Genomic DNA, 288,358 nt, shown 5'->3' with positions numbered 1-288,358 from the left:
GCTTATCTCTCCAGATGAAACGCTTCTTTTATCAGATTTGAAGGGGAGAAGACCTTCAAGTCTGTCAATTACCCATAGTGTAGAACATACTACATGCGAGATTCTATAGGAAAAGGAAGTTTTTCTTCATTTAGCTGACTATAAGCCCTCTGATGGAACTCTTTAAGGGTCCCTAAACCATCCAATAGTTTTATATGCTCTCCCTGGAAGGCCACTGATAGCCCCGTAGGCTAACTAGAGATTTGTATTCATTTTATGGCTCTCAGAGGATGCTAATAAATAGTGAAATCACCCAAAGGAAGGACACTAAAGAAAATCATCTGAAGAAACAGCCCCATGCTGACGGAGGTGATCTGTGATCTTGGACTGTGCTGAAATGGTGGTATTAAATGTCACTGGAACAAATGTGAGCTTGCAGCTGGACCTGGGCACGGCTTGTTGGGAGAGATTTCCATTATCGTGGTATTCACTGTTCTATGATTTGATTTGTAATGTTGTGAACAGGAGTCCTAAGTTATGGGAGTTGCTTGATAAAGACTTGTTGGCTGTTGACTGGCTGATATAAAGCAAATAAAGTTGACGCCTATAGAAAAATTCCCAAATCATTCCCCAATTTGGTGGCACACCCAGAAATATCTCAAGGTACACCATCTACATACTTAGTGCTAACCTTGATTTCAGCAATTGAAGACCAGGTGCTGGAGGGATTTTATGGTCCATAAATGTCATCCATTGGGTTTACGTGTATTGTCTTCATCTTTCTTGCAGAACTCTCCTTCTCTCCATTCCCAAGATGGAGCTGTCTGACAAAGATCCCATCATTAGTGTTCCTCAGCAGAAGGCCAGCTCCATGACCCAAGTCATGCCAACGAGTTCTTTCCTAGGATTTTTATTCGAACAACTGGGAAAGGCTTGCTCATTTAAATCTGGCATCATAAATAGAAAGCCTGTCTGAGAATAGACAAACAAAGAGAACCCAAGGAGAAAGGAAAAGAAAAATAGATAACATTACTTAGCCCTCAAACTTATCTGAAGCCCGCGATCTTCTTTCTTTCTTTCTTTTTCATTTCACTTATGCTAATTTGAGTTTGATTCTTTAACTTATAATCAAAAGTAAATATTTTCTGAAATATGTATTAAATGCTAATTACTAAATAGGAGGAAATAACACTTCCATCCATGCTCATTTTTCACTCTTCAAACTGTTATGATATGAAAACGGCTTGCAGTAGAACCGACATGAACCGACACGCTCAATGTTTCAATTAGTTCTTAAAATATGGAGTAAATGCTATTATTGTCTCCATAATCTCCTGACACTCACAGATTTACTGAACTGTGCCATCTTGTGCAACTAGTCATTTTCAGAGCTGTGATCCCTTCTTGCTCTTCTCCATTATGCAAATTGGCCTTCCTGAGCGCCATCAAAACACTGGCCTCTTTCCAGAAGTTCAACAGTCAGTGTTCAGTGCCAAGAATTCTCCCGTTTTTCTTCTATACACACGTTCTGCAAACACATGTCCATAGCATGAATAGGGAGTAAGGGGACGGCTGGGCATGCTCACTCTAGGGTTCCTTAAATCTGGGTTGAGATCTGGAATTTATGCTTTAATTGCATTACCAGAAATTGTGTCCCCTTGTCCTTGATGAAACAAGGTCATAAGACGACTACCTACCTCAAAGGATTGTTAAATGAACTAATGTAAAGAGAGCTTAGAGTGGCGGGCATATAGCTAGGGCCCAACCAATGCCACCATCAGGACCCAACCATTTGAGGTATGCGCACAGCCCACCTCTCCAGGAGGGTCTGTCACCACTCAGACATTCCAGGTGCCATCAGCGATGGCACTAGCAAGAAGCCATTCCTCATGGAATCCTCCTACCGTGTCTTTCTCATCTGAGTCAGCCAATACAGCACACTTCAGTCATTGCACTTGTTAGAATGCCCTGTGGCCTGTCCACCACATTCCTGAGTGTCCATCCATCTGTCCTTATAGCTCCTAAACAAGGAGTCCACCTCTGGAAGGCCAATGTGTTTCCTCCTCTCAGGACCAATTTCCTGTCTTGGTGAGTTTTCTCTTGCTAACTGAATACCACCAAAAGGGTAATTTATGAAGAAGAGGGTTTATTTGGGCCATGTTTGCTTGGCACCTGGTGAGGACCTTCCTCCTGGGGAATGACAGTGTAGGGCAGAACATACAGATGCTGAGACAGACCAAGGAAGGCAAAGAAAGCTGAGCTCACTTGCATAACAAAGCCACTTCCGAGATAATCCATGAATCCGCTAATCTGGTAATTCCTGTGTGGGTAAACCCATTCCTGAGAGCACAGCACTCATGACCCAGTCTTCTTTTTGAAGGTTTTACCTGGTTCCGCTTGTTAACACCTTGCAATGGAGATCAAGTTTGAATACGAGTTTTGGTGGGGACATTCAACTTATTGAGGCTATTGATTATTCTCCTTTTGCCAAATGTCTCACACTGTTTCATACACATAATGACTCTCTGACTTAGGCCACAGAAACAAAGTCTCTTTTAGGGAATGGGGTTTCACTAAGATTTCTCAACCCTCATTTTGTTGTTAAACATTGTAATATAGGTCAAACCTAACCTGACTCAGTCTCTGAAAGTGCAGATTAAGCAAAGTGGATCAGGCAATTTTTCTGAAGTCACGGAGGCTGTGAAGTACCTAACTCTATGTTTTAAGCACAGAACACTAAAGGGAGCATGAGAACACAGGGTAACTTATGGTAAATTGACACCACCTCACCTGGATCTTTAACAGGTAGGAAAACACACCAGGAAAGGACATCAGGTGCCGATTCATCTCCAAAACCATTTGTGATTCCAGCCGACACCCATTGATCCCCCTCCCACAGCTTCTGAATGCAAAATTCACAGTTCATAGTTTTTAGTCATTTACTCTAGTTGATAGATCTTTGCAAAAGCTTCTGAAAGGTTAGGATCTAAGTGGAGGGCATCACATACTGATGCTGAGACAGACCAAGGAAGGCAGAGAAAGCTGAGCTCTTTAGACCTGTTGCTCCTTTAAGAGTATTTTGTGCAAACCTCACCCCACCACATCCCAATGCCATCTGAGATTGATTCCCCCACCTCTCTAGGTATTGGCTTTTCTAAGTCACTAGGGCCACTCTGCTTACATGCTGAGGTTCAATAGAGTCCATCTCATGGTGAAAGGTCGTTCCACAAGTTCCAGTTCATGTTCATGCCTCTAGAGTTTGAGGAATCTAATTGGTGCTAAATCTATTAAGAACTTGGACTAAAAGTAAAAGGTCTAAGTTTCCAATAATATGTTGATTTAATTCTAGTAAAATGGTCATTGCATACACATAATTACAGGTTTACATAATAAAAGTATGTGTGAGTCAACAAGTGAACAAGTGAACTACTGGTCAGCTGAATGCAGAAACTACTGAATAAATAAGCAAATAAATGAAAATGGAATTATGTCCACAGCAGCCCATTCTCTGTGCCAGTCACTGCATTTATGGCTTAGACAGTTATGGTTTCGTTCACTCCTCACAAGAACCCATAAAAGAACTAAACCCAGTTAAAATTAACTTGCAAAATGTCACCTAGCTAGAGAAAGAAGTTTGACAACAGGTTTATCAACTCAAAAGTGCCTGCTTTTTATCCACCACCATAGTGCTTTTCCCAGTGTGAGTCAAGATGCACCCCACTCTCCATTTACACTAGTGGAAAGTGAAAGTGTGTCCCTTGGGGAACTGGGAAAACAGTTCAAAGCAGCCAGTGTCGGGGAAATTTCATGTAAAATCTCATATTTTACTTAAAAAATTCATGAAAATTTTGACTTCAGTAATCCAAAGTATCATTACATTTTATTACTATCAGAATAATATGTTTTTGCAGTCAGTTTTTATTCTTTCCTCTGTATACTCTAATAAAAGTCATTATATCTTAAAAGTGAGTCACATGTGTGGCTCTGCACATCTCTGTCCCACTGAGAAGCACACTGCATGTGGAGAAGCCTGTGGTGCCCCTGACAGGCACATTTTCATTGGGAATCAAGTACACGACGGCATTTCTCCACTCTGTGGAGTGCCAGCCCTGGGAGCCCTGTTTCCAAAACAGCCCAAGATACTGAGCATCCTAAAAAAAGATAAAACAGCACGAACATCAGAGATGAAGATGGCTGGGTTGAAGTTAGAGTAAGAAATATTTTGCATTCATTTTTATTTTATTTGTTCCATTTTTCTACCAGTTGAGGGAAGCTGACATCTTTGCATCTGGATCTTTCTGAAGGAAGTGTGGAAAGGACAGTGGGAAGACCACGTGGAAAGCACACCCATTCTGCACAAGAAGCACAACAGTACAGCAGTGAGAACTTAAAGAGCATGCACCTACTGGGCTCTGAGTTTCAGAACCGTCAATCAGGAAACAGCCATTCTGCAGCTCAGAAGAGAAGCCGAGGATGGAAGCTGCCCACAGTTATGAGCTGAATCATATCTTCCCCTAAGTTTATCAGCTGAAGTCCCAACCCCCAGTACCTCAGAATGTGGTCTCACCTGAAGGAGAGGGTGCTTACAGTGGTAATCATGCTAAAATAAGGCCACTGGGTGGGCCAGACTCCATGTGACAAGTGTCCTCATAGAAAGGGGAAATTTGGAGACTGATGTGCACACAAAAGTAAGCATGGCCATTGACAGGCCAGGGAGATAGGCCTGGGATGCATAGATCCTTCCCTCAGCCCTGAGGAACCAGCCCCACCAACAGTCTGATTTAGGATTTCTAGACCCCGAAACAGTGAGGATGTAAATGTCTGTTGCCTGAGCACCTAGCTTGCGGTAGTTTGTTATAGCAGCCCTGGCAAACTGATACTCCCCTTCACCTAGTATATAGACATTAGGCCTCTGGATTAAGCCCACATGTTACCCAGTCCTTGGGAGCAGCAAACATGAAGCCCTACAAAGCAATAAAAATTAAGGGGGCGGGGGCTGGGGATGTGGCTCAAGTGGTAGCGCGCTCACCTGGCATGCGTGCGGCCTGGGTTCGATTCTCAGCACCACGTACAAACAAAGATGTTGTGTCCGCCGATAACTAAAAAATAAATATTAAAAAAAAATTCTCTCTCTCTCCTCTCTCACTCTGTCTTTTAAAAAAAAAAAATTAAGGGGCTTTGGAACTCATACCATGGTAAATTTCTGGTCTTTGAGAATTTCTGGCTGCTTTGAACTATTTTCCCAGTTCCCCCAGGGACACACTTTCACTTTCTACTAATGTAAATGGAGAGTGGGGTGTATCTTGACTCACATGGGGAAAGGCAGTATGGTGGTGGATAAAAATTTCTGGTCTTTCTAATATTGCCTTTTGTATAGAGAAATTCCTCCTGGATAAGGTCAGCTCAGAGCTCCTAGATCCATCTCTGCTGGGCTGTTCTCTTGATTAAGTTCACTGGTCAAGGATCCTGGATGGACACCAGTGAAGACACAGCCACCAAGGACAAACTATAAATCCAGATTTTTCCCTTCTACCTTCATTCTGAACTTCCTTTCTTAATATTATTATTATCATTTGCACCTTGCATTGCAAAGTAGATTAAGGTGTCCATAAGAAATCAATGATAGAGGAAGATTTATGTTCAAGTTTGGGGCATCTAATGGTCACATTTTAATATTAGAGAATATTATAATGTGAGCTCTCGAGAATCTCTACTTGGCTAATTGGCAGGCTACTGGACCTGGTCATGGGATCATTATTATAATCAAGAATGGAATTCCAGCATTGGGTCATAGGTGGCTGTGGAATTGATTTGAATAATTCATTGCTCTGACCCACCCTAAAGCCTTTTGGGGCAAATCTACACAGCCCCCAGAGTCCTACCTATTAGGGTGAGTGAGAGCAGGGTTTGGTATTGGGATGTGGATAAAGAACAGTCTCACTTTTCAGACCTTACTACACTGAGACTAAGACACTCTCTCTAGATTACTCAGAAGGCATCATTTTAGAAGCCAGGAATGAATTCCATTAGACGAGACTGTTTTAAAGTGACTTTATTACCTGGAGAAAATTAGATTAGACATGCTTCTCTAATCTTCTCCACGAAACAGTGGTAACACTCTTCTCAGAAAACCAAATTGACTCTGTCACCTGCCTGCATGTGCAGCAGCTGTTTAAATTCGCAGCCAGTTTTTAAGAAGACTTATAAAATACTCAGAATTGCCTGGGATGGATAAAAGGGCAGATGTGCTACGTCTCTGGAACTGCTGTGCCCAAATTGAAGCACACCTCAAGAAACAATTGCAAGTTCATCTTATCCAAAGCCGGGTGTTCGCCCTACCCACTGAATCATCGCCTCCTGGATGTAGTCTGTTTCTCAATGAGACTGGCTTAAGTCAGCAGAGGCTCTGCTGAATGCGAAAAGCTTTCTGTTTGCACCAGATGACCAAAGGAGAGTGACAATCCACCTGAAGTAAATCAACAGAGGACACACAACTGTCCCTGCTGTGTTCTCCTTCATCTATGACTCTGTATGAATTCTTATATCAAGAATCTTTAGATATTTGTTTCATGACTTGGAGATGAAGCTGGGTTGAAATATAGAGAGGGAAAAAAAACCTTGAACATGGGTTTAGAATTGTTAAAACTGGGTAAGGTCATAAGAATTTGTCATGCGTTGTCTCTCTTTTGGTATATTTTTGAAATCATCACTTTAACCACATGTTAGACTATTGAATTCCTACAGTTATATAAACACATACGAAAGTGAGTTTAACAATCACTACCAGTCTCCTTTGGTTACAACTCCTCCCCCCCCTTTTTTTTTCTAATCATTTGGGGAGCAGGAGCACCTCTTCGGATAATATTTTTCGGGAGTTACTATGGGTACCTTGCTTCCAGAGAAGCTGAAGATGAGCATATTCATGAAAGCTAATCACAGGAGTATGTCTCTTGCCTTTATTTGGCCCGTGCATGATTGAACCCAGGAACACTTTACACTAGCATCTGGCTTGCTTGTATAAAGTACTGGTGACTTGTTATAAAAATCCTTTGATTTAGAGGTAACAGGGACCACTTCAGCTCTGATGAACAGTACTGAACACAGGAATTGCTAAATCAAGTCTTGTGAATCTCAACAGCATAAACACTGTGACCCAGAGCTCCTCAAGGAGTTGCAAGAAGGCTTTATTCCTGTTCATGTCCTTTGCATGTTATACTATAGCTGGCTGACATTTTTCCCTGGGGTATTTCAAAGAACTTTCTTCTGCTTACCCACAAATTCTAATATTTCAGTTGACTGCACCAATACAAAGCGTAGTACAGCTTTGTGAGAAACAGCATCACCAAATTATATTTCTTCATCCTCTCATTCTATAAAATCTTAGAAATTTTCAGGCTTTAAAATTTTTTCCACACTGCCCTACATTAATTTTTCTTAAAAATTGCAAAAATCACACAGGTGTCTGTGTATGTGTTGCTGGCGTTGTCAATATAAATCTTGTAAGAAAGCTTGTTAAGTCCTATTACATAAAACAGTACTTAATCCACTCACTCACTCAAATTTCTTGAGGGCTCACCCTCCAAATAACCTCCATCTCTGCCTTCCTGGAATGTCTCTCTCAGTGCTAGTGGCTCCTGTGGGAAAGGATAACACTGGCCTGGAGAGGCCAGGAAGGGATTAGGGGACTTCTCTCAATAGAAGGGAAAGTCAAGGTCCTCCCTGTCCACAGTTCCCTGCTAGGTGTGGCAAATTACTTGGAACAGTGCTTTTTTAATATGGGATTCATGGGCCTTTTATGTGTTTTGGGAAGAGATCTTGTAGCCAGTTGATGTTTTATGTACCTTTCCTGGGAGCCTCTATTCACAAATATCTTCAAACTGCCTTGCCAGTGTATGAATAAAGATGAGTCACAAATGGTGCCATTTTATCGCTCTTAGCACTGGAGACTGCCAGTGCATTACAGTAGCGGAATACGAGGAGGTCCATTGAGGATGATGGATGGTTTTGCAAGGCAGGTTTTATCCTCTATCCTTCCTTGACATGGATCGATTTCTTCTGAGATTTACAATTAATTGTTAGAATTATTGATACCCATAGAATATGAAAGAAATTTTGCTCATCAAAACAAGAGAGTGCTTTATTGGAAATGATGATATTCTGGGTTTAGTGCAGTGGTCCCAGAAGATAATGATCAGGGTTTAATTTTTTTCTTCTTAAATTTAATACAGAGCATCTATTTAATGTTTATTAAACTTATCATCTTCAAATATTTCTTGACATTATCCAAAGCAGTATGTATATGTATGTATGTGTATATATATATACTCAAATTTCTTGAGTGCTCAGCTTACAACATTATATATTTTGTAGATGGACACAATATTTTAATTTTATTGATTTATTTTTCTGTGGTGCTGAGGATTGAACTTAGTGCTGTACATGCGACAGGCAAGTGCTCTACCACTGAGCTGCAACCTCAGCCCCTAACCAAAGCATTTTAATGACACAATCAGAGTCTTTACAAATTGAAAATCAATGCCCTTGTTTTTGATTTTTTAAAAATATATTCATCATTTTTTGCACATTTGGGTCACGTCTACTTTGGGCTTTTATGAACAGTGTGTTATGAACATTGGCATACAGTTTTTGTTTTTGTTAGTGTGATAGAATTGTATACAACAGGGGGTTCATTGTGACATCTTCATATATTCACATAATGTAATTTGCTCCAGTTCATCTCTAGTACTTCTCCTTTTGCTTCCCTCCTCCTCCCCCTCTTTATCCTTCTACTTTCTGGTCTTCTTTCTACTTATTTACATGCATATTTTTTCATTGGTGCACTATAATTATACACTATAATTATGCATGAAAGTGGGATTTGTTGTGGTATATTTACACATGTATATAGCATAATTTGGTCAATTATATCCTCTAGTTCTGCCCCTTTCCCTCCCTTCCACTCTCCCCCTTGACCCCCTTCCTCTCCTCTACTGATCTCCCTTCTATTTTCATGAGATTCTCCTTTTTTAAATGGCCACAATTTTCTCCTTAAAATAAACATAATAAACATAATACTTTAAGCTTTTTATAATCTCAACACTACAAAATATGCAAACTATATTATGCAGGTGTGGAGATGTCTGGTTGCTATACAAACAATATTTCTCACCATTAACAGCTTTATAATAAGAAATGCACATATTAGTTTACAAATCTTAGTTTTGAGCCCCCAGACTACCTTTGAGATATAATTGTATTGCTACCAACAAAATTCACAGTATATAATTTTAAAAAAAAATTAAATATCAACTGTCTAGTACTGGTTTATAATCCAAAGCATTAGAACATATCCATGTGTCCATACAGATATAAAAAAAAGATTGCATAAATAAATAAATGGGGGAAAGTACAAAAATTTCTCAAGTAGAATTCCAAATAATTTATAGAGATGCTCCATTTTCTATGTGGTAGATCCCAACTCCCAACTTGCCCTTCCAAAGAGTACAGTATGGAAAGAGGGAAATAAGGAAGTAACTTGGCCTGGAGACACCTGACCAAAACTACTTCAGCCAGATGGTCAAGGTCAACACCAACACTGATACGCTGATAGCATGAACCCTTGCTAAGATGGGATGAAATGGCACTTGGTTGTGAGATCTCCCTCCCCCAAACCTATAATTCCAGCCTAATCACAACAAAAACCTCAGACAAACCCCACTTGAGAGTTTACAAAGTACTCAGTCAGTACTCCTCAAAACCATACGTCTTCAAATTCAAGGAGAGCCCTAAGGAAGTCCACAGACACAAGGAGCCTGAGGAGACACAACAACTAAGCATGACGTGGGACCTTGGATGCAACACTCAGCCCAAACTAAGGAAATCTGCATCAAGCCCAGACTTTAGTTAACAGTAGTGTAATAAGCGTGTTCACAGATAGTAACGAATCTCACACACTTATTTAAGATGCTTAAATATGTGTCCTAGGATCCAGAGACAATCACTTATAACTTGGAAAACATAAATTTTCTACACACATTTAGAAGCCTTTAATTGTGTGCTAAAATTGCAATTTTTCTATAAATTGAAAGCTGTTACCAAAAAAAATAAAGTTTTGTTTTGTTTTGTTTTGTTTTTTACATTATTTACCTAAGTGCTTTTGGTGGGAGTATTGTAAAACAAGAATTTGTGAAGAGATTCTATCTGTCCTTAGCAATTCCTTTTGGCAGAATCAAGATAAGAGCTTTTAATTTGTCATCATTGTTACCTTCCCTCAGAATCTCTTCCCAAACAGCAAAAGATTACTCACTATGTAATTTTAATTTCAAATAAAAGATTTATAATACATACATAAATACTTTATCCTTCCAATGCATTTCTAAAATGTTTCATAACAGAGGTCTCCACAGCATTAATAACTGCTAACCTACCCCAAATTTGATTTCAGGCACTTTTGCCCACTTCCCCACCCGACTCCTTCACCTCCCAACCCCAGCAGTGCTGAAAGCTGTAAGTGACTTGTCAGGTGCACACACAGTCATGAAGCAGAGATGCTCTGGGATGTAGCAAAACCCTACAGCATTAAATATCCTGGCATTGATTCAAATGGTAATGTCTGAAATGCATTTTTTTCAGAAGGAAGAGAGCAGGGGTTTTTTTATTATTATTATTGGTTGTTCAAAACATTACAAAGCTCTTGACATATCATATTTCATACATTTGATTCAAGTGGGTTATGAACTCCCATTTTTACTCCGTATACAGATTGCAGAGCAGGTAAAGACTTCTTATCATTAAAAGTCAGAAAGAAACCTAACGTGGAATCAGTAAGAGATCCAAACTGAATATCTTTGCTAGAATTCCCTGGTGGGAGCTTTTCTACACACATTTAGAAGCCTTTTATTTCCTTGTTTTAAGAATGGCATCTTGGGGCTGGGATTGTGGCTCAGCAGTAGAGCGCTTGCCTAGCATGGGTGGGACCTGGGTTCGAGCCTCAGCACCACATAAAAATAAAAGATGTATCCACCGAAAACTAAAAATAAATATTAAGAAAATTCTCTCTCTCTCTCTCTCTCAAAAAAAAAAAAAAAAAAAGAATGTCATCTTATCTTTAACTGAAAAATATTAGAAAAAAAGAAGACAATGGTGTTTTCCTTGAAAGGCAAACTCCCCCAGGTGATACTTCACTACTATTTTAGAATGTTTACAGATTAACATGATTTAGTGTAAACCTAACACTAAGAGCTTCATAATCTATGTCCAAATCCCATGGAAAGGAATGATTTTCTATTTCATTCCTTTTCCTGAAGATAGAAACCACTTTTGATGACCAGTGGAGTCACTCTCATGAGAGTTTGGTATCTACTACTAACTATTAGTAACTTACTTCCTGTCACTTGCTAGTGTGGCTCTAGGTTCCAGAGGTCTGATCCGAGCATTGTGAAGATGATAACTGATAATTAGTAGCAGTTATAGGAGTGACTTGTTTCCTTTACCTTTCTGTTTGTTTCTACAGCCCCATCACAGCCTGTCTAAACCATCCATCCCCAGTATGTGTCCTAGGACCAGAGACAATCACTTATAACTTGGAAACCATAGTTTTATTTTTATTTTTTCTGTGTTAGCCATAGATATATATAGAGAGAAGAAGAGAATGAGAATCAAAGACAGGGAAGAGAAGTTGGAAAGGTGGGCGGGAGGATAGGAAGAGTTGAAGAAGGGGAGAGGAAGGAAGGGAGAGGAGCCAGAGGCTAGGGCAGGCAGGGGAGAGAGAAATCATTACAAAATGTGGCAGGAGGGACCTTCCTGGAAGTGATTCAAACCAAAAGTGTCCTTGCTGGTAGGAGCAGGTCTACCTCAGCTTTAGGAATCAATGTGGCATCATCTACCCATAAACTCATGGCTAAGGATGATCTTGGGAATTACTGGACATTCTAAAATTCAGATTTCATATACTCTACCAGTGTCTGATCACTTAATTAATTTTTAGGTGAATGTATATGGCCAGCTTATTTATGGCTTTTTTAGGGTGAAGGAAGGGGTAAAATCACTGGCTTAAAAAATTCATTTTGTAATTTAGAGAATTTGAGAGGTAACAGATGGTAGAATATCAAATAAGATTAATTAGAGATCACATGAAGTCTTTGACCTCCCTTTTATTCCAAATTTTCAACAATGAACTTGGTCAAAAACCTGTCTTTACCAAATTTACAAATTTTATGAAGTTAAGTATAAGAACGTGGGAGAGTTTTCAGATAACAAGTTCTAGGAATCTAAAATGCTAAGGTCTTCAGATTATTATAACCTTGTATCTCAAATTTAAATACCAAATACAATTTTAAGAGAAACATTTTTTAAAATCTTCTTGCCAAGCTTCAAAGATTTAACAATAGACCACTCAGTTACTCTTAAAGGGTATTTTCACTTCATTATTCATCCAAAGAAACCCAATGCATTCATACTCCTTCACCCTTGTCTTTTGTAATTACACAATTCCATGCAATATCAGGCAGTCTTTCTTATAAAACCAGCTTGTTCAGCAGAATGGCAGCATCACCATCAAAACACAAGAGATCTTGTTCTATTTTTTAAAAATCTCATGATAAAACTTTTTCTGTGGGCCCTTGTATGATATTAAAGTCCAGTCTATACTCATGAAGAGCTTGACATTCCTGTCCTTCCAAACACATCCACTGTGACTAAACAAATGAGACACTCAATTCCATTTTAGAACAGACCAAGGAACTAGCCAGAAGAAGTCCCTGTGTGCACACACAGACCCACACCCATGTCAGTCACTCAATTCTGATTCTCCAGGTTCCCTGTAGGATCTTCAGACTAAGGCTGAGCTGCCAGAACAGTAAGGAGAGAAGGAGTGTCAACTGATGACAGACAAGTTTAGATTTAGAGAGGTGAGGATATCAAATAACTGAAAAGCTTTCAAAATAATCATCATTAGAAGGTTGTTTAGTTTCGTTTTCTAATTGCTATGCTACATTCATATTTCCTAATTATCTCAATTTTAATAATCTGAGAGAATTTTTGAGTTGCTGACTTGTTTTGATAATATAGTCCTGAACTTTCAGAAACACACACATATATTTAACCTTTAGAGCATTTGATTGTCTGTGTTAGTTTGCATTCTGTTGCTGTAACAAAACACCTGAGAAATCATTTTAAAGTAAGAAAGGTTTATTTTAGCTCACAATTTCAGAGCTTTCAGCCCACAGGATTGTTTGGGGGACTGTGGTGAGACAGAGTGCATGATGGAGCAAAGATGCTCACCTCATGGCAGCCAGGAAGAAAAGAGAGGATTCACTTTTATAGCAAAGTTCCTCCCCTTAAACCCATTAGGTTATGATTCCTTGCATGCATAAATCCATTCATAAGTTGTAGAGCCCTAACGATCCAATCACTTCCCAAAGGCCTCACCTCTCAACACCGCTGTATTAGGGACAAAGGCTTCAACCCATGAGTTTTATGGGACATTTAAGGTCCAAACCATAACAGCATGTCTCTATATTGGCTTTTAGGAAGCTTTGTGTAAATCTCTGTGCTCATTTGCATTAGCTTTCTTTGGCTTCAAGTTCTGATTCTGTAGTTCCCTTCCCCATCCTCATTTCTATGCCTTCATTAATTTTATCTTGCTTTTTCCTCTCCTACTGTAAGTAGTTTTTGCTTTAATTTAATTGTGCTTTTTATTTTAAGCCACTTCAAATCCTTTGGGACAAGACATCATATGTGCAAGTGTCTATGTGGATGAGCACACTTTTGCAAACAGGGAGAACAAAGAATATATCAAGTTTGAAATAATCCCTTATGTAAGCAAGTCTGATCTCTCCTTCTGTCGTTTATTCCAGTATTTAGTAACCCTCCATGAACTGCAAACTCTTTCTTACACAGGCGTAATGTGAGAAAATCAAATTCTTAAAAATGGGATCATCGTTTAAATACATTGAGGATGGACACTCTAAAGTTAAAGGAGGAGCTAGGGAACATTTAAATATTTTCATCGCTTCCTACAAAAACATCTTTATAGCTTCAAATATTTGTATAGATGGCTACATAAAGTTAACCCAGCTATAATGTGGCCGTGCTATTCAGGGATTTTGGTTGCAAACAACATAAACTGATTCTCTCCCAACATGGCACAGAATTATAATTATCCCCCAAGTTCTGCTTTCCCCTTTTCTTGCTTTAACAATACAACCTCTCCTGAATTGTACTGAAGCATAAAACATCCTCAGCTGAAGAATACTTCATACCTTCCCTTGTGGCTACGAGTGATCAGGTAACTAAGTTCTCAAAAATTTAAATGCAAGAAAAATTACCTGCAAATTCCTTTAAAAAGAAATTGCTTACCTTCTACCACTCTTTTCCTCCCTCCACAGAGTGAAATGTGGAAATGGGGCCAGTCATATAGCTTTGAATATGAAGATCAGAACTACACTCTAGAGATGGTGAACAATGAGAGAAAAGGAAACTACTTCTGTGCCTGGGGTCCAGGACTCAGTTGCCTGACAGCTCTGAATTATTTATGTATCTCAACTCTTCTACAACAGGAAAAATATGAGTTTGTGAGATTTTGCTACAGCATCTTGGTTTATATTTTATGCAAGTTACTGATTTAATCAGATAGTGGATGTATTGGAATTAGGTTGAGTAGCTTACAAAACAATCAGTAATGTTTAAATAGGCTTGGAAAACAGCCAGTGACCAAAATCCTAGCAAGGCTTTAAAATAAATCCACCAAATGCTGGTTTTTGCCACAGCCAACTTCAAATGCTCCCCGAATATCTTCAGTTTTTGAAATCATTCTTCTGTGAATCAAAGTTTAGATGCTGGACAGAAAACTGACAAATGCCCCCCACAATCTATCTTTAGGCAAGGAATTAACCTACATGTTCTTTTCTCCATTCTCACAATTTTAAAAAGAGAAATTTCCCACTAAGATTCAGAAATCACTCATACAACTAAAAATGTACTCACCTTCCCAGGAGAGGGCTGGAAAGTTTCGTGAGCCCTTGTATGCACTCCAAGTCCGCGTCTATACTTCTGAATCAATTCCATGTTGATATCATGGACTGGGAACAAAATAGTAACATTATTCAATACACTCTGTATTACTAATAAGTGAGAAAGAGTAGGGACAAGAGGGAAATTAGTTAAATGCATAAATATATAAACTGACATAGAATAAAAGGAGATATGGGTTTATGCTATGTGCTCATACCTGCAACTATCCCAAGAACAAAGTTGGATATAAAAATGTCCAGCTTCCATTATCCATCCTATGCTCCCATTGACTTGAAACAAAATTTTTGCTGATCAAGATGTAATAGGATTTGGTGGTTTACATAATCTCAAGGAAAGGTAGTTATTCTTATTTCTCTTTCTCTCTCTCTCTCTCTCTCTCTCTCTCTCTCTCTCTCTCTCTCTCGGAGATCTTCTTCATATGGGGGAAAAAAAAGACTTACCAAATTAAGAGCTGTGTACCAGGTTCCCAGGGCTCTATTGATCTGCTTTAATGTGAAGACCACATATGAAACAGCACCTTTAATTGATGTCAGCCCTTGATGAAACTTAATATTATCCATGGGCTGGGCAAAATGTCTCCTCCACTGGTGGATCTGGAAAGTAGAGTGGATACATGGTTGTAATTACCACCCAGGCAGCTTTCAAATTGTGTGTCATGGGGTTTCTTGGCGTAACTTCCTGACTCTTCTATTGAAATGATTTGGTTTTCCCCCTCTATTTTTGGCACTATTTTAAAAATTTCTAAAAAAAATTTCACAACATTTTTGTAAAAATTTCTAGAATAATACAAACACTCTCTGATGCCCTTTAGCCATTTTCCTTCTGATGTCTATCCTTATCTATTATCCATCTCCTTTCCCCCCTCATTCTTCTCCTTCCTCCTCCTGTCTCCTTTCTTTACCATTTGAAAGCAACTTATACACATGATATTCCTTTACTGCAAACATTGTATTATGTGTTTTCATAAAATATAGAGTTCTTTTACCTATTCATGGCAAGATTGTAAATCAGGAAATTAGGATGAATAATATATCACCTAATTCCACAGATCTCATTCAGGTGTAGTCAGTTCTACAACAGTGAACTTCATAACAACAAAAAGTCCAAGATAATTGACTGCATTCAGCTGTTCTGTCTCTTTAACCATATTTAATTTGGAGCAGCGCACGAGTTTCTTCCTTTGTTTCTCATGATACTAATTTTGAAAGGTACACATCAGTTATTTCATAGACTATCCCTCTATATGTTTGCTTAATGGTTCTTCATGCTTAAATTCAAGTTATGTTTTAAGGATAGAAACACAATAGAAATGAGACTAGCTCCTTACTGCTTAGTATCGGGAGACACATGATGTTGATTAGACCAGCATTGGCATTGTTCATTTTGACTATTTGGTTAAGGTTGGTTTCTACTATGGTAGCAGATCTGTTTTCTCCATTATTTGTTTATTTTTCTACTTAAAAAATCAAGTGTGGTATTTATAAAGCTTGGGACTTTGGTTTGTTGTGAGATGAAGCCTTGCTTTGCTGCCCAGGCTGGTCTCTAACTAATGAATTCAACTGATCCTCCCACTTCAGCCTTCCAAGCAACCGGGACCATATAGCTGTGTCACCATGACTGGTTAGGAAGCTTGTTTTTTGTGCAAATGTAACTTTTGTATTTATTCCTTTTACAACCCTTAATCTGTCCCCTTTTTAAACCTTCATGATCTTCTTTTTCTCCTTTTGGGTGGTTCCTATGATTTACTACCTATAAAACAATCAATGACTTTACTAAAATTTTCCTTTTCCCTGAGCTCTTTCCTCCCAATTTTTAGTTGTCCTAATTCTATTTTGTCAGATCATGCTTGAAGAACACAACACATATCATTCAATACGACATTATTCTCCCCTCGCCCTCACCTCTGTCTTAATCTCATTTCAACAATTCTTTGCTCATGATCTACCATTTTGCTGAAGTTTTAGAAGCCAACTCCTACCTAATTGAAGTTCATCAGACAGTAGATTCTTACTGATGAGATGATGCATGTAAAATTCCTTGATTTCTTGAAGGTTTAGAATTGTTTTTCTACCTGTCCAATACTTGAAGTGTGGATTTACTGAATACACAACTCCTGGTTCGCTTCTTCACACCTGAGGTTCTAGAGGATGCTTCTCCATGGCTGCCTTACTTTGTGTGTTGTTTCTGAGACAGCTGATACTAATATAATTTATTTTATATTTTCCCTAAAGGCCCTCAGGTGTTTTCTTTGTCTTTCATCTTTCATCATTCTTCTGAGACGTGCCTGAGAGCTGATCCTTTTGTTGCATTTTCTTGGTAATAAGCCGACCCTTTTGAAATGTGCATAGAGATCTGATTCCAGAAAGTATCATTAGAGTTTCCTTTCAGCACATAAAAGATATTGTTCAACTCTAATTCAAGCTCCATAATTTCTGATAAGAAGTCGCCTCTTATTCAAATTACCATTCACCTTAATAAGATTTGTCTTGCTGCGTCCACCATTGTTTCCCTATATTGGCTTTAGGCCATCTGACTATAATGTGCCTAAGCATCACAACTTTTTTTCATTTGTTTGTTTGTTTGTTTTTTTGTCTTTTTCCTGCTTGGCATTTGGCAAGTATCTCAAATCTTTACATATACATCCATCATATTTCAGAAAATTTCAGCCACTAGTATCTTCACACACTTCTTTTCTGCCCAGTACTGTCTCCAAGTATCAAGGCACATATTGAAGATATATGTTCATTTATATCATCAAAGATATTTATATTGGATTCTTTAAAATTCTCCTAAGCTAATTCTAAAATCTGGGTGATCTTTCATTTGGTCTATTGGTTGTTCTTTCTTTTCGTTGATGGGTTGCATTCTCCCTCTTCTTCACATGTCAGGTAATTATGAATCATATCCTGTGCCGCAGTCTCTGGCTGGGCACAAATCACGAGTCTCCACACAGCTTGTAGATTCAAACAGCAATTCTTTATTCCCGAACTCACACCAGCCATCTACAAACACATTCTGGGGGAATCCACGTTCTCTTTCCAAATCCACACTCTGCCCTAATCCACTCTCTCCCAAATCCACTACTCTGCCCAAATCCACTCCGCATGGGCTTCTGTCTCCCAAAATATACTGTCTGACCCTAAGCACTCAAGAGGAACTCAGCAGCAGGATACGCCCTATTCCAAAAGAGGAACACCCTAATCTCCTATTACTAAACCGCCCTATTCTAAAGGGGAAACACCCTACTCTCCTATTATGCTAAACTGCCCTATTCTAAAGGGGGAACACCCTAAACACGGATCCTGCCCTGGTCCTTGAGCAAGGTCACCTTTCAGAAGTCCTTCCACTAGACAGCATGGGAGTAAGCTGGCAAGGAATTTGTCATACCTACTTGGCTGATGGCTCCCAGCATCTCCCCCCTTCTGATTAATTAAACAACAAGTAATGTGGCTTAAGGACCGTGCCTGGTAGGTTGTCCAATTCAACATATGGCTCTTACCCGTCATTGGAAAACTGACCTTTAGGCGTCAGCCTCCTGTCTTAGGTTGATACCACTGCAACTGGATCATACCCGTCACTGACTACCGGTCCAGCATACAGCCATACTTGTGGATAGGTCTATGCACCAGTGGGGGGGTGAGGTTCTTTGCCTCACCTCTGTTGGCCCCCAAATTTGGCCTTGGTGCCAGTGGGGGAGTGAGGTTAATGTGGCTTAAGGACCGCGCCTGGTAGGTTGTCCAATTCAACATATGGTTCTTACCCGTCATCGGAAAACTGACCTTTAGGTAACTGACCTTTAGGCGTCAGCCTCCTGTCTTAGGTTGATACCATTGCAATTGGATCATACCCGTCACTGACTGCCGGTCCAGCATATAGCCATTGGCCCCCAAATTTAGACCATCACTAGCAGAAGGGAGGAGGATACAGAAATGCCACGATACCAAGCCAATTGACAGTTCCTTTGGAAAAATTGCATCATTGGTGACACCATCAGCAAAGATCACTGGTGACACCATCAGCAAATATACGCCAGCATTACCACAATAGCTGCACTAAACGTAGTTACATAGTCCAGGCAAGTTCTGCAAGCGGTTCAAAGTGGAGGAATCTATCAATCTGTCCGTCTCCTCCCAAAGTCCGTTGCCTCCCAAAGTAAGTTGGCTCCTTGATTGAGCATACTTGTTGAGTTATATTCATTGGGATGAAGATAGGAATTCTGGCAATGATGCTAAAAAGACATTATCCTGAAAAGAATTATTAAATATAATGAAAAGGAAAGGTGAAAGTAAACAAACAGATCTGTTAACCTACTTAAAAAACAATCCTTAACAGCTGTTTACCTGATTTAAATTAGTAAACAAGCAGATCTGTTAACCACCTTTAAAAAGAATCCTTAACAGCTGTTTACTTAATTTAAATTAAGCCATTTAAATCACGTGAATAAAAAATAAATAATTCGGATCCATTTTCTCATGAGCGCTCCTCATATATGAAATATGGACATACGCACACACAGACATATAACACAAAACACAAATGTGCAAACAAACATACAACACATAAGATAATAATAAAGGCCTTGTAGCTTTACCTAGGTGAAATCTCCATTGCAATGTTTAAAAACTCTATAGTCAAAAAAATAAAACTGATCAGAAAAACATTAACCTAGGTTTGTATGAGCTCAAAAAATAAAAATAGAACCTTATGATGTGGAAAAATGCAATAATAAAATAGATATTGAAAAAAGCATCCTGGTTAATCACAGTCGCAGATGTAAGAATGGCCAAGCTGGAGTTCTGGATATCAGCTGTTATGGATTTGAGTCAAATCATCTTCTTTTCGATCTGTAGAAATCGTTTTGGTTAGTCTTTCTGGAATCCAAATCGGCTGCTGTTCTCCCTGTGGAAACACGCAAACAGAGCCCCGACTCCAGACAATCACTGGGTCTGGACCTTTCCATTGTCCTGTTAGAATATCTTTCCAAAGAACTTTAGGCTTATGCACATTTTTTGGATACATATGCCTTTCCGCAGCACTAAGTCCTGATGAATCCAAATTTTAAAAGTTTAGAGTAAAAAGCGTTATTTTAAGTTTATCTTTGGGGGATATATACCCCTTTCCAATTCCCTCTTTTTGCTTTAATAAGTACGTTTTAATAGTTTGATGAGCTCTTTCAACTATGCCTTGTCCCTGTGGATTGTATGGAATTCCTGTTATATGAGTAATACCAAATGATGAGCAAAATTGTTTAAAAGAGGTAGAGGTATAGCCAGGACCGTTATCAGTTTTTAACTGTTTAGGAACGCCCACAGTGGCAAAATTTTGTAAGCAATGAGCTATAACATCTTTAGTTTTTTCTCCGGCATGAAGGGAGCCCATCAAAAATCCGGAAGAAGTATCAATTGTAACATGTAAATATTTTAATTTTCCAAATTCTGGCAAGTGTGTGACGTCCATCTGCCAAATATGGTTAGGTATCAGTCCTCTAGGATTGACTCCAAGATTAACTTGTGGTAAAAAGGTCACACAATGATGCTGGGAGCCATCAGCCAAGTAGGTATGACAAATTCCTTGCCAGCTTACTCCCATGCTGTCTAGTGGAAGGACTTCTGAAAGGTGACCTTGCTCAAGGACCAGGGCAGGATCCGTGTTTAGGGTGTTCCCCCTTTAGAATAGGGCAGTTTAGCATAATAGGAGAGTAGGGTGTTTCCCCTTTAGAATAGGGCGGTTTAGTAATAGGAGATTAGGGTGTTCCTCTTTTGGAATAGGGCGTATCCTGCTGCTGAGTTCCTCTTGAGTGCTTAGGGTCAGACAGTATATTTTGGGAGACAGAAGCCCATGCGGAGTGGATTTGGGCAGAGTAGTGGATTTGGGAGAGAGTGGATTAGGGCAGAGTGTGGATTTGGAAAGAGAACGTGGATTCCCCCAGAATGTGTTTGTAGATGGCTGGTGTGAGTTCGGGAATAAAGAATTGCTGTTTGAATCTACAAGCTGTGTGGAGACTCGTGATTTGTGCCCAGCCAGAGACTGCGGCAATCCTGGACATTTTGTTGTTAATTTGTAGAGATTCTGGATCCAGTTATTTTTATGATGATTGTTGGTTTTTAGGGTTGGTGGTGCTTTGTTGTTGTTGTTGTTGTTTGTTTTACCAGTTGCTTAACTTGGTTGAAACTGCAAACATATTCCTAGGAGTCAGATCAAATTTCAAACAAGAATTTTATTTTTGAGCTCAGCTCTTTTGAATGGGCTCTAAACATTCATGGTTAATAAGTACTTCAGAAATATGAGCAGATATAAATCAAATAGTCCCTCTCTGGCTGTTTCTCATCTGAGCAAATCCTTCCCTTCCCAGGGAATCTAGTTGTAATAATATAAATCCTTCAGCTCTTCCAATCCTTCAGAAAGACTGCAGTTCTCCCACCAATATCCTCAACAACTGCACCTTCCTCAGGTCAAAAGAACAAAAGCAATCACTTCATACCATGCAATTCTTACTTCCAAGCATGAACTCTGCCTCCCTCTGTTCTCCTTTTGTTCTCTTATACATGTTGTCTTTTGTATTTTTTCAGAATTTGTCCTTGTCATCCCACATGAGTGATGCCATTCTAAGCCATTACTGAAGGTAGAAGTAATGGATTATGCTTTCAAATATTGTTTCTGTTTCATTTTTTTAAAAAAATTAACATATTGCAAGACTCCAATTATATGTATGTTGTTTTCTCTTGATTATCTTTTACTTAAACCACTTTATTCCTGACCCTTTTGTTTTTTTTAAATATGATTTACACTGTCTTATACATATTTGTTTCTCTGCAGTGCCTTGTGTATTATTTCCAGTTGCATTTATTCTGCTTAGTCAACCTGTAATTTAATCTTTATTTCCAATATTATTTTATCAAATTTTTCTTTGGAATGCAGTCAACTCTTGCTTTATTGCAAGAATTTTCCTTAGTTGAATTGTTTGGATTTTAATTCTCAAGCTAGTTTAAAGATAAGTATAGATAACTAAGGAGGGGGGAGGAAAGCAGGGGAGACTGTTTTGTCAACCACACCCTTCTGTAACTTTCACCTGGTCATTTAGGGTGGTTTGTGAGATTACAGGTTTGAGATGACAGTCAGTGAAGGATAGGTTTCTTTACTCATTTGGGGGTATGGAGTAATAGGTGAGAGGAGAGTCAGGAGAAGGAGTGTTAAGTCACACTGTATTTTTATCTTTAATCTTATAGAAGTCATAATTTTTTCCTCTTGCTCATTTTCCCCTTTTCCACTCAGTCTCCAAAAGGCAACTCTTCATTCCTTCTCTCACTTTCCCTGAAACGTTACCTTCCCCAAACTCATGTCTGAAGTCCCAAACGCATTTCGCCTGTTTTCCCTGAGTCTATGCTCTGAAGGCGCACACTGTATCTGGGATTTTCCATGTGCACACTGGCTCTCTTGTTATTGGATTTTGATCAGTTTAAGCTTGCCATAAACCATACTTTCACTTTTGTGCAGTGTTTTTCCAGAGCTTTCCTAATATTACCCAAATGCTTGTGTCAAGAGTGATAGGAGATAATTTGTCAGAATTCTGTGTTTCTCTACTTACTGGTGGAACTTGAGGTGTGGATGCTCTCTGTTTTCTAGTTGTGTTTTGGGTAAGAGTTTTATCTAGTTTTGTGTATGCTTGTTTGTTTGAGAAGTTAGGAGAGGTGACTCCACATGTCTTCCTTGCTTCCATTACTCAGAGCTGTGTATTTATTCTATTCACAAGGAAGGAGAGCCTTAATTATAGCACTTAAATATACTACTTACTCTGCGGGTGAACAAAGGAGTAGTACAATTCTCTCATTTTTGCTGAAGATTTGTGTAACCCCATTCAGCAATAACTAGGATGAGATCTGAGTGGATCTACTGTGAGGCAGACTCAGGTCACATTTATCACTTGACCATTTACTCTCCCAATCTGGAGTTTCTTCCTGGGTCTTTTTGAGACTGTGTTAAATAACCCTGAAACCTCTAAGACTGATCCTATTAAATGGCCCTGAGTCCCTTTGAGGAAGACCTAGGGAAGGTTCCTGTCCCATTGTGATGCCATCGTGTGGCTCTTCTCTATGGGCACTGGGCAGCCCCTTTATGAGGACTGGGGCTCTGTGAACTGACTCACACTTGGGAATTGATAAGAAGCTGTGCTTCTCAAGGAGATCTCAAAAATTTGCTTGTTGGTGTTCTGCTTAAGTTGTGCAAATCAAGTAGCTGCTTGGTAAACCACCTCATCTCCAGGGCCTCATGATTAGAAAGTCATAAGGGAAGCTCCCTCTGTCAGGACATCTGATTGCCTGCCTTGGTACTAATGTATGAGTACATTTTCCACCATGTATCCAGTGACCACATGCCAGATTTTTATTAATGCCTGACACCATACACACGTTAATACCATTGAAATCTGAAAGCCCACTTCTACTCCATTGTCCTCAACCAGCACCAGCAGCCTACAGAGACTGCCATGAAAATGCTCTTTAGAAATGCAAACGTTCCCTCCACAAGTGACTTCTTAAAGCCTTAGAAAGGATATGTCCTCTGTGCCTTCCTATAGATTATAGGTGAATGATGCATGCATGATTTACACACAATAAATCCACCCCAGCATTTCTCGTTCTTTGTTACATGAAAGAATTTATGGCATCTAAAATTAATTTAGAATGGGCCACTCCAGTAGACCAAGCAAACATTTCAAACCACTCCTGCTGTTTTAAATAGCATATTGAATCCAGAATCTCTCATGCCTTCCAGATTTTAAAATGATTTAGCCTGATCTCTATTTTCCCTATTTGTTCTAGCATCCTTGGAATTCACTCACACATTTACTGCTCAGATGTTGACTATCACTGCTGATACAAAGGAACAAAGAACTATGTGTGTGTGTGTGTGTGATTTTTTTCCAGACTATACCTACAAGTATGGAGAGAATGAGGAACCCAAGGGCAGGAAGGCAATAGGCAGTAGCCAACGTGAGGCCCTTTTGCAAAACAGGTAAAGAGAACCTGGTGTCTTTAAACAAAGCTGGAGCCATTTCTTTAAACAAAGGAGTTTGCTTCCTGCAGCTCAGTAGCACTGGGAAGCTAGGGGAGCTCCAGTTCCCCACAGGCTGCCATGCATGAAGCCATTCCAAGTCCCCAGCATCCTGTTCTTTCTCGAATTAATTCCCTGAGAAATTTGGAAACACTATGTTTAATCAATGTCATCATTTGACAAATTGTAGCCTCTCCACATTTGCTTTTGAATTCATGACTTCAGCAGTGCAGGTATAAGACACATGAGACTATTTGAGCAGTCATAGAAAGTTGTAAGCTTTCAGTTTGTGCTCCGAGGCAAGAACATGACAATTTGAGCTTATTGTTTCTTTCTAAGCTATCCATTGCTATTAAATGTGATCACTTCACCCTGCATTTTTTTGAATAATGTATGTCTTTACACTTGGAATCTCTCCGTGCCCTTCAATGGACACCACAGGTCTCAACAGGCTATAATTTAACAAATTGCATTACAACTATGTATCACAGGCTATTCTAGTCTCACCCTTTAACACACTGGAGGACACTAGATTTTCATTACCATTATTTCTAGCCAACCCAGATAACAATCTGAGATTCTCCCAAACTCTATAAAGAAATAGAATTACCTTAATAATCTCTATACTAATCTAAAAATTCTTTATTACAAAAAAAAATAGAAATGAATACTGATTTAAGCACAGAAAAGAAAATTTTGTTGGAAAGATTATTGAGAAACTTTTATGTGATTGCTTGCTTTAATTTCCTCAATTTTTCTTTTCTGGTATTCACAACCTTATACTTGGCAGTGGCCACTCTTTGACTTTGAAGTTTCTTCCAGTGAGGGTAGTATGTATTTCCCTAACCCATTAAATCTGGGCTTAACCATGTGATGTGCTTTGGCCAACTGGGTGATAGAAGGTGTCCTAGAAGCAGAGACTTGAAGTGTACTTGCTCAGTTTGTCCTGCTTTCTTTCATTCTTCTTTTTCTCATCGGAAGGACCTGCTCCCAGTGGCTGTGAGTCCAAAGAAGATAAGGGCAAATGTGAACATACCTGGACATTCACAGTTTGAAACCAAGCCCTGTTAAGTTTAACCTAGAAGACCTGATCTTCTATCAACCTCTGTTCATACGAGTTTGTTGTAAATCTTATGTTTAATACCATTGACAAAAAGATTTCTCTGCAGAATTTCTGTGGATACAACTAATGAATACATCATAAAATCATCCAAATATCTAGAAAATCAAGTTTGAGAATACAGATAAAAAATAAAGGAAACTAAATGGCCCAGAATCCACCACAGAAATAGTCTGCTTAGGCTGCTACCATGACTACTAAGGTCTGGCTTCTGCCCACCATATTCCACCACATCCAGGTACATAATGAGAGTCCTCTGGACCTTCTTCCCAGTCACAGCTCCAGGAAATGATCTTGAGAGGCCTCTGCTCTCATTCACAACTATTCCATATTAAAAACCCTTTAGTCAGCCATTCAAGTTCACGTGTCTCCATCCTAACTGCCAAAATGTTGGGAGAATATCTGCCTCCCTATGACTTGTGCCAATCTTGTGATTCTTGCCATGCATTAAAGGCATTTAAATTCTGGATAGCCATAAAATGATAAAAAATCTATTACATGTTCTTCAGCCCAAAGGGTAGTAGTAATGCATTGGAACCCAGAGTTCTGTTGACAAGCCAGACCGTAGCCAGACAATCCAATAGCAGCAGCGATAGCTGACAGGTATTAACTTTATGCCAAACACTGCCTCTAAGAGCATGATATACAGTTTTATTATGGATAATATACACCCTGTACAGAAATGATAAAAATGTAGTTTGAGAAGCTTAAGTAACCTGCTCAAATTCACACAGTTCCTACATGTGGCAAAGCTAAGAGATAAACCAGGTCAGTTAGATCACAGAGCCTGACTCTTCACCACCATAATGCACTACTTCTCAGGCACCGAAGAAGCAATTCCAAGACCCCACGAGCCCCCTATTTCACTAAGACAAAGAGAGTTGCCTACTCTATGAGCATCATCTCTATTCTTCCCTGGTCTGAATTCCACAAATAGTTATTATTTTTAATTGCCTGCATGCTATCTTTGAAGCCAGGCTCCTCTTTTTGAGCTCACAGAGGAAATGGGAGGTAATGGTCTTTCCCAAGCATCTGAAAACCTGTTATTAAACCTTCATTCTGCTTTTCTCACATTTTTCTTTATCTTTTAGTGCAGTAAGCTATATTCTTCCTTTATCCCAATTAATTTAATATTTTTGTTAGTTAGGGCTTTAAATTTCTTTCTTGAGAGAGACATAATTTTCTCTGTGTGCCCTGTTACCTGGCTGGGTGGCATTGACAGGGCACACATGCTATGTACCTATTCCAGTGTTGCGTGACAGGATGCAGAATAAGAGAATGCTGCATACAGCCCAGAGACTGATGCCGAGGAGGTGCTCAGTAGTAGCAGGGCTCTCTATTGCTTGTGTTGCTCTTGTGGGGATGGCAAACATAGCTCTGGATCTCCCAAGCTGTGCTCTGGAGTCCACATCTTACAGTTTCTTTTCCAGGACAATTAGTAATAAGAATACTCCTAATGAAAAGTAATAACTGATTTTCTCAATCAGTTAAGTCTCTACTGAGGAATAACAAGAACATTTATTCCTGAATTTTTAAAGTCACTGTCCCAGGGATATTTTCAGAGTTAGATATTAATGTGAGCACTTTATGAGTGACTCATGCTGCGGTTCCTGTTTTTCCATCAAGTAACTCAAGTGGTTATGGCCAGTGGCAGCCTACCCAGGATCTACGTAGAAAGCCAACCACAGGAAGAACACATTTCTTGTGTTCTCCCACTCACTGTCCTAGGGTCCCCTGCCTTCACAGTGGGAGCTTTATTTTGCAGGATTCTTTGTAATGTGACCATGGAGGCATGTCCAAGAGAAGGCAGAAGTGAGTTTGCAATGCTCAGGCTAGAATCTCTGAAGGAAAACTGAGCAGGGACACCTACACGCGTTGGCCTGAACTGTTTTCATATACATACTATTTTCATTTATTTCAGCACCTGACACCTAAAACATATGGTATCTTCAGGACTGAAAGTCAATGCATTTCCAGCAACCCTAAAAATAATCTTTCAGACAATCCATCATATTAAATCAGGGAATTACTGAGTAAATCAGGAGCCAGCTGGCTCAATGTGTGTCATGGTTGGAGAACACCATGTCATATCACAGCAGTGCAGAAAGTTCACTTCATGCAAGGTTGTGATTTCTCCTCTTTCAGGTATTACCTTACACCTTGACTGCCAATTCTTAAAGAGGCAGGGAATTAGTGATGTCAGCTGGAAGAACTGGGAACTGATTTTTCTATGAATTCCATGACCCCTCATCAGCTGCATAAGCAGGAAGTGAGATCATTTGTATTCATGGAGACAGACAGGATGACATGTCATAGGCAGAGAGAAAAATTATCACAGCCTGGTTGTACTCAGAAAGGTCACTCACTGCCTTGAGCCTTTTTACAAGTTAGGAGTGTATAAATCTTTAAAATTATAAGAAGGAAACCGTATTAGGTACCATAGTTAAGCAATAAATAACTAAGCACTACTAAAGTATTTGGGTAGGACTTACATGGGGGCAAAAAATAAAATTTTACTATTGATTCAGAAATAAGCTAATTAATTGAAAACCTTCAAAAACAATCTAGGTGATGCCTACTTAGGACCAAAACCAAAACAACAACAAAGACAGAATTGTGAATAAAGGAAGGTTATTTTTTTTTCTGAATAACATTTTCACTTTGACACTATATTTTCATACAATTTGTACTTTCAGTTTTTATTCAAAGGATATACAGTAGAAAAGATGCTCTCAGACCACATTTATTTGTTTTCTTTTGTAATATAACAAAACTGGATATGTGTACCACACAAAATAAACTTATTTTCCTTCAACACACATTCTGTTCAGCATCTGGAAAGCATTTGAGGTCACACATCATGATACTCAGATGAAAGAAGTGAAGTGCATTAGAAATGAGAGCATTCCTTCAAAGGATGGCAAAAGAAAATTTTGAAAATGAATTCTTACCTTCTTTCCTAAATGCATTCTCTGGTCCTTATTGAAGGCCAACAAAATCGGCTCAAGACAATAGCAGAGCCCAGGCATAGCTGGACTGTTGCTTCCACAATTGATCAAGATTATTCTTGATGCTAATTGTATTCAGCACATTTTACTCCTGGTTCTTTAGGACCACCTTCTCAGAGGGCAATTGTGGTTCTGCAACCACCATCTAAAATTGCAGCCCCAACTCTGGGCAACTCTACAGTCCATTTTACTACCATCAGAAGTATCAGTCAAAGGTGCCATTGCAAGATTGCCCATGAAGCAAGAGAAAGGTAAGTGGGGCTCTCAATGTTTACCCATCCTGGGACCATTACTTACACACCATTTTTCATACAGTTTCTACATGAGAGTTATCAAGATTTGCTTGTCCATAGATATAATTCCATTAATTTAGAGGATGAAAAATCGCCGTTTGTTTTTGTTTTGTTTGCTAAAATCCAGCAACTTCTTCTATTTTATTTTTTCCTTAAAATGCTATTCTAGAAAATTTTAGAACTAGTAAATAAATTCAGCAAAGTAGCAGGATATTAAATCAACACCCATAAATCAAAGTCATTTCTGTATATCAGTAACAAATCCTCTGAAAGAGAAACAAGGAAAACTACCCCATTTACAATAGCCTCAAAAACAAAACAAAATAAAACAAAACTTTGGAATCAACCTAAAGAAAGAGGTAAAAGACCTCTACAACAAAAATTACAGAATATTAAAGAAAGAAATCAAAGAAGACCTGAGAAGATGGATAGATCAACCTTGCTCTTGGATAGGCAGAATTAATATTGTCAAAATGTACCAAAAGCACTATACAGATTTAATGCAATTCCAATCAAAATCCCAATAGCATTCCTCATAGAAATAGAAAAAGCAGTCATGAAATCCATCTGTAAAAATAAGAGACCCAGAATAGCTAAAGCCATCCTTAGCAAAAAGAGTGAAGCAGGTGGCATCACTATACCAGACCTTAAGCTATACTCAGAGCAATAGTAACAAAAAAGCATGGTATTGGCACCAAAATAGACTGGTAGACCAATGGTACAGAATAGAGGACACAAAGACTACAGTTAACTACAGTTAACTCATATTAGACAAAGGTGCCAAAAACATACACTGAAGAAAAGATAGTCCTTCAACAAATGGTGCTAGGAAAACTGGAAATCCATACGCAACAAAATGAAATTAAACCCCTCTCTCTCACTATGCACAAAACTCAACTCAAAGTGGATCAAGGACCTAGGAATTAAACCAAAGATCCTGCATCTAATAGAAGAAAAAGTAGACCCAAATCTCCATCATGTCAGAACAGGCTCCAACTTCCTTAATAAGACTCTATATTACAAGAATTAAAATCAAGAATCAATAAATGGGATAAATTCAAACAAAAAAAAAAGCTTCTTCTCAGCAAAAGAAACAATAGTGGGGTGAAGAGAGAGCTTACATCTCGGAAGCAAATTTTTATCATTCACACATCAGGTAGAGCACTAATCTCTAGGATATAAATAGAATTCAAAAAACTAAACATCAAAAAATCAAATAACCCAATCAGTGAATGGGCCAAGGAACTGAACAGACACTTCTCAGAAGATGATATACAGTCATCAATCAACAAATATGTGAAAAAGTGTTCAACATTTCTAGCAATTAGAGAAATGCACATCAAAATTACTTGAAGATATCATCTCACTCCAGTCAGGATGGCAACTATTAAGAACACAAACAATAATAAGTGTTGGTGAGCATGTGGGGAAAAGGGCACATTCATACTTGCCGGTAGGACTGCAAATTGGTGTAGCCAATCTGGAAAGCAATCTGGAGATTCCTTAGAAAACTTGGAATGAAACCATTTTGACCCAGCTATCCCACTCTTTAGTCTATACCCAAAGGACTTAAAAACAGTATACTACAGAGACACAGCCACATCAATGTTTATAGCAGCAGAATTCACAATAGTTAAACTGTGGAACTAATCTAGATGCCCTTCAGTAGATGAATGGATAAAGAAAATGTAGTATATACACAAGGGAATATTACTCAGCAATAAAAGAGAATAAAAATCATAGCATTTGCAGGTAAATGGATGGAGATAGAGAATATAATGCTAAGTGAAATTAGCCAATACCAAAAAAAAAAAATGCTGAATGTTTTCTCTGATATAAGGAGGCTGATTTATAGTGGAGTTGGGAGCAGGAGATAGGGCAAAGAGGTGGGAGGGAAATGGAGGGTGCATTGGGGTAGAAAAGATGGTGGAATGAGATGGACATTTTATTACCGTACTTTTATTACATGTATGAAAACACAAATGGTATGAATAAACTTTGTATAAAATCAGAGATATGAAAAAATGTGCTCTATATGTGTAATATGAATTATACATTCTACTGTTATATATAGCAAATTAGAATAAAAAATAAATTTAAAAAATGCTATTCTAGGAATTTCAGAAAATGAGGTGCTGCCTTTACCCAGTTTTATTTCATTTCATTTTTTTCTTCTTTTGTCTTTTTTTTTTTTTTTAATCACATCCCTTCAGCCAACTGAGGGAATCCAGCCAATTATGAACTCAGCTCTCTTTTGCATTTTCCAAGACAAGCGAATGGAAGTTCCAAAGTTTCGGAGTCATGTTCATCTTAACAATTTCAACATAAATGCTCTTGTTGCTCAGCTTGATAAAAACATTATGCTGTGGAATGATCTTTGGCTAAACCATACCCAAATAATGATGAGTAAAAGATTGTAGACAGGATATAGTGGAGGGCATTGAAGATGTCTGAGTCACTGTATGATAAAATATGACTGCGCCCTTTGGCAGAAAAGGACTCCTGGGCACAGAATCACATGATGGTTGGCCGGTTATGTTGTACAAGAATCTGTTTAACAAAACACAAAATCTGTGATCATGCAGAAGGGCATATTTTAAAGGCACTACACAAAATGTACTAAATGTACTCAAAGTTATCCTAAGAGGTCAATAGAATTCATAGGCGTCCAAAGGAGTCCATGTAATAAAAATGATTAAGAACTTCCGCTGTAAATCAGTTATGTGTCCTACACTTTTCCTTGAGGAGATAATGGAAAAGTCTGGTGAAGTCAAGGATGTATCTAGAGCAGAACCCAGGGCAGTTACATAGGGTCTCGAAGAGGATCACATGCTTGGGGTCAATGCTCTACAATCATTATTTTGAAATTCTCAAAACCTATCTTTGAATTTTTGTTTTGTAAGTGAATTCCACTGAACGCAGCAACACAGAGTGCATGAAGACCTGGAGATTTGATTCATGCTTTGTCTACCCCCTACCACCTTACAGTCCTCCTTTCCCTCTGGGACACGTTATCAGCCATCATCTCCCCAACCCTGCACAAGGATGGCTGCCCCAGGGGCTTGGTCATGGATACAGACAGGGTTGAAGCTAGACGCAGGCACAGGCTAAGTCATCACAGGTATTTGGTGCTTTCTCCAAGAAAGCAGAACATTTAAATACAAACAGCTTGACAGAACAAGAGAATAACTATAGACTACAGCAAAAAGGTCATTTCTTCCTTGCTTTTTAAGCATGAAAGCTGCATAAACTTACTATTTTATTGTTTTTGTTTTGTTTTGTTTTTTGGTACAGGGGATTGAACTCAGGGGCACTGGACCACTGAGCCACATCTCCAGCCCTATTTTGCCTTTTATTTAGAGACAGGGTCTCACTGAGTTGCTTAGTGCCATGCTTTTGCTGAGGGTGGCTTTGAACTCGCCACAAACTCGCCATTCTCCTGCTTCAGCCTCCCAAACTGCTGTGATTACAGGTGTGTGCCACGGTGCCCAGCAACTTACTATTTTAGAATAATTCTATATTTTGTGAAAATGGTACAAAGTGTTATACCCAACACTAAGATCATTAGGAGTAGAGTAGGGATTTGAACTCATAGGATCTCAAGACTCATAACCTTTTAAGTTGATGGAACCACCATTATTTTTCCTGACTCAGGGCAGTGGAAGGATGTTAGAGGCCACTCAGTTCCCACTGAACACAGCTTCTTCCTCCACCTGCCGTTGTCCACTAACACTCCCCTTTCTTCCATGGCTCCTTTGGAAGCTTCACTCCCACCTCCCCAGAGTCACCTTCATGACCTCACAGGATACCAATGTATGCGGTGACCAGGTCCCTAAAAGCACAATTAGCAGACATTAGATTTAAAGTGACTTTTGGGCAGGGAGTGACACTGAACAGAGAGTGTTTACCTGGCACCCATGAAGCCGTGGGTTTGATCCCTAATACCATGAAAACACATAAATAAAAAAATAAAGGTGGAGGTTGAATTTCCTAATCCTATGTTTTGTAAGTTCAGAGTTATAACACCTCCTCAGAGAAGAATGAATATTCTAGCTCCTGATGAATCCTCACAGAGAATTGGTCCAGCAGTCTCTTCCCAATATTTTCTCTGACGGAAAATACTCCTTTCCATTTCTCTTAAGGGTGGGCACTACTTTTATTTTATCACTTCCAGCAATAGAGTTGATCAGCGGTCCTATGTTGGTAGCTAGTTGACATCTATTCAAATTAAGAAATTGATTCCAGACATGCCTTAGTTGACAACCTCTGCTGTGTTTTCACCAATTATTGGGAGGAAGAAGCCCATAGCCCTACCTGGCCCACTCCCCTCAGACCTGAATCCCCTTCACTCTGTATAACTGCCACATGGTAAGAGCACAACAGGATAGAAATACAGCAGCTTGACACGTGTTCTGCGTTCAGTGTAGAAGAACTGAAATGAATCCCGTTGTAGCTCTAGATTTGTCAGAGGGAGGAGAAAAGCAGCCGTACCAGTGGAAAGGGTTCTGCTACGTTAACTCTCCATTTTTCACCTGTTTCTGTGGTTGAGTAAGCCTGACCTCTCTCATGGTTAGAAAAACAGCCAAGAGAGCTCAAGATGTGAAACTGAGTGTTTCTTTTGGGGGGTTTGCTTTGAAGTTTTCCTAGCATTTCATTACCCTCCAGGGCTCTGAAACATCTCGTGTTTCTTAAAGTTCTAAATCTGGAATACATTACATTTTTTTTTTTTTGGTTTGGTGGAAAATAATTTAACATCAGGTAGTATTCAAAATTAAAACCATGTTTGCTAAGACAGAGACACCCTACAAAAGCGAAGGAGAGTAATCAAGTGAAGCGATTCGGTTAAATACACTCCTGAAATCATCCAGTTTTCTTTTCCCTTTTGAATGTTTCCAATCCTTTACTTTCCACACTTCACACATATCCTGTGGGGAGAGACATGGCTGAGGTCAGATGAGAGAGCTTATTTCTGGGAAAGAATAGGAGACCTCTCATGTGCAGCTCACACTTGGTAACCTTGGAGCGAGGAGCGGAGAAAGACCCAGAAGCAGACCCTTTCCTCCTCTGTTTCCATAGATTACGTGTGGCTACAGGAGGACACTGGAACACAAGCTGAGGTCATGTGTAATCCTCAGTTCAGGGGGACAATACTATTAAGCCACAAACATAATTTAATAAGAAAGAATCCTTACATGGCTCTTCTCCTTTGGGCTTTCCCCCCAGCAACTCAGAACACAAAAATGACTTATGCTATGAGCTCTGTTAACACAGAATTTGCCAATATTAAAACAGATGCTTGGTCTTACGTAAGGATTAAGGATTTATTTGTCTGTCTTAAATTGTCTTCTTGAAAATGTCCCAGAAGTGGCAAGAGAATGAGAAAATGAATGCTAAGGTGACATTTAAAATCTGTCATCAATGAAATGGGTCATTCGGAAACACTTTATAAGGAGAAAGGCTGCCTGACTCAGGGAAAACCAACCAGGAGTAAAGAGTGTGGCTGGATAAGGACCCTCACAGCAGAAAAGCCAGATCACAGTCCTTGAAAGCAAGTGGCAACTGCAGATTTCCCCTCTTGGGTACAGCCGAGGAAGGAGGCACAGGCTGGCAGAAAGAGCTTCCTTGAACCCTTGTTGTGTGAGGCTCTGCAAAGCAGGAGTTACGAATGAGGAACCACCTAGTGCATAGAGTGATTCCAAGGCCACAAGCCCAGGAGGACAGGTGGAAAAGGGGCATGGGATGCCGAGGGCGCCGTAGCTGTTCATCTCTGCCAAGAAGAAGCAAAGGGTAAAGGGCTGAGTTACCTAACCTTGAATTCCCACCAGTCTTGGGATAACCTTTGCTGTATTCTAAAATAAACTTTATAATATAACTGCTCAAGAATAAATAATTCCAATCAAATCTGAAGAATGATGATACAATTATTAGTATCACAGATATAACAGTAACACATTTCCCTCATATTTATGAATCAGGCAAGATCTGGGGATGATGCATCTAACCTTCATTTGGCAGATGAGAAAGCTGAAGTACAGAGAGTTTCAATGACCTAGTGGGGTGAAGTGAATTGTCCAGAGTCATATAACTAAGAAGGGGTAGATGGAAAGCAGACCTGGACCATCAGGTGCCGGGGCCCACGTTCTTCCCTTTGACATCCATTCCCAGATGGATGTCAAACTTTTTGATCTTACAACCTTTTCATGCTTCAAAAATTATTGAGGATTTCATGACACTTTTGATTCTGTGGGCTCTATCTATTAATATTTACCTTATTAAAAATCAAACCAAAGGATTTTCTTTAATTTCTTAATTTCATTTAACCTTAACAATAATAAATGTATTAAATTTTAAAGTAAAAAGGATATTTCTAATGAATGGAACTTTATTTTATAAACCAGAACTAAAATCAATAACCCAATAATGAAAAGAATGGCACTGTTGCTTATCTTTTAAATCTTTCCATGATGGTTAGATAGAAAAATGTTGGACTCTAATATGTGTTTCTGCATTTAATCTGTTGAGATATGTTCTTTTGCTTAAAGTATGTAAAGAACATTTAACTTCATGCAGATATGTAATTGGAAAAGGAAAATACTTAAAAATATTTTAAAATAACTGTATTTTAAATAAACTGTATTTTAAACCCTCTCTATCTGTGGGTTCCACATCCATGGATTCAGCCAAGTATGGGTGGAAAGTTTTTGGAGAAAAAAATGTATCGTGTGCATATTTTTTGACATTTTACCCCAAACAATATAGTGTAACAACTTTCTACATAGTCTTTATGTTGCATTAGGTATTAAAAATAATCTGGAGATGATTTATGCATTAGTTAGCTTTTCTTCACTGTGACAAAAGTACCTGACAAGAACAAAGAGGAAGAAAGCATATCTAGGCTCATAGTTCTTGGTCCATGCTCATTTGACACAATTGCTATAGACCTGAGGTGGAGCAGAACATCATGGCAGAAAGGCTCGGTAGAGGAAGCTTCTCTTGTCACAACAACCGGGAAATAGAGAGAGAAAGGTGTGGGGAGAGGGGGAGAGAGAGAGAGAGAGAGAGAGAGAGAGAGAGAGAGAGAGAGAGAGAGAGAGAGTCAGGGGCAAAAGAAAGGATACCCCAGTGACCTACCTCCTGCAGCCATGCCCCACCTGCCTACAGTGACCACCAGTTATCAATTTAAACTAATAATTCATCCAATGGATTAATCCACTGATGAAATCACAGCTCTCATAATCTAATCTTTTCACCTATCAACATGGTTGCATTGCCTATGCACATAAGCTATTTGGGAGACAGTTCAAATCCAAAGCATAACAACTTAAAATACACAGGAGGGGCTAGAAATATAGCTCAGGGGTAGAGCTTTTGTGTAGTGTGCATGTGGCTCTGGGTCCAATCCCCAGAACTGCAAACAAACAAATAAACAAACAGGAGGATGTGCATAGGTTTTATGCAAACACCAAGCCATTTTATTAAGGATCTACAGCATCCAGACATTTGAGTATTCACAGGGAATCCTCAGATACCAAGGAATGACCATATAAGTTCTCAGATGATTGTGAATACTCTTCTATTATAAAATATAAAATTACATTTTCCTAAAAAGTAGTTGCAAGATGGACTAGTAAAGCACAACATGAACTTTTCTTACTTTGATATATTAAAACCCATTGGTCTAACCTGTACTTTGAATGAATATTTTACTCATGCATGATTTTGCAATATGTTGGTCATTTGGTTCACTGAGTTATGCAGATCTTTTAAATGTAGAAATGTAGACACATCCTACACATTCTTTAAACGTAGACACATTCTACTGAGCAATATTGAGAAATTACATCATTAACATAACACTTAACTCATCAGAAAAGTCAGTAAATTTGGAGAAAATATCACACTCAGAATGGTAGATGAAATTTTTCCCAAAACTATAATTTTGACTTGAATGTTCAAATGTTACCATTGCCAACAAATATTGTTAATGATATTCTTTGATTGACAACCTCATTTGAGTCATTTTTGAGAAAATATCTACCAAACACCTAAATCTGAATAACCTTAGTTTTTTCTTTGATATAAAGATGACATCACATGAATAAGGAGGTCATTTTTTTCAAGAAAACCATCATATATTTGTATTCATCAAAGTGTCTCATGTTTAATTTCCATTTCATTATGTCACTTATTATAAAGTCATGTACTCAAAGGAAAAAATGTAATGAGATCAACCATGATTGTTACAAAAAAACTAGAAGAGAAATCTCTAACTGTGCATTTGTGGCCATGAAGACTGCTTTCTGTTCCAAATTCTCACAGTAAACTGGATTAAAGGCTTCCAGCATATTCATGGCACTCTCTGAATGCTATACTGTCTTGAATTTTTCCCCAACAGATGAACTAGATCCTCACATCTAAATCCAAACTCACACAGACTCTCAGGTCATGGTCAAGATGTTGGCACATTCTTTTCCAAAATACAATATGGTAACCTCACGATAGAATTCACAATAGAATCCTTGTTACCCTTTGAAACCTCATGAACACAGACTTTACTGTCTTCATTCTGGTCTTCTGATCTCCCACTGGAATTACCCATTAAGCTCCACTTACAACAATTCCAACGCTTTTCCATCTTGAATCTCCAAACTTTTCCAAACTCCTTCCACAAATCATTGCCAAAGGCTTCTGAACCACATGATCAGGTTGGTCACAGCAATGACCCTAGTCTCAGCACCAATATTTGTGTTAGTTTTTCATTGCTGTGATCATGACACCTGCCAAGAACAACATTAAGGAAGGAAAGTTTATTTTGGATCACAATGCTAGAGATTTATTCCATGGTCAGCCAACCCCATTGCTCTGGGCCCATCACAGCACATCACGGTAGAAGAGTGTAGTAAAAGGAAGTTGCTCAAGTTGTGACAACTGGAAAACAAATTCCAGAGGAAATGACCACAGGAAGACAAAACCTTCCAGGGCATGCCTCAATGGCCCACCTTCCCTGGTCATGTATCAGCTCCTACAGTTAGCACCCACCCATTTAAACTAAAATGGCCTGTATAAATTAAAGTTCTCACAATCCAATCATTTCACCTCCAAATATTCCTACATTAACCCAGGAGTGTTTGGAGAATACCTTGTATCCAAACCATAACACCATAACTTGAAAAACATTGAGACACATTATATTCTATATGAAGTTAAAAACAGACCAATATGGTAGCCCTGATGATGTTTGAATCACCACTGGGGTCATTTTTCTCTCTTCTTAAAAAATAGCACATGTTCATGGCCAAATAGCTATTTTCTCAAGACATAAGTACATACAGAGACTTTAAAAAAGACAAAAATTCTTATGTTTTGTATGTATATTCCCCAATTTTATAGATTGAACCCTTAATTCTAATGTGATGGCATGTGGAGATGCCCCCTTCTTTCTCTCTCTTATGTCATAACATGGTGAGAAGATGATCATCTGTAAGCCCAAGACAGCACTCATGAGAACCTGGCCATGCTGGCATACTGATATCAGACTTCCAACCTGAATAATGGCAAGAAAATAAATTTCTGTCATTTAAGCCACCCAGACTATGATACTCAAGAAATGCCTCATCCTGAGAAAAATTCCCCTCTAACTCTGAACCTTTATGCCATGCAAGTTATGCTTTCAATAAAATGAGGAGATGAACATAGCATAGATATTTGTGATACAAATGGGTGATGGTTCCCAATCAGGTCCAAAATCTATCAAGAAAAAATTCATTAGTTCTTCAAGCTTGATAATAGTTCTGTTTGGTTGACCTGTTAGGGTAGAAGTCTTATGCAAGCCTTTGTCAAACTGGAAGTTTGTGTCTCCAATGCCCTGCTATTCCAGGGTTATGCTCTCAAAGCTCTTGCTTCTCCAAGTCTGTATCAGGATTACTGGGTCCTGGAACTTTGAGCAGACTCAGTCTAACATGTTGAAGCCAAGGTGGTGGGCCTCGATGATTTCTGAATCATCATTGGTGTAATTTTTCTTTCTTCTTAAAGTACAGCATAATTCCTTGTTCAACTCATCACTCTCATTTTGCATTTTACTATGAGAAGTAGTAGGAACCCAACTTCTCCTTCAACACTCAGTTAGCTATGTATCCAATTCTATCCCTTGTGTATTGCAACTTTCACAAAACACCAGAATACAAACAACATTTAGCCAAGTTCTTTACCATCTTACAACAAAATGACCTTTCTACAATATCCAATAATAATCAGACCTCAATCGAATGGTCATCAACTTCCATATTTCTACCACTGCCTTGTTCATGATAAATTGATTTATTCTCTAGGAGGATGGAAGCTTTCTAAATTTCCTCTTTTATTTCTTAGCCCACAACAGAATCACCCTTAACATCCTTATTTCTAACATGTACCTCAAAACTCTTTCAGGCTGTCCACATTACTCACTTCCAAAGCAACTTCCATGTTTTTAGGTTTCTGTTATAGCAGCACACCACTTCTAGTACCAAAATCCATCCTGGTTAACTCAAGTCATGACAAAATATCATAAACTGCATGAATCCATCAACAGAGGTTTATTTCTCATAGTTCTGGAGACTGGGGGGGTCCAAACTCAAGGTTGCCAGCTAACTGAGTTTCTAGTGAGAAATCTCTTCCTGGCCTGTAGACAGCTTCTTCTCTCTGTGCCTCACATGGCAGAAATAAAGAGAAAGAAAGCTCTTACATGTCTCTTCTCATAAGAACACTAGTCCCATGAAGAGAGCCCAACCTCACGATTTCATCAAAACTATCTTTGAGGTTTGGACTTCAACACGTGAATTTTAGAGGAAGACATGGACACCCCTGAGTTCAAAACTCTTTCTTTCTCTCCCTAACACACATACACATATGTGCGCGCGCGCGCACACACACACACACACACACACACACACACACTCATGCATGCATGCACACATGAGCTCATAATAAAAATTTAAAAATCAAAACAGTGTATTATATAATTATATATCTGGAATCATTTCAAATCAATGAGAAAATAAAAGATAAAGAATGTATAGACAACCAGTGGCCATATATAATACATGAAATGAAACCTTGCTCATAACTTACACAAACATGAAATCTAATGCAAAGGAGGTTTATGTATAGAAAATAAGAAGAACAAGAGCTTGGAATTTGGTTGTGGGGAGTCAGGATGCCTCTCTATGGAAAGAGAAAAAAGGAAAGATGCCCGACTCCCACCTCTAATATGAACCAGTGATCTTCATTAATTGAAACCAGATAATGCCAGAGGGCAAGTGAGCACAGGGGTGCCATGCTTCATTGCAGAGCAGTCAGGAAAGTGAACCAGAAAAGGACATGGGTGTGTCCAGCTGTCTACAGTTATGAGATGAGTTGGTCCCTTCTCATTTATGAAGTCCTAACACCCAGAAATCCCAAATGCGGCATTATATCACAGTATGAATTGTGGATGTTAGTGCTTAAGGATATTCTAGAGTAAAGAGCTTCTAACATGACTTGTGTCCTTGTAGGAGAGAGGAGATTTGTATGTGGGCATGCAGGCGTGCACGCACATGCAGGAAGTGCTGTGAGAAGATTGGAGTGATATTGCCACAGCCAAGGAACACCAAGGATTGCCAGCAAACCCCAGAAGCTGAAAATTGACACAGATTCTCCCTCATGCCATCAAAAGGAACCAACCCTGACAACACTTTGATTTAGGCCTTGTCTCTATGTCCTTCGACACCTTCTGAGTTTTATACCTCACATATGCAGGTCTAAAAGAAGAGAGCCAAGGTTTGTGAGCCTGAATCCTATACAATTTTGGATTCATACTTCAAATTAAAAGAATGCAGAAACATTATTTTTGAAACGCGGCAGCATCTCATGGCCCTGTGAGCACATTACTACCGCCTGCCCCAAGGCCATGGAAGAGACTCTGAAGCTCAAGCCTCATTAGCTCCTATACAACAATGAACAACGTAAGTGAATAATGCAAGGACATAAAACCACCAGTCATCTAATATGAATTAATTTTAATGGACTATGCTTTCATAGTAAAATGGGCGTTCCTATTGGGTAATAAAATAAAATAAGTAAATCTGTAAACCAAGACAAAATAAAATGCCTGTCAGCTTAAACAACAGGCTTAACTAGCTTCCTCATCTCCACATCTCCCTTCCCACTCCCTGATCCTACAGACAGACCATCCCATGGAGACAGACAAAACTTCAGTTTTCAGTTATATGAGGAGTGTGGCCCTTGCGCTCTTGTTTTTAGGACTGCATTTTATTAGTTTGCATGTGAAAACAAGGAACACTTCAAAGACTGGCTCAGCTTTCAATGATTTTAATGTGGCCCAGGGTTGGGCCTCCTAATGCAAACCAAGCCTTTGGTTTCCTGGAAAATGTCAGCGGAGACTAAGTACCAGCTCGAGAAGGCGGCTCATTTCAGAAGCTGTTTTCTGCCCACGGGAAGCAGGAGTGGAAACCTGTCAAGATCAGGAGGTTTTACTTCCTCTCCAACACTCACGTCCCCTGGGCATCTGTTCAGCCTCACAGAGCTCAGCGCTGACCCCAGTCAGAACAGGTGTTTGTTTTCTATTATTGTTTATAATTTCCCAATTCTTTCTCATGCCTTGTATGCTTTCCTGTTCTTTCTAAAATTATATGTGTTTTTAAGAAATAGATTTTTGTTTTTAATTTAAGTGTCTAGTCTATGGGACATTGATTTGCTTTCCAAAGAAGCTAAAGTTACTCAGGTAGAGAAAAGGGGAAAGTATTGTAAGGGCTGTAAGAAACATTATTATTTTTGGAAAAACTAATCTTGAAACATAAATCTATTCTGCAAAATAAAATATTCAATTTATCATCCTGTTTAAAAACACTGATTATGCCAGGTGCAGTGGCACACACCTATAATCCCAGTGCCCTGGGAGGCTGAGACAGGAGGATCATGAGTTCAAAGCCAGCCTCAGCAAAAGTGAGGTGCTAAGCAACCAGTGAGACGCTGTCTCTAAATAAAATAAAAAATAGGGCTGGGGATGTGGCTCCGTATTAGAGTGCTCCTGAGTTCCATCCCTGGAACCCCCTCCAAAACCAACCAAACAAACAAAAAACACTGATTATGTCAAGCTACTTGAGATGGTCCCTTACACAGCAGTTTTATCAGAACTAAACTCCTGAAATCAGTATGACATTACCTTCCAAGAAAAATCTAGAAAGTCTTGTCTTGGGAATTCTACAGGATAGGGTGCCTGTCCTAGTCCATGCCTACAAACTTTCGCATCAGGATCACCTGGAGTGCTATTTATAGCATGGATTGTAGGGCCCCTCCCCAGACAGTTTCTGAGCCAGTAGGTCTGGGGTGGGCAGCAAATTTGTGTTGGTAACAAGTCACAGGTGGTGGTGACATGGCTGGTCTAGGGACTGCCACTTTGAAAACTACTGTGACAGGCATTTGATAACTCTGTACTCAGGTTACTAGAGTTATATTTGAGCCAATTGGGTATGAGGAAACAAAACAGGTGGTCAGTGAATTCGAACATATGTGGACATTCTAAATCCTTGTCAAAGTGGCCACCAGAGATTGAAAATTCACAAAAGGGATGCAGCTCACAGGGCAGAGATGAAGAGACAGTGAGTAGGACCGATGTGAAGTGGGCTGGAGAACCTTCCTGTTCCCTCCTAGCACTCCTCAAACATCAGTCCACATCTGCTCCTGGGGTATTTGATGAATCTGTCTCTCGGTTACCGCCATGAGGAAACACAGAGTAACTTGTTACTCACCACAGAGTGTCTGTTGCAGAGCTGGGTAGACAGAGGACTCACCAAATGCTTCAGTAATAAATGAAGGAGGGAACAAGTGCGTGCCTGAGGGTGGAGAGCACGGCCATGTGGGGAGACGCAGCGGCCTCATGGGGAGACATGGTGGCTACAGACTAGAAAGGCCCGTGGGGTGAGGAGCTCCCACAGGTGACTCCACAGCTCCTCTGCAAGAGCAGTCCCTGGACCAGGAGGACTTGTGATCCGTTCTCCTTGGGGACAACGTGGCATGGTTCTGGGGTGATGTCAGAAGCAGGGGGGATGCCTGGACCTGGGAGGGAGATGTGAGGTCTCTGGGTCTCTCTGAAACTTGTAGGTGGGATGCTGCACTGTGGGGCCGGGCTTGTCCCCACGGAGATCACCGACTCTGGAGCTTCAGAAAGTCAGCTGTCTTGTCAGGGACAAAGAGGCCTGAGCTCACACCTGGCCAGCTTCCCCGAGTCTGACTTAACTCATGGGATTACAAAAAAAAAAAAGAAAGAAAGAAAGAAAAAAGGAGAAAAGAAGATAATGAAGGGGGCTATACTGTCTCTGAGGTTGTTGAAGAACCATTTTAAGGATGAACATAAAATTGAGTTCTTTTCATTATGTCTTTAGGGAATGTCTCTGCTGACCAACTGAGTTTTAGTTGTTTTATTCTAATGTTTTAGTGTAGTAGGTCTCATTTGAACATCTTGCTTATTATCAGAATAAGGTGTGTAAAGCCTTAAAATATTTTTCTCTAATTCTGTCTCTAATAGCTGGAGGTTTCCAGGTGTTCTTGTTCTTCTCTCCTTCCTTCCTTCCTCCCCAATCCTCTCCTCCTCTTCCCTTCTTTTATCTTCTCTTCTTCTTCTCTTTTCTCTCTCCACTTCTCCATCTCTCTCTCTCTCTGTTTTTCCATTTCATACTAAGACACCAGAGTCAAGTATTAAATCTACATCATTTAGTAAGTGTCCAAAATATTCTTGGGATTGTTCTTATCCATCAAAAAGACGTCTTGGTATTGACCTTAACCGTTGATTCTCCCTCCCCGCTATTTTTTCATATATTTTGTAGGTGGCATAGTGTGTGCATCTGTAAGGTATTTGAAACTCTTTTGTAAAAGGACTAATTAATTAAATAAACATAAAGAACAAAGTCTGATTTGCACATCGCCCCTAAACATAGTTAGCATGGACTCTGAATCCACCATGCCTCAGTACGGTACCACATTTTCTGGGGATCAGGCTCCCAATCTGTGGTAAGGGAGTAGATAAGAGCACTTCTCATCAGGTCACTGTCAGGACTAAATGAGTTGGACTCTGTTCAGCATGTGGTGAGTGCTGCACAAGCACTGCCTATTATTAAACTTGAACTTTCCTTGTCAGAGTGGACAGTATAAAGCTTGCACGGAAACGATGTCCATGGAACCACTCTCCTTGGGAAGGACAAGGACTGATTGAGACTCACAGTTATCTTCAGTTCTAAAATTCTTTTGTCATTACACAGCATTTCTCTGAATGTGGGAAAGAGAAGCCTGAGGTCCTGAAAGGTGAGGTTTGCCCAAGTCACCTGCTGCAGGTGGCAGGGTGTGGGAGTGAGTGGTCTCAGACCCACAAGCAGCCGACTGGCCATGGTAAGAAGCAGGGACCTAGGCTGATGGAAAGAGTGCTGGCCCAGAATGGACCCTCTTTCCAAGCCCAGGGATTGTGAGCAAGTCACTGTCCTTCTCCAGATCTCTATCTGGGGGAAAATGTTAAACAATTTCCCCAGAACTTTCCTAGTTCTTACAATTTGTAATTCTGGTCATTACTGCTCTCCTTGGGCACACGCCGAGAACTAAACTAGAAACATTTGCGATGTGGTAGAAACAGAGCTTCATAAAGTCAGAACAGAAGATTTAATGTTTCCTACACCAACTTTGACCCTCCTCTGTACTCTTGCCCAAACTTTCCAACACAGAAATCTCTTTGAAGTCATTCTGACTCTGTTGATTAAGGAATCAGTTCTTCTAATCCCCCAGACTTTGATCCCCCAACAGCCCAAGACAGGCTCAGACAGATGAGATCTCTACTGCGAAGTCACTAACCAAGCTTGAACATAGCTGGCAAAGCCCAATACCACACCAGCCCAGCCACTGCTGCTCACCCAAACTAGCAGGGAACCTCAGGATGGTGGTCCAAGACCACAGCTATCGCTGCTCTAAAACCAACCCATTAATCCATTCACAAGATATTTATGGGTCCCCTCTAAGTGGCAGGCATTGTGGTAGGCACTGATTTAGAAAACTTATAATCTAGCCATCTCTCATAGAGTAATTACTCATAGAGTCATGCCAATAAAAGCACAATTACAACTCTAAGAAGTGCATGAAAGAAAACTCTCATATTGTTGTGCAAGTTGAGTACAGTATGGAACTGTAGACCACTTCTCCAAAGGCTGAAGAGGTCTTTCACAGGTCAGAGTTGTTGCAGGCAGAGGGGGCAATCAGGACAAAGGCCACAGTTGTGAATATAAGATGAACTGGAAGATGACGTGGATACTGAGGTACAGATAACGACCTGGGATTTGGATCAAGGTCCTTGTGAATGTACTTAGGGATAATCCTAAGACACAGATTTCTCACTCATATGAAGATTCAAGCCTCCCTCTATGGTTCTTTCTGCATTTGACCCAGCACATGGAAACAACAGCATGAAATTGGTTCAGATCCTCTTACTTTGAAATGCATGAAGCCATTGCCAGAAAACTTAACCAAAGGCGATCCACAGTGGCTCTTTCCAAATGCTCTCCCATTTCCTCTGAGAAATGACTTTGATGATGCGCTTGCCTTCATCATTAACCCAGTGTTCTCCAGTTATACTGACAAGCATTTCCACAAATGGTTTTTTTTTTTTTTCCAGATGGCAGGCTTTGGAGCAGAAATGGCTTTGTATATTACCCACTGTTGTGAATATCTCATACCTTACAGTGTCTTCTGGGAAGAATTTTCACCAGGGAAACTAACATCACATTTATATCTTTTTTTTTTTTTTTTCCCAAAAATTAAAGAGCAACAGAAGTAATTCTTAAAGGAAACATTTGCATATATACATACATACATTGTATATAATTTTCATATATAAAATTTCATATGAAATGAATTCCATATTCATTAGCAAGTGAGGGACATTTTGGAAGGAGCAATCACTCCCTAGTCACACAAGTGTGAGAAGGCCCTTCTTGACATCGTGATATACAGGGACTACATTTTTGCTTTCTATAATAAATGTGTTTTCTTAGATTAGGAAAAGAAGTTACAGAAGAGAGTGACACACAGAACAGCCAGAGCTGTCATCTCTCTCCCTGGAATAACAATCTGCACATTTTAACATCTTTTTTTTTTTCTTAAAGTTGGGAAACCAAAGATAAAACCATGAAAGGGAGGCAATAATAAAGAACTAAAATAAACTGTTAGGGTGATTTTCACAAAAATGTTGGTGACAGATACACTAGGTCCTGAAAATCACAGGGTTTTAAAAACTGAACAATAATTATAATAAGATGGCTTACATTTTCAATGAAGTTATGAAAATTAGCATCACACCATATGAGGTTTGTTGGAGTAATGCTACATTTGATGAAATGTCAGTGCATAAAAACACAATGAAAGGGTCTCGGAAACAATCAAAGATCTAATTATTCAGTTCCAACTTTGCTTGGAATGGTTTCAGTACTTTTTTCCTTTCTATGTTGTCATTATCTGTAGAGTGGAATTAAGGGGTGTATACGGTTGCTTCCTGTCCCCTGTTCATGATTCACATGGCCTCTGTATTTTCACTATTGAACACACTGGATGAGAAATTTACATAATGAAAACAAAGGATAGTGCGTATTAAACAATGATAGTCTGGATAATGTAGAGATAATCTCTGCTGTGTCATAGAAAATATTCTCCATCCAAAGAATTAGAAGAGGTGTCTTGAATCTCAGTCTAGCTTTGTGTAAAGTGTAATAAATCAGTGTCTGAGTCTCAACACTCTTATCTGAAAAGTGTTCTAACCTGGCACAGTATTTAAACAGGTATTGTGTAAAGATGTCCATGATATAATTTAGCTTGCTGGTTCTTTCTTCTTTTTATGCCTTCCTCAAGGAATAAAACGTTTGAAGTGAGCTCCATATTGTAATTTTACCAATAAAAATGAGGCTGACAGGATAGGTATGGTGTGGAAGAGATCCAGGTGCAGAAACATCTTCGTGACTTACCTGGACTGACTGTGCCCTGCTCCAGGTACTGACCAAGTGCCTTTGCTCACCTGAGAGGGTCAGGCCACCTCCCTAAGAGGCATATTTAGCAAAAGGCTTAAGCTCTCTGAACTTAATTTCTTTTGCCTAAAAAATAAGAATAACTCCATCTGTACATGGTTTTGTGAGGTAGAAAATGAGAAAATGACACTAAAAAGTCTAAAGTCTGATACCCCCAGTAATTGTTCATTCTCATTTAAATCTCAACATCATTCCAACTAAATATTCAGATTCCCAATGTGCATAGAAGAAGAGAAGGACTTAATTGTATTTTAAGTGGGTTCTAGGGAAAGGACCAAAAAGAACCATTAAAATGGTCTAGGTGAAGTTAAACAATTTTCCTTTCTGAGCCCTAATGGAAATGAGCTGTTCTCGGTATCATCCATGGTACCCACTGCTGGAGGTGAAGTGTAAACAGTTACAAATGGCCAACCCAACAACAGCTGGCCAGATAGCAGACACTAAGCTACCTGGCCGGTCTAAGCCAGATGCTATCTATTGAAAAAGTGTAAGATCCCTCCTAGAAGACCTAGAGGCTGCACAGGAAGGTGGTTACAGAGAGGGCCAACTCTGATGTCTCCATGGTAAGTGGAGGTAAGTCATAGGCTTTTGGATCAGAGCATCCTGAGTTTAATCCTATTTCTGTTTCCTATTCATTATGGGCTTCTACCAACTTCCTTAAACTTCTCAACATTAGCTCTCCATTGTAATGAATGAAAAATATCCTACTATAGGGTTCTATCTGGATTAGATGAGTTGATGCATTTTAAGTGTTATGTACTTGGTATTCGCGTAAAAGTGTTAGCCCTTACTATTTTGGTTCCCTCAAAACTCTCTTCTTTTTAACTCTCACCCCATGGTCAAGTGCAATGGCCCTGCTAGTGCATTGTATTGAATATGTATGAAATAATCCATTAATTATTGTCTTGTATCTACCTCTCTCTCCAAGAAGATACCCAGGGAGGGCCTACTGAGTGTTATTCAGAGTCCTCATTGAAGTATATTCTGAGCCTGTAAAGAAAGCCTAGAACATAATGCCTCAAATCTCGTATCCTCAAATACTTCCTGAGACAGCCACCAATGGAGACTAGATGGAGTCTGGTGTCACTTAGATTTGCCTAAAAACAAAGAGACCAACTTTAGCACTTCCAAATTGTTATATTAAAAGGAATTGCAAGGCTCATTAAGTTTTCAGAGAAAAGGAGAAAGAACAAGTTTTCCAAGTCCTCTGGTGGAAGCTCATTTTGAAGAAAAAGGCAGTTTATAAAAAAGGAAACTTTAATCATGATCTAGCAAAGTCTGACCTTTAAAGGAAAGAATTGAATAATCAGGCTGGCAAATACTTTGCTGTACTCAATTTCCCCAACTCTACAGGAGTCCTTGGGTTTCGAGCCAATCAATTGCTAGTAGGGGCTTATCTGAAAAGAGTGGCATTGAAGCTACATTTTACATCCTGGCAAAAGATGTCCTTTCTCAGTGAGGCAGAGGAATATGATTCTTCAGTGTGGTGCGGAGGAGACATAACCACACAGCCAGATTCTGCAGACGCAGCAACACACCACCATCCCTACATTATTGGCAAATCCCAAATTCTGGCCTTCAAAGGCTTCTCTTGGTGATGTGGAGATTTTAGTTGGATCATTCTGAGATACTTGGAAAACACTAGTTTCCCAAAAAATAACAAGGGGCACCACGAGGGGAGTTCTGGGCATTGGCTTAGACCAGAGTTGGCTCAGCTGCGGAAACTTAGCCTCAAGGAATTGGCTGTTGTCACACAGAGAAAAGGGTCATCTTGCTGCTTTGAGCTGTTTCTTACATTCTCTCCCTGCTCTCCCCTCACAACCTCATTTCCCTCAGCACATAACCCGAACCAGCCATGGCCAGATGCTATTGCAATAAAAGGAAATGAAAGATGAGAAAGGGCAATTTCAGGGGAATTTTATCTCCTTGTAATGCATGTGCATTTCAAAAACCATGTTAATTTTATTTCACAAAGAATTTTAAAAAATTAAATAAAAATATGCTTCAAAGAAACATCTCCTGTTCTCCATAACTCAGGCACAACTCTGGCTGGCCCAGAGAAACTGAGCCCAGATAATGAAATTTCTCCAAAATGACAGCAGTAGGAAAGATATTAAATTTGGAATTGAACAACTTGAAGTGGAGCCTTGCTCGGCCCCTTTAAGGCCTGACCCCGGAACCAAGGCTCAACATCATTAATGCTTTGTCATTATGGGCTGAATTGGGACCCTTAGTTCCTACCCTGAAGTCCCATCCTCAGTATCTCAGAATATGACTTTGAGAAGATTATTGCAGATAATTTTTCAAAATGAGTCCCCAATCCAATATGATAGTGACCTTCTAAAAGAAGGAATTTTGAAAACACACACACACACACACACACACACACACACACATACACACGAATGCCATGAGAAATGAAGGTGGAGATCGGAGCAATATAGAAGCCAAAGCAAGCCAAAGATTGCCAGCAAACTACCAGCAGCAAGAAGAAGGCAGGGAACAAATTCTTCCCTGAAGTGTCTACCAATATCTTGGTCTCCATCTTCCAGTTTCTAAAACCTTGAGAAATTAAATTTCTGGTATTTAAACCACCCAGTTTGTGACATTCTGTTATGCAGCTCTAGAAAACTGATACACGCACATGCCTGAGGAAGGGTTACACGTGCAACATTGTATTCATTAGATAAGCATATATGAGCACCTCCTGTGCACCAGCCCCTGGGATGGGCTTTGTGGGTGAGAGATCTGAGGCTGTGATTCTTGCCCTCTGGGCTATGCCATTCAATACAGTAGCTGCCACTCATATGTATCTATGGAGCATGTGATGGGTCTACAGAATGTAAAACATATACTAGATTTTAAGGATGTAATATAAGTAGAATAAAATGTTTTACTAATACAGTTTGTATCTCATTTTAAGTGATAAATTGTTGATCTATTGGGTTAAATATAGTATGCTATTAAAATTCATTTCACTGATTTATTTCTTAAAAGAAACTATTCAGTTTCTAGAAAATTTAAAATCACATGTGTGTCTGCCAACATATGGTTATGGGATGTCACTGCCTGGAAACTGTCAGGCCAGGCGTGGAGAAGCCTTGGAAATAGGGAACAGCTTTAAGTGCAGGCAACGGCAGAGGTGTCTTCCCGAGGAGTCTAAGAGAGGGAACCAGAAGCAAAGAGGGAGCAGGGTGTGCCATAGCCAAGTCTTGGGAAATTGCCAAGAGCTCTTTGGAATACCCAGCAGGTTCCTAGGGGAGAACAAAGCCAATGCCCAATGAACCCCCAAAAGCTTTGCTAGTGAAAGCTCTGAAGGCCGGAGCCCTGGCCTAGCTTCTCCACCTGTGTCCTCTCCTCCATCCTCATTGCCCCTGTGAGTTAGGCACCAATTAGGCCTACTTTTCAGATGAGGAAACTGAGGCCTGAGATACTAAAGTCCCTGTCCAGGGCAACACAGAGTCAAGGTGGGAACATGAGAAAGAGTTTGTGTATTACTCTAAAATGTGAAATTAAGAAGAGAGGGCTCAAAGGGGAGGAGGGGAGACATTAATTAGTTTATCTTGCAGACCGTGTGAGGGTTTTAAGCAAAAGTCTGTCATAATCAAATTTAGGTTGGAACAATAGAGACTCTGGAGGCCCATAGACGGGGTGAGGCTGGAGGTTACGTGTGCAGATTCTATTTTAATCAGCTTTTTTGATGCTGTGACTAAAAGATATGACCAGAACAATATTAGAGGAGGAATAGATTATTTGCGGGCTCACAGTTTCAGACTCCTCAGTCCATAGAAGGCCGGCTCCATTCCTCGGGGCTTGAGGTGAGGCTGAACATCATGAAGGAAGACTGTGGCAGAGGGAAGCAGCTTACATGCTGATCAGGAAGCAGAGAGAGAGAGACTCCACTCTCCAGATACTAAATATATGCCCCATGGCCACTCCCCTAGTGAACTACCTCCTCCAGCCACACCGCACTTGCTTCCAGTTACCACTCAGTTAATCCCATGGGCGGGGGGGGGGGGGGGGGGGTTAATTCACTGATTAGGTTAAGGCTATCACCCGATCATTTCTCCTCCAAACTTTCTTGCATTGTCTCACATATGAACTTTTGGGAGACACCTCACATCTAAACCATAATAGATTCCTTACCCCAAAATAGGAAAGTAAAATGGGAAAAAAGTTTTATGTGGAGACTGCCCTTCAAGAAGGCCTCTTACAGAAAAAAGACATGTGCAGAAATTATCAGAGCTGACAGCAACCAAATGGTGGGCAATGCAGGGCTCTCTCTTTCTTCCTTAGGAGCTGCTAGTGCTTGACTTCAGCCCATCCCTGTCACGATGGGGCCAGGAAAGCTTGGTGTCAATGGTAGGATTAAGAGAGAAGAAGAAAGAAATGAGACTTGTGCCTGGGCTTCCCACCTAGGGGAATGTGAATGACACCAACCTTTATCTGCAGGGCCTTTTGCCATGGACCATAGAGTGTACCCAGGGGTCCTCCAGAATGAATTCCATCTTGTTTTCTAAATTTTGTCTTATTTCTAACATGTGGATCGTGTCACGCTGTTGTCTCAAGAGCAACAGAGAAGAAATATTACTAAGGAAACAATTCTTTGATTCTTAAGAAGCAATATTTTCCATCCTGAAGCCCTTAGAATGCAATGAGTCAGCACTTACAATTGTTTGGATTCTGAGGTTAGAAGTCAGGCAACCCCTGAGGTCAGATCAATGGCTCTTCTCCAGAACATGATCTCCGGTCACTGATGGCCCCTCTTTGGGTTTGTGAAGCCTGCGGAGTGGTGAGGTGTCTAGCATTGGATGTTCTAGGCGTCTGAACTTGAATTCCAACTCTGTTGCTGCCTAACAGTGCGACCTTTGCAAAGTGGAGATGCCACTTACAGAGGAATAACCATCCCTAGGGACAGTGCTGGTCACAGCTTCTGCACTCCAACAGTTCACTCCTTTCCTTCCCCTGTCTTCTTAAGTGTAAACCCAGCGGGTTAGTGATGGGCGATGAATGAAGAAAAGGTCGACAAGTTATCTGGAACCTTTAGGAAAACCAGTGTCAGTGTTAACCAGAAGCCCCGCCTCCCCCCACTGCCCAGTAGACTAAGAACTGAGATATGGGTAAAACTCACAGCTGCTATTTTTAAGGTGAATTGTGAATATATCACCTGTGGACAAAATACACCTCCTAGGCTGGTGGATTGCAAAAGTTTCTGTTCCTACAGGCTGATGCCTCCTCTCACATAAATGTTGCTACAGGAGCAGGAGATGTTTTCCAATTCCCACTTGGCACTCTTTACCATGGACACTGGGCAGGGCACAAGCTGGGTGGAATCACCCTCAGAATCTCAAATGTGGCTCAAATAGAATTAATGTATGCTCAGACAGAAGGGGGTCAATGCTGTCACAAGTACATTCACAGATCTGAAAAACTACACATCTGTGAACTTTAAATACAAGTCAGACCTCTAAAAATAAATTTCACAATTGATTTACTATATGCCCTTGATTAGTTACTGCGCTTCTTAAGGTGAAATACAATGATTTAATGTCCTGATTTAAGAGAGGAAAAAAAAAATAGTTGTGAAGAGTTATTTCAACAACTCTTTCTCTGACAAAGGATCATTTTAGGGTTTAGGTTTTATTTTTAGAACCAAACATTTATACCATCTGAAATGGAAGAGGTACATAAATGACAGATACTTTAAAAGAAGAGAAATTTTACTACTTTCAAGACTCTGAATTAGTCAAAGGTTATGTTAACCTTCTCTTGTGTAGTGAATAACCTACTTGAACAACTCACTTTTATAAACAGAAAAGTGGCCTGAAACGAACATTGCAAAGGTACAATTTCAGTCAAGCTAGCTTCCCTCATGCTGAAATTATACTTTGTCTAGTCAATTACCAATGTTTTCCCAAATAGGCTGTATTTTCTATAGCAACATTATTCATCTTGTTTATATTTTTTTATTAAAATAAACATAAAACCTAACATTTTCAAGACTAAATCCACAAACTTCTAATTAGTTTGTCTAAGGTAAACAAGCTTTAAATATACCAATTTCTAGAAGCATGGTACTCAATTCTAGGAAAAGCTATTGCAATCAGCATGGGAAAGGCAGTAAGCTATCAGAGAGGGCTAAATTAAGGGCCCAGTTCCATCCAGGCCCCCAGCGGAGATGTTTCCATTCAAGTAACACCCTCTACATGAAGATAATTCAATCACAAACATGGTGACACTTGTTAGATGTGGGGTTTTGTGCAAAATTGGAATCAGAACCACAATGTGTAGACCTATAACAAGATTGAGTCTTCACTGATCCAAAATTTACATCAAAAAGTGATCATGACTATTATAAACTATGGTTCACTACAGTAACCATGCTGTATGGTAGACTGTTGAACTTACTACTCTGTTAACCTGAAATTTTGTTTCTTTTGTCCAGTACCTCCCCAGCTCCTGGTAACCACCACTTTTCTCTTTCCTTAAATGCTGCACGTTTAGTTTCCACATATAAGTAAGATCATGCAGTTGTCTTTCTTGCTTATTTCATTTAGATAAATGCCCTTCAAATTAATACATATTTTTGCCAATGACAGAATTTTCTTCTTCTTTAAGCTGAATAACTATTTGTGGGTATATTTATATAGCACATTTTCTTCATCTATTTGCCTGCTGATGGACACTTGGGTTGATACCATATATCGGCTATTGTGAATGATGTTTCCATGAAAGAGAGGGTGCAGAAATCTGTTTGACATACTGATTTCATAACCAGAAGTGGGGTTGCTGGATCATATAGCAATTCTGTGCTTAGTTATTTGAAGAACCTCCAGATTGTTTCCCATAATGGCTTCACCAACTCAAATTCCTACCTACAGTGTACAAAGTTTCCCTTTCATTTCTACATCCTCACCAACACCTGTTATCTTTTGTCTTTTTGACAGTAGTAATTCTAACAGGTGCAAGATGACATCTCACTGTGTTTTTAATTTCCTGAAAATGGCCAAGGGAGATTTAAACTGTTCTCACCATAGAAGCAATTATGTGAAACAATGCACATGTTTATTAGCTTGATTTAGACAATCCACAATATGTGCATATTCAAGACATCATGTTGTATGCTATAAATATATGCAACTATGTCATTAAAATAATTAATCCCTAAAAAAGAAAAGACTACTCTTGGCTATTCCTCCTAAGTGGATATTTCCTTACGTGCTTCTCTTAAGCTTTGCCCCCAGAAGGCAAAGAATGTTCTGGAAGGGCAACTAAGGCAATGTAATGATAGAATTAATATCAAACAGGTCTCATGTAGTATCATGTTTTATTTTACAAATTTCACAAAGTTTTCAAATAATCCAAACTTTCCCTACATATACACTTTCAAAAAGGAATATGTGTGTGTGTGTATTCATTTAGAAAATAGCTTTTAAAAGAAGGTATAGATATGGATGTATTGATAATTATTGGTTTATTTATTATGAGGTGGTTGAATTCATACATAATTTGTCACTAATCTTAGTTTACTATCACTTGAGTAACTTCTAAGCCAAGCTATCAAAAACTTAGGAACATTATTTTTTTAAAGTAAAAACCATTAAGTATCCCAAAGAAAATCTACTCAGATTCATGTTGAATCCCCAATTTTGTGTGCATAAGCAAAGCCCAAGATAATCTTACTAGGGCATTCCAAAAGATACACTTTCCACAAGTCTGGGAGCATTAGTTGTGCTCAATTGTACAAGATCGCCATGTCTTAGATTCATTTTAACAAATATGACTCATTTGCAAATATCCAGAGTAAGGTCTATTTGCAAATATCCAAATATCCTCTGAACAATTGGTTTCTACCCTTCCCATTGTTTTTCTTCCTATGCTTGGGCTTCTCTGCACCACACTTAGTTTTCTTCTTGTGACTATTATCATTTGGCACCTCTTCAGAAGGAGAAGCCAAAGGTTTCAAGCTGATCAATTATTCCAGGAGCCCAATTATTCCCGGGGCCAAATCTCATCATTACGCAGAAAAGTTGAAGATCAATCAGAATTTTGGAGTTGCCTTCTGACAATTATGGGTGTCTTCACCTTCACTCTAAGTTAGTTTAGTGTATCTGAGAGACTGGAAGAACATGTTTTTTGAATATTGAAGCAATGGTAGACAATGAAGAATTAAGTCCTGTCCCATCTAATCAAGATAAATGAATAAATAAATAATAGGGTAGGAAAGCTTCACTGTTCCTCAGTCTTGCCAAGTTTGGCACCAGTGGATCACAAACCCGAATGTGTGGTTTCAGATTCAGAGCATACAGGCTCCTGCCTTCTAAAATCCAACAGAGTCTGGAATGTATCGAGGGGTTAATAAACATGGAAGGCAGAAAGAGAGAAAAGGAAGAAAGGGTGGAAGAAAGAAAGAAAGAAATAGAAATAAGCAGAGGAGGGGACAGAAAAGAAAAAAAGGCATTTCTACAGGATAAGCTTGGTGAAAAACCCAGCCAAATTCATCAGCTTCGTTTACCAGAATGTAAAAGTCCCCTCCCTCCACAGTCATTCTCTTCTTTTAAATGACAGAAATAAACAGGGACAACATATGACGAAAGTTCTCTCACCCACTAAATGCTGGTGTCCTGAGACACGTCACCTGGCTGCCCCCTCAGTCATCCAGCCGCATCCAGCACCGGGCCCTTATCTCCAGGCGGCCACAGCTTATTTTGGTAATTGGGTCAGGAGCCGTGTTTTTCTTCAGTAGAAAGCTATTTGCTCACCTTTGAGGAAACTGGGTGGGGGAGTTACTAGGGAACCTTCCAGCGCTCCAGGATCCTGCCCTAGAATTTGTGACTCAAAGACACACAGTGATTGATCGTCCCTTGGGAGGGTGTATCCCTCCACCTTGAGGCGCTCCTCCCCAGTGCCTCGTCCTGCTAGAGGAGCTGGGGATAAAACTGGGAAAAAGGGACAAATTCCCCATCTTCAGAAAATCAACCAGATATTTAAACAGATATCTACCTGAATACGTAAATAATTATGTGGTTGAAGATGGCACTGAATGACATGGAGGAAAACTACAGGGTGCTACAGAGTCCTGTACGAGAAGGACTGGATGGAGTGTTTTAACGAGTCCTGAGCAACACAAAATACGCAAAACAGAAACCTTGATTCTAGAGAAGAAGAGGACTGTGACCATTGCCCACAGCCAGGAAAATCCCTAATCAAGGACTGATATTACTTTTTGTGCTCAAATAAAGCTTCTTGGGGCTTGGCTCTTAAAATTCTATCATGGCCAAAAATATTTCCAAAATAAATAGCAAAGAATGCTTCTTCAGAATGCTCTAGATATGCGAATTTATAATAAGTTAGGTGATTTTGAGAGAAATGGAAATGAAAGACCCAGGTATGATGGATCTTGCTGCCACAGGGCCTAGGCCTGGACCAGAGGGATCAAACACACCCCACCTGCCTTGCCTCTGCTAAGCGATTTCATCTCTCTAAGCCCCAGTTTCCTCATGTCTGAAGCAACTGTCACACCTGCCTACAGGATAGTTTTGAGGAGCATAGGAGTAACTCACAGGAATGGGACATAGAAGAGCTAGCTCAGGAAGGGGGAGTAAAAAGCATTTAAAAATATTACAGCTGGGCACAGTGGTGCAGGCCTGGAATCCCAGGAGCTTGGGAGGCTGAGGCAGGAGGATTGCAGGCTCTATGCAACTTAGCAAGACCCTGTCTCTAAATAAAATATAAAAAGGGTTGGGGATGTGGTTCAGTGACCAAGTGTCCGTGAGTTCAATCCCTGGTACCAAAAAAGAAAAAGAAAAAAAAATTACAAACCTGGATCTTCCCTCTGAGAGGAATAACTATTGGCCCCCACCAAAGACTTCATAGTCTTTGTGTACTTATCTTTCTATTGCTTTCCATTCATCCCATGCAAAATGTCATGTCAATATGAGTTGAGTGAGTTACATAGCGTGTGTCACTTAGGACCCTGAAAAAAATATTAGCAAAAGTTTCCCGCCCCCTGAAAAAAAAAATAACCACAAATGCACTTGGGATTCAGCTTTTACTCAGAGAGGAAAATGACAAGGTTTTGAAATATATGTTGTCTGGTTTGTTGTTTCTCTTCCTTTCAGATGTATGTTCAAGGACAGTGAAGTGGAAATAAAATTGGGGAAAGTTCGACTGGAGAGAAAAGCCATTTCCATCACAAGAGTTGGGTAGTAACTCTCACTTGAGTTCATCTTTTTAGCAGGCACCCACATTTTCACTTTAAAAGCCTTTATATTTGTTACTGATACCATGAAGGGCATTTCTGAAAACACACAGACTCCAAGGCCACCTGCCTCGCTTGATTGATGGGGCCATTCTGAGAAATCATGGCTTGGAGGAGATGGTTTTTAACCAATCTCCCCAGAGTTTACCTTCCAGGATTTCAGCGTGGCTTCTCCAAAGATGTACAGGGGATTTTCAAAATAGCAATAATTTGCAAAATATTCTGGAAGCATTCTTCTGAAATAAATCTATTGTACCAAATAACTCTTTCCAACTGTTGGTGTTATCTCAGTTAAGGGTAGGCTAACCATTAAAAACAAATTAAATATTTAGAAGATAAAACAAGATTTTTAAACACAACCAAGGAACGGGCAACTTATGAGCAAGTATAAAAATTTTCTTTAGGTAGAATTGTTCTACCTACTCAATTTGATCTATTTTACTATTTGGGTTTCCATTGCTTGGAAAAGAAAACAAACAAAGTATGAAACTCTTCAGATTTATTAACTCAAACATATTTTTATTAAAGAATGAATGCATTTATGCTAAAGAATCGTTTACATATGTCGTAAAGCAACAAGCATATCTTCAGGAGACGAGTCCTCCTCAGTATGAGCCATGCTCACTGTACATGCCTGAAAACTGGACCCACACACAGGGGCACACGTACATACACACAAACACGTACAAAGACACACAGATCCACAGACCAAATGCTGACACCATCACTGTCTGGATTATATTGGCTTTCATTTAAGGCTTCTAAGGTGCCCAGTGCCCCTACCATTACCAAGAATAAAAACAGACTTTGTAAAGGAGCAGTATTACTTGGAAAATTACTCATCTGCTCTCAGCCTTAAATGCATGTATCTGAACCAACACATTGTATTTCATCCCATGAAACACATTCCATTCTTGATGGTATTTAAAGATCTGTGAGACTGAGAATTCTCAGCTTTTCTAGGGGGAATTTCTCATTAGAAACCACGAACCAGTGGGCAATTCTGACTCTAAGACATCACCAACTTTCAGAGAACAAGATAAGATTTCCCTTTAGGTTACAGTGGACGTAGTTTCTCTAGACCAGCTGCATTTACGCAACTCGTTCCCTACTTGAGAGCAGTGTTGAGTGCTGGAGCAAAGCTTCCTTGTGGTGGCAAAGGAGATTTGAAGCTTTCCATGGAGGATTCATCAGACAGGACCATGGACCAAGCAAGTTACCATAAATCAGGTTTGTAAAAGGGTCAGCCTCCACAGGGGGTGTGACGTGCTAATCGTTTGCTCCCTTTTTCTCAGGGAGCTTCTGCTTTAGATTTCTGGTTGGTGTGTTCACTGTTTATTTCATTTGCTTGATCATTTTCTTCCCTTTGATGTCCTGCAATGAATGCTGAGAATCCATTTCTCTAGGGATGCTGCAAGGGGAGGGAGGATGAATGGTGCAGGAGAAGGGAAGGGATTATTAGTAGTTGCAAGTATTCTAAGAAAATAGATGAAGTGAATACAATAAGAGGGTACTACTTGATATATTCATGTAAATAAAAGCATTATCTTTAACTGCGAATTAACTGCCAACTATCAGGTTGTTAGTTGTAAAGCTTGATAAAGGCTGTGCTGATTCACGTACTGAGGAAGGTCTGGAACATGCCGTGGAGAGGAGCTCTGGGTCCTCCTGAGCTGTCCCTTCCGCCCTGCAGGCTCTGCACCAGCATCAGCACCCTCGCTGCCCCCCACAGGGATCTAGAGGTGCCTCTAGCATTCTGGTTGGATTTCATAAGGCAGATTGGAATGGTCCCTCAAATAACAGCCGCAGAGTATTTGCCTGAGAGTGTTAAAAATCGGCATGAAGATCTCCCACGAGGAGGAGTTGGTATAAGGGGAAAAAAAAAAAAAAGAGAGAAAGTCTAGAACCTTCCTCCCCATTCAAGCTCCCACCCTCCTCACAGTCACAGCAGCAGCAGATTTAATGTAACGTAATTACTTTAATGATACATTTCTTTAGATTTAGAATTGCTCTTCGGAATTTAAAAAGCATGGTCAGCCAGTAGTGTGGCAGTCTTTTCATCCCAAATTTGAATCGTTGCTCATTCACCTGTCATCTGGAACTCCGTGACCAATGCTGCCTTTGCTCAGCATCTCAAGTCCATTCAGCCATCGTCAGATTCCAATTCCTGGGAAACCTCTTCGGACGAGCTGTCCCTGTGGATCCGCCCATCGCTCTTCATACTGTGGAAAGTCTTCTTGAAGGCCTCCATCATGGCGTGGGCCAGCTTCTTGGCCTCCAGCTTGCTCTCACACTCCACAGCATGGCAGTCCATCTGGTAGGACAGGTCATCGTTGATCTCCCTATAAACCCAGGCGAAGATGTTGGGGCTCACGTTGTGGTCGGCGGTGCAGTAGGCGATGCGGGCCACCTGGAAGGTATCCATGTGGACCGTGGCCTCACCTTTGTGGTCGAGGTGATGCAGCCACACTTGGAATGGTCGGATTTCCAGGAGAGCATTGGCTGGGGACACGTCTTCTCGGGCAAGTGTATGCTTCTTCCAGAGCTCAATGACCGGCTTCTCGGTGCAGCCTGATAAAAACTGCATGCCTGAGGTGGACACTTTCCCCAGATAGGTGACCTGCAGGAGGAAAAAGGAAGCAAAGAAAGAGGTCAATAGCAGGCTCTGCACGCCAGTGGAAGAATGGGCACTGCAGTGGAGACACACAGAGACCTCCCTCACCCCCTGGACAGACTGTCATCAGAATCTCTACCTTTTCTCCCTAATAGGTCACTACTTGACAAATGTATTGAAATTTTTTAAATAGATTTGGATTTTTAAAATCAAATAACTAGAGAACTATTTCCCTCTCCCTTCCCCCTTTCAAATTGAAAAAATGATCGATTAGGATCTTTTACATAATTTGGCATTTCCTTAACATCATAAGGTCACTCAAAGTTTCTTTTCCACCATGCACACACAGAATTTAATGACAGTAAGGAATCAAAGGATGCTGCATCTGAAAAACAAAATCTTCCAGGTTTTGATTTCAGTCAGGCTGCAGGGTTCCAGCTAATGCCAAGGACGAAAAACTGTTCTACTTAAGTTACAGCCTAAAGCATGATTGTTTTCCCTCCAGAGATAATTTTTTAAAATGCAACAATGCCAAGTTCTTTTTCAACATAAATAGCGTCTGACCTGATGGGCATCTGACTATTTGATAATAAATGAAAGATCTACAGATAAGACTAGAATACTGGCTTATCAAATAGCAAGACAGGCAATACCCCAACTAAGAAACATGATTCTAAATTATTCAAATACTATCTTTAAAAAAAGCTTATTTAGGGTATACCAAGAAGATATTTAAGCTATTTTATTTTTTATTCATTAAAATGGATAGAACAGTTACCATTGGGAAATAAGCATTATGGAAATGCATAAAGCCTGAGGATCATATAAGAAATAACATGAAATAATATTTAATTAGCTTTAAAATCAACCCACTTATAAATACTATGAATGTGAGGAGAAGCCGCCCTGAGAAAGATCCATGGAAACAGGAAGACGTGATAAAGAACTTTTGGCACAAGGATCTCAAATCAATATTTATGTTTAGCAGGGAAATAAAGGCTACCACAAAACATTTAGGACACAGAAGGGAGGTACCAGTGCATCCTTTAGTGCTTTGGTTATCTGGGAAACAAGTGTCAATTGAATAGTCCCATTAAAAAGATGACCTTTTAGGAAAGAGGCAGAGGTGCTGTACATTCTAGAGGTTTATTGGGAGCCTACTATACACAAAAGCCACGTGCTGTGGGCAATGGAGAGGAGGTTAATGTGAAAGTGGGGAGGGCCAGAAATTGACAGGAGTGAAGTGCCTGGGGATTCGTCACAGCAAAGTCTTTGAGGCAAGGAAAGTGGGTTCACATCCCAGCTCCACTGCTCACCAGGTCTGGTTCTGGACAACTGCTAACCTCTGCCCATGCACAGGTACAATGGAGATGCAGGCAGACCATGGAGAGGGCAGGCAAGGGGCACAGGAAAGCACCCGAGGAACTCAGAGAGGAGCAATGGAGCCCTGCTCAGAGGAAGCCTCAGAAAGGTGAGTCATTGGATTTCAAGGCATCAGGCCTCCGAAGCTCGATGGAAATTTCTTTGCAAATATTGCTGGCGGGGGGGTGGGTAAAGGGGAGAAGGGAGGGGAGATGCAAGCCTGCTGCAGGGAAAGAGGCCACAGCAGATGGCCACTGATCAGGCCACAGCATGCGACAGCCCTGGTGCCTCTGGCCACACTGGAAGGAAACAGGCTGAACTTGAGGGAGGCATATACCTGGGTGTGATGTAGGGTGTGAGCTCAGTAGACCTGCCTGGTGCCAGGAAGAAAGGAAGAGAGGAGACCCACTAATAGCAGAAGCCCAGGCAGTGGGAAAGGCCAGGAGGGTGGGAGTGCTACTGCAGGGCGAAACAGACAATGGGTCGAAGAAAGGGACTCAGATGCCGAAAGCACCCATCATCCCCAGGAGAGCAACCAGGTGAATAGCCCGTCCCTCTGGTCTGGATTTGTAACAAAATAGGTGTGTATGGCCCATTCAATGGGGGAAAAAACAAAATAGAAATTCTCACTGAAATAATAGCTGATGGCAGATCTTCTGGACAAATACTTGAAGACCACTGTTTTAAGATTTCAAAGGACTAAAGAAAAATGTGGGAAAGTCAAGAAAGGAAAGCATGAACAAATGGAAATAACAAAAAATAGAAACTTAAAATGAACCAAAACAGAAATTTTTGAACTGAAAACTATGATAGAATGAAAAATGGAAAATTAACTAGAGATCTTCAAAGGTAGAGTTGAGCAAACAGAAGCAGAAACAGTAGAATAAAATAGAGAGCTCAGAAATACATACACATAGGGTCAAAAGATTTTCAACAAGGAAGCCAAGCAACATTCAATGGGGGAAAGGCCAGTCTTTTCCATAAATGGTGCTGGGAAAACTGGATATACACAGTTAGCACTGTACTTAAGGCTATATACAAAGACAAATTCCAAAATACACCAAAGGCCTGGCCCTAGGTAATGTATGACTGTGTGACGCTACAATGTGTACAACCATAGAAATGTAAACTTGTGCTGCAATTGTGTGTACGATGAATCAAAATGCATTCTGCTGTCATATACACCTAATTTTGAAATAAATAAATTAATTTTAAAAAGGTAAAGTAAAAAAATAAAAAATAAATAAAATATGAGACCTAAGTCTATGAAACTCACAGATGAAAACACAAAAGCTTCTTGATATTGAACTCCACAAGGAGTTCTTGGCTTTGACACCAAAGGAACTGGTAACACACAAACAAAAGAGACAAATGGGACTTCATGAAAAATGTTTTAAAGCATGAATCAAAAAAGTACCAAGAGATTGAGAAGGAAATCACAGGAGAAATATTTGCAAATTAGAAATCTGTCGAGGGGTTAATGTCTAGAATACGTCAAGAAACTCCTAAAAGTCAACAGCGACAGCAACAAACAAATCTGGTTCAAAAATGGGCAAAGGACTTTAGTAGACATTTTTCCAGAGAAGACATGCAAATAACCAATGAACCCATGAAAAGAGCTTCAACACTAGGAATCATTAGGGAAACAGAAATCAAAACTATAGGAGATATGGCTTTACACCCATCAGCATGGCTGCTCTCACATAGGAGAATACAGCAGGTGTTGGCAAGGGTAGGAAGAAGTGGGAGTCTGTGCACGGTGGGCAGGACCCTACAACAGGACAGCCTCTGTGGAAAAATGTGTCAGTGAGCTTTTCCCACCAAATGAAATGCCTACACAGTAGTGAGAAAAAGGCTTATCCAGCTTAGCTTTCTGCAGGTTCAAAGTTCAAGACCTGCCAGTAGGGGAATGGGGGGTGTCCCATCGGTTTGGTGTGGTGGCTCTTGGCAAAAGCATATGTAAGAGTCAGGAGTCATATCTCAAAAGGGGAGCAGGAGAAGGAGGACAGGGAGCAGCGTGGCAGCCAGGCTTGGTCCTGTTATAACCTTCTCACTAGAAATATCAAAGGGATGACTAGAAACATCTCATGTCCCTAATAGGTCCCACCTCCCAAAGATTCCACCACCTTCCAATAGTGCCACCCTGAGGATAAAGTCTCTAGTCTCAATGGGTGTCTGGGGCACACCCACCACATGCAAACCACAGCAAACAATATGGCAGCTCACCTAAAAATTAAAAACAGAATTATCAGCAATTCCATTTCTGGGTGTATACCCAAAGAATAGAAAACAGGATCGTGAAGAGACATTTATGCCCAAGTTCACAGAAGCATTATGCAAAATACCTAAAATGTGGACATAACCCAAGTGTCTATCAACACATGAATGGATCAGTAAATATGGAATATTCAGCTCTAAAAGGGAAGGAAATTCTGACACATAGAACAACATGGATGGACTTTGAGGACATTAGCTAAGCAGAATACACTATTCATTAAAAGACAGATACTGTAATCTCATGTGAAATATTTAAAATAATAAAAATTATAAACACAGAAGTTACACTGGTGCTAGGGGTGGAATGTGGAGTTCTGGTTTAAGGGTACAGAGTTTCCATTCTGCAGGATGGAAAGGAATATGGGGATAAATAGTGGTGGTGGTGGTGGCTCACCCTTATGCATGCATTTAGGGCCAAGTAAAATGTACACTCATGTGACTTTTATGTTGTATGTGTTTTACAACAATAAAAAACTGGAGGAAAAAACAAAAAGGGAAATTTGTTTCAGTGCCCAAAATGAAAGTATATTCTTTCTTACTGTTCACTGAAACTAGAAATAACTATGTTTACATTTTATAGAAGAAATCCTCTGGAGGGTGGGAACTCCTTTGATCTGCTCTCAAAGCTTGCTCTGTCTCTTATACAAATGCATAAACACACAAACAAAGAGATTTCTTTCAAAAAGTATATGGGAACTTTTTCTGTAATTCATTTAAAGGGTACTTTTAAAATACCTTCATCAGAAGTTGTAGATGATATACACCTACAGAAAGAATTTCATAGTAGCGAAATTTTGGCAACTAAGAAATAATATAACCCTCTTTATAAATATTTATGATCTAGAAATATTTTAAGGAAAATAAAATTTTATTTTATTTTGGAGGTGGTCTTGAAAGAAGCATGGAGCAGAAATCAATATCCTAAGACAACAGTTAAAGCTACTTAATAAATACAATTTTAAGTAAGGTAACATAATAGATGGATGCAATCTCTTTATACTTAACTTATTATAAAAGTAACTTAATTAGCAATATACTTTTTCCAGTGACATGTGAATAGCAGATCAAAATATCAAAAAAAAAAAATTAAGGTGTCAGATACCCACTATGTATGTCCACAGCCAAAGCAAACCCCCACAGAATGGTGATAATTAATATTGTCTCACATTTGATGGCAAAAACCATATCATATCCATTAGATCCACTGAGAGCCTGTGGGTCACGATGGAGTGTTGTTATCACTAACTCATTTTAAAGCCCAGAACCTTAGATCCAGATATGAGGAGTGGCCATAGTCACCTAAGCAAGCCAAGAAATGACACTGGGATGCATTCTTGAGACAGCAAAATGTGGGAATTTCAGCAACATTTTAATAATCTAGGAGGGAAATAAAGAGACTTGAAAGACACCTGTCAAACACCCAGAATATTTTGCTATTGGATGAAGCCATTCCATTTGATGCCATGTGCTCATCATTCCCATCCTTAGAGCATAAGAGAAAATTTGGTGTCATATGGGCATCCTAGACGCAGGGGGTCCTCCCAAAGAAGTAACAGGATTCTACTGTCTATTGCCCAGGCACTTTTAATCACAAAATTTATTCTTGTTTTAAAATTGCAGAAAGTAAAATTAGAAATCTTTAAAAAATATCAGATAAAATGGAGTGCCAGTTTTACACATACACCCATAAAAACACATGCATATACAAAGAATCAACAACTTGATAGCAAGTCTTTGTACTTATGTAATCTCACTTATATACTTTCATGTACACAAAGTTACACATATATGTATATATATTTTATACATACACCCACTCTGTTTTAGTCAGCTTTTTGTCACTGTGACAAATACCTAAGTTAAAAAACTTCAAGAGGAAAGGTTTATTTTGGCTCACAGTTTCAGAGGTTTCAGTCCATGGTCAGCTCCATTGTTTTGAGCCTGAGGTGTGGCAGAAGATCATGGCAGAGGGCATGGGGGAGGGAAGCTGCTTAGCTCATGGCAGCCAGGAAGCAGGTGGGGGGGGCAAGATATAGTCCCCAGGGGCACCCCTCCAAGGACCCACTCCCTCCAACTGTTTCTATCTCCTAGAGTTTCCACCACAATAACCCATTCAGCTTTGAGTCCCTGGATGGATTCATCTGCTGATGAAGTCAGAGCCTCATGATCCAAACACTCCCCAGAGCCCCAACTCTGAACATGCTGCATTGCCGACCAAACCTTCAGCACATGAGCCTCTGGGATACAGTCCAGATCCAAAGCATAACATATACATAGAATATTTGTTTTCTAAAAACAAAAAAGTGTATAATCTCTGAAAAAAAAAAAGAAAAGAAAAGAAAACTTCCAATTTAAAAAGCTGCAGTCTTTTGGCATCTTTCCAAAATTTCTTTGTAAACAGAGAAGCATCAAGATGTTCCACAAATGCTAATCTGAGTGTTCCGCTGACTTTCTGTTGTGAAGTATAGTGTTACTAAGCCAGCAAATGGAGGAGAGCTCAAAGAGCATTACGCAACTGCTCCTCCCAACTGTGACTCGGACAAGGGTCAAGAGTCACACCAAATATTTACTAGGCACACCCACAATTTACATCCATGCTTGAATGAATTTTCAACAGAGGCCACAATGGAAGTGTAGACAGACACGCCCTTCCTAAAAACACATGATTAGCAATATGTCCCTCTAATGCCAGAGACTGGTCATTTCTCTAGATATGACAGCTCCATCCTACAGCTTGACAGAGCTTGGCGGGGCTCTTGACCTGGTCTTCTTTTGAATCAAAAGCACTGGCCCTGCTCAACCTTTCCGAAATAGTCCCAGAAGGAGCTGCTCTCTGGTTCCTCCAGGGTTGAGTCAACACAAAACATGAGTCCAAGGGTCTGAAGTGTGATACTGGTTAAGCTTTTGGAAGTCAATGAAACTTCTCTTACCTCTGTGGAGTTGATGACATTGTCAGGAAACTCTTGAGATTATTATAAATACAAAGAAAGGCTATCGGTGGCTATCTAGTGAAGAAATGCAGCAAATGAATTATTTGAATGATTTTTCAAAAAATGAAATTAAAAAAAATGATTTAAATAGAGTTTTCCTGAAAACAGAATGTAAGATGGTAAAACAATGTTCTAGGACAGTCTGTTCTTAGAATGACCCCTTCAAACTTACCCTACTGACATCTATAGTGGGCCAGGTTTTGGAATCCTGCTCTGTATCTATGCACTTGCCCCAGTGCATCAGTTTATTTGCTGCCAGGCACGTACTTCCAAATTCTCCCTACAGCTCTCCAGAGGTTGCCACTAACCCATAATGTTGACTATGACTCCCTGAAAAACATTATTCAGCCTTTCGACAAAAGAGAATTTTATACTTTTTTTTTTTGCAAATAATATGTCCGTCAAAATATGGTTTGATAAAAATGTACCTTGTGACTTTGATTTTCAAGAGAAGTAAAGTAAAACTTTTTTTTTTTAAAAAAAAAAAAACTTGTCTCTCTGTGCCTAGCTTATTTCACTTAACAATATGATCTACAGGTTCATCCATGTTGCTGCAAATGACAGGAACATGGAATCGAAAACAGCTGAGCTCACAAAGGTAGAGAGCAGAAGAGTGGTCACCAGAGGCCAGGGAGGATGAAGGAGGTAGTGGGGACAGCAGGTCCCAAGTCACAGTCGGAGAGAAGACAAGGTGTTCTATCACACCGAAGAGTGATCATAGTCAACAATAAGGCATCCCACTGAGTTTTCAAAATAGCCAAAAGAGAGATTCCAGATGTTCTAATCACAAAGACGTGATACATGTTTGGGATCCTAATAACTTAAATACTTGGAGCTGATCCTTACATGACATGTAAATTACCAAAACAGCATACTGCACCCGAGAAAGATGGATAACTAGAACCTGTCAACTAAAAATTCAACTGTTTCAAAATCCCAAAGATTCAGTTACACTGTGCATGAATCAATGTCCCTTATGTATATTGGGCCAAGAAATATAGGGGTCCCAATAAAGAGAAACCTTACAGCACTGGGCATTATACCTGCATAGGTCTATATCAACACTGTCACAGGGATTGCTCTAGATATGTGGAGAGAAGTCCCTTCTTGCCACAGGAATCTTCCCTGTAATGCTCTGCTGTGGGCACATTCTCCCTGTTAGTGAGAACACAGGACTCAATACACCCAGGAACTCCAGGAACTACATAGCTGTGCACCAAGGTCAGGTGGGGCTAATGGGAATTCTGTTCTCCTTCCCGTCTGTGAAAGAGGTGAATGTTTTCCAGATGAATGACTCCCTTCTAGGCCCCATCCAAGCTGCAATCTTCCAGGGCCACAAAGTGACAGGAAACACGAAGTCACCAAATTGGTCACTAAACTTCTCCAAAATAGTACACAGAAGATTTTTCAAGCTGTCACCACCCAGGGAATTGGAACAAAGGGACTTATAAAATGACAAGAAGAGTCTTCAGGAGGAGTAATGAGGAGTTGGAAATATGCAATAAATACTAGCATTTTTTTTTTTTTTGGTATGGTTGCAGAGACAGGCATTGGGCAAGAATGTTATTACAAATGAATCATTCTGAGAAAAATAAACAGCAAAATTTGAAAGTCTTTCTCCTGTGTCATTCAATGGCATAAACGGACATCCCAAAGATGTCTGCAGTGTGAACAAGTGGGCTTTGCCCAACCTTGACTGAAGAAATTATGTAAAAATACAGCGTGTGACAACACAAGAGGGCACGGAGGCAAGGGGCCCACCAGGGTGTCTGCAGAGCTAAGAGCATCTGAACAGGAAAGACCCATTATTTTACTCAGCTTTTTCACTGCTGTGACTGAAAAGGAACTATTCTAAGGAGGAAAAGTTTATTGGGGGCTCACGGTTCCAAAGGTCCAGAGACAGCCACCTCCTTTCCCTGGGGCATGAGATGAGGCAGAGCATCATGACAGAAGAGTGTGGTGGCGGGAAGCGGCTCACATGATGATCAGGAAGCAGAGACAACTCCACTCACCAGCCACAAAATACGTACCCCAAAGGCACACCCCTAATACCCACCTCCAGCCACACCCCACCTGCCTTCAGTTACCACTCAGTTAATCCCCCTCGGGGAATTGATTCACTGATTGGGTTAGGATCTCATAACCCAATCATCTCACCTCTGCATGTCCTTGCATTGCCTCACATGTGAGCTTTTGGGGGACACCTAATATCTACACCATAATACCCGTCTCCTCAGAACCTCTCCTTCTAGCATCCCAGCCAGCTCTTCATGAATCATTGTTCCCTTTTCATCTGTGGGGAAAAAAAAAACAAAACCCTGATTGCCTACCATTCATTCTTGGGGCTGGGCTGGGACTGTTCCTTTCTCTTGGTGACCAGTTCCTATTTTGCTTCAGCCTGAAAAGCTGGCACTCACCTAAGACTGGACTGATGGTAGGAAGGGAGGTCTAACGACAAGGGCCCCTAACAAGGGCATAAGACGGATGGACGATCGTGTAAGAATCAAAGCCCCTGGTTACCCAGGGACTTTCAGCCTCCCAACTGGACATTTCCAGCATCCCAAGCCCAGATTTGGTTCAATTTACTTCTGGGTTTCTCAGAAATGGCACATCAAGAACAAAGACTCTCTAGAGATCTTTCTTGGAACATAAAAGATCTTGCTGTTCTTTTATTGTCTGTCGAAGACTGCCTTTTCTTGGCTGATATAAAATAATGTGATAGGAACAGAGGATGGAGAAAACTTAATTGGAAATCTTAATAGCCTTTGGAGTATAAGGCAGAAGATGAGAAAAAGAAGACACAGCATTCTTAACTCTGGGCCAAATACCCATGAGAAGCTCTTCTTCCCTCACATCAATTTCCACCTGCACATTTCAGAAAGAAGGGAAAGGGTGAGCACAGAGACTTCAGATCCTAGATTTAACCCACTCCCTCTTTGCAGTCCACAGAGGAGCAAAACTTCACCAGACACTTTGAGGAGGGGGGATCCACATACCAATCACTTGACAGAACAAAATGCCAACAGATTTGCTAGTTATGAACACGCATAGCATGCTTTAAGCCATGAAGAATGTGTTCAAGGATAAATGCTGTTCACAGTGAAATCTATGAGGTTATTGTTCACCAAATAATAAATATGGGAAGTCTAGAAGAGCAGAGAGGACTGTAGAAGGGGGGTATCAGAACCAACTCCCAGCCTCTGCAATAGCAGTATGAAGACTAGTTACTAGCATTTACCCTGGGCTCACTTTACACAAAGTACTAGGCCAAGTGCTTTATATGGATCATGAATCTTCATAACAGTTCTACAGGTTAGGTATGACCATTATTCTGGCTCTATAATGTAAGTAATTTATCCAAGCCAGTGAGTGGTCAGGACTGGATCAGACTAACTCATACAAACAGCAAAAGCAGTGATGATCTACCAACTGTTTTCAGCATTTCAAAAGAGCTGAAAAAACTGTTTTCTGATAGCATCTCTCTTATTGCATATGTATCTTTTAGCAAATAAGGAATTCACATTTGCATAATGTGATTTGCTAGGCAAAGGAAATTGTTCAAAAGATAGGCTCCAATGGAAAATGTGAACCTATCAGTGATCACATTGGAAACGAATCCACTCATTTTCCACTGGGAAGTCAGTGGCTGCCTGGGTCCATAAGTGAGAGAGTAGCTCTTAGATCCATATCTCTCAATTTTCATGTCTTCCAACTAAGCACATGACTCCCTGACCTAACTTCTAGAATGTGTCATATAATTAAGCACTGTGAGGGTGGATTGCATGGGTTAATTGAGTCTGTTTATGATGCCCAGTTGCTTGGTCAAACACCAGACTAGGCATTAATGTACAGATATTTTTTAGATATAATCATCATTTATACAAGTTGTGTTTGAATAAAGGAAATTAATTCTCATAATGTAAGTGGGTCTTATCTAAGCACTTGAAAACCTTAATATAAGATAATTTCCCCAAAAGGCAGGAATTTGGCCTCTAGGCTGCCTTCAGATTCAAGACTGCAACATCAACTCTTGCCCAGGTCTCCTGTCTGCAAGATTCTTGAACTTGAATCTTTTCTTGGCTGATATAACTGCAACTGCATGAGCCAATCCCTTAGTAATTTGTTAAAATACTTCTCTCTGTGTGTGTCTCTATATTCCACTCCCCACTCCCCACCTCCATGAACACCTCATTGGTTCTGTGTTTCTGGAGAACCATAACTAATAAAAATATGCTGAAATAATGAACTACTCTTGAAATTAACCCCTTATTTGATTGGAGGGGAAAAAAATGAATGAAAAACTCAACTTACAATCCTTGCTTTCCTGATGTATTTCCGAGCGTAACATTTGGCTTCCTTGGTTGGGTTCTCGCTTCACAAGCCACAGCAATGTAGCTGCCATCTGCACCTTAGTGGAGGAGCTGATGACACTCTTCTCATGCTCTGCTTGGAAGGACTTGTCACCCCAAGTCTAACACACAGTCACTGGGTGGGTAACTATTCAAGCCATGCTTTCATGGAAGAAAATAAAATGTGGGAAGGGCTTTGATTCAAAGGGGATAATGGCTATATCCCAAACCTACTTACAACAACTTCCAAGAAACAAGATATTTTTTAGATGTTCTCAACATTTACACAAGTAGTATCTGAATAAAGGAAATTAATTCTCAAAATGTAGGTGGGTCTTATCCAATCACTTGAAAGTCTTAATACAAGACATTAAGTTTCCCCAAAAGGAAGGAATTTGGCTGAAGGGGACAAATGGAAGCCATAAGCTTTGGGCTGGCAGCTCAGTTGTTTCAGTATGCAGTCAGTCATTTGGCAAATGTTCGCTGAGTACCCACAAGGAACAGGCAAATTATAGGGAACGAAACTGATAAAACTCTTTCCCTACTGGAGAAAGTACCGCCCGGCACACAGACAATGCTTACCCTTCAGTTACAAATTCAATATAAGAGAAGGGCATGCAAATAGCTCTGTAAGCACCTTCAACAAACCTAGATAACTTCTCTTGGGTCCTTAAAGACCTTTATCCTCACATGCTCAGCTGGAAGGAAAGATCCCTATTAAGAGTCTATTCCTTGCTCTGTCCCATGAAGTCTGGTTAATCTCTACAATTCACTGTAATCAGCTCCCTGAAACAAGGCTGAGGGCTTTGGACAGGTGCACTGAGGACCATGGTGAGAGCAGGAAGAGAGAAGACACATGGCAGCTTAATCTCCCAAATAAAATAGGCTGGCAGTAAGAATGCCATCAGAGACTTCACATTCAACCCTGCTGACTGGCACATGGGCACTGGGACTCAGCTGACACACCTGGGGCTCCACTCTGGCACATCAGACCACTTTGTTTTTGTCATAAAAATCTGAGTTTTTAGGCTACCCAGCATCTATTCCAATTTTCTTTGGTCTCATCTGTCTTTCTTTGGAGAGCTGATTGGCAAGTTTTCTTAGGGTTTAGACTCAAAGGACGGAACACTATACTGCCACACACTCCTGATGAGTCTGGAATGTGTCATCAGCACAGTGAGATTTTTAGAAGTGCATGGGGTCATTCTTACCAACCTGACACCCCTCCTTTGTTGCAGAGACCAGGATTCTAATGCCTGAAGATTTGGGGACACTTGTCCCAATCACTCCCGCTGCTCTCTAAAATAGCAGGACAGGGAGCTTAAGTCCTCCAGCCCAAGGCCAAGGACTTTTCTACTCCTTCAATTCCCTCATTGATATCTTTCATTCTTATATCATTTCTCTTTTCTCTGGCCATTTCTTCAAGTATCTGTAACGAGACCAAGACCTGGACAGGGACATAGAAAGGTGGCAGACACTCCACCAGGGCTTGTTAAACATTTTAACAGGGGTTTGGAGTCAGAGGCAATTAAACTGTCCTTAACTTGAGATGTGTTTGCATAGCCCAGGGATTTAAATTATGCTACCTGCATCAATAATTGAACGTGGGAGACATCATCTTCCTAAAGAACTCTGAAATGGTGTTTTACAAAGCAAACAATCTCTACTTTGCAGAATGATTCCCAAGGGCAAATATTATATGTGCTAGAGTGCTGCCCCCACTCCTTGCGAATCATGTGCCAACATACCAAGCTAACATGCCATAAGGGACTGCTCTGGAGCCTGACGTGTGTTCAGCAGGACTTGGCACATCCCTCTAAAGAGGCCCTCAGGAGCTTCAACAAGTCGACTGAGAGGCCACCCTCAGCTTGGAGCAGACCTGGGCATCATCTCTAATGACGTAGCCCTGAAGCCTTCTGTGGGTCATCCTGAGGATGGTCAGATAACCTTGGATTGAAATTTTTTTCCCTGCAGACTGAGTTTTGGATACCATTTTGAGGTCTGGTTTTTGGCATATCCCCTCCGGCTTCATTAGGGCATGGACCCTGCTGTTCCGTGGCTATGCCCAGATGAGGACCAATGGTTACCACTACTTGGCCAGGACTCTGTTTTGAAGGTCAACAATGCTGGCAGTAGAGCACACCTACCTTTGTCGATACACATTCATTTATTAACTTTTTTAAGATCATGAATATTGAAAATGATTTTTGTTTGCTTCGCACTTTTCCTCAAGTATTTGCATGGGGTGTGTGTTGATGGAATCTAAAAATTTATTAGTGGAAAACTACTAGGAGGTCTATTATTCTTTTTATTATGTAAATGTATATCACAGGAATAAAAAATTAAGTCTATTGAGAACCAATATTTGGGAATAATTAAGTACTATTTCTTAACTTTAATAAAGAGATGTGCATCACTTCAGCTGTTAGTTAACATGGTATGTGTCTCACCATTAGGTATTTAAGTGACAGATGAATTTCTGTTAGCCATATTATAACTTGTACCAGAGATGCAGAGTGACTTGAGATTTTGCATCCTGTCTTGTAGTCATCAGGGAATTCCACTGTGCAATTTGCCCTGTCAATTATCTCTTGGAAGTGTGAAGCCTGGAAATATTGTCACTGTCGCTGTCAAAGACAGAAACAATTTATCTAGAAGGCATTGAAGTGAGCCCCTGAAGACAAAGTCACTTAATAAAAATGACACCAGATTGAAACCCACATTCTCTCATCCGGTCCCTTATGGTGAGCTGACCTGAGGATGGTCAAACTTGGTGCTCCTCCACCCAGTGGCAGAAGAGCGATTTATTCCATGACAAGTCTCCTACCTCTCGCTCTGCTTTCTAATCAGTAGAGTACACTGAAAAGGGACAGCAATGCAGCAGAGTGCTCTGGGCCCTAAAATGTCCACAATGAGAAAATTCTCTACATGATAAATCACGATGAAGTGCACTGCCTGAGAGTTATCCTGACGAATGGGTTCAAGGGACAAGCACTGTGGCGGGTGAAAAATGCCCCCAATTTTCATCCTTGTGGCATTTTATCAGTTCATTTTCCTTAGCACACAACTCATTAGGAATGAACCACAGAAGGTACCAAACATTTAGAAAGAGTAACGTGGAGACAACATTTGGTTGGAGGTAATAAAATACATGTACAGATCTATTGGCCGCAAGTCCAGAGCCCTTACTAGGCGGCCAGTGGAGGTTAGAAGCAGGAGAAGGAGAGGGAGGGTGAGGAGCTGCATGTGTTCCAGGGCAAAAAAGAAAGGTCCAGACACCCACCTTGACAGGAATGTTCCCAACCGCTTTATCTGAGATGCCCCAAAGCTGGCCACAGTCCAGCTGCCTTTCAACAGGTGAACGGCTGAGCAGACGGTGGTCCACCCATGCCATGAGATACACATCAGCAATGAAAAGGAATGAACTTTCAATACCTCCACAACTTGGTTGAATCTTCTAAGAATATGTTCAGTGAAAAAGAATCCATTCTCAAGGTTATACGCTCGACTGAAATCTATTCTCTTCTTCACGGGGTGGAGATGTGACCCAAGAAGAGAAATAAATGACCTAGTTGGATCTCCTAGTGCATTTGTAAATGATAGACCTCCTGCTGTCTGCTAGCAGACCAAGACTTATCTAAGGCATTCTCTCTGCAGGATGTGCCTGTTTGCTGAAAACTGATGTGGTAAACATACCTGAAATCTGTGGATTTATGTCACAGGGCTTCCAGGAAAATAGCTCACAAACTATGTAACTAAGTTAAACGTTCCAAGAGTCAAAGAGTTCTCCTCCACACAAGTTGCACAGCTACAAACAATAGAAGGTATTTCTGTGTAAATTTGGCGCAGATCATGTGAGATGCTGCAAAAGGGATCAAGATGCTGACAGCCCTAGAGCTCACCCAGTTTTGCATGTACTTTCTGATTATTTATTTCCTTGAAATTAATACTAAAGCTGGGACAGGATAAGATGTCTGAGTTGAATATCCAATTCTTTGTGTAATCTCATGAGGTGATATATAAAAGGCTTTGGGGCATAAACTTGCAGTGATGCCATTCTGCGACAACTTGTTTGATAGATTTTTATTTTAAATATCTACTCAAGATTAGAGAAATGCAAATTAAGGCCACATTGACATGCCTTTTCTGACCTATCAGACTAATACAAATTTAGAAATACGACACACAGTGTGTTGACAAAGCTGTAGGGAAGCTTTCTCGGGCATTGCTGGTTAGGCTGAAAATTGGAACAACACATTTTGAAGGGAATTGTTAATACATAATAAAACTGTGCATGCCTGTTGACTCCACAATTTCATGCCTAGGAATTTAAAGACACCCCTATCAACATAAAAAATATACAATCACAAGTTCAGACACTGAAGCATTAATTGTAATCATAAAATTATAGAAAAGCCTAAATGCTTATATAAAAGAAATGGTTAAATAAATTTCAGTATATCTTTTAACACATCTGGAGAGAGAGAGAGAGAGAGAGAGAGAGAGAGAGAGAGAGAGAGAGAAGAAGAGTTGTAAGAGTTTATGTATTCATAGGGAATGATTTCCAGGGTATATTATTATGCCATAAAAAAAGTTTTTAAATGACTGTTTTGTATAAGCAAGGAGAGGAAATAAAAGAATATATTTTTATTAATTTGTTTATTTTTGAAAAAAAGAAGCATGGAAAGAGAAAAGAGACAGTTACCCCAGGGTATGGATAGGAATGAGGCTGAAATGATAGAGAAGAGATACTTTTTAAATGTATCTTTTTCTATAGCTGTGACTTTTGGAATCATGAAAAACAAAATTAATATAATTAATAGGGATAGGAGGAAAAATTCAAATGAAATGAAAGCAGAAGTGTGTAAATCTGCCTGTATTGTGAATTTTAAAAATATATATAACTACCATAAAGGGAGGAAAAAAACAAACTCAACTAATGCTTTAACATAGTATTTAGAGAACACATTATAAGGCTAAAGAAAGAAAAACTATAAACCAATACTGAATTTCACTTACAAAGCTTGTTTTCTTCAAGTGGTGTATATTTGCAACTTTGAATTGACCTCATGTGTACTAATGGAGTAAAAAGTAACTATATTGTAATGTTGAGAACTGGGTTTCTCACCCTGCACCCTGCAAGGAGGAAGTTAAAAACCTAGAAAGGCAGAAGGAATGCTAGAAAGAACCTTGTGACATTAGAGTCTAGTTGGAGAAATTGAAACTAGTCCATGACTTTCAGTATATGTAGACAGGTGCACATGGGTATCAATACACAGGTGGGTGTATGTGCACACACAAACATGCAGACTGATATTTGTTAGCTGTGCCCAGCACCCTGAGAACATTTCTATGCCAGTAGCAATAAACACACTGAAACTGAGACACTGGTTTCTAAATATCATTCTCCACCGAAAGGAACCAGTCCTCCTGAAGATAGCAGAATCCAGGGCTGGTACATGAACAGTTGAGATGATACTGGAACGTCACACTGTGTCAGAAAATAGGAGCATACTAAAACACGACAGGAACATGTCCAAAGGATACAGCCAGCATGAGGGGGCTCCTGGTGGCCAAGCTGGAGGAAATGTGACCATTAAAATTAAATATAATAGTAACAGTTACAACTCACGTAATAAGAATCCATGAGTCAATGCTGATGTAGATAAATGAATAAATTAAAGGAAGACAAAAAATATAATAGAATACAAACTAATATCAGTAAAAGAGAGGATAAGATTAGAAAATCACAATTTGAGGAACCTCCATACTGCTTTCCAGAGTGGTTGCACCAATTTGCAGTTCCACCAGCAATGTATAGTGAACCTTTTCCCCCAAATTCTGGATTCCTCAGAAAACTTGAATGGAATCACCAATTGACCCAGTTATCCCACTTCTCAGTTTGTACACAAAGGACTTAAAATCTGCATACTACAGTGACACAGCCACATCAATGTTCACAGCAGCTCCATTCACAATAGCTAAGCTATGAAACCAACGTAGGTGCCCTTCAACAGATGAATGAATAAAGAAAATGTGGTATATATACACAATGGGATATTACTCAGCCATAAAGAAGAATGAAATTATTGTCTATGAATTGAGACTTCTGAAACTGTGAGCCCCTAAATAAATTTTTCCTCCACTACATTGTTCTGGTCAGGTCCCTTAGTCATAGTAGCAAAAAAGCTGTCTAAAACAATCATTGTTCTGTGGTTAAAGGAATATCCTAGTTTCTACAAACCATGTTATGGTATCAACTCCAATTTGCTGTGAAACACTGAAAATAGTAAAGAATGCATGTGTGTGTGTGTGTGTGTGTGTATGTGTGTGTGTGTGTGTGTGTGTGTGTGTGAGAGAGAGAGAGAGAGAGAGAGAGAGAGAATGAGAATGAGTCAAAGAGGAAGAGATAGAGACAAACAATATAAATGATAAACTAAATAAATATTTGGGAAATAAGGTCAAAGAGTACATATAGAAACATTTCATAATAACATTTCATCATTTTTGTGTCTGAAATTGTTTCATAATTAAAAGTTATAAAGAAGATCAATGAAGACATTTACTCCTGGATTCACGCTAATTCAAATGGAAAATAAAAAGATTTTTATGAGCATATGCTGTTGACTAAGCCATGTTCATTCATATCCTGAACAGTCAATTAAATTTTAATATACATCCAGCCAAATACCTGTTGGTGGTCTAAATCCACCTCCTCATGCTGATTGGATAGATCTATTTTAGTGATGTGACAAATTCTGTTCTAACTGTTCTGGTTCGTGTGTGTGTGTGTGTGTGTGTGTGTGTGTGTGTGTGTGTGTGTCTGTCTGTCTGTCCAGGGATCTTAATGGAAATACAACAAGCCAAATTATGTTCCACATGCCGAAATAGCAGTTCTTATTAAGGAATACTTTTTGCAATAATATATGAAATCAATCACGACCTTTCAATGCCATATTCCACTTCCTGTTTACGAAGTGGAGCCTAATTCCTAAGGTGAAATTACTTTGAATGATCAGCCTCACTGTCTTACATTCTTAAAACCATCTGGAACCACAGTTTCCCTGCTATCATCTACTGAGCTGGACCAAGGAAATATTGACAACACAATAATATTTTTACTATTTGGTCTCCATATTAAAACTATCACATTATAAAACATTCTTTGTAAGAAAGAGTGATGTCAGCTATTGAGAAATACAGAAGTGAGTACTGAAAACACACAGGCTTTTCTGCATTGTAGCTTTGAAGGACATTTGGTTAAAGTCACTGCTGAGGAAGGTGTTCTTAAGAGAAGATAAAAACAAGCTTTCTCCTCTAGAATGTTTGGAAAACAAGGAACCCAGGGGACTCGCGGGATGTTCTGAGATCACTTCAGCAAGGGCCTTTATTTGTAGTGGGGCTGCATCCGCCCTGGAGCAGAGGTTTCCAGGTCTGATGCACCGGCTCGGTGGTTCAGAGAGTGATCTTGTTTTCTTATTTTAGGCTACAGTAGCACATTACTTATGAGCCAGCAGGCAGGGCAAAGTGTGCATCAGCAGCTGCCAGACAGCTTCAGAATTGCTTCTCTCTGCTTCACACAGCATGAGCCAGGAGCTGTGACTGGCCAGCCACAGGGCCATCCGCCCCGGGGAGCAGCAAGCGTGGCCCACCACTGCAAGGTGCAGACTATGACTGACTGACATCAGAAGGAAGAGCAAGGAAAACACCCAGCACCTACCCAGAAGACCTTGAAAAGGTGGTTATCTGATTCTCTGGCCTCTTCCCTATTTTAAGACTGCATCCATGTAAAAGCAAGGATATAGAAAACATGGCTTATGATTGCAGGCAGGAAAGCAGATCCCTTCTTAAAAAGAACTCCATGTGCATTGTGTCAGAAATGTCTCTTTATGAAGGCGAACGTATCTCTGTACACTTTCTAGATTTCCCTTAGGCCTCTTTGCACCCTGACTTTATTCGGACTGAGGTTTCCCAATGTTCTGTGTGTGCCTGTGTGGTCTCACCCTCTCCCTACCACCTGACCACAAGGATGACAAGGTGTTTGATGGGATCAGATTTTTAAGGACCTCAAGGTCAACACAAGGTCCTTCAAGAGCACAACTGTTGCTGACTGAGTTGGTTTTGATTCGATGCACTCACCAAGAGAAGGGTGGGCTCTGTCACTGCCACTCCACCTGCTCAGCCCCAGTAAATCCCCCCTCGCTCTCCCCTCTCCACCTGACTTTAGAGACAGCCCCAAACATCCCTCCATTCTTGCCAGCTCTGAAACAATTTTAATAGTGATTCTATACCAGATCTAACATATGAAATCCTCAAAGAGAAGCAGATTAGAAAGTCAGACTCGGCTTCCTTGCACCACCAATTTGGTTTTGGGGAAATAAAGACAATAAACCTCTGAGCTCCTCAGTTCCCAGGCACAGGCCAGCACAGCCTGGCACGGGAAGTAGCCTCACTCTGCACCAATCCCCAGGGATCTTTCTTTCTGCTTCTTGCAAGTCTCCTGTAGTCTGCCTGGGGCACAAATGTCTAAGAATTCATAAGCACAGCCGGTATCAGAGTGTAAGCTAGACTGTAGAGATCTAAATCACACCAACAGCCGAACATGCACTGCTCACGCCCAATAAATATTAAGTGGATAAGAAATAAATTCATTCTAAAAAAATAGATGGAAACCAATAGAGTAGAGGAAGGGGAGTCCAAGGAGGGAAGGGGGTAGTTCTGGAGACTGAAAGGGAGAAAGTTATGTTAAATGCATTTAAGAATATGTCAAAATGTTATGTCTATCTATCATGCACTAGAAATAAGCTTAAAACCACTAATCTAAAAAATGAATTGATCCTCCTTAACCTCCAACATTTGAACAGTGTAACAACACAGTATTGTACTTTTCAAATCTCTTAACTTTCAGGCTAGTTTCCTTATAAAGAGTTTATTTTCCTCTTTGATGTTGCTCCCTTTGTAATGATGAATGAATAAATAATAATTGACTACTGATAACAACTTCAATTAATCAAATGACTGCTCTCCTAATAAAATAAAGATGTCGTTGAAACCTGAAATGCAGCCAATCTAGTATTTAATAATCTTTCCAAATTAGTTTTTCTTACTGATTGGTTAAAAAAAGGGGGCGGGGGTGGGCAGAAAAGTTAGTGGCTGCAGATATCTCTGTTTCAGGGATTCTGTGGATTGGTTCCAGGTCTCCCTACTGTCAGGTCTCCAGGACACAGGTGACAGTGATGTCATGTTGTGCTTTGCACAAAACCTGAGAACTTGCCCGGAAGCCAGTAAGTGAGAGTCGCCTTGGATGCACTATCCAAGGAGAAGACAGGTGGGGCTGGGAGCTGAGGGTGGGCGTGTGCGGACCGGAACCTTCCTTCCTATAACAGCTAGGATGAGCTCCGGGAGCCCAGCAGGAGGCTGCACTTAAACTGCACCATCTTAAGCCAAGGTGCCTTGCCTTCCGGCACTCTCTCCAGGATCAGCTACTCGTGGTGTCTCCCATAGTCTTCTTGGTCAGTCTCCATAGTGTCAAGAGCAGCAAGCCCCTGCATGTCACCTTATGGCTTTGAGCTTGTGATCACAGAATTGGCTGCGACAGATGGGGACCCTTCTGAGACAGAAGGCCTCTGCTGCCTGCCTCCAGCACAGGCAGCCCAAATCACACTTGATGCTGGCCACAGTCATTCTTTCCGCTGGTAGCAATTCAACCAGGGGCTAAAGGGGACACCGTGCTCTCAGAGGGCCTCACATACTCCATCCCAGAACTCACTAACTCGACCAGGATCACACCGCAATAGCAATATCTCATCTTTGACAGACAGTTCAAACACAAACAAGCGGACGGAACGAACACCCCGTTTTCTCACTAATCAAACCTTTGTCCTAATCCACCAAAGTCACACATCACTGCGTCCCCAACATTCTTTTCCTCCAAAGTTCTGTTGTTGCTATTTTAATGAATGCTGAGACTTTAGCATTCCTAAATGACGGGTGTGTGCGTGTACGCATGTGTGGTGGGGGAAGACAGAAATGCACTTTGCAGCTCAAGAACCTGTGCCTTGAGTTTTCATTGCACAGAAGCATAAAATGGGGAAATCAATAGATATGGCTACATCTTACGGGGAGCAAATCTTAATTTCTTTTCTTTGCACACTTCGATTTTAGAAAACGTATGAAATAAAAACTTAAGCCCTAGGTAATGAAAAATTACCTGCACTCAATCTTCTAAAATAAACACATGATATTTCAATTCTTCAAACTAGAAGCCTAAATTTGAAGAGAAATCCAAACATGGTCACTCAAGAAAACTTGGATCCCTCTGTTAGAGTTTGGTCTATACAAAATATCACCATTTGAAGGTAGTATCTTGTTTTCCAGACAGGAAATCCCACCCATTTCCATCCTCTGACAAGCAGTCCGGCATCCACCCACTCTGGACTATGTGGGAACGTCACTCTCTAGCCCCTGTCCTGGGCTGTGGTTGTAAAAGTCATAATCTCCCAGCTTCTTCACACCCAAGTAGTGTGCAAGATCACCTGTCATCTTGACAGCTGCAAACCAGCTCCCAGTAAGAGACGACCCGTGACTTCAGGTGTGCCCCAAGGAAGAGCCCCTCCGGTCCTGGGTCTGAGGTCACAGGTGGCCTCACTGAGCTGTTCCTTCCCAGTCCTGGTTGTCACTTGCTTATCACACAGCTGTGTGTGTCACTGCAGGTGACCCCACATACATGCCAAGGGCACAGCTCCTGTTTAACCCTTGGGCTTCCAGAGCCACGCAGGGTAAGACTCGAGCTGGGGAAAGGCTGCGTTGGTCTCTCCAGCCTACACGACTACATTTTGTGCTGAGAGTGGTCCAGTTTCTCTAAGTTGATCTCCCATCTGGCCCTCACTCTCTTCCAGCAAAAGAAACCCAAACAAGCCAAAAGGTCTGGACAGGAAGTCCAGTTCAGCCGTGGAGAGAGGACCTACTGGCTCCACAAACAGATCAAACAAAGCCAAATATAACTCTCTCCACTGGAAGCCAATACCACAATAAGTAATGATCTAGTTAGAAGAAAGGAATAAAAAAAATGAAATTTAAATTAAATTATAACAAAACTTATTAAAACTTCTAATTATTTTATGAGTATCACCCAAAAACTTAAAATAATGACAGCAGCCAGCATTTAGTGGGTGTGAGTTATTGGCACTGATTTATGTTCCTAAGGTATGGATGCATTAAACCCTTCCAGTAACCTTGTGAGCTAATTACTGTTATCATCACCAATTTACAAAGGAGGAACTGAGGCACAGAGAAGTTAAGTCACTTGTCTGAGGACACACAGGCAGGCTGGGATCAAAGCTCTTAACCACCTCTCATAAATCTCTTAGAATTGAAATGGAATCTACATTCAGAAACTCTCCTTGCTGGCTCAAGGTCCCAGAGATTTTGAATGGTTTGACTTAAAGACTCTGTTCTACATCTTGGTGCAAGATGTCAACCAGAGATGGTACAAACACAAGAGAAAAAAAGCAAAGCACTAGACCATGCAGAGTAAGGGTGAGGATATTAAAAACAAACAAACAAAAAATGCCCCCTTATAATGTCACTGAACCCAGTTTTGCTTTTCAAGCTGAGCCCCATAGCAGCAGGTTGCTTCTTGATACATTCTGCCCATCATCCAGGGGCTATTTTATAACTCCAAGACAGGCTCCTGTTGGGGGTAAGTAAGTGAGTTGGAGTAGCATGGTACAGGATCTCTGGATTTGCCTTCACTCAAAACATCTAAATTGACCAGATTCGTGGACACTTGCTGAACCAAAAGCCTCTTCTGGAGCTACACCTGCAGTAGATCTGGACCCTGTTTACCCCATGCTCCCTCACAACCTGGTCCCACACACCCCAGAGAGGAGGGGAGAGGTGGGGAGAGGAGGGAGGAGAGGAGAGGAGGGGGTTGGGCATCAGCTGGGCACCTGGCCAGGCTGCGTGGACACTCTGGAAGGAGCAGGTCTTTTGCAAAGGGGCACTAAAATCCTGTTGGGGCTGGCATCCATTTCATGTTTTATGCTCTAGCCAACACCTCTCCTTCTCAGGTGAGCTAACTGTGGGGAGAAGGGGCTGAGACGGGTGGAGCCCAAGGGCAAGGCACACAACAGTGACTAAGGATGCACAGTAAACCATAATGTGCGCTTCATTTCTTGAGATTTTCTAAGTGTAAAATTCTACTTTATGTTCTATTTTTATTTTATTAATGAAATAAAGTTTCACAGATTTTGTTTTATGAATTCCTTCCAATTTTTAAAGTAATGGTATTTGGGTGTTATGTGCAAGTAACAGTATTGCAGTGTAAGATACTGTCGTTTTGCTGGGATTTGGCAATCACCATGCCACCCAAGAAATTCAATGCAAGCTCAATCGTACATTTGCATTTTTCCAAGAGAGGATTCATTACTTTCATCAGATTCCCAGGGGATTAGCAATGCAAAAGAAGGAGATTCTGTCTATAGTAAATTCCTAGAAGCAGAGCTGGAGTAGCAATGAATAAGAGCAGTTTTAAGATTTTCATGTATATTAAATTGCATTTCAAAAACACTTTGCCCTTTTTGTTCCCAACAGTTATGTACAAGACTCTGTCTACATACCAGCTGTTTTCAACAACGGCAATCTCCATTTTTACCACCTTTGCCAATTTAACAGGTAAAAAAAAATGTTATCCTGTTATTTTTGGTTGCTCGTGAGATTATACCTTTTCATATGTTTACAGGCGACCTTATTTCTTCCTTTGAAAATGATCTGTTCAATTTATCTGGCTCTTTAGTTTCCATAGAGATTTATGCTCTATTTTATCTTATTAACGAAGTGTATTCCATAGAGGTTGTTTCTTTTCTTTCCAACAATTACACTTCATTTTGGTTTACATTGCACTCCATTGGCCAGAATGTCCAGAACAATGATAAATAATATGATGATAATGGCAGTCCTGGTCTGAACCTGAATTTATTTGAAATGCAAGTTAACTGGAAAACATCAGAAATACACTGTGAGAAAATATAATCACCCAAATGAATTTCAACACCTTCTGTGTTACCTAGTAATTGAGTATCAGTAGCTCAGACAATTGATAACCCAGAACTTACTATTGCATAAGAGACCTGCTCTAATCTTTCCCAAACTTAAAAACCCAGAAATGCTAAGGTTAATTTCCTTGGGCTCACAAGGTCATAAGAAATGTTCTCATTGTATTTGTGCTGTTTTTAATTCAAGCAGAAGGGAGGAATCCTGAAAAGTCATCTACAAAGAACACATATAACTCAAAAAACAACTTCCTGCTACAGGGTCATGATATTGAACTGCCCTTTCCCAGAAGCACCTCATTCTCTAATGACCAATTTAGTTTATTAATTCCAGTTAAGTTTATTATTTATTTTACTTGAGAAAGTTTATACTTCACTATAAACACATATACACAGAAGTGTTTATGTCTACACATTCATATCTGCATGCACACACCTATGCAAATTTAACCTTATGTAGTCAAAATTCTATAAATATTAATAACAAGTCATTTTCTACAGAATTTCTCCAAAATAACAGCTCCCAATTTGTTAGGTTATATTCTGTTGCAAATCTCACTAGAAGCGTGATCCATGAAGCAAGAAGAGAGAGAGACTATAAAATCACCGTCAGCTATACAGAAGCCACTGTGGTCGTACCTGAAAAATCCCCCATTAGAACACGCAGTCATTAGTTTCGCATCTCCCTTACATATCCCAGTGCAAAATGAGGGCCCGGACGGAGGAAAACCTTGGAGTCTTCTCTGGTTCTTGAAACGGATCCCTCCAGCAGAGTTCCATTACTGCCTCGTTCCTCAACTGGGAAAGCGGGCTCTGCATGGCTGCAGCTGCAAACCCATTATTTTGAGGTAGAATGGACTGTCTACATCTGGAGAGTTCCTTAGTCCATCCTGAATGGAGTCAGGGTCCTTAACAACATTCCCTTTTTTTGGTAGCTGCCTAATAATGGTGGATTTGAAAAAGTTCTATAAAGGCAGCAGTACTACCTTAGTGCCTGAGCATAACCCTCAGTTCACAGGTAAGACTCCCACAGGGATGCACCTGTCCTGCCATTAGCACAAGGCAAAGTGTCCCATCTCAAGCTGTCATTGAAGCCCAGACATGTCACTGCAGGCTCCCTACTGGATAAGCTACAACACTACTTTGCTATCTTGGTAGAGGATTGAGGGACACAATTTTAAGATAGATATATATATATACTTGGATGCCAATCATTGCTTTTCAAATGATGCAATTTTGGTTCATCTAATATTTTCCATGAGGAAAATAACTTTCATACCCATAAGATTCTACAAATTGCAACTACCCAGAAGAATTTACAGATTGGAAACCTATCAGGCCAGCAATGCATGCGGTAGAGAGAAGCAGTTGAACAGAAAGTAGACAGGAGGGCCAAGTGAAAAGTGATTTGACTCCAGGATTTCTCAGTTCCTGATTTTCTTTTAGTTCTTCACCTATACTGTCAACCATCACCACAATTCCTGTGCTCTGTAGGATCAAGAGTTCCACCTGATGACAATTTCAGGTGTGAATTTCTGGGCCTTACCATTTTCCCTGGCATAAGGAATTTAACTCAAATTCTCCACAGAATTTTATAAGAGAAGAAAAAAGGAAAAGAAGTATAAGTACTTATTCTCTGTCAGATTCTGAGAAAACAATAGGGGGAAAAAACCCTCAGACAACTGAAGTACGTTATACCAAAACGGCAGTTTTTGCTTTTCATTGTTTCTGTTTTATCTGTGATCAACTATGGTTCAAAAATATTAAATAGAAAATTCTAAAAATAAACAATTTGTTAGTTTTAAATCACCTACCCTTTTGAGTAATGAGATAAAATCTTGTGCTTTCCTGCCCTGTTCTTCCCAGGACATGATTCATCACTGTATCCACTCTGTATATGCTACCTACCTGTTCAGTCACTAAGTAACTGTCACAGGTATCAGATTGACTATTGTGGTAGTACAGTGCTTGAATATTTGGTCTCAGGCATCCACTGGGGTTCTTGAAATGCTTACCTAGTAGATAAGGAGGACCACTGAAATAATGATTATAGTATAGAATTATTGCAGGAAGGAAACTAAACAAGGTGATGTGCATAAATAGTCAGTATAATATCTGCTTCTTAATATCTCACAAATTCTTTTTAACTATTACAAACTGATGTCAATCAGCTTTCCAGTCCTGCTTGTATTCTTCTCCAGTCTTCAATTCTCTTTCTCTCTACCTTATAGTCCCTTTGGTATATTATATGCTCCTCCTGTAACATTGGCCTAAATTCTTCATATGTTGTCTAAAATCAGACCTAGACCAAATATTTCCCTTCAGAAAAATCCTAGCAACTTAGTGCTCAGTCCAGAGTGCACTCAGGTTCCAGCTCCGCCAAAGGGCAGGAAAGCGTGTGGGCCTAGAGCCCCACAGATGCCCTGAATCTTCATGTTGCCCCTGAAGACTCTTCTTGCTGATCCTATCTGGGGGACCCTGGGTAGCTTCTGCCCTCCACAACACCACCTCCAGATTTTGCTCCAGTGGTTCCACAACACTCTATTGATAAAATACTCAGCAATAGGAATAAACAGAGTAAACATGAAAGCATCCATTCTGTCTTTGTATGTGGACCCCATGGTTTCAACTGCCCAGAAGAATCTGCAGACTGGAAATCGCTGGCTTGAGGCTACTAGAAAAATCAAACAAACAGAAATATGCCATGAGTATTTGTGCCCAAGAAAGTCCAGACTTCCTTATAAGGCTGGATGTAGAGGAAAATTCTTCAATTAAATACTCTGTTTTAAAGACAGTCCTATTTTAACAAACTTGCTCAGCAGTAAAATTCCATAATCAGTTCCTACCCTCGAGAGCTGACTGACCATTTCCACTGCTTCAAGGACCTTCCTACCTAATTGCTGTTTTAGATTGGACTTGGCCTGGGGAGCCTTTTCTTCAACAAATGGGGATCGATAAAGCACTTGCTGCTCTTAAAACAGATTTATGTGTTGGCCCATTTTCTCCTCCAGAATCCCTCATACATGAAATAAATTTACCTGGTAATCCATTGTCTAATTTGACCTGTGGGAAATGCACATCTCAAACAGGAAGAAAAAAATTGGCCTGAAAACTACCTGGAGGCTCCTTGGCATCTGGCTGACATGCAGGAGAAGGCATTCAATAATGATTCCAGGAGCTGGCTCTGTGTGAGTGCAGACAGTCGACTAAAGATAATGAAAAGTTTTCTTCCCTAGCAGGAACTGTATTCAGTGAAAGCCTGCAACGCTAAAAACATAGCTTTGTCTTAATGTTTTCAATGACTTTTATTCTTTCACATGTGCCAAATGAAATCACTGATAAAACTGTACTTTGATAAGTAAATGAATTTATGACATCTTAGACAAAGATGATTTAATGTCACAAAAGCCTATGTCATAAAACAGAAATGTAGCATAACCACTCTGGGTTATGAAGACTGGTCTCCATCAATTAAAACATTTTTGAGGCACATAAATATGGCCTTGCCTTGCATGTATAAGGACTTGGGTTCAATTCCAGTTCTTCCAAAAAAAAAAAAATTAAAAATACATACATACACACATATAAAGTACACATGTGCCATATTTTGATTGAAATTACATTAATTTCTCTTTGCCTTAACTGAATATTTCTCATATAGCTGGGCTTCTTATCTGAATGTCTATATCTATTAGGGAGAATGATTTATTTTTAATTTTTTAAATATATATTTTTTAGTACCAGGTGTTAAACTCACAGGCACTTAACCACTGAGCTACATCCTCAGCCCTTTTTGTTTTATTTTGAGACAAGGTCTCACTGAGCTCCTCAGAGCCTCACTAAGTTGCTGAGGCTAGCATTGAACTTGTGATCCTCCTGCCTCACCCTCCCTAGCCACTGGGCTTACAGGTACGCACCACCACCCCCGGCAAAAAAAAAAAAAAAAAAGCAAAAAAATGGCTTGATTTGTATTACCACCAAGACAGGATTTCCAAAACACTGCAAATTCAGAAATGTGTTCAGAATGTGTTACACTGATCAGAGAAGGAAAAACATTTGACTATTTGGAAGCAAACATTTAGTGGGCACCCGAAATACATCAGACCCTGCTGTAGGCGTGTGAAGACACAGTGAACAAGATGTTGAAGTCTCTGGGAACGGGCGGCACTGCCCAGGATGCTGGAGACCCCTCCCAGCTCCCTAACTGTGGTACCCGGGAACATTCGACAATTCCTGCCGTTGTGGAAGCTGCCGGAGAGTGAGAGCAATATGAAACAATGCTTGCACAAAGGTGTGCAAATTCAACACATTCACAGATCAGTGAGCAAATTCCTAACCTCTGTTCATTTTATCTGTGTGACAGTTAGGAGGTTGCCTTTTGATGAAAGCTGTTCAAGGCACGTGGCACAGAGGTCAGTGTCCGCGCAAATGGACAGAAGGGTAGAAACCAGACTCTTCAAAGAGAAACATGGAGAAGGACTGTGAGCAACTCCCACCTCCTTCTGCGCAGTCTCAGGCTTCATTTATGCCTGGTGCTCGTCCTCTCAAAATGTGGCCAATAAACACTGAGTCCGAGCACAGGTGCCTGATGATGCCGAGGAGGGCCAAGCAGTTTGAACGTGGCTCCCTCCACACAGGCCCTCTGCTGCTCCCCTGCTTCTTGGAGGCAGCTGACCTAAAATTTATTCCAGATGCCAGCCTTTCTACCCGGGCCTTATCTCTCTGCTTCAACCCTCCCTGAGGAGAAATAGAATAAGAAAAACAAGATTAATTTCACATGTTTAGAAAGCTTTTTCTTTTGTCCTGCTAAGCCACATTGTAAGAGGTAAATCGAAAAATAAACAGGAGAAAATACAGTCAGGAAGAAAGATGGAAAGTGGAGTTGCCTCAGGCCATGTGCCCCTTTGATTAATCTATCTGTGGATCACTGAAAATTGACTATGAGCATAACTGTGAATTTTCCTAATCAGGAAGGCCAAATAAAAAGGGTGGGGGGGGGCTGTCATTAAGTGGTATAGAATGTACTTGGCACAGGCATGGTCCTGGGTTCAATCCACAGCACCCCCCAAAACGAAAACCTCATATCGGTGTCTTTTAAGTTATCTGCACATATAATATGTTTGGTTTGATACTCAAAATACAGCATGGAATAAACTGAAGTTAAGTCTGTGCTCATATTTGAATAAACTTACAAAGATATCTACTAAACTTTGTTCTAAAAGCTGAATAAAGTCTAAGAATATGGCCATCGATGCCGGACTTAAACTTTCTTAACACACAGCCTGATTTCAGTGTGAGAACACATTCAGAGTACTTTAAATGTCTGTAAAACATTTCCACATAGAGCATCCTGCTTGATCCAAATCTTAAACATCAAGGTTCCCTTTACTCACACCCACAAGTTGAGGCTGACAGGTTGAGCTGCCTTCCCACAAGAGGAGCCAGAATCCACACCCAGAACATCTGGGATTCCAGCCAACACGTCACGAACCAGAAAGGGCAGGTCTTATGTACTGTGTAGGACCTGGGCATTTTAAGTGGTTGAAATTATCTGCTCTTGGATATTGTTCCTCATTTCCAAATGAAACCATAAGTGGGTGATCTTTTTCAAGTTTCCTGAATCCAGATTAACCAAAGATTAAGAATGTTAAGGGAAAGCCACACAACAAAGACCTAAACTCTGGGAGATGGACTGACCAACGCTCCCAAGAGTGCCCACATGCATTCCTGTTTATGGCCACATTGTTGCCATATGACAAGCTGCTGGATTTGGGGGAGATTTGCAAGGACATGGTGACCTGTGGACAGATCCACACTGCTTCCTATTAGGCACATCACCTGCCTGACTCTGGACATATCCTTCTTGCGAAAAGGAATAATTTGGATGATTAAGTCGTCTGTCTTTAGGAAAGTAAACTCTAAAATGCAAATTCTAGCAAGCACCTCAATAAAGCCTCAATATAATGTAGTATAAATAAATATCTTTCCAAAAAAAAAAATTGAAAATCTATTCCTCTGTGACTACAGCCCAGACTCAAATTAATCCCCTCAACTAAATTGTTTTTTTTTTCCCTTCCCATTACAGCCACCAAGCAATCTGATGATCGAAAACCGTGGACACATTTCTTGCTAAAATCAATTTCCAGTGTAATAAATTGCACTGCCAGTATGATTAAAATAATTTTACCTCACTGTCTCTAGTGGTCCATACTCTAATGTAATCTAACATCATAGATCCATAGAGCCTGGGTTTTCATTCCTTAAGGTTAAAAAAAAAAAAAAAAAAAGAGGCAGAATCACTTGGTCCTTATAAAGCTAGTAGATAAAGTTATCTACTTTGAGATGGGATTACCAGCTTATTTGGACATAATATTTTTTCTACAATTCTTTTTTCCAAATAGAAAGTAGTAATACACACAAGTTATCATAACAGACAGAAATTATTATTTTTGCCAACCTCAAGATGGGATGGATGCCACTGCAACATCACCAGAAATAAAGAGACAAACTCCCACAACAACCAAGAACATGAAAGTTAATCAAAAAGCTCATTTTTCTCTGTGATGCTGTATAATGCTCCTTTCCCTGCAAATAAGCCATTGTTTTTTGTACCACTGAAATAAAGGAACACACTGAAAACAGAAATGAATCACAGTGAGAAATTGTTTGCTACCACAATAATTAAAATCATTGATGAAAAAAATCAGAATTTAACACAAAAAAAATCAAACGACTGTATTAAAAATATCACTAATGAACGTCAGTCTAGCTAAAACAATACTGCAGATTCCGTTAGTTGGTAGAACTGGTTTATCTGGGCTTTTGTTTTCGTTTTCTGGAGAGATGTTGAAAGGCACCTGAGATTAGACATGTAAGAACAATGCTTTTCTCAAAGACTGTGATTGCAAAAAGCAGAGACAGTGTTTTCCACCTACCTTCACCAAAACCTGGAGAGGAACAGAAGATGCTTAAAATCAGTATGCAATATGCATCGGAAATGGGACAATGGCAACTTGCTGACCTAAGTGTTTACAGAAGAACTAGAAGGCAATTAGAAATGCAAAGCCAGTCTTCCTCTGAGGCAAGGCACAATTAGCAAGGCCAAGGGTGCAGGGACAGGGTGGGGGTGGGGGGTAATCATTGTGTGCGCCCTTGCTAGAAGAGCAGCCAGAATAAATATAGTTCCCATGGGCTTGCAGAGGGCAGCGTCTCTGCATGGACACCTGAGTACTAGAGAATTACTTCCCAGTCTTGCTCTATATTCCATCACCCTGGGATAATAGATAATAGAATATTGCTATAAGTCAGCTTGGAGCATTGCTAAAAACACATCCAGTATCTTTCTGAACGCTTTTACTATGCTTGCATTTCTTTAATGGAAAATACCACATTCTGAAAAGGGGAGGAGAGTACCTAAGTGGCAGCTGCGCTCCAAAGACAGCTCTTTTGTTCTGGGATCTGGTGGCTGCTTGTTTCCTAGCCCCAGCAGGCACCCTGCAGAATCATGGCTGCTGGCAACTCAGGCCAGGGCCAGGTGAGAGAAACAGGACTCTGGCTAAAGAATGCTCAGTGGATGAACTGGCACCTCTGTGCAGATGCCCAGTGCCAGGCGTTCCTGCTGATCAACCTCTGGAACTCTTTTGCTGTTCTCTCAAGTATACGTTAGCACCACCGCCTTCTGCCAGCTGCTCATTTTCATGGGAGTCTGGTGCCCTTGCATTTTCAAGGAGACTGGATGAGAATGTAGGTCAATCGACACACCTTTGATGGCATTCGCTGAGTTAATTAAACGGAGAGGAGTAAGTTAAAAAGAAAAGGGAGCTACATGAGGGCAGAGAAGGAATCTGGTTTTCCTACCACCAATTATGTTGTGTCCTTAAGATCTCTTTGTTAGCCGTCAAATCGGCCTGAGAAGAAAAAAGCTCCCGAAAGGCACCTTACAGACAAAGGAAGTCTCAGAAATCCACGGAAAGTGAGACGGCCACAAAGGGGAGAAGTGCGACAGCGCTTCAGAAAAGAGATGATTCTGAAATTACATGTTAGGGTCATAACTCTCACCTCTTTCTTTCCTCCTCAGTCTTAAATCATTTTTACAAATATAAGTTTGAAGTCATTTCAAGATTCTTAAGCTGAAAGGAACAAAAAAAAAAAAAAAAAAAAAGACAAAAAAATAAATAAATAAGTCTGTCTCCTTGAGAATGGACCATAGGATAAGAGATGAATGGCTGAGAAACGAGGAAAGAGATTGACGGGAGAGAGAAAGAGTGGTCAAGTCAGTTAAAGTTGTATGATTAGTGTTTAAAGTAAAATAGGGACAGGATTTAGTAAGCAAAATACAAGAGCTTTGGTAAATTCTGTCACACACAGTGACCCAAATGCATGAAAAGACACAAGCCTATCCATCCACATGATCAACGTGTTGGGCCAACATGGTCTCTTAGCTCTCATCCATGGCCGTACATGAAATCGACACTTCCTGAATACCTACTGTGTGCTTGGCACCAGATCAGGTGCCTTCACACAAGATCCCTTGCATGTGTTTCAGGATCATTATAACCTCCTTTTAACGAAGAAGGAAACTGAGTCTCAGAAATGGAAATCAACTTGTTCAGTTTCACCAGCTAAAGGATACCCCAGAGCTGGCACCCAAATTTTTCTGAAGCAAATTTCAGTTTGCTTTCCGCCTATTCATGCTCAAGTACTTAAAAATTGATCATTAAAACAATCACAGCTGACAGGCGTTCTCTTTAAGTGCCATGATGTCTTTGCTTCATTTGCAGATTCTAGAAAATATAACTTAAGGAAACCAACTATAAAATCTGTTGAATGACATTTTTATCTCACTTTCTCACATCCCCCCAAAGTGAACTTGTCTTCATTCAGTATATACTTACAGAACACATATATTAAGTGCCAGGCTTATCATAGGTTTAGGAATGCAGGAACTAGTCACCTAGGACTTAGGTGGAGTGGACCACACAGAGATACAAACAACACCTACAATGTGTGTGAGTCCTGTATTACAGGAAGCCGTGGGTGCCCTGGGTGCAGAGGACAGCTCCAAACCCAGATTCAGAATCAGGGAAGCATCCAACAGGAAGGGAATCAAAGCTGAGGCCTGAAAGACCTGGAATGGATGGGAGGAAATGTTGAGGCTGGAGAAGAGACGAGTGTGTAAGTCACATGCAGAAGTGTGTGCTTTATCCTGAGTGTAGTCATTCAAGAGCTTCCAGCCTGCAAACAATGTTCCTTTATATTGCAGAAAGATCCTTCTGATTGCAGTGAGGGGTGTGGATTGAGGGGCTGGAGGCCAGGGGAGAGGCTGTTGCTGCAGAATGAAAGAGGATCCAGGATTGGGTCCTCTGAGCCACGATTGGCCAGGTGTACTGCATCGTGGGGGTGGGGTGTTTGACTTCAAGTCAGACATCCCCTAGGACACTTGACTCAGTGGGCTATAGTGCCACTCACAGAAGAAGGAACATTTGGAAAGGGAGTGGTGAATTAAATTTTGGAGAGGCTGAATTTGTGTATCTACCAGGAAATCAAGAGCACAGGAACCTGGCCAGGGCTGCATATAAATCATTACGGGTTTTCAAGAAACTTCTTCGAAAAGTAGTAAGCACTGAACTTTCTTCTGATTTCTTTAAAGCATGAATAATCATCTCAGGATAAATACTCAAAATTTGTGAATTCTCCAGTTTTTGACAATGAAAAGTTGCCACGTTAGAGGGAGGTGGAAGGGCTTTTTGTTTGATGTTTTTGAAGAGCCATTTAGCAACTGCAAACTACCATTACCGTCTTGAAATGATCTAGTGTGGTCATTCTTTTTGTGAAGAGAAATTTGGGAAAGTCACGGTACATGATCATACTAGAATCTTCTAAATGAAACCCTTGGAATAAAAACATAATTAAAGAACAATAAAACATACTTTTCCTGGATGCTGATTCCAAAGAGAACTCACATAATGTCGACTTTATAAAGCACATAATGGAAAATGTGCTGGAGTCGTGGAATGGTATGGCAATTCCTTGTAGTGAACAGATGGTGGCTATGAAAACTGTGAAATTTAATGAGCCTGGAGTAGCCTTGTAAGTGAGCCAGGCTCAGGAGAGTGATAACCAGATGCCAATCACTGGCCCCATATTGATAGTTTGCTTTTTATTTTAACAGCTTGTGTAGATGAGCAGCACATTCTCAGGGTGCTTGGAAAGAAAGACCTTGGGTGAGTGATAAGAGCCCAGGAGTATCAGAAACTTTGATTTCAAATTGAACTACTCATCTTAGCAACTGAGGGAACTCCACTTTCAATCACCAGCAAAAGTCCAAGATTCTAGAGCTGTCTTCCTTTAGGATATGAAGTTCTAATCCAGTTTTTAGGGAAAAACATTCTCTTTCCAAAGCAGAGTATATAAGATATACAATCAGCAATGCTAGTGACTATTTTCCCATTGTTTTGGTCAGTTAGATTCTGCAGAGATCTGGTTAAAAACTAGAAACTACTGGCTTTGGTGTGTGCAGAAGCATCTGCTATCGTATGGAATATGAATTCCATCTGTATTACAGTTTCTTAAAGGCTTCCTGATTTTACACTCCATCCATGTAGAGTACAAATACATGCACCTGCAAGTGTACACACAGAGACACACATATGCACAGCAATTTTTCAATAAAAAGAATTAAAGCCATAAGGAAATTTTCCCAAGGTTCATTGAGGTCATAATTTCTCCATGAGGAAAGTTCCCCCCGCCCATGTATTTTTTTTTTAAACTAAATCTGTAAGTAGGTCTTATAGATTTAGAAATAAAGCAACAAGGCTAAATAATCAAAAAATTGGCGTTCTCTTCCAACACATTTCTAAGGATTCTACACTGGGGGTCAAGTGTATTTGCCAGCGGTGGGTAAAAGCCGTCTGTGTGCTCTACAGTAAACTACTGATGCAAATATAGAGCACGAGTAAAATTTTTCATGAGTTCAGAAATAGTGTAATTTACACTGTAACCCAGGAAATCCAGACAATTCACAAACAGGCTCACTACTTCTAACACCATCACAATTGAAAGCAAATAAACACAGAGAGCTCCACTGTGTCCTAAAGACACAGAGAAAGGACAACCAAACAGAACTAATTGTGGAAGTGAGTACAGGAGTTGGCACATGGCAGAACCCAGATTCCATTCATTCACTCACTTACCAAACACATGACCTATGCCATTCACAGTTCCAAGAGATAACATTTTAAACAAGGAAACAGTTCCTGCCCTAAATACCTTGCAGTCTAGACAGAAGACAGGTGACAGGCGATCCCAGCTCTTGCCAGGTATTGAAACACAGCCAGGAGCGAGTGTTCAGTGAGGTTGAGGGGTCAGAGGAAGCCAGTTGGAGGGCGGAAGCTGCAGGATGTGCAGGAGCTAGCCAGGCACTTACAGTAGTCACTTCTGAAACCATTCTTGCTTTTAGATACACAAGAACAATCTAAAACAGCAGCCAAACCACAGTGGCCTTGGTGTCCTGGCTAAAGTCAGAGGCTCCATATACTGCTTCATCATGCTGAATCCTTTCACAAAACATGATGGTACTTGGGCTTGATTTGACATGGTCAGGATTTTCCTCCCCTGTCCTCTGGCCCCTCAAGGACAGATATTTGACAAAGAGCAATCTTCTATTTGGGGGTATAGCATATATGCATGAAAGATCCCTTTCTGGATGTTAAGCTGTATTCCCTCTCTATTAAGTCATCAAATGGTTAAAAGTTCATCAGCTCAGGGCAGTGGGAAAATCACTGTCTTGATATTAAGCATGGTTGATGGATCTAACCACGAAGGGCTCATTAAGACCCACAAACCTCTCTCCAGGTTTTCTTCTAACTCCCTGTGAACTGATCGCAACCGACTTCTAAACTTTATGCCATAATTACCTTTAAACAACTCCTTTTCTTGGTTTAAAGTCATCACAGGAATGATGGGCTTATGAAAGACCCCCAAGGGTTTAAATGAACGAGTCAGGTGGCCATCGAGCCAGGGGTGGGGGTGGAGGCGGGGGGCTGGGGATGTGCACTTTAAACTCAGTTGCTCTTTATAGAGAAGCAGAGGCAGCTGAATTCCCCCCGCTGCAGCCTGTCAATCCTCTATTCCCACAGCCCCAGTGCATGTCCTCAACACCCCTCATCGGGAGCATCACAGTGCTTTTCCAACTGGTCACTGGCCTCCCTACCTCCTTCTACGTCCTTACCCTGCCTACCCCTGTCCTCTGTAAAGTTACCAGTGAGCTAGACCTAAAATGCCAGTAGGATAAAGTCTAAATTCTGATGTCCCCAGCATGGCAAATGAGCCCTTCCTTAACCCTCTATCTGCAAGTTGCTTCCCCCTCCTCCTCTAGCTGTGGCCACACACAGGAAGCTCCGTGGCACTCTCCCATCCGTTCCGCACATGCTGGGTCCTGTCTTCTCCGCCCTTGCTCAGGCGGTCCCAGCTGCTGGAGTGGACTCTCTTATTTGTGTAACTGCATCTCCCTAAGCATCCTTCTGAAGCAAAGGCCACTTTCAAGCCTGCGCCGAAAGCTCCAACAGGACTCCGATGTCCGTGCCCGTGTTCCACTCTGCACTGCACCGAGCATTCTGTGGACAGTCTCTGTCTAGATGTCTCTCCCACCTTTTGGTGGGAGCATCTGATGTCAGGGTCGGCCTTTGTAGCTGTGAGGCCACCCACCAGAGCTGCCATGATGTAACCTGGGCTTAAGAAGGGAGGGTGCTGGAGAACACGTCCAGGGAGGACATCGGTGTGACACTGGAAGGAACCCTGTGATAGGATGAAGTTCCTGTGCTGACAGGAACTAGGTGGCTTCAGTGCTTGTCCTGTTAGGTTTATCTCCACCTACCATCTTTATTTGCCATAGGCCACAAATAAAAATCTTGGGTAGGATTAAACTGTCTGACTTGTTAAGTTGAAATGGAGATCAGGCCTGGAGGCTCCCTGAACAGGCAAACCCAGTGAAGCCTCGTTAGTGGCCTAAAACCTTGCTTGATTTGCAAATCTAAGAGAAGCTTCACTGGAATATTCTTATAAATGTCTACACTGAAAACAGAACTTAAACTGGGCCGAGAGGAAGCAACCAATAAACGTACATTTCCACAATGAGGGGCTTTCCAGGGGGTGGACCAGATACGGCCACTTCAGGCTGCAATGAGCCCGCAGTCCTTTCCCCTGCCTCTGAGCCTGCACTGTCACCCTCCTCCGGCCACCTAGCCCTGCGTTTCCTTGCTGGAGCTTGTGAATGGCTTTGGGTTTGGAGCTGTCTGAGTCCCATATCACTGTCTGCTCAAATGAACTCTAAGATTTCGCCGTGCCTCAGTTTACCTTTTACTAGGCTACACAAGCATGTGGGGGTCTAACAAGGGCCAGCCCCAGGACATAGGGCACTGAGGGCTGGGTGCAGGTATGTTTCAGGCACAGCAAGCTGCTCTAATGGAGAGGGGCTTGGCAGAGGGCAGACGGTGAGAACCAGGGGCTCTACAGGCCCCATCACTTCTCCTCATGACACCAGGTAGATGAGAAGTAGGACTTTATTTTGTTGAGAAAGAGCGCGACACCCAGAGAGGTTCAGTAACTTGCCCAGAGAGGGCCTACTGCTTCAGTAAAGTTTGGAAATTCAATCCAAGACTGACCACCGGGCTCCAAAGTCCAAGCACTTGCCACATGTGGGGTCCTCACCTGTCACCTGTCTCTCAAAGGCCCTGGAAATCCTCTGGGCAGCCCACTGCCCTCTGCCTTCTCTCTTTTCAAGGAGGAGTATCTTCGTCATGCTCACCAGCCCTACCTCCAGTTTGAAAAAAAGTATTAATCTTATCCTCTGAGTAATCATGATCAAAACTTACTTATTTTCCTTAAGGAGAAGGTGTGTTTTTAGGTGAGGGAGAAAGGTCTGGTAAAGAATGGACCTGTCTCTGCTCATGTTCCATCTTTCCAAAAGCAAAGAATTATCAGGTAATTTCATAATAAATTCAGATGGTGACCTTTTACGAATCTCCCTCCCACAGGCTAGTCAGCTTTAGGATCTAAGATTTGAACTTGCGATACCGAGGCAGGAAGTGGCCAGCACAGTGGAGCCAATGGCCGTTGGTGTGATGTTGATGACACCATAGGGATGCGAGCCACTGCTAGAACTTACTACTAATGAGGCTTCAAGCAATGCCGAACGTCGTCTCGCCAGGCTGTGAGATCCAGAGTTGGTGAGCCAAAATCAGACAGAGCAGGACAGGACCTGGTGGCCATTTCTCCCAGGCACAATCTAAAGGTTTATCCAGTGTTCACCAAGGAAGCCCACACCTGGAGTCCTCTGAGGGTCAGGAGGTGGGGATACAGAGGTCACTAAGATGTGGGCTTGGTCCTCTCAGGGATCATCACCTGGGGGAAAAGAATACACCTACAAACAGGTGTGACCCAAAGAGCCACTGATGCAAACAGCCACTGGAGAGCCAAGCACCAAATGTCATCCCGGCCTTATCAGGGAGATTCGCCTGGAGGTCTCTAATCCTTAACAGTCTGCTCTGCTATTCTAACCAATCTTTCAAAACCAATATGTCACCCACAAATGAAAATCAATAATTTCACAAAAGAAGCCAAGAAGGCAAACAAAAACCCAGAAGGCAGAAAGCATTCATACTAAGTTTTGCATATTACTGCACTTCAAGAGTCACTGATTTGTCACCTGATAGATGCTGGGCCTGTGCTTGCCTGGGAAGAAGAAGCCAGGTAAGCCAACCCTGCCTGAAGGGGCTGAGGGACTGCTCAAAGCCACGGCATGTAGAAAGTTTGAGATGTGTGCTACAATCATTTTTAAACATACAAGGCCTGAAAACAAGAAACGCAAAGATGACTGTCATACTAAAGTGGTTTATGAACATTATACACTGGGTTTACACAAAAGGGAGATATGGAACCCCAGCCACCCAGACTCACATGGCGCTTGGCCATGGTTATGTAACATCGAGACTGTCACTTCATCATTTTTTTTCTTCTGTTTTGTTTTATAGTTTTTTTTTTTTTTTTTTTTTTTTTTTTTAAGTTTATTCAGCTCAGATTTCTGGAGGCTGAATGTTCAGCACCAGCTCTGGTGAGGCCCCCTGGATGGATCACATCATAGCACATGGTATCATTTCCCCTTAGTTTTATCACTGAAAATTGGACAGTAAGAACCCCCTGTGTCAATGGGTGTTTTAAAAAATAAATGAGACAAATTAATCCATGCAAAAGGCTCAATATGATAATTAGCAGAAAGTAAGGAATGATCACACTATTCCAGCTGACAATATTTAGAACATACAAATATAGATTAAAAGCTCTGACAATAAACTTAAAACCCAGTATTGTTGTGGTCAATTGGAAGAAAGATGAACTTCCACAAAATTGGTTCCAGGGTCAAGACCAGCAGTGCCATCCATACACCGAGGAGGTAGAGAGAGGTTTATTATTCACTCAATGAGGTCTCTGAGGAAGGGCAGGACAAACTTCCCAAATGACCACACACAGATCACTGAAGACAATCCTGCCTCAAACAACGTCTCCATGTGTTCTGACTTTCAGAAACCTTGACCTACCCTTGGAATGTTTCTATTCCATTAGAGGAAGTAAGTGTGCATTTTCATACTTCATTTCCTTCCAGTTTGAGTTTGCTTTTTGTTGAGAACGACTCAGTATTACTAATACAGAGGAACACAGACCACAACACTCTTCAATGCATCTTCACTATGATTTTCAAACAAAGGCTCAGAGCAAGAGGCATCACCAAGTTAGAAAGATTCAACCATGGGATTCCAGAGGGACCATCCCTGAACTGACCCAGGAGAAGTTACGATTCCCTCCTTAAATTCTCAAAGCTGCAAGAGCTTTAGGTAATGACCCCTCACTTGCTTCAAATGCAAGCACTTCACCTCGTCCAGTGTGGCTGGTATGCGCCAGCAGCTGCCTCTGATGTAGCTATTGTTGATTGTGCTCTGAGCAGTTGCTGAGCCATCAGGCCCTGTCCCAAACCTCATGCCAATAGGAATCCTATAAGGTGGATACTGTTGTTAGCCCATTTTACAGATGGGGAAACAGAAGAGGTGCAGTCCAGCAGGCCGTCCCATGCCATCTGACATATACACGTGTATTTACATACATATGACTAACAATGTTTTGTTTAGTTTATCATCTTTCTGCCATACACAGATTCATAGACATGTGAAGTTCTGTGGGAGGTGATTAAGTCTCCAAGAGGAAAGTGTACTTCCAACTTTAAAATAATATGGCTAGAAAATAATGGTCTGTCAAGGAAGAGAAAACTCTTCAGCACTTCCTAGGAAGTCAGTAATCATAAGCAGTTTTTTGATGCTATTGAAATCTTTGTGACAAAAACTTTATGGTGAAGGAAAAATAATGGCCCAGTGTATCTGCCTTGGTTCTTCCCAAATAGAAATCCCTATTTAATTTCTAACATCTCTTCATACCGAATGGAAAACACTTTCACAGCATCCTTACAAAAGTTATTCAATTTGTATAACAGCCATAATACTGAAATAGCCTTATTTAATATTCTCAAGTGGCACATTACCATTCTTTATCATTCTGGATACCCATGGGATCACAGACAAATATACAAAAAAAAAAAAATGATGACATCCCCTTTTTTTCAGAAGAATTCACATTTCAAAGGAATGCTTGGATGTCTGAATCAAAGAATACCACTCATTATTTCATTATGAACCAGACACTTTTGTATATATTTTAAAAGTCCATAAGCAACAATAAGCTAAGGAAAAATAATGCTGCCTACAATTCATTGGCAATGGGAATTTTCCTTACAGGTTTTACTATTATAATTTTTATATCTGGATGTCTACTAACTTTATAAAGCTGTAAATAGTTTATCCAAGCCTAGTGCTAGAAGTTTGGCTTCCTTGATAGGTTGAGCTGTGGCTTTCCTTTGTATTCCACACATCAAAAATGTCTTCATATGGATTTGGCAGCTGTGAACCTGCTACCTTCAAAGCCAAGGTCATCCAACTCGACCTAGGTGTTACACACACCTGTGAACACCCAGACAGGAGTTTAATCAGGTGAGAAAGATCATAACTGGGTGCATAAAGATCTTCTGGGAGAAAAAGAAGCTTCTAAAAGATGTTACAGTGTTCGCAAAAGTGTCATCAAAGCTGAAAAATATCCCTTCATTATTTCAGTGCCGTAGAACAGACAACTCTACTCAGAAAGGTGCTTGAACTAAATTGCAGGGTCCAACACAGGGTTAGCTCCATGAATCAGATAATTGCTTCCATCTTTAAGCTATGGTTTGAACCAGTAGCCATAAGCAACAACTTAAAAGGCAACATACAGCAAAAACTAAGCTTTATTTTAAAATATGAGGATGGGGCTGTGGTTCCATGCCTGGCCTTGCTCCATGTTGCTGGGGGAGTTTGACACAAACACATCTTCTCTTCATCAACACCCTCCTGTCTTCAATAGAGCTAACACTATGCCCTGAGAGCAGGCAAAGGTCAGGCACTGTCCTACCTTGTGAGTATTCAGGAAGAAATCTAAACAGCAGCCAGTACAGCAGCCCAGAATTACCTTTTAATAAACTCAGTAAACATCACTGATATCTAAGCTCATTTTTATTAGGTTTAACCAAAATTAAAGTTAACACAACTTGCCTGGAGCTGGTGAACAAATTTTTTTGTCATTTAAGGCAATTTGGGAGGAAGCTAGGACACTTCCGTTCTTCAAGACTTCAACTCTTGGGAATAAAGCTGAAAGAAAATGAGTTTCTAATAAAATAAACCTTACTTTCTTATTTTAGGGGCTTCAAAAGATTCCAAGGAAATCCGGTATGTTTAAGTCCACATAAACAATATCATTTCCAAACTATGGTAAGAAAGTCATGTTCTCCAATCATGGGGCCATACTTATCTCCCTACATCATCCAAATTAGACATATAGTTGCTAAGCTTCCTTCAAAATAGAAATAATTAAAGCATAAAGCAGCAGCATACAGACTGGCAAATTGTCGCATTTACATTTAGGCTTACAGGGCTTGTAAAATGGCAAGTCAGATGGTAAAACCTGTTTATAAAGACGACACAAGAAGCTTCAACAAATGCTACAATCTGTTCAGTTAATGATGCTTGAGATATTTAATTTCTCCTCTAGGTTTTCTGGGAAACAGCCCCATCCCTGAAAAATCAGAGTAAAATTTGCATCAAGGGATACATATTATTTAAGAGAGATGTAATCGAAAAAGAGGATGGAGAGGCCACATGGGAGGGGCTTGGTGTGGAGAGAAGTAGAACCAGAGTAAAGGAGAGGGGGTGAGTCAAGAAGTCACCAAAGAAAACCAAACACGTCGTAGCTCCAAATAACATTTTTAAAAATGCATTGTTGTTTATTACTAAAAATTAATAGGCACTTGGGCAAAAAGAGAGTGTTCTTAGGAGATGAAAGTAATTTTCCACATTAAATACAATCTTGTGGTTCTTCATAATTCTTCAGTTGGGTCTGATTAGATAGCCCCCAAAGGTTAGTAGGCATGGACCTATTTTTAAGCAGGGTAGAAATAAGGAAAAAAAAAAAAGTAACCACTCTATTTTCTTCATGTAACCAAAACCCTATAAATAGATGGCAAAATTTATACTGAGGTTTCAAGGTGACTTGAGCTCGCTATTGGGAAAATCTAAGGAAAAAAGATAGGAACCAAACGTGTCCAATTACTATTATTTTTCCTGTCTATGTAGTTAAACGTGTAGAATTTGTAATTACAGAATATAAATCTAACCTCATGTTGGGAGATTTATCTATATTAATACCCTTGTAAAATATACTTGTACTATTTTTTGACCACTTTCACATTTTTTCACAAAAGCCTGGCCCATCTGTTGTGCCCACCATGTTTCAGTGAGCAGTGACTGATCACTTTTAAAAAAAGAACTTCACAATTTTAAATGTATGAGTTTTGAAGTTTAAACCCATACACTCCACAAAACTCACTTCATTTTGGCTGTCCAGTTGCTCCCCCCAGCACAGGGCCCGTGAACACTCAAGGCTGCCCAGGAAGGACAGCACTAGATGCTTCTCACCCTTCCTTAAGTTCAAGCCCAGGGTTTTAAGTATCCCAAGCTGTTGCATTTGAGGAAACCATATGAAAAGAAATAAGACAAGGTAAACCTTTCCCTGTGTTCTTTAAGAATCCATAAGCCCAAAGTTAAAAGAGCAGAGCATGGGGCCAATTGACTGAACCTAGCCAGTATTTCCTGCACGCCCGCTGTACTGGAAGATGGGTTTAGGCAGAAACAGTCTGAGATACTCCAGAGCACAGCAGTGAGGGTGAAACCACCGGAGGAGGAGGGGATGCAGACAAGTCAGGAGGTTGGCACGGCAGCTGTGAGGCGGACCCAGGAAGGAGTCTTGCCCCAGGAAGAAAGGCAGCTGTGCAGCCCAAGTCTATGTTGTCTCCACCCCTTCAACCTCCCCTCCACGGGCAGGACTGAGGCTACCAAGGAACACCTGTGTCCCAGCAGCTGCCTGGCCAGTAGTCGATTCAGGCAAATTCTCTGCTTCCATGGCTCGTGTGAAAGGGTACATAAAGAAAAATAAAACCTCAACCTCATCATGCTCCTTCCTTAAAGTCCTTCAAGGGTTGTCCATCGTCTATGGAATACAGTTCAGGTACTTGAGGCTTTTCATAATCTGGCCTCTGCCTACCTCAGCAGTCTGTTTTCACCCCAGCACTCAGGTCTAACAAATGAGGTGCATGACCCTGAGCACACCCCCTCCACACACTCAATCAGCTCTGGGCTTCGCAAGCCCCACACCTCTCCCTGAATGGCTCCTGAACCTCATCCTCCTCGCTGCCTGACTCACTTGGTAAATGCCCCCTCATGCTAAGACAGGTTCAAATGTCACCTCCTCCAAGGCACCTCCCACAGCCTCCGCCTCGCCCACCAGGCAGAATCAGGTGCTCTGGGTTGTAAGCTCCATCCTCATAGATACCCGGACTAGGACTCTTACCACCGAATAATTTAATGCCTGATTTCACCAGCAACCCAGGACCATCCCAAGGGCCGAAATCACATCCTGTTCATCCTGCTTCTTTCAGTCATTAGCAGAGAGCAGGAGCACAGTAGGGACTCAATAAATATTTAATAAACTACTCTAAATACATTCAAATCAGCTCAAACAGCATTTTCTTAGCACATACCCCACGGCGGGCCTCTACAAGATCCTGAAGTTATAAAGGGCATTAAGACATGGTCCTAAGCTTCCCAGTCCTGAATTACAAAATGAGATTTTCTACTTTATAAAAGTGTCTTCATTCCTGCCATTAGAGGTGTTTCTATCATCCAGGGAAGGCAAGGAATGCATGGTGCAGAAGGCCAAAGGCCAAACAAACAAAAAGGAGCTGGCGAGTGCAGAGAAGGGTGCAGGTTGGCATTTACCGGGCAGTGTAGTCGCCATCTTGCTGGGGCGGGGGTGGGGTGGAGACAAAATTCTGAAAGCCAGGGGGGTTCAGGGAGAGCAGAGTGCAGCAGCAGGCACTTCCCAGGCTAGTCCTTCCAGCTGGCTTTTCAGAGAAACTTTAATCTCAGCAATACTAAAGGCAAATGAGGGAAACACAAATTATAGGCTTATCCTAACAGAAAACGTGCATGAAACCTCAGCATTCTTTAATCCGTCTCCAAGTAATGTTCCCAAGTCTGAGTTGCCACAGAGTCTATCAAGGTCAGGGGCAACTGGGCCTCTTTCAGACTCCAGAGGCGAGGCCAGGAGGGCGAGGCTCAAGCCTGGGCTATGAAGCTGAGCAGTGGCAAGTGCCACACAGGGCCAGTGCCCAGGGAAGCTGCTGTTCTGCCTCCTCCTGCAGAAATCAGAACTCTGATTCTGAGATGGGCCCTGGGACCCTCACCCCTGTTGCTGCCCCAGGGATCATGCAACATCCAGTGGTGGAGGAGAGTGTGCCAGCATCACAGAGGTCACCAATCAGCTGACCTTAGCACAGGGAGCTCATCCATGTGGGTCTAATCACATGAAGCCCATAAGCAGAGACTTTTCTCCTACTGTGGCAGAGCGGGAGGTCAGGGAGTTTGGAAACACGAGGACTCCACAGCACTGCTGACTTGAAACAGAGCAGGGCATGTGGAAAGGAAGGTAGAAGGTGGCCTCCTGAGTGGGTACCAGGGAGGACAGTGAACTCAGTCCTACAACCAGAAGGCGCTGGATTCTACCCAGGACCTGCACAGCCTGGAAGTGGATTCTTCTTCATCTCTCCCTGATGAGAAACAGCTCAGCCAGCAACTTTCTGATTTCTAAGACCCTAAGCAGAGATCCTAGCCAAGCCCACCAGAACTTCTGATCCATAGAAGAGTGAGTCAATAAACAGGCATCATTTTAAGCTGCAAACTTCATGGTAATTTATTAACTTTAGAGGGTAGATGTACTTCCTCCTCACATGATTTCATAGAGCAGGTGAATGGATGGGGGAAGGGGGGATCAACAAGGAAGGAAAGAGCCATGAGGAATAGCAATTTGAGAAAGGCATCTTGAGGGGCTTGTGTCCCCACAGGCACAGTCTCTGCCCTATTGTTCAGAGAACCCAGTCCAATCAATGGTCCAATTGAACACTTTACTATAATAACATAGATACTATGAACCCATCCCTTGAATGGTACCACCAATCAATCACTCATTCAATCAGTGGCCACCACACCCAAGCCATGAGCCTATGGCGAAGGGAGACTAGCATGTTCCAATTCATCACGGCCTAGACGAGGCAAAGAGAAGGAAGATCCAGTGTTACCACCAAAGAGGATGCTAAATTAGAGAAGAGACAGGAGTTCTGCTGAATCAATGTTGGTCATAAACGTCAGTGTTAGACCAAAGAACATGAGGTGATCAAAATTAAAATGAAGTGCAAAATGGGATGAAAATTCACAATAAGGGGGTGGGGTATGGAAGAAGAGAGGTACTTTGGATTAGACAGAAGGGAGTAAAGGGAGGGGAGGGGGTCTGGAGGTAGGAAGGATAGTAGATCAAATTAGACATTAGTACCTTATGTGCACATATGATTACACAACTAGTGTGATTCTACATCATGTACAACCAAAAGAATGAGAAGTTATACTCCATTGATGTATGATGTGTTAAAGTGCATTCTACGGTCATGTATAACTAATTAGAACAAATTTTTTAAAAATGAAGTGCAAAATGTTTTCTATTTAACACATAAGTGAAGAGCATGATACCAGAAAACAAATATTCAATTTGGACCATCTCTTCAATTAGGCAGTCAAAATACATAGATATATTAGCTTTTGAGAGTGTCAAAGTGATTCTATTATGTAAAGATCTCTTGGTTCCATGAGAGTGAAATTGACCCAGGGATGCTCCTGAGACTCAAGGGTTCCCTATTCAGAAATAATGCGTTTATTCCAAATACAACTGCAGTCCACAGCCCACGCAAGCAGACAAAGGCCTTTCAGATTACAACACCCTCAGTCACATGCATTAGCTCAGAAAACCAGGGCCACAAGGACCTGCCTCAGGGGCAATCCCCATGGCAGAAAGCAGTGACAGTTCGACTGAATATTGAAGAAGTAGCCAGGGGGTTCAACAGCTGCTGGATTTTTACATTCTTGATGTTACTTTAGCCAGGCTGTGAAGTTCAATAACTTACCACGTGCAGTTCACATAATAGGAAACATTTACTTCAGTCAATGATCATAAACAGAAGACTCTTGAAATAGCTCCTGCCAATCAGACCTGTTAAATATTTACATTCTGCTGCCTGACCAGACCCCATATCTATTACTGGTTGCTCCCAGCAAGCTCCAAACTAGCATTACACTCAATGAGGGCACTCTGTTTTCCCTGGTCACATCATTATATCTCAGAGATGACTATGTGATGAGGTCAGACCCCAAAGCCAAAGAAAACCTGCCTTCCTGCTGGGTCCACCTCCTTATCATTTATCATTGTCCTCATTATTTATTCAATACCCACAAGGCCGCTGTTGCATTCAAAGTGGAAATATTCTCTTAGTATCTGTATGGGAAATTGTAATTATTTCTAATGCCAATAAATGGAGAAAAAAATCCCTGTTTCTAACTGGTAACAGTGTTGACAGCTCTGGTCTACCTCCAGGTTAACCTAAAAGGACGGAGTTGGCATTAATGATTGGACTCAGCTGGGAGGTTTATAGGCATGTAAATTGGGATTGTCTCATCCTGACCTTCCATGATAAAGGATTCCTTCTCTTGCTCCAAATATAATTATGTTCCTGATTAATAACAAATGTGGAGGCTCAGCCCCTGAAGCAATGCTAAGGCAATCAATTCCAACCACCACAACATTTGTTTCATAACCGTTACAAAAGGGGAGGGGGGCTCCCCAAACTCAGAGCCAAGATGGCAAACCTTTCAGGAACAAAGGGCAAGTGGGGTCCGCTCAGGAGAGAGACCTGACCTCACCCGTGAGATGAAATGCAGAGTGTCACCTCTCAAGTCGCAGAGCAAAGCGCACATTCTCTGTGATACATTAAAGCTACATAATTCACAGCAAGCAAGCCCTTCATTTCTCTGTTAGGACAAGGCCCAAGAAAAATATTACTTTATTTTCCTTAGTAGTTCAAAGGAGATGGCTCACGCCAGTAGGAAATCAAGTTGCCTCTTTTCAAAAAGATGTTTTCTGTAATTTGAATGTAATACCTAAAAAAGGAAAAACTCACTGCATACATGTCTCTTTCATCCTCATGCTACATGTCCTAGTTAAAAACAAAAACAAAAGGAGCAAAAGAGTGAGGACTGTCTTCATGAAAGTGAGGGATCTCAACACACAATTTGCCGTGAGCTCCTTGGTGCTGCAGGAAATCCACAAGAGACCTCATGGCCTCCGGATTCCTGTGTGTGTGCAGGAGCATGAATTTTTAAAGTCATTTCATTCCTCTCTGCATGTTTACCATCAATCCTTGCTGTGTACTTACAAGGCGTTCAATAAAGATGCACTGGACTGAATTGAACAAAGATTGCTGGACAGCCTACCAACCATGGCGCTCAGGTCCTGACACATATTAGAAGCTTTGGGGTCACTGGACTGACTATTACAGATCCAGGCAAACGGCAGTTAGACAATAGCTACAAAGAAGAATTAAGTCTGTGTCATGGGTATGTAAATATCTGTGACGAGTGAAAACACGAGTCACCTATGACATAAATGGAAAAGCCAATCTCATCAGTCAAAGCATGTCCTTTGTCCTTCAGTTAGTCAGTTAGATACTGGTTCCATCCAACCACAAAATTCAATTTAATTTCGGTTGATCTCCATATGAAACTATAAATTGGACAAACTTGAAATTACAGGGAAAATGAGAAGGCACTCAGAAGAGAACTAATTATAGCTTCTGAGAAATTGGTTTAAGGGAAGATTGTCTATTATTTTGAAAACATACATTTATATTCAGATTAGCACCATTAAAAAAAATAAAGGCCAATGGATTTCCTTAAGTGCCAATATTTTATAGACCTTATCATACATATCCTGTTTGGTGCCACTTAATTATATTTAAATTCAAGACTTACTCAAAACTATATGTGGACACAGAATGAACGATGCATCTTTACTTTTGGAAGATAATTCGCTTTGAATGATTTCTCATTTACATTTGCAATTACCTTAAATTTGTTATTTTTGAAGAATTGTCAAAGTAAAATAGAAAGAGAGAATTTAAATAACATAATTGCTGATGTAACGGAAAATGAGACAACTCTTTCATTTCAACTAGGTGAAAAACTGAACTGAGAACTTACTGCTAGTGAAATAGAAGGTTATGTGTCAACAAGAAAGAGATACATGTTAAAAATGTGTGAGCCTGTGGCTCAGGAGGCTTAGACAGGAGGATTGCAAGTTCAAAGCCAGCCTCAGCAACTTAGTGAGGCCCTAAACATCTCAGCGATACCCTGTCTCTAAATAAAATACTAAAAAGGACTGGGGATTTGCCTCAGTAGTTGAATACTTCAGGGTTCCATTCCCGGTACCAAAAAAAAAAAAAAAAAAAGTCAATTAAAGTTTCCTGGAGGCAGAGGTGAGCTGGAGATGGTGATTCATACGTCAGATCTGTCAGATCTTAGAGCTTCCTCTTGTATGCAATAATCCCATCCCATAGTGCAGCATGCTGCATAACTGAAGAGCAACTGTGTGCATATGACATTCTGTCTATCATGACACTGTTATGTATGTGTGACACACGCAAACATATACCAAGAAGACATCAATGACTATCTGGCACTTTCCAACCACAGGCTGCTGTCAGATGAAAACTATGTCTTAGCTTTCCAAATAGCTGGAAGTAAGGCCCAATTCGGTAAAGGAATGGCTGCTGCAGCTAAACTTCCACAGTCTGAGGCAGGCACATGACACTCAATGGTGATCTGATTCACTAGACAACAGCTTATTAAATTACATTTGTTGTTTTTTTTCCTCCCTGTGGGTAGACTATAAGATTATGCTAAGTTTTATCACAGCAAATAGTTACCAAAACAAAAACAAAACAAAACAAAAAAACCCAAACACTCTTTTGTGGTCTACAGCATGCATGACCTCTTCAAACCAGCACACTTTTAAGAGTCACTGCAAAGGACATGATGTTAAACAAAAGCCAGACATAAAAGAGTCCTTGCTGTGAGATTCCACTTATGTGTAGTTCAGAACCAGGCAACACCCATCTATGCTGTTAGAAATCAGGACATCAGCCTCCTTGGAGTCGTGACTGGCAGTAACGACGGGAGGCATGATATGGTTGCTGCGTAGGCTGGGTGTTCCGTCTGGTGCCTGAGCAGGCTGCACACTGTGTGGCTGTGTTCACTTTGTGAAAATCCATCAGGCTATACACACAAGATTTCCATACTTATAGTTTGTACATTATACTTCAGTCACCAAGAGCAACCAAGTCTATGTTCTCTCAAGTAGCCTTTCTCTTTAAACATGTACAGCAGAAAATGCACATGCAAACCCTACCCACAAGACATGCCTACACCTGCACTCCCACAACCCACCACAAATGACATCCAATGAACATACGTCCAATGACACACAACACATATACACACAGGTACCCCCCACACCAATACACAACAACAAACACATAGCCACAAAACACACAGACAGCATAACACACACAAACACACACACACACACACACACACACACACACACACACATCACATTTTATATGTTCCCAGAGAGCAAAGATTAAAGAATGAGAAGAAGGAAGGGTTTTACCCACTAAGCCTTGATTCTCACGTTATTGCCTTAAATATTCACAATGCAAATAGAATCAAAGGCCAAATTTTTACTTCCTTAGATTGTGAAAATGTCCGGATTATTGCTGTCCCCCAGGGAAGACAGACTCAGAGAGCCTAGGGAAACTGCTGTGGCCACAGGGTGATGACTCGGAAGTCAGGTTCTCGTGACCTCAAAGTCATCTCTCGTCCAGTTTTACTGGACAGTCCTTTGGGAACAAGGAGTTAAATCCAAGCCCTGCTCCAAGGGAGAGAGCTGTGGAATCCTAAAACTGTTAGTCTGGTCTCTCATCCTTGCAGAAATTCCAGAACAAAAACTTCTAAGCAATCTTCTCCTGCCACATGACCTATAAGAATAGCCAAAGCAGGAAAGTGCCCCCAAGAGACAGAACCAAGACCCTCTCGGGGGCACCTTCTTGCAGATAGTTCTGGGAATTTCTAAACACGCTATGTTCTGAGGGCATGAAGATTCTTAATGAAACAGGTGGGTGTCTAGGAGGCAAGAGGCACTTAAGAAAGGTAGGCAATGATTTTGTTGTTACTTTCTATCGCGAGACAAAATACCTGAGGAAAATAACTTACAGGAGGAAAGATTTTCTTGGGTTCAGGGTTTCAGAGGTTCTCATCCAGAGTGGGCTTGCGTCATTGTTCCAGGTCCATTCAGGAGGGAGAACACCGTGGCAGAGGGGCGTGGCGCAGCAGACTGCTCCCCTCATGGTGGCCAAGAAGCAGAGGAAGAGAGGGAGCGAGGAAGGGAGGGGGACAAGATATTCTTTTCGGGGATATGCTGGAGACCTCCTTCCTCCCACGAGGCCCCGCCTCCTGGAGTTTCCACCACCTCCCCACAGCACCACGGCCAGAGACCCCTTTAAGGCATTAAGGTACAAATTATAACAAGCCAATGTGTTCCTTCATTTTACAAACATTTCTTCACTGACGATTACATGCCAGGCCCTAAGGTTGCGATGTCGCGGGGGCCAACACCATGGACAAGGAATCCTCCCCAGTGGGAAGGGACAGGCTTTTCTCGCCTCAATAGAGTGGTTCAAGAAAAGAAAAAGAGGGAGGGGGGCAAGAGAAACCAGCAAGCAGACAGCAGCGGAGTCTCCGTGATGAAATTAACGTGTGCACAGAATACGTCCCCAGAAACCAGAGCCCCTCACAGCAACCCCTCTCTGGCTCTCAACTCTCCACCAGTAGACCGAGGAATCTGTCTGGACACCATGGAGCTGAACCAGAGACTGCAGACTGTGCCGTCAGGTGCGACGGACCCAGAATCCAACTGCATTGTGCTCTATCATCATAAACCACAAAAGAAAAAAGGGCACCACTTCCCCCCTGGACACTCCCTGAGGTGGGTGGGGCTTCGCCTTTGCCCAGGTTCTCTTCTGTGTGGTTCCTGATATTAGAGCCACCAGAAAAATCTTCCTGCTATTTGCAAAACATTGCTGGTGATGGAGATTTCCATATTTTCTCAGGAATATTTTAAGCTTTGCTGTTGAATGCCTGTTTGATATCTTAATTCTAACTTTGAATTGGCAAACAGAAGATAGGAAAAAGAGCCTTGTTTTCACACTATAAGATATGCAAAGGTAAAACACAGGGGTGAGGCAGAGAGTATGGAGTGATCCCTGGGTGCTCATTCTTTCCTCTTCCACCTGTAGCATAGCTGGACCTGACTCACACTCAGCGCTGGCCTAGGACTTGACTGCTCTGAAGCTCTATGTATTTAAAATGTCTGGGAGCACAGGGCTTATTTCTCAACTTTGAAAGGTACTTGTTACAGTATATTTTGGCGTGTCCATGCCCCCCAGTTTCATTTAGACCTCCATCATTTAAACTCTCTGTATTTAATCTCAACCAAGATTTTAGTTGCAGCAACCTTGAATAGAATAGACTCCTTTATAAGAAAAGGCAATAACCAAGCCATTGCAATAACCTTGATCCCTAGCCTCTGGCATTTCCCCTGAGCAAGCAGTTCTTATTGTCACACTAATTAAGTAAAAACATAAAGGCTTTCCCCACGCTTTCCACAGGGAACTCTCCTTGCAGATTTTATTTTATGAAATCTGTAAAATGCTAGGAGGCATATTAATTAACAGCAGCAACTCTAAACATATATTGAATACATAATTAACTACTAAATAAGATGCACTTAATACTTGAATACTTAAAGAGCCAATTCTCAGTAACTCATCTGGGAAAGGAGCTTTTGATTCTAAAGAAAGACAACATACATTTGGGACAGTAGAGGGTATTTCTGATTTGCCAACTGGAAAATGTCAGTAATCAGCAACTAAAAAGTATGTTTCTGTGTGAACTGCAGTAGAAGCACTCTGTTGTGGATAAATGAGGGCAGAGGGTAGAAAAGAGAGAAATAAATGAGAGAGAAGGAGACTGAAATTGAGATTGATTGTGGCTTGTGGTTCTCTTAAGTAAGTAAAAGACCTATTTGACCAAAACAATTTTGCATCCCCAATACGTAGCACATATGAGCATTTCTTGCTGCCATTTTCTGGTCACAGGTTATTAATTTATCCCAGTTAAATTTGATGTCAACTGAAATGCCGGTGCAAAGCTCAAACTCAATCCAGATCCCTCATTCAGATCTCCCTAAAAATAAAGACAATTCCAAACAACCTATACCTGTGACCCATCACCAGCACACCTGAATGTTGGCCTATTAAGAATGCAGCTTTTCTTATGTCTAATCAAATAAGGTAATTAACTTAGAAGTAAAAGAACATGATCTAGATTACACAGTTCAAGTAAGACCAACCTGGAATCTGTGGAATAACAGGCTAGTTAAATTCATTTGATGTTGAAGGGGGCAGGTATACTGAGGATTAAAGGGTGCTTAACCACAGAGTCACATCCAGAGCCCTCTTTATTGTCTATTTTGAGACAGGGTCTCATTAAGTTGCTTAGAGTCTCACTAAGTTGCTAAGGTGTCCTTCTGCCTTGCATTCCTTCTGCCTCAGCCTTCTGTGCTTAAATTCATTTTAACCACGTTTTATTAAATACTTGAACACACACAGGACCTGAGAGAGGAACTGAGGTCCTACACTGCCTACCTCTCATGACGCATGGCAGGGAGGTGGACATCACTTCTCATTGCTTCAGCCATGTCTCCAGCCAGGTCATGGGAGGCAGGCAGTTGTGCAGGGGCAACTGTAGTGTTTGATGACTCCCAGCTTCCTGATCCCCAGGTCAGATGCTCTTGAAGTCGACATTACAGCAGAGCTGAGCCCTGCTCACCCATCCCTCCCAATAATTTTAAAGTGCCCAATGATCTGCATTAAATCCGTTTTTGCTTAAAATATTTAATGTGTTTAGTTTTCTGCAATTAATCCTAATTGATGCATGGATGCTCTATTTCCGTAAACTAGGGCTGAAGTGGAAGCCAGGCAAGAAGTTGGAGAAAAGCCTGTTAATAAGCTGACATCATTCATTCATTTATGCATTCATTACATGATTCACTCATCTAAATATTTATTAAACGTGTACTATGTATTGGGCGCTGTGTTATTGCCAAAGAGCTTCGACCCTTAAAGGAACTAGACAGTGATGGAGGTAAAATGGAGAACTGGGGGATCCACCAAAGCTAATTCTTGTGGCTCAGGCTCCTCAATTTTGTATTGCATTTGAAATCTCTAACTGGCTGGTATGCGTCTGTGTTTGTATCTTTTACCATTCCCTCTGTAATCTATGGCAATTCTTCCTATGGGACAGTAAATCCAAAGAGATTATTCTCTTCTCAACTGACTACCTTGAAATAATCACGTACAATATTCATGCCACAATATAAAAATAAACAAGCACACTGCCAATTAGTCACTGAGATCATTACTTGAGTTAGGATATACTGGGTCATTCTAGAAAATAAAAATTAAATTATTTTGTACTAAAGTATGTACTAACATTTCTAGATTATCCACAAAAGGGGCCTATAGCTTCTTTAAAAAGCAGCAGGACATTAAGGAAGCATGAATAAGGAAAAGAGAAATCACAAAGGGACAATCACTAAAACTCCCCCTGGGAGAAACACTGAAGTAAGTGATTTCATTTTCAGAAAATGTCATCCTGGGACAGTCTGAATGCCCAAGTCCCCACAAAATTCCTATGTTGAAATCCTGACCCACAAAGCAATGGTGTGAGGAGGTGGGGCTTTGGGATCCTCGAGAGCAGGATTAGTGCCCTTATAAAGGAAGCCCCAGAGAGACCCTTCACACCTTCTGCCATGTGAGGTTATAGCAAAAAGATAGCCTGCGGGAAGCGACCCCCACCGCCCCCACCCCAGCCCCAGCACCTTGACCTTGTACCTCCCCACCTCCAGAACTAGGAGAAATAAACTTCTGTTGATAATAAGCTACTTCATCCAAGGTATTTGTTAAGCAGCTCAAATGGACTTAGATACTCCCCCAAATATCAGCCACATTAATCAGACAACTTGAACATGAGCCTTGAATTTATAGTGAGCAGCAATGGGAACCCTTTGGCTGGAATCCATTTGGATTGTTTGTGGGCACCTGCAAGTATCAGGTGTCCGCTGTCCAGGAATTGATTTCATCCAGTAGCCCTGCCCTGTCTTCCTGGACATGCTATTCCCGGTACAAACAAATATTGAAGACGCACATTCGGCTAAATTATGTCTAACCTCGAAAGCCCAGTAACTCTTTCTGAAGTTCATGCCAACTGTCCTGACCCGGGCTGATCTCTTGTCATTATGGACACCAATGACATTTACAGACAGAACTAATGAGTTTACCAGCAAGCTGTTTCTTGTGAGCCTCAAAGTAACATGTTAGTTCAGCTCAATATTTAAGCACTTATTTAGCCTCTCATATCTAAGGTCTCCACTGTAAGCCAATGATGCAAGGTTGAAATACACAGTATCAAGACACTAAGAAGTATGCAGGCTAATGAGGGTGTCGGATAGCCCAGCACTGACAGCATCTGTCCGAAACTGGTGAAAATCAAGGATGAGAAAGGTTTAAGCAAACCAGGCTACTATCCAACCCTTGCAAACAAGAAAAAAAGAAAAAAAGAAAACAAAATGAAACCAATCAAACAAAGGAGTAGGCTCCCTTGAGCAGTCGGGACACATTCTCTCCGGTTCCTGGGGAAAGTGGCCCCTCTCCATGGCCCAAGCTGGAGACAGTACATCTCTTTCCTCACTCATCTAAACTATGAGGGGCTGTGTGAGATGGGCAGGACCCAAGAGCACTGAAATAAAGCAAATGCTCTACCTTTCCTCTTACCCAGCCCTGACCAGGACTTCCTGAAGTCCCTGGCACTTTTTTTTTTGACAATATTGTTTTATTTTATTTTATTTTATATACAGATTGCAAATTCACATCGGTTCCACATCCACTTTTTTTACATACTGCCATGCTAGTGTCTGTTGTATTCTGCTGCCCTTCCTATCCTCTACTATCCCCCCTCCCCTCCCCTCCCCTCTCCTCCCATCTTCTCTCTCTACCCCCTGGCACCTTAAGTTCACCTATTTGAAGCTGACATAGGTCCCAAAGGTGCTCTTGGAGATGCCCATGAAACCAGATTGCTTAGACTTAGTTGTAGGCTTGTCCTTTCACAAATAAAAATGAAATGCACTGACCATGACACTATTACATATTTTGCAAACAGATCTTTGTACATCTCTCTCAATCTTTTTCTTCCCCGCCAAACTCTAGGTAAGAGCAGTCTACAAAATACTGTCAACACTTCTTCATGATCTGTTCACTCCCTTGCAACCTGACTTTTGCTCCATTGAACTCCATTCTCCAACAAGGTTAAAAATGATGTTCCATTAAGAGACTGTGGCTCCTCTTCTTATTATTAGCTTCCCATTCATGGTTTGTGATATTCTCTTTCCTTCTCCTTCTCCTTTATAAATCCTGTTTCTCCCTCTCCTCTCCTCTGGTCTTTCTTTGCCAAACGTCCCTGAATCAGCTGATTTTTGCTATGTAGCCAAAATGTCAAAAGGCCAATGGTCAGCAGCAAGAAACATTTAGTTTTTGTGCTCTGCAGAGCTCGGCAGGGGATCTGTGGGTCTCAGCAGGCTCGCCCCCATCTGTGCACACTGGCTGCAGGCTCTGCTGTATGTTGGGCTTGATCAGGGCATTTTTGCTGGGGCAGCTCAGTTTGATGATTCTCCCCTTTCTGGGGATCACAGAGTTAAATTGATCCCATCCTGCCTCTGATAATGTCAATAGCATAAAAGGATAAAGGGAGAACCAAGTGGCCTCTCAAGACCTAGACTGAATTTGGAATAATCAATTCCACTTCATAGAGTTGGCTGAAGAAAGTTACAGGATGAGCTCAGAATCAGGGTTGGGTAGTAACATCTGTCTCATTAATGATAAAAACTATCAAACTGCAGGGCAGAGGGCATGTACATAGGAAGAGGTGAATAACTAAAGTTTAGTACTATTAATACAATTGACTCCCTCCCTCCCCATTAATTTATATGTCTCTATGTATCTCTCTCTCTCTCTCTCTCTCTCTCTCTCTCTCTCTTTCTCTCTCTCTCTCTCATACACATACACACACACACACACACGCACGCACACACACACACACCTGGGGATCTCAACCACTGAACAATTGTGTCTCCCTCCACCAGGGGACATAATGCAATTACATGGGTTCAGCCTGATATACCTGCAGCCATCTTGAGTTGTGACTGCCATGATGGCCCGAGAATAACCCTTGTTTTTTCTGCATAGTTTCCTAGAATACTATAAATAGAGAGAACCATTAGAGTGGTATGGGGAGCTTCATAACCGGATCCTGAGACCAGCAAGGCACGTCCTTCTCTGATAAACCAGGGATGTTCTGGTTTGGATGTAATTATTTTGGTCTTATCCAATGTACACATACCTTCTTCTGACCCAGATTCAGGGATCCACTTGGTCTTGCTGCTATCCAGGACCACACTTCTGTCACTAAGTGCTCTGAATTCACATGTCACAGAGCTGATCCAACTACACGTAGCCAGTCCCACTATAATAACTCCTCGAGTTCACAACAAGAACAGACTTCTCCTGAATTCACCTCCACGGATTCCCTATCTCTATGAGCAGTCACCTCAACAGGGTCACAAGGAAAGTACATGGCTTTGTGGTCAGAAGGGCTGAGGTGCAGTTGAGGGTCTGCCTGCTATTAGCTGCAGGTTTGTAGGCCAAGCCTCCCACCCCTCTAGGCCTCAGCTGCTTCTTCTAGAACATTGCTTTTCTCAAGGTTGACATAAGCATTAAATCAATTAAAATGTATGAAACTCAGTAAATATTAGTTCCTTCCCAGAAATGAAACTTTGAGCTTATCTTTGGTCCAATTAATTACCAAGAGAAAGCCAAGAGCCACTACTCTAGAAAACCTTCTCATTTTTCACCTCCCACCCCGTGCGCACATTCTGGACCCTCACCACCTGCTTAGAGGAGCCACTCGGTCTGCTAATCGTTTTGGATTATTTAATTGTACCTGCCCCATAAGATTTTTGTGAGTATAAAATAAAACAGTGTCTGCACATGCTAGGCTAAGTGTCCAATACGGAATAAACACTCAGTAAATATGTGCTGATTCTTTCTTTTTACTCACTTATTATTTCTTGTTGGCATTATGGGAGAAAAGACACGTGTAACCTTATTTTTTTGCTTCAAATTTCTTTAAGAGCTGTCCTAAAGCTGGGTCACTCTTTACTCCAGGCCAGGTGCTATGCTGTTCATGTCGCATGCCTCATCCGTGACGCTCTGAGAGTAGATGGCATGATGCTCATTCTACCAGTGAAGACAGTGATGATCAGAGTAATAGTAATGTGCCAAAGTCACCCGTGCTGTGAGACACAGAGCTAGACTTCCCTCCCCTGTCCGACCTTGAGCGACCCCAAAACCAGACTTCCCGTGCCCTTCCCTAATCTCTACATAAACAGAGATCTCTGCTTTATCCTCTTAGAACACAAAAATAGGGGAAAAAATATGAAGATTAAGCTGGTAAAAATGTAGCATATCATCTCTATTTAGGTTTTTGCATCTCAAGGCCACAATGAGAGAAAAATGCCTCACATGATGGGATGAGACTTTTGGTGCTCTGTTGGTCGAGTCTGAAGCATCACTGAGGTCTACAACACCGTGGTAGGTAAGCCTCCCTGAAATTATAATACTTAGGGAAAATTGCCCATTTTGCATTTGAGGACAAAGGTAATGTGGCCTCATCTTTTACTGCACAAATTTGAAGTAATTTCTGATTAACAAGTTACTTTTAAATTGTGTTCTATGCATGTTCCTTCAGAAATCCAATTACAATTTCATTATAGGAAGAAGTGAATTAGAAAGTGAAGGGAAGCTTGCATAAAATTAACATAGCAATGATTTTCTTTGCATTGATAAGCAAATTTCTTTTCATATCAGAAACCATTCATACAAAGATGCTCATTACAGATGTTGGGATCTGTCAGCACATCGCACACAACCCTGAGCATGCTCTACCCAACATTAGCCCAAGTTCAAATAGACTGAATAGTCCTTTACTGACAGATATGTACTGGGGAAAGCCTCTCTCCTAGATATGGGCAGAGTCATAAAACCTCTCTGATTTGTAATATAAAGTGATTGTTCACTCTTAAATGTGTGATAATTACTCAATGTTTTTGGAAATTACTGGATTTTGTTTTATCCAATCCAATTTACAAGACTTGAAGTTGAAAAAATAAGACATCTTTGTGACAAGCCAATCGGGGACAAAGTCAATTATAAGAGTTTGACCTTGTATGTGAGTTTAACCCAGGGGAAAATCTGTGAACCTGCTGAATAGTGTTGGAGAATAGTCATATAAGTAACAGAGAAATGTCTACAAGCAGTCTACAATTTTGTCTATGAGCAAAACTGTCTAATTGTCTATAAGCAAGGTTGCATATTTGAATTTGAACTATTCTTACAAGCTTAAGTGGACGTTGATCTGGGGGTTGGTTCTTAGGAAGTATCTTCTGTTTCCCTTTTTTATTTGGGAAAAACTGGTTAATCTGAATTGGGGAAGGCAACCATAGCAATGGCAGCATTTGCTAACTTATTCCTTTATATTCTCCTTTTGCTTAATAAAGGGGCGTGTGCCTCTTTGTACGGCATCAATCTAAACCCTTTGTCTTGGAGGCAATCCCCATGAAGATGATTGCTAGTGTTCACCCCAAAGAAGGACTCCATACTCAACAATTTCCCATAGCACGCCATCAAGAACATTCTCATGTCCCCCGCTTGAAGTCCACGCTGTGGAGTAATTCACTGTGAGTGGACCACATAACATAAAGAACACAGATTTAGGATGCCAGCTCGACTCCTGGCAGCAGCAAAATTCCGACTTCAGCTCCAGCTTCCTTTATCTTCCCCACCTAGTGGTTCAGCTGAAAGATAATGATATGAGGCTCTTCAAAGAGAATCACATGGGTCATATCAAAAGCATCAGAGTCTGAAGTACCCAAAGCTTTCAGAAATTCAAGTCTGGCTTAAGTCTCCACAGGAAGAAAAACAACATGCCTATGTTTGGTCAGAAAAGAAAATAATTTCTGAACCGCATCTCTTAACCCCTCACCAAGGACCCCAGCAACGTGCCCTTGTACTAATAACCCCACAGTTGGGTCTCAAGACGAGGGATCTGCTTACAAGAAGGCATTCAGATGTGTCATGAAAAATAAACAAGTCAAAAGTAGAGAGCAACATAGGAGCCTATGAAACACACCATAAATCTCCAGCACCAGGGATTCAGCTGTGAAAATAGCCTGCTGCAGTCACTCTGTGTTTGATTAAAAAATAAAACATTTCTATGAAAACAGCCATGTTTGAAGTTCACTGCTGCTACGAGATAAAATGAAGGCTTTAAGGAACTTTCAAGAGAGAAACACGTGAAGTGTTTATAAAAACAAAGTTCTACTGGCCTCCTGTGCGAAATCCGACTTCAAGTTGGTATACAAAAGCCTTCCTGAAAACCTCAGATGGAAGAAGTCAGGCTTGGTGGGAGTGGACCGAAGAAGGAAGAGCCCTGCCTCACATACTGTCCTGGGTTCTTTGTCACAAAGGGAAATGGTGAGCTCTGAAGGCACTGAAGAAGAACAGATGGGGTCCAAAACAGGGACCAGAATGTTTTGACTAAAAACCTGAGCATATTAACTTGGGAAATCATTGCTAATAGAGCTGTCTTGGATTGTATCTGCAGTTATAAGAGGAGCCCCAGGCCTTTAATTAGATGTTGTCAAGTTTTCTTCTCAATTACCTCCACGCAAAGCATGAGAATCAGATATTATATAAACCAGTCAGCTTTTCTGCCTAAAATAGTGGACAATGTCAAGTACAGTTCTGAAAATCTAGAGTGCATTAAAGAGTGAAACCTAATTAGGATTGCTGTCCTACCAATGGCTTCTGTGTTCTTTAGGTGACCCTATACAAGTCCCTTCTAACCACAGTTTTCCCTCAACATTTTAAAATTCCTCTTTCTTTTCTTAACCAAACAAGCTTAAATATGTTCTCTTGATTTTTTTTGTTGAGGTGGTCATGAGTAGGAGGAGCTGCATGGTTTGGAATACAGACATCACAATAGTGATCGTACAGAAGAGAGAGGTCCTTTGGAGATTTACCCTCCACAAGTAAGATTTGCTGCAAGTTCGATGGAACATTGGCTTATCTGAATCATCCTGAAACAAAAGTAAGAGACTCTGGGAGGTCAACCTCAAGAGGCGCTCCCCGTGGGAGGACTCAGCCATCTTAGAGGCAAACAGCTAACATCAAGTGGGTTCTGTACAAAACACGGAGACTCGAGCCTCAAGCAATACTTTCAGAGTGAAGAATCCTGGCAACTCCTTTTTCTCTCAGCCCATTCCCTTGTTTACAAAATGAAGAAGACAGGCATACATTCCTTCCCCATGTTTTTCTTCATCAACAAATACCTGTGTAGATATCACAAGATAAAAAGAGGGGGAAGGAATACCATGGTTAAATAAACTTGGAAAATGTTGTATAGGGAAGTAGTCTCCTTATGACAGGACTTCTAAGAGCCTTGAAATGAAGTCTATTTATTCCATGAATACATACTGAAAGCACAATGAAATATTCTTAAATAGCTTCGACTTGTATGGCAAGTACCCACCATGTGCCTATAATTTTCTATTTATCTCAAAAGAAAAATATTCTTTGTGGTTAAAACAAATAGTAGCAGTTCTTTCCTAGAGTTGGGGATAAGAAATTAAGATAAATTTTCATCCCAAGAAACGTTTACTATGCATTTGTAAGCAACACTTACAATTTCATCTGTAAATGAAATCATCTAATTGTCTTTAAGCAAAGGAGCCATAACTGTCCTAGAATTGCATGTACGAGCTTATGCAGACATTCTGTTAGAGGTGGACCTAAGGAATTATCTTGCATTTACCTCTTTTACTTTGGAAAACTGGCTAATTTGAATGAGGGGAGGGAACTGCAGTAATGCCAGCATTTGCTAATTTATTCCTTTATATCCTCATTTTACTAGATAAGGGAGCATGGAGTCAATGACTCTCTGAGTGAAGTTGCTTTCACAATGTAGTGTGCACCCTTGTACACCCCTCCTTGATGGCCTGATCCTTCCCCTTTCTGAGTCCACATCCACCCATTTCTCCAAGGCTCTGCTCCTTCCTTCTTTCTTAGACAGCACCTTTCCCCCAAAGTGCACCACAATTTCACATTCATATTGAGTCCGGAGTTAAGAGACTATTTGCTTTGGCAGTCCAGAGCAATTTGCTCTCACCAAGTTCATGGTTTATTTTCCAGTTTTCTTTATTCCTTCTTCCAACTGAATCTCCATCATAATTTTTTGGCTTTCTGCTCTACTGCATATCTTTGAAGCTAAAGGGATGCTAAGGACTTTCTTCCCTCCTGCCAGAGCAAACAGCCAGAGGATGGGCCCCACCCAGCACCATGGCCTCATTGGGAAAGTTGAACTATGCCTGGGAACTTTCTAGAACTGGAATTCTTACTCGTTCTCAACAATTTTGCAACCTTCAATCACGGATACTAGTTTCACATTCCCTGCCCCCGTCATGTAGTGTATGATCAGTAGGGTAGTAACCAGGAAAGGAGTTTTTAGAACATGTGCTTATAAGCGTAGAAAATTTTAATTTTAATCAAAGAGAAGGGATGCAGGGAGAGAGGGGAGAAAAGTACAAATAACAGAACTGACTCTTACTTTATTCTTCCCTTTCCCAAATAGTAGAATGTGCTTTTTTATTAGCCACTTGAAACAGGCAAATTTGCACCCACTGACTTTGAAACAGATCTTTTGAGGCAGGAAACTTAATATCAGAAGGCAGGATACTAACAGCTTAGGTTATTGCATGAGGTTTCCATGAATTTTGGACTGAACCTATATTAAGACAGATGAATAAGAAATTCAGAAAGGTAGGAGTGTTTATTTGATTAGAAACTCAGAATAATCACATGAATGTAAAATTTAAGTTCCATCTTTGCACAGTACTCCAAATGGGACTCTTCAATGGTGAGTTGAAATGCAGCCCAAGAGGAGAGATGCTGAGAGTCATGCCATTTGATCCGGGCTTGAAGTTTTGGATTCCTGCCTGGAAGACCTGCCTCTTGCTCAAGAACACTTCTCATTGCTTAAAAGGATTGAACTGAGAAAAAAAAAAAAAAAAATGAACATGACTCGGGGGAAACGTCATTGATCTCACCTACATTTGAAAATGTAGAATCATCCCCTTTCCTCTTTAGAAAAGATTATCTTCTTTTGATGTAAAATTGAAACATCCTTCCTTTTGCTACGGACTGATTGTTTATGCCCCACCCCACCCCCACATTCACATATGGAAGCCTAATCTTCAGTATGATAGTACCAAGTCGTCCAAGTGGTCAGGACTTCTGAAGGGAATTAGGCCAGGAGAGCAGAGCCCTCATGGAAGGAGAGCCCTTATCACAGTCAGCACTGGCTGGGGATGCAGCTCAATGGAGCATATGCCTCTCATGGACAAGGCCCTGGGTTCAACCCCCAGTGCTAAAGAAGGAAAAGAAAAGGAAGGAAGGAAGGAAGGAAGGAAGGAGGGAGGGAGGGAGGGAGGGAGGGAAGGAAGGAAGGAGGGAAGGAAGGAAGGAAGGAAGGAAGAAAAAAGAACCCTAGAGAGCTTGCTTCCTTTCTCTCTGCTCTATACAATGTGAGGACATAGGAGTCAGTCATCTGCCCCAAACCAGGAGGCAGTGCTCAGCAGACATCACGTCCACCAGCATCCCCATCTTGGATGTCCCAGAGCATGGAACTGTAACAAATAAATTTCTGTGGTTCATCCCACCTAAATCTATTGAATTCTTCATAGCAACTCAAAGTAACTAAGCAACCTTTATATTTGTTTTATGCTACAAACTCAGTTTTAATAGTTTATACTAAGATGGTGTATGTTAAGTTTTAACTAATTTACAATTTAAGTCAATTCTTTTTTTTAACCACATTAAATAACATTTCTAGGAAATAGAAAAACTACAAAAGAAATGATGACTCCCTTAGGACCCCAGGCATTTGCCCGTGCAGAGGAAAAAGACCCAGCTCCTCACAAATAACGAGGGTTCAACTTATGTCCAAAAACAATAAGGCGTCATTTCTTTCCTTTTGCTCCTGGCCCAGGCAGCATTCAATAATATTTAAATAAACACACATATCAGATTCCCTCATCCTCCATCAACTATGTCTATGGAATTTAGGATGTCCATTCTCTACACTCACTAATAAAGATATACATCTGAAATCTGCTGGCTTTTCAGATGCTTGGGTCCATTAAAAGTCCTGGTGCTCAGATAAAATCCACCCTAGGTTGCTTTGGCAATTGGAGATATGTTAAAAAGTTGAAAATCGAGGTTCCTCTGCAAGCAGTGATCAGTAACAAAAGGTTCCACAGCAGAAACCCTGCCCTCCAGTTACCTTCCCTTGGCAAGCCACAGACTCAGGGAAGTCTGACCTCATAGCATAAAGCAACTAGATAGCCTTTTGTTCTTCTAAATAACCCACTGTTCTGTCCATATTTCTGCAAACTCAACTACTCCATCTTTACTGAGTAAATAAATTCTCAAGTGATCTCTTACTCAAGAGATGGTCAGTATCTGGCACCATCCAAGCAGTTGATGAAATTGACAACAAGGGCTTCCTCCCCACATAAAAACTCAGTGAAAATGGAAACAGGATTACTCTCTCATGCAAACACAGAATTACTGGACATGAAGCAAGAGAACACCAATTTCTAGTGTCAGAACAGGGTGGCAAATGCAAATAGAGACTTTTATCTTCCAAAAGGGCTTTTATATTTTCCTGTAAGCAACTTGAAAAATAGTTCTGGCTCTACCCAGAAAATGCAAAAACCAATGTAGTCATGGGCAGAAACGGAGCTGCCCAGCACACCGTGAAGTCCTAGGTGATCAACAATTATTAATATCTGGGATAGTAGCACTAAGTGCAAGCAAAATTCTCTGCAAAATGTTTGCTGGATATCATTTGAATTCACATCGACTCCGTGAGGCGGTCCTATTATTGTGCTCATTTTACAATGCAAGAAGTGGACGCACAGAAAAGCAAAGAGTTGCCCAAAGTCACAAAGATAATATAGATGTTGCTTGACTGACCATTGGGCTACATTACAATAAATATGAGTAATTTGAAAAATCTTCAAGCCAAAAATGCATTTAGTATACCTGAACTACAGAACATCACAATTTAGTGACACAGTGCATCATTTACAAATATTTGTTCACCTTCACGATTGTGTGACTGACTGGGAAGTGTGGCTTCAGATGTTTTTCAGCCACTGAACAGAGTATCAAGTATAGTAGTACCACATAATGCTAGCCCAGGAAAAGATCAAAATTTAAATTTCAAGGTACAGTATCTACTGAATGTGTAACACTATTAACCAGTGTGAATTGCAAAACCATCAAATCAAGCCATTATATTAAGGACAGTCTATAATACATTAAGGCACAAACTCACAGCCTTCATATGCAAGAGATTCGGGCTTTCTGATCCTCAGCCTCAATTGCTTCCTTTTTAGTCCCAAACTTGTGCTGTAAGACCAGGAGCAAAGGGATTTGCAGAGCCTGTGGTGGGCAGAATAACTGGCTCCTAGAGATGGCCATGTCCTATGCTCTAGAACCCATGGGCTTGTGCTATAGCACATGTTACAGAGGAGTTCACACAAAAGATAGACTAAAAATTACTAACCATCTAACCTTAAAATAACAAGATTTGCCTGTTTTACACAGGTGAGCCCAACACAATCATAACCTGCCATTGGTGAGGAGGTGGCAGAATACTGAGTGTCAGAGTGATCGCAGTGGCAGCAGCAGAAGGACTTGACTGGTCATTGCTGGCTTCCATTGTGGAGGACACGGCCACACATCGTGGGATGCAGGCAACTTCTAGGTGCTGGTAAAGTCAAAGACATGGTCCTCCCTTGGATCCCAGGGAGGACAGTAACCACGCTGACATCTGGATGAGCCATTCCAGACTTCAGACCTGCAGGACTATGCCGTGATAAACTTGGGTTTCACATGATACTCTATAGAACTCTTCTCTAATCAATTTAAAATTAACAAATAAATTTGCAGGCCCACCAAAAATAAATAAATAAATAAGTGTGTATTTTAGCTCATTAAATTTGTGGTAACTTGTTACTGTCACATGAGGGAACTAAGAGTCCACCATTGAGTCAGGAGGGTTTTGAAGCGAGAAGCTGACAAGCCAAAGAATCAGGTGGGCCACAGGTGAGGAGCGAAGCGAGGCCTTAGCTAGGGATGGCGCTTCCCCCAAATTGATTCAGAGCTTTCTCTATACACTCAGGGCCGGGAAAATTCCAACACAAGAAGACTCTCTGCACATTCCTGTAGCTAGGCAGGGAGATGTGTGTTCTCCTCACAGAGGGAACTCAGTCATTCTTGGCAAATCTCTCCTTCAGCTTAGTGGAATTCTAAGTAAATGACCTTTCTAGATAATGTCGTGTATAGCACGGGTCCTGGAGGCCTCTATCTGCTAATCAAGGAGTACTAAGAATGGGAAGAAGCAGGGCAGAGCGCCTGGAAGGATTCGGGCTGGCGAAACTGAGTTCCGTTCTATAGGCTGCAGTTTCCAGTGCCAGCTTCCCTGGGGGTTTGGAGAGAAAGCCCCCTCTCAGGGTGCGGAACTCAAGCTTCCTCACAATCTTAGCAGAGATTTTTATCCAGGCTCTCAGAACCAAGGAACCTGACGACTGCCAAAGTGGGGGTTCCTCCAGTCCTCCAGTTTCAGATCCGCCAGGTAGGGGGAAAAAGCCGTGCCCTGTGGACATCAGGTATTAATAGAGCTTAACCTATTTAGGGCTGAGACCTCCCCTTCTAAATTAGGGGTGATGACACTTATGTCATAAAATGGTGCTTACAAACAGCAGTAGCACACGCTCCAGAGATGGTAGATTTCTATCTTTAGAAAGTCTCTAGGTGTGAAAGAGACTTCTGGGACCCACCAACCCCAGATCCCCTATGTGAGCGTTGGTACTCTGTGAGATAATAGTTCCCAGTCCCTGTAGCAAGGTGAGGTCAGGCGACTAGCAGTTAGCCAGAGGAAGAGGGAAGTGTTGATGTGGGCCATTTCAGTGAAGGCACATGGTCCACACTCTCTCCTTTGTAAATAGGTGCAGATGAACCCGCAGGAGAAGCCTAGCCCCCCAGGGCACGCTGGGCAGAGTTCCTATAAGACTGGACCCTGGAACCCCACACCCTAGAGAAGATCCCCCTTGTTGACAGCCACACTGGACTTGGCTCTGAGAAGAAAAGCCTCCTGAGTTAAACTACGGGGTTCCGAGGCCACTGATTACAGATAGTGGCCTCCAGTAACAGGCAGGATTTCACCAAGGAACTTCTCCAAGACAGATGCTTCAGCAAGCCATGCCCTCATTGCCCATCTTTGGGTTATCAGAGAAAGCAAGATGCCCTCCTGCTGATACTTCTTGTTAGGTTGTTATGCGTTTTACCTCCACGTACTAATAACTCTACCTTAACTCGTTATTTATCTTTTCTGCAAAAGCCTGAATTTAGAGAAGCAGCTAACTAGTTTATCCTTCTATCTCCTGCTCTGAAACAACATTACCAAATGAGCTGGCCTCAATCAGTGATGAAGGAAGAAAATTCAAATCACCTGCTGCAGCCCGGGCTCGTTTGGTTCAGCCTAGGTCATATTGTCTATGACCTTTAAGCCATGATGCCTTTGAGCTGCTGCTGCACACACCCCTGGGGGGTGGCTGTCAGCCTGACAAAGCCCACTGCAAAAGCAAATGCAAGGCAACAATACAATGAAGAATACTAAGACTATATATGTTGAAAAATAGTTCTGGCTCTACCCAGAAAATGCAAAAGCCACACCTTCCAGTCAGTTACACAATCGTGAAGGTGAACAAGTATTTGCCAATGATGCACTGTTTCACTAAATTGTGATGTTCTGTAGTTCAGGTATATTAAATGCATATTTGGCTTGAAGATTTTTCAAATTACTCATATTTATTGTAATGTAGCCCAATGGTCAGTCAAGCAACATCTCTATTTATTACTTAGTAGTAAATTATGGTGGTATCAAGCTGATTTTGAATAAATAAGCACGTATATTTTATCTGATTTTTAAGATTACAAGTACATAGGACACAAATTAGTCTGAATCTAACCCTCCAGTAGATGAATGGATAAAGAAAATGTGGTATATATATACAATGAAATATTATTCAGCAATAAATAAGAGTAACATTAAGATTTTTGGCATTTGCAGGTAAATGGATGGAGTTGGAGAATATAATGCTAAGTGAAATTAGCCAATCCCAAAAAACCAAATGCAGAATGTTTTCTCTGATATAAGGAGGATGATTCATAGTGGGGTTGGGAGGGGAAGCATGAGAGGATTAGATGAACTCTAGATAGGGCAGAGGGGTGGGAGGGAAATGGAGGGGGCATGGGGAGAGAAAAGATGGTGGAATGAGATGGACATCATTACACTAAGTACATGTATAAAGACATGAATGGTGTGAATATACTTTGGATACAACCAGATTTATGAAAAACTGTGTTCTATATGTGTAGTATGAATTGTAATACATTCTTCTGTCATATGTAACAAATTAGAATAAAAATATGTAAAAAATTAGTCTGAATCTATATACTGTCTACCAACTGTGTCACTCATTAGAAATAAATTTAATTAGAAATCTTCCCTCTGTTTTGAACTCACAGTGAACTGTTAATGACCACAATAAGCCTCCAGCTTGTGTGATCCCAACATAGGAAGGGCCTGCTCATAAATGACCTACTGAGATCTTTGGTCCTTACCCTGTCTTTATCACTCAGACACATTCCTCTAAGAGTTGATTTTCTTGCCTATAAAATAGTTATAATATTAGTTCTTAACTCCTAAGGATGAAATGAGATGAAATAATCCACGTGAAACATTTCACACCCCACCTGGCACATAAGGAGGCCAGCTGCGTTGTGAGCTGTAGATGTCATTGGTGTGCAGTTTTAAGCAGGTCCCCAACCCTCTAAAGGCCTGAATTCCTTCCCTGGAAAAGTACAGATACAAATGTCCCCCTAGCATCACACAGCCAACGCACTGCTCAGACAAATTTCCCAAACAGTTAATAGAATTGGTGGTGAGCGGTTCTGGGATCACCATGACCTGCCAGATGCTGATGTAGTGGCTGCATTTTGTGCAACAGAGGATGCTTTTTAATTGGTCAATAGACTTTTGAAGTACCCTTGTGCAAGGGAGCCCACCACATTGGAACGTTATTGCTTCATTTATCTCAGTTTTAGAATAATAGGAAAGAATTTTCCGTAAGCCAGGGAGATCAAGAGCACTTCCTCTAGTCTGAACCCCAATCTGATTTGGGCCCACTTCACTCAGTAGCACCATGTGGAAAGGAAGCACCCCCACTCCCAAGGGGAGATCCAATCAGCAACTGTGGTTTTCCTTCCGGCTGCGGACAGCTGGAAAGCTGAATAACCAATTCAGCAACTCTAAACCCAATCCCTCCCCCTCAGGACTGAAGGAACAGTCTATTTGAGCATGGATTAAGCCAAATCTCTTGGGATCTGAGTGAGACATGGAAAGGAAAACGTGCAGGAGGGGCCAAGGTGTGCGAGTGAGTCCACCAGCTCTTGACTTAACCTGCTGGGAGGGCTGCCAGTTCCTCAGGTCCCCCGGCCCAATATGCTTGTACAGCACCCAGCAAACTGCCTGGGAGGGAGACCAGACCCTTGGCTAAATGCTCCATGTCCTCATTAATATCAGTCCTCATCAGAGCCCAGCTTAGTATCCACTATCATCCCAGTTAGAGATGAGAAAGGTAAGCCCCAGACAATTCGGGTCTCAGATGGAACTGGTACTTATCCCTAGTGAATATTACTTCTACAAACTTGTCTGTCCATGAAACATCAGCCAAGCAAAGAGAACAGTGCACAGAGAACGTCACTTTCAGTGAATACAACTCCTTTCAAGAAAAAAATGGAAGGAAGTGGAATCCAAGACTGACTTAGGAACTTCATGTGTGTCCAGGAGGGCCTTCCATTGAGGATTTGCCACCAATATGCCTCCCCCCGCCTTGAGTATTCTGACATCATTATTACCTAAAAGCTCTTCTCTTTCTGTAGTATTTTACATTTTAGAACACATTTCATTACCAGCACTATATTTGATTATTAATAATATGGTGAAGTAAGTTTTAACCAATAGCACTGTGCTAGTCAGCCATCTGTACTGTGACAAATTACCTGAGAAAACCAACTTAGAGGAGGAAATATTTATTTTGGCTCATGGTTTCAGAGGTTTCAGCCCACAGTCACTTGGCTCTATTGGTTCTGGGTCTGTGGTGAGGAAGAACATCATGGCAGAAGCATGTGACAAAGAAAAGAGGAGCCAGGGTCATGACATACCCTTCAAGGACATGCCCTCAGCCACTTACTTCCTCTAACCAGACCCCTACCTCCTAAAAATTTTCCACCACTGAGGGGACCAAGCCTTTGACACATGAAACTCTCAGGGACATTCCACTTTCAAACAATAACAAGCATCATCCATTTGGCTTATTCAGTCAAGAGATTGACTTAGCTCAGTGGTCTGATGGTTGGTCTGTACTAGACCAGCTAGGGTGCGCTGCAGGACAACCAGGCCCAACCACAGGCAACAGAATCACTATGGGTGATATAGCCAGAGAGGTGAAGGGCCATGTCCCATTAATAAGTTTCATATTGATTATGTGTTGAAAGCAAAATGTTTTAATATATCAGGTTACATAAAATTTGTTATTAAGACTAATTTCTTTTCACTTTATCAGTGTGGCTGCTGTAGAATTTTAAGTTACCTTTGTGACTCGCCTGTTTCTAGTGGCGAGTCTGGGCACACCGTTTCACATGCATTTCATACTTAACCATCCTACTTAACCCTGTAACATGGAGACCCTAATGGGCCCCATTTGACAGATGAGATAACTGAGCCAGAGAGGGTAGAAGTTCTTTGCCCAAACCCACTGAACTGGTAAGAAGCAGAGTCCAGACTTGTTCCACATAGACAGCCCATTTCATCCCTCAAGCACGTGCTGCATGCACTGTTTTTTTTTTTTGTTTGTTTGTTTGTTTGTTTGTTTTTTCCATGTGCAATGTCATCTGTGTAAGTTAAATATGAAAGAAAGTAACTGAAGAAATAAAAAGCTTTCTGCTAGGGCTAGGGTTATGGCTCAGTGGTAGGGCGCTTGCTTAGCAAGTGTGAGGCACTGGGTTCAATTCTCAGCACCCCATAAAAATATATAAAGTAAAGGAATTGTGTTCATCTACAACTAAAAAAAAAAAAAAAATTAGAAAGCCTTCTATTATTTTGCTAACGGATCTTCTACCTACACATAAATTTAAGTATCTTATGCCAGAATCGAGTAATTGAAAAAACCAAAGCAGCCTTTTTTTTCTGATGAGGAAATATGATCACTCAAGATAGATATTTAATATCACAGGATTCTGGTTTAGCTTTCATTGCACCCAATAATAGACTGAATATTCCTTTCTAGAGACACAGCTGCAATGTGAGGGCCTACCTATGCAATGGTATTGATTTCTGGACCTATTTCAGATCCTAAGAACAAAGCCCAGAATAAAACAGCTAACCCCTGTGGGCTGGCTCAGGGCAGGCGGTGGCCTTGGTACGTCAAGACAGAGTGAATCACACTAGGAGGCTCTAAGCACTGAATTCTATGGGTTTTCCAGCTGCTGCTTGTGCACTAATTTGCCAATTCTCTATCTAACGGCAAACAGCGGTGGGATACTCATTCATATCCTCGGGATACGGGAGAAGTGAGGCAAACAAGGATTTACTTTCCATCCACTGTCTTGCCCCCGGGAAAACAAGCTAATCAAGGAGAAAGGTGGTAAAATATGAAACTGAATCTGTGCAAGGAAATTCATCACGCCTTCTGCAGTCAGCTGATGACTGACAGGCTGTGCATAAAACAGATTTCTAATCAATAGAACCATCTTTTTCAACTGCCTCGAAAACACTTCACCTTCACATGAGAATTATCTTCGAAATCCTTCCATGTCAGCATAATTAATGATCAACAAGCCAAGACTTACAGCCCCCGATAATCCCTATTCTTGAAAAGTCCCACCTAGTGCTTTCTGGAATGAGATGGAGTACGAATGCTAGTCAGCTAGGTGGTCAGGCATCTGGTAGCTGGAAAGGGAGGAGGAAAGGGAAATTAAGAGGCTGGTACAAATTTAGAGAAATAGATGTAAAGGGGAAAAACAATGAAGAAATGAACTAATAAGCAACATCCAATTATCTAAAGGAAACTTTTCGTAAATGAAAGAATCAATTGGCAACGTCATTCAATAGCAAGAATCTCACAGCTGGAAAGATGAATGAAAACTTCACAGATGTCCTTGGCATAGCAAACATATAAAAATCCAGTTAACAGGGGCTGGGGTATTGCTGCACGGTAGAGAGCTCACTTCGCACACATAAGACCCTCGGTGCCATCTCCAGCACCACAAAAAAAGAAGAAGAAAAAAAAAGTCTGATAACTGTTTATGGTTATTTCTTTAAATATGGTTACCATCACTTTGAAAGCAGGACGATGGCACTGACACCTCCGTAACTTCCCCTCCCCTGACACACAAAACGACAAGCACCTTTTACTATGCTCTGCACGGTATACGACGCTTGCATGAAATATTCTCCTGTATCCATTGCCATGGTCGGAATTATCCTCCCTATAGGCTGAAACACATGTCAACACATGTAAAGAGGTGGGGCCTTCAGGAGGTGACTGGGTCACGAGGGTGGAGCCTTCAGGAATGGCATGAGTGTTCTTAATAAGAGAAGCTTGAAGGCGCTTCTTTGTTCCTTCCACTGTGTGCAGACGCATAGAAGGAGCATCCATGAAGCAGAGAGAGAGCCCTCACCAGACAGCAAACCTGCTGGCACTTTGGACTTAGGTTGTCTGGCCTCTAGGACTATAAGAAATGCATTCTACTGTTTCTAAGCTATCCAGTGTTTACTGTTTTTGTCATAGCTGCCCATACTTACCAGGACAGTGATATTCTGAGTTCATGATGGATTCAGGCATCTAAAGTATAGTAGATGGAATAATACCCCCCAATATATGTTTAAGTCTTAACCCCAGGGCCTATGAGTGTGACTTTATTTGGAAATAGGGTCTTTGCAACTGTAATTGAGTTAACAAGCTGGGGATAAGATCATTCTGGATTTAGGGTGGGGTCTGAGTCCATGGACTAGTATCCTTGTGAGAGACAGGAGAGGAACAGTTGAGACCCAGAGAGGGAGGCCACATGGAGATGGAGGGAGGGCTTGGTGTCACGCTGCCACAGCCAAGAAATAGCAGGAGACCACAAGCTGGAAAAGAGAAAGGAGGCTCTGCCTCAGAACCTTCACAGAGAGCAAGATCGTGCTCCCTTGATGACACCTAGGTTCTGGCTTGTGGCACCCAGAACTGTGAGACAATCAAATTCTGTCATGTTAAGCCACCTCATTTGTCCAACTTTGCCGCAGTTGCCCTAGGAAATTAATGCACAGGAGTGGTTTGGAACTGGAGTGGTCAATACTTCCTAATGTCTGGATACAAGAATGTTCTCCTACAAGGATACTCTACACCTCCTCAGTGGGAATGGGAGGCAGTGAATTGTCTTGGGGAATGCCACAAAATGGCCAGCTACTCGCAGGGACATTGTCCTTCAGAGAACGGTGAGATTTGCCTCCTGTCCCTCTAATCTGACCCCCAGGATGAAGAGCTGAAATGAATCAGGGTGCAGCAGCACATCTTGTTTATACAACATGGACTTGCGTGGACTCCAGAAACACCCACTTAAGCCTAGAGAGACAACATTCTGAGTTTTACTGGAGTTTCTCATAGTCAAACTGACAATGATGCTTTTTTATTTGAGTGTTCTGAAACAGAGGAAATGGTTCAGCTTTAAAGTTTCATCTGATAAAAATAACAGGACATCGACTGAAGGCTAATGTCTGCTATCTAAATGCACCCTGGCAGCCTCGACATCAGGGAAACAAGCGAGAAAGGGCAGTGGAAGGACCCCTTCAGAGCTACCGAGTCAGAACCTGCAACTGGGGAAGAGTCCCAGGAGTTGGGTTGGCACATTAAAGTTCGATAAGCTCTCCTCTAGAGTATGTACTGGACAACTGTTCAACAGTCATGAAATTAGATCATCTTAAAACAATGGCCAGAAACCCATCTCTAACCATCTCTCTCTCTCTCTCTCTCTCTCTCTCTCTCTCACACGCACGCACACACACACACACACACACACACACACACACACACACACACATGCTTTGCCCTTCTTAACTCTTTTGACCTAAACAAAATCGACCAAACAAGCAAAAAACCATACATGGTCTTGAAATTTAAAACAGAAAGGAAAAGAAAAAAAAAATGAAATAGACGATTATATGTGTTTCACTATGTTTATTGAATGCAAAACTTTCCCAGTGGGTTAGACTCCTGCATAAAATGTTAATCCCAGAAATCCAAGGAACCAGAACTAGTGCTCTTCTAAATTATCTTTCTCAATTGTAGCTTTGATGTATTATAAACTCAATTTATTAAGAGAATCCAATGCTCCTATTATAACTCAGCTAATGATCACCCCACCCCTGCAACCTCAGAGCACACTGCCCTGTGTGACAGATGGCACCAAGGAATTAACAAGCAAGCAGTGACCCATCACTGCACAAAGCAGAGACAGAGACTTCATCTGCTTCTGCATGGAGAGACAGAGGCTGGAATGGAGAGAGCGCTGGGGTTCCAATACAGCCCACTTGGCCTCACCTGGCAGGACCAGGCAGCACTTCCTAGAGGAGAGAGTGTCTATCCAGAGCCTTAATGAGTCATAAAAGTCTTGGCAAAGAAGGTAGGTAGGGAGGTAAGGAATGGAAAACTAGGAAGAAGAACCAGCACAAGCAAAGGTGTGAAAATTCTCTAACAACTGTAAAGTACAAGGTAAGAACCAAAGTGTGGTAGAAATAAAGCCAGAGAGCGAGGTGGAGGGCTGTGTTGTGTATGCTAAAGAGCCTGGACTGGCTTTTTGAGGGGTAGGCAGCTCATCTTCCTGCTCCTGGTGGTGGAAATTTAAAATAATGCTTGAATTCTCTAGAGTATCTCACATACCAGGCTCAAAACACGGGGATGAAGCTTTGAGTGTCCTCAATATAATATCAGCCACTTCTAAAAGGCAAAATACTTTCTATCAGTTAGATCTTAAGATGCCAAGGCAAAACCATGGGAAATGTTTATAAGTCATATTGCATGGCCCGATCAGTGCAATAATGGCTTTTGTGATGAAATTTGATGGGAAGCTCACTGATACCAAGACACATAGATCCTGGTGACCACGTGGTGAAAAATGCAGACAGTGGATTTAAACCCTTCCAAACATTTTCTGCTAAAAATTCATTGTGAAAATCATCATGGTGACTTGGCAGCCAAATCACCCATTTGAGGAGATTCTTTGAAGGCTCAACAGAAAGCACTGAGAGCCTGATGGGCTGTATGTGAACTCAAGTCTTCAGGCTGCAGAAACCCCTGAGTCCTAGCACAGTGAGCATTTGTGTGTTCATGGCAAAGAGTCAGAAAAACAACGTGAAATTTTCCAGGCAATTAGGGAAGGAGAAAAACCCATGTATGTCAGCCACACGCGGCTGGCATGTTAATGTACTGAGGGCTGCGGTGCTGAATCCCATGTGGGCCAGTCCACAGACACAAGCCACATCATTACCTCCCACCCGCTGCCTTGAAAATGCACACTCCCCAACCGGGGAGGTGTCAGGCAAGAGGAGATGGATGGTTTAGGATCTCTGCCAATATCACCGCCCAATCATCCTTGGTACTGAGGGGCGGGCCAGTTCCTCGTGAACAGACAAAATGGCACTGTGACCTGTTTTATGGTGATTATTTGTTATAGTCATATTTTATATCTTTAATTATGCATCCAAAGGAATCAAGTGCAGTACCTGGAAGGTAGTTTTCTGTGGCAAGACTTGGCGTCCCAGGCGAGCCAAGGGACAGGAGAAGCGAAGCCCACAGATCCACAGCTGCTGAACAGACAGCATCCGCTCATGGTGTCTAGCCAGGGCTGCAGAGCAATCATGAGGAGCAGACCACCCCCTGCTGCTGTCGTGCTGCAAACCAACTCTTTTCCTTTAAGCACCCACCCTGCTCAAGCTATTCCACCTCATCATACAGAAACAGGAAAGATGACTCCAATTAGTGCTTAGTAACTGGAGGTGTCACTCCAGCTGCTGTGTCTGCTTGAAGCTTTGAGAGAGTTTGCCTCATCTGCTGGGTGGATTCCTGGCCTGTCACCCCACAAGACAACTTCAAGCCCCAGGTCCTGTGGAATATGTCACAGCTCTAGGCAGGAGGATTGAAAGGTCTCAATAACGTTCTAAGAAGACCCTGTGACTCTCTGTGCATCGCGTGCTTGTTCCTGGTCCTGTGACACACGCCCAGGGTGCCCAAGCCCTTCTTGACAATGAAGGTGAACCAGGACTCAGCCAGGATGGATCCTGGAATATTTTCAAATACATAACAAGATGTCTTGGAGATGGGACCCAGGTCCAAACATTAAATTTATTTATATTCCACATACACATTGTCCGAAGGGAACATGATACAATATTCTTAGTGCACCCACATTTGGACTGCAACCCATCACAGGAAGTCAGATATGGAATTGTCTACTTGTGGCATCAAGGTGGCACTCAAAAAGTTTTGAATTTGAAGCATTTCAGGTTTTGGAATTTTTCAATAAGGAATGCTCAAACCATCGTGATATATTCTGACCTAGAAATCTATAATTAAAATGTTGTATACTTGTTTGAAATCTGCTTTTTACACAATATATAATAATAATAGAAAGATATAGGGTGAAGGCAGAAGAATTCGAAAGGCTCTCTTTTAACTCTCTATGGGTTCATTTCAGTGATAGAAAATGAATTCCTTTTCTTATCTATTTTTTTCTGCACAAATTGAATATTGGATGTCATTGAAAAAATAAAAACAGTATTCTAAATGAGACCTCAATGTTTTAATGTGCATATTTTAAATCTTTTAAAGCTTCTAACAAAGAATATATTGATTGAGAAGTAGATTTGAATAGCCTGGCCAAGGGCAATAGTGAGCCCAATGTCCTGGTCATATTGTAGATTAAATGACACCAAATAAGAATGGAAGTCATTTGAAATAATTTGGAAATAATCTTTTGAAGATTGTCTCAAAATGTCAAAGACAAAATTCTAGCAGGGATAGCAAGAAAAGAGAAAAGCTGGTCACAATCTTTGAAGATGAATATCCTGTCTGAATTGCTGTGATTGATAGAAAAGATAACTGTCGGAGTATAATGAAATTCTGAGAGCTGTATATAACATTAAGTCCGCACATTGCTCCAACCACCAGACAGCATGTGGCACCGAACTCAGAAATGACCCCAGCCATATCGGAAATTTCATATCGGGAATTGTCCTTTAGGTCAACATTTAAACTATTTCATATACACAGAGCTCTCAGTTCACGAGTCCACATATGCACTATCATCATCATTATTATTATTTCATTTTATGTAAAGCAAAATTAAATGTTGTTATTGCCCTTTTTGTTTTCTTTCATGCAAAACAAAACAAAACAAAACCTCACCCCAGACAGGCAGGAAATTAAAAACAAAAACTTTGGATTCTATTGGCCATTGCCCCAGTTTCTATGCTAAGAAGAAAAGGCTTCTGTTGATTATTTTGTCAAGTAACCTGCTCTCTCATTAGAGTTCACAACAAAAACTTCTGACCTTCCCTAGAAATATACCCAGCATATCCATGAACTTCACATCTAGACATGCTTCTCTTAAATGGAAAGGATGAAGTGTTTCTAACATTGTTTGTTTAGATACACGAGCCATTCTTTCCTTCTCTGAAAGTTTCACATCTGAAGGGGAGTCATGGGACCCTAAAATCAGCTCATTGACACACTATGCCCCCTTTCCATAATTGTTTAATTCATTCTTATCATGTAAGCAATCTTTTCACTTGCCTTTGATCTTAGAAGAGTCCCCTTACCTAGGTGAGCCTCATACCTGGGATCTCACAAAATTCAATTATGTAAGTTGATATCTGAATCCTCACCAGACCCTATATGAAGTTTCTTTTAACCCTGTTAAATAAAATATGAACTAAGTTACAGAAATTGGATTTAGTGCACTTTGGGAGAATGCACATACTAAATAGAGTGGTTTCCTAAAGTAAGAACAATGTCACCTGTTGGTATGGATTGAGCCAGGCACCCAATCTCCTCATCCAACTTAAGAATGCTGGGTACCAACAGCATCCTATAGCCCTAAAATTCTAGAATAATAAAGTAGGCAATGCTGCTTCTTAACTCTGAACAATGAAAGAATAATTATGTTCTGGTGTGGAGCTAGAATGGATATTTTGGATTATGTACTCCAATATCACTTTATATATGAGGAAATGAGGGGGCAGAAGTTGGAAACAATGTTACCTAGGTCTTTAGTTACTAGAATGGTTAGTTACACACACGTGTGTGTGTAAATATGCGCGTGTGTGTGTGTGTGTGTGTGTATATATATATATATATGAATATAATATGTGTGTGTGTGTGTGTATAAAATCCCTACCTTATAAATGGAGAGTCTGAGGCCCAGAGGGCTTAAGTAATTATATGAAAACACTTGAGTGAAGGTGAGCTGGGGTTCAAGCCCAGAGCCTCTGGAGAGCTCCAGTGCTTAGATTCTGATCATCAGTCAGCCTCAGACAAACTACCCAAACAAGGACAGGAAGGACAATGGTTAATTTCATGTGTCAACTTGCATCGACCACAGTTCCTGAATATTTGTTCTGACTCTTAGATATCTCTGTGAAGGTATTTTTCAGATGATATTAAACCTGTCAGTGAACAGATTTAGAGGGAAGCAGATCACCCGCCTCTGTAATGTGGGTGGGCCTCATCCAATCAGGGGAGGTCTGAATAGAAAAAGACTGACTTCCCAGGAAGATAAGGGTTTTCTGCTAACTGATCATCTTTGAGCTCAAATTGCAGGTACGCCTTTTCCTTGGGTCTCAAGCCTGTTGGCCTACCTTAAAAATTTTGATCTTGACAGCTTCCACAATGATGTGAAGAGACTAAGAGAGAGAAAGAGATGCATACATACACACATACCACTGATTCTGGGTTTTTCTCACTCTGCGAGGATGCTTCTGTTCTGAAAGATGCAGCTGTATTTTTACTAGTCATTTCTTTTTGTACCGCATCTGGACCACTGTAATAGCATCTTAACTAGTCCCCCTGCCTCTTCTCCTGCATCCCACCATAACCCTTGTCAGGGATGATTTTCCATAATGAATAAATTATGTTATCAATCAACTGCTTGAAATTCTCCCACAGCCCCTGAGCTTGGCCCGAAGTTCCCTCACTCTCCAGGTCTTCTCTACCTTCACAAATTCAACTCATTCTGTCCCCCAGATGCAACTTCGCACTGGCACCAAATGACCTCCTCCTCCAAGTCTTGGCTATTGATATGACTGTTCAGTGTTCACATTATTATGTCCTCTGTGAATCCTCTCCCTGAACATTCATTATTCCTCTTCTGAGTCCCTAAAACACATCTTTGTAATAGAAACCACCTCCTTATTTTATAATTATCTGTATACACTTGTTTATCCCCCTCTCAACCACAAGCTCTCTGAAACCAGGGTTTGCATGTTAGGAATCTCTAGAAGTATGCACCCTGGATTTTCATATATTTTTTACTGGATCTCTAAAATTCAGGTATCCAAGCTCTCAATCAATGGCAGACCTAATATAACTCCAATGGTAAAATTTATTCACTTTCTTCTACCTTATTTTTCATATATTGTTACTATAAGATAAGAAAAAAATAGAATTTTAGATTTGTAATTGTCTTAATTGTGGGAGGAATAATAGAATACCTGGAATTTATAGCCAATGGAAAATTGAATTTCTTATTTTACTCTACTTTTTTTATGTGAAGATTCCAACCAAAACAAGCAGCTGCACTCCTCATTCAGGTGTGCAGCACCTGTTTAATAATTAAAGGAGATCCATAGCACCAGCAGGAAATGTGAACCTTTCAAAAATTTGCTGTAAACTACACATTTTAAAGCAGAATTTAAGGAGAGGAAATAATGATTTGAATCCTACAGTAGTATTATGTCCTAATCTGTTTGTAAGATCTTCCACCTAAGTCTTATTCTTTGCATTCTGTTCTACTCCTGGGTAAGTCTCAGGAGCCTGTAGGAACCTGGGAACATTGGTTCATATAATGGGACACCAGATGTGGCCTGCATCCTCTAGTCATGCTGAAAAGCTATCTTCAATAGTTCATGTTGTTCAGTCCTTGAACATAACAAACCAGATAAAGCCTTTGCTCAAAGGTACTTTCTGAAGCTCCGAATCCAGAGGCAAGTTGACCAAATTTGACTTTTAATTGCTTTGGGTTTCATTCCATCTTCAAGTGGCTTCCAAGTAAAATACAAAGCAATAATTAAATCAACTTAATCATTAAAATTATTCAGCAGAGTAATCCTAAAAAGTCAGTTGTGAACCATTGAGTTTTTAGAATACAAATCAGTTGCTGAGAATTTCCATTTTTGTGCATCCCAAGTTCAAGTTGGGTCATCCATCATGCCAATGGTATCGTATCCTCTCCATGTCTAGGTGGCATCTGCACACCTCTTGCTTTGCTTTATAAATCACATGCTCCTGGTCTTTTCACTCTTGCCCTGGATGTTTGTCATGTTTCTTCTCCAAGGTGCTCCTGAAGATCTCCAGACCTGCCTTCAGCCTTGCTGTCCCCACCCTAACCCTTGCCATCGATGGTCTCCTGCAATGCATATCTTAACAGGTCAGCCAACTACTGCTGGGCTCTGTCTCTTCTCAGCTGCCTCACCCTCCCGATGACCTCATCCTCCCACATAGCTTCATGTCCCCGTCGTAAGGGGACCCATGGATATACACACCTTGGTCTCCTTTTAAGTTCTTGCTTTTCATCCATTGGCCATTTTTTAATTTCAGCCCAGTCCTCTATTTGGAGCCCTGGATCAATACATCCAGATCCATGCCCTTATTTTAGTAAACCCCAAAGATTGCTCTTGAATTACTGCTCCCTCTGCCCCAAACAAAACCCAAACCAAAAACAAACCAAAACTTTTTTTTCTTCTAGTTAGACCCTCATTGTCAAATGAAATCATGCCACACAACAAATCTCTCACGTCCCATCTGGAGAGCTGTCACCCTCACTGTCTTCACCTACCACGAAGGTTCTCTTCTCAATCTCAGAGTCTCAGGCCTCTCTCCACCACCTTTTCCCAGTGGATGGTGACACCATTTTAAGTCTGGATTATTACAAAATCCTCCAGGTGGGTCTCCTATGCATCCTTGCCTTGATCCACCCTTCCTTTATCTGTCTGTGGCCAGGGTGATGATACCCCTGTCTGCCCAGAGCTTTTTAATAATATTAACTTCCATTGCTCTATGACACTTGTTGAAATCTCCAAGGCTCTTCCAGATCTGTTGAGAGCTGTAGTGGAAGTGGCCCCAACAAACTTCCAGCTGATTGGCTCACCAAGGCCCCAGCAAACTTCCAGATGATTGGCTCCTCTGTGGTGATGCTCATTGGGCTGTTTCCCTGCCCTTTCAGACCACAGAGCTGCTCATTGGGGGACTCTTTTGGCTCCGCCCATGCGACCCAGCCAATCAGCCTTAAGAGCGGGACCTAAGGGTTCCAGTTGAGTGTGCTGCCCTGAAGAGCGGGTGGTGGCAGTTGGGCTCTGAGGGAATTCCTGGAGAGCTCCTGTGGTGCTGAGTGCGGTCTAAAAATAAAGTTCTTTCCTGCTTGACAAGTGGCTCCTGAATTGTGCCCAGCCAGACTGCGGCACAGATCAAGTCCAAAGGTCATCCATGACTCTGACCTGCCTGTCCCCATCATGTCCTCTCACTTCAAACCTCTCTGCTTCTCAAACATGCCCAGGTCCTTGCTGCCTTAAGGATCTTTGCTCATATTCTTTCTCTGCCTAGACTTCCCCCCACCAGCCACCTGCTATGAATCCTCCACACCTACCACACTCTCTTGTGTTTCTAGTCTTTTTGTTTTTCTCTCTCCAGAGAATGAACCTAAGGGAGATTAACCACAAAGCTGTATCCCCATCCCTTTTAAAAAATATTTTAATTAGAGACAGGGTCTCATTAAGTTGCTGAGGTAATCCTTGAACTCACCATCCTCCTGCCTCAGCCTCCCAAGCCACCAGGATTACAGGTGTGCACCAACACTCCTATCTCATCTTTCTAGTCTTAGCTAAGGGGTGCCTATTTCTTCAGGGCCTTCCCTGGATTCCCATGTTTGCTGAAGTGTCCTTAATGTCATTAAGGCAATATCCTTAATTGTACTAAGGATGAAAAACTCCTGGCTCTGTCACTGGCTCTCTCTGAGACCAAAGGTGAAACATTTAATAGCTCACTGTCCCAGTCTTTCTTCCATGAAGGGGAGAGAGAGTCCTTCAGATTTCACATTTTGAGACAGATTCAGCCAGTAAGTACATACATGGTTTTGACTTCTTTCACATTTTTGAGTGGAGAGTAGTTCCTCTATTAAAGCTTTTAACTTTTTCTTTTGCTATTTCAAAGCATTATCATAAAAGTATCTCAAAATGTGGAATCTACAGGACTATCCCTCCCTTTCATGGAAGAAAGACTTCAAGTAACATTAACATACTGTTCTTGGGAAACAATATTAAACATAAAAGGACTTAAGTAACATAATCAGAGAGGAAAATACACCAGTCCTGCTTTGAATGGAATGATCTTTGTCAATGAAATGCCATTTTTATGAATGACTTAAAATTCTAAGATCTGGACCACCATAATTATTAAAAGAAATCTGTTATATCTCAGGAGCAAAAGAGTCCTGAACATACATAAGTCTGTAGCTAATTTTATGAAATTACACTTACCTGCTCAAAAAAAAAATCCAATCAGGGCCGACTAGTCTCAAGTTTCCTTCTAAGACATTACACATAATTTATTTTCTCTACCTGAACTCCCTTTTTTACATCAGCAGGAGTATCATGTTCAGAATCCAGACTGCTAAAAAGTACCAGAGCGGGGAATGTGGGGGAACCAATCAGTGCTATGGTTTGGATCTGGAATGTTCCCCCAAAGCTCACATTTTTAAGGCTCAGTCGGTCCCCAATGCAGCAGAGTCAGAGGTAGGGCTCTTGGAAAGTGATTGGGACATGAGGGTTCTGACCTCAAGAATGGATTAATCCATTGATAATCAAGTAGACTACTGGGGTGGGGGGGTGTGGAAACTGTGAACACGGGGCCCCGTTGGAAGAAGTAGGTCACGGGCAGTTTGCTCTTGGGGACGATATCTTATTTCTGGGCTCCTCTTCCCACTTCCCAGCCACCATGAGCTGAGCAGCTTTCTTCTGCTGCCTCACTTCAGGCCCAAAGCAATGGCACCAGCCAACCACGGGTCAACACTTCTGAAACTGTGAGCCCAAATAAACTTTCCTCCTCTGGCTTGTTCTTGTCAGGTATTTTGATCACAGCAACAGAAAGCTGAGAAGCACATGCAGCCATTTTTCTAAAGAAATTAAACTACTGTAAAAAAATGTGTCCTTCAGCCATAGTGATACCATTTACACGTAGCCTTCTAAAACAAAGCACTTTTATATGTTACTTCATTTACCGCTCACTTTCTGTAAAACATTATGCTTTCTCTTTCATAATCATGAAATTATGACTTAAAGAAATGAATGAGTTTGTTTAAAATTGTACAGTTAGTATATGGCAAGGTCAAGATTCACATCAAATTCTGTATGCTTTCTAGTGTACCCTACTCTGCATTTCTATGGGGATGATATAGGGAAATGCCTGAAGAGTTTACATATTTTTAAAGTTTTCTAAAATAGTAGAAATCAATGTCCAAAAATAATTCAAATGTTTAACCTCGTGTTACCTATTTCTTAAAGCCATCGCTGATAGGGGCCACACTTACTTCCCAAGACAACCATATAATTTATACTTCAGCTGAGCAAAACACCACATGAGGCCATTTGGGAACAAGGCAGGATGACAAGGGACAGCAGATTTGGAAAAATTCAATGACCTTAAGCTTATTAGAAAGAAATAGAATGTGATAGTTAATCTTATGTGTTAATTTGACTATGCCATAGAAGGATCAGGTGTCTAATTAAAGATTACTTCTGGGTGAGTCTGTAAGGGTGCTTCTGAAAGAGATGATCATGTGAAGTGGTGGACTGGGTAAAGCAGATGGTCCTCCCCAGTGTGCTTCGGCAACATGCCACCTGTTGAGAGCCAGAACAGAACAACATGGCGGGAGGCTGGATTCCTGCTCTCTCTGATTGCTGAAGTGGGAAACCTCATCCTCTCCTGCCCTCAGCACCCTTGGTTCTCAGGCCCGCAGACTTGCACTGGAACCTGTATCAGTGCTTCTCTGACTCTCAGGCCTAGGAACTACAACACCAGCTTCCCTGGTTCTACAGCTTGGAGAGAGCGTAGGGTGGGATTCTTAGCCTCCCTGCTTCTTTCACGTAGCATGATAGTATCAAGGTTCATCGAAGTTGCAGCAAGTATCCATCCTTCATCTCTTTGTATGGCCAAATGATATTCCATTGCATAGACAGATCACATTTCATCGACTTATCAGTTGATATTATTTGGGTTTTGGGTTTGTGGTTTAGGGTCAATATAAATAACTTACTTTGGTATGAGTTTTTGTTGGAACATAGATTTTCATCTGTTTGGGGTATCTTTCTCTTGAGTGTATATTTCTAGAAATGGAATTTCTGGGTGACATGGTTTAACATTTTGAAGAACTGTAGAGGCATCTTCCAAAGTGGCTGTGCCATTTCACATTCCCCCCGGCAGCAGAGGAGGGCCTCAATTTCTCCTCTTCCTCACTCACACGTTTTATGTCTGATATTTGTTAATTTTTGTTTTTGTTTTATTCTAGCCATCCTAGTAGGTGTGGAATGGTATTCATGGTAATTTTGATTTACCTAATGATTAGTGACCATGTGCTTATTGACTATATGTATATTTTCTTGGACAAACTGTCTATTTAAACCAATTGCCCATATTTTAATCGGATGGTTTGTCTTTTTTTATTATAGAATTGCACTATTTCTTTATATATTCTGGATTGCAAATCCCTTCCTAGCTATTTGGTTTGCAAACATTTTCTCCCAGACTCTAGTTCACAAAGTAGGCCAGTGCCAGGTAATGAACTACTTTATGGAACACCATCCTGGTGGGGCACATTTCTATCAGACTCTGTTCTGCTCTGTGTTAAATGAAACACAGCAAGACTGCAAAGTAGCAGGAGAGACATTCTCTGTATGTGTTTGATAAATTAAAACCTGGGGCGAAACCAAAGCAGAATGAAATGTTCACTCTCAGGCATCATACTGAGTTAATTTTATTTTTTTTCTCTTTGACCTCAGAAGGACTTTCAAAAGAGAAGTCTGGGTTTTGTTTGTGTTGGTGGCTACATTGGATGGATAGTAGCCAACCAACTTTCTTTATCATAATCTGTCCATCCGACCTGAATTCCCACAATAGAGGATGGCCCCATTTTTTACTGGATTGTTTCTTTTAACTTTTCTGAGGCAACTGACATTTTGAATATTTAAGTAAAAAAAAAAAGAAGAAGAATTTATAAAAAGAGGAGAAAGCAAAGAAAATACCAATAGAGTATTTGAGTATATTAAACAGTTACAAACAAGAAAGATCTGGGGTTACTGTCTGTAGCAATGAATTCTGACAGCATCACCTTTCATTCTTTCTAATTACATTTTTAAAGTCTTTTTCTCATGTTTCATGTTTGCCTTTCCTGTGGTTAACAGATCTTGGAAATGAGATTCAGGAACTATATTTCATACCTGTGAATGTGTTTCTAATACTTGACCTGCTGCTTGAAAAGAAAATTAAAAGAAAAATCAAATGTTAGTCTGAGCTTTACTCTTTAAAGTGAGATGACTAAATAAAGTATGCTCAGATCCAAGATCATATTGTGCTAGTTAATAAACAATCCAGGGCAGTGGGTGGCCCCTGAAATAGGGGCCTTTCCACTGCTTATTGACTATGAATTCTGAACCAGTGGTCAAACGATCCTTGTCATGTACCCCTATTCTGAGAACAGTCCCTACTGTGAAGACTGAGGACAGGCTCTAATGGGAAGTCTTTTTTTTTTTTTTTTTCTTCCTTTAGGAGCCAATTTCATGTTTGGGATTAGGGTTAATGTCGTATGTGAATATTTGTTGAAGGTGAACTGTGAAATACATGTTACTAATTTTCACCAACATCCAAGTCCTACTTAAGATATTCAAGGTGATCATACTTTACTCTTTGAAGTTAGATTTGGCTGCAAGACTTGGTCTGGCCAATATAACTGAGCAAATGTGCCAGAGCACTCTTGTGTTCTTTTTTGACTAAAGCACTGAAGAATACATGTGTGGTTTTCTGTGTTTTCCCCTATTAGTATGTTCCATAAAATTCAACATGGAAGAGTCTCAGAGTAAAACTGAATGAATCAGAGTGTTCCACCCCTGAGTCTGTGATATGATTAAGAAACACACTTACATTGTTTTCAGTTACTGACACAAGGGGATGTTTGTTACCTCACCATAACATTCCACTCTGACTAATTCAGATGGTTTTCATGTTGGGTCCTCAACATCCTCAAGTTATTCTATATTAAGTACTGAGACAATTGACAACCCAAATCAAGTTTGCTCTGACTGTGTTGAAGGACCCACTTCTTGGCACATGAACAAAATACCAAGAATAAAACACTCAGAATATGGGTTCTTCTATGTATAAGTGGCTTCCTCTTTCCTTGCCTTTTGGTGCCACATAAACACCCAGTGCAGTGCATTTTGTTATCTATGAAAACAAAATGAAAGATGGGCATGCCCAGTCTTGCTGAAAATCACCCATTTCTTAAATATTTAAATACAGAGCACTGCGTGTTTGCCACATTGTTATGTGAATTTGATGCACAACTTCCTGTGTGTGCCTGTGGGTCCCGGCCTTCCTGCAGGCACTGAAGGCTTTGTCCACATAAGAATAATGAGCATCCTAAGTAAAATTTGGACCTGGTTTTCCCCAGCAACAAAGTTCCTGCTTATGTTCCAAAATGGCTACGGCCTGCACATTCCTCAGGGCTATTTAGGGAGCAATAGAGGATAATCCACTTCTAATGTGTTTACCAGGTTGATTCTCTGCATAGTTATGAAGCCTAATTTCTCCTCACAGCCATCCCACAAAGACCTCAAAATGTGGCTACATCACGAGTTTGGAAGACTCAGAAAGAGCCCTACCACCTGCCAGATTGCGACAGCAAATGCATCAGAAAATCATTAAAAAATAAAATTTGAAAACAGTGTTCATCCAAAGATGCTCCTGTCCTGAGTTTCTATGAAATAACGATGATGTGGCCCCAAAGGAGGCAGGCTTTTAGAGCACGAAGAATAAAAGAGAAACACACTTGGAGCCGAAGTACTGAGTTTTTCCCATTGTGCTACATGAAAAAGATGGGTCTGGAGGCAATTTAACAAGTTTAAATTACAAGTTGGAAAGTAACAAGCTTTGGCTTCTGAGATGAGCAACCAACTGGGAATCATCTGGCAAAAAATCCTGTGTATTCCACATTTTTTCAGTGAAATCCCAGACTCATACACACCACTTAGCGTTTAAGAGATAATATATGAATTTATGAATCTTCCTACAGGCTTTAGGAACCTCAAATCGCTAAAATGACTGCCCGAGATATACGTAAGCTTTCCTCTGCCGTGTAAAATACTGATAAAGGGGTTGAATGTGCACTTTGAGGTATCAACATGATTGAACAGAGTTTGTAAATATAAGCACCAGCGTATTCAGAAACACCACTAATTCTGTAAAATCATTTGTAATTTTGAGCCTTTGGCTGAGATGAATTTCTGCATGCACTCCTCCACAGAGGGCCACGGTCATGCCCCCTCATGTTACCCTTGTCTGTTTCACTGGTTTATTAGTCATCGCAGGCTAACTCTTTAACCATTACCTCAAGACTTTAGTAACTTAATGCAATATACTTTTGTGTTCTCATTGTTTTTTTCTCCTGCAACCCTCAGAGGCAAAGCTTCCGGGTCAGGCAGATCCTCAAAGCTGCAATTCAAGAGTCAAAGCTCCTCTCCGCTCGTGCTTCCACCCTCCCTGAGGGCCTCAGAGTCCCCACGCCCGAGGTGGACGTCAAGGGAGAGAAAGAATGGAAGGTCGCCTGCACATTTAATGGGCTCATCTGGTACGTACTGGGAATGTGTCACCTCTGCCCATGTTTCGAGTTAAGCTGTCTGAAGTTCCAGTGGTATTCTAAGGGAGTCAGAGAGAAAGACACGGGACAGCATGAAGATCTGCTGCCCTCTTGACCAAGGGACCAGGGCCACTCAGCTTTGGTACTGTTGACACTTGGGGCCAGATCTCATGTCATCGCAGGGCGTCAGGGCATGTCTGGCAGCATCTCTGGTCTCTACACCCGAAATGCCATCAATCCTTCCCCAGCTGTGATAACCAAAAATGTCCTCCAGACATTGAAAATGCCCCTGGGAGACTAATGTGAAGCCTCCCCCGAGAACCACTGTCACAAATCACAAAATGACTAATGAATGAACACGACCCAGAATTTGGCTGGAAAACACCTAATTGCCAGAGACAGGGTCTATCCATCTATAGGTCTTGTCTGTCTCTCTCTCTGACTGTGCTAGAAGGGAAAAATACCCTGCCACACCCCTGCTTACAGGACTCCCTTTGTCTAGCCACTGTGCAGCTCCCTGCCTCTGAGGACACGTGTTTCCTTCAGATGTACTGTGCTACTGAGGCACTGTGTCCTTCATGCACAGTGAGATGTCAGGACTCTGACGCCGTGTCCCATTCCCCCAGGACATCAACAGCACAGGATGTGTTAGGGGGTGAATTACTGAGAGAGCCTCCAGCAAAAGGTGAATGAACTGGATGTTCCACACCAAACTCCCCCAAACTTCAAACACTGAAAGCACTGGGGGTGGTAAAGACAACTTGACATCGGCTGCCTCATCCCAGGGCATGTCTTCCAAGCATCATTTAGGAAAATGCAGAAAAAATATTTCTAAATCTTGGTCCAAAAAGTGGCACTGCCTTTTCTCTCTTGAAAGAGCTGTTGCATTTCAGTAATTAGGACAAGGCTCTCTGATGCTGGGGTGTCTGTACAAAGTTCCAAGTGTTTCAAGTTGAAATGTGCAAAAGGACTTATTTATTACTTTCATTGCTAAAAGGAGACTCTTTGATAAGGGGGAAAATACTGTTCAAAGCCAAAGGATCTTTTTATTTGAATATAGCAGACTTATTCCAGGATGACAATACTTGGAACACCCAAGCTTTAATGAATATTACATGAACAAGGCACTAAGAACTTTCAGACTTTTTTCATTTCAACCTATTTTTAAAGCTAAAAAATAAATAAATAAGTAAGTAATAATAACCACTGTGTCTTGTCTATTATTTCTCAAGGAACTTGTATTTTGATAACCTCTAATTCTTAAAAATATTTTGTAAAATAGGTATTTATATCACAATTTTGAAAGATGAATAAATTGCAGCTTAGAGAAGATCAGAGAGATGTCCAGAGATGCACATCTTGGTGCATGCAGAGCTGGGACTTGAACCCAAATCCCCCTGATTTCAAAGTCAGCCATGTTTTTGCTGGTTTTCCACCAGGCCATGATGGCTCCAGAGGATATTTATTTATTGAATATTCCATTTTGGCAATCACAGGTACTTCTACACTTCAAAATCTAAAGTCACTCTCATAATATTTACTTTAAGTTTTGGTTCATGGCCTGTCAGTTCTCAGTTGAGTTTGGATTCTGGTTCACTAAATTAAATTGAGTCCCTGCTATTTAGAATTTATTCATCATTATCATGACACGGTCATTTATGCAAAAGTACTATTAAGAAGCACATTTCTAGCAATAGTCTCACTGGTCCCTTTCTCACACATTAGTCATGGTCTCTTCCCACAGAAGAGCAGAGGGAACCAGGTGGAGGCTTCTCTTGCTCATTTCACCCTGCGCAGTGGGTGACTGGGTGAGCTAATGAGGGAGGTGGCTCCTGTGAGCAGCGGCACCCAGGGCTGGGTTGTGGTGTTCACATTCATTACAATGAAAATCTGTCCTGCTGCCCAGCGGGCTCAGGTAACCATAGCAACCTACCAGCAACATCACTCACACAAATTAGAGCCAAGAAGCTCCACGGGGTCCACCCGGAAACTGAAGCGGTCACACAAAGGAGAAATCTTTCTCAAGGACACTTCACTTTGCTCGTAAGTGCCCACTGGCGACACCGCTTCCCTCCAGTTTCATCACCAGAATAAATGTCTGTCCACTTTTACCGACTGGTGTTAAAAGCTGTTAAACATGATGTGCTTGAACTGTGGTGTTGTAACGGAACTGGTGAATCCCAGCTCTGAGTGGCGCTGTCACAAAGGGGAGGATCAGGAGTGGGCTTAACAGATACACAGCCCTCCGCCCACCTGGAATTCTGTCCACCTGCCTGTGCCCTCACATCCCCACGGTGAGCAAAATTCCCATAGTGGGCAGAACTGCCACCTTCAGAGCGTGCAAGTCTCTGTAGAAGCAGAGTGATACCTACAGGGGGTTGATGGCCAGGAAAGGAAACCACCCTTTTGGAAAACTCCATTCTTTATTTTTTTAATACAAAAATATCAAAGTCTTTAAAAAGTCATCTTTAAGAACTATCATGTGGGAGGTTGTAGAAAGTCATGTGTTGGGCAGTAACAAGGACAGAGGTGATATGGTCAGTCACTGTGGAATACAATGAGCAAGGTAATTAGGTAACTAGTAGGCTCCTCAGGCCACTTCACGGGTTTAGTTAAGCTGGTGACACTGAACTTAGATGGATCTCAAGCTTCCCAGTCTGGGTCTGTCCACCTCTCCCATTGGACTGCGTTCCTGGAGGACTTAATTCATGTTGTGTCCTTGGCACCTAGCTCAGCTTTTGACATGAGGAGACAAGTATCAGCGACACCCAACTAAAAATGGGAGTGGCCGTCACTTCTGATGTGTTCCTTTCCTGGAGCTGTCATAATGAAGTTTATTGTCTCACAGTTCTGGGGGCAAGAACTCCAAGAGCAGGTTGTCAGCAGGCCACTCCCGGGAAGGACCTGTGCCAGGCCTATCTCTGGCCGCTCCTTAGCTTGTGGAAGCATAACTATCATACATGGCATCCTCCCTGTGACCATGCCTGTGCCCAGATGTCCCCTCTTCACAAGGCTGTCCATTCTATTTGACCAGGAGTCCTCCCACTCCAACATGACTTCACCTTAATTTAACTAATTACATCTGCAGTGACCTATTTACAAATAAGGTCATGTTCCAAAGCACTGGAAGTTTGGACTGCAACATATTGATTTTGAAAGATCACAATTAAGCCCATAACACCTAAACATAAAACTGATTTTTAAAAAAATCAGTTTTATGGGGAGCAAATCATGTGTCTCCCTATTCTCTCTCTCTCTCTCTCTCTCTCTCTCTCTCTCTCTCTCACACACACACACACACACACACAACATTTTAGCAAGACTTTAGAAGTAATTTACTTAATAATTCAGGCAAAATGTTCATTCTCCCAAAAGTCACCATAACATATTCACTACCAGACATAAATTTCACAAACTAATTCTAATTAGTAATTAAAAGTCACAGTCTCAGGAATCAACATAGTTTCGAGTAAATGACCAACGTCGATCAAGCAGTATTCAGCTCTGAAAAGGGTTCATAGTTTTCTGTAAGGGGCAAATAAAACTCAGTCTGGGGTTGAAAATTTTGCTTAATACTTTGTCTGAAAAAATCAGTTATTCTCAAACAGCTCAGCCCTGAGAGCAGAGAGAAGGCTTGCTGTGACCTAGAGAAGAGAGCATCCTTCACCAGGGAGCGTGCCCTCTCTGCAGCAGGGAGAAGCCCTCTTAGAAGACAGCCAGGAACACACTATCTTTGTAGGTCTTGGATCTAATTCCTTGATATTAGCTTCTTTGCCCCCATGGGCCCCAGATGGTGTGCTGATTCCATTTATTTAATGGCACTCTATGGCACCGTCTCCTTTTAAAGGTGCCTAGACTGCTCACTTCGGGGAGGCAAGATTTAAAACTGGCTGAAGGAAAGGAAGGACACCCCATCTCAGAGGATGAAGACAAAGGAGGCGTGCTTCTGTCTTCCTCAGGTCATGGCTGTGATCCTCTCCCCAGGACTTCAACCCTCTCCTCTCCAAGTGTGACATCAGGACAAGGCTCTTCCAGAGAGATCAGGTGAACAGCCAACATTACAAAGCTGGCATTTGGACCACATAGAAATTAATAAACACAGATATCTAGACCTTGCTGTCACTCCCACGATATGCTTTCCCTGCCTAGAAATCTGGTAAATCCTCATTGGATTACTATGGGCACATGTTGCTAATAATTTGAAACAAAGTTTCAAATGTTAGCAATTCTTGGTTTCTCTCGAATATATAATGAATTTGTCTAAATTAGCTTTTAGATTCAGGTTACAAATTAATCCAGATTCATTATGTAATTAAATGTTTGATTAGGAGAAGAATTAACATATTACACAAAGGCATATAATTTTATGAGACAAACTCTTTAATTCCCAACAAAGAAATTCACCATGGTAGCAAATTATCTGACCCATCCAATTAAATATGTAATTCAAAATGATTTTTCAAATTACCTAAAAATGCAGTCATTATTAAACAGATATATCATAATGTATGCACTGCCCTAAAGAAAAAATTTAAAATACTTGGACAAAAGAGGAGAGAATTTTAAATGTGTTTTTAAAAATATACAGAGAATAAAGATCAAAGCTGAAATCTCAAAAGAGGATAAAATATTGACTATGTTGTTGCAGCCAATATTATGTTCTTTAATTTTCTTAATTTAGAACATTTGGAAATGATTCATTTGATGCATTTTTAATCTTCTGGTAATCTTGGTAAAATGCGTCTGGCCTGTGGCATTTCATCCAGAGATGGATTGTTGTAACTGCCAGACACAATCTGTATTGATCAATCCAAGGTCTTCAAGTACCTTTTAGCCGGCTACTTCAGGAGCTGAATTGGTATACGATTGTTCACAGCTGTTTCTAATTACACCTTGATCCAGTAAGAGCTAAATATTGTTTAAAGTTCCTGCAGTAACTACTGAAGGTAACTACTGATGGGCAAGATCAATAATTGAAGGCAACACTTTCGACATAAACCTGCATAAATTAGAACCCTTCGAAAACACAAACACATTCAGTAGGTGGCACTGTTCCCCCAGCCAGGGCTCCTAGGACTTGAGGACGCTCTGTTGTGGCAATTACCTTCATTAATTTCTTCCACAGAATTCTGTGACCTGAATTAGTATCAGCAGGCTAACCTCAAATATATTACCTGGCTTCTTTTCTTTGAGACACACAGCCCAGGTAAAGAACAATGTTCAGGAGCAGGCGTAAGAAGACAAAAGAATTTGGTTTTTCTCAACTCCTTAACTAATTAATTAGGTCAGCATAGCATCACAGGACACTTGAAAGCAAATTAATTGTCCATTTACCCCTTACAGACAGCCCCGTTGATTTGACCTCCATTGATATTAGTCAATGAGCTAATCTAAAATCTTTAAAGTAGCCAGTGAGTGGGTTTCTCAACCTTGGCATTATTGACATTTGGGCTGGTTACCTTTTTTACATGGAGGGGGCATAAAAAGGGGATCTTGCGATTTTCGAATGTTGCCAGCATTCCTGGCCTCTAGCCATTAGATGCTAGTAACACCTGCTCAGTGTGACGACCCAAAATGCCTCTAGATGTTTGTTGCCAGATGTCCCCTCGAGGAAGGTGGGCAAAATCATCAAATTTGGGAGTCAGCAGTAAACAAGTGTTTTTTTCTTTATACTAAAGAGAGATCACTGGCTTTGTTGCCGAGGACTGAGTTATTCTACTAGCATACTTTCAGTAACTGTTAATTATATTAATGATATATTATTATCTGATTCCCAAAGGTTTGTGCCTGGCATGGTGGGAGAGTTTGAAATTAAAAAAATAAAGCATGGCCCAGTGCAGTGGCATGTGCCTGTAATCCCAGTGGCTCAGGAGGCTGAGGCAGGAGGATCACAAGTTCAAAGCCAGCCTCAGCAACTTAATGGGGTCCTAAGCAACCCAGCAAGACCCTGTCTCTAAATACAATATTAAAAAGGGCTGGGGACGGACATGGCTCAGTGGTTAAGGCCCCTGGGTTCAATCCCTGGGAGAAAAAGAAAAGAAAAGGAAAGAAAGAAGGCACAAAGTCAAAGGCCACAGGTAAGTGTCCCAAACTATGATAATGACTATTATAATGTCATGTATATACCTTAATGTCTTTCTGCATAAAGAGGCACACAGAACACATGTGATACTATTTGATTTATTAAAAATCTTAGAGTCACATGGCAGCAGTAGTTGGTTAAAAAAGAAGCAGCCCTTCTAAAGAATGATTTAATGATTAAGTAGTATTCTTTCCAAGAGATGTTATTCATTTTTTTAAAATATCATGTTGAGACTTTTTAATCTTATCTCAAAGGTTAGTGTACATTATTTTCATTATTTTTTTTATTATATTCTTGCGATAAATCCCTAAGAACAAAAATTTTGACTATTAAGCTATTTTAGTTCCATCTCCACACAAAGGAAGGAAAAGAAAGAATGAAGAAACAATGAAGGAAAAAAAGTACAGAGGTTGGGGACAAAACAGAAGGACAGAAGAGAGACAAGGGGTGGGGGAGGACGGAAACCGGGAGGGGAGCGGCAGAGGCTGATTTAGGGATGAACTTGACCGCACCTTTCCACTTGCACTTCTCCTGGGCCTTCCTTGGTTCCTGCAGTTGATCCTCCCACAGAGATAGTCCTGCTCCTGCCCACCATTCAGAGAAGGAACATTTTCAATGACTTCTCCTCATTCAGTCCTTCCCATGCGTAGCAACACATGGGCAAAATGATTACGTCAAACAAAACGAGAAACCTTGAAAACATTATGCTCAGTGAGAGAAGCCAGACACTAAAGGCCACATGTTGCACAGTTCTATTTGTATAAAATATCCAGGACAGGCAGATCCATAGAGACAGAGGTAGATGCGCGGTTGCCAGGGTTAGCGGACGGGGAATGGGAGTGACTGTTTCAGTGGCATGAGGTCTCCTTCTAGGGTGGTGAGTATGATCGGGAACCAGTTAGTGGTGATTCTTATAGAATATGATGAATGCCCCAAATGTCACTGAATGGTATACTTTGAACTGGTTAAAATGGTAAATGTTATATGTGTAAAAATCATAAATGAAACAACCAAAGAAACTCTTTAAAAAGCATCAAGAAGATTCAAAAAAAAAAAAAATTAAATAAAAATTGAGAAAAGTAATAACTGTGAATAACAGTCCATGAACAACCTTGCCAGGTGACTCTCGTTGGAGATGTAAGAGAGACCTATGAGGTGCGGTCACTGGAGGATGGACAACTACTGAAGGATGGAACTCAAAGCTGCTTCTGGTTTCAAAAGCCCAGATCAATTCTGGATTAAGTAGGTGGATAAAATCCCTGATGGTGGTATTTCAGATGTACTGGCCTTGTGAGTTCACCAGACAGACAGCCCAGAAAGAAGGGAGAGCAGTCCTGTCGTCGTCTGCCTGAGTGAAACTTCCATCTCAGAGGAGGCACTATTTCTCAGCCAAAAAAGAAATAGGATAAAAATTCTAAATCCTTCATCCACAACTGCCTACATGAGCCCAGTAAAGCCTTCATCTCCCATTTCTGCCAAATGAGATGTAATCAACCAAATTAGCCAGCGAGGTCATTGGGGCTGGGAGGGGAACATTGTGAAAAATAAAATGGAGAGGTTTTGTTGCTTGTGTAGCTTCAGAAATCACCTTTTCTCTTGATGCTCATGGGTAATGGCAAGCCTATGGGATGGGCTCACAAACTGGGTACAGAACTTTCACTGGCTTACAAAGGGCCAGTACTCAGTCATTGACCTATTTTTCATCTTTTTTTTGCACACTAGAAGTCATCTAGCTAGCCAATGCCTCTAGCAGTGACTGGTTGATTCTAAGTACGAATATCTACTTCTTTTCAATTAATGTGATCCTCGATGGGATCAGTCAACCAGAAACTAGACTGTACGGTGCCTCCCTTTCCAACCCTAATGGGGATGATGGAAGCTTCATTTAGAGAAAACCCATGATACATCATGGCTTTGGAGTAGAAGCTGCGTGCTCTGCAAATTTATACCCAACTAGACTATCTTATGAGTAGTACTTCCCACAGGTGGCATCTGATAGAAAGCACTATTAAAAATGCTGTTTTAAATATTTGGCTTATAATTACAACACACCCAAGGGCTATAGAGAGGTCAATTCCCAGTATCTCCAGGCATCCAAATCAGCCCTGAATTGGGCTCAAGGTGTGTGTAATACCACTGAGTAAGAAGGATCCTCACTGTAGTAGATCAGACCTGCAGCTATGATGAGGCTGTGATTTAAGGAGAGAGAGGGGTACTACATGAAAGGAAGAATTCAGATTCTTAACAACATGCCCAACTTGTATTCCTGTTAGCTAATTAATGGGTTGATGTGTGAAAGAGGAGCCAGAAAATGTAATAGTTTCTAAGATGCCTATGAGTAATCTCATTGCACTGAATTTGTGTCTTCATTTTCTCATTGAGTATGGTCTAAACCTTCTTTGACTTGCTTTTATCACGTTCCTTCCAAGCTTAGGTTACAAAAAGGCCACTTCTTATCTTGTTCTCCCTCTTTTGCTCTCCCACTAGCTTGTTAGGCTAGAAGCCAGCTGCCACATTGTGTGCCACCCTCAGGAGAGATTCTTATGGCAAGGAACTGAGAAAATCTCTGACCAGCTGCCAGCAAGGAACTGAAACCATCAGTCCAACAACCTGTAAGGAACCAAAACCTGCCAACAACCACCTGAGTGAACTTGGACAAGAACCCTCCTTCAGCTGAGCTTTCAGTTGAGACCAACAGCTTCCTGGCAACCTCGGGAGAGGGACCTGAGACAGAGGCAGCCAGCTAAGCCACACAGAGATTGCTGAACCTCAGCAACTGTGACACAATGTACGTGAGTGGCATTAAGCCACTAATTTGGGTGTGATTTTATAAGCAACAATAGGTACCCAGTACATCAGAGTTTTCTGATATCATACCAGTTGCTAGATAAAGACAATTATCTCAGGAATATAATACTCTTCCCTCTTGAACTTAGCCATATATTAATTCCCCCAAGCAAATTACCTATATATGAAAATAGCTTCTTCTGCCTCTTTATGTGAATTAAGGATAATAGAGTGTTTACCCACCATTAAAAAAAAATCAATTAAGGATTGGCACTTTCTCTCTTGATTTAAACCTAGTGGATGGTTATACTGAGCCTCAGGGATATAAACAAAGGAAACTATTAGTGCTATTTGACCCCCTGAGAAAATCAGACAAACATTCCCTCAAACTTCTCAGCCCCCCTTTAACCTAAGAGTACATTCAGCAGAGATGGAGGACAGCAGAGATGGAGAACAATCAATAGTAGGTTCCCACACCCTACACGAGCATTTACCACCCATCTTCATGGTAGACATGTTTCCCTTAAAGAAACGAGCCATTCAGTAAAGTTTCTGCAGCAGAGAAATACAACCCCCTTAAGGCAAATGGGTATTTTTTTACAACTCAGTTTTATTTTGCTCATAATGGGGAAGAATACAAAGGAAAGATGAGGAACTTTAAGAAAAAAAATGTTATACATTTAAAAGCTTTAATAAATTAAGTTTATGAACCTTTTTCTTTAATCACAAACCTCTGCATATGTCATCAGTTTCAAGTAAAATAAGGAGCCTTTCTGATTCCTCATAAATAGCTGCTCTGTTTAATACATTTGAGAGGATCCAGGGAACAAAAGAGCAGAGAGGAGAGAATGATTTCTATCAAATATGCTGTGCATATTTATATGGGTGAGCAGCTTAATTGTGACATGTACTTTTTAATGAAAAGAATTCGAGGTCCTAAGTGTGGAAAATAAAGCAACCTCATTTATCCCTTCATCATCTTATTACCATAAAACAGCAAGTTAATTTCTCACCGTAAAGATGACATTTATCTCTTACCAGAGGACTAGCTTTTAAAACTGACTAGATTTCAAATCAAGGACACTAAGCCCAGTCTGAGGTTTCCAATTAAATATTAATGGTTTAAATATAACATTTCCTGAATCGAGGCAGAGAAATGAACAAAGACCTGAACCACTCAATACACTGTAAAATAAATCAAGCTCCAGGTGCCGAAAGACTCACAAAAATAAACCCAAGTAACAGTAAAGACAGGCCTGCTCTCCTACGTGGGGGCACGTGGGATAGGGGACTTAACATCACATCCAGCTGCCTGGATCATGCAGGTAACTTAAGCTCCACAAACCAGAACTGAGAGAAATGCATTCAGTAAGTGAAGCACATTGCTTGGCTAATTCACAAATATACACACATCAAGGCTATTGAAAGCTGTGCTGGATGAACTCCTCCCATTGTTCTGTTTGAGGAACTTGAAGAAAGCAAGGGAGACACTTGGCCAGAGCCCAAGGAAACCCATCAACTCTTCTCTGCACAAAGCACATGTAAGCCTTCCCCTTGTGCAGACGACTAAAGGGGGCCAGATGACAACCACAGGGCACGGACTCTCCCTCACACTTAGGAACCCCGTGGCTGGAGAAGGGCAACAGGTTCCAAAGTCTTGGCAGGCAAGCTGACACCAATGACCCACAGCCTCCACCATCGAATCAGAAACCAGCCTGGACCCTGTGCTACCCTGGTCCCTTGGGAGGAGGAAGGAAACAATCACCCGATGTTCATGTCACCAGGTAGAAAGGCCAGCCTGGTGTTTGTACCGACTGTGTTCTAAAAAGCCTCAGTGCTGATCAGAATGGCACAAACTTTAACTTAGGCGCTTATTCTTCTCTATCATCACCAACATCTGATTGAAATCCCTGCTCTCCAATAGGCATCCCAAGAGCCTCTTGCCGAATTCCCTGCATATCCTCCTGGCACTCACTAGAAGACCCCACTGATCCCTGGGTCATCCACTGAAGCCAGACCAGGGAAGAAAAGGACAACAGGGTCTAATGTTCCACATCAGCATCTCACTGAGTGCAGTGTGCATACAGATCCCACTCCGCAGCAAAGCAAGGGTGCTCTTTGTGGCACAGAGCATTTCATGTCCCCCAGTGCCCACCCCACACACACCCTTCCCACATTCCTGATATATCCAGTCTCCCCCTGGGAGTCTAGGTAGTTCTGAGCAAGCTGACCCTGCGTCCAGCTTCACCACAGGAGAAACCTTGAAGGCCAATGTATTCCACCCCCAGACCCAAAGGACTTGTTTGGGGATGGACAAGTGATATAAGCAAATCAGAGGACCTCCAGGGCTTCTGTGGGCCAGATGAGACTCAGAGGACAGGGACAGGTAAGAAAATAGGAAGCAGGGAGAAAAGGGATAGAGGGAGAAGAGGGAATGGGAAAAGAGGTGAGAGAGAAAAGGCACGGAATGAAAGGGGGAAATAAAGAGCACAAGGAACGGGAAGGCAAGCTCAGGAGGAGGCATTCCTCCACCAAACATGCCCCTTGGAAGACAAGTGCACTTTATCCGCTTCAATGCCAAGTCCAAGCTTACCTTTAGCCACAGCTGAAAGAAAAAGAAAAAGGTGTCCCAAATACCACTTTCCTCACATTGATGGCGTGATCCTGAATGAGCCCAATACTGAAGCTGGAGAAGAACCACGGCTGATCAACGAGCTAGACAGATCTATTTATCCCATAAATACAATAAAAATACATTTTGCTACTCCCACAGAATCTACAATTTTCCATATTTTGGATGGTGTTGATCTTAGTATCTTTCTCTTCTGAAAGCATATGCTACAATTGATTGAAAAAAAAAATTTCCCCTTTAGTCTAAATATCTCCTACACTGAGAAAGTCTCTACTTCTAACAAAGAAACTTTGATCTTCCAATACGGATCTGCCCCAGCTAATGTCCCATCCTGGATATAATAGCTGGTTCTAAGTTGTCAGTAAATCTAAGATCACGGTCAAAGGTCTCATGCCACTGTTCATATTATCTTTCACATCCATACAAGTCATTGTGGGGTTTTGCTTTGTTTTGTCTATAGTGCAGAGGATGAAGCCCAGGACCTCATACTAGGCAAGCTGCCACTGAGCTATCCCCAGCCCACTGTTTCCCTCTGTATTTCTCCCTGATGCAGTAAGAAGGAACAGTATTACTGAGCACTGGTCCAAAAATGAAGAAAGCTCAATGCTAATTCTACTTTTGTACCCATTTGTTAAAAACGTCACTTGGGTTGATAGGTCTAGGCTTTCTCATCCACTACTAGAGGATTTTGCTTTGCTCAGAATATCTAACATGAGCTCATGACTGTCTCCTCCTCAAATAGTAGCAGGTATCCAAAGCTGGGCCTAGCACGCTCTCTGCAAAGCCAAGAATTAGCTTCCATCTCCATAACCCAGAACTCCAGCTGGTGCATCTGTCTCATGGTCAGTGTCACATTCAGAACTAGAAGCATCCTAAGGAAGGGTGGGAGGTCTAGGGTGGAAAGGGAGCTGAGAGGCAGCTCAGTCCCATGGTCATCAAGAGCACTATGGATCACTTTTCCCACGTAGTAGATTTGTGGATTACATCATCTGGTTTTAACAGAGTCTAGCTGAGGGTCAGGTTTAAGATAATGAAAAGAATGCACACAGAAGCAAATAAAAAATGGTAGAGCCAATAGGTCCAGTTCTCTTGGCATGTGATCTTTTCTTTCTCATTCTAGGGTAGAAATAGACGAGCCAATTGGACAAGAAAAGTCAGCAGGACAATACTGAAACTACCACAGCCATTTGAAATTTGGTTTTACATCCACCAGCGTTCAGGAAAAGCTTTGCCTGCAATAACTATAATACAAAGCTATCACAACCAATGAGCATAGAGTATTGATTATCTCTGAGTTAGTTCATTCTTCTAAAATTTCCATCTTATGTTTGTTTTAAAATATACATAATAATTAGTGACCAGTACAGGGATTTAGCCTATAATTTAAATTGTATATTTATAATTATCAGTTGTGTTTCCTTTGTTAGAAGGAACATGGAATTTAAAAAGAAAAATGTAAAGAGTCCCTAGTAGGGAACATAAAAAAACTACTTATTTTTTCATTGTTTTACTGGGTCTTTTCATTTCCTTCCTTTGACTTTGTCTCAAAAGGACTCTAGAAGACATGCAAGAGGATAACTTATCTTCCTCTCTGTTCTTCCATTCTGGGAGGCAACCCTTGTTAAGAAGGAGAAACAAAATTAAGAGTTGGTTGATATAATAATGTTGAATATACCAGTTTTTTTTTGCCATAAAACAGGGTTTTTTAAAAAATCAATGAACCAGTTTGTTTTGTATAAAATGATGCTGAGGACAGTGAGACTCCCTTCCCTGGATTTCCTGTAACCAGGACCCTTGGGGTAGGGGCTACAAGGGACAATCGGGAAGTGAAATGACTCCAGGAAAACTGTGGAATGAGAATGGAGAAGACAGAGCAGAAGAGACACCAAAGCGAACAGGTGAGCTCTCCGGTGAGAACAGTGCACACCTGTTCAGCACCATGTACTGGAAAGGGGGACTGAAAAGTGTCCTGTGATAACAGGCCACACCTCTCCTTCCCTGACAGATATTACAGACCCAGTAGGGGGTGGCATAGAGGGTTCTAGCACTGTTCATAAGTGTCATAAAAACGATTTTAAAGAGAATACATTTATCAATCAATGTGAGCCAGGAAAACTAATTTCAGTAGGGTCTTTAGCTCAGAGGGTAACTTTCCGTGGCTCCCAGGGTGATCAATTTCATTTATGCCTGTTACTTCCTGAGTAAATGACTTTATAATGCCTGGATTTGGCTTATGAAGATGTCTGGTGACTCATAAACGCCTATGTGACTAATGTCTCCTTCAGAGAACTCGGTGTGCACAGAAACCCAGGCATAATTCCTCTTGCCAAAAAAATGAATGTATAATATTTTCAGTAAAAACAAAGAAGTGAACAGCTAGCACACCAAGGGGGAAACACCACTGCACCTGTCGTTACAGTGGCTCTCAGGCTCTACCTACTGGGGACTTAGGAGCTGCAACCAACAGGGATTTAATAAGAAATAGCTGTTTGTATTGAAAAAGCATTTGATGACCTTTCTATGATGTTGGGTGATTTACTGCCACTTTGACATCTATATCTTGTATGCCCCCACTCTGCCTATAGTTCACTGACTTTTACATTCAAACCATAGGGGGGTCTGTATTTCAATCACAGCAATATTTTATTTATATAGCACTGCTCTGGCAAAGAGTTCAATGTTCTTCATAAACATCTTTTTTTTTAAGTTTGAAAGTAACTTAAGTATCACTGTTTCCATCTGAGATACAGATATTTTAAAAAGGAAATTTCAAGACTAAAATTAGTGATTGAGAGAGGAAAGTTGACACAATTCAGAGAGGGTTTTTGAATAAAGATGGAAAGTGGACTTTAAATGTTTATCTCCTCTTCTCACCAAGTCCTACTAAATTGATCATAATGAAAATTTTCATGTTCTAAACAGAAAGGATAAAATGAAGGAGGGAGAACACAGGAACAAAGAGGTGGAAGTTTAGAAATCCCTGAATCTATACTTAGGAGCCATATCTTCCAAAGAAAGTGTAATAAATCTGACTTTTGACCTATTTTTACGATGTGTCTTTATTTCTCAAAGGATTCCAAACTAGGAAAGGAACTCAGAATTTTATTTAAGTTGCTTAAACTATCAAGAGACAAGACTCTCCAAATTAAAAAGTACTACAACCATCCAACTGGATGAATGGAGGAAAATTCACAGCAAGGCATATACTTATGAAATCTCAGAGCATAAAGATCCTAAAAGTTTCAAAGTGTGTGTGTGTGTGGGGGGGGTGAACAGCTGCATACAAAGGAATATTAGTATCTGAATCAAATGGGATCAAATTCCTCAAAAGTCACAAGGGATAACAGAATTTGGTAGGGTAGTACCCTCACAATTTTAATCAGAACATATTTCTAACCTATATTAGTCTGCTCTCCATTACTATAACAAATACCCGAGGAATCAACTTTCAAAAAAAAAGGTCTATCTCAGCTTAAAGATTCGTAGGTTCCTTCCACAATCAGTTGTTTCCATCACTTTGGAGCCTGTGGTAGGCATCATACCATGGCAGAAGCATGTGGTTAAGCAAAACTGCTCACCTCATGACCAGAGAGCAGAAGAGAGGAAGAAGTCAGTGTCATATAGCCCCCTTCAATGACATGTCCCCAGTGACCTAACAGCCTCCTACGAGGCCCCGCCTCTTGAAGCCTCTACCACCTCCAAACTGCACCACATCAGAGAGCACTGGGCCTCTGAGGAACATCATGGATCCAAACTATGACACGGCCTATCTTTCCATATCCAGCCAAGCTTTCCAAAAGGTGAGGATGGAGAAAAGAAATGTTCAGACATACAAAGCAAGCGACGTTTACTTCCTGGCACTCCAGCACAACAAAGGGTAAACCAAGAGGGGAGTGGAAAACAGAAGTATCCACCACAGGACAGCACAGCAGAGAGAGGTCCCCCCACTCCCCCTGAGTGGCTGGCTCCTGGAGGCAGTCTACATGGAGGGAGACAGAGGACTCTGGAGAAGAGAGTCCCAGACGGAGGAGAACGGGAATCCAGTGCCTCCGTGACTCAGTAGCTGGGTATTGACAAGAATATGGCAGACCTGCCAGCAACTGGAGAAAATGAACAAGGAGGACATGTAAAGCTCTACCAATTCCAAAAATAATGTGAATTATTTTTGATCAATCAAGAAAGAAAATAAAATCATGGTGCATTTGTGGGGTCTTTAGGTATCACACAGATGATGGCTGAACTTAACTTTTAAGAAGTAATTATTGGACCCAGGCAAGGTGGCACACTCCTGTAATTCCAGCAGCTCAGGAGGCTGAGGCAGGAGGATCTTGAGTTCAAAGCCAGCCTCAGCAAAAGTGAGGTACAAAGCAACTCAATGGGACCCTGTCTCTACATAAAAGCAAAATAGGGCCAGGGTGTGGCTCACTTGTCAAGTGCCCCTAAGGAGTTCAGCCCCCAGCAGCCGCCCCCCCAAAAAGAAACCAGAAGTAACTATACAAGGCAGATGCGGAAAAGTAAGTAGGTAAGGTTGTTAGAAACAAATCTCCATCTACCATAACGGGAGGCCAAAAGTCATTATCTACAATAGTGCAAGGCTAAGCCGGCAATGGAAATGTGAAGGCAAACCTAAGAAGAAACTGCTAAAGCAGACTGAAGGGTGTGGAGGGATGAAGAAAACAGTTAAAAGTACTTTATGTTTAGGTTTCCATTATTATTTGATGTTTTTAAGTCTCTGCACGTATGCCTTTGACACCATTTGAAAATTAAGAGAAAAAAAAAAAAAAAACACTTACAAAAACAAGTCCAAGTTGACCTGAGGCTGAATCCACAGTCCACAGCATCTAATTCCTCATTTAATGCTCATTTTCCATTTAATAGTGAATTACTCTAGCCTCAAGTGGCAGGAAAATGGGGGCTCTGACCTTTGATTTCCTCAGTGTAAATGCTGGGAAAAAAGAACGACAAAAAGAAGATATACACATCCAAGAACGCCTCTTAAAAGTTGAGTTCTTCTATTTTGGCATTGTGTTTGAATAAACTGGACCTTAGTTCTGTGGTTATTATAACCTCCTAAGAGTCTCTAAGAAGTTGCACAATCTCTGCTGGAAATCATAAAGCACATTATTAATGAGTTCATACCATCTTAATTTGTTTTCCGTGTGGGGCTTCTGAGAGTTGCCTAACAAATGAAGTCTACCGCACAGGAACTATATTTTATTCACAAAATTAATCCAGGAAAACATGCAGAATAATTAACATATTTTCTAAATAAATAAACCCTAAATTTAGATAATAATTAAACTGAATTTCCAGAACTGAACCAACAAATTGTTTCAAGTACAACTGTCCAAACAGGAAATCCTGATTGGGAAAGAACTGCATAACAAGGTAGTCGTTTCCTCAGACACACACACTGTGTGCATAATGTTTTCCATATTATTTTCTAAATTATGCTTAAAACTTTACCAGGAGTGGAGGGAAAAAGCATTTGCTCACATCCCCTGTGGTGGGAGTGTGAACTTTTACAAACCCTGCTTAGCACACTCACTGGGATAAAAATGATAAGTGCTGGTGACTTTGTGTAAGAAAACTGTATTCCAAGTGAATTTTAAGGTAAAATTCAGAAAATTTGATAAAGAAACGAATATAAAAAGGAAATCTAGCTCAGCATAGGATCAAACTGCTCCTTCTACAGACCTATCTTCCTCATTTTTAAATTTTTTTAATAGTGTTCTCAATTCCAGTACAAGAATATTCTTAGGCTTAAAAAAATGATAAATTCACCTAAACAACTGATTGACTATAATCATTTCATACATACGTGTGTAATAACATTATATATTTATTTTTGTTTTTGTGTATAATACACATTAAAATGTTGACCCTCCATTTCCATAAGTTCCACATCTATGAATATGACCAACAATAGGTTGAAAATACTTTCTTTTACTATAACCTGAACTTTTTTTTTTTTTTTTTTTTTTAAGAGCATTTGAAAGTCTGGATTTTTTGTTATCTTCATTTGCTTGCATAGGGGAAAAAAAAAATCTACCTCATCATTTGAAATAATATGGGTGGTTTGTAGACCCCCTGATTTTTCTTCAAGTTGATTTCAGTTAACAAAAGTTAGAACTTGACATTCCCTGCAGACACTGTTATATCCCAATAGTCTGGTTTCTTCTCATTTTCTATTTTTTTGACCATTAAGTAGCGATCGTCAGTAGGAGTTTATAATACCAAGTACAAGAATGTGCTGGGTATCTTGTTTCAATAAGTTTCATTAAGTAATATTTTAAAATATTAAAGCATGTTGCTTGAAATTTTTTAACATTTGAGTTGTTCCATTAAACATGGAGCATCTTATAAATTTCAAGTATGTTATACTTGAAATTGCCAAGAGTTAACAGATAGTTGGGTTTGTTGCAGACAGTGGGTTCAAGAATCCTTTCACATTTTCCTAATTTAAAAACTAAGGATTCTCAGGACCCTATGTAAGAGCAGTGTGCCTGGAGGAGAACTGTGTTACCTTGGGTAGGGGATTTGCTGTGGGACTTAAGACCACGGAACATGTTATCTTGCTACAAGATGCCAGGCACCTGCTCAGTGGGTTGGAGTGAGGATCTTGAACAGAAACTTCCTTTTTTTTTCTGTTATTACTCAATACAAAGCAAAAATGGCTAAATATATACTGTGAAAAAGGCTTTCTTCTAACAAAAGATCAGATCCTCCTTCAGCTTTGCAAATTTTTAAATAAAATCATATTGAACAACAACAAAAAAATCTTATCTGTTCTGAGCATGTACAGACTTTTTTGTTGTTGGCAAATTATTCACTAAACAATACAGTATAACAATTACTTACATGTAACTTGCATTATATTAGGTATTATAATCTAGAGAAGATTGAATTTCACGGGAGAATGTGTGTAGATTACATCCACATATTCTGCCATTTTATATGAGGGATATGAGCACCTCAGATTTTGGCATCATTGAGGGATCTTGGAACCAGTCCTCTATGACTGTAAAACTACTTGCATTTCTAGAATTCTCCAATTACAGGGAACCCACCTGCAGTGGACTGAATAATGACCACCCAAAGATAATAGTTTCCAGTCCCTGGAACCTAAAAATTGTAATTCTAAACTCAGGATCTTAAGATGGGGTACTAACCTAGGTTATTCAGGGGGCACTAAATCCAATCACAAGCGTTCTTATAAGAGGAAAGGCAGAGGGCACCGAAGGAAAGCAATGTGACCACAAAGGCAAAGATTGGAGTGATGTGGCCACAAGCCAAGGACACCTGCAGCCACCCTAAGCTGAAAAAGTCAAAGAATGGATTCTTCCCCAGAGCATTGAGAGAGCATGGCCCTCCTGATACTGTGATTTCTACCCACTGGTTTTGGACTTCTGTTTCCCAGATCTTTGACAGAATAAGTATGTGTTGTTTTGAGCCATTAATTTTGCCACAAAGCAGACCTCAGAAAACCAGTGCCCCACTCTTTCAAATGCATTTCAGTAAGTATGCGATCATGGTGCTCAGCATACCAGCAAGCCTGACACCAGACCAGTTACAAATGAGATGGAAAAAGGTCACTTTTCTCTGAAACAGTGGAAATTCTGATTTGGGCACAGGAAGAAACAAATGCGTAAGCCATTGACTTGGAGTTGTTTTCTGAAATGTTCCTCAGAATGGAGCTTCTTACACATAATGTTCCAAATTTTTCACACTCAAAGAATCTTTTACTTTAATAATTACTTTTTAAAAGTCATTTTTAAAGTAATATTTATTCAATGTAGAAAATTCAGAAAATGAAAATTAGCAAGAATTAAGAAAATCAAATATGTAGCGACTACTTCTATTAATATTTTAGTTTCTCTGGTCTTCTACTACAAATACCTGCATATATTTATTTCATTTTTATATTATTTTACAAAAAAGGATCCTCTAATAATCTTTTAAAATCAGCTTTAGATCACTTACTACATCATGAACACTTTTCATATCAATAGTTTCTAAACCAGATTTTTTAATGACTATGTTTTTCTCACTATTCTTAAGCAAAATTTTTGTAATATCTTTTTTAGATATTTAGATTATTTCCCCACTTTTCACTAATGAATCTTTGCTGATGTCCCACGAGTTTCCAAAGGTGGGAAGGAGAGGAAAGTAGTCACTGACATGAGGAATTTGGAGATTGAGGAATATATAGTGTTGGACCCTAGCACAGTGGTTAAGCTTTATTACCCAAAGTGACTCCCTAGAGTTAAACAGCCATTTACAGATGCTCCCCTCGCAGTGTGGGGGTCACCTGGAAATATGTTTGACTGTTTCAAGGATCCCTAGGGAATCCTTCAATGAGGCAATACTCTAGTGGCCTATTATAAAGAAATCTGTGGGCTGGGGATGTGGCTCAAGCGGTAGCGTGCTCACCTGGCATGCGCGGGGCGCTGGGTTTGATCCTCAGCACCACATAAAATAAAATAAAGATGTTGTGTCCACCGAAAACTAAAAAATAAATATTAAAAAACTCTCTCTCTCTCTCTCTCTCTCTCTCTCTCTCTCTCTCTGATGCAACTCAAGAAACATTAACTGAGCATCAATGCCATGTGGCAAACTAGAGAGATGAGAAGACAGAATGCTGATCCTCACTCTGAACATGTTGATCAGCTGAGATGAAGATAATTCCCAATACGAAGAGATTTTACTTGACACCTAACGAGCATGAGTTCATGAAAGATGAGGTTTATGTTTTTTACTTTTTTTTTATTATTTTTTTTTGAAAGATGAGTTTTGATGAAGCTATTAGGTCTCTCCATGCAAAGACCAAAATGTAGAATTCAAAGTTAAAAATCAGGACCAGGAAGTTTATACTAAAACCACAGATAAAACTACCCTTCTCCGCTAGGTCCCATGGCGGTAGCATAAGTAGTCAGTGTCTGGAACAGATACACAAAGTTTCATCCTAAAACTCTACCCTGGGGCCTCGGCTCTACCTAAAGTCACACCCGTTCTCTCCCTTGGACTCCTCTGAGACTAGGAGGGGACAAGCAGGAGGATGAGCACAGTAGGAGGACACAAAGAGGGAACACGACTGAGGAAGCTGAGGTGCCTGATGGAATGCAGCTTCCTCTGGTTTCAAATGTGCCTTTTCTAGCTGTCTTCCCTCTACCTCGTCCTTCCATGTCAGAGGTAGATGCCTGCTTGTCTGTGGGCTTGTGTGCGGGTATGCCTCTCAGCCCTTCCTCTTCTCCTAACCTGCCCAGACATCTGTAAACGCAAACGCTCATGTGTGAGATAATGGCAAGGCACCTGTGGGTGTTATTCCCTGGTGGTTCCAGAGACGTCTCACATTTTGCAGTCCCAAACTCACTGTCTTTCCTGAAACCCTGCCTCTTTTCTCTGTTCCTGACTGCAAATAATGGGCTGCCAAAATAGGAACCTGGAGTGAAAACTCAAAAAGTGGGGTGCAGAATTTCCCCCTGTGAATGAGAACATCTCTGCCACCTGTAGGCAAAATCTCTGAGTGCAGAAGGTCAAACTCCTTAGCAGCTGATGGCACTCAAAACAGCTTGCAAGAAATCCCAGGAAGAGGGCTGAAGCTCATCAAACTCAGGCAACTCCTATATGCAAAATAAAACCCTCCCTCAGCAATCCTCGGACCCGTCAGTCTGTAACGGGAGGAAGAGGCCCCTTCGCTTTGCCCCCTGAAGGCTCCACACTTCCTTCTGCTACCATTCTTCACTTCAGTGTTTACTGCTCTTGCTCAAAGTCAGGAATCCAGTCTTTTTTGTAGGGACACTATTTTGCTGCCTCCATAGCACGCATTTGCCTCTTGCCAACACATACCTGATTTCTCTTCCCAGGGAACCTGGCTGTCCTCCCAGCTCCAGAAGTAGAACACTTCAACTAAGCCAAGGCAACCCGCCGATTCCATTCTCCAAACACAAGCACTGCTTTCGAGGTGAACAGGTGGCACATCCCATCCAATCACAGTACGTCTCAAGACAACAGCTTGGAATGCTGGGAGAAAAGCTCCCATGGGTGCAAGATTGGGCAGATTTGTGGCCGGCAACAGTGGTGCCAATTTTTGTTAACAAGAGAGCAAATATTCTAAGAACAAAGTTCTACATGAGAACGAAGAGAAGTTTAATTCCATACAGTACAACCCCCAGATGAACCCCTAGAGTTTATCTAAAGTCATCCCCCGCCTGCTAGAATTTAAAGATTGGAGAGAAAGTAAATTTCAGTGACTTAAGCCAATGCACAATAGGATTTCTGTTATTTCAACTGAAAGCATCCAAATCTATTTCTAATCTTGTTTGCCCATTAATGCCTAGACCTTTCATAGAGTATGCAATATATTCTTGTGAGTGGAGAAAGAAGTGAAGGAAGAAAATTTGGAAAGAAGGAGAGAAGGACTGTTATGATTTGGAAGCAAGGGGTACCTCAAAAGCTCATGTGTGAGGTAATGCAAGAAGGTTTAGAGGACAAGTGATTGGGTTATAAGGGCCTTAACCCAATCCCCTGATGGGATTAATGGGGTGGTGACTGAAGGCAGGTAGGGTGAGGCTGGAGGAGGCGGGTCACTGGGGGTGTGCCTTTGGGGTATATATTTGTATCTGGTGAGGGGAGATCTCTCTCTGCTTCCAGATCATCATGGGAGCTGCCTCCCTCCACCACACTCTTTTGCAATGATGTTCAGCCTCACCTTGAGCCCTGAGGAATGGAGCTGACTGCCTATGGACTGAGACCTCTGAAACTATGAGCCCCCAATACACTTTTCCTCCTCTAAAATTGTTTTTGTCCTGTCTTTTGGTCACAGTAGTGAAAAGGCTGACTAAAACAGGGACACACAAAGGGAAGGAGGGAAGAAGCAGGGAAGCCAGGAAGGATAAACTCAGAAAAATACAGGTCTGCAAAGAATCAAACTTACAGAAAAATAAAAGTTCACCCCTTAAATGAGGTTGGCTCCACTTCCAATGTAGCTTCCTACATGGGAAGAGACAAGCAGAAATAACTGTGCTTTAATCTGTTTACAGGAAAGCCTGAGAACAAATGAAGAGAAAATAAATTAGTTATCATCTACTCTGGACTTAGAAGAGTATGACCAATAAGGACATGGGCCTAAGTCTCCCTTAATCACTGTTCTTAATTGGGTTTGTATCCTGTCTCAATATTGAAATCAGAAGCTTTTTTTTTTTTTTCAAAGAGAAAGTCTAACTGGCATAACCACATGCGTATGATGTCCAAAATGAACTACATGAAGAGAAGGCTGCAAAATGCCCTTGATAAGGCTGACACAGTTAGGTTCCTTTACCATAAGGCAAGTTGGATCGCTGAAATTCACTTCTATGACTGGCCATTTTACACAAGCACTGCGTGGTAGGATTTGGGGATTACCTGCAAAACCTCCAGCTCTGAAATGTCTCTTCTCTGTCCTATGAATCTATAAATCACCCACATCCTTCCTGAGAGCTAAGGGACTATCGCTGCCACTCTAGAATGCAAAGAATCTCAAAAAGAGTAATATACAAATCGTTATGGCTTCCGGATCTTTAACACTGTCTCGGAAACTAGCTTGTGGGTAGTTTCCACCCTCACAAGACAGACAAGGGCAGTGACATCCTCAGGTGGGCTTCACGCCACGGCAGGCCCAGTGCCCTCCTCAGGAGGTGAGATGGGCAATGCCAGGCCCATCTGCTGGAGCAGGCCTAGGTGAGGAGCTGGGGACCCCTGGTGGCATGAAGGGACAGGGGTTGCTGGACACTTACCAAGCTGCAGACTGAAGACAAGGACAACTTTCCCATGAGCAGTGAGGGACAGAAAAGGGAGGGCAGTGGAAAGAAAATATCCCGTGCTCACCACCATGCTCAGAGCTGCTGTGGTGCTCAAGAGAGGCACAGCCCCTGGAGCCCTCCCTGAAGATCCACCCCGGGACCCTGGCCCCACAGGGTGACACTGAGAGGGTGTAGGGGAAGGACAAGCAGCAAACCTCGAGTCAAAGCAGACAGACTCAGGCCCTAAAAGAGACCTCCATCAGTAATAGGTAGGTGATCCATCTCTTCCTTCCCATGCCTTGTCCTGCATGTCTTCCCCCCAGTACTCCCCTCAGGTCACGGCCCCTTCTCAATGTATGGAAATCCTTACACTTGGGAATAATCACCAATCACAAACTTTATAAAGGGCTTTAAATAAAAGACATGCTATTGGATGTGCTAAACCCCCAAGTCTATGCCAATTCGTTAGAACACTGCTGATACTTGACTTTAAAACATATGCAACAGGTAACTGGAGACAGCCTCTGTACAATGGATTTTTGCATAGCACCCACACGGCCACCCAGGAACTCCCGGGACCGGCTGTTTGTCATCTGTGTGTGCATCATGAATGCATGTGTATGCACACTTCCCTGATGGCTAGTAATCTATGTATTTTATAATCAGCTATGTGAATTTTCATCTCACACTATCCTTTGTTTAGAAAACTATATTTGAAAGCCTGAGTTCTCAAATAAAATTATATGACAAATTTAGCCCATTGTCCTCAAGCTTTCTCTTTTTTTGTAATTAAAGATAAAATTCTACTCCAATTGAACATGGTAAATCCTTGAGTCTTGGAACCTTGAATGAGATAATCCCATCTGTCTGTTTTTGCTTTTGTTTCCTAAGTTTTGGGGATCATATTCTGCACAGCAAGGGAAACAATCAACAGAGCAAATATATAACCTATAGAATAGAAAAAAAAATTGCAAACTATTCATCTGACAAAGGATTCATTCCAGAATGTATCAGGAACTTTATAAACTCAATAATAAAAAAACCCAAATAATCCAATTTAAAGAGAGATGGATGATATGAAAAGACGCTTCCCCCCAAAAGAAATTCAAATGATCAATATGTTTATTAAAAAAAATGTTCAACTTCATTAGCTGTCAAGGAAATGTAATTCAAAACCACAAAAAAATGTCATCTCACCCCAGTTAGAATGAATATTACCAAAAAGACATAAAATAACAGACACTGGTGGGGATGGAGAGAAAAGGGAACTCTCATACACTGTTGGTTGAAACATAAATTAGTACAGTGACTGTGGAGAGGTGGAGAGGTTCCTCAAGAAAGTAAAAACAGATCTAATATATGATCCCGCTTTCCCACCTCTGGGTATGTATCCAAAGAAAGTGATCTCAGCATATCAAACAGGTATCTACACGCCATATTTACTGTTGCACTTTTCACAATAGCTAAGACATGGAAGCAATCTAGATACCCATCAATGGATGGATAAAGAAAATCTTGCATATATACATAGTGGAATATTATTTAGTCATAAAAACAATGGCATCCTATCCCTACAGCAAAATGGATGGAACTGGAAGATATTATGTTGAATGAATTAAGCCAAATGACACAGAAAGACAACGTTCTCTATCATATGTGATGTTTAAAAAAAAATCAACCAGGCTATGTAATGGGATTGCAAGAGGCTGGGAAGGTTGTGGGCAAGAGGGGATGAATGGTAGGTGCCTGAATAACAGTTACCCAAACATACTTAGATAGAGGTAATAAGCTCTATTGTTCTACAGACAGTGGGGTGACCATAGTTCATAATAACCTGTTAAACATTTTTAAATAAATATTAAAGAGATGCTCAAAGGCTCTAAACACAGACTGATGAAAAGGTGATAGAAACATTAATTAATTCAGTTTGATCAGTACACATTATAGACAAGTATTAAAACATCACACTCTAGTCCATAAGCATGTACAATTACTACATGTTAATAAAATTTTTAAACGTTTAAGGAGATGAAAACATTTACTACCTTGATTTAATCATCATGCAATGTGTACATATATCAAATTATAACACTGTAACTCTTAAATTTGTATCATTAAAATAATAATAATTTATTTAAAAATATAGGTGGATATACTGATTCCAGCCTATTAAGGGGTACAGAAACTGCAGTCTGCAGATCATAAATGGCTTGCTCAAAATTTCCTGATGCGGTTGGTCAAATGATGCCCCTGGGTGGTCCTGGAAAGGCAGTGGAATCCAGTGGGGGCAAGCATGAGCTGTGGGGTCAGACTGCTGAGAGTCCAGCTGAACTCTGCCAATTCCTCCCTGAATACCCCGAAACAGGTACTAGACTGCTCTGAGCCTCAAGAAAATGATGTGTGAAATGTGGCTGCATGTGGCTCTTAAACCACTGGGTTGTCATGAGGATGAAATAATCCGTACCATGAAAAGTGCTTAGGTGCATTAAAAGTGCTTCCTGTATTAACAAACAGCTGTTTGCTACCACTGTTTCTGCATTATTAGTGGGACCACTTATCATCATCATTACTATTTTATTTATTATTTATTCATCTTTATTTCTCAAAGGCTTTGACAACTATGGGGAGCAGACCCAGAGATGAGTCAATGTAAACCAGAACAATGCTCCCTGGAGAAAAAAGTGACATGAAGCACACATCTGTGTCAATACCTGCAGAGCCCCCTGCAGTCTCCTGACCTGCTGTGGCAAATGCATCGCGACCATGCAAGTGCCCTCAGATACCATTTTCGGTTCTTAGATACCATTTTCCACCCCATCCCCCACCTCCCAGCACATGTGTCCTTTTAAGTCATTTCTATTACTCCCATCACATACCAGTCTGTGGTTCAAGTCCTCAAGAGCCAAGCACAGCCCACTTTCATGTAAATCACATGTATATTTTAAACTGCAGACTCCTGCTCTCCACCATGAAGCTGAGTGCTTGAATCAAGGGCTGTGGGAAAAAGGACCAGGAATTTGCCTTCCAGGGGATTCTGATACACACACAAGTTTCCAAAACACTTGTGATTTGTTTATCTGGGCACTCACCTCATTCCTTCTATTTGGCTGTGCATTGATCATCCACAAAAACTACTCTGGTTTCCTTCTCTACTCTTCCTTCCACTCACAGTAGGTTGACAACAAGTACCAATTAGTAAGTGTTCGCTAATGAGGTGAAGCCACCTAGGATTCCACCATGCTAGGCAGGAGAGAAGAGTGACAGGCCATCATTGCTAGTGTGAAATCTGACACAGCTTTTGATTCTCAAAACCATTCCAGCAAGAGTCCTAATAGGATGCAGTGGTAGTATGGTTAAACAACTCCACTTCAGGGGAAAAAAAAAATGTGGCAGCAATAGAGGAGAACACACAAAGACCCAGCTGCCCGAAACATGAATAGCCTGGCAAGGCGATCCTGCCAGAACCCACCGAGAATACAGATCAGAGGGAAATGGGAAATCCGAGATGATGAGGGTCTCGGTGGTGCGAACCCTAACCCACATTCAACTCCACTTTCCTTTGCTTCTTCCTGCCTCTTTCCCTCCCCAAACCCAAAGTTATACAAGCACAACTTGAGAGCTTTTAGGAAAAAAGAACAAGTTCTGTCTAAAGATGGAGGGTCCCAAAGGCTGGCCTGCAGCTGGGCCGGGGCTACATTGTGCTCATTATTCCTGGGACGCCTGAGCCTGAGAGAGAGTCCCTTTGCAGCTGGCATCTTGTGAGCTAAGTTACTTACTTGCAATCATCAGAGAGGAAACACTGGACTTTGTTCTTAAAGATGACTGGGAAAAATCAGGGGAGGTCTAAGGATTTTAAATAAAAATGGATTGGTTCGAAGATCTATCTTTCTTTCTTTTTTTTTTTTTTCCTAACAAAATATCAAGACAAATGTGATTGTGTCCTTAAAAATGAAAGGATGCATGCAACTCCCGTCCATTTTTACAGTTAAAATTTGAAGGTCTAAAGTTGATTGTATCCAATTTGGAGAACTGCACATTTTGCAGATTTTCTTCCTTCGGATAGAATGATCATGCTGGATAGGACCTTGAGAGGCACTGGCCTGGATCCCCAACTCGGGCATTATGATTATCCATGCCTGCAGGCACCTCCTCTTGATGATTTCTAGGGATGGAGAGTTCATAAATTTTTTACAGCCTGGTGAAATGTGTTTTTCACCTTGAATGCTGAAGTCTTTCCCTGTGTCCAGCTGTAATCAGTGCCCAGTTCCCTTGCCTTGTGGCCACACAGACTGACTCCAGCGCAACCCCTGCCCTCTTTGGCATGCTATCCTGAATTCCTTCTCTTGTTTCAATGTCCTTTTAGACATAATATAAATGAGCACAACCTAAGGCAGTACACAGAAAAATAAAATAGCTCTTGAATCCTAAACTCTAAAGCACTGATTTTATGCTCCTAGCAAATCTGTCTTCATGTGAATACATATTCATAATTTCATATGTGGATTAGATTTTAGTCTTTCTATTCTGTTAACTATTTTTTTTTAAAATTTTTAAAACATACTTGGTAGGCTTCATCCAATGAACCTCCCTTCCTTGTATTTGCCCCTACTGAATTTTTACTTTGAGGCTCCATTTCCCTAATAGGAACAGGATTCAAAATGACATGGGTCAGTCTTCTAAAGGATCTACAGCAAATCTGATCTCGTACCACTTTCCAAAGGAAAGCACTTTTTCCTTATACCTTTATGTCATCAATTCACTGAAAGCATTAAACAAAGGACCTAAGGCCAGTTCTGTGGACTCACTCTCCTCTTTTAAAACTGACCCACTGGCAGCTGTTCCGGGCACCTGAGTTATTAGCTTCACCTTATCAGGGATACTATTAAAATAGCTTCTTGAAATGGAGTCATATGTCACTTGCCTGACTCCTCACTATAGATAGAACAAAGTCTAACTCCTCGCCTTGACCACAAGACTTCCCAACCCCACCCACCCACCACTTTCCTCAACTTCCCAGGTACCCTGGCCCATTCCTCTCCATTCCAAGACCATTTCTGCCTGAGAAAATGAGCATCCCCTGTTCTATTTCCACAAGTTCTTCATGCTGGCTCTCCTCCCATTTTACAATTAGCAGGTAAACTTCATAAAATTGCTGTGGGTCTTGCTCACACTGTGCCACAGTGCCTAGCAGAAAGCGGATGCCTAGCAAGTCTGAGGCAGATGGATGTGTGAGAGGCTTCAGGCCCGCCATGGTCACCCAAGAGGGATGGGCTCAAACTGATCCCCACTATTCCAGACTCGCTTCCCCAACAATAAGAATAAGGAAAGGAGTGTATCTGCAAAGCTGAAAAGAAATCCATGTGCAATCATGTATTCTCCTTGCCCCCTATTATATTTTCATCATTCAGAACAAATTTCTGATGAAAGAATATGCATAAAACATATTTTCTTTGTTATCTCTAAACCAATTGCTATTCACCATCACAAACAAGAAAGAAAAACTTATGAGGAAGAATCCAAAAGCCTACCAGAATTATACATTTCATATTCCAGTTTTGTTTCCATGTCAGCATTATAGTTTCCATAAATGAAAAATGCTTTTGTATGAATATTGAGGCATGAATATTTGTACAGATTTTGAGAGCTGAAGCAAAGCAAAAATGCAAAATTACACCAAAGGACTCTGAGAGTACAAATGTGGGAAAACTTTTTTTTTTGGCGGGGGGGGGTTTGGTTTTCATTCTTTATGATATGCTTTATTCAGTTTGCAAATACAAAGGGAGGAATTACCCTTAAAGATTAAATTACCTTTGCAAAGCCCAAAGTTCCATACAGCTAGAGAAAGAATAGCAAGGAAATCATTGTATTCACAAACACCAAGACCCGTTTTTCATGTGTGCCCCCAAAACGATCAAAACAATAAAGAGCATTTACATCATTAAGAAAAACAAAGCAGGATATGAATTCATACTACCATCACTCAATGAGCTTGTCTTGCTAGTTGTTTAATATTTGCATTCTTAAAAATGGCTACCTTGTGAGACAAGAGGCTCAAAGCCACACGTGCTTGAGCCTGTCCCACCAAGAGAAGCCCTGTTGGCCACATGCCCATACCTTGCAGCCACTGTGAGTCCTGGCCTTCATCAGGGGTGTGGTGGTGCACAGCTCGATGGCCTCCGGCTCATGGAAGATGACAGCTGGGAGAGGTTCCTTTTTCAGTGTGAGGACATTCAATTTAGACTTCAGCATGGTCTGAAAGTGCTGAAAGACAGAAAAATAAGCCACATACACGTAAGCAGCTTGGACTTGCTTGTGGAGCAACTGTATGTTGAACTTAGTAGCAAAATCTTTGTCCTATTATCTCTGTTTGAGTGAGCAAGGCCAAGAAATATTAACTAAATGGAGAGGGCAAAATCCGGTCAGGTTGCTACTAAAATGAAACTGGGAGAGAGCCATCCCTAAGCAGAGACCATATGCACCCAAGACCTTATGGTCCGGAGGAGATTTTCGAAGGTGTCGTATGGATGAATTCCTAAAGAGGTAATTCAGGTAGATTCAGCCACACCAGTAAAGATGATCAGAAGGGGATGGTGCAGACTGTTTGGGAAAGTCTACAGGGATCACAGGAGGAGAAGAACAGGTGAACCAGCTCTCTGCCGTCCCTAGCTCTTGCACGCACTGGCTGTAGAACTTCAGGAAATTCATTACTTCTCATTAGATTATTTTAATCTGATGTCTTGGGGCCATGATCTTAGGTAAGTATCTTTTGGTGGCACTGTTTTGAAGTATGCCCTGAATCCAGCTACACTGAGTTACTAATGTCTATACCACCCTGTCCAAGACTGCATCATTGCTTGGTTTATTATTACAGCATTCACACTCGTCCCATCACTTCTAACTTTGTCCCTTTGGTGACCACTGCCATCCAGAGAATATCCTACTAAACCACAAATGTTGAATGCCACATCTCTGCTCACACTATGCCAAGTCTTCCCATCTCTTCATGGAAAACTCCTAAGTTCTTGGCCTTTGAGGCCATCAGTAATGCTGAAACCCACTGTCCCTCTACATTCATCTCTCACCCCTTCCACTCTCATTTGTGGATCCAGCCACTGTGACTTCCTCATTCTTCCTTCCAAGAATTAGCTTTGAAGGTCTCTGAACATGCTACTCCTGCCCCTAGGTATTTGCAAACCTTATTTTCCTTGCTCCCTGATCAAATGTCACCTCTTGTCAATATTATCTGAAAGAGCACATGTGCATTCTCACAAACACACACAAACAGATATGCATGCGTGTGCACACACTTGGCTTAACACACCCTTTGCACTCACAGGGTCTCATTCTAGGACAGCCTCACACTCAGAAGGGCTCCAGGCTTGGTTTAATGCTTTTGGTTTAATGTCACTTTCTGAAAATTCTGAATAATTTCATCACTGAACTTGTGTGTTGCAAATGAGGTCTAATGGACAATGGAACACATCTATGAGTCAAGGAGATATTCACCGTTTGCACCTTCCCATTCTTGCCACCCATTTGCATCAGTGATAGAATACTGATAGACCCATGGCAGGTAGGAAGCCAGTAAGAGTCAAGGGGAATGCAAGGTCAGCATTCGAAGCCTGTGACTGAGAAAGGAGGGGCACCCAGAGCCCCTAGATGCCACACTGGGTGACCAGAACTTTCTCCAAATGCAGGAAGAAGTCAATGTGTACTAAGAAGCACAATGAGGAAGGAATCCTTCCTATCCTTCCCCGCCCACGTTGCTTCCTTGAGTCAGGCTGCCACTTGCACTGAAAACAATGCTGTGATTTTTCCAGAAAGAGATTCATGGAAAAAGAAAAGGCTTTATTTTTTAGACTATTTCATAGAAGGTTTTTGTTTCTTTCTTTGTTTCAAATAGAAGACATGATTTTGTTTTTATGTATGTGGAATTGAACCCAGGAACCACATCCCCAGTCCTTTTTTATTTTATTTTTTTAATTTTGAGATACTCTGCCTTCAATTTTGTTTTCAAATTTACCTAATCAGCTCCCACAATCACATAGGCCAGTTCCTTTAAAAAAAAAAAAATCTCTTTATATACATCTTTTTTGTGGTAGGGAGCAGTGTACTAGGTATTGAACTCAGGGGCTCTCAACCACTGAGCCACATCCCTAGCCCTATTTTGTGTTTTCTCTAGAGACAGGGTCTCACTAAGTTGCTTAGCACCTTGCTTTTGTTGAGGCTATTTTTGAACTCATGATCCTCCTGCCTCAGCCTCCTGAGCCACTGGGATGACAGGCATGCACCTCTGTAGCCAGCTTGCTCCACATCTTCATGTAGTTCTGTTTCTCTCGGGTTGAACTTTGATGGACATAACTACCTTTTAGGAAACAAAGTTGCCAGCTCTGATACTTTTCAAATGGGAAAGCAACTTGCTCTTACATTCCCCAGAGAATTGATTTGTTCACAAGGCACTGGGAGCCAGGGTGGGGGCAGGCAGGAAAGAAGGAGACGATGGAGGAAGGGCAAGTCTTCTTATGAATCTGGAAGCTTCTGCTTTGCTGCTAATTGATTTCTTCCCAATGGAGGGTGTGAGTTTGGAGGTGCAAAGTGGTGTGCGTGCTTGGGAGGAGCCACGTGGATCACTGAGAGTGAGAGCTGAAGGTGATCGGCCTCTGCGAGAGAAAAACTAGGGCCAGTGAGTGAGTAAGAGTAAGGAGGGAGCGGTTGGAAAGACAAGTAGGGACATGGTCCTGAGACTACAAGAGGAATGTGAAACCACGGGTCATCTAGGTCGGACTTCTGCCAGGAAGTAAATTCCTGAAAAGGACTCTGAAAACAGCACTCTTCTCAAGAGGGTGGATGCCCACACTGTCCAAAGTTCTGAGATTGTCTCCTATCATCACTGTCCACTTATTGGACCAAATTCCACAGCCACTTACTCAGCCCCAAGCACTCAGAGACTGGAAATTGTGGGCTGGCACACATCCTGTCCCCTTGATTACTTGACAGGAGCCAGCTAAAAGAAATAAATGGTTAAAAGAAAGAAGAAGAAAAAAAGCCTTAATGGTGGAGAAGAAAATAAAGAAGTTCAAATTCCACCTCTGCGTGACATGTTATGCAACGCCACCTGCCTCACTGTTCAGAGCCCGGCTTCCCCAGCCATTCAGCATTTGCTCACCTGTGCATCCACCCACCTTTCCCAAACAACTACGTGGACCCAGGTATGGTTGCAGGCACAGCTAGAGCAGAAATCAAACGTTAGCCTCTGCATGGAAGGGTTCTTCCTGATGGTGAGGGGGAGCCACGTGTCTGGGAGAGTTCTTTAGGACAGCTAATAAGAGAGGCTAAGATAATACATAAAAGTGAAATACAGGAAATGATTTCTTTAAATTTTTTCACTTCTAATGCTTTTGTCCTTTTTGCCCCCTATGAAAACAGAAAGGTAACAGATGAAATAAAATGTAGATTACATGATGAATTGCCATGGCTGTAATAAGACATCTTTTATGGCAAATTAACATTGGATGTAACCAGTTTGCTATCTAAAGTGTTTGGTAGTACAAGGACAAGAGTTGGAAATATTTCTGACAAGAACATTCTCCTGTTCCCTTCCTGTGGGAAACTTCTCTGCCACTCTATGCTGCATTGTGGAATGAGGTTCCTGCCCCTGGTATTATGACCCAAAGAATATGTGACACAAGCTGACCAACTGAGTGCCTCCTGTCCCTGCCCAAAGGCACTGGTTCAGAGGCAACTCAAGATTGGCTAACCACCGCTGTCCTCCTGGGAGATCAACGTATACACTGAGGGGTGTGAGTCCTGAGCTGCTGACTTTCCTACTCTTCAAATTCAGTCTGAGACTGAGACGGCCAAAGGGGAAGCTGAGAAACAGAGAAATCCCAGCCAGACACCATTGAGCGCCTGGATCCAGCTGTGTCTGAGTTGGATCCATCCATGGGCACACTTAGAATGTGAACCAGTATGTTCCCTTTTTGCTTACGCAAGCTGGAGTTAGGCATATGATCCTTTCAACTAAGAGCCTATCCATGTAAACTACCTGCAATGAAAAATAACCTGTGAAAATAAAATGTGGTCACTATCAAAAAAAATTGTAAGAGGACTTCATCGATTTAAACTGTAGAAATGTGAGTTGACCTTATCTTTAAAAAAAAAAAAAATAAGTGAATCTTGTACTTATTTGAACAAGTAAAGCCTTAATGATAAAGTACCCAGTAATAATCTCAAGCAGGTAGCATAATCCTCAGGTTACTCATGTCTAAGATAAAGCCCTGAGAGCTGCTGCCTAGGGGAGATGAGTTTCAAGTCTTCAGAGAAGGCCACACAATGTACCTGCAGTGACCCCTAATTTAGGTGGCAAGTGCTCTAACTTGGGTTACGAAGACCCAGAAGTGAAACCCAGCTCTGCCAGAGCCACAGGGCCTTGTTGTTTCCTGGGCCTCGATTTTCTCCAGTCTGTCAACTCTACAATACTACACTATCCCATGTCCAAAATGATATGGCTTGTTCTTTACAGAAACAGTACCATCAAAATAAGGCAACTTAAAGGAACCCAATTCAGTTGCATTATACAAGAGCAACAAAAGAGGAATGGAATAGGGGAGCTTAAGGAAAGCCACTGCTCCCAAATCAAAGATGCACAGAATTCCATAAAGAAAATGTGTTATTCATTCTAAAAGGGAAGTGAATAATGTTGTAGAAAATTAGAGCGCTGCCCTGGACAAATTAAACAAAGCTCAGCTTTCTGCATTTGGTGCTTTATGTGTGAACCCAAAATAGAGCCTCTAAATCAAACCCCATTATGCGATGGGGTAATCGCCATGCCCTGTATAATTTTACAGTTGGCTCTGCTTCCTACTGCTATTCAGACATTAATCTCTGACAGTTTAGCAGGCGGAGATTTACATATTTTACCAATTCAAATTGGGTGTATCTCACCTTTGTATTGATTCCGTATCCAAAATATAAAGCATCTTTGGAAGTCAAATCCTGCTTCCCTTTTCATAAAATAACTGGAACATTATCCTCACTCAAATTAGACAGAAAGCATTAAAATTTTAATCTTTTGCCCATCATTGCATCTTGAAGGCTGACTATAATGGTCAGTTGTAACTTGCAAATTACTGATTCAGTAATGCCCTCATCAAGCTCCAAAAATATTGCAAATGCTCTTCGGAAGAGAACCACAAGGAACAAGTGGGTGAATCACATTAATGAAAAACTTCAGCACCCCCGAAAAATGTTAATTTGTACAAGTGCACAAAAATCAGTAGGGCTTTGACATTCCACTTATTACTTATTACTACATTTGATTTTATTACTTAGGGGGTATGCAAGAATTAATGAATCTCACTTGTGCTTTTCTTACATTTTATACCAATTATTTTGTAGAAGGTACGTTCAGGCCCCAAATATGAGAAAAGGAACAATGGTGATACTCTTTTGGGAGGGACCTTTAAGAAGATATTTAGCTTATATTTTAAAACTTAAATTCTTAGATTTTTACTTTTAAGTGTTTGTTCTAGTGTTTTCAGAAAATAGCATAAAAGGAAAAATTGTTAAACAAAAAACAGTTTGCATATAACAAACTCATTTTGAATGGATAAAAGAACATTTGGCTATTAAATTCAGCTTTTATTTGAACATTTTTAATGCAAAGGATTTTGTTTGTGTATTTGTTTTTATCCTTTTTAAAAGTAAAGCAGGGTTGGATGATTTCCCCAAATCTAGGACGCATACAAAAACTGAACCACTTGATTTCAAGAATTAATTTTTAATGTAGTTTATCAACCTAGTAGTTACAGAGAAAAAAGACCTACATGAATTTGCCATTTACCGTCTTGCTGCAAATCATTCTAGTTAACTGGCTTATTCAAAAAAATTTCAAGACCTACATATAAACTCTATATGACTATAGATTATCTATATCTATTAAAAAGATAGCTATGGATAAACTAAGTGAAAATATTCACATTCACATACCAAAATTTTTTTCATGCAGTTTTTATTATGGAGGCTTTTGTCTTTTTCAACATCACAGATTCTCTCAAGAGATCACATGGGAGAGGCACAAAAATATCTTCATGCCGGTCCAAGAAACATGTGAAAACCCCAGGGCATGTGAAGGGCTCATTCACTCAGGGGTGTGCATGTATGTTTAGTATATGTCTATCAAAATATAAATTAGCATATGTACTTTAAATAAATAAGCACATATAATAAATAGCCATATGTATATATACTTACAAGCATATATATTTAAATAAGCATAAATAAATAAGCATATACATATTTTTTCACCAACACACATTTAATTATAGTTGTATATACATAACCTCTCTCTTGTTCACATAGGATATATTCCAAGAAACCTTGTGGATGCTTGAAACTGCAGATAGTACTGAACCCTGTGCATACTGAGCTTTTTCTGTATATATATGCCTATGATAAAGTTTAATTGATAGATTAGGAAGAGGAAGAGATTAACAATAATAACTAATAATAAGAGCCAGTCATGGTGGTGCACACCCGTAACCCCAATGACTAAGGAGGTTGAGGCAGGAAGATCGCAAGTTCAAGGCCAACCTTAGGAATTTAGCAAGCCCCTGTCTCAAAACAAAAAGCTGAAAAGTGCAGGAGAACAGCTCTACAGTGGTAGAGTACTCATGGGTTCCATCCCTAGCATCACGAAACAAACAAAAAAAAAAACTAGCAACAAAGCAGGACAAGTACAACAATACACTGTAATAAATGTTATATGAATGTTGTCTCTCAAAATATTTTATTGTGCTTTTCACCTTTGCACTTAAAGGAAGATTTTATGGCGTCCCTTCAGAATTTCTGAGTTGCTAACATCACTACCCTCCCTCCCTCCCTCCCTCCCTCCCTCCCTCCCTCCCTCCCTTCCTTCCTTTCTTCCTTCCTTCCTTCTTTTTTGCAGTTCTGTGGATTGAACCCAGGGGTCCTCTACTACTGAGCTACACCTCCATCTCCAACTCCCTCTTTTTAAAAATTATTTTTCTATGTTGAGATGGGGGTTCACTAAACTGCCAAGGTTGGCTTCAAACTTGAGATCCTCCTGCTTCAGTCTCTCATGTAGCTGGGATGAAAGGCGTGCACCACCCTGCCCGGGTTAGCATCACTACTCTTGCACTTTGGGACCATTGCTTATAAAACAAGAGCACTGTGACATTGCAACAGTCCAGTTGATAATTGTAATCACTTCTAAGTGAATAATGAGAAGGTAGCAAATGCAGCATGGATACACAGGAAGATGAATTATTCATTTCCTGGTGGGACAGAATAGGACAGCACCAAAGTTCATCATGCTACTCAGAATGAAGCATAATTTAAGACATTAATTGTTGATTTCTTAAATTTTCCACTTAATACTTTTGGACTGTTGTTGCCTGTGGGTAACTGACACTGCAGAGAGTGAAACCACAATAAGGGGAGACTACTATGTGTGAATGTGTACTACTATGTCTGTGTGTGTCTATGTATGTATGTTTCAGAGTAGAAACAAAAATAAATAAATATGCAGCTTCTCTACCTTAAGTAGTTTCTGTTTTCTTCTAACTATTTTTCTATTCGTAAATAGTATTTTTCTACTTTTCTAATTGGGAACAGTTAAATGACCTATTGTTAAATATGGGTTGCAAGCTATCAGTTCGAAGGTATATCTGGACTATAGGTATGTTTTATTTGATTCACAGATTGCTTTATGATTAAAATGTGGGTAGGATTAAAAACTGTGATATATATATATATATATATATATATATATATATATATATATATATAATTAAAAATCTGCATTTCCACTTACCTTGAAAAATCAGAAGTGCAAAATTAACCTGCATTTCTCAAGGCAATAATCATATCCTGCTGATTGTTTAAATTGTCCCTACTGACCTGAGGCTTTCTTCAGCCATAGATCATAGTCTCCTTTTGCCCAAAAAGCAAGTTTTCTCTTCTATAATGACTGCCAGTGTCTTTTTTTTTTTTAGTAGTCATATCCTATCTTTCCAAGTTTACTACTATTGATTATTTGGTTGACCCTCATAGGCACGCAAATTTGCAATTCCTGATGTAAAACAACAAAGGCTGCAAGCACAGAACAAAAACTTTACCCACTCAAGAGGCAGAAAAATTAAGTACAGCTGAATTAAATCATGCTAATATTTAAATTACAAAAATTCAACCCAGAGAGTGTAAGTAAGGGAATGATAGACAAGAGCAATAACATAGTCATTGAGTGGAGGGACAGACGTGTCCCTCCACTCAATGACTATGGGACTGGAAGAAACTGAAGAATTTCCTCTTCTCTAATCACTGATTCCTACTTGCCCCTAGTGGTATATATTGTTGCACTGAATATAATTTAACTGCCAAAGATCAGTAGGTTTTTCTTCTGCTTTTAAGGAACATGCATTAATAGAAACCAGAGTGACCCTCACTTAAAACAATAAAACTTGAGAAAACTTAGGCAATGACAGTTTGTGAGGCCCTGGGTGTCAGGCAACAAGGCCAGCAGTCCATGAGAGACATAAAACAAATGATGTAAGCCATTCAACTGCCCAGCTCACTGCCTTGAAAGAGTCTGAAGGCCACTGTGCAGGGAGGAGACACAAAGGCAGGGCCCAGCAGACTCCTGAGCTAAGAGGACAGAGATGAAAGCAAGGAGACAAAGAGGAGCACTGCACAGAGAGAGGATTCTGTGAACCTCCAGAGGGTCCTCTTAAATATTCATCTGAGTACTCATCAGCATATGAATGAAAGGAAACCAACCAAGGCTGGAAAAGAACCTCTGGGAAGGATTAGAGATTAGAGGTCTGTGGCTCTCCAGGCCGGTTAACATTGCCTGCTCACACCAGCCAGGCTGCAGACACTCAGCTGTCAGGCCCTTGAGTAGCATCCTCAGGAGGGTCTAGGGTCTCCTGTGAGGAACCATTAGCACTAGACCTCATGCCACTCTGGCCCCACCCTTCAAATCTGGAAAGGAAGATTCTGGAAAAGGATCAAATTGTTTCCAAGTAATCAACAGGATACAGCGACAATACAAACTTGAAGAATGATCATAGGAATACAAAAATATCCTGCACCCAGCAAGGTAAAATTCAAAATGTCTCACATTCATTGAAAAGAATCAATGGGCATGCAAAATGGCAAGAAAATAAAAGTTATAATGAGGAGATAAGCCAATTAGTGGAAACCTACCTGAATCGACACAGGTGTTATAAATGAGCAGGCAGTGACGTGAGTACTGTATTCTTTGTGTTCAATACTGCTCTGGAGGTTTTATCCAGGGCAAAAAGACAAGCAAAAGAAAGAAAAGGCTCCGTATCGGAAGGCAAAGGTACAACTGTCTGTGTTTACAATGTAATCATCTGAGATTCCCCACTAACCCAACATAGGTTAATGAAAAGCTGCTAGAGCTAATACGGGAGGGCAGCAAGGTCGAAGGACATGAGATCAATACATAGAGCTCCATTGTTTTTGAGACTCCAGCAATGAAGGTATATGTCCATGAAAGCGTTTCTCACCAATGTTCATAGCAGCTATGTTTTCAACAGCCACAAACTGAAACAAGTTGAATGCTCCTTTTCAGACAGACGGATAGACAAACTGTGGTATGTCCTTTCAAGAGAACACCATGGATCAAAACAGAAAGGAATAAGCTCCCGTTACGTACTACAACGTGGACGAATCATCAGTAATCACCCTGAGAGCACAAGCACAAAAAGAGACATCCTGCAGAACCCCACTTATATAAAGTTCTAAGAAATATAAACTGATGTACAGTGACCAAAAGTGGATCAGTCATGGCCTAGAAACAGGGGATGCAGGGAGGAGCTCCAAGAACACAAAGCAGACTCCATGGTGATGGTTTCATAAATGAATGCCAATATGCAAAACAATCCAACTGTACTTTAAAAGTGTAGGGTCTGCCTTAGCAAAGTTATTTTTCAGAGGAAAAACCAATTTCATATCACCCTTTGATCCAATCAAACTGCTTCATCTGGTGCTCCATGCTATAGGAAAACACGACTGAGCTGAACAGAGTAAGAAACAAATCCTGATCTCTGGAAGGATCCTAAAGAGTTTCCCAAGTAAGATTTTGATTGTAGGGATTTTGTCCTACTAGACTGACTTTAGAATCCATTGCTGACATTTTATACTCATTAATAGTCAGTGTCCTTCTGCATGGATAAATGGTGGAGTTTAAGTCTGGGGCAAGGAAAGCACAAGATGAAACTAGAACATCTTGCTGAGTCACAAACTAAGAATGTGCTCATAAAAAGATGGGGATATGCCAAATGAATACTGGCAGCAACCTGAAGGAGCGCTCAGTGGCCAACATTGTACAATCTGAGGGACAATTATGGATCACAGCCCATGAATAGGTTGATGAGCAAATTTTATATGATGGAGGAAAGAAAGGAAAAGGAAAGAAGAAAGACTTCTTATAGAGCAATCACACTTAATAAATATGGAACTCGTAACAGAAAGCTAAAGTCATCATTAACACCAGAATATTGTGTTTTATTTTGTGAATCACTCTTTAAGGCTATAATTACTAAACAAAATAGGATGAAGATCAAGATATTTGTATTGTTTCAAAGACTCTTTCCAGAAGATATTTATTTTATAAAGAGAAATACAGAAACCCAATCAAAATCTGTGAGACATGACCTAACCAAGTGACCAAAGCCACCATCACCAACAATGACACACACTCTCTCTAGGCACTGTACACCAAGAAGAGCACAGCACCACTTCTGTAGAATCCTTGCCAAAAATGAATAACCTGAACTTAATCATTAAAACATACGGATAAACCCAAATTGACAGGTAAAGAGTAATAGTCCAGGATCCTCCAAAATGTTAAGGTCACAAAAAGGAGAGAATAACAGAACTGATCTCAATAAGACACTAAGGAGACATGATGACCAAATACCATATTTGTCATCTATTCCAGAGAAATGGCTTAGTGGGACAACCGACAAAATTTGAAAAATGACTGAAAATTATATAATAGTATTTTGCCAATATCACTTTCCTGGATTTTGTTATTGTATTATGATTGCTATTATACTATTACATTATTATTGCTATTATAAAATGTTATCATTTGGAGAAGCTTGGGAATTCTCTTTACTGTTTTTGACATTTAAAAAATGTAAAGTATTTTCAAAATGAAAAGTTGAAAAAATAAAAATAGTTCTTGACTTTCTGAGTTTTTATGTAGATTATTGATAAGCATCACTTGTATGTTTTCAACCAATATTTTAAGGCTAATTTTGCATTTGAGTCATGCTCATATTTTAGCACCGTAAAGATATTATTCTACTGAAGCTTATTATTCTAGTTTTTGACAATAAATCTTCCATAATTCTTATTTTTGACCCTCTGTAATACATCTTTTCTTTCCAACACCCTTCAATATTTTTTGTTTTTAGATTTCAACTGTTTAAACACTATATGAGTATAGCTGTATGACTTTTTCAGTACTTTCTCTCTTTAGTGTTCTCTGAGCCTCTTGGATCTGTAGGTCTGTAATTTTATATCTTTCATTAATTTTGGAAATTTTCCAACAATTTTCAATATTTCTTCTATCCTATTCTCTTTCTTCTCCTTCTAGCATTCTAATTACATATCTGTTATCCCACTTAATGCTGTCCCAAAGATCTATTTATATATATTTTATCATTGTGCTTCAGTTTGGGTAACTTTTATTGGTCTATACTCAAGTTCACTTCCTTTTCCTTTGACTGTTAACTCTACTAATGAGCTCTTTAAATGCCTTCTTCATCTCTCCTACCTTGTTGGCATTGCTCCTATTGTTCATGTTCTCTATAACGGTTACATTTGACTATTTCTTATAGTTTCTTTTTGTTGAAATCCCCATATGTGCAGGCATGCACTCCACTGTTTCTACTAGAACAGTTCATACACTAATCAAAATTACTTTAAATTCCATAACTGAGGCATCTGCAAGTTTTGTTACATTAATAGATTTTTTATCTTCAAAATGGGTATTTTTTTCTTCTCTCTCTCTTTCTCTCTCTCTCTCTCTCTCTCTCTCTCTCTCTCTGTGTGTGTGTGTGTGTGTGTGTGAGAGAGAGAGAGAGAGAGAGAGAGAGAGAGAGAGACTTTAATTGAATGGTGGACATCAGGCATAATAGATCTGGGGTGACCAGCACTTTTACATGAAAATGACCACATCTCTTCTGCTCAGGATAATTGCCGTGGGGTGTCAAGGAAATCTAGTCGGATTAGGCTGATCTGGGGCTATGGTTCCTCTAGATTAACCTGTCTGTCGTTGAGAGGTTAATACCACTCCAATATTGCCCAATAATCCTGGTGTCTCAGAATTCCAGTTCTGGCCTCACACCTCTACGCTGTGACGCAGAGAAGGTCTCTCCCCTTGCTCCCGCCTTCTCCAGAAAGATTGACTGTGATTGTTTGATACTAGGGGCTTTTCACCCGGGGGCAGGGGAGGGTTCTCCTGGTCCTATCTCAGCCTCTGGCAGGTTGTATCCTTTAGTCCTAGGGTGGGCCTTTCTCAGTGACCCTGACTTGGCACCAGGTGGAGAAGACCTCTAAAGGTCTGGCCCAGGGTGTTTTCCTGCCATTGCCCCAGGTGTAGAGGACTTGTTTTCTTTTCCCTTGCACAAACTGCACCCAGAGGGCAACAGAACCTAACACCCAGAGGGCAACAGAACCTGTCACTTGACCCCAGCTGTAAAGTCTCCCGTTGCTTTGGGAGAGAAGAATCCAGGAGGGGCTTTGTGTATGGTGACCACCCTCCTCTAAGCCTGCACCAATATCTGGAGTCCTGGTTCCCAGTCTCTCTCCCCAGTTGTGTATTGGGAAAAGCCTGTGAGTTGGTGAAAACTCTCTTTGGGTATCCAGCTACAAGCTGCTCTACCCTCCGAGGTTACCCCACAATTGACCTTTGAAATAATTTTAGCTGAATCTAATCCTCTTGGATTATGGACCATGGTGTCCCCGTGTTCTGTATGTTGCAGGCTACAGCGATAGAGTATGATCCCCCAGCTCTTTACTGTGTCTAAGAGAAGGTATAATTCCGTGAATTATCTGGCTTTTTCTTGGTAAGATGAAGATGATGCTTTGTCTAGTCTTCTACAACCTAGACAGAAGCCAATAGTAAAACTCATATTTTTAATCAGCAAAAAAACAAGTGCATTGAGGAATGCTTTGTCCTTAAGACACAAATAAAAAGTCCACCTGAACATTACCTACAATTTCCTAACCTCACCCTTTTCCAACTCAGATATTTACGTCTCCGTGGATGCTGACCACTGTCTGGGTGTGGTGAGCTTTCTATCTGCCTCTGCAGACACCTTTCTTGATGTACACATTGCTCCCAGCTTCTCTCTCATGTAAATGGAGAATATGAACCCCTCAACTCTACAGGGGTCACAGAATGCTAAGAACAAAAGCAACCTTCCAGACGACTTCCAACTCCCTCATTTCACAGATGGGGATGCTAGAGCCCAGAGAAGGGAGGAGATAAGTCTGAGGTCACCCAGGGATAAGACTTTCCAGGACACCTGGAGCCAGAACCCCAGGCATTGTACGACTGGCACTCCATCCTGGGTCACTTCTGCTACCTGTCCAGAGCAGTCACGGTAGCTGCCACCTCACCCTTTAGAACTGCATGATGCACCTGATTTTGTAACAAACAGCATGATCTCATAATTAAATGGCAGGCTTTACCACCAGAAAATGCTAGGTTCACTCCTCTGTCAAAATATTTGACCTACGTCAAGTTGTGTATACTCTTAAGTTCCACCTGTCTCATCACAAAACAAGGGCAGCAGTACCCCTCCTGGAAAGTTGACATACATGTGTGTGTGCTCGTGTGTGAACTCCATCTACATTTCCAATAACACTCTGAGGAAAGTACGGCAGACCCATTTTCAGGCATTCTGATTTCACAGACCAGATTCTCTTGACATCCTGAAGCATTTCCCCCATCTAAATACCGAGAAAAATAACTGGCACATGTGAATGCACCCAGAAGTCCGTCTTCTTTTCCCCTCCCCCTTTTCTGCCACTTAAATCTGGACAAACACTTAAAAATGCAGCAAACACACCAAAGTGTTAACGGTAGCTATGTCCCGGTTGTTGAATTGCATGCAATGTTTTTCTCCTTTTTTTTTTTTTTTTTTTTTTTGCTTGCTTTCCTTTTGCTAATTTGCATTTTCTACCACTTAGAAAGTCAATGTCTATTAATTTCATGCAAAGTTGGACCTAAGTTATTTGTAACCAAGTAAATGGAGTAGATGCCTACCCAAGGCACTCTCTTTTGCACACATGCTCCACAAAACACAAGGCAGTCTCTGAAGACCTGAGCAAAGCAAGCACACAGTGAGAAGAAACCCTGAGTGCTTCTCTTGCTCCAGAGGAATATGTGAGGACGTGAGGCAGAGAATAAAAACAAAACAGAATAAGAGAATAGAAAAAGACAAAACAACGTAGATTTAGAAACCAAATATCATGATTTAAGATTCCAAGGACTTTCTCATATGTCTTCAAAGGACTTCATTTAGGTCCCCAAGGACAGCCCCAAGGACACTCTGCTCGACGGGACAGAACACATGTGCGGATATGTTACAAACACACGTACATCTATATCCACACACACATTTGGTTTTGCTTTTATTTCATTTTTGCTCGACGAAATTCCTGTGCAAGACTATGTTTTGGTTAATGCAAGGAATGAACATCATCTTGGCAGATTGAAAGGAAACTAAAAATAATTTTGTCCTCAGGCTTCCAATGCTTGGGAAGGTGATGTGCCCAAGCTTTGGTGTGCCAGGGTCACCTCAGTAAGAGCTCAGTGGAGAAATCTGTGCTGCAAAGTCACCAACAGAGGACAGAATGCATTCGTGACACAGGATACCTTCAGGAGAGTTTAAAACCAAGGAGTAAAAGTTGTCCACACTGGGGACACAGCAACTCTGATATTTTGCCGATTGTCCTATCAATCAGCATCCCATCTAGGAAGACTCTTCTGAAATCTCTCACTTTCTTCTACAACTAGAAATAACCCCTCCCCCACCTCATGGCTGAATCATTCCTTATACAAAACTTAGTATTTGCATAGCTCCTGGGACACCTAAATGCATTGTTTATATACTGTCTCTTCTTCACACCCCTTCAGCCTAACAAGGTGTCTGGCACACACTAGTCAGTAAAGGAGACTTTAATCAATAAGCGAATGAATATATGAGTGAGCATAAGCAACACCTTTGGAATTTAAGAAGGATATTTTCAAACTGTTACATAGTGACTATTCTCTTCTCACCTCCTTCCCTTTACTCCTTGACTGCTCTACTCCTTTCTGAAGACCATCTTAGCAATGAGTCTGGTCTGAATCCACAGCCAAATATCCAAATTCACTACAGGTTGCTGACAGCTCTCAGTCAAGGGGACCACGACCAATGGCCACACTTGGGTCCACTGACATCATAAGAATTTCCTTGGATATAAAGCGTTCTGCACTTGCTACATGACATACAGCAACAGGCAGGTGATTAGGATGTGACATGCCACCCTCCATGCTGGTCTCAAAAACCCACAATGGCAGACAGGGCTCTTTCCACTGGCATGACACAGAGAGCAAACCATCTCAATGAGGAAAGTGACCCCCTGTTCAGTAACAGTCAAAAGGTCCTAGGATCCGAAGAAGCACCTCTCTACCCTCCTTCCAATGGTTTAAGGGTGCAGTGCAGAGAGAATCCACAAGTGAATATAAAATATTATATATATTATATAAATGCAATATGCATTAAAAAAGCAGGAGGAAGACGGGGGCCCATTCTTTGGGAAAGTCTTTGGCACAAAGGAAGGAAAGGAGGGAGGGAGGAAGAAGTACTAGTTTCCTAGAGCTGCTGTCACGGAGTATCAAAACCTGGGTGGTTTGCCTAATGGTTCTAGAGGCCAGAGGTGGGACATCAAGCGTCAGCAGAGCCACGCTGTCCCAGATGGCGCTAGGGGAGAGGCCTTGCTCACCCCCTCTAGCTTCTGGTGTCTACAGTAACCCTCGGGGCTCCTTGGCTCGCAGCCTCCTCACTGCAAACACTCAGTTGTTGTCTCAGTGTGTTGCATGTCTTCTTCCCGCCGGGTTTGTCTGGATCTGTGTTCAAGTTTCCTTTTTTGTAAGTACAGCAGTCATATGGGATAAGGACCCACCCTAATGGCCTCCTTTTTAACATGAGTCCCTCTTTAACAACTCTAACTCCAGATATATGAAATTCCGTTGCAGTGGAGAGACTAACACGACTAGACTAACACGATTAGTGGGATAGGAGACTAACACGATTCAGCCGCTACCAGGCAAGGAGGGTGCTCACCAGGTGGACTCTCCGTGGTCACAAGCACACCTGAGCACAGGCATCTCACTAGCTACTGCCAACCAATAGTACTTGTTTTTGCTACACCTGAACCCAACATCTCAGGACTAAATACCGATGGAAGTGGGCAGGCGCTGGCCTGATCTGTCTGAAGTCTGTGGACTTGAACTTGACTGTAGGCTGCACAAGTCACAAAAATGTCCATGGTTCATTAAGCAGCCCAGGCCACCAATCAGCAAGAACTCTGCCTTGTGGTTAATGGGTTTACTTTCTGAGAGAGTTCATGAGTGCAAACAGCAGTTGACACTTGTCAGGTTTCATTATAAGCCAGCTTGCATCTTCCTTGCTCTGATCTCTCACGAACTGACACACAAAAAAAGAACACACCTCTTAAATCCCAGCACTGATTTATTCAACCATTTATTCATTAATCCTCATGTTTAGTGAGTCGGGCACTCTGCAGGGCACACGGATTTCATGGAGCTAAATCTCAATCAGAGATTCTGACTTTGAGAATACCAGAGTTCCCCCATTTTTGGACAAAGCTCATTTGTCTGCTTTCTTCAGACTGTTTTAATTTCAAACTGCAAGGGAAGTCTCTAGACGACTCTCTAGATGCCCTGGTCTTGGCCCTCTGGATTCCCCACACCTGTGTGCCCCAAGATTCATTCCAAAATCACAGAAGGCAGGTGGCGTGGACAGAACAGACTCAGAACCCTCAGTGAGTGTGTGAGGACTTTACAGCACAAATACCGAACCCCAGCCCTACAGGAGATTCAACTATGAGTTACAAGGGCTGGTTTTGTTTATGTGTCTGAGAATTTCCCTGAAGGATTGCGCTCCACTCACTTTCCTTGGCAGCTGGCTTGAGAGTGCCCCCTCCATTGGCTTTTTCCCCTCCCCTGCTCCACATCCCTGCTCTCCACCAGTGTTTCCTGCTCTACACAAACAGCTACTTGCACTCAATTCCTCACTTCAGGGTCCATCTCTGGAAAACCCCAAATCTAAGATAAAATCTAACCGTCCCTTAATCCATTTTAATTCAACACAGCAAGCATTGACTATGGGCATTCCACAGGCACATGGACCCAGCATCTCAGGATCAGGCAAGGTCGCAATAGGGAGGTCACAACCAGTTGAAACACACAGCATGCATATAAGAAGCAGATGATCGATCAAGGGTGACTTTTAGAATTATGTTGGGAGAAGCTTTCAGAAAAGAAGACAGCAGATCTGGCCTGGAAGTTAAGCAGTGTTTCTCAAACTTTCATACATTCTATGTTCTCCTTGGAGAGCCTACTTAGACAGTGGTTCCCCCGCAAATGCCTACCTCCACCCATGAAATTTTAATACACAGATAAACTGTCCATCTCTAGTATAGATATTCCTGTTGAAATTTCCAAGTTTTTATTTTTGCAGCCGCTACCCGACTACCCAAGAATGAATTTTTGCTGTAGTTGAAAATGCATAAGAAAAAAAAGTGAACTATACATTGGAGAAGCACTGTACGAACTGTCTAGGGTGTGAATGTGAACAGCTCACAGAGGCAAAGGCAAACGGCCCAGTGTGCTCTATGGCTGATTTAGATGTCTGCAAAAGAAAGTGTCTATGTGCCTTCTGGTTCAGCCCTGAAGACACCGACAGCTTCTGCTTGCTGTCTCTTGGCGCTCTCAGTGTTGGAATCCCAGGGAAGCTGTTAGGAAGCTCAAAGAGCCCCAAGGAGATGCAGAATGCCACTCTGCTCACTTCCTTGCTGAGATCCAGCACCAACTTGCCAACTGGAATCAGTCATCTCAAAGCAGATTCTTAATGCCAACTGAGCTGCCCCCCGGCCCCACAAAGATCTGTCCAAACTGCAGATTTGTGAACAGAATAAATGACTGCTGTTTAGAGCCCTTGTCCTGAGGGTGATTTGTGACACAGCAATAAATAACTGGAACACAATGCTCATGGAACCTACTCAAAGCTACCAAATCACACAGCAGGTCCTCTCCACCTTCTGACTGTGCTCCACAGCAAGAAACTAGAGCAAACTTTGGGTAAACAAGGAGTTCTTAAGTGGCTAAGTCATTAAGTAAGGTCTTGGGGGTCCTATTTTTTATTGTTAAATGTAACTTTTCAAGCAAAGTTGTACTTGTTTTTGAGTCAATGCTCTTGTAAATAAAAACTATCACAAAATTTCCGTGAAAGCATCATTGCATTTGCAAGAAACAAGAAAACACTCAAAATATGTTTAAATAATAAATAAAATAAACAGCCCCCAAAAGAGTAGTTCAGAAAAGAACTGAGTCAAGTGAAAATATTTTCAAGTGCATATGTCAGGCAAACTGCCCCACCCAGCCAGGAGGCCAACATCCCAAGAGCTGAGAGGAGGAAGCAGTGTTCACACACATGGCCCTGGCCACACCAATCCTGTTTGGAAAACCAGTGGTTTAAAACAAAATATCTTTGCTCTAAAAACAAACAAGAAATTTTCTTATCATATCGCTCTGTTCTCCACATTCAATCAGATATTGACCTCAAACACAGGTCACCCAAAACTGTGATTCAGAATTATGAGAAAAAAATATCTTCCTAAAACCCTTTGCTGTATTTGCAGCCATAAAGGTAGATGTGAGAAAGTTGGATGCAACTTCTCCCATAAAATCCCCTAGGGGTTCCAATAGGATTTTCAAATTTTATCATTTGTTACCATGGATTTCACCATCTTGATACCTCCTGCCTTCCACCCTGTGCCTCAAGTACAATCCAGCCTCCCTGCACTTATTCCAAAAGTAACATCTATCAAAGCAACAAATCCAAAACAGGTGCATAGTTAGCATATAAATTTAGAACAACTTTATATTTCCTTAGTTGCATTCAACATGCTCATAAAATCTGGATTTCTGCAGTTGAGTCCAAAGTTCCTACAACCTTTAAAAAAAACAAAAAAAAAAACAGCAATTAGCAAATTAAATTACCAACAAGAAAGATAAAGAAACTTGACTCCCCACCAGTGAATGGGCTCAGTAAACAACCTCAAGTCCACAGCCCAGCATACATTAATTGGTTCCATTTGCCTGGGCTCACAGTCACACACCCCGCTGACTTTTCCCTGGGGGCGTATGATTTCCAATTCTTGGATTCAGCACACATTCCCAGTACGACTTGCACTGTATGTTATTTCTATTAGGTAACCAAGTCCCCAAATTCAAAAGCCCACTTTCTGGCAAGTTTCAGAAACTCGAGTTGACACCAATAGTGCCGAAGACACTTAATAACAGTCGATCTTTTCCTATAACATAGTCCACAGATTAGTCATGCCTAATTTCAACAGTTCTCAGTGGATGTCTACAACTACTATGCCATCTGCTGCTATTAGTGTCTTATTCAACCCTACTCTGAAGAAGAGACCTGCAGGGCATGAGCCCTAAGCCCCTGAATATTCCATTCATGTGAGAAGCATTTTCATGTGCTTTCTCCTTAATCATGCAATTAACAGAAGAAAGCAAAAATATCTACCAGCAGCCAGAAAGAACCCAGTAGTACAGACCAATTGGTTAAAAATGAAATTAGGAGGCTGTGCATACACAACCGTTCACTTCAGGTTGCCTGGGTTTGAATCCTGGTTCACATCTTACTAGATACGTGAACTTGGGAGTCTGCTTCACCTCCCAAGTGCCAGTTGCCCAGCAAGACAGTATCTAAACTTCACAGGGCTGCAAAAGAATCAAGTGGGTAAAATAAACAGAGCAGGTAGTCCAGGCCCTGAGATGGGGCAAGAACTCCGGAACCAGCAGTAAGTATACGGCTATGTAGTGAACAGTATTCATTAGTAAGACAGTTAGTGCTATTTTTCCATTTGTCTTTCTTTGGTTTTGTCTTTTTCTTGGGAGAAAAGGGGAGCTTTTCTGGTCCTCTTAATTCCTTTTCTTCCCCTGGTTTAGCATGTCTTCTTTTCATCTCTCTCATCTCACTGAGTGACGCATTTCGTGAGTGACCCACTTATTAATGGGCAAATTGTGCTGATGGCTTTTATTGATTGTGATAAGGAAAACTTGGTGTGAAAAGATGTTGATCAGGAGGCCAGCAGGAGCCACTCCCCAGCTGAGCCTCTGAGGCTGCCCCATCCTTCTCACCATCTTTGTGTTGATAGCATTTGTTGAGCTGAGACTATTTTAGGTGTCACGTCTCAGGAAATGCTCACCACACCCCTCCAGGTGGATACTACAATTAAAAGGCCACCTTGCAGAAGTCAAAAGTGGGGGAAACGGGCTGGGGATACAGCTCAGTGATCCAGCATTTGCCTGGCCCACACAAGGCCCTGGGTTCCATGGCCAGCCCCGCAAACAGACAAAAAAACTGAGGAACAAAGAAGTTAAATAATTTATCCTGCATGCACGCAAGCTCCAAGTCAACATGCCCACAACTTGCCTTTTCCAGGGTCCCTCCAGGAGGGTGCCCGTCAGCCCCAGCCTCCCCTGCAGGCCTGTCAGACACGAGGGCTGCGCGTTTTCCTCCCTCTTCCCTGATCAGAACATTCACTGAATTAAGAGTCAACTGATGATTTCTTTCAAGTCCCTCTACTATCCTGTTTTTATTTATTTTATCAGAAGCAAAGGGGAAAAAGGAAGAAGCTCACTCAGGGCTGTCTATCCTCAGCAGAGGGACCACAGCAGAACCACATCACAGAGGGGAAGGCCAGTCCTGGGGGCAGCTTGAGATGGCCTTCTCCTACGGGGTGTCCCTTCCAGCAGTCTTTCGCTGTTGTCTAGCATGAAACAGAGAGCATGACCTCAGAGGGCACTTCAAGTAAATAGTTGTATGTAAAGGTTTTATCTTATTTTCCTCAATTCTTTTTCTTTGTTTTTTGTTTGTTTGTTTGTTTGTTTGTTTGTTTGTTTTTAGGAAAAAATGGGCAATATCTTTAGTTGATGATAATCTTATTTTCCCACCTCTTGTCTTATTAGAGGACTGACTTTTTTGGTTACTGTAATTCTTGCAGCTATGCCCTAAATTCCATGGATCATTTTCTACAATAGGCCATGATCAAAACAGCTCATTCATACCTATGTATATTCATTAATTTCATTCAATTAAATGCATTTTATTATTTATAAAGGCATTTTAAATGACCTAGATTGAAATTAATTTTTTAATTTCAGCGTTAAATAGATAGAGGCAGACTACACGGCTGAGACTGTGTGTGCTCAAGAAATTTAGAGCAGGGAAGGATCTCTTGTGGTCAGAAGAAATCAGAAAAGGATGTGAAAGAGGAAATGGAGCCACCCATGTACCCTGGACATGAGTCAGGAGAGGAGGGACCAAGGATGCTTGTGCTGATCACGCAGAGCCAAGCTCACCTCAGGCTGAGGCTCTGTCTGACTTCATGGAGAGCCAGGCCCCAAAACACAATTGGACCCTCTGTGGAAGGGTCAGATGTGAAACTGGGTCCACAGAAATGGCATGTGAACCCTCTAACAGCTGGCTGTTCACTAGTCACCCCTCCAGGCTGCTTGGGTATAAAAGAGAGAGTGAAAATCTCACTCCCTTCGGCCCCACGACCAACAGCACTTCCCTCCACCCCTGATCTCAAGGCTGCCTCTGCTCAGTCTGTGGCTCTGTGTCCGCCCCGTTCATACAGAGAAGGTCTGCAAGTCCTGGGTTCCCACAGGGAGGCGAAACGGAGGGAAACTGGCCAAGAACTGCTGGTCCCTGCAGAGGGGCCTGCAGATGGGGACCTCAGAGGCTCCTGTCAGCCCTACTGAGGGAAACAGCCAATGCACTTCTGTTCCCTTCTAAGACATTAGCAGATGTCTGGGCTCCTCTGCCTGACCATCTCATGCTTCATTAGGAAAACGCCTCACATCCAAAACTGCAGAGCTGAACCATTAAAATGGAGTGATAAATAGAGGAATGAAAATACAAAAACAAAACAAAACAAAAAAACCTCAAAGAATAGTTGGAGGTGGGGAGCTATTCAAAAGGAAGCTTTAAGAAAAGACATCCTTAAATTTGTAGAGCATTTATGAAGAGGTGACCACTGTCATTATTAACCTATTAGAAATCCTATTTTCCCTCTAATGCAACCTTATAATAAAACTCAACCATGCAAGAGTTCATGCTTTTCTTTTCTTTTCTTTCCTTTCCTTTTTCTTTTTTTTTTTTTTAACTCTCCTAAAAGCAAAGGTCACTAGATACAAAGTAAATGCCAAATTTCATCTGGCTGTAGGAGAGCAATTTGCTGAACTGATTTAAGCAAAGGCAGCTGCGTGTAGGTCATTTGTTTGTCCTGGATTTAGCCCCAAACTAAGCAGCACAAAGTGACAAAAGAGGCTGGAATCTCCTTAGCCACAAGCACCTTTGCTTGGAAACAACCCAATCTGCCCAGACTCACCTTGCAGTCTCTTCTGCTCAACAGACCCAGTTGCAGACCCACCCACCATAGCCCAGGCTGCACCAAACATAGGAGCCAGGCCAAAGGGCCTGGCTAAATCTTCTGTAGTTCTAATAAATGTAATAATTACAACCACATGCACTTTGTACACAGGTTTCAAATCTGAAATCTCCTTTGCCTTTTAAATCTCTGCTTTACAGCCTTTGCAAAAAGTTCAAATGTTCTAATTTTTTCTAGAGTACCAAAAGTGATCGATGTTTATAATGATACAGCTTAGGCAATGAGTAGGACAGGGGTTCCTGTCAACTCATTCAATTATGTTTAATACAATTTCAAATGTTTAAAATATTGTAGTTTGTTGTAAATTAGTAATCCACCTAAAGTGCATAACCTATGTGCATATAGATGGCATTAGGTAAATAATTAGTGCCTAATGAGAATGTGCTAGCATTATGTTTGCAGTGTGACCAAGGAGGCTTTTGGGGAGGAGGTGGTGATTCCCCAAAATGTCAATGTAACTAAGAGAAAAGATTTCAAACCTTTAACATGGTGATTCTCTGAGTGTGTATTGCAGACTTGCAGTATAGGTCTCCGTACCCTACCGCAAACCTTTGAATCAGAAACTCTGGAAATGAGGCCAGGCACCTCCCTTCTAGCAATCCCTCCAAGTGGTTCACTGTTTGGAATCACAGGACTAGAGGAAGGCTTCATTATGGACTGATCTGAACAGGGCCTTCTAGGTCAAGGGAGATAAAGGACATTAGCAGATGAAGACCCAGGAGGAAGTAGAACCAGGGGAAGGAAGCAAACCTGTCGTTGAGAACCAGCAGGTAGCAGAGTCTGGCTGAAATAGCCCATACCAAGAGGTGGACAGCAGAGGGAGGTGGCAGAAAAAGCAGACAGGCGTCAGGTAACGAAAGAAAATACTCCACATTCTGCCATGAGAGTCAGTGAGGACCCGAGGCAGGGGTATAACAAGATCAAAGGTACCTATTAGTATATATCTTTTGAAATCAGATCTAATAGCACCTTACGTAGAGCAAATCATGGCAGTGCAGCCAGGAAGTGACAGTGATGCCATTTCTCCAACTATTCCTCTGAATCAGATATCACCATAAAGCATTCAAATCCATAACGACCATATCCTTAGCATTTTAGTTCCATATTTAGAAGTCACGAACCATCGAACTGCAATAGAACAGCTCAGAAACAAGTCTGCTCTATTTCTCTTTGCAGACCTTACCAGAGACGTCTCCCACCAAAGTGATGACTTAAGAAATCCAAGAAGCATCACCAGAATCACAGAGAACATTTTGTAATAAAAAATAATAACCCTCTGAATTTACTACAGAGAGAAGATTGAATGGCATAGTTAAGAGTAATAAAGGGAAACTTACATGCATATTCCTAAGTGAAAGAAGCCAATCTAAGGAGGCTGCATGCTATATGATTCCAACTAAATGGCATTCTAGAAAACTGAAAGCAACAGAGATGGTGTTAGTGGTTTCCAGAGATTGAGAGGGATGAACAAGTGAAGCACAAAGGACTTTTAGGAAAGTGAAACTTGACATCAGTGAGACGCTATAATAGTGGATACATGCCATCGCACACGTGGACAACTTGAAGATGTACAACACCATAGCCTCTGGGTGGCAATGATGTGTCCATGGAGATTTGTCAATTGCAGCAAATGGAAAATGGTGGTGAAGGATGTTGGTGGCAAGGAGGTTCTATGCAGTTGGGGACACAAGGGCATATGGAAATTCTCAGTTCCCACTGCTCGATTTTGCTAAAACTTCTCAAAATAGTACAGTACACTTTTAAAAAGTAATAGAATAGAACAATAGTAGAGTGATTTTAGGAGACACATTTCAATCTTCCATAATTAGGTAGCACTAGCCACAGCTCCATGTCAAGCATTCAACTCTGAATACAATCTCCTGTTTTTTTCACTTCACTCTCATGGATACCATGGACTCCCACCATCTTTATCCTTACAGGAACCTCAATGACCTGTCCACTGTGACTCACCCTCTCTCGTTTTCTTTCTTTTACCTGACTTATTTCCCAGGCCCAACCATCATAACAATTCCCTTTCCTATACTTTTAATGACCACTGTATCAAATTCCCTTGGAAAAACAACCCTGGTAAAACCAACTTTCTGCTCAAGTTGTGGATGCCCAAACAGTTGCTCATGGCTGGAGAAACCCACACAAACAAGACAGCTACTCTCATGTGCAGTTCAAAACCCAAACCCCAAGCAGCAGCTGAGGCAGATCAGCAGTCTCCTACAATCCCTTAATCGACTGCTGTGCTGCTGTCTCAAGGGACTCTTTACACCTTCCCCTGTATCCCATCCCCCTTCTCAGCTGAGGTTTTGCTTCCTGTTCTGGGTTGGATTGTGTCTCCCAATATGTTTGAAGGCCTGACTTCTGGAACCCAGATGTGCCCTTATTTGGAAATAGGATTGTCACAAATGCAATTAACTTAAGGTGAGGTTTACTGGATTAAGGTAAACCCTAATCTGGGCTGAACCTTAATCCAATGACTTGCTTCCTTATGAGAAAAGAAAAATTTGGATACCTATAGGTGTATACCATGGAAACTAGGGCCATGTATCTATAAGCCAGGGAAGACCAAGGATTGCCAGCCATACCAAAAATAGGGAGAGAACAGTGGAACTGATTCTCTCTTAGAAGGAACCAACCCTGCTGGTACCTGTGGTTTGCTAGCCTCCAGAACTGTGAAAGAATAAATTTCTATTGTTTTAAGCTATTGTGATAATAATTAGTTATGTATGCCAACTTGACTGGGCCACAGGGTGTCCAGATATTTCATCCAACACCATTGTGGGCTGTGTCTGTAGGGTTTTTAGGCATAATATTAACATTTGAATTAGTAGATTGTTCTTCCTCATGTGGATGGGACCCAGGCACTAAGTTGAAGGCCTGACCCACCCAGGAATAAGAGGGACGTCTTCCTGCCTGATCTTCATGAACCAGTATGCCAGTCTTTTGTTGACTTCAGACTCATCTGAAAGACCAGCTCTCCCTGGTTCTCCAGCCTACTGGCTTTTGGACTAGACCTTATACCATCAGCCTCCTGCTTCTCAGGGCTATGAACTTGGGCGGGAAAGGCATCATTGGCTCTGCTGTGTCTCAACTGGCCAACAGTTAGTCTTGGGGCTTCTCAGACTCCATAATTGCAGCCATTCCTTATCTCCAGAGGTTCTATTTCCTTAGAGAACCTCAATGAATACTGACACCAAGATGGTTTACCTTTTTATAGCAGCTCTAGGAAATGAATAAATTCCCTCCACCTCTGAGAAGATTGATATGTTCAGGAGACAGTCTTCCTAAACCCATATCCCTCAGCACCTGACTCCGAGACTCTGTCTCCCTTCCCCTCCATGGATACCCCACTGAACTCACAGGAAAGGCCAAGTGTGCACTGATCTGATCCTGTCAACTCAGAGACACTGCCCCAGAAACTCATCCCTCCACTGTACCATGCTTTCCTTCCCCACAGGATCATTGCTCCAAAAGTGAAATATGCTACAATTTCCCCCTCAACAAACAAACAAAACTCTCTTGAACACAATCTCCTCCCACTGCCACTATTTTCCCATTTCTCTCAACCTCTCTATAGCAAAACTCCAGTTTCTCCGTTTTCTTTACCCTCCTCTCCAATTCCCCTCATTCCATTCTCTTACCTACCCACTCTAATCAGGTTTTGCCCCATTACTCCCCAAATAGGGCTCAAGAAATATCTGTTGAATGACATATGGGTACCGTTCCATCATTGGGAATATTTTCATCCTTCACATTCTTATTCCTGCTTATCCCTCTTGACTTAAACCCAAAGCTGCCACATCAGTCCTGATACATGACACAAATTTACATATCACAGAATGCAAGTGTGCCTGAGGAATAAGTCATTCATTCTCTTGGGATTTCATCACCTTTAAAACAGAGACATCAACAGGTGATTGCAAACCTTCCTGCCTTGACTTTGAACGGCTGGACTCCACGCATTGCCCAGCTGTCAGATATGGTTTCCCAGTGCCATGACCCACAGGAAACCAGGGCACGGCTGGAAACTACCACACAGTGTTTCTTCCCCACACCCCCGCCCCCCAAAAAAAGGGAAGGAGAAGAGAGAAGAGAGAAGGAAGAAAGGAGAACAAAGGGAAAGAGATGGAAGAGGAGTGGAGGAAAGGAGAGGACGAGGTGAAGGGAAGAACAGAAGAATGGAAGACAAGAAAGGAAGAAAAGAGGAAGACTCAACACAGTTCTGTTTGAAAAAAAGAAAAATGGATTTGTATATCCTTATCCTACAATAAGAGATGACTGCATGGAAATTTGCTTCTTAAACCTCCTTATTCTTTAGTAAGCATGCTGTTAAATATTTACGTGAAGTCTATTTTTCTTCGGTATTAAAATTTTCTCAATGATAATTACTGGTAGAACTGCCTCTTAAGTGCACCTCAGAACAAAGAGAACACATCTAAAGCACACCTGAACAATACTGGGCTTCTCAGATTGCTCCTAATCACAAAAGAGCCTGTGAAAGTCCTTCGTCACCTATTGACACAGATCTCACATGCCATTCTACAGAGCAGCAAAGTGGTTGGGTAGGTGGTTCTTGCACAAAAGTGTCTCTCAGCCAAGGGCAAGTGCGGGCTGAGCCCAGTGCTCTGCTCACCCAGGGTGCATCCCCTGGAGCTGCACCTAGTCCTAATTCACATGAACACAACTGTGGAATACCTGGGGCCATGCATGGCCAGTGAAGACACATCTTCATTAGCTCACGCAAGTGATCTACATCAAGCATGGGGTTTGGCACTAGAAATACAAAGCAAAATGAGAAACCTCACGTGTCTAAGGTTGACTGTTAATGATGATGTATGGGACAGCACTGTCAAGGGACAGATGAGGGAAAGACATGAAGTCATGCAGGCTCAGTCTGATCAGTGTTTCCCAAAACGTGGGAAAGACCACTGTAGTACATGAGATAATTTTAGGAAGTACAAAAGTACAGCATTATATATCCATCTTACCTACATAGTGAGAGAGTTATTCCAACTTAAATTCTCTTTCAAGCTGACATCAGGGAGAGAGTCTCAGTTCAATGCCAGAATGCTCTGATCACTTATGTGCTTATCTTCCTTTTTTGTTCCATGCATACTGACCCTAAGCTCAGGGCCCTCAGAAAACAGCAATAATTCATGAACTGCATTTATTTATACTGTTTCCCTTAATTCATGGCAAGCAACATCGATTCCCATGCAAGATAATGACATAAATACTGCCCATTAAATAAATGTTCTACCTAATGAGTTGTATTCATTAATAACAAAGAGAGCAAGGATTTCAGTTAGCCGACAGTTACATAGAGCAAGCTACGGTGGTGACATGCAGCATCAAGACACTGGTGACTGCCTTATGTAAATGATAGAGTTGGACCAGCCCTGAGCTACATCACAGGCTGCAGGGAGGGCGGGTGCACGTCTGTCTGTCCCACTGGTACCCTGGTACTCACACAATACCAGACATGTAACAAGTATCTCATCTTGAATGAAGTAAGAGAAAAAGAGATGGTCACTCACTGACCAAATAGAGGGGAGCTGGGCACACAGAAAGAGGATATGCTCATCAATGCCTGCCTGTAGATTGCTTCTGTTGAGGGAGGAGGCAGGAGGCAGAGAGGTTCCCGTTGAAAGGCAGGAAAAAGAGTGAGAATCTGCTTTACCCTGCTGTCTACCCTGATTATTACTGCATTGGGCAAACATTTTGCTTCCAAGCAGTCTCATTAATTTCCAAGGCACACACCTGTAACAGCAGTCCCTTCACCTTCTGAATATAGCCCTCATTGCTCTAAGGCTTATTTTTTTAAAATGTTTTTTCTTTCTTCTCCCCTCTCCCTCACCCTAACAAGTTAGGGAGACAGTGTTATCTTTTTCCCCCTAGTTAACCACCCTTGAACACACTCACCAGGAAGGAGATGCCTACTGAGAATCTGAGAAGTGAATATCTCCCAAATTAACAAGTGAATCCTAAGACACCATCAGGGCACCCTGGAATGTAACCCTTGAAGAGTTCCTTTAAGCCCCTCCTTACCCTCCACACCCAGTCCCTCCTGATGGGCAGTCACAGCCTGTGGGACAGGAATCCCCTGTTTCTCCTTCACTAGCAAAGCAACAAACCTTCTTTTTCCTTTTGCTTAAAAACCATGTCCTCATTTTTAAATTTGCATTAATTGGCATTAGGGACAATGACCCAGCTTTCGGTACATACCCTCTTCTTACATTTTAGGTTTTTATTGTTGCAGTTTTTCCATCTCATTAAACAATTTATTGATGACCAGGCTATTCACAAGTCTCTCACTTTACAAGGTGACCTACTGGCACATGTGCTTGTAATGGTGAACACATCATCCCCAAGGGAACAAATATTAGAGCTTGGTGTCTGAAAAAAATTCTTACCCTTAACAAGTTAGGGAGACAGTGTTATCTTTTTTATTCTGTCTCCCTTACTTGTTAGGTATAAAGCACAGATAGTACCTAAACTACATATAATAGTATTGTAAAATTTCATTGCAAAGGGTGTTACTAGGGTGTTTAAAAAGATCCTGAGGGATCCTTGCAATAATGAAATAAAGAGGTTGAGAAGTCAGAGTTAGGTTTCTAGGCACTGCTGACCGTTTGTGGCGTCCCTGACCTTTACCCACCAGACGACACTTGAAACTCCCAGAGGCTTCCAAACACTGTCAGATATCTCCTGAGAGGAGGGTAGACTGACTCCAGGAGAGAACAGATGAGCTGGAGACATCAAAGGAAGGTAGCCAGCATCCTGGTCACACGGCCCAGTACTTCTAAGGATGTAAACACCCTCCCTCCCTTAAGAGAACGGAATGGAATTCTTACATAATCAGGTTCTTCTTTAAGGACTCCTCTAGCAAAGCACAGAGCCCAGCTCCATAAACAAAATGGTTCTCCAAAAAATAACATAAAATGATACACCCTTCACTGTCTCAAAGAGATCTTCACCATGAATAAATCCACGTTCAACAGTTAATACATACCCTGCAACTAGGGCCTAAAAGGCTTAGAGGTACTTTTCCATTCACTCAGCAAGTTCATTCATGAGTTTCCATTTAGACACCCTTAATTCTTCAACCAAAATTAGCAGGTTCAAAGCACCAGGGAACGCTATGCAATATGAGAATCAGCACTCTTAAATTGGATTAAGATTTTTAAAAGAATTAGTAAGTCAAATTTAAGTAAAATAAATCGTGTCAGCTAAGGGGTAAGCTATGGGAGTCAGTGAGGCATACTGAGTGTCAAAAAAGGGTTAGAAAGTGGATTCAAAATCCAGGTCCCCTCTCACTAGCCATGTGGCTTCTAAAAATGTAAATTTTAAATACTCAAACATGTAACTCTGAAGAGATCTAGGACACTGGGTTCCCAGGAGACCCTGGACCAGAGCTCTTGTGCACAGCCTCCCTGGCATGGCCTCAGGACAGACAGACTCCTCTCAGGCTGGCTCAGAGCGCCTGCACAGCAAGTTCATGAGGCCAGGGCAGAGGCCGCCCCTGCAAGACTTCTTCCCAGCCATCCCCCTGAGTCTCTGGAAGCCATTTCTGCCACATCCTGTGGATTAAGTCTCTAAAGACAAGCCAGATTCTAGAGGAGTGGAATGGATCCCGCCAGTGACGAGTCCTGTCCCTCACATGGCGAAGCATCACATTGGAGAAGCACGCAGGGGCAAGCATACAAAGCAGGGCTTATTTAAAAAGGGGTAACAGAGACAAGGTGGCCATAGCTGGTATCCTGGTATCCCAAGAAGTGAGGGTGTCCTGCCTTTTTATCCGTCTTAGGCTTCCTTTGTTCTCCTGCTCTCTTCCCTGATCTCTCTCTTTCCTGATTAGGCCCAGGACATGCTCAGTGGGATGGCTGAAAGGTGAGAGGCAGAAGGACCAGAGGGCCAAGGTGGCATGATCTGAGCAGGAAGGGGACATGATTAACAGCTCCCTGTAGGGAGGGACAATCCCTGGGACAGGTTACCTTAGCAGCAGGCTGGAGCTGGGGCAGTTATCTTGATAAAGGTGGAGGAAGGGCTCTGAAGGCTTTAGCATTTCAATCCCTCTCCAACTTTCTCCACTCTCTCAATTTGGCCTCCTTGATCTGACCTGGCTCCATTTACCTATCTATGCTGACTACCATCTGATTCTGGCTTCACAATTAGGCTTCATCGCCCAGGAGAGAAGCAGCAGCACATTTCCAACCATTGAGAGTCTGCCACACAGACCACATGTGAACACCAGTGATAAAATCTTTGCTCCCTGGGACCAGTCCATGGGATATGACAGGAGAGGGCTGTTTTTTGTTGTTATTGTTGAGTTTTGTGTGTGAGTATGAGTAAGGATGAAGGGCTTAATTGATACATAATAAATTGTATGTACTTAATAAAATTAGCCTTATTGGAAAATGACCTCTCAGAGTAGTTTTTCCAGAAAGAAAAACGAGTAAAATTGATGTCAAGTACAGTTTGCTCCCAGCCAAATTAAACACCAGTTTCACAAAATGAAAGGGAAGCCATATGTTATTTTCAAAATGGCTTCCCAAGAGGGCAAGAAATACCGTGAAGGGGTATTCGAGTTGCGGAATGGAAAGACACCGTCAAAGAGGACTTATTACCTCCACATATAACAAGAATAATCTCTAGTCCCTTGCCACCAAGTTATGGCTCAGAAAGCCTAGTGAAAATTCTAGGAGGGAATTAAATTTAATTTGTTGTTCTAGGCTTAGAGCTGACACACAGCTATTCCAAGAGTTGAGCGAACTTTCTGAGTTTTTGAAAAATAATTTCAAGATGGTTAGTGAATCTCAAGGTCAGAAAAGGAAAAAAAAAAAAAGCTAATTGGATTAAAGAAGGAGAAGATCTAACATTTATTTTAAGTTCTACCTTTATGATTTTAGGCATTTGCCTTTTAAAAAGAGGGAAAGAAAAGATTGTTTGAAAAACATGGTAGAATAAGAGAAAAAGCATACATTCTCAAGACTTTGGTGAAGAGGCAGGCTTTCCATAGTGCTCACCACAGGAACCTGAAAGCAATCTCGGAAAAATTATTCTATAAGTTAATTGTAAACGTGATAAAACCACCTCCAAGAAACAACTCAAAAATTAAGGAGGACATGAATAAGAGGATTACACTAGATACAGAGATATTTCCATTCAAATTTAGGATTACAGGGATTATGTTTCATTCTGGGTTTTAGATTCCTAATGACATTAACATAATCAGAAAGTGTTTTTATTTTATAATGTACATGAAATACATACGATGGGATAAAACATATATCTGTTCATTATGAGAGTGCATCCACACAGGAGAAAGCAAATCAGTAATAGAGGGAAGGATATGTTATAGGACAGGGTATTGTCCTATAACAGGGTATTGTCTTAGTCTTTTCACTGCTGTGACCAAAAGACCTGGCGAGAAAATTAGAGGAGCAAAGCGTATTTGGGGTTCACAACTTCAGAGGTCTCAGTCCATAGACAGTGGAGTCCACTGCTCTGGGCCTGAGGAGGGGCAAAACATGGCAGGAAGATGTGGAGAAGGAAAGCAGCTGAGGACATGGCCACTAGAAAGGAAAGAGAGAGAAAGACTGTTCCCCTCATCATATACAAAATATGTATACCCCAGGCATGTCCCAGTGACCCCCCCTTCTAGAGCCACACCTACCTGGCTACACTTAACCAACGAGTTAATCCCTGTCAGGGGATTAATGCACTGGTTAAAATTCTCATAACCCAATCATTTCACCTATAACTTTTTAAAATATCATCTCACACATGAGCTTTTGGAGACACCTCATATCTAAACCATAATGATGATTATTCATATATGTAATATATTCATATATTCATTATGTGCATATGCATGTACATATTACATGTATGAATTATAATATACTGAAATTAGTTCAGAATAACAATGCCAACATTTTTACTATAAAGAGATTACTGAAAGTGAATGATTACTCAATACAGGTAAGATATGTGGGCAGATTTCTTTCTTTCTTTGAGGTTATATTTCACTAATAATGAACAGCCAGTGAATGTTTTCCAGGTACTTGAGATAATTCTTCATGAGTTGAAAATCATCAGCATAATATAGTTTCTTTCCTTCATTGCTTAAGGTTTTCTTTCAGTTTTCATAGGTTATGTATTATATTTGCTGTAATTTTATCTACAATTTTATGATCACTTATATTATTCTACAAAATTCTTCCACACTTAGAAAATTCTAGTTCCTATCTCTATCCCCTCTACCCTCTACTCTGTCCCTTCCTTTCCCTATTGTAACTACATTTAAAAAATTATTTGATTTAGTCTTCATATATGTACAATCACATGCACATACATAAATGTAAGTAAGTATACATACATGTATTTAAATATAGATATATACACAACACATATATAAATATATATACATATATACATTCATATTTTTTTATTTTTTAGATCATATTTTGTTAATATTCCTCAAACAATAGGATACTATATATAATCTTCCCCATTTTGGTTTTTTCCCTAGCTTAGCAATATATTCTAAATAATTCTTAATTTTTAAAATAACTACGTAGTACCCGACATGATTGTTCCACAGTGTAGTAATAAGGCCCCTTCCTTATTACTGGACATATTCCCAGGCTTTTACTGATAAGATGTTATAAGGGATAGCCCTGAAATTAGACATTTTTATTTTTACACCCCCAAATTATAGAATTTTGATAGAAACAATGAAGACTAGAGCACTTATATAGATTGAAAATGCTTAGACTATATATCTCCCACATTTCCTTCTTTTCATTCACATGTATTGAAGGATGCCTACTGAGAGAGTATTCATACTAGAGATCTATTGTGATGTCTGAGGACTGACCTCTAAACCAGTTAAACACCAAGGTAGATCTAAAGAGTCAAAGTCAAGATTGTTTCCCAGAAGTGAAGACATGTAATCCAGAAATAATAATTTGATAATAAAAATTCTTAATTATATTTTCTAAGACTGAAAAGTAGGGAGGGAAAATAGAATTCTCTTTTATACTTGGTGTGACTCTTAGTTTCACTGTAAACTTTGATAAGAGAAATACAGGTTAAGCTGCTCAAAAACATTCCTCAGAGATAAGAACAGAATCCACATTTTCAAACATAGAAACTGTCTATACTTTACAAATCACTAAGGAAAATAAACTAAACATAATTCATTAAAGCAGGTAGTACAATAAAGCATGAAAAACACAAAGCCCAAAATAAAAAAGATCAAGATTGTTTTAAGCACATCAGTTACAACAATACATGTAAATGGGTCAAATTATCTTGGTACAGTTCCTCAGTCTAGGCTACATACAGTGTTTTAATGCTTATAAAAATACCTGCAGACACAATGCAGGGCAGATTTTGATGTCAGAGCCTTTTGATCCTGTGCAAGTTCTGTTTATGTTTTGGGTTTCACTTCTTTTATCCACACAGTGGAACTGAGAACATTTACCTATCAAAGTTTTCTTGAGGATTAGAAGGAATATATGTGGGCATAGGGCTGCTTATGGCTGACACAGATCTCATTGAAGGCCTACTATTAGAACATTAAGTAAATAACATTGATATATTATTATACAAATGAGTGAAAAAAATAAATGGGCAAATAGACAAGTGAGACAATATCAACTGTGTGAAACAAGAAAAACAGATTTTATTATATAATGACAGGAGAAATTTTTTCAATTAAACAGCAAAATTCATGTACTTTTGTGTGCCAAATAACATAAAATGAAAATATATATACAACATAAAATACGTTAGAATGCAAAGAGACAAATTACAGACAAAAATAATGCTAGGAGACACTAAGAAAACAATTTGGGTGATTGAGAAATTAAGAAGAAAAAAAAGGCACACAAAGAATTTGAATTACAAATATCAGTTTGCAGGGGATTAATATCTAGAATATATAAAAAACTTACACCAAAAATTTAAATAATCCAGTTAATAAATGGACAAATGAATGAAACAACACTTCTCAAAAGAAAAATTACCAATGACCAACAATATATGAAAAAATGTTCAACATCATCAGCAATTAGGAAATGCAAATCAAAACTCTACTGAGATTTCATCTCACACCAGTCAGAATGATAGTCATCAAGAATACAAATAATAATGAAAGGTAGAGATAATATGAAGAAAAAGGAAATCAGAGACTACTGGTGGGATTATAAATCTTAACAAACACTATAGAAGTCAGTATGGAGGCTCCTCAAAAGACTAGACATGGAGCTACCATATGACACAGCTATATCACTCTTAGGTATTTATCCTAAAGAATTAAGTCACCATACTATAGTGATACATGCATACGCATGTTTATAGCAGCACAACTCATAATAGCCAAACTATGGAACCAGCCTAAGCATCCATCAATGGATGAATGGATAAAAAAAAAATGTGGTATATATGGTATATATGGTATATATGGTACATATACACAGTAGACTTTTATTCAGCCATTAAGAAAAATGAAATTATATCAGTTGCAGGAAAATGGATGGAACCTTTATGCTAAGCAAAATAAGCCAAAGTCAGGTGGTCAAGGAGTTGTATGCTCTCTCTCATGTGTGTAATCTAAATTGGAAAAAGGAAAGAAAAGGGAGAATACAATGAAAATCAAAGGGAGTTCAGAAGATGAAAGAGATAAAGGATTGGGAGGTGGGCAGGGAGGGTGGGGAGTGCTAGGAGTGATATTGGCCAAACTATATTGCTATATTGTATGCATATATGAATATATAACGACAAATTGCACCATTATGTGCAACTATAATGCACCAATAAAATTGTGGAAAAAATAATGTCAGTTTAATTGAAATAAATTAAAGTTCGTAACTCTTAATGGTATCTCAAATTTTTGCAAAAATATCAATAAAATTACTAAGGAAAATAAGAGCTCTTCAAATATTATTGTGTGTTTTAAAGCACATCCTAACCACCATATCCTTTATGCACTGAAAACTCCTTAGGCATTAATATTATACTACTCCAATTCTAATAAAATAATTCTAAGAATGTATTAACACCATTTAACAATAATAATTTGGAATTATTTTCCATCTTATGCAATTGTACAGTATAAATTATGTATTTCTTTTTTAAAGGCACACATAAAACAAATTTTCCACCTTATATTTCAAATGCAATGATTTCTATAATCAAAATTATAGAATTGATGCATAGTTAATGCTAGACATATTGCATTAGATGATAAACAGCTGAAAGCTGGTACCACAGTGAAGCAAAAGTGTCTTACAAAAATCTTAACAAAGGACAACTAATACAGTCCATCTTGGTTTGTTGTGTGTGTGTGTGAATGAACATGCCAGTGTCTTTCAAGTCGTACTTTTTAATTTTTTTCTAGTTTTTCAAATAATGGAGTGTTGATATTTATTGGATGATCAAGTTTCTCCTTTTATGACTGTGTTACAGCCATTTCAAATGCATTTCATTCTTTTTTTAAAAAAACAAAAAGACAACACTATGAAAAATTCAACAAATCTAACATCAAGTGTTCTGGTTCAGAACTCAGGACTATAAAGTAGTGGTAGCAATGAACAACTGGAATAAATTCTTCTGAGTTCTTGGTGCAAATCCAGCCAATTTCTAATAAAAATAATGATAGCTTTAAGGTTTAAAGTAACCAGGCTATAAAATATTGGCCCATTGAGAAAGCAATCCTCACTTTTCAAGCATATCTTTCCTTGAAACTCTATACACAAGTCTTTCCAACATTTTTATCTTTCCCATTGTACTACAAAGGGACAAAACACATGAGGATTTTTTTTTTTTTGCACAAAGATCTCATAATTTCATAGGGATTGATGTATGCAACGTATATAGCCTTCAAACACTCACAAAATGTAAGGCAATAAACTGTTCTCAACATCTGTCCTCAGCAGCAGTTGATAGGATAGTCCAGCATTTCGAGGTCTAGTACAGGAGAAGCCAGCAAAGGACCCCATTTCAGACCACGGCTCTGCCCACCTCCCTCCTGGGCAATGCCATTCTGTTCCCTGGCCTTAAATCCCAGTTATTTTCCAATAAGTTTTAAGCACATGCACCTAGATGAGACCTCTCCCCTGTGAACAAGATTTGTGTGTTCACTTGCCTTCTTTGTATCTTTAACTAGATGCCTGAAGGCTTCAAAATTAACATGGTCAATACAGAACATACAATTCTTTTCTCAAAAAATATGCCACCATCTCTTCCCTGGGATCCTTCCCATCTCAAATGAATAGTACCAGAATTTATTTGTTTTTTGGTTTTCTTTTTAAGCTAAAATCCTAAGAGATGTTCTTGATTTTTTTTCTCTGAGAATCTACACCTTTTGTGTTGACAATTCCTATATTTGAAACATAACCCAAATCCAACCATTGTACACTATCTCTCCTGCTATCACCATCGTTGCTCCTCCAGACTCAGCGCAACACGTCACGTGACTGGCCTCTCTGCCTCCCTTCTTGTTCACTACAATCCTTCGTCTAAAACGACTGTCAGGCAAGTTCTTTCTAAAACAATAAATCATATAATACCAACTGTCTGTTCGAGACCCACCATGAGCTTTCCATCTTTCATGGGGTAAAATTCCAGACTCCATCCCAGGGCTGACAAGGTCTAATGGTTGATTACTTTTCCCTCTGCATTTTCCTCCTGTATCCTCTCCCTGCCAAAGTTCTTGATACCATGACCAAGTTTGTTCCCACCTAAGGCCCTTGCAGGTGCTCTTCCCGCAACGTGCCTACCCCAAATGTGCATGAGTCATCCTCCTTATCAGTACTCATGTCCCCACAAGCACCTTCTCAGGTGGGCCTTCCTTCTCTTCTTCTCTTTCTAAATGAAGGCAGCCCCCACCAAACACACACCAAGTATCACATTGCCCGATGCAATACTATTGTACTATATCATATTAACTTTGATTTTTGCTGGTACGTTTACTGTACTTCTCCCACCATGGGAGTAAGTGCCTGGAGAACAAGAAATCACTGTCCAGCACAGCTGCGTTGGAGCCACTGTCCCAGTACCTTGCACAGTGCCCAACGCATGGCAGTTTTAATAAATGCATTGCTGTAGATGACCCCAATAAAACAATTGGGAAATTTTTAATTTTAAGAAATAGATAAATATATGGCTTTTTTAAATCAAGGCTAATCAATTTTAATAACACTTCAACAATATCTCAAAATTGTGCAAGTCAGAGCTTGTCTGTATAATGAAACACGTTTTATAAATAAAAAATTTTAAGATCAAATAGCAAAATGTAACCACATTATATACATGTGTATGTGCATAGATATAAATGTGTGTAGAGATACAGATATAGATACAGATATAGATATTTCCTCAAGACTTTATTTACCTCCACCATTGGAATGACTTGATTTTTGCTGAAACATTTAACAATCTTTTCAATTTTTCATATATACATATGTTGTGTGTGTGTGTGTGTGTGTGTGTGTGCATGATTTTAATAAGCTTGGTAATTGTATTTCACATCAACACTTTAGAAGGTCAATTTGAAACTCAGGGTTGCTTTGCCTCATTATGACAGGAGGCACAGAGTTTAGCCTTGAGCTTGGAGGAGGGGATGTGGCTCATCTGGGAAGCTTTTGGAGTTTCCTGGCTCATCCTGGGCCCAGCAGGAAGGGTAGCCACAGACAGACTTCTAAGGAGTTATTAGAATCCCTCCTCAGAGCAGGCACATCAGTCTGCCTCTCCCTTCTTTACAGCGCCAAATAATCAAGTGAACAGATGCAGAGACATATTTGAGGGAAGCATATCCAAAATGATTTTTTTTCCTTTTTTTCCAAAAAGACATTGAGAAAAGAGTAGGTGCTGAATTAATAACATTAACACAGGCCCCTACCACATACACACTACAAAGGAACTGTCTCCTCGTCTGGAGCCTTGCAGCTGATGAGCAAGCAGCTGAAATGACGGGTCCTTACTGTGTGTCCACAGAAGCCTAACTGTGAGCAACTGCACCTGCTCCCCCTCTGCCAGCCACCTGTCCGGGAGAAACAAGTCCCTCCAGCCCCACCACTGACTTCCCGCTCTGCTGCCCGCCCATCCGACCCTCCACATTGCTTTCTTTCTCTAATTTACCTCCACATTAGAATGACTTGATTTTCACTAAAACATTTAACTATCCTCTTGATTTCTTCAAAAAATGAAAATAGAGAAGTAAACACATATTACCATGTAGTTATGTCCAATGACATCTGGTAGGCAGAAGGCCTCACCTGCCTCCTGTTTTACGAGGGTGTGCGTGCCTAGATCCACATGTGTGGAAAATGCACCCAAGCACCGACAGGGGGACCTCCATCAGACCTTGCTTTCTTTTTCATATCTTTCTATGCCATGCAATCTCTTACTATAAAATTGTCGATCAAACAATCAGGAATCAAGTATATTTCTACTAGAAAACTAAAAAATGGGACAAAAAGGAATCCTTAACCTGGGTGAACTCTCGGGAGAAACAGTCCTGGTTCTAACTCAACTCCAGCACCCTTATGAAGGAACGCTGGACAAATCCTTGCTAAGTACCTGGAGAGACTGTTAGGCCTGTGTTAAGTGTCTACGGAGGCATCTCCACTGCCAGAGCCCACCCTGATCCACACCTTTGCACTCTGTATTGTGACTGAAAGGGGATCTCTCAGGCCCATGACAGATGAGAACTCAGGGAGGTATTTTTTGAAACTATGAGAAAGACCCTTTCAATCATCTTTGTTTTTTTTTCTCATCTTCAAATGTGAATAGCATAAAATTCAATAACTTCACCACATTTAAACGGATCATTCAGTGGTATTAAATTCATCCCTATGGTTGTGCAACCATCAACGTGTGTTTCCAGAGCCCTTCATTTCCCCACACTGAAACTGCGTACCCATTAAATAACAACCCTTCTTTCCTACCTCCCCAACCTATGGCAACCACCATTCTATTTTCTGACTCCATGCTTTGAGCCGCCAAACGAACTTTTAAAAAAGTGGAATCATATAGCATTTGTTCTTTGAGCCTGGCTTATTTCACTTAGCATTAGTCCTCAAGGTTCATCCATGATGTAGCATATATAAGAATTTTCTTCCTGTTAAGGATGAATAATATTCCATTGTATGAGATAAAACATTTTGCTTACCCCTTCAATGAACACCTGGATGTTTTCACATTCTAGCTACTATGAATAATGTTGCTATAAACATGGATATAGGAATAAATATCTCTTTGAAACTCTGCTTTCACCTCTTTGGGGCATATATCTAGAAGTGATATTGCTGGGTCATACCATAATTCTATTCATAATTTTTTGAGGAATACCATGTTGTTTCCCACCGTGGTTCCACTGGACATTCCCACCAATAGCCACCGAGATCCAGTTTCTCCACATACTCACTAATCCTTGTTTCCTGTGTTCTAAGAGCACCCATCTTAATGGCTCTGGGGTGGTACTTCCCTAGAGTTCTGATTTGCATAATGAGAAATCATATTCACTTTTGCTTCAGTGGCATCTGTTTCAGATTGTGAAGGTGAAAATCTCTCCCAACTCAACCAGCCCAGGTCACATTAAGCAGCTCCCCCAATAATTTTAGGCCTGGGCTTTCTCCCTACCACCTCCTGTTATGTGAAGAGAAACATAACTGAAGACAGGATTTATATGACTTTTCTTCACTCACAGACAGAACCACAACGATACTGGGAAATAGTTGTCAAACAATTTCTTTAATAGGAAACACAACAAATTCCTAAATAAAGACCACCTACTCATTTGTCTAGAAGCACAATAAAGCTCATCCGAAGGATGTGAGGTCCTTACCACAAGTTTACCAAAATTCCTTGTTACCTCTAAACATCACTGCATTGGAGATCAAATCCTCTACCATGAGTCTTTGGGGGACACTTCATATATAAACAATAAGATTTCATCACACCACCTGTGAATTCAATTCATTTATCTCCTAGGTTCAAAGAACCACAGGTGTATGATTACAATTAATGGCCCTCATCCCAAACACAAGAAATGTGATTCATAAGCTCTTTACAGATTTCAGGCCACTTTAGGAATATAAGCAAAACTATGGAACCTGCCCCCAGAAAATGAGCAAAATACAAATTCAGAAATCTGGAATTTCTGGTCATCTCTCAGCAAAGTCATATATATGGCCCATTCACTATCAGAATCCTCTAGGGTGAGGTTATAAACAAATATTCTTGAGTAGAACAGCATCTCCTTTCCCAAGAAAAAATTCCCTGGTGATCCTAATGAAGATCAGTATTTGGGAACCTTGCGGTCAATAGACTTCAGGTGAAAATTGGAGGAAGTGGGACATGGGTTGGGTTTTCCCTTCTCATTTTCAGGATCAATTTAATCACCTCTATGGAAAAGATGGAGAAAGAAAATCCTTAGACCAAGGATAAAAAATACCATAACTACATATATATGCAAATTCATAGACAGTATGCTATACTACTCCAATTTGGCATTTCTAGTCTTACTTTGCAATGTTTACTGTGTCAACATTCAAAGGATGGAAATAGGAGCAGTGAAATAGAAAGGAGTTGTGCACACAGTGAATTCTTACCACTATCTATGTAGAGGTGGACATATTTAGCTCCTTGAGCATCCAGCCCAGGCTTGGTCCATCTTCCCTTCCCCAATCATGTTCACTGACACCTTGTACATGGTAGATGCTTAATTCATACCTTTCATATGTAATCTTACTCTATCTCAGCTAACAACTTTATTCCAGATCTAATTGTTTGCTTAATAATACTTGGATGTTATCACAATGGCCTAATGTTTGGACGTATTTAAATCTATTAGACCAATAAGGTCTAATGTAGCAGACCTAATGGAGATCCATTTCAGTATGAACTTAATACAGTTGAAAATTTGACAAACCACACTTTTTCATCTCTTATTTCTGGAAGAAACTTGACCAATATTCACCCTACCTCTTCTCACTCCCTTCTAAAGCCAATGAACTTCAGAATAGTCAGCAGAGGTCAAATCTACATACACATCTGCTGCTTATCACCAGGGCTACATGTTAGGGGTAGAGGACAGTTTATATAAGGCATGACCAGTGAGGCCTGGGAAAGATTTTAAATGAGTACTTAGGAACACCAGTTTCTTAATTTCCAAATCATATTTACCATAAAAAAGATGACAATGATGATGTTGAACAAACATGCTACTACTACACTGCAGTAGGATCTGACAAGCACTGAGTTAATAATTTGGTATGCAGCAAAATGATCTTTACAAGGATCACAGAGCCTTTAAAAATCAGTTAAAACCAAAGAAACACAGAAATCTCATAAGGGATTTTCACATCTTGTGAAGGAATCCTCTGGTTCCTGGAACCCCTTACACCTGCCATGTTTTTTTTCAACATCATTTGGGAAGTTCATCCACCTCCCTGGACCACCATTAGGGCACCACAGCCAAGGGGAGAAGGACTCGAGACACGGGGTCATGCAGCTTTGCCCTGTGGTACACTGTACAACAGAATGAACAGGGGACTGGGCTGGTGGCACTGACTTCATGCTCAACTCTCTGGCACTATAAGCACCGAACAGCCAGGACTTCCCCAGGGATGGAAGGAATGAATCACCATAGCTGGTCTCTGGCTAGCAAGTGCAGATGTAATTTGCATTAAACAGATATTATGCATGTTTTATGACAAAGGAGCCTTGATGTTACTCTCCTCTTAGTCAGATATGCAGTGTGACTCTTCTCAGGTTACAGCTAGAACTTTATGCAAAGTGACTTTGATGTTTAAATTATTAAGACCCATTGAATAAAATCCAAGAAAAACATGACTTATACTAATTTGATCCCAAAGTGAAAAAAAAGAATCCTTTTTACCTAAATAGAATAATATTTAACTTTAAATTTCTTCTTAAGAGAAAGCCAATTTCATCATTCCTAAAGAGGCAAATGTTTAAAAAGTAGCTAGAATAAACATCATTAAATTGTATTACACCACAAAACACACACACACACACACACACACACACACACACACACTTTTAAATCTATGCATGTATGTATATATATGAAGAATTATATAATCTTGAATTATTCTTCATTTCCTGGATTCTACTTTCCAATAATTAACTTTTATCTACCAATTAATACCCACTGTGAGTTCACAACTTCCACAAATTAGCACACACTTCAAAATAGAACACATAATCTGGTGAGTGAAGGTAGAGGGGACTCTGTTCAATAAGACATTTAATTAAAAATCATTATTTCCTCAGAGTCTTTACCAAATAAAAAGAATCATGTTCAATCATAAAAAAAGATATTCTTTCCCCATACTATATCAACAAAATTTAGAGTTTGGAGACCAGAAATAGTGAGTGCAGGACTTTGTGAGGTAAATGCCACCATTTCAAACCCCAGAGTCAATTCACAGTAGCTACTTAAGAGATGCAAAAGGCCTGGCAAGAGTATTTATTTCCTGCAAGAATCCTCTGCAAGCAAACTGTCCATTCAGCAATTCTGCAGGCTACTGTCTGACCATGCGACAGGCCCACTTATTCATAAACAAATCATTAACATTCTTGACATAAATCCATAGTGGACCGTGAATCCCAGCTATGATAATGTTTTAGTACATTTGCTCTGCCCATCATGAATGGGAGTGTTGTCTCTCAGAACCCATCCCTGACAAATAAGAGACAAATTATGCCCCGTGAGAAAACTTGGAGAATGAACAGCTTACACACCAATTACCGTCTCATCATCTGGCTGGTGCTGAAATAGATCCTGTGTGCTTTTGGGTGAAATGTGGCTTTTTTTTCCTACTCAGACCAAAAAGTACAATTATATACAAAACCATTTGCCAAGGTGATTTCAGTAGCTCAGATTCATCTACAAGCCACACTCTGGAGATAGTCCTCATACAAGCAAATTGGTAAGTATTGCTTAAGGGGAAAAAAATCAAAAATATTCCTGTATAAGAAGAAAAAAAAAATAGCAAAGATCCCAGCAACTATAATAACCAAAGGTAACAATGGTTTGTTAGCATTTCAGTGTTCATTACATTCTGCCTAGAGAGTTATCAGAAAAAGAGTACGAAGGATAGAGAAAAGATAACCAGGGCTTAAGAAATTGTTTAAGTTAGATAGACTCTATGACCTGACATTTCCCTTAAATTCAGTTCTGAATCCTCCCCACAGAGCTTTTTCATATTAAAAAGCACTGGATAAGCACCCATACATACATACTCTGCTGTATGTTTTTATACTCTAAGCTAAATGGATCCAATCCCAGCTCTTTAACCATGACATTGAAAGTTAAATAAATACACTGACAACTCTACAAAAGCAACCAACTCAGACATTTCATTTCATATATTGGCCCCCAGTCCTACCCACAAACCATCTGCTGGGCTGAACCCCAGGCTCGTGCTGTTAGCCAGCACTCATACATTTGCATTGGCAGGGACAGCTCTCTGTGAGTCTATTTAATTCTCCACAAGGTATCTGGCTTCCAACAGCGGTTGAGTAGAATCGTGCTTCTCAAACTTTATGCGTATAGAAATCTCCTGGGGATTTTGCTGAGATGCATGTTATGAGTCAGTGGGTCTGGGGTGGCACCTGACATTCTGCATTTCTTCCAAGTTCCCAAGCGATTCAGATCCTGCTCCCCTCAGGCCACACACTTTGAACAGTGAAGGGGAAAGGATCATGTTTTGATGGCAGCTTGGTAGATCAATGACTTGGGTCTCTTTAAGCATGACATTCTAGAAAGCTTCCTTTTCTGTTTAATTTTTCTTTCCCTATTACTAATTTAATTATTAATGTAATCAATTTAACATTTTTGGGGGGTACCAAGGTTTGAACCCAGGAGTGCTTAACCACTGAGCCATATCTCTAGCCCTTTTTTTGTATTTTATTTAGAGACAGGGTGTCGATGAGTTTTTTAGGGCCTTGCTAAGTTGCTGAGGCTGGTTTTGCACTCTTGATCCTCCTGCCTCAGCCTCCCAAGCTGCTGGAATTACTGGTGTGTGCTGCCACATCTAATTAACATAACACATAAAGCAGGTTTCACAGGACTCTTAGAGTAAGACTGAAAGTACAGAAATCTCATGGAAAACTTGATGGGGAGGGTGGGGAGAAAGACCCTACTGAGCATGTGGATTGGAATCTTATTCTTCTTTTCCATTAAGTGGGTACCAAACTTCTCTCTGCCTCAGAATCCTGGTTCATAAAATGGGAGTTAGAAATAATGACTCCACAGTATTTGCACAGAATGAAGTAAAAACATGAAAAGTGCTTTAGCACAACAGGTCTTTATTATCAAACAGTACTCAGTGCAATCCTGGATCTGGTGGAATGAGCTCAATCTGGTTTCAAAGACCCAGCTGGGTTTGAATCCTCACTCTGCTATTTATTTATTAGCTCTTCATCTTTAGATACATCACTTAGCTCAGAGTGTTTCAGATGCAACTGTCGAACCTGTACCAGGCTGACCGTGATAAACACTTGATAAAAATTCATACATCACTGCCTGTCACCCAGGAATTCTCATACAACAGGTCTGAGATGCAATCTCAGTATCTGCACTTTGAAGTTCTTCCCTACCAAAGATTAGAAACCACTGCCCTCACCTTTGGAGTCTCAGATCGTACTTGTTTTTTTCTTTTTCTTTTTCTTTTCTTTTTTTTTTTTTTTTTTTTTTTGTAGTGCTGGGAATTGTGCATGCAAGGCAAGCACTCCACCAACTAAGCCATGTCCCCAGCCCTTCAGATGTCACTTTTAATGATGCCCATGATGATGGTGATGCCCACCCAACCTTAGCAGGACTTTGCAGATGGCAAACTGTTATATGACTATGTTGCCATCACTGTCCCCATACATAGAGGGAAGGATTAATTCACACTGACTCCCCGTTAGCTGGAGATCCTGCTTTTCTTGACTTTATTCTCCTTTGTACCACTCCAGCCATAACTCCAGTTCCTGATTCTTCTTTTCTCTTTAAATCACCACAAAGAATCCACTCACTCTACCCAGGGCCTGAGTCATGAGGGAGATGGCTTCATTGGCTCTTCTCACCCAGGGGTTCAGTGTGGGTGGATTCTGGGGGCCTCCCGACTTCAGCTTTCTCCAATACTTCTTTGCAACGTCCCAGCAGGTCCTCCCAGGCAGCTCTGCCCTGTCTAGTGGCAGCGGCATGATCACAGCAACAGGCCTTCCAATCAGCAGGGAGCTGTCTTTCCCTTAGAGCACCCCCAGTCTGGCCTCCTTACCACTCCCCATCTGCTGCACCTTGGATGCCTACACAACCCAAGTACCAACTGTCACAAAAGGAAACAGATAAGCTTGCCTGCTGGCTTTAGAAGATGATTCCATTTGCAATTACAAATCTTAGGTGAAAGAGAAAAGGGCTTAGAGAACATCTTCATGCACAAGGCAGAAAGGCAGAAAGAGATCGAGGAGCTTTTTTCAATAGCAAAGAATGCATCTCTTCCTTGTTCCTCATTCTTCTGACTCCATCCTGCACTACCTCCCTCCCTGGCTTCCTCCCCTCCTTCTAACAGCATCTGCAATTCTGTCAATTCACCAGAACCTCTCCTAACCAACCAGGATATTATGTCTTGGCCCTCTCTGTCAAAGCAATTGTGTCCTCTGCCTCCTATGGTATAGTGACGGGGGGCCCGAGGGAGAGGGAAAGAGAGGCAGACAGTTTGGGCTGTGAGCCAGGACTCTAGTTTCCAATCCTGGAGTCATGCAGGTAATGAAGATTACAGAAAGTGATCTGGAATAAATGGCAGCATTTAGCAAATGGAGGTGGGATGGGATGCGTGACCACAAGGGACCAGAACTATGGCAAACAAAAGAACACATGCTCCCTTAAAGGTAGAGGGGCTGAGCAATTCTAGACAAGAGGGACAAGCAAGAATATGGAATTAAAACCACCAAACTGTCCAGCAGTTCAAGAAGGCCATACCTGTGAAAAATGACATATGAACTCTCCTGATCTCTTGGTGCCTGCCATAATTTAAAATTCTATGAGCATTGTGTTGGTCAAAGGAAATGCACCAGCAAGACAGATGCAGCAAGTAAGGTTTGCCCACTGTCCTTTTTTCCACTTGAAATGGCTTCCAAGAAGGTTTAGCATAAGAAGGGAAATAAATGAACTTAGAAGATGTGGTTAAGGTATGGAAAAGGAGAGGGGGGTGCATTCAAGGGGGGCGTAAGTCAGAAGACTTGAAGACACTTTTATCAACATCTTTTGCTACACAGGTAAAGATAAAGCTAACGAATGTAACTTTTGGTCATAACTTTACTTCTTTATATGCAGATATTTTGTTGGAAAACTGGAAAAAGAGACATGCCAGTATGGTGACAGAAGCCAGGACTCAACTTTGGCAATTCGGGAAATAAGATTCGTCCCTGCGGGCAGGCTCTGGTATCGGCCAGCAGCAGCAGTCCCGTCCCTGGGGAGGAGGGGAGGTGGACATGTAAAAACTTAGGGAAAGCTTGGCAAAAACAGTTAAGGAGGGTTAATCACTTTTTCCATTTATTTCACCCAATAGGATTTAATTAAGTATACTTTAATTAAAATTTAATCAATGTTTCTGTGGCTGTACACAGACATTGTTAAAAATTGCATCAACTAGTATTCTCCAAAACCCCTTTCCAAGTAAAGCTGACTTATAATGAAGAAATACTTATTGTGACAATATTGTATTTTCTCCTCAAAAGTGAGAGAAGGAGGTCAGGGGACATTGAAACGAGGGCATAAAAGAGATCAAACAAAGAAATACATGAAAAAAATGTGGAAGACTGGGTTGGGAGGAATTAGCCATTCATAAATCAGAGTCAGGCAAAGGGTCATTTGCTCAATTTAAAGCCACAAAACATTTTATTTACGTGTGTTGCTGAGCAGTTAAGGGGTCTGACATAACGTTCACCTCCGGCTGTCCTTCACTCATTTGTTCACATGACACATGATGGACAGAGACATGGTCCTGGGATGGTGGTCTGAATACAGAGGTGATCTCTCCAAATGCTCAACCTTTAGTTGACTAGGACAAATGAAGAATTTTATTTGCATATTTGTGTTTTTCTTAAACAGACCATATGAGTTAACTGTTCAATGATCATATATATTTATTACCCATGTGAACATAAATTGTGTCACTGGGCTTAAATAGAAAAAAAACTCTCATAAGTTATTGAGAAATGGATACATTTCTGTCCCCTAAGTCATAAAATGCCATGTTATATTTTTTTGATAAAACATTTGTGGATTCTCTGCCTTTCCACAGAATTCGATGCCTGGGCTTACTGGCAGCTGTTTGGATACAAAAGGACTTTGATACCCATTTCTTGCCTGACCCTGGTTGTGTTTTGCAGTGAGGTTGTCAGAAAAGGAATTTTCCAAGACACAGTGTCACCCTGCAGCTTCATACACAGCTCCAATAGCAACATGCAGTAAAATGCAGGACACTTTTAGCACATTTTGAATAGCCAGAATTTTTAGAAAATTATATGTTCTAGTAAACTGAATTTCTTACTCAATTTGAAGTTGTTCACAATTTTGAAACAACCACAGATTTCTCTAATGATTATGAATCTGAGTGGGTGCCTCAAATTTCCCTTCTGAAGCCAGCATAGAATCAACCAGGCTGTATAGAATGTATCAGACTGGTTCAGGTATAACAACCCTAGACCCACTCCGTTTGTTTTTAAGTTAGGTCTTTATTAAGGTCTCTTTTTCTTAGAATTTGCATTTTGGGGAGTAAAAACAGAAAACAATGAAGACAAACCTGGTTGAGAGTTCTACCTATTTGGTTCCTTTTTTTCTACAATAGTATGCTTCTGAAGTCATGTTTAACAGAATTGGCCTCAATGCCCTTGAATCAGGTGTCTAAAAGTTTCTTCCAGAAAAAAATTATAATTCCCTTTCAAAAAACAACTTTTTGTATTCTGCTACCTAATATGGCATTATGTAAAAATGTGGATGTGTAACCAATGTGATTCTGCAATCTGTATTTGGGGTAAAAATGGGAGTTCATAACCCACTTGAATCTAATGTATGAAATATGATATGTCAAGAGCTTTGTAATCTTTTGAACAACCAATTAAAAAAACATAAAAAAATAAAATAAAATGTTGGCCAAACACCTACTATACACAAAGTGATAATCCAAAGCTGATCTTGCAAAGATAGATAACTTCTGCTCTGAAGGAGTCCCCACTGAGGTGGGAGATACATGGATTTGCACAAATTATTACAAAATATTATGGAGCAGTTAGTGGAAAGACATTCAGGGTGGTCTGGGACCACCAAAATACCAGATTGTTCCAAGACCCAGTTTTATAGTTCAGAAGTAAGAAACATTTCTGGAGGCAGGTGGTCAGATGAGAGGTGGGAGGGTATGCTCTGGAGAAGAAGGGACACATTGAATGACTGGACTCTGAACTTTGCTTTCTCATTTATAAAAATGTGACTAAACACTTATCTCACAGGTTGTGCAAAGATTAAATAAATCATACCTATAAAAAAAAAAACACAACTTTTTAAAATTCAACTAGACATGAAGCACATCCATCACAATGAAATGCTGTATCTGTCACAGGTTGTGCAGTTTCTTTATTTCTGTCTTCTCTGTCAAAAGAAGCACAGCCAGAATCCCATACAGCAGGATGAGGAGACTCCTATGACAATGTCGCTAACAAGTCCAATGTCATTCTCTATGTTCTACCTGGAGATGGAAAGGGCCACTAAGTTTGGACAAGTGCTCTCTCCAAAGTCCTATTTCTATGCTAAGATAGCACTGTTAAAAAAAATAAAAATGCTTATAAGAATAAGCCACAAAAACAGACTGAAAATCTTTGGTGTTTCTTTCTGCAGTGTGGGGGATGGGACCCAGGGCCTTGTGCATGCTACATAAGCACTCTTCCACTAAGCTACAGTTCCCAGACTCTAAGTTCCTTTTCAAGGGATGCTGGGTCACTGCTGCCATATGAAGGTCTGTAACACAAGGTGAGGAACAGGTACTCATCCTGAAACTATGATGAGCATTTTACAGGTTTCAGCCATTTATTTATCACATAAACCCTACCAGAGAGGCAATATTATTCTCATTTTACATAGAAGAAAACCAAGGATTGGTCACCGACTCCAAAGCACAGCAAAGATCAGAATGTGGGATTGCTAACCCCCAGACCTTTGATTTTAGCCTTCTCCTGCCCCATGCGGTACCCCAGCTGACCCACTATGAAGTGCACATTCTCACCCCACCCCTCCCATGACCCTGACTGAGCTCCTGAGCTCATTCTCCAAACTCATTCTCAAATCTAATCCTCTTTGAAACCAACAATGCAAAAGAAATCGAGGAAGGAGAATAAAGATATACTCTACAGTTCATGAAATGAGACAAAATGAATCAAGGAGACCAGAGGAGGAGGGAAAAACATCCGAGTTTTTAAGGTGTAGGTCAGCCTGAGCTCCAAGACAGGCTCGCAGCTTACTAACCCTGTAACTTGAGGTACGTAAATTAACCCTCTAAAATTTCATTCTTCATGGAGAAAGTGGCTAACTCCAGTCCATCAGAGAATTAAGTGAGCTTCATGATTAGAGTGTGGAGCCCAGCACACGGGGGCATCCTCTTCCCTGGCCTGCAATCTGTTGCACCACACCTCTATGGCCACATTCAACCCCACCAGCATCTCCTGTCACTTTGGGGGTCATTGCTCTCAAGGGATATATCTCCACCTTCTTTCTGCATCAAGGATGGGTTTTTATTTATTTATTTATTTTTTTAGTTACAAGAATTTAATTCGAGTATCTGAGCCAAATATAAAGGCAAAACCTAGAACCCAGAAAGGCAGAGTGTTGACTCAGGGAAGGGCAATTTCACATCTTAAGCAGAAGCGCCCTTTGAATAAAAGTTGCTCACACTTCTTCCTCCAACCAACTTTTCAGTCAATGACATGTTGACCACAGGATCTATTTTCTCAAAATTCTGCCAGGCATTTAATCCTATGCCTCTCCAGGGTAAATATTTTATTTTCCTTCCATTCTCAGCCCTCAGCACAAAATGTGATATTGACTAGGCACAGACATACATAATTTTTGTCAATTAAAAAAATAGATTATATATATATATAAATCATGTAATGTGTTACCTTCATTTATGCTAGCCAAGGACCATTGATTAAAAAAAAAAAAAAAAAGGAATCATGCCATCAAATTCATTATCAAACCCCACAATCATACACAATTTTAAACCATGTAGAACTTAGAACAGACTATGACATAAGTATAGGTATTAAATCATGGAGTTTTACGGTGGAACAGACCTCTGATTTTAGCCTGGCCAAGTCTCTTAAATTATGGATAAGGAAACTGAAACATGGAGAGGAGGTAGACATGCCTATAAACATAAAATAAAGAGCAATAACATCTGAGGTAATTGGGACGATGTTCCAGACTCCGTGCTAAGTGTTTTATAAGTAGTGTGACTTTTCATTCATACCCGTCGGTGAGGCTGGCATTATTAATAGTCCCCCTTTACAGATGCCAAGAAAGGCTAAGAAACCTGTGCAGTGGCCTATCTCCAGGCCGCGCTGCAGCGAAGACTGCAACCCAGTTATGTGACGCAGCAGTCCACTTTCACAGCCTCTGCTCTTGCTGGGGCCCAGAGGGCAGGTTCCCCAGCCAGAGCCAGCTGCCCTCTCACTCCGCAGCCTGGCCCACGCTGTTTTGGTCTGTTGCTGTTTTGTTTCAGTTTTGCTTTGCATCTCTTTCTAGAAAATTTCAAAGCATTAAAAGCCTGAGAATATTTTCCTTCCTTTTCATTTTTTAATATAGAAATATGATTATTTTACTTACACTAATTTACAGCCAACTTTTTTCTTACTATCTATTGAACATTTCTCCCTACCACATTTCTCCCTCTTTCTCCCTCTCCTCTCTTTCTCTTAGGCCCTACAGGGTTAAATCTAGAGTGTTCCATTTAACTCATGGTACCTCAATTCCACTAAACCAAATGGACGTTCAGGTTTTTCTAATGGTTGGGATATATCACCATTATTACAAACACTGTTGAAAAAATAGATTTTCAGCAACTACGGAAAGAAAACTGTTATGTCAGAGTGTGCCTTTTTTTCTTCACACATATCAACCAAACCCTCCAAAAAGATGGCAGCCATTTACACTCCTACAAGTAACGATGACTTATGAAAGCACCTATTACTTCTCTTCCAACAGCTCTGGGCTTTGTCTCACATTTATATATATATATATATAAAACAGGAATGTATTTTGCTGTTCTCCCAATTTTTTAACCACTACCTGCCTAAGAATAGGGTGGACATTACCAGGGCTGGGGGACTGAAGACCTTACTGTTGTTAACATTTCATGGCCCTTTAACCTAAAATAAGGTTAAGCCCCTTTTTGCTCTTTTATTGGAAATTTATACTTTCTCTTGGTGGCTCCATTTATTTACCGAGTCTTGCCCTTCATTCTAATAGATTGTTTGTCTTTCTCCTATTGGCTAGAGAAACGCTTTGTATAGCAACAAAATACACCCCCCTTATTAATCAAATGTTTTATAATACACATTCCCCAATGTATTATTTATCTTTTGGTGGTGTTTAGGATAATTCAGTAGAAAGTGTGAAACACTTACTTAATTAAAATCTTCTAGCATACAGCACATTTCCTTCGACTCAAAAGACCACTTGACCATGAGCAGAGCATGGACACAGTGGGTGTTCCTGGACCTTCTTAGGATTCAGCTGAGGGCTTAAATGTGCCACAGCAGGGCGTTCCCAGGAAAAGCTTATGTACATGGACAAGCACACACTGGAATTCAAAAACAAACCATTTCAAGCTAACTTCTCATCAGGGACACATTTTATCATAAGTTCAAATACGTGCACCGATACGGCAGTAGAAATCTTATTATAAAATCAGAAAACAAAAAAGAAAGACTTAAACATGTACTCATGGTGTCCAACTAATGCACTGTCCATTTACCAACGGTTAAAATGCAGTCTTCACACGGTCGACTGTTCACACCACCTGTTATGAAGGCTTCCAAATACTGAAAAGGTACCTCTTTAAAAATAAGAAATCAAAATCGTCTGGGAGACACCTGAATCACAGCTGCCAAACACAGCTTGGAAATCCCTGAGGTGTGCAGAACATACCACCTTTTCTGTGCAGGAGACAGTCCCCCTCGGCCACCCATCTTCTTTTCAGTCTTATCAACCAGATACCTGGTTTTCAGAAAAAAAGGCCTGCAGAAGATGAAGTCATTAAAAGTTGGCCTTGTGACCATAATCACCAGTTCCTAGGTGGCAGATGAACAAAATAGAAAGAAAACTTAAAAAGCAGCTAACAGTAAATGTGATGCCTGCCCTGTGGTCCTTCTCAGCACGTCCAGTGGTCACGGACAGGGGCAGCTGCATAGGAAGAGTAGACGCTCATCGTCTCCAAGTGGAGAGCGTGACTGCCAGCCTGCCTCCCACCCAACAGCCCTCTCCATCTGACCACGCGCTCCTGTGGCTTTCCCTCCCAAAACAGTGGAAGACACTACCACCAGCACAGCCAGCATCTAAAGGACCACAGGTCTCCGAGAGAAGATTAGAAAAACCATGGCAATGCCATGAACTTGAGAGTTGGCAGATTAAGGCTTTAGATCTTAATCTTAAGAAAAATGCATGGGTAATCCTCAAGTTGTCAAGTTCTTAGAAAGTAAAGCTGTAATTCTTGCTGCTGTTGACATCTCAAACTGTTCTTTACACAACTGGCATGACACACTGGTCAAAAGGGGAAACCCATTCACAGCAAGGAGCAGCAGCTGAACCAAAGCCACGAATGATTTTGCCACTATCGTTGTCCTTTTCATTTTTTTCCAAAAAGGGAACATCAGAGCTCTCATAAAATAAAGGACAAGGAAGATTTTTTTTTTCAAACTAAAGGAAAAAAAACCCTTTTCTAAACTTATAATTTTTTATTGGTATATAATTTACATCAAATGAAAATGACAGATCTCAAGTACAAATAGATTCAACTTTTAAATAGACAAATAGGGGTTTGATGTGTAGCTGAGTAGTAGCGTGTGCACTTAGCAATGCACAGGCCCTGGGTTCAATCCCCAGTGCATACACACACACACACACACACACACACACACACACACACACACATACACACACACAAGAGAGAGAGAGAGAGGAGAGAGAAATAGGTAAAATCAACCTCCATAGAACATGGACCAGGGGGTTGTATTCCAGTCTGCTGGGACAGGCCTGCCACAGTGTCTTTTACTTCCCACCTGCCTCCTGGTCCCAGCAGTCAACTGGAGACAGACCCTGTTTCTGCCCAGGATCTACAGGGTACTAAAGACCCATCCCAGCTCTGGGAAGACTCCACAGGACTCCCCAGACAGCAAAGCAGAGTGAAGAACACTCCATCGTAATTAATGTGTGCACTAGGTAAGCTCCAAATTTAATTTATTTTATGCTGATGAGGTTTATGGGTCTTTGAAAATATGAAGCTCAGCTGTTTGGGATTTGCTTTGTTTGTTTTGCTGTAATTAATGATAGTGCCTTTCTGGAGAGAATACAACACTGAGAAGAAATATAGTCAGAAATGATCCATTCTAAGCCTCTCCTTGGCCCTGACTCTGAAACGAATGAGATTTGTTAATCTCCCCGGGGATAAGAGAATGGGAGGGTGGTGGGCGGAGGACAGGTGGCTCCATCTAAAGACAGGGAGGCAGTCAAAGAGAACATGGGACCCAGCCCACATGCTGGACTGGTCAGAGAAGGTGCCATTGTTGGGAGCATGTGGAGAGGAGCCAGGATGATTGGTCTTATACACAAGATCTCCAGAAGCTCCAAATAACAGAAGTACTTAATGTGAAACTCCTAATAGTTACAGTCCAAGCTCCTCACAGAACAAACTTTTTAATTTAGACTCACTTTATTCATAATTTTGCAACAGCTCCCTATAACCACCAGGCAATCTGATCATCATGGTATCCCAAGGTCCATCGCAACAGGGTCCCAGGTCCTTCTCCAGCTTCACCTTTCATTTCTCCTCATGCACCTGTCCATCACCCCAAACCATCTCCTCTTCTACACATATCTTTCACTCTTCCAAATCTTTCACTACACTGTTTTTTTGCACCTAGAATTCCCTTAGAGATTCAGCCTCACTCCAGATGGTCAGATGTCTCCTCGGCTATGCACCCAAAAGTCTTTGTACAGTCCTCTGGAATATCCCTTTATTTTCATTAACTAGTTATTATTTTCTCCTCCTCTAAAGTACTAATTCCTTTTCAGTTGCCAAAAAGGAGCTTGAGATACTTCCTGGGATATAACAGGTGCTTGAAAACCAAACATTTCAACATGAATCAATACAATAGCTCATGACTTAGACTTATACAGGTGATTTCATGAAATTCTTATCATTCGAACTGAAACTCTCCACAATTTTGTTTCCCAATATAAATATAGACATTTGTGGCAATAAAATAATTTTTCAAATCACTGACAATCTTACCAGTTTTATTTCCTTTCATACCCATTCTTTCCATACTATGACCAGGCTGTCCCAGTGGTAATCACAGAGTATCTTTTGGTGCACATGTTGCAGAAATCAATAATGGAAACAAGATGAAGCTTAGGAAGTGATAGAACAGAGCAGGGTAGAGGCCAAGATTAGGGTCAGCAATTACCTAGAGGACAGAAATGTTATCCAAAGGCAGGATGGAGCAGGCGAATCTTAGAGGACAGGCAAGCAGACAGACAGGATATCCACCCAGGAGAGAAGGTGGTTGAGCGCAGTCTGGAAGCAGATTCCATGCACAGAGGCCAGGTGTGTTGCCTTGGGATTCAGAGAAGAACAGAGGAATGGACAGATGGCCAAGGCCCAAAGGCAGAGGCCAGTTTGAGGAGTGGAAGAGCAGCAGCTACAGTAATAAATGAAGACAAGGGTACAGAGATACAGGCAGACAAACCAAAATTTGCCTAGTTTACTGATTCGCTCAACAGGAATTTTCTGTATAAATCTGCATAGAGTTGGCTCCACTTCTCTCCATCCACACTCCCTAATTGCAGTTCTCCTGAAAGTCTTTCTTCACCAACTAAATTCTCATTTTCAAATGTCCAGAGGTGTCAGCTGAGAACCTTCTCTTGCAGGCAGTCCCTTAAGTCCCCACAGGAACCCATACTTATTCACTGTCAGTGCAGGTTCCAGTCAGCGGTAGAGCGAATGCGGTGCCCAAACTGGGCAACACCCTGGCGATCATCTAGCTCAGGGGCTTGTTTTATAGAACAAGAAACAGAGGCAGAAGACTTGTCTAAGGTCCTGTCACTATAATGATTGAAGCCAAACCAATAATAATAAAAATATAGGGCAAATACAGTGCCAAGCACTCTCTATACCCACCAGTTTGAAGTCCCATGACACGGTCAGATATTTCTTACAGAGGAATTGAGGCATGGGGGCTGTCTGACTTATCTAGAACTAGTAAGTGATGAGAACCCAGGTAAAGAGGCCAGACTCAGGAAAATCTGGATTCCCAAGCATTGGTGTTAATTTTTGAGAGCCAGAAGTTGGCCACAAACCAACACAGGTTGACCCCCAGAACCCCAAGAGCCCTGCTCTCCTTGAGGACCCCACGGGCGATGTGGATGAGAACTGTGCCAGGGAACCAGAGGGGCTAGAAACCACAACACCCCGAAGACAGCAGTGGTCAGGGCCGAGCCTGGCAAACCGGGAGGCCAATGCACAGTCCGGAAGCTCCACCACATGACCAGGGGCTTTTGCAGGACTAAGTGTCTATTAGCATTGTCTTTAAATTCCGTGTTTTCACTTGTCAAATGGCACTTTATTCCCCATTAGTGCAAATTAATGAGGTGTTCTTATAGTTTGCTATTCCCCTTGGTGTGAGATTACAAATAAATAAATAAAACGGTAATTGGAAAACTCAATAAGGAAGCAATTTAGCTTAGAATTGTCAATGTTTACACCAGTGCTTTTATTTGCTATGACTTTACTGTGCTACTCTGTCTTGACTTTTTGTAGCTTTAAAAAAAAAAAAAAAGTTTAAAAAACAAAAATCTAACCTTATTTTTCCCAAAATTTTTACCAGATGTCTTCAACCCAAAAATATTTTCAAAAATGTCCCCAAACTCTTTGTCCCACAAAATTGGCAGCTCAGCTTAGAAGGTGCAGGCTCGCTCCTTGTAATGCTACAGAGCTGCTTTGTGCACAGACACCTGGCAGCCCCATCCATCCTGAGCTCTCGTAGATAGCAGACAGCTCAGCTCCCACAGTTTTGAGTAAGGTGACAAATTTGTCCAGTTTGCCCAGGATTTTCCTGATTTGGGCAATGAAAATTTCACTTCCTGGAATCAACACCAGTCCCCAGCAAAGTGACAGTCGTCACTCTATTTTTGAGTTCTTACAGTCTTGAGGGCTTTAAGCCACGCATCTATTCCATCACCACCACCACCACCATCCCCCTTGGATTCTCATACACAGCCTCTGGTTTCCGCGTCCCCTTCTATTCCCACTGTCGAGGTTCGATGGCAGAACCAGAGTCCTCCTTGAGACTTCAGCCCTCTGGATCCACAGCCCTTCTCTTCCTATTGCTCCTATGGCTCCAGGCTAACAGGGTAGCATCTCTCCCACATCCCCACATCTGAGCGTGTGCACAAGCTGGGGATCCACCTGCGACACTCCTCTCTGGTTGCTCCCTTCGGCTCCATCCCCACACTGCCCTGTCTAGTGAAGGCCTCACCACCTCCTCCCCAGACCACGAGAAAGGCCTCCTGAGTGCTCCCTCCACTCGGAAGCCCTCAGGGCCGTCAGAAGTCCTCAACACAAATTGAGCCATGACAATTTTAATGGCGTTCCTCCACCAATCCCAGCCACATGCCAAACATTTCATGAGCGCGTAGATCTGAGATGAGCCACTAACTCCCCTCATCTATTATTTTTACTTTCATTATTCTGTGTTTACTCTTAATGCTGATCAAGATGTGGACTTTTTTTGCAATTAAATGTACAATATGAATACACACTTTTTTCAATTATCATTAATATTCTTTATTATTATATGGCTTCCATAATTAATCTGATGGCTATACAGACTAATGGGTCAACTTGACCGGGCCAAGGGGTGCCCAGATATTTGGTTAAACATTATGTCTGGGTCTGTCTGTGAGGGTACTTCGGGATGAGATTAATATTTGAGTTGCCAAACCAAACAAAGCAGATGGCACTCCCCAGGTGGGGAGACATCCGGTCTCCTAAAGGCCTGACCAGTACAGGAGGTTGAATAGGAAGAAATTCCTCTCTCCACCTGGCTGTCTTCCAGGTGAGACCTCAGACTTCTGACTTCAGACCAGGAATCTCGGGAAGCCACACCATTAGCTCTCCTGGCTTGTACTTCTCAGCCTCCATAATCCTATAAGCCAATTCCTTATAATGAATTCCTTTCTACCCCTGCCTCCTTCCATAAACAGGCACATGAGCAGACACTACCTTGATCACATTCCTCTAGGGAATCCTAATACATAGAGGCCCACACTTCACAGAATCATTTCTCTGTTATAGGATCTTTAGGTGGCTTCCAATTGGTTACTGTTATAAATATTACTGCAATCAACATTTTCTTACACATGGCTTTCACTGTCTTTTTAAAATAATTGCCTCAGGATAAATTCCCAGGAGTGGAATTTCTGGGTCAAAGATTGTGGAAATTTTATGATTCATTATAATTGTTGCCAAATTGCTTTTCCAATGAGACTGTATAAATTCCACAGCCACCACACCAAGGACCTCATAATTTCCCTAGCATTGATCTAAAGAATTCAAAAAAATCTATTATTCTTTTAACACATTGTAGGATGCTAATTCATGATTATTTTAATATGCACTTCTTTTATTACTAATAAGCTTATTTTTTTCAAATGCGTTTATAAAGCATATCCTAACGTTCACTCATGTCCCTTGTTCATGTATCAACATGGTTATGCATGGTTTAAAACATTTGTTACAAAACTTAACCCTTGACTATTGTATTGAATGCAAAATATTTCCCGGGTCTATTTGCTTTCAGGTACATTCTAATTTATTTTATGAAAATCTAACAAGTGTTATACAAATAAACTGCTAATTTCTCCCTTCACTGTTTTCAAAAGTCCAGATGAAAATTAACACAGGACTCCATGGGGTGGCTAGCTACACTGAATCTGGAGTCAGAACAATGGAGACTCCTACTGGGCTGTACCACTGTCCATCATGGGGCCATAGCCAGGATTCTGGGCCTTGGTTTCCTCATCTGTGAAGTGGGGGGTAAACCCCAGCCCAGGGCTGTGGGTGAGAAAGGGCTTCTTCAGCCCCTGTGTTGTACCTGGTCTCAGCCTAAGACCCAACGATGCAGCCACCACCTTCACATAATTTTCTGGTTATCTCTCCATAAATATCTCCATCTATATCTAACTCTGTGGTTTATCAGAAATTAATCTGCATATTTGGCATATCATATCAATTTTAAGTTCATTTTTCCTTGAAATCACCACCCTCTATTCAGAGACTTTCCCTTCCTCTTGTTTTTGATTCATCAATTATTTATTTACATTTTTCATAATGGACCATGGCTGTCTGTAGGCTCTTCAAGATGGCTAAAAATAGCAACCCGTGAGGTAAAATCGAGACTAATATTTAGGTAAAATAGCTATCTGACATAGTTTTGGCTTTCTATTCTGCTTTGGTTTGGAGCTTAATTTAATTAAACTGTCAAGTTTCCAGAATTTTCTAATTAGCAATGGGGCATAGTTGATTAACCAACAGCCTCAGAATCAAAAAACCTACAAAGGGCAACTCTGAGATATTGTTCTGTAGCAAGTCATTTGGCCCAAATCTTTGATATTTTTCATCAGTAAAGTGAGAATAATAATACCTAACATTTCTAACACCCAAGAATACCTCAAGACACAGGTGGATGAATGTCTATGGGACTCAAGCCTGTTTTATCATTATGATTATTACCAGGAGGTGCGGTTCCCTATGCCTTCAACTGCTGATACGTGTCCACATTCTTCTTCTGGCATAGAGTTTGGATGTGTAGTCCAGAGAGAGTTCTGCCTCCTGGACTTGGTCAGGGACCAGTTGCACACTTGGGGACATCTAAATAACTCCCCCAGTCTTTTGTCTTCTCATGAATAAAGTGGAGATGTAGTAAGGTGCTGAGAGCCATAGCCAAGTAGGAATGACGCATGGCAATTTCCTTGTCAGCCTACCCAATGTTGCTTAGAGAGAGGACTCTCCATTGTGGAAATGGGCTTGCCTTGGACCCAGGTCATTTGCAGTGACATTGCATGAATGTTTGAGAGTTTTGGTTTGAAAGGTGACCCTGCTCAGAGATTAGGGTGGCTCCAGGTTTAGGGTGGATCCTGATGGATTAGGGTGGCTCCAGGTTTAGGGTGGATCCTGCTGGGAATAGGGCGTATCCTGCTGCCTCAGGCACCCACTCCTTGAGTTCCCGTGGAGTTCTCATGGGGTTCTGAGAGTATTGGTACCCAGAGCCCGGTGGAGGGAGTGTATTTTCCCAGAATGTGCGTGGAGAGTGCGGGTGACAGTTTGGGAATAAAGAGCTGCTGTTTGAATCTACAAGGCTTTTGTGGTGGCTCGATTATTTTGTGCCCAGCCAGACTGCGGCAGTAAGGATGGAATCAGGTCAAGTGTAGACACAGTTAGTGCCCTGTGTGCTGCCGCAGCACGGGCAATGTTACAGAGTGTGCTGGTTATCCTCCTGGGCCCTCGAGAGCCCTGGGCCACCCTTGTGTGCCTCCTTCTTCACTTGCCCTCAGACTGTGAGCGGCACCAGCCAGGCGTGAAAAAAGAATAGAAGCAACGAGAATAAGATTCAAGGCTATTGTTTGTTCTCATGCCCTGTTTCCAGGGCCAGAGTTTTTGCAGTGACTGCTCTCCTGTGCCCAGGGACAAGCTTCCATTCAGAGAATAGGACCCCAACTCTACAGAACGATGGCAGGGGCCATAAGAACTTTCCACTGACACTGGCCTTTGGTGCTTCATTATCTCCTTCCCACAAATAGCCTCCTCTTAAAGTCACTTCAAAATCATCCTTTGAATAAGCCATCTGCTTTCAGCCAGGATACTCTGCAGCCTTGGATTCAGCCAACCATAGATGCAAACAGGAAAAGAAATCTAAAAAGCTAGAAATTTTGAACAAAATGTGAATCTGCTTCCTGCCACATACCACTAAACCCACATGAAGGAAGTGACGAGTGGGCACACTCTGCTGTAACCCCTCCACTTCACAGGTGCTGAGTGTTTCCAGCACTGGTTATTGGTGCATCTTTGGCCTCATCTTGTACCATGTAGGTAGGCCCACAATGGTTGTATCTGTACTGAACGTGTACAGATATGCTATTAGTCATTATTTCCTAAAGAGTACAGTAGAACAACTGTTTATAAAGCATGTACATTACATTAGGTATTAAAAGTAATCTAAAGCTGATTTAAGGTATACTGGAGGACTATGTATGCTATTTGCAAATAATATGTCATTTTATATGAAGGATTTATATCCATGGATATTGGTATCCACTGGGAGTCCTGGAGTCAGTCAATCCTCAGCACAGCTCACCTGCTAGTCATAAACTGGGCAATTATAGGTTCTTTTACTTCAGTCTTAACTTCTAACAAGTATAACACTAAAGTCACACAACCACTTTACACAATTATATAAATAGATTACATAAAGGTTAAGAAAGGGTTAAGGCAGCCCCAGGGGTTCAGGGGGCTGAGCTGAGAGCAAAAGCAGAGAGCAGGTATGAATGCATGGTCACTATAGGTGGGCAGATAAGATTAGGAACTAGCCAAAGAACATGTTCAGGGCACAGAGCTGTCCAAGGGCAATAACTTATTCTAGGCCAAGGTCCAGAGGACAGCAGTTTAAGAGTGTCGGCTTGGAGTGGGCTTTGTGTGGTCGTCATGTGAAGGAGAAACCACTTCTGCTAAATTCTGAAGACAGAGATTCAGAGGTCCATTGCTGTGGTGATTTTCCTGGGCAAGGACTGTGACATGTGACCAGGTGACAGGGTCAGGGGGCCTCCATGTCCAGTCTCAGAGTGCTCTTCCTTTAATGAACCTTGAGTGAGGGGGTTGCACCATTGGTGGTCTGAAGTGTTCCATAAGCTCATGGGCCTGGCCTTACAAATGTGAGCTTGCAGCCCTGTGCTTCTGGTTAATTTGATAATTTCACATGTGGTCACTTTTACTGGCATGATTAATTTACCTATACGTTTACGCCTTATGCTTGTGTCAGGCGGATGGTGGTTGTTTACTTGTACAAATGGGTAAAGAGTTATTTCACCTCAGCATTAAGTTCAAAATGGAGCAGATGATTGAAAACTATTGCTTTACAGGCACAGCCTGGAAATTGCCATTCTCTGCATCAAGGAGTAACTCAGAGCAGCACAGCCAGCCCTCCATAGCTCCTTACACATTTTCCAACTTTCTAGCATCAGTTTAACAGTTGCTTTTGAAGCTATGGAATTTTCCATTAGAGAATTTCATTCTTTTTCTTTCTGAATAAAGCAAAAGATACATTGTTGACTTAAAAGTAACATGTGCATCCTAACTTGGAGGAAGAACTGACTTGCCCTACATTTCCTGACAGAACTTAGCATGGGCTGACACCTCCCAAGCCCACGTGACACCACCCAAGACGCCAGTCCTCCGACCCCAGTGATGTTTCCTATTAGCACATTTGAGAGCCGTACTCTCTCGCAACTTGGCCATGTTTACTCCATCGCAGCTTTGGCCAAAGAGCAGTGCCAGAATGTTCACCAACACCAGAGTGGACAAGGGGAGTCTGGAAGGCCTCTCAATCCTAAAAGTTCCCTGGTCGTCTCTTGATATTTTTCTCATGAAACCTGCCAAGAATAAAATTAAATCCAAAATAAACTCACACATTGCAGAGGTTGGAACCACTTCATGGCAGGGGTGGGGGGTGCGTTTATAGTTTATAGAACAGCAGTCAGCAAGGAGGCAATAGCACTGAAAAAGTGCTTCAGGAGAGAATGGGGTGTTCTGGCTTTTTTTTTTTTTTAATTTTCAGTGATATCAAATTTTCTTAACGCTAAAAGAGCTATCTCCAGAGGAGAAATTTTCTCTTAAAATAATCTATTCAGGCAAAGAAACTGATCTTCAGATTGGCTATGTAGAGCAAAACAAATAAATGTGAAATAAAGACATACAGGAGCAAATACCATCTCTCTTGAATTTCGTGTTTTTTATAAAAACACACTTAACCGCAAAAGGACATAGTCTCCCAAATGCCAAACTTGCTCTCCAAAATTACCCAGATAAAATTAATCAACTCACGTGGCCCAGATCCATGGCCACTTGCCCTGCCATGTGACCTTTAAACTTGTATTCACTAAAATTAAGTACTATTAATGGTCAACACTTCAGTCACAACAGCCACATGTGAAGGGTGTAAGAGCCATCTGTGGCCAGTAGCTGCTACGTTAGACAGAGCAGGTCACTGAGCACTGTCATCTTCGCAGGACGACCTATTGACAGCACCAAGTTGACCTCAGGCTGTGCTCATCTGCACTGTCTCTGACGGCCCAGCAGTAGCAGCCGGTCACCACTCACTGAAGTTCCAAACCTTGTCGGTGGCAGCAAGTACCCATTCCCCTTTGCCTTCCTCTTCTTTGTCAGAGATTAATAATGCTAAAAAAGCCTGGTAGCCTTGTGGTATAATTTTTTAACCAAAAGGATGTAAACAGAACAATAGAATATAAACAGAATCTCTTGGGGTGCCTAGGAAACCATTTACATCCCACATAAAAGCACTGTAGCTGTTCCTGTGTCATCCTTGACCACAAATATTCTGCTGGTGTTGTGGCAGCCCTCTTGCAACCAAAAGGAGATTGCAGGAGGACGAAAGCCAACACACCAGATTCTGTAGAATAGAAAAAACGAAAACAATGTGTCGTTCTGATGGCATATTTGAGGAGCTGGCAAAACCAATACCAGCAATTACTCATCTCTACACTTCTGGTCATAGGAGAATTTGTGTCTTTGCATTTAAGCCAGTATTACATTAGAATGGTTTTTATTAGGGTTAGTCAGAGTACTGTTAGAATTAATCTGCAGTGGGGAGTATTATTGGTTGGCTATGAGCATATCCGCAAAGCTAATGAGGCAAGGCAGGTAGGCAGGCAGGGTGTGGCTGGAGGAAGCAGGTCACCGGGATGGGCCCTTGGGATTATATTTCATCCCTGGTTCCTCCAGCTCTTTCTCGGCTTCTCAACCGCCCTGTGCTGAGCAGCTTTTCTCCAGCACACCCTTCCACTGTGAAATTCTGCTCTGCCCTGGATCCAGAGCAATGGAGTCTACTGAGCATGGATGGAGATCTCTGAAAGAGTGATCCCCAAATTAAACTTTTCCTTCTCTAAGTTGTTCTCATTGGATAGTCTGGTCACAGCAATGAGAAGCTGATGAACACAGGGAGGGTCTAAACTAAGTATCCTGACCTAAAATAACCCAGGTCATTGGAATCATTAGGTGGAGAACAGTCCAACTGTTAGCAACAATTTATACTCACATTTAATTTCGTGTCAAGGGTCACATATCTTTAAACAGATAACATGATCAAAAATATTTGATTAAATTTTACATTTACCATTTCATATGTGCATGCACGTATATATGTCTTGCAAATATATCATTTTTATATTTTAAAGCATGCTGAAAAATTATAGCTTGAATGAAAACATACTGAAGAGTTTTAACAAATGTCTTTGGGTGTAAGTGTGTGGGTAAATTTTCTGCTCTGAAAATGTTCTTTCATGCTTCTTTTGTGTAAGTATAATCTATTAACATCCAAAAACATATGTGGATAGAGAATTTTATATTCTTTCAGATTTAAACAAAAAGGTCTCTGTAAAAACCACATTAGTAGTGGCTTTCCTGAAACAATCTCATAGGTTAAGGAAAGGAGTCTTTATCCACAAAAACAGCATTTGTTCATGTATGAAATCCCACCAGAAAAAAAAAAAAATACCTTTAGTATTAGTGAAACAGAAGGTTTAAAGCCTGTGAAAAATACAATCCTGCTGTGGAGAGAACATTTCCCCTGTTGGTCTTTAACATCATTTGGTGTGAGAAATACACCTTATCCCAAAAACACGCCAGCACCCGGAGGGCAATGGTGTTGAGTCTCATCAAAATAAAGTAACAGAGACGTGGTCTGCTGAGCTCCCTAGTCAGCCTCGCCCCACATCTATCCAGGATAGCCTAGGGCCATAGCTAAATTGGGGTGTTCAGTGAAGACTGTCATTCATAGTGGCAGCTGAGTAGCAATCTGTGAGTAAATGAATGGATTCGTGTGTGACCAGCCATAAAACCCACCTTTTGCTCTGGACACATACTTTCTCCATCAGCCCCACCTTCTCTGGGAGTCTGCCAGCAAGCCAAGCCTGAAGGCCCCTTGGCTTCCAAGGCATCACACCACAATGGAGTTTTTGAAGCTGTGTGCCATGTTTATTTTCACCTGCACTTGCAAGGTGATTGGATGGTCTTCCACTGTCCCAGAGGCAATGTTTAAAAGCAAAGTTGTAATCCATTAGTGGTGATGTATGGTTACAGAATCTTCCTCATTCAAAATGTTTTGCCATATAGACAACTCAAATGTAGGATAGCTCCGGGTTTTCTAACAAGTGGCTCTTACCTACCACCTGACTTCCAGGCATAACTCTTTCCTAGCAGAGCGAGGTTTCATCTCCAAAATGTCCAAAGTAAGAAGCCCTCTTTGCTTCATGTGCTCTACACCATAATGTGCACGTCTGCAAAGCACATCCGAACTTGGCTTACAGCAGACATTCTACTCAATAACTTGACTCAAGTGATCTATTAAGTTTTATATAGCTCCTCTAGTAACACCTAGAGTACATATGAATACTTTTATAAAGACACAAAGCATGCTGGGAGAAAGCTCTGCTAAGACTTTATGAAGTAAAACAACTGCCCTCTTTGGTATTTTTCTGACAGTTTAATTCATTGCTTATATATTTCTCTAGTTGAAACGTTTAACCTTGGCATGGTAAGGGATGTCAATCTACAGGTGAGAGGTCATTTCCGATAAACTGTCAAGGAGGTTTTAGATGTATACGTGGGGAAATTGAAGATGCTTGGAACTAGAGCTCAGTGCCCAAAACATGTATACTTCTTACATGAGAAGAAAAGGAAAGAAGGAAGGAAGGAAGCAGAGAGACAGAAAGGGGGGGAGAAGGAGGAAAAGAAGGATGGGAGGGCAGAAAGGAGGCAGGCAGTTCCATTAATGAACCTTGGTCAGCAGAGACCACTCAGCTTTTAAAGTGAAATTCTTGAGTAAGTCCTGAGTTTTGCAATACGAATCCTTCTTGGCCCTCACTGCACATTCGGATTAAACACCACTCAGATCCAAAGCTTGTTTATCTCTTTTACAACTGGAAGTTTTTCCTGTGAATAATTTCTCTAAGCCCCTTTGGTACAAAGCCCCCCTAAGTCCTCTGGTTTGCCAGCTCTACGAAGTCATCATTTGTTTCACAAGTTTGGACCCTGATGGGGTTTAAATCAACGGGAGGAATTTATTGCTGCCTCTGGGACTTTTGTAATATTTGCTTGTAAAGGTTTGTCTGAGTTACTGGAGATGGAAATTTTTTTTTCATTTTTTAATACCAAATCAGTCTACTTTTCAGAATACAGCACACTTTAATTTCCAAAGGGATGTTATTTCCCATACATATTATTTTTAAGTATATATTAGTATGTGTATATATTATAGTTTATAAATATATAACACGTACTCCTTTTTCTTGATCTGTTTCTCTTTCACATAACACTTAACTCTGTTTATTAAACTGAGAACCTCCTCAGTCCCTCCTCAAGGGACACTCATGGACGTCAGTGATCTCCTTTACCTTCTGGACAACCGGCCTGCCCAGCAATGGGGCTACCCTGCCACAGGTGACGCACCGAGTTCTCACCCAACCCACAAGATGCTCAGCGTCAGGAGCAGCATGCAAGCCTCTGTCCATCTGGGACAGAGATCACAGGGCCACCTAGATCTTGGTGACTCTCATGGTCCAGCACCATCCAGCACCTCCAGCAAGCTACCCCAGGAGCAGGCTGGGCCTTGTGCTGTAGAGCCCAGAGCCGTAACCCAAAAAGCACCGAACAAGACCTCCTTTTGGGCTATAGGAAATTCACACAAGCCCCAAATTTGGCCCTCTAGGGCAACTTTCACAATCAAATGACCCTGTCCTCCTTGAAGCAGATCTCTTTGTGTCTGAGGTCATCCTGGAAATATATCATCAGGTGACTATGACACATGGGCCATCATGAGAAGAAGTCACCTAGAAACAATGTCTATCGCTCATCATATCTACAAGGTAACCACTAACTTATTCTCCCTGTAACTCTTCAAGGTAAGAATTCTTAGCTCCAGTTAATAGATGAGGACAGGGAGCTCGGGCACTCTAAGAAGCCTGACCCAGGTCAGTCCACTGACAAAACAGCAGAGCCAGAAATAAACCCAGGCTGCAGGCTGTTGCTCAGTGGTAGAGCACCTGCCTTGCCTGTATGCGGCCCTGCAAAAACAAACAGAAAGAGGTAAACCCAAATTTGTATACCTCTGAAGCCACTAGAGTGGTGTTCTCTCAACTATGCCAGAGTCCCAAACTTTGGGTTCTCCCCTCATTACTAGGCTTTTATTGTGCAGGTTGTCACCAATGTCATCTTTTTAAAAAAACAAAAAATATTTTTATTTTTTAGTTGTAGTTGGACACAATACCTTTATTTTAATGTGGTGCTGAGGATCAAGCCCAGGGCCTTACATGTGCTAGGTGAGCCACAACCCCAGCCCCACCAATGTCATCTTGATATTCTAGATGTGTGATGCCATGTTACTTCTTTAACCTCTTTGTTTTGGTCTGTTTGTGCTGCAATTAAAAAACACTACAGAGTAGGTACTAGGAAGGGAAAGTTGTTCTCTCACAGTTCTGGAAGCCAGGAAGTCCAAATCTAGGTGCCAGCAATCCAAGTGTCGGGTGAGAGCTGCATCCTTTGGAACAGAGGGGCACTGTGTCCTCTCAAAGTGCAGGCAGGTCAAGTGAGCCAGATGAAGGAGCCCCCAGACCCAGTGACCTGTTAAAGGGCTCCCCTCTCAGCAGCACCCTGCCCCGCAGGTCTCACACTTGGATTTGGGAGGAGACACACTCAAATCATAACACTCTCACCCACGCACATAGAGATGGGTAGCGCAAGGGAGACAGATACTTCCTCCTGCTCTTCCCCCGACAAATTCACCCACCTTCACACCACGAAAAACACAAACTTGCACATACATTCCTACACACATATATGAGCGAGGGCAGGCATAACTCACACAGGAATGAAACTACCAAGAAGTCTAAAATATAAGACATGTAAATCATGTGAGAAGTGTTTACTTGCAAACCAAAGCAACATGAAGTCACTCTGAACTGAAATCAGAGGGTGTGTCATCGAGTCTGCTTTTCAATGTCATCCTGCGACCACTAACAAACATGTGTCTATTTCTTAAGAAAGCTGTTCAGATGGGAAGTGCCAATATACTCTTACTATCTGAGTGGGCAAAAGGAGAAAGTGGGAGATTTCTTCATAAACCACAAACATTCTTCAGTTTGATTTTCTTAAAAATAAGAACTTCCTTACAAAATGAAAAACCAGAACAGTCAAAATTTCCTGTGAGTTTTTCATAATATGATATGAATTATCCTAATCAGATTACTAGTTCCAGGCTGGCACGAGAGGTTTTCGATGTTCAAGGAGAACAGCGGGGTGAGAATTACATAAATTCTGTACTGGGGAACTTGCAGAGAGTAAAGGCCAGCCGGCGCGCTGCCACAGGAGCTGGGAACTCCTTAACAATTCCAGGTGTTCCTAGGTAGGGTAGGTGTTGGGGTGACAGGGATGGAAATCAAGATGTCAAAAGGAAATACAGAAATGAGAAATAAAGAGTCCTAAAGTCCAGGTAACTGAAAATAGCCAGTGCTAGATTTTTGATAGCTGCTGTACACTGAAGAGACTTCTTTATCAAGCATGTCTAGTTTATCATTATGGAACCATTTTTAGTCAGTCAATCACAAACTGTTATTGATAATTAGCTACTGAGCTTCATGTTGGAAAATCCATAAAATACCCTCACTCTCAAGACACATATATTTTAGAAGGCTACAATTTATACAGGAAACACCACCCCCCCCCCAAATGTTTGATGCCTAATAAATAAGTTGATGACCAAGATTTTAAAAGCTACAGGAGAAATCTGCCTATTGGCCAGAGCTGCTAGAGCTTTGTGAACTTGAATTTAGCTTTGAAAAATAAAGTGGGATAAGAGATATTGGAGCAAGATAAGCAATCAAGGTAGAGAATAGAGCAAGAATAATAAAACCTTGGAGGTACTCAAAGAAGCCCAACAGGAGACTGGCTGGACCTCAGGTTAAAGACCTAAAGCTGGACATATGAGCCCCTGACTGGAAGACTTTGAAGACCAACTGTGGGCTTGCAAGGGACAAAAGAGAGCCCCATCCTTCTGCAAGTACTAAGCAAAGCAGAGATGAAATAAAAACAGAGAGAGAAAGCCACACTGTGCGACTGGAGCACGCGCTGTGACTACCATTCACCACTTTCCCTCCTGCCATCTCTCTCTGACTCCCACCAGAGAAAAGTTCTTGCTGTTAAGGGACCATGTAATGGATTCAGTTGCTCCCATCTGGAGGATCCAGGATAATCTCCCTGGTTCAAGATCTATTATCTTCATTATATATACCAAGTTTCTTTTGCCATGTGATGAAATATGGTAGACAAAATCAGATACTGCCTCCCTCAAACAAAGATTTCCACATCCCTCCCTGGAATCTGTCACAATGTTATATTACAATGTAAAGAGAAAGATATTTGTATATGGAATTAGGATTGTTAATCCACTGACTTTAAAGCAGGGAGGTTATCCTGATTAGGCAGGTGGGCCCAATGTAACCACAAGCATCCTTTAAATGTGGGAAATGGAAGAAGAATCAGTGTCAGAGAGGCCAAGTTCAAACAACTTAAATGGCTTTGAATATGGAAGGGGCCACAAGCCAAGCAATGAGGGCAATCTGTGGGAGCTGGAAAAGGTGAAGAACAGATTCCCGCCAGAATGAACTCAGAGCCACCTCGACCAGAGCTTGGTGAGACCCACTATGGACTTCTGACCTCCAGATCAGTAAGAGAATAAACCTGTGCTACTTTGGGCCATTAAATTTGCAATTATTTATTATGGTATCAAGAGGAAACTAACACATGCAACATTCTCAAGTTTCAGGTATCAGGGGGAGAATAACGGACGGTGAATTTGCTCATCTTTTTAACCTACTAGAAAGCTAACAGGACCAGGAGAGCAATCCTGGAGATTCTGATGGCTACCCTGCATCAAACAAGCACCTACTTTGAAAGGCCATTGTTGCTGGGTGTTTAGAACACGTAGCACGGTTCCCAGCACATAAAACTCTCTATGAATAGAAACTGTTCTCTCACATCACCGCTGATCACAAGCCCAGTTTTCTGCAACCTGTAATCCAGCTGATCATGACTTTAAGTACTGAAGTACCAGTTGTACCGCTGTTACTCCCCCTGCTCATACCGGCTCTCTTCCCCCTTCCTGGCCCTCTCCAGTCTTCCCTCCTCAGTCCCATCCTCCACCTTCTCCCTCAGCCTCTATGGGTGTGGCTCTCCCCCTGACCCTTCCCCATGCAAAGCTTGGTACCTGTGGCAGGAGGAGCCCTCAGAAGCAGTGAATACCTCCACTGGGGACAAAGTGAGACCAAGTTCAAGAGGAGAGATGGATTTAAACTGTCCCTGTTCCTCTGGAGCCTCAGGCAGAGCAGAGGAGCTGCCCAGAAGCTGTGGTCCTGAAAGTCCCAGGAGGGGCCTGAAGGCTGCTGACGGAGACCTCAGGAGGCTGGGGCTTTGGGGAGACCCAAGAGGAGCCAGGGAGGATGTGGAGCCAACAGCAGCCAGACAAAGGTTTGTGGTGTGTGTATGTATTTTCTTTCCATTTGAAATTTGCTTAAGGTTTATTTTCACTGCATTTTCCTGACTTCACAACATTCCTTTCCACAAAGGCTGACATTAATCCTTGAAATGGCCCCTGGAACACGGATGGTGTCATATTCCTCCCCTGCTGCACAGATAACTGACAAGATCATCCCTGTCCTTGAGCAAGGGGACGTGCTCAGCAGTGACCAAGCCATCCCACCAGCCACTTCCAATGGACAGGAGGGAGGGATAAGCTCACAGCCAAGTAGGGGAACCGGCTAATGGGCACTGCAGTCTGGAGCAGGAGGCAGAGGTCAAGAGGCCACATGGAGGGGGACAGTTCACAGTCTGGTTCCCAGGCGTCTCCAGGAGAGAAGCAAAAGGGATTCGTGCCTGGCTGGACTCAAGAAGAGGACTGTAGTAAAACTGGCGAACCCAGGAAGACATTTCTTCTCAGTGGTTCTTCAATAGAGTAGAAAACTGAAGCCTGCCCTTTGGAGAAAAGGGTTTGAATACCATCTTGGAACAAGACTCCATGACAGCTGGTGGCGACATCTCACCCTGAAGAGGACCTGTCGAGGCCAAGGAGCATCCAGGGCTGCCCACGGTGTTAATGATGACCGTCAGCCTTTGAGAAAACCACGTTCCACCTAGACAGTCCCCCCCGAGTCAATGCAGGCATGAACTTGGAAGAAAAGAGGTCCTTTTAAAAGAACAAAACTCTCCAAACATGCATTTACCCCATAGAATGGCAGTGAGGAGCAGGGGATCCACTTCCTGATAGCGTGGTCACCTGGAGCTTCATGGAGATGGTTCTCTCACAGACACTGTGAGGTGGGGATCAAGGTCACTGTGTTTCCTCTTGATTAAGAAGGACCCTCCTTTAACTGAGAAGGTCCCCTTTCTCTACATGGAGTGCAACTCCCAGAGGACAGAGAAGTACAAGGTCAGTCAGACCCACTGAATGAACTTGGTTCTCAGTGGGGAAAGAGGCTACCACATCGAACAATGGAGCTTTCCAGAAACTGTAGGGAGGAAACAGCTGAGAAGGCATTCTGAGGGGGGCAGCATGACTTGAACAGAGATCCTCTTCACTTGGAGGAGACCAGTAGGCTGAAACGGAGGAAGGCAGGTTCCAGAGGATGGACAGATCTGTAGTTACCAGCACAGAGTCAGGTCAGCAAACCACAGCCCAGGCCAAGGCAGCCCACCTATGTCTACAAGGACAGCTGCATCTAAACGCAGCCAAGCCCCTCTGCTCATGTTCCGTATTGTCTGTGGCGGTTTTCACACTCCGGCATCAGAGAAGCTAAACGACTTACCCCTGGCCCTGTGAGCATGCTGACGGGGGCGCACACCCATGCCAACCCCAGACAGAGCTGATGAGCTCAGTGTGCTTGAAACATCGTCGGGTCTTCTGGTGACATGAAGAAATCAAATAGGGCCACGCCACAGGTCATGTGTGACCCAGAACGTTCTCCCTTTGGGAATTAGGGAATCCTTTTTGCATTCAAGGAATAATAATAGAAGCCAAACCAATCTGTACTCATTTTTTTGAAGATGTTAAAGGACTTAGGAAAATATATGCCGTCACCAACACCTGTCAGTGCCACAGAATGAGGTAGTCCACACCTACAAAAGAGCACGGCAGTTCTGAACTGCCTGGGTGGAAAAGTAAGACAAATGTCTCACGAACACCTCCATTTACCCTTTTCATTCATTTAAGTGCCCCCTAAAAACACTGTCACACCAGAGTGACCTAACAAACATTATTCTCTAGACAGCACACAGGTTTTATGGCAGAGAGAGCAACCAAGTGCAATAGTCCTCCTCATGCAATAGGGAAAAAATATCTTTTGAGTCTCAGACAAGGGCAAAGCTGTGTGTGGTGTGGGAGAGAAAGAGGGGGAAGGGAGCAAGCAGAGGGAGAGGTGAAGAAGAGACTTTATCATTTCAAAGAGGTATTTTGCTTAAAATTAAAAGCTACCCTAACAGAAATAAGAAGTTAGACTCCAAGAGGCATTTCTTACATTAAGTATGCATTTTCTTGCTCTCGCCCCACTCTGCACACACACACATACACATGCTCTTCTGAATTCTTAGGAATGCCTTATACTCTCTCAATTATTGAAGCAAGCCATGGGAAGGAAGTCTACGCAATTACTGACACTGAAGTTAATTTATACTGACACTGGAATTAATTTATACCGACTTACACATAATGAAATTAATCATTCCAATTTTCATTAATGTCCTTCTTTCTGTCTCCTTCATGAAATGGAATCTGAATGGTGGGGAAGGTGGAGCTAGCATCAAACTACTAAGTTCGAAAGTTACTTTAAGGTTTGATTCTTAATTTAAAATAAGATGATGTTAAATGTCAACATTGGAGAGCCCCTTCCTCTTCATTTAATATTCTGTGTCTTACTTGCTTAAAACATATATATATATATTTTTTTTTTGGTGGTCAAAAATATCTTGGCAATAAAGTCCTGAATTATCATGAGTGGGATTTGAAAAACTGCCTCTAATCAACCAATAAAGTTTTTAAAGTGAGGCAAGTATAACTCAGCAGATAAGGACTTTATTCAAGCATTAATTGCTTTCAAAATTGTCCAACTTGATACTGTATTAGCTGTTTAAAATGCTAAATCACCTCATTGCTTGGTTGATCTTGGAAAACCTTTAAAAACCACAAACTAGAGCCCAAATATAAAAGGTCAGTAGAATTCATTACTTCAAGGATGAAATAAACTTTTGAAAGAAAAAAGGCTATAAATAATTGTTTATCCAGGGAATAAAGAATAACATTCCCTCTACTTCAGCAATGTAGCTTGGGATATTAATTTGAGAGGAAAACAAAATGAGTAAGTAAGACAGGAGCTTATCTGCAAAGATGTGAACTTTGGCTCCACTTCTTGCATTAAAAAAATAAATAAATGAAAGTCTCTGGCCCCACAGCAGAGATATGAACAGGGACAGGACGAGACAGGCCTGTCTCAAGTCTGAGCATTACCACATAGGTTTTGACACTGGTGCTAGAACTACCAGACCAGCACCATAACCCTAGTTCCATCACTGAAGAGCTTGACCTCAGCCAACTTCTTCCCCAAGCCTGTTTCCTTTGTGTGAAGGGGCAACAGCATTGGTGCTGACCCAGGGATGCTGTAGGGAATTAAAGGAGATAAAGCATGAACAAGGCTTAACCCACAGAAGAGTGTTCAGTAAAGAGTAGACTGCTATCTATTTATTATTACTATGAATAATCATTGTTATTATTTGTTACTGGATTAATTTGAAAAGTGGTTCATCCAAGATGCTGCTATCACCACCAGCAAGAACTCTTGGATGCTACTTTACTCTGTTCTTGAATAATCAACGGAAGGGAAAAGCGATTTGAAAGTTTTTCCTAACACAGGACAGTGGTTCTCAAACTTCGTTGAGCCTCAGAGTCTCCAGGAGAGCTTCTAGGGTACACTGCCGCATTTCAGGTTTTGTGCATTGGTGGGATGGGCCGGGAATATGCATTTCTAACAAGCTGCAAGTGACTGTGCTGAAGATGGGGGCTTACAACAGAGAACCACTGCTGGAGAAGTTTATGTTATGGTGTAGATCTTGACTGTCCCCCCAAAAGCTCATGTGTGAGGTAATGTAGCAAAGCTCAGAGGTGAGTTGATTGGATCATGATGCTGAAACCTCGTAACCACATGAGTGGATTAAAACATTTGAGGGATGGATAAAATTGAATGAATTACTGTATGGTAACTGTGGGCAGGTGGTGTATAACCTTGGGGATTATATCTGTCCCTGGTTGCTGGTTCCTGGCTCCTGTACCCGCTTCCTCTCTCCTTCTCTCCCTGTCCCTCTCCTTTCCATCTGCCACAAACTGAACAGCTATTCTCCACCATGCTCTTCCACCATAATGTTTCTGCAACGGAGTTGGCCAATCAAAGACGAGTCCTCTCAGACTGTAAGCCAAAATAAATATTTCCTCCTCTAAGTTGCTCTTGTCAGGTATTTTTGGTCACAGTCATAAAAAGCAGACTTAACACAGTTATTAGGTTAGTCTTTTGGTTAGAAGTCTTTGGTTTAAAAAAGAGACTGAGACTCAAATTCTTGGAGGAAATGAAGAAAAATGCAGAGATGAATGTCCACCAGGTCTTTACCAGCCACCCAATTAGACAAAGCGCATCCTACCTGTCAATCAGTGTCAATGCAATAGAGCCTGGAGAGAGTTCACACTTAGCCATGGAAGGAAATGCATTAGACTTCTAGGGAGCTCTGAGTGGACTAGGAGAGGAAGACAGCAAATGAAAAATAACGATCTCCTACATTCCATGTCCTAATTCACTCAAAGAGAAGGTCATGTCATTCAGTAGCAGTAAAATTTATGTCACTTAATCCTTCACTGAATTAAATTCAAGAAGTTGAAATTCTATTTTAATTAGATGACTTTAGGTCATTTACAATGTGGTTCTGGACTACTTTTACAACTTTCTTTTTACAGCATTAATTTGCAATACTTTAAAGTATATATAAGAGTACACATAAATATCAAACAGAGACACCAAAGATAATGATTTTATTGTCATTTGACTCAATCTATATTCCTGGCACTATTATACTCATAAAATATGCATTGAAAACTCTAGGTGGGAATTGTATTTTCATCTACATCTAAACAGTCTAACAAGGCAGCACTGAACAATTTAGCCCTGCTGGGAAATATTTCACAGACAAGAACCCAAAGCCATGCAACTCTGAAAGTGTGTTATTAGAAGAAGGAACAGGAAATGAAGGTAAGGCTTCACATTTTCATTATTACTAACACAAAAAGATATACTGCTAATTATTTTCCAAAGTCACTTCAGCCTGGAGCTATTTTGAAAATAAAAATGAAAACTAAATAATATCAAATTCCATTGCTGAGTTTAGTATTTCTAGGAGAGTTTTACAAACAAACCTAATCCCCTGAGATGTTCTGCAAATAAGTGATTTAGGATCAAACCCCCCCCCCCAAAAAAAAATTTAAAAAAAAAAAAAAAAAACTTTGGAAGTTTGTAATTGTGACATCTATTTTTTAGAACTTCTTAGTTACTGATAAATCATCATGCAATAAATACTGAACCCTATTTATTTTTGTTTAACTGAGAGGTTCCCAAATGCTACGGTTTTTGAATGTTAAATGTCCCACAGAGGCCCATATGATTCTAAGGGTGTATTGTGAGGTGCTGTGTACTGTGAAGAGGTGGGACCTTTTAAGAGATCCTTATGAAGAAAAATGCAGAGATGAATGTCCACCAGGTCTTTACCATCCACCCAATTAGACAGAGCACATCCTACCTGTCAATCAGTGCCTTATGCCATTGGAGGTATGCCCCTGAGGGGGATTGCCTGAGATGTGACCATTGGCTCCTACACACATTCCCCATGATATGTCACTACCCACCACCTTCACTAGAGGCCAAACAACTGGGCCTTCCTAATCTTGAACTTGGAACCTCCAAAACTATGAGCTAAGTGAAACTTTTCTCTTTGTAAGTTAGTTATCTCAGGTGTTTTGTTTTAGTAATACAAAGCTGACTAATACACTAATATACTAAACTAAGTAAGCAGAAAATCTTATTTTCATCTATAAGGTACATCTCCCCAGATAACAGAGTTGTGAGTAGATAAATTGTTCTTTTCTTTCCACACTTAAAGTAAGTCATTCCCATTAACTCTTGCTTATGGTTATTTCTGACAAGTTAGTGATCATTTATATTATTGCTCTCCTATATATAAAGGCAGAGTTTTCTCTGGCCATTTTTATGATTCACCCATTATTTTAATTTTCAGAATTTTGCCTATAGTTTGCCTAAGTGTGGTTTTCTTTGCTTTCTCTCACTTAAGGTTACAGAGATTTTTGATTCTATAAGTTACCTGCCAAATTTGCAGAGTGTTTTATTGTTAATTTTTTTCTCCCATATTCTTCAACTGGTCCATTTTCATCTTCAATACCCCTTTTTTTTCTTTTGTCAATCTCCTGCTAAAGACAGGTAGCAAAGTTTTCATTTTGTATATTTTCAGTTCTAGAGCTGTCATTTGGTGATTTTGTAGTGTCCATTTCTTTTCTGAAGTTTTCCGTTTGTTCACTTCTTATGACAAAAACTTTAGTTTCTTGGACATACTTATAGTAGCTGCTTTCAAGTGGTTGCTGTTTTAACACCTGTGCTTCTTCAGGTCTGTTTTCCTTTTTCTCTTGTCTATATGTTTCTTTCCTGGCAGAATTTTTAATTTTATACTGACCATGGGGGCTAATATCTTTTAGAACTTGGGGTTCTATGGCCATTATATGATAATAGGACTATTGATTTATGTTTGTTTTAAAAATTTAAGTTTAATTAATCACCTTTAACTTATGGGGTCTCAGTTTTTATACTTTAGTAGGATGAATCTGTTTCAGTTTTGGCCTCAATTCAAAAGAAAATTTTATTTTACCCAGAAAAAAACCTATAAAATATGGTGGACCCTGCCATAGGAAGCCTAAGTGTTACACAAAAAAAGCAGAATGGAAAAACATTTTCTTTATGTGAGCTCAGATTTTCAAGGTATCCAATTCCTCCATTATAATTTTGGAAGATACTCAAACTATATTTTTTCCTAAGAAGTTGGCGAGTTTTTAAGTAGCATAAAGATCATGCCATCAATTTGTCCCATATAGGAAGAAAAGTCTTAATGAGCAGCTTAAATAACCAAATAAGGATCAAAACACCTTACAACCCATTGTTTCATTTTTTTCAGCTATTGTCCCATAAAATTAATCTTTTTATAAGAATCAAATGTAATAAAATACTTGCACAAAATACAGTCCTGATTTGATGCCCGTTTCCCCACTTTGGGCAAATCTGTTAACCTCTCCAGAGAGAGGCGTCAGGTTTTTTCCCCCATAAACTATTTCTAACAACAGGTACCTGGACACAATACCAAGAACAGAGCTAGCCCTCAGAAATAGTTATTTTTAAAGGCGGAGACCTTGGCCTTTAGATCATGAGGTGGAGAAAAATATGTCATCCAACAACTAAAATATTGTTTTCCTGTTCTGCCTAATTAGAGGCCAGCTGAAATGGAGGCCCACAACATGTGCCGCGACTCACAACAGCAAGAGCTGCAGGCCCACAAGCTACAAGAGTACCAGGCCTAAAGTAAAACCCGCGGTTCTGCACCCGGCCTCTGCTGCTGCCCCCTGAAACCTGCTGCCTCTGCTACAGAACCCCCTGACTCCGGACCGGGGCAGCACCACGCTCCACTCGGAGCTCTCCTCCTCAGTGTCCTCCGCCTCATCTGCCATGGATGCAGGTCCTGCACTCTCCCTAGAAACCTGCTGTTCCTCGACCCATCACCCACTGCGTTTGCTGATATCCTCATCCCCTCTCACCTGCTCCACTTCAACAGCCTCCTCCATATTTCCCTGATTCTAATACATTTTCCATACCACCATCAGAGAGATCTTCCAAAAACCAATATCTGAGACCTTGGTCTCCTTTAGGCCCTAGTAGCTTCTCATTGCCTAAAAGATGGCATCTGTGTTCAGAAAATTCCAAAGAAGAACCTTGGAAATTGTGCTTGGGCGCTGGCTGGGCTTCCAGGGTTCCCGGCCCCGCAGCCTCACGTGCACACCAACGTGGACAAGCCAGAGTTCAGAGCTCAGGGCAGCTTCTTCCTGTGCCTTCCCCTCTACCTAGAACAGGCTGTTCCTCCTCGGCGAGCTCACACCCCTTCTCTGTGAAGGGTTCCCATCTAGGACAGGCCTCGTGACTTCCCCTCTCTGCTTTCATTACAGATTGTTTTCTCCATATTGCAGTTACACATTTATAAATCAATCTACCGCACCCTCAAGACTGTGAGCTCCCAGAAGATGAATGAAAAAAAAAAAAAAAAAAATGCCCAGGAGAGAATCTGGCTCAGAGTAGTTGCTCAAGGAACATTTGATGGATAAATAAATGAATGTCATGCGTGCTTTTTTTTTTTATTATTTCAATAGCTCATATCCTGAAGATATACGGCATTTGAATATTAAAGTCCAGAGACGAAAATGAAAAAAAATATTTGCCTCACAGCCAATCCCACCACCCAAGGAAATAATCAAAGAAGCCAAGAAACAAGGAGACTTGGTATAATCCCAACCATTTTTATCCTCCTATATCAAGAAGAATAAAAATCTTTTATTTGTATAAGATCAAGGCCACATCCACTCTGGTCAAAGCCCAATGTGACCATTCCAGTTCATACAGTTTGATTATAATGCCATCTTTTTCAATTATCTAATGTTGGAGAAAAAAAAAAAGCCTCACTTGGTTTTGTGTAGCAACGATTAATAATATTGAATACTTCAATCACAAAATCCATGTTTGGCACTGAGTCTTGGCAGAATGCCCCACGGGTACTTTTTCTGGGACTAAATTACTCATTTCTAATACAAACATGAGAATAAAGATAAAACCAGTGCTGTGTAAACAAAATATGTTACTTTTTAGTTCTCAACGGAGGATGAGTGCGACCTCATTTCACAACCACCTCAGGGCACTTGGGGCCTTGCTGTAAGGCAGAGAGACCAGGGCTCCTGAGCCAGGACTCTCAGGGCCCAAAGGACCTCATTCAGAGGAGCCTGTTTCCAGTCAGACTTAAACGGTTTGGCACCACATTTTCCAAATACAGAAAAAAAGTATCCTTGATTCTTAACATCATCCAGACCACTGCAACCAGCTGTGAAAACGAGAAGTGGGGATCGAGTCTGTCTATGAGGAGTCCCCTCGAAGCTACCATGCGTGACTGTCTTCATCAACAAATATTCATGACCCTCTCTCCCCAAATTCTAACTCCACAGACCACCACATTTAAAAAGAGAAAGAGACTCAATCTTTCAAAACCTTTTAATTTTCCCCCATCCTAAATCCATCTTAACTCGGTGTAACCTCTCATGAGATCTGTGATCTTCTCCTCATTTTAGATTGCATTTTGTACAACCCCAAATAATACTCTATTATAAACGCAAAATATTTTGTACAATCTTCGAATATTGCCTCCTCTGCAAAGACAATTCTCCATTTAAAAAACAAAACTGGAGACTTTTCCTTTCTTATGTGATCATAAGAGTTTCACATCCTAGACTTTGCTCTCTGAGTGCCTGTCAAAAGATTCCTGCAAAATCCTCCCCAAATTATGCTTTGCTTCTGGCAGTATTAGGTACCATACCTGCTATGGCGTTAGGCACTTCAGGGCTCAGAGAAACAGGGAAAGAATTCTGAAGAACTTCAAAACTCCTTTAGCAGAAGCCCCCGGGGAATCTAAAGGGAACCTTAACTTGCTTTTCAGTTGAATAAAAATCAAAGTCCCCCAAGTAGGTCTGTCCTGTAAGAAAGCCCGGCTCCCCCAGCAAGCCTGTTTTTCTGTACACTTAAAAGAGCTGTCTGAACTAATAAAGGCATTTGCATCTTCTCCTGGACAACACTCTTAAAAGCCCACCTGTTGTGTCAAACTCTTCTGCATGACTAAGTCCCCTGCACTCCCTCTGTTTTCTCAGAGCACAGGACTCACAGAGCTTATCTCTTGGACAAAAGCCTGGCGATTCCCAAACAGGACCCAGATGAGAACCACACTTCTGGTAATTGCCCAAGCCGCCTGGTAAAAGATTCAGCTGACTATATACGCTCGTAATTCTTAACCCCTCATTCCCAAGGCCAAGGGAGAGAGGCTAGTTTTTGTTTATTTTTCTTCTTTTTTTTATTTGCCTACCTTCCTTCTCATGAACTTTCAATAACACCAACAATAATCCTGAAGGTAAGGCTACCCAGTTTAATCAGAATATGTTATACACATTATATAGAAATTTTTGACAAATTCTTAACCTTCACTGTTATCTAAAAGGCAAAATTGCAGTGCTGCTTAACGGAAAAATGAGCACTGGTCTGGGGAGAGCATGCTGTTCCTTTAATTAGCCCACAGCTAAAAAAATACTTGAAAGTATTTTACAGTGTACAAAACACTTGCCCATAAATGATCTCCTCTCACTCTTGGAAAAACTCCACGAAATAGGTATTATTGGATCAAGTCACGAGGAGAGCACTTTCCCCTCTGTAACCGACTCCCCTAGGCCAGGGGAATATTTTTATCATGCTTCATGGTGTAGCCCTCTCCATTTTGATTTGATTTGATTGGTTCTTGGTTGTCTTTGTGTTTCCTTTGTTTTAGTGACTGCTTTAGTGGCCCCCAACAACAATAAGCACAAGAGCAACAACCACAGAAGTTATTTGTGCTCTTTGCTACAGGACTAAAAATAAAATTTGCATATAATAGCAATTACTGATTCCTGTCTAGACTGTTCCGAGTTGAAAGAGTGGGAAGGCCTCACACATGACAGTTCCAAATATAATCCTTTTTCATTTAAGTAATTACCAATTATCTTTCAAATTCATGTTAGCCAGGGGAACCAATACGGCCAGCCCACCAGAAGAAATCATGCTACAAATGACAGCGCTCAGGCCACGGAACGACATTATGATGGAAATTGTGCAAGTAAATCCAATCTCCATCCATGTAGCGTTTGGAAAAATAAATGCTTTGAAGTAAATAATAGAATACCACACAATGGTCCCTGTGAGGTCCACTTCCAAGTTCCTGCCCTCCACCCCGTTACTTACACGCCAGCCCAGCAATAAACAAGCTGCAAGTCGGTTCCTCTATTTATGCTGTGCTGTGGGCACACACACCCATTGATTATCTGTGGGACTGACTGTGCCGCAAACCTTAGTGGCAATAAATAGTTTCAAAGGGAGAACCGTCCACCAAGCAAGGAAAAAAAAAAAAAAAAAAACATACTGGGAAAAGTACAAAGATTTGCTAAACCAAACTCACCAGACAGAAGGAGCACTCTAAGAAGATCCGCTCTGACTCTTCCAGCTGAAGTAAAACGTGGCTGGCAACTGGAAATAGTTAAAGTTTCCTATTTTCTGATTACTCCAAGTGCTCACCTCTGCACGTCCAGCCCGTCTCCAGCTGGGTGGGTCAAGACAAGAACGCTCCTAAGAAAGCCAGTTCTCACAGCCTTTCAGGCCAATTGAGCAATTTGCAAAAGGGAGAGAGTTTGCCATGACAGGAGGAGGGTGTCCTCCAGAAAACACCCAGAGCCACAGAAACGGACCCACCAGGCCAAGGACAGAAACGGAATCCATGTCAGAACGAGGGAAGTTCCGCTCGGAGAAAACAGAAAGCGCAAACAGCAAACCCCAAAGCCGGAGAGTGTCCTTGCTAATGTGCGTGGGATACAAATGGAACACAAACTCCACCGAGGGACAAAAATTCAATAGCAATGAGATGTTTAGAAGGCAAAATGTATCGCTGAGGATTAGCTTCAGCTGCAAATGAAAGAAAAGGCCAAATAAGAACGGCTTAAAGGAGGCAGATGTTTATTTCTCTCTCACATAAATGAAGTCTGGGGTAAGCAGCCAGGGGCTAGTGTGCCCTGGCATCGGGGACCCAGTGGCCTCTTTTTGTTCTGTGGTTCTTAGCACCCGGCTCCCCCCACCACATGGTCTAAAGGGCCTCTGGGGCCTCAGCCGTCACATCAGTATGCCGGCCAGGACAGAGAAGAGAGGGGGCAGGGAGGTGGGCACCTCTCTGAGATCCCCTCTGCCTAACCACAGCTAACTTCTTATATGACCGTAACTAGCTGCAAGGGAACTAGAAAGGAGTCAAATGTGTCTTGGCAATTTGCATTTGCCATTGTGAGAAGACAAATATTCCATGACTCGAGGGACTCCAAGGCCCTGAGGCCCCCTGTGATCGTCAAATATTTAGGAACTGCCTATTTTTGCCAGCCACCAGGTTCTGCACCTGGTACACAGTGAGGGGGGAAAAACAATAGAACAGAGAACAGAGCCTACCCTGATGCAGGGGCAGTTCAGTGACCACTGCTCCCCAAAATGACCAGAAAGGGTGTCTGGGAACTTGTATGGGCACTGTGCTCTCTTCAACATTTTATTTTGAAATAATTCCAAGGTTATCAGGATATACAGGGATAGGCATAGCTTTATGAGGTTAACGCTTTGTTACATTGGCTTTAGAATCTCGTTCCCGTGGATTTACTTCCTCCCTCCCCTTCTGCCTCTTCTCATCCTACTCCTGGTTCCTTCTCTCTTTCTTCTCCTTCCTTCCCTGTCTCCTCCCCTCTTCCCCCTCCCCCATGTGCCTTTGAGGACAAGATGAAGGTGTCGTTCCTACTTCACCCAAAATGCTTCACTGCATGTCTCCTAAGCACAGGCTCTTACATAGCTATGGTGAAACCATATGCCACCCATCATCTAGTCCTCTGTCAAAATGTTCCCTGGCCGAGACCTAATTCAGGAGCATGCCCTTGCCTTTGGTCGCCACGTCTACTTAATATGGGGCAGGTTCCCAGCCTGTCTTTGTCTTTCGGGACATGGATACTTTTGGAGAGCACGAGCCAGCTATTTTGGAGCCTATGTTCCCAGAACAGAAAGAGTGAGCCTTCTAGAGGTCCTGTTAGGAGACAGGTGACAAAGGTCAGCCGCAGTAGGGTGACGCTAACTCTCTTTAAGGTGACGTCCACCTGACTTCATGGGGAAGTTACTGCTTTCTCTTTCTCAATTTATAATTGGTGGGAGACACTTGAGATTATATAAACAGCCTGTTTCACGTTAAACTTTCCCACAAGTTGGAGACTTCACCAGTGATTCTTGCCTGGCTCAGTTATTACAATGATGATCATAAAATGGTGATTTTTAAATATCACTTCTTCTTTATTGATGAACACTCTATTATCAGGAAGAGATTTCCTCTGTTCACTAATTTTCATATTTTTTATTTTAAAAAGTTAATCTTAGTACATATAAATAGATTCTTATTGTGTTCAATGGGATATAATCCACAACCACTGTCATTTATTTTGGGGTATGACGTATATTGTACCATATGTACCATATTTAGTCAATAAAAGCCAAGCTGGCTTCCATTTCTTTCTTATTTATTTATTTGCAGGAAGTGGGTAGGGACTAGGGATTGAACCCATGGGCACTTAACCCCAAACCTTTTTAATTTTAATCTTGAGGTAGGGTCTTGCTAAGTTACTCAGGGCCTCACTAATTTGCTGAGGCTGGCTTTGAGCTTGCAATCCTCCCGCCACAGCCTCCCAAGCCTCTGGTATTATAGGCATATGCAATTGTGCCCAGCCTGTGTCTTCTTAAAACTTTTTTCTTTCTGAGCACCTCCTTGCTTTCTAGCACCAAAATCTGTTTGGGAATCCATCTCTAAATTTTCTTTGCACAGGCATTAAGAGGTGGCAATAATAAGTCACAAAATCACTCGTGTACCGAAGCACTACGTAAATCCATACCTTCGGTGAGCCCCTTTCGCGTTTCCATCCACGTCACAAGTACTAAGCCAGGTGCATGGGATGCCTGGTGGTGAACGAGGACCCAGCCCCAGTCCCCGGGGGTTTACAGGGTCTTGGGAGATGGAGGCCCACAAGTAATTCTACCACAGAAAAGAAGCCGAATGAGCTGAGAGGTACAACTGAGGTAGACGGAGGGAGGGTGACTCCCCGCACCTGCTGGGCGGGGAAGGCGCTGGCAGAAGTGAGGCAACTCCACCTGCTCTGGAAGGCAGAGTGGGCAGGGGACGGAAAGGGTTGTTTCAGACCAAGGAAACCACACTGGCAAAGGCGCCGTGCACCAGAACACACCCGGGTGGAAAATGGCCTGCCGTGCACAGAGGAGATGGAGACTCTGTGACGCTGAGCCAAAGCATCAAAGCCACTTCTCAACGTGTGAACAAGGCACTCTACAGACACCAACCACAGAGGAGGAGGAAAGAAGTGTTTCCACCTAGTCACTGACATTTCAGTCCCTTTGGCCTCGTTCCATACAATCTTCTCACATCCAATGTGCAATGGCGACAGGAAAGGAGATGAAATGGCAAGAGACGGACGTTAAATGACATTTTCCCAAACAAGTTAACCAAACAGCAACCACCCAAACATGAAAATTACAAACTTCTGAACACTCAGATGCGATTTTTTTTTTAATCATTAAAAAAAAAAAAATGGTCTTGGCGAGTCTCAACACGTGCCATCGGGCTGGAAAACCAGTCGACCCAGCGCTGGCTGACAGCTCCCATCGGAGAACTGCGTGGCACCAGGCCTCAGGGAGAAAGCGGAAAGGTTCCCAGGCAGATTGAGAAACTTGCGGAGTGCGGGGATATCCACACCCACCCTGACTTAGCACCCGTGGCAGAGCAGAGGGTGCGTGGCCCAGCATCTTCCCCATTTCCTGATTCAGCGGGGGGGCAAAAACACACCCAGTCAAAATGGTTTGTTGCCCTAAGCAAATACAGGGCCGGGCCGCATATACAGTTCTCATCTGAGATGTCAGGACCTCCTGGGTAGGACACAGGCTGCAGGAAATTTCATTTTCTATAAGGAAAAGGGAAGGGCTGTGAAGGGCCCCATCTCTCCAGTGCAGCACAGGAGATTCCCATGTAACTACAATCCACTTCTTGTGGAACTGAGAGACACCTCCTGAAGCACAAGGACCTCTTCTTTCTACCCACTTTAGAACCTAATCGGGTTCCTCACCCAAAACCAAAAGATCAGTAGACACATGTTAGAGTAAGACCTGTAGCATTGGACACGGGGGAAGCAGTGCGGCCAGTCTCAGCCACAGCCCGTGGATTTTTTACCCTGGGATGTGCATTCATGAAATCGGTAGTGTCCGGCTCTTCAAGTATCACAACTGCTTCCAAATCTAAAATGATGCTGCCCTATACAGCACACAGTGGTGCTCACTGATTGGAAATATGCATAACGCCTAAAATCCACCGTGAAACAGGAATGACTCCAAAAAATATTTATTGTAATAAAGCACACAGGATTTGCAAAGCAGTTGACATCACCATGGCTTACATTTTTACAAATGCTTACTGCATACAAGGTTAACAGATGTCTCAATGTAATTCCCTGACCCTTTTGAGTTCCAAGACCCATCGGTTAAGGCCGGAGGTCAACAGTAAGACATTTCATCTAAGTCTACTCCACTGTCTGGGTTGCACTCAGGAGCCCCACGAGTGTGAGCTCTGACTCAGACATGACTTTGCCTTCTGCTGTGGCCAACCTTAACCCAGTCTGAAATCTTGAAAGCAGGCTTCCATTCATACTTAGAATGGGAACTGTTTTCTTAAATATTAACACTTAGGAAATTCTTATACACATGAAAATTCCTCTGAGGTGCACCAGGAAGTGCTAGAGATGAAGAATGTGCTCTGTCACTCTTTTCCTTATTTACAGGTGGGCATTAGCAACTCAAATCAAAAGCAGATTTCCTATTTAAGGGCCAGTGATTGAAATGACAAAGATAAAGACCTCGTTCTTTAGCAAAAGCCAGCATCTGCTGAGGTCCAAAATAGATTCTCAGTGCCTGTAATAAGAAATCCACAATATATCTATTTCTTCAGTCCTTGGATCAAAATGAATCCATTTGTCTCCATCATCTATAATCCAAGACGTGAGTTTTGATGACCACCTAATGCACAGATAATGCCCTCTTAAACATAAGCCAGAAAAAGTTAAAAAAACAAAAAAAGGAAGAAAGGAAAAAAAAAAAAGGACATCATAAGAGTATATCAAGTGGATGGCAGGGACAGGAAGGAAGGTCCTGAGGAAGGAGACTGAGCAGGTTATGTTATGTGCATGTATGAAGATGGCATAATAAATCCCACCACTGTGTCTAATTATAATGCGCCAATAAAAATAGATTCAAAAGATAAAAACAACAACAACAACAGGCAATGGCTGTGAAGCAACAGAGTGCTTGTCCTATTCAATTCAGCTGTGACCTCCAACCCACCGGGAGCCTAGGGCCATTGAAAAAGAAAAATGGGAGAAAGGTGAGGTAGTGATAGCCCCTTGAAAAAGCTGCAAAATATGTCGGAAAGGCGCAGCAGTCAGCAGGGCAGTTCAAACAATTCAGGAATGGAAAGAACGTTCTCACTCTTTGTGGGGAAAGGAGGAGGAGAGAAGTAGGAAAGGAAGAGAGAGAAAGTAAAGGAGAGGGCCAGAAAACACGACGTGGTCCCCAACTGCAGAGCACTTCTCCCTCATGTCCAAAGTAGGGCTCCCTGTAAATGCAAATTAATTTTTATTTCCAAAAGACTGCCTCTGAGTTTTCACTGAGTGCTTGCCCTGCCCCTAGGTACCCTGCCAACACACATGCCCTCCAGTTCAGAGCGAACACATATCTCACGGGTCAGCCCCTGTTCAGCAAAGGCACTGAATTACACGTTATGAAGAAAAACGCCAACTCTCTGGGCCAAGGCGTAAAGGGATCAGCATTGAGCTCTGCTATTTACCATGAACACAGAGAGAGAAGGAAACGTGAGGTTACAGGGTTTTAAAACTGTATTCCTTGTTCCCGAGACTGCCTTACTTCCAGAAAACCATCTATCAACTTTCTAAACAGATACTGGCTGTGCTCTCTACCTGAATATTTACAACGAGTCCCACCTGGGGAACACTAATTTGGTTGTAGGACTCTGCAGATTTGCAGATTTGCACATTGCCCATGCGGTTCCTTTTCCACAAAGCACCAAGCTCCTGCAGCACAGACCAGAAGGTGGGTGGGGAAGAAGGCCGGGTGTGCCAGCTAACTGATGCCAGATGAACTTCCCTGGGTCCAGAGAGCTTCGTGGTGAACATTTCCTCCTTGTGTGAAATCAAAGTGGGGAAGCAGGGCCTCGGGACTGAGATCTACATTCTCTTCTCAGAGGGTCAGGACTGCCAGACGTGGAGGTATTGAACTCTGTAGACTCAAGAATCTACACTGTCCTAGAGTGAACTTATGGAGCCATTCACACTTTTATCCAAGGACTGTAAGTGTTTCTCAAGAAATGAGCCCAGACACAGCCTGTGACCCTGTCTTTCTTTAACTGTTTTGGCCAAAACAGCTGTTTGCATCCCTAACACCATTTCCATTCCAAGCTCAGAAACAAGAGGGATTCATTTTGTAACGTGTACCAAAATTCCTTTATTTGTTTTGGATGCAGTAAAAGCATCATTACTTAAAATGACACTCTACATTTTCAGTGCAGAGATTTGGCAGGAAGGTGAGAGTGACATCCAAGTTATAAAAACCTTAAGATTTATAGCAGATGCCAATAGCAGGGCTACACCCTGATAAACAAGGACAAAAATCTTTCTCCAAAGATGGGCCAGAACATGGGAGCCGCAGGCCAGAACTATTAATTAGGATTATCTTTGCTCAAAGTCACTTAATAGAGTAAGGATATGTACAGAACAGAAAATAATGGTGTGCACCCTTTCTTCATCTCCCAACCCGCTTTTTACAAGGAATACATAGTCATTTGCAAGAACATTTGTGTATCCATGTGGGTTTCCGTGTCTTAGCGAGTTTTCAAGAATGGCTCTTTCACTTGTCACCTACCCATGCCCACCTCAGGATATCAACTTTATAAAACAACAGACTAAACGTTAGTGATTCAAGGAAAAATTCTACCTGCAGGTCCATCGGAGATTTGTGGTTCCAAGCTACAGACACCAACTTTCAAAAGAGATCAGCCAATTATGACTTATCTCTTTTGAGCAAATTATGCACATAACATAAGCAGGAAAAAAAAATCTAAATATTGGAATGGCCCTGGATTGACAGGAGGATGGGAAGACCAAGCTCAGAAAGGAGAAGGATGGATCAGTTCCCAGAGTCTATGCAGCAGGACCATAGACAATCTTCAGAAAAGGGATTTATCAGGTTTATCAGCCCTGGCTGCCTTCATTCCCTGGGTCATCATACTCAGGATTCCAACTCCTGGGTGGAAGTGTTTAATGAATCTAACTGGGACAACCAGTGACCCTGTGGCTAAAAGAGAGCACATGGACTAACAGATACCTCTCCCCTGAGACTGGATGGCAACTTCCCATTGGAACAGGGGAAAACAGTTCCCCAAAGAAAATCAGGATGCTATTACCAGAAAATGGGAAATTAAGCTAAGTAGAAACCACCCCAGATGTCCACTTCTACTTCTATATAAACAGACTTAGCATTCCTGTTTATTTTTTGACAAAATTGCACTAATGCTATTACCCAAAATCTGTGCTACAATGTCCCATATAAAGAGCCACATGATATATTCCAGGAACTACTTCAAACTATGAAAAAGTTTGGGGCCCCACATGAGTTGGTATACTTTATTCTATTAGAGAATGAGGACTAAGTAATTTGCCCTGTTTCTTTTCTTACTTGGCTGCCAGGAAGCTCAGAGCTGAAAGTTTTAAACTCAGCTATAACCTTAACTATAACTTTAGGTTTTCAAATATAACAAATCTCTCCTTTTATCATTGTTGTTTGAGGGATTTCATTTTGGTCTTGTTTTAAAACCATATTTTTACCTTTTATTGGAAAGAACTTTAAAAGCATGTGACTTTGCCCCCCTTACTAATCAAAAACCAGCCTTTTCAGAACTGCATAAGGATCTAATGTATATTTGTATTATTTTTAGTTTGTAGATCACGTGTGCTTTCATGAAACAAGAAGCTGGGTTGAAGGTGGGAGGTGTAATTCATTGTTATGCTCAAGCCACTGTGTGACTTGAGTCCAGGTACTTTGCATGCTAAAAATAGAATCTGTAGCTGCAAGAAATGGGCAGTGGGAGCCCCAGTGAAACACCTGAGCAGATCTGCTCCCAGGGGGACCAGGAAAAGTCTGCAAATTGCTTTTGAGGTTCTTTTTTGTGGGGGAGGTGGAAACGGGATTCTCTATACAAGGCAGTGCTGCCACATCTCCAACATCCTCCCGTTGGGTTCTCCGAAGCAGCATTTCTACGGTTCTTCATAGGCTGACAATCTATGAGGAAAATGTTGAAATTAAAAACTCTCCTCCACCCTTCACATTACCCCGTTTTTGGAAGCAATCTATTCCAATGTTTGGCAGTATAAATGCCCCCACTGAGCCAATACCATAACAATGAGAAGCTTTGGCTGCCTGGCGTGGGAGATGTAGGAAGGAGGGGTCTGCACTTACTTAAAAGCAGAAGAAGCCACCCACTTCTGCAGGAGCCCTCTCATGTGCTCTGGATTAGAAACAGGATAGGCAGCAACACTTGTAGTTCCTGTGCCTCTGCGTGCCCGGGACAGAAGAGCCAACCACACGTTCCCCAAAGAGAGAAGAGAGGAGCTGCCTCCATGGACCTCAAGGTCAGCTACCAGAGAGCAATAAATGATGCTGCACAAATAAACTCCGTTACAAAACCGTTTATCACCTTGGCCTTCAGGAACCCGGAATCAAGGATCTCATCCCGACTCCAACAGGAAAGAACTGAGGGTTCAGTTCTTGTGTCAAAGAGTGTCAGCTGTGACTGACACCTGGGACAAGCTGGGGCCATGCTCTTCCCATTCAAGGGCAGCGGCGGATGCTTGGTGGTCCCTCTACGCAGATACAGGCCCTCTGGGGTCTGACCTGCCCATTTTTAAAAAAGAATCAGAAAGTCCAGCTTCCCTCATAAATTCTTCTAATTTTTAAATCCTGGAAACTAATTTGTAAAGTTTTTATATCCACTGCAGGAGCCAAAGGAAACATTCCTGCTAGCTGGAGCCAAGCCTCAGCCCCATGGTTGGTGGACTTAGAGGAGCTCAAGTTCTACACTGACGTGCCCCGGGCGGTGGAACGCGCCTTCGTTAAGCGACCAGGACCATCTTCTCCCCTCCCCTGCAAACCCATGGGCACCAGCACCCTAAAGGCTATGAGAAAGTCCTGCACCAGGTAACCAGACCTACAGGGCTTCCCTAGAGCCTCCCAGACTATTTGGACCCCAAGCCCTGGGAGCAGGTCTCCCACGAGCAACTCGATGAACGCACACTTCATGGAGCCCACTATGGGAAATGCCAAACTTGCATTTTCTACTTGACTGTAAAGTTCAATGTTTCTATCCCCCATTGACCCTCAGATCTGCAATGGGGGGAGATATTAGTCTCTACCGACCCGCCGTGGTATGCCAGTTACCATGCTAAGTTCTTATACTTCAACATTCACAACTCTTATCTTCATTTTCAACTTGAGAAAATGCACATACAAAACACAAAACTGAGGCCCTGACTTAACCCTGGAGTAAAGCAGCCATGGGTGCCCGATTAAAAGCCCCACCATCTCTCCACTGTCCGTAGTCTGTACAGGTCCCTGGTGGCCTGACCTGTAATCTAAAGAAATATTCTCATCATCTCCCATTTGCTCCAAACTGCCCGTCCCTGTGTCTTTGGGTCTGCTTATATCGTTCTCCAAGTTCCAGTCTCCTCATCCGCAGGCAGTGTTGCTCCAACAGGGTCAGATACTCCACAAAGCCTTCACCACCTGAGCAGGTGTGGGCATGCGATGAATGAATATATTTTTCTGCACATCAAGCGAGACAGCTCATCTTTGTGGAGCCAGGAAGGTGCCAGAGACAGCACTAAGTGTCGGTGTTATGCCCTCCACTCTTCCCTTCTTCCTCTCTGGGTGTGTGCATATTCTCAACCCCACCCCCACAACTTGCCAGTGTTCCCTCTTCCTGGCTTCCTTGCCCCTCTGCTGTGTCTACCCTCAACCTATTTCATCTCTTTCCTTCACCTGTAAAGCAAATAGTCAGGAGCCAAAGTCTAGTGTTTTACTTGCCATTTCTAGGGCTACCACACATCCTGATTTGACGGGGGACTCTCTTGCGTGCCTGTTATTTATTAACACTGCTGCCATCACATGAACAGGGCCCCAGACCGGACACGGTGTCACATGGTCCCTTCACATATTCATCCAACAGGCTTTCATTCATTGGTGTTGAGTTAAATGCCTCAAATTTTCCTTCTTGAGGGAAAAAACACTTTTAAACAAATAGATAAGTCATTTTTGTGGATGCTTTTCACTAAGCGTCAACAGCCATTGGATAAGTTGTTCCATCCAGTCTACATTCTTAGTTGTCAAAGGGAAAGGAACTGTTCCGTAAGGAACCCAGATCCTACATCTGCTAGGCACGTTACGTTAATTCACAAAGGAATCAAGAGTCACTGATGGTTGGACAGATGTCTTCCCTATGTGTCTCTGTCAGGGAAGGGAGAATAGCTAGAAGGGATCCAGCCAGACAGCCACAGGGGCCAGAATCCTGAAGTCACCCCTTCAACAGCAGTGTCTCCAGAGTCTCCTGGGCACTGGGATAGAGGGCTTCAAAGGCCCCTGAGGACAGCACAGCTGGAAAACCAACAGAATGAGAAACGCACAGACTGGGAGCCAGGATGAGAACGAGGGCCATGGAGAATGAGCCTGGATCAAGGCTCCACCATGCACTTCCCGCCTTTGCCTGGATTTCTTTTCTTGTTCAACCACTAATTTCCCTATAAAATACTTAGGCAAACAGGAAGAGATGAAAAAATGTCATTTCTGGAACTCAATGAAAAAGGGTTTTAAACAGAGAGAAAAGAACTACAAGAACAATTTCAGAGTTCATTATGTACATTCTAGCTTACAATTTTAATTTCTAAAAAAAATTATAATTTTAATTATGAGTTAAAGGGAAATGAAAGCTACAGCGAACCCACAGGATTTAGGGCATCCTGAGAACGCACTGCTACTTCTTTCAACTTCTAGCTCTGGGCCTGATGTATAATATTCCACACTCGTGTCTTCAAAATGCTTCATATAGGTATAGAGGACACATTGTCAATTGCACCATTTAATACATTTTGACATATGTATAAACCGGGAAACCATCACCGTAATGGAGACATTGATCCTATCTATCACTCCCAAACCTTCCTCAAACCCCTGTGTAGTCCTTCCTCCCAGCCATCCTCGGACAACTACTGACCTGCGTCAGTCACTTCACCCTCCCACCAATAGCAAGAACATCCGGGTTCCTCCTTGACTTCCGCTATTCCAGTAGTTTTACAAAGTAACATTTTATTGCAGTCTTTATGACTAATGACGTTGAACATCTTTTCATGTGCATATCGGTGGCCCTATTCTTTACCTTATTATTCATATTTTTTTTGTTCAAACCATTATGCCATTTTTTTAAAAAAACTGGGATGTATATCTTATTATTGAGTTTCAATAGTTTCTTCATGTATCCTAGATCCTTTGTGATATGCCACTATTTTCTCCATGCCTAGATCATGTCTTTTCATTCTCTTAAGAATATTTTTAAAGAGCACAGGTTTTTCATTGTGATACAATTCAATGTTTTGTTCATTGATTGTGTTTCTGTCATTGCTTTAAGAAATCTCTGCCCAACTCAGAGGCTCTTGGATGCCATGGGTTGTTCATTATCCTGATGGTAGTCATGCTTACACAGATGTGTGCAAGTCACAATGATAGTCTGCTGTTTTATCTAAGAGTTTTGTTAAATTCAGGACTATGATCAACTTTTTTTTCTTTTCTTTTCTTTCTTTTTTTTTTTTTTTTTTTTTGATAGCAGGGATTGAATTCAGGAGCACTCAACCAAGGAGCCACATCCCCAGCCCTATTTTGTATTTTATTTAGAGACAGGGTCTCTCTGAGCTGCTTAGCGTCTTGCCATTGCTGAGGCTGGCTTTGAACTTGTGATCTTCCTGTCTCAACTTCCCAAGTCACTGGGATTACAGGCATGCACCACCATACTCTGCCTATGATCAACTTTTGATTCACCTTGATGTGTAGTATGAGGTATGGATGAATGTACATGGTACATAACCCCTCAACATACTAAGAGTTAAGTCCCAATAAACTCATCATAAGCTGAAAGCATCTGAAGTCAATGATGCATTCAATGCACATATCAAACCTCAGGGCTTAGCCCAGCCTGCCTAAAGCAATCTCGGAACACTAACATTAGCCTATTAGTTGGGCACAATCGTCCAACACAATGCCTATTTTACAATAAAGTATTAAATATTCCATGCAATTTACTTAATACTGAAAGAGAAAAACAGAGCAGCCCTATGGATGTGCTCTGGCACAATTGTAGCATTGACAAACCATAAGTCAAACCAGTGCTCACTGGGGACCATCTGTATTTGGGTCTGTCCTAGATGCTATGGCTTTTGTTTTGCATGTTGATAGCCAATTGTTCCAGCACCATTTGTTGAAAATACTATGATCTTTTCTCTAGTTGCTCTGGTCTGAACAAATCCGTGTGTGAAAATTCTAACCCCCAGCATGAGAGTATTAGAAAGTGAAGCCTTTGGAAAGGGAACTAGGCCCTGGGGGTGGATGGAATTAGTGTCCTAAAACAGGCCCAAGGAAGCTTGTCCACCCCCTCCTCCATATGAGGACACAGCAAGGAAGTGCCATCTCTTTGCACCAGGGAACAGGTCCTTACCAGACAATGAATCTTCCAGGACCACAATCTTAGACTTCTAGACTTCTCTAATATTATAAGAAACACATTTCTGCCATTTATAAGCCACCCAGTCTAGGGAATTTTTGTTGTAGCATCTCAAGCAAACTAAGACACCGGTCCACTCTCTTCTTTGTACCTTTGTCAAATGACATGAATTTCTGATCAACATGCAGAGCTGTCTACAAAGGCCTTCCTTGACAGCTGCTGCTCAATTTGAGACCACATACACTCTTTGACTCAGCCGTTCCAATTTGACAATTCAGAAATAAAGAAACACAGGCACAAGCACATGAGGGTATGCACAAATCCTTACAACACACAGTTTACAGGGGAAAGGTAAAAGAGCAAGGGACTGAACTTACACACCCCCTCACAGGGAAATGAAGGCCTGAGTTGCAGCCGGACTCTACCACAAACTTCTCCACAGGCTCCAAAAGCAACAGGCTGGAGCTGTATGGATTGATCATAAAAGGCCACTTAGTCTGTGGACGTCATTAGGGCAGCCTTAGACAACGAGTACACCAGGCTACCAAGAATTCAAGTCTGAAAACAGCCAGCAGCCACCACCCAGCCCACGGCCCGTTCCTAGGGGACAACAGAAGATAGGGACATAGACCGCAGTTGCTGCTCCCCACCAGGATGACACTCACAGTAGAGGAATGGCTGGCCCATCCCGCTATACAGTGGGTGGTAGAATCTGTCACTCACAAAGAACCTGTGGATGGATCTAGTCTTGAGGAAGAGTGGCAATTATGGAGCCCTTTTCTCCGGGCAACGTGGCACCCAACCTGGGCACTCAGGCCCACAGGCAATACACCCTGGCCCCTGGGAACACAGCGGGCACTCAGGAGGCAGCACGGCTTCACTGCATGCCGGACAGCTCAGCACAGCAGAAACTGTCTCATGGCAGTCCAAAATTAAGATGCCGGAAGCACCACACCCATCCAGGGGCTCTAGGGAAGAACACTTCCCACACTCTTCCAGCCCTGGATGGGGCCACAATCCCTGGCACTCCTCGGCTTGTGGCAGCCTCTCTCCATGCTCTGCCTCCATCCTCATGTGGCTTCCTAAACATGATCTCACTTACCTGACTGCATCTACACAGGCCTTATTTCTAAATAAGTTATATTCATGACACCAGGGGTTAAGACTTCAATTTATCTTTCGAGGGGACACAGTTCAACCCATAGCAATGAGTAAAATATGGAGACCTAACCTGGTTTGAACCCTTAGTAGCAAGTCAAAGGTACAAAAAATGGAAGTCCCAACTAGTGTACTACACAGGCTTAAGCAAATGCCAGAAGGTGGTAATTTTTCAACCTGAACTGTTATTAGAAGGTAAATTCAGCAGCCACTTAATGAACCAAGTCCCTTCCATCTTATCAATCCAGCCTCCTAGCAGATGGCTTCTTGGCTTTATCATTTGTTGCTTCAGAATCACTACATGGCTGTTGCAATGGCAGACATGACGGCTTCGCTCACAACAGAAGGAAAAAGAAACGGGGGTATTGAAGGCTCTTTCCTCAAGAAGCTTCACTTGAAGTGAAGCCATCCCTAATAGATACTCTCTTGTAGGCCAACATTTAAAAATGGTTCCTGGCAAACCCGAGACCAACTATGATGAGATGGTCATGGCCAGGCTGGACCACTCTCCCAGACACTAAGGCCTGACCATCCTTGCCCTGATCAAGTTAGAGCTCAGTTAGCAGAGAAAAAAGTTAGTTCACAGACTCAAGCAATGAGTAAAATAGAGAGACCTAACCTGGATTGAACCTGAATTCTCGGGGAAACCATTATATCATCCATAAATGAGGGGGGGGGAAACAAACCTGGACTTTAGAAACGTCTCAAGAATAAAAGGGCTCTGCGTGATTGATCCAAGAGGCTGCTGAGGATCGTGGCCCCTGCAGCCAGCGAGCTGGACAAGAACCCCAGCTCTGCCTCCACACTGGGAGGACAGATAAGAGCCAGGGATATAGTAAGTGTTTAGTAAAAGCTGGATGCTCTTGCTATTTTTCCTAATAGTACTGCTAGTTCCACAAAAGTGAGTCTTGAGGAACATCGATAATATTTCTTGATTTTCTCCATAGAAAGGGAACCTGAAAGGGAACCTGATGGGAAAGGAAAGGTAAAGATGACACTAAAGCCATTGGCAAATGCCAGCTCACCCGGCAGCATCGCTGGGCCATGAGGCAAGGCTGGCCCAGGACCTGGGCTCTGACAGCACTTCCTCTGCTGGCCCTCTGGGCACCAACATGCCTGGGAATACTCATTGACTATGTGACCTTCCTACTGTCCCTAAATGGCAGCAACTCTGTTTTTAGTGGCTTTTAGAATGACTTAACCAACTCAAAATATCTTTTGGAGCAGTGGACTCTCAATGGCAGGATATACATGGGACTTGCTAATGGTCACCTTCAGCGTGACATCTGCTATGTACAAAAGTGAATGCTTCGTCCTGACCTGAGATCATTACCTGGAAGAAACTAAGTAAGTGTTAGGGGTCACCACAAACACCCACTTCAAGGATAGCCACAGCTAGGCCCCTCCAAAACAAGGACCCAAGCGGTCAGACCACAGGGTGTATAGCTGCCCAAGCCCAGGGCCACCTTGCAACCCCATTTGGGCATATGAGACTGACAAAACTAAACTCCCAATTGTAAAGGTCATTACAGTCAGGGGACCACAACTTCCTGTAACTCAAGAGGAAGGTGCAGTGTGGGACAAGCATAGGTCCTGTTCTTAAAGTGACCAGCCCTGACAGGTGTGCCCCTATTTATTGAGCACTTACTGTATACCAAAATCTCTGCAAAGTAGATGTCTCCATTTTATAGACAGGGAGAGTAAAACTCAGAGAAGTTTAAAAAACGATGCTGAAACATTGCAAATAAGCAATTGAGTGAAAATTATTTATAGAAAGGCAGTTCTGTTTTTTCATTGATTTTTTTTAACCAAGTGACTCCTGATTCAGGAAAAAAAACTGGCTAATAAGGTCATTGCCAGAATGACCCTTATGCAAGTAAGATCTTAGTTGAAACATATGGGGAAGAGAAGTCCTGGGCCATCAAGAATGGAAAAGAGGACTTCTGCCCCATGAGGGACCTACGTGGCATCAGCACCCAGTGGAAGAGCTCACTGTGACATTGGGAGTCTTGGAATATGCCAAAAGCACAAAGCCGGTCTCCTCCTGTTCCTTGACACCATCCTTCCCGTCTGTGGCTGAGGGGTGGAATCTAGCAAATACACTGTGATTCCTTATCACTAACTTTGATCAACTGGGATCAAGATTTGTTTTTTTAACATAACTGATAGGAAAGCAATTTCACTAGACTTTACAGAAGTCTTTGGACAAACATCTCAACTATTTCTTCTCGCTCTACTCATATAAAGCTCCCGTTTAGATCAGTGGCCCTGGGGACAGAATAGCACACTGCAGCCATTGAGCATTTCTGGGCTGGTTTTATTTGCTGACCACTAACAAGCCCCTGGACTGCTGCTATTCATGGAGTAAAAGACTCCCCTGGAAGGCAGCCTGACCTCCAGGAGCTGCAGGGCTGTGAGGGGGCTGACTCTTCCAGAGTCTTCCAGGGCTAATTTTCAGGACAGAATGGAGTCTGTGTGCAGAGAAAGGAGGAGAGAGATAATCTGGAACATCAAACAAAATGCAAAAGTTGCCTAACACTCCAAGATAACCCAGTGCAGTCAACATGAAAGAACCATTAGGCAATGGGTAACCAAGGGGCAGAGTTTTCCCAGCACTTGCACTTTGCAAATTATTTGTTAGAGATTTTGCTGATGAACTTGGAGAAACCAAGTCAATGACATAAGACAGCACTTTACTTCTGAGAGAGACTAAGGCTCCCAATCAATGAAACCCCAACTTTTCTTCCTCTCATTTTTTTACAGTGTTACTATTATTATTATTATTATTATTATTATTATTATTATTATTATTATTATATTATAGTGGTACCTAATGGTAGGATTTGTTGTTACATATTATTCATGTACACCACAGAACAATATAACTTGGTCATCAGTTTTTCACAATATAACTTGGTCATCAGTTTTTCTTTATGAACAATAAGGACCGATGCTTCATGCTTACCTGCAACCATATGGGATGAAAAGGAAAGCAGAATCTAAACAGATTTGGTCAAACACCTGTGCCTGGGTAAGAGAAGAGCTTGCTGCTTTCTAAGCAGCTGCTCTGGAACATTCCTATCATCTCTCCTTCCCCACGCTTTGTCTAAAATTGGGATGACCACATATGGGATCCAGCTTGATTAGCAGCTTCCAAGGTCTCCATTCTGGATAAATGGCTGTGTGCCTCAGCTGAAGAGAGTTTCAAAGGCACCTGGGAATTTCAGCCTAAGTATGATACAGAGGTTTATTTCTCCCAAAGATCAGGGACACCAAACACAGGGAAGCCTTTGCCCAACACAGGCAACTGCACCGCTTCAACAAGAATATGAGAGTAGCCTCTTGGAGCCAGCAAATCAGCTATTGCGCTAATTCCGTTGGTTCATGGCACCAGCGGGAACACGTGTGTACAGCATTGCACAATGTCTCGACCTTCTGCACCACAGTGAAGTGGAGAGAAAGAAGGCCTAGAGCCTTCTTTTCTGTCGGCCTGAGCCCAGGCAAATCATTTCAACTCTCTGGCCTCCAATTTCTTTATCTATGAAATGGGGATAAGAACGGTTATGGGGGATAAATGAGCTCAGTAATTCAAATAAATTCAACACAGTGCCACACACACAGAGCACACTCCATAAAGACCAGCCATTCTCTTCCTGTCCCTGCTGGGAGTCCCTGCTGTCAGTTTGGTCTGCCTGGAAAAGTATCAGATTGGCCAACATTCTCCCTCTGCCTGATGAGCCAGGTCTAATGGGCTGCAGCTGACGTGTTAGAGGGTTCTTCAGTGTCACTTCTCAGGGGAAAAGTGAAACCGGCGTCATCATAGAGAAATACATCTAGAACAATCCACGCTCCAAATCAAGACAGGGCAAGAGCGAGACCATCCTGGGGAAAGAAGTCCTCTTACCTTCTAACTCCTCCAACAATATTTAGTTAAGAACTTCAACCTTCTTTATCAGCCCAAAGTTAAACCAAAAGAAAGGTCTTTAGGATGTGGTTTTTCTCCTCCACTCCCTCATCTCACCCTCTTTTGGAAATGCCAGTGCACAGGCCTTGACCAAAATAAAAGTAAAGAAGGATGGGTGAGGACAGCATGGCCCCAGTGGGAAGCCAAAATCCAGCCTCAGGGATGAAGTCACACATTCTGCCATGGAAAACCCGAATCTCGGGAAAGACAGGCAAACGATTGCATTGGAGCCTTTATTAAACACCCCGTGAAAAGACAGTTTCATAGACTCCATGGTTAGAATTTGCTAGAATTTAAATTTATTTCCCATAAATTCTGACACTCAGCTCCACCTTATTCTTAAATAACGATGACACTGAGGAAGTGTGGCCTCCTTTGTCTGGAACTCAGTCTTGTCTCATCTTTCTCCTGCTTGTCTCCTTTCCTATCCTCCATAGAAAGCATCTAGTAGCTCACTGAAGACATTTTCTCTGGGGAAATACATGGTCCTTATGGCAAAGTCCGCCCACATTTGGCACAGATGGGTTTGCTACTTTGAAGGGATCCACCCAGCACAACAATTAAGCCAATCAGGAATCCAATGAAAAATTTTAAATATCAAGGTCAGAAGTAATCTGGTCTCTATTTTAAAAAAGCAATACTGAGCCTTTTTCTACTGAGAAGTCCACTTTACTTGCCTGAAAAGAGCTCGTTTCAAATCTGCTTCTTTAAAAATTTATAACCCTACCGAGTCCCTGCAAGGTAAAAAAAAAAAAGTTCACTGTGCAGAGAAGGTGAAAAGGGAAAATTTCATATTTACATTTTTAAAAATTGGGGTGGTATTTTAAATCTTCACATTCCTTTTGATCCTATTATATGTTTAATGGCAGAAGCTCCCGGCCAGGGCTCGAGTGGGATGCGACACAAGTTTTAACATTCAAGGGAGCAGATGAAGTTGCTGCAGTCCCTGTGACTGAATGAGCAATCACCCGGCTCAGCCCTGCTCAGGGCAACAGGTCCCTTCGCCTCTACTGGATTTGGGTCAAAGACCTAAACCTCATATCAGAAAATATCAGCCTCATTTTTTTTCTTGGCAATCAAGTGGTCAATGATAATGATAATCAAATCTGATCAGAGAAACCCTCTCCTGGGCCCGGGAATCAACTGCCACATTCAAAAGCCAATTAGTTAAAAGGTGACTCTCTAGGCAAAGCCATGCCACACTCTCGTGGAGCCTTCGAATCAGCATCGCCCCACAGGAACTAGCAAAATCAACTAGGAAAGGACGTTGGTTCTTTTTTTCTCTCACCTTTTTTTGATTTCTAGGTATTTATACAATCGATTGATTTCTTGATCCCATTTGGAAGCTCTGGAAAGGCTTCCTTGAAGCATTTTCTTCATTGCAGCTTGTCTCAGTTATAATGTTTGTATTAAAAATTAATGAGAAAAAAAATGAATGAGGTTGCATGAGAGGAGGGGAGAGGGTGGGTCTTATACTGGGGAGGGGCTCCCATCTATTTTTCCCATTCAACGCCATTTCTAATGTGCGTCCTTGGCCTGGCATCTGGACTTGGTAAAGCAGCCTACTCACTGAGGAATCCGAAGCGACCGTTTCTATATGATCATGCCTGAGGGCGAAGGGGAAGGAAAAAATCCCAGACAGGAAACAGAGACCATGACAAAGACAACCACAAGGAATGTAAATAAAATATTATTACAAGCAGCTCACTCACCACCTCACTGTCACGGCTCCCTCCCCGAGAAGCCAAAAGGAAAAACATACAGGTCTACAGATTCTGTGTTTTTAAGAAGAGTCCAGTGGCTGGCTGGGAAGAAGCCATGAGTGTGAAGATTTTTCCCAGTGGGCTCACTTGGACAACCTCAAGCCTTGAGATGTATTTTTTAAAAAGAAACGGGTTCACGAAACGATTTAAATTTGGGGATCTGAAGTGGAGACTAGATCGGTAAGTGCCTTCCAACAGTGACTGGATCTTAGTGATCAGCCCTGTTTACCAGAGTTTTTGAAAAACCTAAAACCATGCTCTTTCCACATGGCACCCTGGAATAAAACAAATTCACTGCAAACACAACTGCAAAAACCCAGACTCATGCCAAACGCACGTGTGCACATTTCACAGAAGAGCAGGGAAACATTTCAGTCAGGGAAAGATCTCCAGGGGGGACTCAAGCCAGAGCTCATGCCTGCCAAGAGTCACGTGCTCCAGGGCTGACAGGACTCTCTAAGTGAAACAAGCCAGTAGGAATCACTTCAAGAGATGAAAATCTACAAACTCCTCAGAGGCACAGATCACCAGGCCATAAATACCACCTCCAGGAACTGTGACCACATCTCTGTAAGGACTTCCAAAAGCTACTCTCTGCTCTTGGATGGGAGTCACCACCTCCCATCAATCATTTTGCTTCTTTGAAATCAAAATCATGCCTTGTTCTAGAGGAGGAATTCAAATGCACCACTGACATCTGGTGCCACTGCCAAAATACATTTACATCACCTTGTGCCAATTATACTGGGCTCACTGCTGAGGTTCACCTAATAAGACAGGGGTTGTCAGGAACCTGGTCACCTACCTCTTCATCTTCAAAGCCAGCAGCAGGTTTTCTTGCTTATTCTGTCTGAGACCCCAAGAAACTGGTCTGGGGGCTTTGCTAAAGTGAACATACTCCCCAAAAATCATGGCCAGGGAGACTTGGAATGGAGCTGTGGGGCATCTGTTTCTGCTAAATGCAATGCCCTCTGCAGGTTAATCCTTGGTATGAGGACTAACAGGCAAAAGTTGGCCTGCCCAGCGTCTGAGGGACTGTCTCTTTGGGGCTTGGAATGTTCATTGAGGAAACCGCCCAAGCCAGCCTCCTGGCCTCTCTGTCCTAAGTTTTCAGGGATGCTCAGCCTCCAGTGGTGCTATATTTTACCACTTAAACACTTTTTTAAAGTTTACTACAAAACAATATGGCTCTGAGCCTGCCCAAAGTTTAACTGCAGGATTCAGTGGAGAGTAGCTGTCTCCCTGCCACCGCAGCCCCCCCCTCCCCCCCAGAGAATATTTTTGGGCAAAAGGCAGTCATCGAACCTTACAGACCGGGCCATCCCAAGACCCAAAGTGTCACTGAAGGAGTATCACTGGGAAAAATATCCCTCTTTCTGATTTGAACCCGCTCTTCAACTCCCTAGCTTTAGAAGAATCCAAATCACAGGCAGTATGGCATTTCAGGACCAAGCTATGAAAAACTTTTGATGGGATAACAGGGGACTTAACTATTCCTGCCTGAACTTAAACTTCTGACTTTCAAATATCTGGAGGAGCTTGGATTCAGGGAGAGATGAAGGAAGAGAGCCAATGAATAAGGGGAAAATAAAATAAGTAGCATACCATGACCAAGCCAAACCAAGCTTGACATATCCAAATTATATTGGCAAATGGTTGCTTTCACAAATCATTTGTTCTGTCTTTCCTAGAGACAAAAAGAAAAAAAAAAAAATCTGGATTCAAATAATCCTAATCCCAGACCAGTGAATTGTGTCAGTGGAATGCAATCTAAAATTGCTGCTCAGAAAACCCAACATTATTTATACCAACTCGCACACAAACACCTCCAAGCCCAAAGTTGTAACGCTCCAAGCAGTGTGGTCCTGGTTTCATCATCCCCTTACCCTCGCTGGGTACCCGGCTCTGGGTGAAGCCAACAGCATCCAGTTCCCATGGATGCTTCTTACAGGGCAAATCCCCAGCAAGTGGGCAGCGGCACCACCAACTGGGTTCCTCCAGCCGGTCACCTCCTCCTCCAGGCTGGCCCCCGGCCTCCCGGGTCTCCTTACCTGCAGGCGCTCGGTGGCCGGCTGCCACATCTTCCAGCCGTGGGGTTTGACGGAGGAGAGGCTGGCGAGACTCTGTGAATCGCGCCGGGGGGTGAGGGGCTGCAGTCCCGCTTTCACATCTGGGGTCAGTGTCGGCGGGATGTGCGTCCTGGCGCCGGCCACCGCTGCCGGGTGGGCGCAGAGGGCTGCGAGCTGGAGGAGGCGGCGCGGCGCTCTGCTGCCGGCAACTTGTGGGCTCGGCCGCGCGCCGGCTGTCCTGGCGCAGCTGCTAGAGGATTGCGCAGCTCCGCCCGGGCCCGCGAGCGCACGGCGGCGGCGGCGGCGGCGGCCGCTCCCTCCTCCCCCCGCCGCCGCCGCCGCCGCCGCCGCCGCCGCCGCCGCCCGGACCTGCGCGCTCTGAGCATGCCCGGGGCGGGCGCCCGGGGCCCACGGCGGGGGGGGGGGGGTCGGGGGCGCAGACCCAGCAGTCCCGGGACCCTGGCAAGGCATGAATGCCGAGGCCAGAACAGGGGAAGCCCCACTGGTATCGGATCTGGAAAGGGGGACAGCCTGGCTGGGAGAAAGGGCCTGGGGACTGTTGGGGGAGGTGGCTTCTTATAAAAGGCAGGCACCGTCCTGGGGGTTCCAGGCTTCCATTCAGCCGGGATCTCAGAAGCGCTGGTGACATGCCTGGCATTGTGCTGGAGAGAGACTTCCATTCATTCTTCCCATTCGACTTAAGTGGGCACCTATTATGCTCCTGCCCTTGCGTTGGGTTCAGAGAATACAGTGGGGCAGAATATGAGAGCGTGTTCCTGCTCTCCTGAGCTTGCATTCTAGTGGAGGAGATAGTTATGATGGAGGAAACACATGAACAAGCCGTTGCTATACCCAGTGGTGATAAATGTCAGGAAGAAAATATAACAGGGTGGATGTCCTAAGAAGGGAAGAGTAGAGCTTCCGAGATCAGGGCCCTGGGGAATGCCCGTTGTGAGATATGGAAGAGGAGAGGGATCGGCAAGGTGAGGGGTGAGAAGGGCAGCACAAGCCCCATCAGCCACAGGACGCCTGAGATCCACCAGGTACTCAGGAGGCTCTGAAACCCAAAAGGAATCCCAGGCTCCCTGGCCTGAGCTCACAGGCTAGTGCTGGCTGTCCTGAAAGACCCCACCACCACCACCTTCCTGTGCAGGCCCTGCTCTCCCTATCCTCTGGACAAGTCAGCTAGAGAAATGTTAATATTAGCACCGTGGGGATGAAACAAATGAGGCTTGTGGAGTTTGGATCACTTGTCCAGATCACAAAGCCAGTAAATGACCTAGAGAGTGCGCACTCAGATGACTTCAGTTCATGTCCTGTGCCTCTCCCTCTGAAAAAGACTATGGAAAGAGAAACCATCTGGGGCTGGGGACTCAGGGGAGCTTGGTGGGACTGGGCTGGCAAGCTGAGTCTGCAGGGCTAGTGAAGAGTGTGCAAGAAGAACATGGTGGGAAGAGCTTCCAGAACCCCTAGGAAGGAATAGAGAAGGATAGGAAGAGAACAGCCCCAGGCTTCTGAAAGGCAATTTCCAAAGGTCAGCAGGACTGGCAGGAAAGGGTCCTGAGAGCATTCCAACAGAGACACCTGGACCCTGACCTACCTGTGCAATGCCAAAATAAGCACCCGTGCCTGTCCATTTCCCTCACCCCCAGGTGCAGTGATATCCAGGGATCAAAGTACTACAGAATCCAGCCCTTAGCTCATGGGGTCATTCCAGCATCTATCATAGGAATGGAAACCCCATCTCTCAAGGCTTCTGGAGTGCATGGCTCACAAAGCCCCACAAAAGAGAGTGGCCATGTACATCCAGGCTCCAGGCAGCTCCTTCTGGATGGTACAGTCACTACGTGATGCTGCCCTGCAGGCAAGTCCAGAACCCTCGTGATCTCCAGGAGCCTCTGGCAAAGCCACAGAGCTGTATCTGAGGAGCTGGTCTCTGTCTCCCAGACATCCAAAAGACCTTGTCCTGCTGCCTGAAAACCACTTAAACCTTCTCAGCCCCTTCTGTAGCTCCTGTGCTTGCTCTGAACCTCCAGTGCATCCCTTCTCCTGAGGTATGGCTGCCAGCCCCATCTGGAAAGGTGTCTTAGATATTTGCTGATGTGATTTCTGTTTTGAGCCAATATTCTTCCTTTTCTAATAATGCACCCTGCACACCTGCCACAGTTAGAAAATTTGTGGTGAAAATAACAGATCTCTGAGCCCCCACTTCTCTAGAAAATCCAAACATACATCTGAAACCTCCCAGGAAGCTAAAATGGGAATATTCGGTTGCCAGGGATGTCTTCAGACTTAAGCTTTGAAACCATCCTTAGTTGCTGATGCTTCCATGGAAAAGTGATTTTGTTTTAAATAGCAGTGGGATGAGATAGCAGCCTAAATTCAAATCGCATTAGAGCATTAAATCCTGTCTTCTCACCTCTGAATGTAATTAATTGTTATGACTCAGTAACACAGCTTTTAGTTTTGAGAATGGTGCTATTTAAAGAGAAAGGCTTCAGCTCTGGAGATTGCTTTCGGTAACCAAGCTGTTTGCAAAAACAGGTTTGGTGAAGTAGAGAATGTGTTTAAACTCAAATGGCACTCCTGCCTCAACTACCAATCAGGGAACTAGGTGAGAGGAGGGGACAGGGGACAGAAGGAGGCTGGAGGGAAGTAACAAGAGACAACCTCCTGCCCAAGGTTTTGCTCCCAAGTTTTCCCATTCAGGAGAAACCTGCAATGGAGGGTGAATGAAACAGAGACATCTACTGGCTAGAGGTGGGATGTGCATTTATTTGGATGCCACCCTACTCTGCTCTGTGACATCAGAAGCTCACCCTTTCATGTGATTCAGAGAATGCTGCTTTACAATGCAAACAGGTTTGTGCTGAGAAAGGAACCATTTTTGAAGTAAGCAAGAGGTATTTGGGTATCATGAGTGAAAATACTATGCAATAAGAACGTGCTTAATGTCATGTACTTACAATTATCTAAGCAGGTCTAATCTTGTTAATAAATTCCTTTTCAAGGAAAATGACAAAAGAAAATTAAAAAGAATGACAAAGTCCACATGAGCTATAAACACAACATTTGATACAGAAAATAATTACAACCATCCGTAGAAGTTTTATTAGGACATATTTAATCTAATGCATGGTGCTGAGCCCTAACATAAACAATCTACATATCCAAATCAGGAGAATGGTGAATTGAATCAGGGTCCCAAAATATCAAAGGAATATGAAAATATTAGGCAGTCATTAAAGAGTATAATTATGAAGTGTAGCAGCAGAAAAAAAGTTTATGAACTGGATTTTTTTGAAAGTATGTGAAAATGTGCATAATATTAGTATATATATAAAATATATACATCAACCTCATTAACATTGGAAATGAGCTGGGGGAGATTTAGGTGGACTCCTGGCCTTCCAACTGTTTATTAAAGTGACAAATTTTGGCAAGCCATTTGCCTTGCTGAACCTCAGGTTTTTCATCTGCAAAAAGAATGATTGTGCTACTCAACACGTGAGATTATTGGGAACTGTGAGTTAACATATACAGCATGCCTGGCACATAGTAGGTGTGCAGAAAATATTAGCTTTCATCCCCATTACGTTTCTCCTCTTTTTAACCAGTGAAATCATCAAATTCTCACAAAGTAGCCTATGCTTCCTGGGGATAAATCATTTCCATTTACAATATTTGTAGATTTCAATGATTTGATATAGTTTCTCAAGTAAAAATAGCAGGCCACATTAAAGGTCATTTACAATTCTAATGTAAGAAGATAGCCAGCAATTTATTATGGTTGTATATTTAGCAGAGCAAGCATTAGAACTTTCTTCTTCTTTTTTTTTCCTTTTTTTTTATTGGTTGTTCAAAATATTACAAAGCTCTTGACATATCATATTTCATACATTAGATTAAAGTGGGTTATGAACTACCATTTTTACCCCAAATACAGATTGCAGAATCACATCGGTTACACAGCCACATTTTTACATAATGCCATATTAGTAACTAGAACGTTCTTCTAATGGCCTCATTAACCTTACTTCAAAAACACCAAAACATTCGTAGATAAGTAATTTTAAAACATCTGAACATTCATTGAACTATTTAAACCTCCCTGTGTGGCAGAGTCCCTGACTTTTGACCCCCTACACAGTGACAGATGTTTATTGGGATATTAGGATGATCATTTCCCCCGTTTAAAGGAAACATTTTGGATTGGGGTTGTGGCTCAGAGGTAGAGTGCTCACCTAGCATACGTGAGGCACTGGGTTTGATCCTCAGCACCACATAATAATAAAATAAAGGTATTGTGTCCATCTACAACTAAAAAATAAATACTTTTTAAAATATAGAGCATTTTTTTAAAAAAGGAAACATTCATTGTTCATCTTGGCCAACTGGTTAACAAGTGAAAGGTGCAGGACTAGCTAATATGTCTCCTCATTCCCTCACTAGCCTTAGACATATGGTAGATTATTTTCAAAGATGGCCACAAAAATCTCCCACGTCCTGGAAGCCATGTCCTGTGACTTGCCAACTTCTTCCATTATGAGAAGGAATCTGCCCACACTCCTTCAGTCCCTGCAGAACTTGTGACTTACTTAGCTATGCAGTGCAGTGGATGTGACACTGTGACACCATGGAGCTTCAGAGCCTGGGCCACGTCTTTCTGCTCTCACCCTCTTGGAACCTGAGATCATCTCGTGAAGAAGCTGGCAATGGTCTCTTTGCAGTGAGCCAAGCCCTGGAGTGAGCTCATCTAGAACACCCAGCTCAAGCCCACAGAGGACAGCAGCCACATGAGTGACCCAGGTGTGACAGCAGAAGAACCACCGAGCTGAGACCAACCCATATTGCTGACCCCTGGAATCATGAGCACATAACATGTTTTTTTTTAACCCTTTAGTTAGTTTGGGGGTGGCTTGTTAGGTAGAGGTAGATGATGAATGGAGGGAACATCACTAAGTGTCAGTCCTTCCCATTTTACCAATCCCTCGCCTACCAATGATTGCAAGAGGGATGGCACTCAGTAGAACGAACAGAAAGACTAGAAGGAGATTTGTACATGGAGGAGGCGGGAGGAAAGTCCTAGGGAACAAAACTGACTAAATGATATTGTTACAGTGTGTGCATGAATGAATATATAACAACAAATTCCGTTATAATTATATAATTATAACGCACCCATAAAAATCAATTCTAAAAAAGACATGCTTTCTTGTTTTGGGTTACTTCTGCTCACCCACACCCGCAGCTGTATCCTACTTTCTGATTGTGTGGGTCAAGCTTTCAAGTTGCAACGTTCAAATTTTCTAGTAATTCTCTCTAGAGGCAGATAGGAAGGGGGCCATGAGCCATATGATGATCATAAATGTACAGTAAATGTGAAGTCGTCTGCTCTTGCAGACCTTCTCACCTGCTCTGAGTCACTGTCCATACAAAGATAACCTACCCATCCCTCTGTGGCTCCTGTTCTAATGAGGGCAGTCTGCAGAGTAGTGCCTAGGTCTGCTTCCCCCAGAGTTATACCACAAAGGGGCAACTATGTCCCGTTATTGTTCTCTGTGGCCAGTTCCTCTCTTTACCATCCCTGACCAACTCCTCAGCTCTACAATCCCCAATTCATTCTCCTGAGCACTTGCATGAAGTTACACCTTATGCTGTCTTCCCACCTCATGCCTTCTCCATCTGAGCTGATTTCACACAAAAACCAATCTTTCTATGCTTCTAATTTTTTTTCTCTCTCTCTTCCTTCCCACTTCCATTACCAAAGCCAAGTATGACTTATGCTAAAACCTATAGGAAATGTGATGGGCATAATTTGTAGAAATAAAATTGTCTAGGAAAAAAAAAGGGGGGGGGGCCTCCTCCTTTTGCTTCACTCAAAACCTCCATGGAGAGCTGTGCAGTTCAAAACCTGCCCTGCCAAAAGTGGTAGCCCTGGATGAACTTCTTTCCCCTGCCTTCCTTCAGAGATTTCCAGGACGACTCCAAACATAAAAAGCATAAAGGAATGGCTAAAGTTGGTGGCCGTATGGATGAGAATTGTGAGAGAGAGGTAAGGAAAAAACAGACTCTCCATCTTAAATAAACTCCACCTGGAGATGCAAATAAAGTATCTGCAGAAACTATAGCTGTGTTTTTGTATTCTGCGCTCTGTTTTAATTGTCATACTCTAAGTCACAGGCAGAAGGATCAGGAGGTCATCCGTGACCTCTTAAAGCATGGCAGCATTCAGGATTTGTGAGCCATGGTGGAGCGGGTGTGGCAATATGCCTTCCAGATCCCCCAACACTGTGGAGTTCCGAGGATGCTGATCAGGGGTCCGCAGCTGAGTCTTTCTCTCAAGCACCACCTCCAGCTGCAGGGAGCTGTCTTGCACTAGGATATGCTTCTTTCCTGGATGCAACCTGCTCCAAAGACTGCTCCCTGTGGTGTGCAGAGGTCTCAGTGGGGGAGCTTTTATGCTCCTCAGCTTCCTGTTGGGCCAAAGTTCAGTTAGGAAGGCCTCACACTTCCACCTCTCTCTTTACAGAAACCTGCTTCCCTCACTTGCTTACAGACTCTGAAGTAGGGATCTGGGAGCCAGACCACCCCCCTCCCACCCCATGGTAGAGTGATAATCACCTCTGGAAGACAGTGGGAGGGCAACTGACAGCTGAAATGGGGTATCCATGGAAGAGAAGTGCTGATGGTTGCAAAGCCTCTGCATTAGAGAGACTGGGGAAACAGTAATTATATGGATTATGGGATGAGAGGGCCACTGCGAACTCAAGGGGACGTCCCTGGTGATGAAGGTGAAGTGTGAAAGCCAGGGCGCTCCTTCAAAACACGCACAGAGACTCTCACCTCCTGCAACTCAATGGTGCAGAAAGCTGATGATCTGGCTCAGAATCCATGATACCAAGAGTGGATTCACCGCTCGGGACAGTGCTGTGTCAGGTTCAAGAAGCTCACCGAGAAGACGTGAGATCGTGGGGCCTGGCTGGGGACACAGGTCAATGGCAGATTCCCTGACCCCTCTGGACCCAGAAAAGAGGCCCACGCCTCTGCCAAGAGAAGCGCTGCTCTCCTCATTCATGAACGGAAGAGAAGGAACCAAACTTGGCTTTGCAAGATCACTATCTCAACATGATCACATTTGATAGAACACTGCACAACAAAAGCAGAAACCACATTCTTTGTAAATACACATAAACATTTGCCACCAGAGAACATACACTGTTCCGCAGCACAAGGCAGCAACTTTAAAAAGAGCTGAAATTATATAAAATGTGATCTCTGACCACAACAGAATTAACTCAGCAATTAGTAACAGAGAGGTGCCTTGGAAATCTACTGATATTTGGAAATTCATGTTTTCATGGTTAATTAACCAGTGGATCAAAGAAGACACCATAAAGGAAAATTTTAAATGTTTTATTTAAATGATAAACAACAGCCTATCAAGATGGCTGCATACCACAATAGCAGTATGTTGGAGAGGAATTTATAACTTATATTTAGAAAAGATATCTAGAATCAATTATCTCAGCTTCTCCCTGAGGGAAAAAAAAAAAAAAGAGTGGGCTGCCTGGGACGCTCCAACGTGACTGCTTGAATATAAAATGTCACAACCGTTTCAGAAAATAACTTGGCGGTTTCTGATAAAGTTGAACATATGCTTATCATAGGACCCAGCGATCCTGCTTCTAGGTATTTACCCAAGAAAAATGAGAACATATGTCCACACAAAGACGGGAGTATTTATAGCAGCTCTAGTCATCCTAGGCCCAACTGGAGACGACCCAAGAAGGAATTGAGACATACATGGCCAGACAGACTGTGGTATATCCTTAGAGTGGAACGCTCCTCGGCAGGAAAAAGGAAGAAACAGCAGCATTACGCAACCACGGGGAAGACTCTTAAAAATATCGTGTCAAGCAAAAGAAGCTGGACTTGAAAACCTACATATTGGATCATTCCGTTAATATTAAATTCTAAAGAACATAAA

At 41.5% G+C, this 288,358-nt stretch overlaps 1 protein-coding gene across 1 annotated transcript; it reads right to left on the bottom strand.

Moving 5' to 3' along the window:
* Positions 1–57,329: 57,329 nt before the first annotated feature.
* On the bottom strand, positions 57,330–280,667 carry Pid1 (phosphotyrosine interaction domain containing 1). The gene is made up of 3 exons (XM_076865968.2): positions 280,351–280,667; positions 177,126–177,272; positions 57,330–59,451 (listed from the first exon to the last, which is right to left on the bottom strand). Exons 1-3 carry the CDS (start codon positions 280,378–280,380, stop codon positions 58,975–58,977), a joined length of 654 nt encoding a protein of 217 aa, XP_076722083.1. The 5' UTR covers positions 280,381–280,667; the 3' UTR covers positions 57,330–58,974.
* Between the last annotated feature and the right edge of the window lie 7,691 nt (positions 280,668–288,358).

This window comes from Callospermophilus lateralis, chromosome 9 (genome assembly GCF_048772815.1).
Source record: "Callospermophilus lateralis isolate mCalLat2 chromosome 9, mCalLat2.hap1, whole genome shotgun sequence".
Classification (NCBI taxonomy): domain Eukaryota; kingdom Metazoa; phylum Chordata; class Mammalia; order Rodentia; family Sciuridae; genus Callospermophilus; species Callospermophilus lateralis.
This window is presented reverse-complemented; position numbering and strand designations above follow the sequence as displayed.

What these genes read in the sequence shown, in the direction of transcription:
- Pid1 (XM_076865968.2), bottom strand. Translation starts at nt 280,380, where the DNA reads ATGTGGCAGCCGGCCACCGAGCGCCTGCAG. An exon ending in CGGCCACCGAGCGCCTGCAG is followed by an intron (nt 177,273 to 280,350) that starts GTAAGGAGACCC and finishes TCTGTCTTTCAG; the next exon opens with CACTTTCAGACCATGCTGAA. An exon ending in GGACTCACAGTGGCTGCAAG is followed by an intron (nt 59,452 to 177,125) that starts GTATGGGCATGT and finishes TTCCTCCTGCAG; the next exon opens with GTCACCTATCTGGGGAAAGT.